The sequence below is a fragment of the Salmo salar genome, chromosome 15 (genome assembly GCF_965601325.2).
Source record: "Salmo salar chromosome 15, fSalSal1, whole genome shotgun sequence".
Classification (NCBI taxonomy): Eukaryota; Metazoa; Chordata; class Actinopteri; order Salmoniformes; family Salmonidae; genus Salmo; species Salmo salar.
In genome coordinates, this window is record NC_138305.1 from 58048332 (window position 1) to 58336689 (window position 288358).

At 43.3% G+C, this 288358-nt stretch overlaps 7 protein-coding genes, 1 non-coding gene and 1 pseudogene across 14 annotated transcripts in view; 5 read left to right on the forward strand and 4 right to left on the reverse strand.

The window, feature by feature from the left end:
• Positions 1-852: 852 nt before the first annotated feature.
• On the reverse strand, positions 853-80158 carry LOC106571566 (bromo adjacent homology domain-containing 1 protein). Of its 2 annotated transcripts, none has more exons than XM_014144760.3 (7): positions 79473-80158; positions 32687-34456; positions 16956-17314; positions 12454-12613; positions 8021-8100; positions 7744-7835; positions 853-7466 (listed from the first exon to the last, which is right to left on the reverse strand). In XM_014144760.3, the coding sequence occupies exons 2-7, from the start codon at positions 34434-34436 to the stop codon at positions 7277-7279; spliced, it is 2631 nt and encodes an 876-aa protein (XP_014000235.1). In that variant the 5' UTR covers positions 34437-34456; positions 79473-80158; the 3' UTR covers positions 853-7276. The 2 variants fall into 2 exon arrangements, with proteins under 2 accessions (XP_014000235.1, XP_014000234.1); XM_014144759.3 differs by lacking the exon at positions 79473-80158 and adding an exon at positions 37358-37822.
• A 19726-nt stretch (positions 80159-99884) lies between these two features.
• On the forward strand, positions 99885-102488 carry LOC123727311 (uncharacterized; annotated as a pseudogene).
• A 7573-nt stretch (positions 102489-110061) lies between these two features.
• LOC106571563 (MAX gene-associated protein-like) lies at positions 110062-154710 on the forward strand. 2 transcript variants are annotated; one of them, XM_014144753.3, is made up of 15 exons: positions 110062-110206; positions 112058-113382; positions 124206-124998; positions 125163-125241; positions 127313-127898; positions 128108-128333; positions 128399-128627; positions 128806-128987; positions 129243-129404; positions 142964-143003; positions 152790-153031; positions 153241-153474; positions 153688-153961; positions 154132-154470; positions 154600-154710. In XM_014144753.3, exons 2-15 carry the CDS (start codon positions 112133-112135, stop codon positions 154704-154706), a joined length of 4743 nt encoding a protein of 1580 aa, XP_014000228.3. In that variant the 5' UTR covers positions 110062-110206; positions 112058-112132; the 3' UTR covers positions 154707-154710. The 2 variants fall into 2 exon arrangements, with proteins under 2 accessions (XP_014000228.3, XP_045551822.2); XM_045695866.2 differs by having other exon boundaries at positions 124230-124998.
• Positions 154710-166038, forward strand: LOC106571565 (uncharacterized). The gene is made up of 8 exons (XM_014144757.3): positions 154710-155528; positions 155681-155775; positions 155932-155971; positions 156167-156349; positions 158764-158875; positions 159103-159246; positions 162570-162692; positions 162945-166038. Exons 1-8 carry the CDS (start codon positions 154884-154886, stop codon positions 164453-164455), a joined length of 2853 nt encoding a protein of 950 aa, XP_014000232.3. The 5' UTR covers positions 154710-154883; the 3' UTR covers positions 164456-166038.
• A 946-nt stretch (positions 166039-166984) lies between these two features.
• Positions 166985-215309, forward strand: LOC106571562 (mitogen-activated protein kinase-binding protein 1). Of its 3 annotated transcripts, none has more exons than XM_045695869.2 (32): positions 166985-167461; positions 178551-178642; positions 180720-180782; positions 180919-180976; positions 181842-182012; positions 182634-182771; positions 182992-183174; positions 183728-183888; positions 184132-184321; positions 184489-184617; positions 184775-184959; positions 185097-185314; positions 185504-185574; positions 189592-189789; positions 190313-190424; positions 190546-190609; positions 190689-190799; positions 191098-191136; positions 192455-192609; positions 192704-192738; positions 199909-200121; positions 202609-202754; positions 202906-203045; positions 203261-203458; positions 203558-203633; positions 204098-204244; positions 204398-204573; positions 205387-205557; positions 205752-205860; positions 206054-206313; positions 206613-206698; positions 214181-215309. In XM_045695869.2, the coding sequence occupies exons 1-32, from the start codon at positions 167375-167377 to the stop codon at positions 214436-214438; spliced, it is 4440 nt and encodes a 1479-aa protein (XP_045551825.2). In that variant the 5' UTR covers positions 166985-167374; the 3' UTR covers positions 214439-215309. The 3 variants fall into 3 exon arrangements, with proteins under 3 accessions (XP_045551825.2, XP_014000223.3, XP_045551824.2); XM_014144748.3 differs by having other exon boundaries at positions 166990-167461; positions 204877-205557; XM_045695868.2 differs by having other exon boundaries at positions 166990-167461; positions 204877-205557; positions 206054-206139.
• A 1-nt stretch (position 215310) lies between these two features.
• LOC106571560 (uncharacterized) lies at positions 215311-220478 on the reverse strand. 2 transcript variants are annotated; one of them, XM_014144742.3, is made up of 6 exons: positions 220394-220478; positions 218808-218818; positions 217902-218537; positions 217560-217648; positions 217094-217265; positions 215311-216191 (listed from the first exon to the last, which is right to left on the reverse strand). In XM_014144742.3, exons 2-6 carry the CDS (start codon positions 218811-218813, stop codon positions 216033-216035), a joined length of 1062 nt encoding a protein of 353 aa, XP_014000217.1. In that variant the 5' UTR covers positions 218814-218818; positions 220394-220478; the 3' UTR covers positions 215311-216032. The 2 variants fall into 2 exon arrangements, with proteins under 2 accessions (XP_014000217.1, XP_014000216.1); XM_014144741.3 differs by having other exon boundaries at positions 217902-218585.
• Positions 215714-215789, reverse strand: trnaa-ugc (transfer RNA alanine (anticodon UGC)). Its single transcript has one exon. It is a non-coding gene; the product is annotated as a tRNA-Ala (tRNA).
• An 8871-nt stretch (positions 220479-229349) lies between the features above and the next one.
• LOC106571561 (uncharacterized) lies at positions 229350-234043 on the reverse strand. The gene is made up of 6 exons (XM_014144745.3): positions 233968-234043; positions 232395-232405; positions 231426-231992; positions 231177-231265; positions 230738-230909; positions 229350-230592 (listed from the first exon to the last, which is right to left on the reverse strand). Exons 2-6 carry the CDS (start codon positions 232398-232400, stop codon positions 230434-230436), a joined length of 993 nt encoding a protein of 330 aa, XP_014000220.1. The 5' UTR covers positions 232401-232405; positions 233968-234043; the 3' UTR covers positions 229350-230433.
• Positions 234044-249121: 15078 nt separating this feature from the next.
• The window catches only part of LOC106571559 (serine/threonine-protein kinase PAK 5), a 119643-nt gene continuing 80406 nt past the window's right edge, over positions 249122-288358 (forward strand). Inside the window, exon 1 of one of the 2 annotated variants that reach the window (XM_014144737.3) lies at positions 249122-249401. The gene's annotated coding sequence lies outside the window, so the exon portion shown is untranslated. The remainder of the gene's footprint in view (positions 249402-288358) is intronic. The other variant, XM_082961914.1, reaches the window with a different exon arrangement.

Consider the following 288358-nt stretch of genomic DNA (forward strand, 5'->3'; position numbering starts at 1 on the left):
GAGGAGGAGGAAAGGAGTGGTGGGTGGTGCTCTGCTTTGTGACATCCTTTGGTTTATCTTGGAGAGGGCGGAGCTTCGAAGGGTGGAAAAGGACGGGGAATCGAATTAGAATGAGTAGAAGGGAAACGTTCCACTACATATGGATTAGCGGCCATATTGGATGTCCCATGTTAGAATGTTGAATGAATTGATGCTTATCACTTGGAATCCATGAGAATTTTCAGTGTTCTACACAAACAACAACGGCAAATTGTGTTTTGTCGCACATATTGGGTGGGCCAGGTGAAATCGATGTGGATTTTGACTTTGTCCATTCTACTCATCCAATTTCTATGGGGTGAGACTAGCTGCCTTAAGCCCTACCTTCAAGTCACAAGGCAAGTTATGGGGAACAACAATATTACAAAAAGTTAAGATAGACATGTATAATAAGCAATGGTGTCTGCAATACCTTAGAATTCCACCCTTTTGAACACTCCAGAGAGGTGGGCACTTACATCATCAACAATCCTCCTTTTGATAGGCCAATGCAGAGCCAGAGAGGTGTTAGTCTCTCTACTAAGGGGGCTCACAATTGGACCGTTCGACAAAAGCACAACGGCAATCCTCATTTAGGAACAGAAAAAGGGGGTAGGGGGGATCTCAAATGACCCTATTCTCCATATAGTGCACTGTCTTTGACCAAAGGCCTATACAGTTCCCTACTAAGTAGTGCACTACATGGGAAATAGGGTATGATTTGAGACTCAGCTAGAGCTGAAGGTTAGTGTGTTGTGTTCTGTTGTCACAAAGCAAGAGAGAGTGTTCAGTGTTTCCCTTAGGATTTTTTCCAGCAGCGGTGGCAAAGTTAACGTGGGGGGCGGGGGGGTTGGCTTGGTAGTATGCGTGTCCAATGGTGTGGAAACACATTTCCTGCAATTCTACAGATTTTGGCATGAGGCCGAGAGAAAATGTTACTGTTTTAAAGCTAGTAAAGTAGTGTTTCCTGTGTTCTTAAACCAGGGGTAGGCAACTAGATTTTGCAACGGGACATTTTTGTTCAAGCGGATCGTTGGGGATCCGGAATATATTTATAATAATTTGTACACTGCAAATTGGCCTTGATTACATTGAGACATGATCACATGTCTCTTTTTATTTGTGGGGATACTTGGGAAAATATTTCCTAAATTAAAGTATTATTTTGCTCTATTCCTGGTGATTTTGAAGTCTTTTTAAAAAAATCAAAAACGTAAAAATATGCAGAGCCTGTAGCTGACCCCTGTCTTATGCTATCTGAGTGACTTAAACATTATAACAAAATCAATGGGGCGCCATGACATTTTTTGAATTCTTGATTTTCCCTGACTGTCTATATTTTATTCTGGTGGTTGTTAGTTTAAAAAAATGTATATATATAGCTCCATTATCTATTCTACATACTTTATATGTAGTTTTAGTCATTTAGGTTTACACAGAAAACTTTTTACCATCCCAATTTTTATATTTACAGTACCAGTCAAAAATTTGGACACACAAGACCAGCTCTAGGAAGAAATGCAGAAATGTTTTGGTACCCTCTGTGCCTCGATACAATCCTGTCTCGGAGCTCTACGAACAAGTCCTTCGACCTCATGGCTTGGTTTTTGCTCTGACATGCAATGTCAACTGTGGGACCTAAAATAGACAGGTGTGTGCCTTTTGAAATCATGTCCCATCAATTGAATTTACCACAGGTGGACTCCAAATTGTAGAAACATCTCAAGGATGATCAATGGAAAAATGATTCACCTGAGCTTATGTAAATCAGGTGTTTCTTTTTTTGTTGGTTTTAAATTAGCAAAAATGTCTAAAAACCTGTTTTCACTTTGTCATTATGGGGTATTGTGTGTAGATTGATGAGGATTTGTATTTATTTAATACATTTTAGAATAAGGCTGTAACTGAACAAAATGTGGCAAAAGGGAAGGGGCATGAATACTTTCCGAATGCACTGTATGCCTTGATGACAGCTTTGCACACTCTTGGCATTCTCTCAACCAGCTTCACCTGGAATGTTTTTCAACAGTCTTGAAGGAGTTCTCACATAGCTGAAAACTTCGGGATGCTGGCTTCTAGGCAGAGTTCCTCTGTCTAGTGTTCTTTTGCCCATCTTAATCTTTTCTTTTTATTGGCCAGTCTGAGATATGGCTTTTTCTTTGCAACTCTGCCTAGAAGGCCATCATCCCGGAGTCGCCTCTTCACGGTTGATGTTGAGACTGGTGTTTTGCGGGTACTATTTAATGAAGCTGCCAGTTGAGGACTTGTGAGGCGTCTATTTCTCAAACTAGACACCCTAATGTACTTGTCCTCTTGCTAAGTTGTGCACCGGGGCCTCCCAATCCTCTTTCTATTCTATTAAGTTTTCAGCTGTGCTAACATAATTGCAAAAGGGTTTTCTATTGATCAATTAGCCTTTTAAAATGATAAACTTGGATTAGCTAACACAACGTGCCATTGGAACATAGGAGTGATGGTTGCTGATAATGGGCCTCTGTACGCCTATGTAGATATTCCATTAAAAAATCAGCTGTTTCCAGCTACAATAGTCATTTACAACATGAACAATGTCTACACTGTATTTCTGATCAATTTGATGTTATTTTAATGGACAAAAAAGGACATTTCTAAGTGACTCCAAACTTTTGAACGGTAGTTATATATATATATATATATATATATACATGCACAGTGTAGGGATGCACGATATATCGGTAAGCATATCAGAATCGGACGATATTAGCTAAAAATGCCAGCACTGGCCCGATGTCTAGTTTAACGCTGAAGTGCAAAACCGATGTCAAAGCTGACGTGCATACCTATATAACATAGGTAGATGACATAATGACGCCACGAAAAATACAGCTCTACACAGAACAAAAGCAGAAAAATACTAAGCACACACTTCCAACAACTAAACAAGTTCAAGTCGAGCAGTCATTTGAAAGAGTAAGACATTTTCAGTGAGACAACACCAAGGCGAAATCCATTAACGCCAAGATAATGGAATTCATTGCCCTTGACAATCAACCGGTCACTGTCGTGGATGATGTTGGCTTTCGCCAACTGATCCAGCACCTCGAGCCCCAGTACACACTACCAAGAATGCGCTATTTTTCAGATGTTGCCCTACCGGAGTTACACAGTATTTTTGAAACGCACATCCCTGAGCTACTTGCTATGGGTGTCACTGCTATTAGCTTCACGACTGAAATTTGGACCAGTGATGTCAGCCCCATGAGCATGCTGAGTCTGACAGCACAGTGGGTCGACGAGGATTTCATACTGAGGAAAGCCGTATTGCATGCTCAAGAATGTGCTGGTTCTCATACTGCTGCTCTTTCAATGGCATTTGAGAACATGTTTGAAACTCGGAAACATGAACACACTCCTAGCTCCATTCGAACAACTGACTGGAGAAATAAACTCTTCAACTGCATCTGCAGCAGACGTGATACCCTCGGTCATGGCATTGAAACACCTGCTCAACAAAACTGCCGACACAGACCGTGGGGTTAAAACTTGTAAAAGTACTCTACAAGAGGCAGTGAATAAGCGATTCGGTGGCATTCTCTCTGAGCCTCTTTACTGTGTTGCCACCATGCTCGATGCTAGTTACAAGAACCACTACTTCGATGCAGACAAGAAACGGTTTACATGAAATGTTACAGACACAGCTTGACAAGATGGAAACGGACACAGTGACAATGCGCACCGAGGAAGAGAGGCCACGGACAGAGCTAAAACTTCACTGCTTGACATGTATGATGAAATCCTGGTCGAGACTGAACAAATGAACAACGAAACAGCATAGCAAGTAAGTGAAAGAAATAGGTTTTCCTGGTAATGGGGACATACAGTGCCTTGCAAAAGTATTCACCCCCTTGGCATTTTTCCTATTTTGTTTTCTTACAACCTGGAATTAAAATTTATTTTTTGGGGGGTTGTATCATTTCATTTACACAACATGCCTACCACTTTGAAGATGCAAAATATTCTTTTTATTGTGAAACAAACAAGAAATAAGACAAAACTATTCATAACTATTCACCCCCCCCCCCAAAGTCAATACTTTGTAGAGACACATTTTGCAGAAATTACAGCTGCAAGTCTCTTAGGGTATGTCTCTAGAAGCTTGGCACATCTAGCCACTGGGATTTTTGCACATTCTTCAAGGCAAAACTGCTCCAGCTCCTTCAAGTTGGATGGGTTCCTGCTGGTGTACAGCAATCTTTAAGTCATACCACAGATTCTCAATTGGATTGAGGTCTGGGCTTTGACTAGGCCATTCCAAGACATTTAAATGTTTTCCCTTAAACCACTCAAGTGTTGGTTTAGCAGTATGCTTAAGGTCATTGTCCTGCTGGAAGGTGAACCTCTGTCCCAGTCTCAAATCTCTGGAAGACTGAATCAGCTTTCCCTCAAGAATTTCCCTGTATTTAGCGCCATCCATCATTCCTTCAATTCTGACCAGTTTCCCAGTCCCTGCCGATTATTAAAAACATCCCCACAGCATGATGCTGCTACCACCATGCTTCACTGTGGGGTTGGTGGTGTTCTCGGGGTGATGAGAGGTGTTGGGTTTGCGCCAGACATTTTCCTTTATGGCCAAAAAGCTTCATTTTAATCTCATCTCACCAGAGTACCTTCTTCCATATGTTTGGGGAGTCTCCCACACGCCTTTTGGCGAACACCAAATGTGCTTGCTTATTTTTTTCTTTAAGCAATGGCTTTTTTCTGGCCAGTCTTCCGTAAAGCCCAGCTCTGTAGAGAGTACGGCTTAAAGTGGTCCTATGGACAGATACTCCAATCTCCGCTGTGGAGCTTTGCAGCTCCTTCAGGGTTATCTTTGGTCTCTTTGTCGCCTCTCTGATTAATGCCCTTCTTGCCTGGTCTGTGAGTTTTGGTGGGCGGCCCTCTCTTGGCAGGTTTGTTGTGGTGCCATATTCTTTCCATTTTTTAATAAGGGATTTAATGGTGCTCCGTGGGATGTTCAAAGTTTCATTTTTTTTTTATAACCCAAACCTGGTCTGTACGTCTCCACAACTTTGTCCCTGACCTGTTTGGAGAGCTCCTTGGTCTTCATGGTGCCGCTTGCTTAGTGGTGTTGTAGACTCTGGGGCCTTTCAGAACAGGTGTATATATACTGAGATCATGTGACAGATCATGTGACACTTAAATAAAGTTCACCTGTGTGCAATCTAACTAATTATGTGACTTCTGAAGGTAATTGGTTGCACCAGATCTTATTTAGGGGCTTCATATCAAAGGGGGTGAATACATATGCACACACCACTTTTCCGTTTTAAATTCTTTTTAAGTTCTTTTTTAAATATCATTTCACCAATTTGGACTATTTTATGTATGTCCATTACATGAAATCCAAATAAAAATCAATTTAAATTACAGGTTGTAATGCAACAAAATAGGAAAAACGCCAAGGGGGTGAATACTTTTGCAAGGCACTGTACGTAAATGCCAACAAAAAAATGGTGTGTGTGTGTGTGTGTGTGTTTCAACTATTTAACTGTACCAGAATACTTAAAAGGCCGCTAAAATGTTAAATATCGGTATCGTTTTTTTGGCAAGGAAAATATTGGATATCGGAATTGGGGGAAAATGTCATAACGGTGCATCCCTAATACAGTGCATTCGGAAAGTACTCAGGCCCCTTCCCTTTTTCCACATTTTGTTACTTTACAGCATTATTCTAAAATTGATTAAATCATTTTTAATCACACCTCCTCCATGCTTGGGAGGAGGGAACCACACATGAGGAGATAATCTGTTCACCTACTCTGCATCCTTGAGTAGTGGCATTTCGACCATGAAGGCCTGATTCACGCAGTCTCCTCTGAACAGTTGATGTTGAGATGTGTCTGTTACTTGAACTCTGTGAAGCATTTATTTGGGCTGCAATTTTTGAGGCTGGTAACTAATGACCGTATCCTCTGCAGCAGAGGTAACTCTGGGTCTTCCTTTCCTGTAGCGGTCCTCATGAGAGCCAGTTTCATCATAGCGCTTGATGGTTTTTGCGACTACACTTGAAGAAACTTTCAAAGTTCTTGAAATTTTCCGTATTGACTGACCTTCATGTCTTAAAGTAATGACAGACTGTCATTTCTCTTTGCTTATTTGAGCTGTTCTTGCCATAATATGGACTTGGTCCTTTACCAAATGGGGCTAATCTTTTGTATATCACCCCTACCTTGTCACAACCCAACTGATTGGCTCAAACGCATTAAGAAGGAAAGAAATTCCACAAATTAACTTTTAACAAGGCACACCTGTTAATTGAAATGCATTCCAGGTGACTACCTCCTGAAGCTGGTTGAGAGAATGACAAGAGTGTGCAAAGCTGTCATCAAGGCAAAGGGTGGCTACTTTGAAGAATCTAAAATCGAAAATATATTTTGATTTGTTTTACACTTTTTTGGTTACTACATGATTCCATGTGTTATTTCATAGTTTTGATGCCTTCAGTATTATTCTACAATGTAGAAAATAGTACAAATAAAGAAAAACCATTGAATGAGTAGGTGTGTCCAAACTTTTGACTGGTACTTTATATACTTTTTTGGCGGCCACGATTTACCATAGGGGAAATATAGGGGAAACACTGCGATCCTTTGTGAACCTGCACCTGTGGTTTCACTGCAGCCCAGACTGAACACACACACACCCACTACGTCACTCTCTGACACACGGCAGGGATATAAAATCTCAGTGTGTGTGCCCTCTCGATCACAGCTGCCTCAGAGAAAAACACAAATGAAGAAGAAGAACATTGTCATTACGTCAGGCTCTAACATCAAAACAATGACATGATAAGCCCAGTATCACTCTGGTAGCACAGCTCCTCTTCTTGTTAGGTCACCAACACGGCTGTTGATGCACATGGTAACCAGGACCATTAACTATTTAAGTGATGTGGAGGAACAGATCTCTGTGAAAGAATCCACCTCTCCCTTCTCCAAGCCGGTATAGTTCCAGTTGAGGGAGCCAAAACTTCAGCTCCCTAGCTACAGTTGTAAAGGGGGCTAAGGTACCCACTCAGATATCAGTGGTCCCCTTCCGATACTTGATCCTTCAGCCTCCCTCCAGCTGACCCGAGTGCCTATCAGGGGTCAAGGGTCAATCAGGGGTCCCCCCAAAACACTTCAGGGGTTCCCCCTCTCATCCTTCAGCCCCATGTGTAGGAGTGTGTTTGCTCCACTAGGGGTGTGTGTGGGTGTGTTTGCGTGTCCTCTGCTGCCCCCTACTGCAGGTTCTTGAGGATGCGTCCGTAGCGGAAGTCGTAGACGTGGCGGCAGAGGTACACTAGTTCAGGGTTGATGTTGGCAGGAACCTGCCGGTGGTCGGGGGGGTTGAAGTCCGAGGGGCAGGGGACCACTCTGGCAGTGCCAGGGGGCGCCCCCTCTTCACGCCGCTTCACCAAGGCACAAAATCTATATATGGAAAATTAAAGTGAGTTTTGAATGCACATTTTCTTCTCTTTCTTTCTTTACTTTATACCTCTACTTTATGTCTCTCCCTTAGAGCACTTCTAGTGTCAGTGATGTGTAATATTACTCACTAAAGAATGCCTAATTTCACCTACAGTGTTAATTATGGATACATGGTCTTTCTCAGTGTGTGTGTGTGTGTGTGTGTGTGTGTGTGTGTGTGTGTGTGTGTGTGTGTGTGTGTGTGTGTGTGTGTGTGTGTGTGTGTGTGGTTTCTTACCTACAGTATTGTGCTAGTGGGAGAACATAGCATCTGTCTTCGATGCAGGCCACACTGTTCTCGTCTTGATGCCGAGAGGCAAAAATCTCTTTCTGAATGGTGAGAAACAGACATACAATTATCAATCGCCACACAATCAAAGGTAAGGAGATTGAAGAGAGGAAGCCACTTCAGGCTACTGCGATGAAGGAAAAGAGATGAGGAGAGGCCGATTTAAACTACTGAGATTGAGCCATAGTTGAGTTGTCCTATTGTGGAGTCAGAGAGTTGTCCTCACCTCACAGTGCATACTGGAGTCTTGGCCTCCCTGTGTGTGTTCAGGTCGATAGTACCAGAACAGGCTCATCATCAGCTCTCCTGAGGAGGGGAGACACACACACACGGTCAACACACACAGGCGGGCAAACACACACACACACACACACACACACACACACACACACACACACACACACACACACACACACACACACACACACACACACACACACACACACTCACACACACACACACACACACACACACACACACACACACACACAACCACAGAAGAACAAAGGTACAGCTTTGCCAACCAACCGCACACACACAAAAAATACAACCAGTCTCTCACCAGCCAGACATAAGCAGCATTTCAGACAAACAATGGTCCTCGAATAACACCACAGCCAGCAGACACAAACAACCATTCACAGCCTACAACAACCACACACACACACACACACCCCAGCTAGCACATTTGGTTCCTTGGAAGTTGTGGGAACGTATGTTTTTGGTTTCCCATTGTTTGTGGGAACAAATTCATACATTTCCTGACTGGTAAAACGGAACGTTTTTTTGAACATTCTAAGAACAGAATAGAACACTTCGCCTGTTCTGGGAATATTTATTTTTAGGTTGCCTTGAGGTTCCCAGAAACTTTTACTCTGGTTCCTTGAAAGTTTTCCTGGGAGGTTTTATTATAGGTTATTTGGAGGTTTTTGAACGACTTCGTTAAAACTTTCACTGAATGTTTCAATAAGACTTTCAATAACACTGATTGCTTATTTTGGGTAAACATTTCGAATGCCAAGCAGATAGGACACATGGAAAATAATTTCCTTAGGCATTCATCATGCAAACACATGTTTTATTGTGTCAATGCATCAGTGAGATTTGAACCTACAATCTTCTGTTCTCTATCCATAGAATTAGTCCACTGCGCCACCAGGATGGAACTAACATGCCATGTTTTTTGAACTCCTAAAAAGCTGTTCATTATAGTCTATTCAAACAGACCCAACGTCAAAGGAAACAAGCACTCATTAAGATCAGGTGTGGTAAATTAGTGGGCACGACCAACACACCTGAACACACTTAACAAGATAGAGGATAGAGAGTTTTGTTGATACTGAGAACGGAATGTATGTTTTTAAATTACATTCTTAGAACATACTCACAACGTTACTAAAATTTTCTTGTTGTTTTTAATGGACAGTTTTCTTAATTTTCTTGGAACAATTTGAGAACATGACCTTAAATACAACCATGAGGAAACCTGTAGGAAACGTTATGCTGAAGTACTGAAATTCCCACAAAAGAACATTGTTTCTTAACGTTTTAACTTAACTATTTGAGAACATTCCCAATGCCAAACCAGTTGGAGAACGTTCGTAGAACATTACCAAAATTGAAATGAAATGTAACCATGTTTGTACTTTTAGGAAACGTTCTGTTAAAGTAATGAAATACCAATACATACTTTTTGGGGGGGGGGCTAAGTTCCTTAAATGTGCTGAGAATGTTCCAAAGCCAAGCAACTATCCTGCACCATTCCCAGAAAGTTGCAGGAAGGTAATATGTAAAATAACCATAGGACAACCACGCGCTCACCAAGCTCTAAGAAACAACATATGGTTCTCAGAATGTTGTGCTAGCTGGGACTAGGGTTGAAAAGGGTTGGAAACTTTCCGGGAATTTTCCAGGAATTTTTCCATGGAAAGTCACGCCTGAGAATTTTGCTTAAATTCATCAGGAAAAGTTTGCTTATAACAGTGAACCTTTTTTGTGGGATACACATAAGGCAATTCTAGGTCTTGTGGTATATTTTGGTTAAACTATCCCCAATTCAATGGAATTGCAACCCTCTGCATACATAGTGCATTCTTCCATCACATGTGCAGTGAACTCTTCCATCACATGTACAGCTGATTCTCAAGATCTTGCACACTAATGAGATGCTATTTAACCCACACTACTATACTGTCTGAGCCAAGGACTACATGCTTTCTGGTAAGTTTTGATTACAATACTGGGTGGGGTGAATATATTTTATGTGACATACATGGTTTTTTGTTAACTAGTAAATAGTAGCCTACAGCAAAGTGTGTTTAAATCATTTCTAACTTGTTAACAATTTCTGCTAGTTAGTTTTTGCTACCATGTGAGCCTACTAACTGAGTGAGGAGTGTTAATTCACCCGTTTCCATTTTAAAACATTTATCTTACAAAGGAGTTGTTTAATCTAACTGCTTAGCTATTTATCTGTACATGGAATTGTATATTTTTTTAACTCATTTTTTTCTAATCTTAACAGGAAAATGCGACGGGCACTATCTGACGTGTGGACACATTTCACTGCAGCTAATATAGAAGGAAAAGCTGTGTACATTTGCAAATACTGTGCCAAATCATATGTGAAGAATGCAACAAAGATGCAGAATCATCTGGCCAATTGAGAAATGCTGATGAATGTCTTGCTCGAGCTGTGTATGCAACTGGTTTACCTCTGATGCTCACAGGCAATGTGTATTGGAAGAGATTTCTGAATGTTCTTCGCCCAGCATGCACCCCTCCAACCAGACATGCTTTATCTACTCATTTGCTGGATGCAGAGTTCAACAGATTTCAAGTGAAGGTCAAGCAAATCATAGAGAAAGCAGACTGTATTGCAATCATCTCTGATGGGTGGTCGAATGTTCATGGGCAAGGAATAATGAACTACATCATCTCCACCCCTCAACCAGTATTCTACAAGAGCACAGACACAAGAGACAACAGACACACCGGTCTCTACATTGTAGATGAGCTGAAGGCAGTCATCAATGACCTTGGACCACAGAAAGTATTTGCACTGGTGACAGACAATGCTGCGAACATGAAGGCTGCTTGGTCTAAAGTGGAGGAGTCCTACCCTCACATCACACCCATTGGCTATGCTGCTCATGCATTAAATCTGCTCCTCAAGGACATCATGGCATTGAAAACAATGGATACACTCTACAAGAGAGCCAAGGAAATGGTTAGATATGTGAAGGATTATCAAGTTATAGCAGCAATCTACCTCACCAAGCAAAGTGAGAAGAATAAGAGAACCACATTGAAGCTGCCCAGCAACACCCATTGGGGTGGTGTTGTCATCATGTTTGACAGTCTCCTGGAGGGGAAGGAGTCTCTCCAAGAAATGGCCATATCACAGTCTGCTGATATGGACAGCCCCATCAAGAGGATCCTCCTGGATGATGTATTTTGGGAGAGAGTGGTAAACAGGCTGAAACCTATAGCAGTAGCCATAGCACAGATTGAAGGAGACCATGCCATCCTGTCTGATGTTCAGACTCTGCTTGCAGATAGATGTAAGAGAAGAAATCCGTACTGCTCTGCCCACTTCACTGTTGCTCCAAGCAGAGGAAACTGCATTTCTGAAATACATCAAAAAGCGTGAAGACTTCTGCCTGAAGCCCATACATGTTTGCCCCCAAGTATGCTGGAAAGAGCATCCTGTCTGGAGCAGAGATCAACAAGGCCTATGGTGTCATCACTACCGTGTCTCGCCACCTTGGCTTGGATGAGGGAAAGGTTCTTGGCAGTCTAGCGAAGTACACTTCCAAGCAAGCGATTTGGGATGGAGATGTAATATGGCAGTCGTGCCAACATATCTCATCAGCCACCTGGTGGAAGGGACTTTGTTGCCTCCATCATCCTCCAAATCCCACCAACATCAGCTGCCTCAGAGTGCAACTGGTCCTTGTTTGGGAACACACACACACCAATGCACGCAACAGGCTGACCAATACAAGGGTTGAAAAATTGCCAGCTGGGCAAATTTGAGGCTTTTTGGGCCTGACAACAAGCCATCCTCAACAAGGTTGGAAAGTGACAGTGAAGATGAGGTCTCAGTCTGATGTTCAAGAGGTGGACATTGAGGAGGTCCAGGGAGAAGACATGGAAGCCTGAGAGGAAGACAACCAAAGCTTTAGTTTCTAGACTATCATTTTACAGATGTATGTTGAAAACGTTTTTGGGAGATGCGATGGATCATTGGAGATCATTCAATATTCCCTTTCTTTTGTTGTTCAGTGAAATCATCCCATGTGAAGAGTCAACTCATTTAATTAAAGTTCAATTTGTAACTAAATTGGAAGGATTTAATCATTTGCAATTATGTCTACTTATGATGATGTAAAAGGTTTATGTTTCTGTCTCCATATGATATGGTAAATATATCCAATGCAAAAAACATCTACATTTAAATGGTATTAATATTCTTTTTGCATATATTTCCGTTAATTCCCATATATGTACGTTAATTCCCATGTATTCCCGTTAATTACCACGGAAAGTTTCCACCTCTGAATATTCCCCAAAATGTGCAACCCTAGCTGGGACACACACACAGCCAACTATTATACCCCAACAACAGGTTAGGACATCCTGCTATTTCTCTCTCACCAGATTTGGGGTCCTCCCAGAGCGCCGATATCTTGGCGACGTAAGGCAGGGACTTCTTCCGGGGACCGGAGCGCAGTAGCACTGTGTCTCTGACACGTACCACTTCGCTGTCTCTCTGTACTCCTTCATAACACTGCCGCAAAGCTGTCTCATCCTCCCCCTGAGACACACACACACGTACCACAAACACACCGTCAAAACACGACACACTTATCTTTATTCTCCAGTCACTGGCTACATCAGCAGTTTTCTATCAGAGAAGTGGACTTGGAACACATTCTCATTAAAGGGTAACGTAGCACCCCGCATTATCGGCATACTCAACAGCATTTAAGAAATATATTACCTTCAACAGTGTTATCTTGTGATCAAGCCATCAATGTTTTGTGATTATTGGCTTCCTAAAAATGTTACCTAACGGGTTAGCAATTAGCATGTTTGACATTTCAGTGGAAATACTACTACTATCAGCTTTTTGATAAGCGGTTTAGCAAAAAGATATGTCCCGTACTATCGGAATACAGTCCCCAGTTATTGGCCACCTTACGATTTTGTTGAATTACAAGATCTATCCATTTAATTTTGTTCAAAAAAGAGACACTAATCTCGTATCCGAAGTGTTTACTAGATAGTTGACTAGTTGTTTAGCCTTCCGTGGCCCCAAAAAAATCACTTGCCTGAAATTCGTTAGCTATATTTCAGAGGTAAAAAGTTGGATATTAAATATATATATTAATATAATATATATTATATATATATATATATATATATATATATACACTGCTCAAAAAAATAAAGGGAACACTTAAACAACACAATGTAACTCCAAGTCAATCACACTTCTGTGAAATCAAACTGTCCACTTAGGAAGCAACACTGATTGACAATAAATTTCACATGCTGTTGTGCAAATGGAATAGACAACAGGTGGAAATTATAGGCAATTAGCAAGACACCCCAAATAAAGGAGTGGTTCTGCAGGTGGGGACCACAGACCACTTCTCAGTTCCTATGCTTCCTGGCTGATGTTTTGGTCACTTTTGAATGCTGGCGGTGCTTTCACTCTAGTGGTAGCATGAGACGGAGTCTACAACCCACACAAGTGGCTCAGGTAGTGCAGCTTATCCAGGATGGCACATCAATGCGAGCTGTGGCAAGAAGGTTTGCTGTATCTGTCAGCGTAGTGTCCAGAGCATGGAGGCGCTACCAGGAGACAGGCCAGTACATCAGGAGACGTGGAGGAGGCCGTAGGAGGGCAACAACCCAGCAGCAGGACCGCTACCTCCGCCTTTGTGCAAGGAGGAGCAGGAGAAGCACTGCCAGAGCCCTGCAAAATGACCTCCAGCAGGCCACAAATGTGCATGTGTCTGCTCAAACGGTCAGAAACAGACTCCATGAGGGTGGTATGAGGGCCCGACGTCCACAGATGGGGGTTGTGCTTACCCAACACCGTGCAGGACGTTTGGCATTTGCCAGAGAACACCAAGATTGGCAAATTCGCCACTGGCGCCCTGTGCTCTTCACAGATGAAAGCAGGTTCACACTGAGCATGTGACAGACGTGACAGAGTCTGGAGACGCCGTGGAGAACGTTCTGCTGCCTGCAAGATCCTCCAGCATGACCGGTTTGGCGGTGGGTCAGTCATGGTGTGGGGTGGCATTTCTTTGGGTTCCGGAAAGCCCTCCATGTGCTCGCAAGAGGTAGCCTGACTGCCATTAGGTACCGAGATGAGATCCTCAGACCCCTTGTGAGACCATATGCTGGTGCGGTTGGCCCTGGGTTCCTCCTAATGCAAGACAATGCTAGACCTCATGTGGCTGGAGTGTGTCAGCAGTTCCTGCAAGAGGAAGGCATTGATGCTATGGACTGGCCTGCCCGTTCCCCAGACCTGAATCCAATTGAGCACATCTGGGACATCATGTCTCGCTCCATCCACCAACGACACGTTGCCCCACAGACTGTCCAGGAGTTGGCGGATGCTTTAGTCCAGGTCTGGGAGGAGATCCCTCAGGAGACCATCTGCCACCTCATCTGGAGCATGCCCAGGCGTTGTAGGGAGGTCATACAGGCACGTGGAGGCCACACACACTACTGAGCTTCATTTTGACTTGTTTTAAGGACATTACATCAAAGTTGGATCAGCCTGTAGTGTGGTTTTCCACTTTAATTTTGAGTGTGACTCCAAATCCAGACCTCCATGGGTTGATAAATTGGATTTCCATTGATTATTTTTGTGTGATTTTGTTGTCAGCACATTCAACTATGTAAAGAAAAAAGTATTTAATAAGATTATTTCTTTCATTCAGATCTAGGATGTGTTGTTTAAGTGTTCCCTTTATTTTTTTGAGCAGTATATATACACTGCTCAAAAAAAGAAATTGCAATGAAAATCGATGGTCAGCTAGTAAGAAGGGTGTCTTTAATCGCAAAATGTACTGTTATTTTCGAGTCCATTTAAATGTTGAGCTCGAGGTGATGTAATCCTCTAACCGCTAGCGAGTGTCTGGAGTTGGGGGGTGTCCGATGTTGGGGCAAAATTAGCTAGGAAGTAACAACTTAGTGTGGTCAAAGACTTAGTAACTTAGTTGTAGTCACGATCTGGTTACCTAAAACTACAAACATTGTTATGTTTTTGGGTTATTACTTATTTATCAACTTATTTCTGGATATCTTCTAAACTACCCACAATGCACTATTTCTCAACGTCATATGGACCTTTGGCAGCGATTACAGCCTCGAGTCTTCTTGGGTATGATGCTACAAGCTTGGCACACCTGTATTTGTGGAGTTTCTCCCATTCTTCTCAGCAGATCCTCTCAAGCGCTGTCAGGTTGGATGGGAGCGTCGCTGCACAGCTATTTTCAGGTCTCTCCAGAGATGTTAGATCGGGTTCAAGTCCGGGCTCTGGCTGGGCCACTAAAGGACAGTCAGAGACGAAGCCACTCCTGCATTGTCTTGGCTGTGTGCTTAGGGTTGTTGTCCTGTTGGAAAGTGAACCTTCGCCCCAGTCTGAGGTGCTGAGCATTCTGGAGCAGGTTTTCATCAAGGATCTCTCTGTACTTTTCTCCATTCTTCCCTCGATCCTGACTAGTCTCCCAGTCCCTGCCGCTGTAAATCATCCCCACAGCATGATGCTGCCATCACCATGCTTCACCATAGGAATGGTGCCAGGTTTCTTCCGGACACGACGCTTGGCATTCAGGCCAAAAAGTTCAATATTGGTTTCATCAGACCACAGAATCTTGTTTCTCATGGTCTGAGAGTCCTTTAGGTGCCTCTTGGCAAACTCCGAGTGGGCTGTCATGTGCCTTTTACTGAGGAGTGGCTTCCATCTGGCCACTCTACAATAAAGGCCTGGTTGGTGGAGTGCTGCGGAGATGGTTGTCCTTCTGGAAGGTTCTCCCATCTCCACAAAGGAACTCTAGAGCGCTGTCACAGTTACTATCGGTTTCACATCCCTGACCAAGGCCCTTCTCCCCCGATTGCTCAGTTGGGCCGGGCGGCCAGCTCTAGGAAGAGTCTTGGTGGTTCCAAACTTCTTCCATTTAAGAATGATGGAGGCCACTGTGTTCTTGGGGACCTTCAATGCTGTAGACATTTTTTGGTACCCTTCCCAGATCTGTGCCTCGACACAATCCTGTCTCGGAGCTCTACGGACAATTCCTTCGACCTCATGACTTGGTTTTTGCTCTGACATGCACTGTCAACTGTGGGACCTTATATAGACAGGTGTGTGCCTTTCCAAATCATGTCCAATCAATTGAATCAATGTTTAATACATTATGGGCTATTGTGTGTAGATTGATTAGGATTCTTTTTTTATTTAATCCATTTTAGAATAAGGCTGTAACGTAACAAAATGTGGAAAAAGAGAAGGCGTCTGAATATTTCCCGAATACACTGTATCTATGAAAAGCTGAGACTCTCACGAACACGCATACGTAACGTTTTGCTCACAAGCTACACATTAGTCGTTAGAAGGTAAGGGGTTTTTCAACATAGAAGATAGGAAATCCCAGGACATGGTGTCTATAATACTGTACTAAGCTCACATAGCTGCTGTCACAAACGCCAAACTCCACACAGCTGTCACTGAGTAGTAGGATATTCATTACCCAGTGAGCAAATCATTTATGTACTCACCGCATTCATATAAATTCATTTTTTGCTTTTTGCCTTTTCTGTTGTTGTTGTGACATATGTCAATAAAACTCATGAATACAGCTGTCAAATTGTTTTGTGTTCTACTTATAGCCCTGGTTGTCTTGAAAATAAAATGGCAAAACACTTCATTGTGAGGCTAAATATAAGGGCTGGACATGCAGACAAATGAAAGTTAGATAAATGAAATGCTGATTTTTGCTGGGGTCTCTTGGACTGATAGGGTTAACAACAATAAGCCAATTGAAAGCTATGGAATGGTCAGGTTGCCATGGTAGTATGAGGGAAGAAAATTCTCAGTATCTCAACACAAAGACACACAAACTCTTGATCCAACCCACCGCAATGAACACTTCTTTCTCCGTGGGCAATCCTACAGGCAGCCACCCATTGGTGGCCCGTCGGTGGCTGACCATCTTCTGCTTGGCGGGGGATAGGCAGGGTGTCGGGGCTGGCTGTTTCTGCGACAGCCTGGTTCTCCCCATGGACAGATAACCGTTAGGTGGCTTGGTGCTCTCAGGGCACTCCCTGGCCAGCTTCAGTCTAGCATGGGGCACTCTGCGGTCAGACAGGTGGGTGAGGAGATGGGGCTTGGCCTGGGTGGAGGAGGGGGTGGTGTGGAGGGGGCAGCCCGAGAGGGGGAGGGAGGGGGAGACCAGGAGGGAGGGGTTGTGGTCGCCTTTGGGGGAGGAGTAACCCTCTGGAAAGAAAAAGAGAAAGAGAGAGAGAAAGGGAGGAAGAGAAGCCCTGCTGAAAAAAAACAGCATAGACCAGCATAAATTTGAAGCTGGTCCGACCAGCATGGTCTAACTGGTTCTGCTGGCCGACCAGCATGGTCTAGCTTGTCTGACCAGCATGGTCTAGCTGGTTATTCTGGCGGATCAGCCTTCGTTGTGTTTTCGCTGGTGACCAGCCTTCATTGTGTTTTCGTTTGTGACCAGCCTTCGTTGTGTTTTCGCTGGTGACCAGCAAAAGCTAAAGCAAAACCAGCATCAAGCCACATTATGCGGGACTGAAAAGTGAGGTTTAACTCCTTTTGGAATCCTACCTAAACCATCTAAACTGGAAAAACCATTTCAGGAACAAGTGCAATAAGTCCAACTAACAGATTGGACTAGTTGAGAAATAAGTACAGTACCAGTCAAAATTTTGGACACACCTACTTATTTAAGGGTTTTTCTTTATTTTCTACATTGTAGAATAAAGTGATGACATCAAAACTATGAAATAACATATATGGAATCATGAAGTAACCAAAAAAGTTTTAAACAAATGAAAATATATTTTAGATTCTTCAAAGTAGCCACCCTTTGCCTTGATTACAGCTTTGTACACTCTTGGCATTCTCTCAACCAGATTCACCTGGAATGCTTTTCCAACAGTCTTGAAGGAGTTCCCATATATGCTGAGCACTTGCTGGCTGCTTTTCCTTCACTCTGCGGTCCAACTGGGGTGGCAGCGTAGCCTAGTGGTTAGAGCGTTGGACTAGTAACTGAAAGGTTGCAAGTTCAAATCCCTGAGCTGACAAGGTACAAATCTGTCATTCTGTCCCTGAACCCACTGTTCCTAGGCCGTCATTGAAAATGAGAATTTGTTCTTAACTGACTTGCCTAGTTAAGTAAAGGTAAAATGAACTCATCCCAAACCATCTCAATTGGGTTGATTGTGGAGGCAAGGTCATCTGATGCATCACTTGCCTTCTTGGTCAAATAGCACTTACACAGCCTGGAGGTGGGCTGGATCATTGTCCTGTTGAAAAACAAATGGTTCCCACTAAGTGCAAACCAGATGGGATGGTGAATTGCTGTGGTAGCCATGCTGATTAAGTGTGCCTTGAATTCTAAATAAATCACTGACAGTGTCACCAGCAAAGCACCATCACACCTCCTCCTCCATGCTTCACGATGGGAACCACACATGTGGAGATCATCCGTTCACCTACTCCGTGTCTCACAAAGACACGGCGGTTGGAACCAACAATCTCAAATTTGGACTTATCAGACCAAAAGACACATTTCCACCGGTCTAATGTTCATTGCTCATGTTTCTTGGCCCAAGCAAGTCTCTTATTCTTATTGTTGTCCTGTAGTAGTGGTTTCTTTGCAGCAATTCAACCATGAAGGTCTGAGTAGTTGGATATTCATTACCCAGTGAGCAAATCATTTCCATACTCGCAGCATTCATATAAATTCATTTTTTGCTTTGGCTGACCTTTTTTGTTGTTGTTGTGCCATTCTTTGCAGCAATTCGAACTTGAAGGTCTGATTCACGCAGTCTCCTCCGAACAGTTGATGTGTCTGTTACTTGAACTCTGTGAAGCATTTATTTGGCCTGCAATTTCTGAGGCTGGGAGGTAATTTTGGGTCTTCCTTTACTGTGTTGGTCCTCATGAGAGCCAGTTTCATCATAGCGCTTGATGGTTTTCGCGACTACACTTGAAGAAACTTTGAAAGTTCTTGAAATTTTCCGCATTGACTGACCTTCATGTCTTAAAGTAATGATGGACTGTCGTTTCTCTTTGCTTATTTGAGGTGTTCTTGCCATAATATGGACTTGGTCCTTTACCAAATGGGGCTAATCTTTTGTATATCACCCCTACCTTGTCACAACCCAACTGATTGGCTCAAACGCATTAAGAAGGAAAGAAATTCCACAAATTAACTTTTAACAAAGGCACACCTGTTAATTGAAATGCATTCCAGGTGACTACCTCATGAAGCTGGTTGAGAGAATGACAAGAGTGTGCAAAGCTGTCATCAAGGCAAAGGGTGGCTATTTGAAGATTCTCAAATCTAAAATATATTTTGATATGTTTAAAATATTTTGTTACTACATGATTTCATGTGTTATTTAATAGAAAATAGTAAAAATAAAGAAAAACCCTTGAATGAGTAGGTGTGTCCAAACTTTTGACTGGTACTGTATGTTATTTATCTTTGTGTAGCATAAGATAAATCAACTGATTAATGAATGAATCAATGTACATGCACCACAGATACTGAAACAAACAATTCTGAAAAGCAAACTGCAATAGAGCATGCTGGGAAATATGATAATGATGGGTGTGGTTTTGCATACCAGCAAAGTTCTAATAACTTGGGAGTCAACCTCACTTTGTACTGAACGTCTCGGTTGCCAGCAACCTGAATTTCCTGCTTCACCACTGGATCTGTGGGTATGATAAAGATTGTTAAATGATTGGAACCAATAGACATTCTATCATTTGTCCCTGTAGGGGAACCCTTTTGAGTGCCACGTAAAACCCTTAGATTTTTAGGACCCTCTCACAAGAAACCCTTGTGGGTTCTTTGTTTTGTCCCTGTAGGGGAATCCATTTAGATTCTACATACAGTGCCTTCAGAAAGTAGGCCTATTTACACCCCTTGACTTTTTCCACATTTTGTTGTGTTACAGCTTGAATTAAAAATGTATTTAATTGAGATTTTGGGTCACTGGCCTACACACTACCCCAAAATGTCAAGTGGATTTTTGCATTTTTTTAAAAACATTTTTATAAATTAATAAAAAATGAAAAGCTGAAATGTTTTTAATTTATTTGTTTTATTTTTATTTCACCTTTATTTAACCCAGTAGGCCAGTTGAGAACAAGTTCTCATTTACAACTGCGACCTAGCCAAGATAAAGCAAAGCAGTGCGACAAAAACAACAACACAGAGTTACAAATAGACAAACGTGCAGTCAATAACACAATAGAAAAAGTACATGTACAGTGGGTGCAAATGCAGAAGAAGAGTTAGGGAGGTAAAGCAATAAATAGGCCATAGAGGCGAAATAATTACAATTTAGCATTAACACTGGAGTGATAGATGTGCAGATGATGAAGTTCAAGTAGAGATACTGGGGTGCAAAAGAGCAAGAAGATAAATAACAATATGGGGTAGTTGGGTGTGCTATTTACAGATTGTCTGTGTACAGGTACAGTGATCGGCTCTGACAACTGATGCTTAAAGTTAGAGAGGGAGTCAATAAGTATTCAACCCCTTTGTTATGGCAAGCCTAAATAACTTTGGAGTAAAAATGTGCTTAACAAGTCACATAATAAGTTGCATGGACTCAGTTGAGCAGTGAATTTCTAACACAGATTCAACCACAAAGACCAGGGAGGTTTTTCAATGCCTCACAAAGAAGAGCATCTATTGGTAGATGGGTAAAAATAGAACAAGCAGACACTGAATATCTATTTGAGTATGGTGAAGTTATTAATTACACTTTGAATGGTGTATCAATACACCCAGTCACTACAAAGATACAGGCGTCCTTCCTAACTAAGTTGGCGGAGAGGAAGAAAACTGCTCATGGATTTCACCATGCCAATGGTGACTTTAAAACAGTTACAGAGTTTAATGGCTGTGATAGGAGAAAACTGAAGATGGATCAACAACATTGTAGTTACTCCACAATACCAAACTAAATTAGAGAGTTAAAGGCACTAAAGTAAAACTGCAAAAAATGTGGCAAAGAAATTCACTTCATGTCCTGAATACAAAGGGTTATGTTTGGGGCAAATCCAACACAAAACGTCACTGAGTGCCAATCTTCATATTTTCCATTATAGTGGTGGGTGCATCGTGTTATGGGTATGCTTGTCATCTGCAAGGACTACAGAGTTTTTTTTAGGATAAAAATAACCGGAATAGAGCTAAGCACAGGCAAAATCCTAAAGGAGAAACTGGTTCAGATTGATTTCCAACAGACACTGTGTAAGGGAGTGCGTAACTGGCGGCAGGGAAGTCAGGCATAGGAGAGCAAAACTTGGTAATCAACGGAGCAGTTTTATTCATAAAACCACCGGTAACCAGAACCACAAACAAATGGGTAGAAAACCTGTTGCGCACCAGAGAAAACGTGCACATGCACTTACAATAAACAATTCCGCACAAAGACATGGGGGGAACAGAGGGTTAAATACACAACATAAAATGAGGGAAATTGAGACCAGCTGTGTGAGAAGACAAAAAAAATTCTGTCTTTCTCTCGGAGGACCTGAGCCCTAGGACCATGCCTCAGGACTACCTGGTATGATGACTCCTTGCTGTCCCCAGTCCACCTGGCCGTGCTGCTGCTCCAGTTTCAACTGTTCTGCCTGCGGCTATGGAACCCTGACCTGTTCACCGGACGTGCTTGTTGCACCCTCGACAACTACTATGATTATTATTATTTGACCATGCTGGTCATTTATGAACATTTTAACATCTTGACCATGTTCTGTTATAATATCCACCCTGCACAGCCAGAAGAGGACTGGCCACCCCTCATAGCCTGGTTCCTCTCTAGGTTTCTTCCTAGGTTTTTGGCCTTTCTAGGGAGTTTTTCCTAGGGAGTTTTTCCTAGCCACCGTGCTTCTTTCACATGCTTTGCTTGCTGTTTGGGGTTTTAGGCTGGGTTTCTGTACAGCACTTTGAGAATATCAGCTGATGTACGAAGGGCTATATAAAAATAAATTTGATTTGAAGACAAGACAAAACAAATGGATCGATGATGGTTAGAAGACCGGCGACGCCGACCGCCGAACGCCGCCCGAACAAGGAGAGGAACCGACTTCGGCGGAAGTCGTGACACACTGTGAGAGAAATTCACCTTTCAGCAGGACAATAACCTAAAACACAAGGCCAAATCTACACTGGAGTTGCTTAGCAAGACAACATTGAATGTTCCTGAGTGGCATAGTTACAGTTTTGACTTAAATTGGCTTGAAAATCTATGGCAAGACTTGAAAATGGCTGTCTAGCAATGATCAACAACCAACTTAACAGAGCTTTAAGAATATTTAAAAGAATAATGTGCAAATATTGTACATTCCAGGTGTGCAAAGCTCTTAGAGACTTACCCAAAAAGACTCACAGCTGTAATTGCTGCCAACGGTGCTTCTATAAAGTATAGACTCAGGGGGTGTGAATACTTACAGTTGAAGTCCTTGGAAGCCTGTGTTTCAGACATAAGGAAGTGGATGGCGGCAAATTTTCTATTTTAAAACTCAGACAAAACAGAGATGCTTGTTCTAGGTCCCAAGAAACAAAGAGATCTTCTGTAGAATCTGACAATTAATCTTGATGGTTGTACAGTCGTCTTAAATAAAACTGTGAAGGACCTCTGCATTACTCTGGACCCTGATCTCTCTTTTGACGAACATATCAAGACTGTTTCAAGGACAGCTTTTTCCATCTACGTAACACTGCAAAAATCTGAAACTTTCTGTCCAAAAATGATGCAGAAAAATGAATCCATGCTTTTGTCACTTCTAGGTTAGACTACTGCAATGCTTTACAGTACTTTCCGGCTACCCGGATAAAGCACTAAATAAACTTCAGTTAGTGCTAAACACGGCTGCTAGAATCTTGACTTGAACAAAAAAAATTGATCACATTACTCCAGTGATAGCCTCTCTACTGGCTTCCTGTTAAGGCAAGGGCTGATTTCAAGGATTTACTGCTAACCTACAAAGCATTACATTGGCTTGCTCCTACCCATCTTTCCGATTTGGTCTGGCCGTACATAACTACACGTACACTACGGTCACAAGACGCAGGCCTCCTTACTGTCCCTAGAATTTCTAAGCAAACAGCTGGAGGCAGGGCTTTCTCCTATAGAGCTCCATTTTTATGGAATGGTCTGCCTATCCATGTGAGAGACGCAGACTTGGTCACTGGCTTACTGGTGCTCTTCCATGCCGTTCCTAAGGAGGGGTGCGTCACTTGAGTGGGTTGAGTCACTGACGTAATCTTGCTGTCTGGGTTGGCTCCCCCCCTTGGGTTGTGCCGTGGCGGAGATCTTTGTGGGCTATACTCGGCCTTGTCTCAGGAAGGTAAGTTGGCGGTTGAAGATATCCCTCTAGTGGTGTGGGGACTGTGCTTTGGCAAAGTGGGTGGGGTTATATCCTGCCTGTTTGGCCCTGTCCAGGGGTATCGTCGGATGGGGCCACAGTGTCTCCCGACCCCTCCTGTCTCAGCCAGTATTTATGCTACAGTAGTTTATGTGTCGGGGGGCTGGGGTCAGTCTGTTATATCTTTTGATTTTCCCATGATGTCAAGCAAACAGGCACTGAGTTTGAAGGTAGGCCTTGAAATACATCCACAGGTACACCAATTGACTAAAATGATGTCAATTAGCCTAAGAGAAGCTCATTTTCTGGAATGTTCCAAGCTGTTTAAAGGCACAGTCAACTTAGTGTATGTGAACTTCTGACCCACTGGAATTGTGATACAGTGAATTATAAGTGAAATAATCTGTCTGTAAACAATTGCTGGAAGAATAACTTGTGTCATGCACAAAGTAGATGTCCTAACCGACTTGCCAAAACTATAGTTTGTTAACCTGTCTGGGCTAGGGGGCAGTATTTTCACGGCCGGATAAAAAACATACCCGATTTAAACTGGTTACTACTCTTTCCCAGAAACGAGAATATGCATATTATTTGTACATTTGGATAGAAAACCCTCTGAAGTTTCTAAAACTGTTTGAATGGTGCCTGTGAGTATAACAGAACTCATATGGCAGGCAAAAACCTGAGAAAATTCCAAGCAGGAAGTGGCCTGTCTGCGATTTTGAGGTTCTCCCTTTGCTTCTCTATCGAAACTACAGTGCCCGTAGGGTTATGTAGCACTTTCTAAGGCTTCCATTGGCTCTCTAAAGCGTTCAGAAAGCGGATTGACGCGTCTCCTGTCTCTGGGCAGAAAACAGGAGCACAGTTTGTCAGTGGACTGCCTGGTGGCTAAGAGATTGGAAATGCGTGGTCACGAGACCTCGCCAGTTTTTCTCTTCCTTTTTGAATGAATACAACATTGTCTGGTTGGAATATTATCGCTATTTTACGAGAAAAATACCATAAAAATCGATTTTAAACAGCGTTTGACATGCTTCTAAGTACGGTAAAGGAACATTTTGACATTTTTTGTCTCGAAATGCGCTCGCACGTTACCTTTTGGATAGTGACCTGAACGCATGAACAAAACGGGGGTATTTGCACATAACTATGGATTATTTGGAAGTAGCAGTCCTGGGAGTGCATTCTGACGAAGAACAGCAAAGGTAATCCAATTTTTCTAATAGTAATTCTGAGTTTAGGTTGCTCCGAACTTGGCGGGTGTCAAATTAGCTAGCCGTGATGGCTGAGCTATTTACTCAGAATATTGCAAAATGTGCTTTCGCCGAAAAGCTATTTTAAAATGTGACATAGCGATTGCATAAAGGAGTTCTGTATCTATAATTCTTAAAATAATTGTTATGTATTTTGTCAACGTTTATCATGAGTAATTTAGTAAATTTACCGGAAGTTTTCGGTGGGAATACAATTTCTGAACATCACACACCAATGTAAAAAGCTGTTTTTTGATATAAATATGAACTTGATTGAACAAAACATGCATGTATTGTATAACATAATGTCCTAGGAGTGTCATCTGATGAAGATCATCAAAGGTTAGTGCTGCATTTAGCTGTGTTTTGGGTTTTTGTGACATATATGCTTGCTTGAAAAATGGCTGTGTGGTTATTTGTGTCTATGTACTCTCCTAACATAATCTAATGTTTTGCTTTCGCTGTAAAGCCTTTTTGAAATCGGACAATGTGGTTAGATTAACGAGAGTCTTATCTTTCAAATGGTGTAAAATAGTCGTATGTTTGAAATATTGAAATTATTCCATTTTTGAGGTATTTGTATTTCGCGCCACGCGATTCCACTAGCTGTTGAATAGAGTGGGACGCTAACGTCCCACCTAGCCCATAGAGGTTAACAAGACATTTGTGGAGTGGTTGAAAAACGAGTTTTATTGACTCCAACCTAAGTGCATGTAAACTTCTGACTTCAACTGTATGTAAATTAGATACAGTATTTCTGTATTTCATTTTTCAATGAATTTGCAAAGAATTCTAAAAACAAATGTTCACTTTGTCATTATGGGGCATTCTGTGTAGATGGGTGAGAAAAATATCAATTTAATCAATTTTGAATTCAACTGTAACATAACAAAATGTGGAATAAGTCGATGGGTATGAATACTGAAGGCACTGTAGACCCTGTCATGAAGAACCCTCTGGTTCCAGAGTTCTGTCATTTGTCCCAATGCGGTACCATTTTGGGAGCCACAGTATAACCCTTTGATTTGTCCCTGTAGGGCAGGGATCATCAACTAGATTCAGCTGCAGGACAATTTTTTCTTTAGCAGATGGTCCGGGGGCCTAGACATAATTACAAATTATTTGTAGACTGCAAGCAGTCCGAACCGATATATGACTTAAAACATAATAATTTCAAACCTTGCTTATATTTGTATATGGTCATGTGTCTTTCTATCAGGCGCGGGAATACTTGGGAACAGATTTCCTAAAGTAAAATCCCTTGGAGCTGATTTCCTGGTGTTTTTACAATCTTTCATATCCAACAATGAAAACTCAAAATATAGACATTTATTTATTTATTTTTTCTCAGAAATCTTGGGGACCAAACAAAACCACACGCAGTTGGGGTACTCTGCTGTAGGGGAACCCTCTTCAGTTCCATGTTGAACCCTCTCATGAAGAACCCTCTGGTTCCAATGTAGAAGTAATGACAGTTATACTTATAGGATAATTCAGATGTGCTTATGGCACACTCTGTACATTTTCCCGGCTACGGAGTTGCAGTAAAAATGCAGTATTTTTACAGTTGTATTAAGGTGTGATTGTGCTGGTGAGGGCTCATTCGCATATTTAAGGGGCATGATCTTAAATATTTAGTATTTGAGCCAACCGTTTGTGGAAGTGTTGTACCTGTTTAAGTGGTTTTATCGTCATGTTGATTAAGGTTGAGCACTTAATTTGTCCACTCAGTTCTACAATCTTTGTAAGCGCTTGTGACGATCAAGAGCTGCACTGTTAAGAGGTTGCAGTTTCCAGTAACTTAATGGCAGTTGGCCATCGGGAAGTTCATGTTTTTGCAGCAAGTTATTGTAAAATGTACAGTAACTTACTGTGGCTGATCTCTGTCACACTCACTGATCTGATTGTGTGGAAGGAAGATCAGTTTGCTGCCAACCAAGATTTTGAGACCAGGTGAGGCTGGGTCCCAAGTGTGCTCACCATAAATAATGCTTAGTAGTTGTCACCGAATGTTATAAGCTTTCTTTTAATAAGAAAAGTTCAGTGAGCTACTGGCAGCTAGTTGCAAGTAAATGACTGTGCATTTAACTTTAACTTACTGACATCTGGTTGCCAGTTAAGCTGACAGGAAGTTACTGGCTGTTCGTTGCCTATGAGTTACTAGCAGTTACTGGCTATTAAGTTAATGTGAATTTTACAATAACTTACTAACAGCTGGTTGTCAATTAGATAATGCAAAATTCACCGCAACTTCCAGGCAACTAACGTCCATTAAGTTACTGTGACCATAATGTCAACTCTTTAATGTCACATGCTCTTACAAAGTTTGCAGAACTAACAGTGTTAAAAAGAGGCAGCCAACCTTTGACAACATAACCATCAACCACTTAAACTGGTACCACCCTTCCACTGACGGTTGCCACAAATACACATATATTAGACCCAGGGTTTTCTGTTAGCCGGCAAATGCCGGCTTTTGTCCGATAATAAAATGAAAAGCTGACAAAATAAAACTGTTGCTGGCCAAAATGACCGGGAGAAAAAAAATCCCATTGCAAAATAATGCTTTTTATTAATTGATGGAAATACCAGTCGATGGAAATACATTTGACCGTCATTGTAACGTTCGTCATTATGGGTAGACCAAGGCGCAGCATGAGTTGGGTTCATCATCATTTTATTTAAGGTGAACCAGAAAAAAAACTTTAAAAAAACACAACGAACGAAAAGTCTCGCAGGCTTCTAACAGCGATACAAAAACAAGATCCCACACCTGAAGGTGGGAAAAAGGGCTGCCTAAGTATGATTCCCAATCAGAGACAAAGATAGACAGCTGCCTCTGATTAGGAACCATACTCGGCCAAACACAAAGAAATAGAAAACATAGAATAGAACATAGAAATACAAAATCTAGAATGCCCACCCAAATCACACCCTGACCTAACCAAAATAGAGAAATAAAAGGGCTCGCTATGGTCAGGGCGTGACAGTCATGCTTATCCGTCTATGGGATCATTTGCATAATAGTGGAATTAAATTGGTGTGCATGTATTTTCATTAGTCATCATGTAGCCTATCTTATTTATTCAACACAACTATCACACACGCACAGCAAACACAGCCTATTTTGAGTGTGATTTCTCCTGCAGCTCTTAAATCATGTCATTTTATAAGCCCATTCATTGCGTAACAATTCTAAATTCAAACGCGTGTTAAAAAAAGTTTTGGTGCACTTTCAAAAAAGAGCTATGCCTGCTATTTTTTTTTTCTCAACCGGTAGCCTAATTGAAGCGCGCCTCCCATCCCACAGGCTATCAGCGCGTCACCACCACTTTACAATGTGAGCTGGAGGCTGTATGCATTTTGAAAACATGGGCCTACTTAATTGTTTTAAACCTATAAAAATGTTTTACTTCATATTATGAGGCATGTCTTACCTTGCTTCAAAGTAGCCTATAGGCAAATCCAACCATGGAAACGTGGAGGCAATTATTTTATAAAGACTTCATAGGCGACGCAAGAGTTTCAAGTTTGGAGAACCTTACAATTTATCCTACAATTTCTACCGATCTGCCAGTTATGACTTTCACATGCGCATTTTCGTGAAACAGTTTAATTTCAATAATAACATTGTCTTTACTCTAAATCTGTCACATGGTTAATCATAAAAATCTGAATTAAAATGGTAAACTAATGTAAGAGCACCAGCCTCTGACATATGGACGCATTCATACACCGTGATCCATTGGCGGCAAAAGATATTAGTGCATGGAACACATAGCCTTTATGCCAATGCAGCAGTAGACTTACAGTTGAAGTCAGAAGTTTACATACACTTAGGTTGGAGTCATTAAAACTTGTTTTTCAACCACTCCACAAATGTCCTGTTAATAACAAACTATAGTTTGTCGGTTAGGACATCTACTTTGTGCATGACACAAGTAATCTTTCCAACAATTGTTTACAGACAGATTATTTCACTTATAATTCACTATATCATAATTCCAGTGGGTCAGAAGTTTACATACATTAAGGTGACTGTGCCTTGAAACAGCTTAGAAAATTCCAGAAAATGATGTCATGGCTTTGGAAACTTCTAATAGGCTAATTGACATCATTTGAGTCAATTGGAGGTGTATTTCAAGGCCTACCTTCAAACTCAGTGCCTCTTTGCTTGACATCATGGGAGAAAAAAAATTAAAATCAGCCAAGACCTCAGAAAAAAAATTGTAGACCTCCACAAGTCTGGTTCATCCTTGGGAGCAATTTCCAAACGCCTGAAGGTACCACATTCATCTGTACAAACAATAGTACGCAAGTAGAAACACCATGGGACCACGTAGCTGTCATACCGCTCAGGAAGGAGACGCATTCTGTCTCCTAGAGATGAACGTACTTTGGTGCGAAAAGTGCAAATTAATCCCAGAACAACAGCAAAGGACCTTGTGAAGATGCTGGAGGAAACCGATACAAAAGTATCTATATCCACAGTAAAACAAGTCCTATATCGACATAACCTGAAAGGCCACTCAGCAAGGAAGAAGCCACTGCTCCAAAACCGCCATAAAAAAGCCAGATTATGGTTTGCAACTGCACATGGGGACAAAGATTGTACTTTTTGGAGAAATGTCCTCTGGTCTCATGAAACAAAAATAGAACTGTTCGGCCATTATGACCATCGTTACGTTTGGAGGAAAAAGGAGGAGGCTTGCAAGCCGAAGACACCATCCCAACCGTGAAGCACGGGGGTGGCAGCATCATGTTGTGCGGGTGCTTTGCTGCAGGAGAGACTGGTGCACTTCACAAAATAGATGGCATCATGAGGAAGGACAATTATGTGGATATATTGAAGCAATATCTCAAGACATCAGTCAGGAAGTTAAAGCTTGGTCGCAAATGGGTCTTCCAAATGGACAATGACCCCAAGCATACTTCCAAAGTTGTGGCAAAATGGCTTAAGGACAACAAAGTCAAGGTATTGGAGTGGCCATCACAAAGCCCTGACCTCAATCCCATAAAAACTTTGTGGGCAGAACTGAAAAAGCGTGTGTGAGCAAGGAGGCCTACAAACCTGACTCAGTTACACAAGCTCTGTCAGGACGAATGGGACAAAATTCACCCAACTTATTGTGGGAAGCTTGTGGAAGGCTACCCGAAACATTTGACCTAAGTTAAACAATTTAAAGGCAATGCTACCAAATACTAATTGAGTGTATGTAAACTTCTGACCCACTGGGAATGTGATGAAAGAAACAAAAGCTGAAATAAATCATTCTATTATTATTCTGACATTTCACATTCTTAAAATAAAGTGGTGATCCTAACTGACCTAAAACAGGGCATTTTCACTAGGACTAAATGTCAGTAATTGTGAAAAACTGAGTTTAAATGTAGTTGGCTAAGGTGTATGTAAACTTCCGACTTCAACTGTATAACTTCCATAGTCAAAATACATAAAGTCGACAAATAAAAACATTTGAAAATATTATAAATTCAGGCTCTTTCAATTGCATTCATCTCTCTTGTCAGCCTGTCTGCCTCCCTTTCTATATGTCTTGATTAGAGGTCGACCGATTATGATTTTTCAACGCCGATACGGATTATTGGTGGACCAAAAAAAGCCGATACCGATTAATCGGACGATTTTTATATATATTTGTAATAATGACAATTACAACAATACTGAATGAACAATGAACCCTTTAATTTTAACTTAACGTAATACATAAATAAAATCAATTTAGCCTCAAATAAATAATGAAATATGTTCAATTTGGTTTAAATAATGCAAAAACACAGTGTTGGAGAAGTAAAATTGCAATATGTGCCATGTAAAAAAGCTAACGTTTAAGTTCTTTGCTCAGAACATGAGAACATATGAAAGCTGGTGGTTCAATTTTCCCAGTTATTCAATATTCCCAGTTAAGAAGTTTTAGGTTGCAGTTATTATAGGAATTATGACGCGTCGACAATTTCTCTCTATACAATTTGTATTTCATATACAGTGAGGGAAAAAAGTATTTGATCCCCTGCTGATTTTGTACGTTTGCCCACTGACAAAGAAATGATCGGTCTATAATTTTAATGGTAGGTTTATTTGAACAGTGAGAGACAGAATAACAACAACAAAAAATCCAGGAAAATGCATGTCAAAAATGTTATAAATTGATTTGCATTTTAATGCAATCTGATACACGTCAAATCAGTTTTCTTGATCTTCTGATCTTGTGTGAAAATAATGTTCTATACACTGATCTTTACAGGAAACCTACTGATCGTAACAGTTTGTTGAGGGCTGACAGTTGTCACCCACTTCCCTTGAAAAATAGTTTGCCCTACAGCCAATTCTGTCGAATCAAAAGAATTTGTAAAAAACAAATCAGATTTCGACAGAAATATGGCTGAGACGCACAGAAAGTTCAAGGAGAGGGGGTACAAAAATGATCAGATTTATATTGCCATTGAGAAAATTCAAAACAAAACGAGACATGACCTTTTTTAAGGTCAGTCTCGCAAAAAGACGCATTCTTGCGTTCTAACTACCCGCTATTCAAAGCGCTCTGAACAAATTAAGGGAATCGTTCTCAAACATTGGCACATTCTAAAATCCGATGATAGTCTCGGTAATGTGTTTTCGGACCTTCCCTTGGTCGTATTCTCGCGGGGCAGAAATCTCAGAGACCAATTGGTACACTCTGATTTACCACCCCAAGATATTCCTGAACAACGTCGATTTGCGCCCCTACTGGATGGAAATTACAAGTGTAATGGCTGTGCTCAATGCAATGGCACTTATAAATGTAGATCCTTCAAACACCCACAAACAGGGAAATCGATCCCAATCAAAGGTGTCATCACGTGCTCCACTAAGGCAGTTATTTATCTTATAACTTGTCCTTGTGGTAAAAAATTATGTGGGTAAAACAAAGCGTGAATTAAAAGTACGTATCTCAGAGCATCGTAGCACCATTAGGTGCCAAAACTTGACTTACCCAGTTGCGGCCCACTTTATGGAAGCAAACCATTCGATTTCGTCTCTGCGTTATATTGGCATCGAACATGTCACCCTCCCGAGGAGAGGGGGTGACCTTGATCATTTATTGTTAAAACAAGAGGCTGCCTGGATCTTTCATTTAAAGACCCTTGCTCCCTTCGGTCTCAACGTAGACTTTGATCTGAAGCCATTCTTGTGATTATTGTGATTTTGCCATTGTAATTGTTTGTTAGCTTGTGTAGTCTAAAATGTATCTATGATCGTATGCTTTCCATTTGTTCTTTTGTATGTTCTTTGTATGCCATTTTTATATTTCAGAGTTAACCAATGATATTAGGCCACATTTACAGACACCTGTGTGTTTTTTGACACTATATAAATGACTCATCTCGCAGTGTTTGTGATCATACCCTGATGAAGACAGCTTGGCTGTCGAAACGTTGGATATTACATTTTTGCATCTGAGCTCCTAGAGTGTGCGGCTCTCCCTTATTTTCAAGTTTTCTACTCCGCTAGCCAGCACCTCGCCTTAATAGGTGTGTGTTTCTTTTTCTTCTAGATTGTTCTGTTAAGATGAATTACCATAATCTAAATCTGATTTCTTTCATTCTGAGAACCGTGGGTGGACGCCCTAATGGGTAACATAAGGGTCCGGTAAATTTCTCAAATGGCCGGTAAATTAAAATCTTCCCGGTCACGTTGTCCACCGCAATGTTTTACTAACGGAAATCCTGATTTAACCACGCTCCCCAAATATGCTAATTTATTGGTCTCCAGCAAAAACACAACGAAGGCTGATCAATAGCGAAAACACAGCAAAGGCTGGTCCCCAGCAAAAACACAATGAAGGCTGGGCCCCGGCGAAAGCACCAACAAAGGCTGGTCACCGGCGAAAACACAACGAAGGCTGGTCTTTGCTGAAACATTTATATCAGCATATAGGGCCTAGTCAGTAGGCATACAATCCCAATGTCGTCCTCTTACCTGTCTTGATGCCGTGTGTAAACCCGGAGCAGCCTGTGGAGAAAGAGCACCCCCTGCTGTTGACCGGCTGCATGGCTCTGTAGGTGTAGCCGCTGACACGGCAGGCCTTGCTGTAGTAGGGCGAGCCCACTGAGCCACAGAAAGCAGGGTGGGCCAGTGTCGAGGCATGGGACACCGGAGGACCCAGCAGCTTGGACCCAGACACCCTGCCGGGACACATTGTCGAGGGGCCAAAGTTCAGAGGACGCGAGCTGAGGGTGGTCGACGGAGCTCCGGGGTGTGCGATGTGGACGTAGTAGCTGGAGAAGCAGGCGGGGTCGGCGGTGCAGAGGCAGGGGCTGAGGGTCAGGGCTGCGTGTGAGTGGGTGTGGGCCACGGAGGGCGATGTCACCAGGCACTCCCGCTTCATAGAGGTCATTGCAGAGTTTAAAGGTTGTTCTTCTGAGTCGGCATAGGCCTTCTGACCCAGGAACAATGCTAGGCGGTGGCAGTACTCCACAGAGCCCTCTGGGGGGCAGCAGTAGTACGGGCTCAGCTCTGCCTCAACCTGCTCCTCTTTGACGACAGGCTTCAGCGGGTAGGCTAGCATGCTGCGCGACTGGTAGCCTGGTTTGGTTAGCCGGTGGGTGCAAGCTCCAGACTCCCACTCCACTTTGGGCTCAAAGTTGGACTTCTTGCAGGCTGAACATTCTCCCTGTTCTGGAATCAACTTCCTTCCCTTCTGCTTAGGCTGGCGGCCACACTGTTTAAGATTCAGTCGCGGTTGCTTCTGCTTCACATCAACTGATGCGGTGGTCTTGCAGTCGGTCGTCGTAGTCGATGTTGGTTTCACTCGCTGTTTGCTAGTTGCGGAGGTGCTCGTTAACTTTAGCAGCGCGGCAGCGTTGAGTCCAGCTAGCCGTCGAGGAGCAGGGGTGTGTAACATTTGTAGAGTCATCATCGCAGTCTCTTTCTTCTCTCCTCTATCTGGTTTGGCCAGTTTCTTGGAGACTTTCTTGGCCTTTTTGGAGCGTCGGCACAGTTCAGGCTTGTGCAATACGGAGGCCTTGCTGCTGCTGGCTCTTGGAGCTTTAGGACCTCTGGCCACCCCGCTCCTAGCTGGATCTGTCCCCAGGGTTGACTCACCGCTGGAGGGCTCCTCCTGCTGTCTCCTGGCCTGTTTGCCAGCCGGCTGGGTCTCGTTGGGTCTCTCCAACAGCAGACTGTTCACCGCCTCAGCGTTGAGAGAAGCTAGCCGTCGCTTACGCGGCTCTGGAGACAGCGACTCCTGCACATCACTGGTGGTTTTGGATATAATTTTGGGAATCATCTTCTTCGCCAGAAGTTTCCCCTTGGCTTTGCCTTTTCCTTTGCCCAGTTTCTTGATCCGGGATTCAGGTTTAACCGGCGGTTGGGTGGGCGAATCATTCCCCCTCTCATTGATGTCCTCCTGCTCCCGGATGTCCTCCTCCAACCGGGTGAGTAAAACGTGACAGCTAAGTCCCTCTTCCTCTGAAGACCCTCCCCTTCCTCGTAAGGGATATGATTTCCTGCCCCGCCTCCTATTCCGTTCCGGTGTCTTCTCCCTCATCTCTTTAACCCCTCCACTTCCTCGCTTGGTCTTACGCTTCTTCAAGGTCCTGCCGAATCGCAGCGTGCGCTCAGGCCAGGCCCCACCCATGGTCTCACCATGTGGCCTATGGGGGCAGTGTTCCCACCTCCCTGTGCTGCGGCTCTGGCTGAGGGAACCTTCGTTCCGGGCGTGGATCATCACATGCTGAACCACTGGGCCTGGGGAGGAGAGACAAATTGTTAATGTCACTCCTATAAACAGGATAATACTGCCTGGGTCGTATTCATTAGCCACCAAGCGGAAGAAAACATACTGAAACAGGGACGGATTACCTGAAGTTGTCCAATAAGAAACACTTTTCTTTTCTTATTTCTCATAGTTTTTGTTTTGCTACAGTGAACACAACCCTAGTACCTTTTCAATCCATAGCCTATCGCCTAATCCCTTCCACATATATACGTACATACCCCTTCAGGTTTCACTAATACAATGTTTATCTCTAGTCCCTTACCCTAACTCAGATGAAAACACTATAGAAGCTCCACTTATGGAGCAAAGAGTCTTGGAGGGCTAGATGGAACATCATTATACTGCTTACTCATACTCTCCTATCCATTTCTTACAGTTCCGTAAACATTGAAGTGGTAGGGGCCCCTAGGGAAAGAGCTCAGGGTCCGAAATAAAACCAGGCCAACAGGAGCCGCATACCACAGAACACCAGAATACTGCATACCATCTTATCCATATTCACAACAAACAAAAATGCCCGGAGAGAGAACTGTGTATTCAAACGTGCCTAAAATCCAGTCTACCATCTTATCCATTAGGGATACCTACCTTAATTGAAAGTCAAACATATGTCTTAATCAATAGTTTGGTAGAATCAGGATTCTTTTTTTGTCACAGAAAAACACTGTAAAAGTGATGAATGTGCCTTATGAAGAATCCAAACAGCCATTACAAGAGATATGATTCTCAACATCCAACAGTATTGATGATATTGGCGATGTCCTACATGTTCGGGATTTTGTACTGAAGCTGAAAACTAGACTCATTATGTCCACATTATGAACAATAAAATGAAATACCCTATACACTCACATGTATAATTTTGTCAATAAATCATGGAAAATAGAGAGCTGCGCGACTAAATATTGCTGTTATCTATTTCATTTATCCGCAGGCCGCCAGTTGCCAATCCCCAGTGCTAAACAATAAAAATAAGGAACAAAAAAAGGAATGCAGCAAAACTGAAGTGCATGACAACGCACGCAAAACAAAATGCAAAATAGTCAAAACAGGATTCCTTCCTTATGAGATCATGTGAGAGGTCAGGAATTCCATCTGCACAGGGACAATGTTCTGATACCTTCTTGCATTCTAAACAGACAATCTAATTTATCAGACATTCTCATCCATCAGACATTCTATACTGAACAAAAAAATTAAACGCAACATGTTAAGTGTTGGTCAAATTTTTCATGCGCTAAAATAAAAGTTCCCAGAAATGTTCCATATGCACAAAAAGCTTCTTTCTATCAAATTTTGTGCACACATTTGTTTACCTCCCTGTTAGTGAGCATTTCTCTTTTGCCAAGATAATCCATCCACCTGACAGGTGTGGCATATCAAGAAGCTGATTAAACAGCATGATCATTACACAGGTGCAAGTTGTGCTGTGGACAATAAAAGGCCACTCTAAAATGTGAAGTTTTGTCACACAACAAAATGTCACAGATGTCTAAAGTTTTGAGGGAGCGTGCAATTTGCATGCTGACGGCAGGAATCATTAACAGAGCTGATAATTTAATGTTAATTTCTCGAGCATAAGCCGCCTCCGACGTTGTTTTAGAGAATTTGCCAGTACATACAACCGGCCTCACAACCTTTTGTGTGGAAAAACGTATCCTGATTACCTGGGACTGGCTCCTCTGAGGGTGGACTTGGGACCCAAGTGGGTGGGCGTATGCCATCCCAGGCCCACTCATGGCTGCGCCCCTGCTCAGTCATGTGAAATCCATAGATTATGGCCTAATGAATTTATTTTAATTTACTGATTTCCTTCTATGAACTGTAACTCAGTAAAATCTTTGAAATTGTCGTATGTTGTGTTTATATTTTTGTTCAGTATATTTCAGAAAACATTCTACATACAGCAATCATTCTAAATCAGCAGAAACCAATCAGACAACATGACATAATGTTTGTATCAAATAATTGTTACATGAATGTGGAGCCCAATGCCACTGGCTTCATTCAGCAAACAAGTTACAAAACAACCATGTCCTGTGTAGCCTAGTCTACAGGCTATTAACACAGACACCTAATAAACGTATCTAGCTACTGTATCTTACCTACCATGTCTCTGTGCAAGATACTCCACGTTTAGACAAATGCAAATAAAACACTATTATTTCAATGACCAGGCATTAACCTATGTAATTACACCTTAACACTGCGTGAAAAATGGGGGCAATGACAAAGGGACCAACAACTTGCGCCCCAAATCCCCCCGTACAGGGTAAGGTGTTTTGAACTGATGCAGGGGGTATTTTGAACACTTTCTATGCCCGAATTAAAAATATAAAACACGAGGCGTCGGCTTGTTTTTGTCGTTAAATGTTCTTCAGTTAGTCTACAGTCCATCTAAATCGATTCAAACACTAAATGTAACACCTGAGCTTCGCCCTGGTAACCCATTTAACTTGATCAAACATACCAAACGTCCGATAGCCTACTTGAGGACATCGGGGCCGACATACAGTAGACAAGGCTGCGCCTCGCTCGCTTGAAGTCTGTGAGTAGCCTGGCCATCCGAAGTAACTGCTTTATCTATGGGGCTATGGGCGACCCGAACACACATCGCGGCCAAAATAAGACTGCCACAAACACATATTCCATGCCATTTATGAAAAATAATATCGAAGTAATTCGATTTTCTAACACTATTTAGTATGAAACACATGGATATGGCAGGCTAGCAAGCTACAGCTATCGATTCTGCAAGGCAGAAGCGAAAATAGGTTCTGTACTCCTTTTTGGACGGGCTCCGGAACGCAACTTCAACACTCGGCACTCGAAAGCCGTTACGGAAGAAATATTTAGAGATATTAACTTACACACTCCGTCATACTGTGCCTGGAGATGCGTCGAAATAGTTATGGACTGGTGTGATGGCTGAACTGATCTCCGTACTGGGGGAGAGTAGGGGAGTAGAGAGAAAGCGAGAGAGAGAGGACGGTGGCTGCCTGAGCGATGTGCTTTGCTCTTCCTGGTTCGGCTTCACCGATTTGCAGAAAACTTAATCTTAACCATTTGCTATGCAGACAAGCCTCGCTGACATCCAGTCTTCCAATGGCGAAAACGCCAGGCTGTTTATTTCAAGAATAAAACCTAAATATTTGTAGAATTTGCGTCCCCTTGCGAAGTGGCTCGAATTACTTGGTTCAAGTCGATGCACGGGCTATGGAGCGATGTTGCCCCCCTCAACGCCAGCCTCACCCTGTCATTATGTCGTGACCAGACCCAACCCAGACCACATCCAGTAAACCCACAATCCATGTTTTCACACATCGCCTGGTGTGTACAGATATCACAACAACATTGTAATGTACACCCAAGAATGTAAAGCATGCGGGGAAACAACACCGGTTCATTCCCATTCCCTGTGGTTGAATAAAATGATCATTATTTTCAGATCACAGTCCATAATGTTATTAGCCTAATATGTTGTTTTTTTGCGTGCCCCAAAAGTTTTAATTGGATATGGAAAGAATTCTAATTTCAGTCAATCTATTACAAAAAAATCCAACACTTTATAGGCTAGGGTCCAAATGATTGGCCCTATTGGCCAGGCATATTGGCTGCTTCATGTGCATTACCGCTAATAGGCCTGTTTTATTTATTGCTTTATTACACGATCTATTGCTTTATTACATGATCTATTGCTTTATTATGCCTAAAAGCACACACGAGCCAGTCCTGTTGCAGAGGAATTAGTATAAACCAGCACAACAATAACATGCAGGCCTCCACACCACGTGTGATAACGGGCAAATTATGACAACAAATTATAAAGATCCAAACACTGAGCACACTCGGGGTTTTGGTTTTGTGCCGGTGTCAGGTGATTACATCAATGCTTACGCGGCGATTCTCAATAGTCCCGAGTGGCTTCATTCCTCTCCTTGTCTCCTTTCCTTCAACTGCACAGATATGAACTGGACAGCTTAAATCAAATCCTCAGGGCATCCACCATTGCTTTTCCTTGCTTTGTGCTTTCAGATCTGCGCAGATGAAGGAGGTGAGGAAGCTCCTTTAGACTATCGAAATTAAGGAGAGAAGACAAGGAGAGGAAGCTGTTGTAGACTATTCAGGTGGACCCTATACTGTTTTACCACCCCCACGCCTTGCATGAAGGTGAACATTTGTGATTTCATGGCGAAGACATCTGACCACCCGTCGCTATTTCGGATGTTGCCTATGTTTCCAGAATATCCCCATTGAACACAAGGTAAAAAATAATAACGAATATCTAGATGAATATATGTCCCTACAAGTTCAACATTTCGGTCATGCATTTGGTTGAGGAAAAGGACGTGGGCTGCAAACTGAACAGGACGTGAACAGGACGTTAAGGGACAATATCAGACGACTTGAAGCCTTCAACTAAGACAACTGACATTTCCCCTGGTTTGCCAATAGATAGAGCCATCTTCACTCCTTGAATAATGTAAAATCAAATATATTGGCTGTGTGCACAGTCTATCAGATGTTATAGGGGGTGCAGCGAAATTCTTAGGATATATGTTACTACAGCGCCTAACAATACAGCAAAATGTCAAACAAGTACATAAATATTCAACAAATAAAATAGAAATCAAGAACTGTCGGGACGAATCCAAATAAACGTTCTGAGCAAATAATTGAAGAAATAACACTTTTTTTTTATTTTTTTACTGCAAGTCAGCGCCATCTCAGACAATCCATTTAAGACATTTGTAACCTATATAGGCCTACCCAAGTTAAGCTTTTCACTGTACGACACAGCAACCACACAGTGGAGAGGTTGAACATGCAAGTGTTTCGTAATAACACGTTAAAAAGCAGTGTGCACAGCTAATCATGACTGACAGTTTTCAATATTTAACTTATGACATCATTATGCAGGCCTCTATGACTGAGGGTACAAGCAGTAGTCAACTCCTGAACAGTGCAGTGCACTTCAGATAGGCTAAATGCATTACCGTTTTTCTTAGGGATGTAGGCCTAACGATTCACCGCATCAGTCCCAGATTCAAATGTTTAAGATAGAAGTGCATCGGTCCTCGGACCTCAAATCGATCCAAATGTAGCATGCATCGTTCAGAAAATATATTCAAAACTTAAGAATCACCAGTCCACATTTTTTGTTGTTGTTGCTCATATTACATTCTTTCTACCTTCTGAAAATAACTCATATTTTGCGACAACTGATGCGTCCTCTCCTTCAGTGTCGAACTGCATGTAATTGTATTGACAAGTCACTGATCTACAACTCATTTTGCATGCCGAACAACCCAGTGCAATATCAGTAGCGTGGTCAAGCTATGCACTGTGCCCAGTTTCGAGCGAGGTAGGCGGCGTGTTCCTGGACCTTTCAGCATTCAAACGCTAAAATGGCTTCCATGATATTAAGCTTTATTAGGTGATTGACAACCAATGTAAATTGCTAGGATATTGTTATCTAAGCCCTGTTAAAAATGTATTTTACCGGAATAAAAGTGAGTTCTCCTGTAGCTTATCTGGCTATACCTGCTGAATGGGGCTTACAATATAATTGATTTGGATTGTTCAAGTTCACCATCAGCAATACATTTCGTAGTTTTGCTTTAAACAATCAGTGTATATGGTAATTTTTTGATATATTGGGTAATGTTGATAATTTGACAAGGAGGACAGCAATCACTTTTGCGAGGCACACTGCGTGGCAGAAGCCAGAGAAGAAAAGATCATTCTGTAAAAACTTCCAATTGGTCAAAACCATTCGATTTTGAGATGGGGGTGAAACGCAAAAGCTGTGCTATATTTTCATTGGCTATGTCATAGCTAATTTATAAATGATAAATAAATACATTAACTCTTAACCCTTTGCACGTGTGGGAACTGGCCTATATGTATAGGGCTAATTTGAAATGTTTCTTACAGAAGAAATATGAAAAGCATATGCATGGTAGCAATTGAAAGGGAACAGTTTGGAGATTATGGAAAAATTATCAGACCAAAAGGTGGGGACACAACAGTTCACCTGACACAAGACTGAATCCAAATTTACACGGTTGATTTTATGTGCATTTTACATTTACTCTACTTTTCGCCGCATTTGTTGATAACGAAATCTGAAAATACTCAACACATTAAGTAACATGGATAAGAATATTCCTGGAAAATGTGGGGTAGGTGCAACATAAGACAAAAAAATGACAAGGCTTTGAGTGAGAGGACTAACTGGTGTCTCCACATGGACACACACCTCTCCAAAGGGTGCACAGTTCCAAAGTCATTTCAATGCATTTTCATGACTCAAAGAAGTCTTTAAAAAAAATAAAACTTTTATAGTTGATCTCTCCGAGCTGTGCTGTTGAGGAACTAGAGCAAGCACACTTGTAGTTTTGGTTGGAACACAGCCCTGCATCCCCACCATCACACAATTACTGTTGTTTACGCAATCCAAAAGCGGTCCATTATAAACCACAATCTGGGTCAGGAGGGCATCATTTGAAAGCTGGTTCTATTGCCAACATGACTAGCTAAGTTATACAATACGATATTAAAGCGTCAGGCTTTAACAATGCAATTCAGAGAAACAGATCATAATTTGGGTGCGCATAGAAAGGAGTCATAAGTGCATTCAGGTGCGTGTACGCTGCGGCAAATTTTATTCACAATAGAAAAACATAGGCTCATTCAGTTCAGAACAACCCAGGGTATGAAGCCATGTCATCTTGTAACTGTATATTAAACATAGTGATCATAAACGTTGGCACTGTATATGACATGAGTTTTATACTATGGAAATGTGAAGTGCACAGGTGTTTGGCTTGCTTGTACGACTTCAATGTGGTATTTATTACAATCCTTAATGTCTCATCTTTCAAAATACAGTCCTCTTAGTTTACAGCATTTTCCTCACTCAAAAATATATATTTTTACTAAAGTTGCCCAATTAGTGGGAGGGATGGGGACAATTTCTTGTCGTGCGAGGTGCTCAAGTTCAGAGCGGCTGTCAGTCATAATCCATACAGCGCTGTGAAGCAGAGAACCTGAGCTCTGAATTCATGTACAGCCACTGCGTTCCAATTTAGGCATTTATCAGTGTCCAAATCTGCCATTTTCAAACTGTTTACGAGTGTAAAGTCCTCTTAGTTTACAAGTTGGAACCAAATAAGGTACTTGAGAGCGATACCATAGAAAAACTACTTTAGGGTCTCTGAAGAACCATAAATGGGATGGTTCTTTGAAGAACAATACAATTATTTTTTTCTAAAACCTGAAATGTTTCGGCCCTCCAGCACCGGAATTGAATAGCCTTGCTATAGGGTTTTATTTGAATATTTCCCAGGGTTACTACCATATTTCGCAGGGTGCCTTTCCAGTAAATTTTAGAGTTAACATGACGTCCTGACCATAGAGAGCTCGTATTTTTCTATGGTAGAGTAGGTCAGGGCGTGACTGGGGTTTTTTGTGTAGTTTATTTATTTCTATGTTTGGTTCTAGTTTCTTTTTTCTATGTTGGGGTTTTAGTCTAGTTTAAAATGTTCTATGGTGTTTTCTAGGTTATCTTTTCTATGTTGGGGTTTTTGTCTAGTTTACATTTTCTATGTTGTGTTCTAGGTTCTTTTTTCTAGGTTGGGGTTTTTGTATGATTCCCAATTAGAGGCAGCTGGTCATCGTTGTCTCTAATTGGGGATTATATTTAAGTTGTTGTTTTTCCCGCTAGTGTTTGTGGGAGATTATTTTGAGTTAGTGTATGTTGCACCTCTTCGTCACGGTTTGTTGTTTTTGTTTATAGTTTATTTGTATGTCTTGCATAGTTTCACATAATAATAAAGATGAGGAACGATACGCATGCTGCGCCTTGGTCTCCTTCATACGACAGCCGTGACAGACTGTTTGGTAGTGACAGAGAAATGGTTGTTAGATTCATCAATTTTCAGTCCTGTGGCCTTCACCAAGTGAGATTTAAAAAAATGAAGACAATACAATACATATTTCATAAGGCCTTCTTATGAGGGCCTAGTTTTACCCTAATACAGTGGCCTGAAACTCATTACAGGCCACATCAGGCCAGCAAGTCATATCATGCTGGCTTGTAAAGTGACATGTAATTCCTATTGGAGTGGGGATATCCAACATTTGAAAATGTTTATTCACCCTCAACCTGCATTCAGAATGATTGCCAGGGTTGGGAAGTCTAAGATATGAGACTACTTTAAACATCTGAACTGGAACAAGCGTTTCAGTAACGGGTGCAATAAATCCAATTTAGAGATTGGAATACTTCAGAAAAATGTGCTATTTATATTTGAGTAGCATAAGATTAATTAATCAATGCAAAAACATAGATTTTGAAACAAATAATTCTAAAAGTCGACCTGCAACAGAGCATCCTGGGAAATAAGATGATGGGCGTGGGTTTGGTTCAACTCTGGATATTAACACCAACACTGGGATTATTTTACACCACTGAGTGTTAATTTAAGTCTTGAATCAACACTAGAAATGCTACACCAAAAAAAATCTATACTAGTTAACACTGGCTAATATGCTGTGTGCTATGAAAGGGAAACATCTGCAGGCTTCCATACAATTAAATAACCTTTTAGAATTCTGAAGAACCGTAGATAACACGTCAAGAACCTCACAAAAGTTTTTTTATCGTGCAAGAGTTCTCCAAGGAACCTTTTTCAGTGCAGGTTTAGTACCATAGTACTCATGCAATCACGATACTTGATACCAAGGCAACAAAAAAGAAGGCATATTAGCCAAAGTCACAGAATGACACTTCATCCAGACAGATCAACTCAGATACTGCTCTGTTCAATCGTTGGGCATCTTTTGAGTTCAATATCATTACATTTGCCTTTTTTGATGTACAATTTTTTTCCAGAGACAGCCAGGTATGCATGAATGAATCAATTACAATTTTTTTTTTTTTACCAATCTAACAACATAAAAGGCAATAATTTACCATTCAAATAATCTCTATTGATAAACTGGGTAAATCAATATGTAGCGTAGGCCTAGCCACAATAAAGGTGAATGCATATTCAATAGGTGTGTGCATGCATTGAGTTATTACATTTTTTTTGTCTGATTTCATGGGGCTACAATCTGTTTCCCTTCCATTTGGGACTTATTGTATCGTACTGATCAACTACATTTGAACAGAAGTAGTGTATTTTATAAAAATGCGTGTGGTCTCTTTAAAGAACTGCACTTGATTTGACCCAAAAACAATTGCGTTGCTCCTCAAGAAATGCTGCCGGCCATGAGAGGCCAAACATGGGTTGGGTTGGCTTAGGGGTGCGGTTTGATGTGGATGTTTCTTGGGTGTGTCCTTGCCACCACCAAGACACATCCATCTGTCAGAACCTTGCCTGCAGCCGTTTCACCCCCACTCAATCACAACAAACACACCTCCTGCAGGTTGAGTTCAATAACTACAGGAGATGTATGGTGAGGTACCAAAGGAAGTTTTGAATAGGCCAGTAGCCTACAGAGTAATATGAGAAGCATTCCTGACATAGATAATCTAAACTAAGTGTTTTGACAAATTTCAAATGTAGTAACAGGTCCATGTAGAAGAAACAACCCTTTACATAATACCATACAAGCAGTGTTCTGCAAATATAACAATGTTAACATTTCATCTTTCATTGTCATTCACAGTTGATACGGATACTGTGCCTATCAGCATTTTGCAATGGTGGTAATGGGGCTACCTTGGCAAACATGTCAGTGGTCATACCTTCCTGTGTGGTGTCCTGTATACCACAGGAGTTCCCTGATCCTGGCACAGAATACACAGGGTTTCTCCCTCCCTCCTAACTAATACCAATCAATTCAATAATAGAAAAAGACAATACAAGTAAAAGTTGTGTCTAGTAAAACTGTAATGCCAAGTCTCTCTCCATTCAAGGTCTCTCTCCATTCAGAGACATCAGTATCAGGCCCGTCTGTCAGTCATCACATCATCTTGCAATTCTCCTTGTGCTGGCTCCCATAAAATGTTTCTGTGAACACATGTATTTATTTATTTATGCAAGTCATTTAGTCAGTTAAGAACAAATTATTTTTGCCAGAGCCCCAGAGCCTTTAGGCTGTTGCCAATGACAGGTGAAGGTTGCTGGCCGGATACTTGCCAACATGTGGCTGACTGTTCCATTCATAGGAATGCTCACAGCGAGGGTATGTCTGCATGATGCTGATGAGGGACCCCTTGTTGGTCTTCTCTATGCTGCATGTTCGGCTGCAAACTGGACATCTCTTGAACAGGCAATCTTATGAGGTAGTGTTGACTGGGAGGGACTGGGTGATATAATCAACAGTCAAGTAGTAAATAGCATTTTATTCTAAAGAAAGGTCAAGCCGGGTATTTTTTAATACAACTTCACACAACACACAATACCTGTCATTGTTGATGACGCTGTATGTGTCATCAGGGCAGTAACTCAGATCACTATCAGAGGCCTCATGATGGCATGTCCTTTTCATAGGAGTCCAGGGAGACTCTAGCAACAACCGATTAGCATGACACACTTTTATTCAGAGGTCTTGCCTGACAAGCTGTGAAAATAGCAAGTGAACAATTAAATAAATTATTTTGGAGGTTGCGTAACCATTACTAAGAATAGTAAAGCCCCCTTTACTGGCTCAAATAGCTGTCCAATCACCCTGTTACCAACCCTTCACAAAGTTTTTGAAAAAATTGTGTTTGACCAGATACAATGTTATTTTACAGTAAACAAATAGACAACAGACTTTCAGCAAGCTTATAGGGAAGGACATTCAACAAGCACAGAACTTACACAAACTACTAATGATTGGCTGAGAGAAATTTATGACAAAAATATTGTGGGGGCTGTTTTGTTAGACTTCAGTGCGGCTTTTGACATTATCGATCATTGTCTGCTGCTGAAAAAACTTGTGTTATTCTGGATAAAGAGTTACCTGTCTAACAACACAGAGGGTGTTCTTTAATGGAAGCCTCCCAATATAATCCAAGTAGAATCAGGAATTCCCCAGGGCAGCTGTCTAGGCCCATTACTTTTTCAATCTTTACTAATGACATGCCACTGGCTTTAACCTGTTATGGCTAGGGGGCAGTATTTTCACAGCCGGATAAAAAAAACGTACCCGATTTAATCTGATTATTACTCCTGCCCAGAAACTAGAATATGCATATAATTATTAGCTTTGGATAGAAAACACTCCAAAGTTTCTAAAACTGTTTGAATGGTGTCTGTGAGTATAACAGAACTCATTTGGCAGGCCAAAACCTGAGAAGATTCCATGCAGGAAGTGCCCTGTCTGACAATTTCTTGCCCTTCTTGATTATCTCTATCCATTACAGAGGATCTCTGCTGTAATGTGACACTTCCTACGGCTACCATGGGCTCTCAGAAGGCGGCAAAAAGCTGAATCGTGGCTTTGCAGGCTCTGGCTGAAAAAAAGTAGCGCGTTTGGCTAGTGGCTGGTTACAGTACTGTGAGACTCAGGCGCGTGCCCGAGTCGACCCCATGCTTTGTTTTCATTCGTCTGTTTACCTAAACGCAGATTCCCGGTCGGAATATTATCGCTTTTTTACGAGAAAAATGGCATAAAAATTGATTTTAAAGAGCGGTTGACATGCTTCGAAGTACGGTAATGGAATATTTAGAAATCTTTTGTCACGAAATGCGCCATGCTCGTGACCCTTATTTACACTTCGGATAGTGTCTTGAACGCACGAACAAAACGCCGCTGTTTGGATATAACTATGGATTATTTTGAACCAAACCAACATTTGTTATTGAAGTAGAAGTCCTGGGAGTGCATTCTGACGAAGAACACCAAAGGTAATCAAACTTTTCTAATAGTAAATCTGACTTTGGTCAGGGCTAAACTTGGTCGGTGTCTAAATGGCTAGCCGTGATGGCTGGGCTATCTACTGAGAATATTGCAAAATGTGCTTTCACCGAAAAGCTATTTTAAAATTGGACATATCGAGTGCATAGAGGAGTTCTGTATCTATAATTCTTAAAATAATTGTTATGTTTTTTGTGAACTTTTATCGTGAGTAATTTAGTAAATTCACCGGATGTTTGCGGGGGGTATGCTAGTTCTGAACGTCACATGCTAATGTAAAAAAGCTGGTTTTCGATATAAATATGAACTTGATTGAACAAAACATGCATGCATTGTATAACATAATGTCCTAGGGTTGTCATCTGATGAAGATCAAAGGTTAGTGCTGCATTTAGCTGTGGTTTTGTTTTTTGTGACATTATATGCTAGCTTGAAAAATGGGTGTGTGATTATTTCTGGCTGGGTACTCTGCTGACATAATCTAATGTTTTGCTTTCGCTGTAAAGCCTTTTTGAAATCGGACAGTGTGGTTAGATTAACGAGAGTCTTGTCTTTAAAATGCTGTAAAATAGTCATATGTTTGAAAAATTGAAGTAATAGGATTTTAGAGGAGTTTGTATTTCGCGCCACGCCCATCATTGGATATTGGAGCAGATGTTCCGCTAGCGGAACGTCTAGATGTAAGAGGTTAAGTAAAGCTATTGTGTCTATGTATGCGGATGACACAACACTATAAACGTCAGCTACTACAGCGACTGAAATGAGCGACTGCAACACTTAACCTGTTGGGGCTAGGGGGCAGTATTTGCACGGCTGGATAAAAAAATGTACCCGATTTAATCTGGTTACTAATCCTACCCAGTAACTAGAATATGCATATACTTATTATATATGGATAGAAAACACCCTAAAGTTTCTAAAACTGTTTGAATGGTGTCTGTGAGTATAACAGAACTCATTTGGCAGGCAAAACCCTGAGACATTTTCTGACAGGAAGTGGATACCTGATGTGTTGTATTACCTTTAAACCTATGCCATTGAAAAACACAGGGGCTGAGGAATATTTTGGCACTTCCTATTGCTTCCACTAGATGTCACCAGCCTTTACAAAGTGTTTTGAGTCTTCTGGAGGGAGATCTGACCGAACAAGAGCCATGGAACAATGATGGCCCATTAGACACCTGGCGCGCGAGTTCATGTTGGGTACCCTCGTTCCAATACGTTATAAAAGAGAATGCATTCGTCCACCTTGAATATTATTCATGTTCTGGTTAAAAAAGGCCCTAATGATTTATGCTATACAACGTTTGACAAGTTTGAACGAACGTAAATATATTTTTTCCCCTCGTTCATGAAGTGAAGTCCGGCGGGCTTAGATCATGTGCTAACAAGACGGAGATTTTTGGACATAAATGAGCTTTTTTGAACAAAACTACATTCGTTATGGACCTGTGATACCTGGAAGTGACATCTGATGAAGAGAATCAAAGGTAATGGATTATTTACATAATATTTTCGATTTTAGATCTCCCCAACATGGCGGCTAGTCTGTATCGCAACGCGTATTTTTCTGGGCGCAGTGCTCAGATTATTGCAAAGTGTGATTTCCCAGTAAGGTTATTTTTAAATCTGGCAAGTTGATTGCGTTCAAGAGATGTAAATCTATAATTCTTTAAATGACAATATAATATTTTACCAATGTTTTCTCATTTTAATTATTTAATTTGTGGTGCTGACTTGACTGCCGGTTATTGAAGGGAAACGATTTCCTGAACATCAACGCCACAGTAAAACGCTGTTTTTGGATATAAATATGAACTTGATAGAACTAAAAATGCATGCATTGTCTAACACAATGTCCTAGGAGTGTCATCTGTTGGAGATTGTAAAAGGTTAGTGCATCATTTTAGCTGATTCATGGTTTTGGTGACGCCTGTCTTTGAATTGGCACAACATTACACACAACTCTTGTAAATGTACTGTCCTAACATACTCTAAATGTATGCTTTCGCCGTAAAACCTTTTTGAAATCGTAAAACGTGGTTAGATTAAGGAGATGTTTATCTTTCAAAGGGTGTAAAATAGTTGTATGTTTGAAAAATTTGAATTTTGACATTTATTTGGATTCAAATTTGCCGCTCTTGAAATGCACCTGCTGTTGATGGAGTGCACCACGGGTGGGACGCTTGCGTCCCACCTAGCCCATAGAGGTTAAGAGCTGCAGTTAGTTTCAGAATGGGTGGCAAGGAATAAGTTAGTCCTAAATATTTATTCAACTAAAAGCATTGCATTTGGTACAAACCATTCACTAAACCCTAAACCTCAACTAAATCTTGCAATAAATAATGTGGAAATTGAGCAAAGGTTACTAAACTGCTTGGAGTAACCCTGGATTGTAAACTGTAATGTTCAAAACATATTGATACAACAGTAGCTAAGATGGGGAGAAGTCTGTCCCTAATAAAGCGCTGCTCTACCTTAACCGCACTATCAACAAGGCAGGTCCTATAGGCTCTAGTTTGGTCGCACCTGGACTACTGTTCAGTCGTGTGGTCAGGTGCCACAAAGAGGGATGGGCAGCACGGCTGGCCCTTGGATGTACACCGAGAGGAGAGATTGACTTCATCACCATTTGCATTTGTGAGAGGTATTGACATGTTGAAAGCACCGAGCTGTCTGTTTAAACGACTAGCATGCAGCTCAGACACCCATGCCTACCCCACAAGACATGCCACCAGAAGTCTCTTCACAGTCCCCAAGTCCAGAACAGACAACGGTAGGCGCACAGTACTACACAGAGCCATGACTAAATGGAACTCTATTCCACATCAGGTAAATGATGCAAGCAGAAAGAAAATACACCTTATGGAACAGCTGGGACTGTGACGCAACAAACATTGGCACATGCATACACACACATACGATAACATACGCACTACACACAAGTACACATGGATTTTGTGTTGTAGATACAGTTGAAGTTGGAAGTTTACATACACTTAGGTTGGAGTCATTAAAACTCATTTTTCAACCACTCCACAAATGTCTTGTTAACTTCTTATGGCTTGGGGGCAGTATTTCGACATCTGGATGAGAAGCGTGCCTAAAGTAAACTGCCTGTTACTCAGGCCCAGAAGCTAGGATATGCATATAATTGGTATATTTGGATAGAAAACTCTAAAGTTTCCAAAACTGTTAAAATAATGTCTGTGTATAACAGAACTGATATGGCAGGCGAAAACCTGAGGAAAATCCATCCAGGAAGTGGGATTGTTTTTGATGTGGGTATTTTCAATTGAATGAATATAGAGTATCTAATGGGTTAGGACCCAGATTGCAGTTCCTATGGCTTCCACTAGATGTCAACAGTCTTTAGACATGGTTTCAGGCTTGTTTTCTGAAAAATGAAGAATGAGACCTTTTTGTCAGTGGACTGAGGAAGAATGCAGAGCTGGTTTGAGCATGTGACCGATTGTGTGCCCTTCGTTATTTTTCCTTTCTATTGAATATGCTATTGTCCGGTTGAAATATTATCGATTATTTAGACAATAGACAACCTGAGGATTAATTATAAACATCGTTTGACATGTTTTGACGAACTTTACAGGTACTATTAGAATGTATTCGTCTGCATGTTTTGACCGCCTTGGAGCCAGTAGATTACTGAACAAAACTGAGTTTTTGGGATATATTTATTGTGTAACTGGGACCCTTCTGATTGCAACCAGATGAAGATCTTCAAAGGTAAGTGATTAATTTTATCGCTATTTCTGACTTTGTAATTCCTTTACTTGGTTGTAAAATGTTTGTATGCTTTTGTAAGCGGGGCGCTGTCCTCAGATAATCGCATGTTATGCTTCGCCGTAAAGCCTTTTTGAAATTTGACAATGAGGCTGGATTAACAAGAAGTTGATCTTTAAGCCGATGTATAACACTTGTATTTCTTATGAATGTTTATTATTACTATTTCTGTATTTTGAATTTGGCGCTCTGCAATTTCACCGGATGTTGTCGAGGTGGGTCGCTAGCGGAACGCCTGCACCAGAAAGGTTAACAAACTACAGTTTTGGCAAGTCAGTTAGGACATCAACTTTGTGCATGGCACAAGTAATCTTTCCAACAATTGTTTACAGACTGATTATTTCACTTATAATTCACTGTATCACAAGTCCAGTGGGTCAGAAGTTTACATACACTAAGTTGACTGTGCCTTTAAACAGCTTGGAAAATTGGCTTTAGAAGCTTCTGATAGGCTAATTGACATCATTTGAGTCAATTGGAGGTGTACCTGTGGATGTATTTCAAGGCCTACCTTCAAACTCAGTGCCTCTTTGCTTGAAATCATGGGAAAAACAAAAGAAATCAGCCAAGATCTCAGAATTTTTTGTTGTTGTTGACCTCGATAAGTCTGGTTCATCCTTGGAAGCAATTTCCAAACGCCTGAAGGTACCACGTTCATCTGTACAAACAATAGTACGTAAGTATGAACACCATGGGACCACGCAGCTGTCATACCGCTCAGGAAGGAGACGCGTCCTAGAGATGAACGTACTTTGGTGCAAAAAGTGCAAATCAATCCCAGAACAACAGCAAAGGACCCTGTGAAGATGCTGGATGAAACAGGTACAAAAGTATCTATATCCACAGTAAAACAAGTCCTATATCGACATAACCTGAAAGGCCGCTGAGCAAGGAAGAAACCACTGCTCCAAAACCGCCATAACAAAAGCGTACTTTTTGGAGAAATGTCCTCTGGTCTGATGAAACAAAAATAGAACTGTTTGGCCATAATGACCATCATTATGTTTGGAGGAAAAAGGGGGATGCTTGCAAGCCAAAGACACCATCCCAACCGTGAACCACAGGGGTGGCTGCATCATCTTGTTTTATTTCACCTTTATTTAACCTGGTAGGCAAGTTGAGAACAAGTTCTCATTTACAATTGTGACCTGGCCAAGATAAAGCAAAGCAGTTCGACAACATACAAAAACACAGAGTTTTGGGGGTGCGTTGCTGCAGGAGGGACTGGCGCACTTCACAAAATAGAAAATATCATGAGGAAGGACAATTATGTGGATATATTGAAGCAATATCTCAAGACATCAGTCAGGAAGTTAAAGCTTGGTCGCAAATGGGTCTTCCAAATGGACAATGACCCCAAGCATACTTCCAAAGTTGTGGCAAAATGGCTTAAGGACAACAAAATCAAGGTATTGGTGTGGCCATCACAAAGCCCTGACCCCAATCCTATATTAAATTTGTGGGCAGAACTGAAAAAGCATGTGCGAGCAAGGAGGCTTATAAACCTGACTCAAGTTACACCAGCTCTGTCAGGAGGAATGGGACAAAAATTCACCCAACTTACTGTGGGAAGCTTGTGGAAGGCTACCCAAAACATTTGACTTAAGTTAAACAATTTAAAGGCAATGCTACCAAATACTAATTGAGTGTATGTAAACTTCTGACCCACTGGGAATGTGATGAAAGAAATAAAAGCTGAAATAATTCATTATCTCTACTATTATTCTGATATTTCACATTCTTAAAATAAAGTGGTGATCCTAACTGACCTAAAACGGAACTTTTACTAGGATTAAATGTCAGGAATTGTGGAAAAACGGAGTTAAAATGTATTTGGCTAAGGTGTATGTAAACCTCCGACTTCAACTGTATGTGGTAGTAGAGTAGGGGCCTGAGGGCACACAGTGTGTTGTGAAATCGTATTGTAATGTTTTTAATATTGTATAACTGACTTACTCTTCCTGGGGGTCTGGGAAAATGATCTGCTGCCTTGGCAGCAGCTAATGGGGATCCATAACAAATATAAATTGCAATCACATTGCTGGACATGTTATGATACCCACCTTTGCACCTTCTGGTAGGTCACCGGCATCCATTCATGACCAGGGGTTCAGTCTTGCACCCAACTGTGTAATTTGTCTAACAGAAAAACAGGGTCAACGATTATCATCATCCCTCAATTATAAACATAGCTCAAGAAATAACAATCTCATTTGGAAGCTATTTCTATGCTTTACATATGTTAATAGGATTAGATTCAGGCCGGTGAAGCCGTTACACTATGCAACCAACTGTGACATGTTTTGCTATGGCCCTGGGTTGGTTTGTGTTTGTTGCTGCTAGTTCATATACTGTTGAAGTCTGACATGAGTTAGCCAATACCACCATAGCTGCATAAAAGTAATAATAATAATAGTGCCCTAGACATGGGTTGCATCTCGGTGGCTAGTGACGGTTTCATCTAAATTACACTAACTTAGAGTGGCATGGAAATACAATGACATTGCTAAAGTAAATAATTAGAAGGAAACAACTTTGCCATATGTTGTCAAATGTACTTTATTAGAGAGATGGCAATGTTGCCATTACTGTTACTTGCGAAGTTTGTAAAAAAAAATATTTCGATTTGTTTAAAGACTTGCTTGGTTACTACATGATTCCATATGTGTTATTTCATAGTTTTGATGTGTTCCCTATTATTCTACAACGTAGAAAATAGTCAAAATAAAGAAAAAAAATTAAGGGAACACTAAAATAACACATCCTAGATCTGAATGAATGAAATAATCTTATTAAATACTTTTTTCTTTACATAGTTGAATGTGCTGACAACAAAAATCACACAAAAATAATCAATGGAAATCCAATTTATCAACCCATGGAGGTCTGGATTTGGAGTCACACTCAAAATTAAAGTGGAAAACCACACTACAGGCTGATCCAACTTTGATGTAATGTCCTTAAAACAAGTCAAAATGAGGCTCAGTAGTGTGTGTGGCCTCCACGTGCCTGTATGACCTCCCTACAACGCCTGGGCATGCTCCTGATGAGGTGGCAGATGGTCTCCTGAGGGATCTCCTCCCAGACCTGGACTAAAGCATCCGCCAACTCCTGGACAGTCTGTGGTGCAACGTGGCGTTGGTGGATGGAGCGAGACATGATGTCCCAGATGTGCTCAATTGGATTCAGGTCTGGGGAACGGCCGGGCCAGTCCATAGCATCAATGCCTTCCTCTTGCAGGAACTGCTGACATACTCCAGCCACATGAGGTCTAGCATTGTCTTGCATTTGGTGGAAACCAGGGCCAACCGCACCAGCATATCGTCTCACAAGGGGTCTGAGGATCTCATCTCAGTACCTAATGGCAGTCAGGCTAACTCTGGCGAGCACATGGAGGGCTGTGTGGCCCCCCAAAGAAATGCCACCCCACACCACGACTGACCCACCACCAAACCGGTCATGCTGGTGGATGTTGCAGGCAGCAGCAGGCTCTGGCAGTGCTCCTCCTGCTCCTCCTTGCACAAAGGCGGAGGTAGCGGTCCTGCTGCTGGGTTGTTGCCCTCCTACGGCCTCCTCCACGTCTCCTGATGTACTGGCCTGTCTCCTGGTAGCGCCTCCGTGCTCTGGACACTACGCTGACAGACACAGCAAACCTTCTTGCCACAGCTCGCATTGTTGTGCCATCCTGGATAAGCTGCACTACCTGAGCCACTTGTGTGGGTTGTAGACTCCGTCTCATGCTACCACTAGAGTGAAAGCACCGCCAGCATTCAAAAGTGACCAAAACATCAGCCAGGAAGCATAGGAACTGAGAAGTGGTCTGTGGTCTCCACCTGCAGAACCACTCCTTTATTGGGGGTGTCTTGCTAATTGCCTATAATTTCCACCTGTTGTCTATTCCATTTGCACAACAGCATGTGAGATTTATTGTCAATCAGTGTTGCTTCCTAAGTGGACAGTTTGATTTCACAGAAGTGTGATTGACTTGGAGTTACATTGTGTTGTTTAAGTGTTACACATACATACATATAATATATATATATATATATATATATATATACACATACACACAAACATACACACACGTCAAAAGTTTGGACACACCTACTCATTCAAGGGGTTTTCTTTATTTTGACTATGTTCTACATTGTAGAATAATAGTGAAGACATCAAAACTATGAAATAACACATATGGAATCATGTAGTAACCAAGCAAGTCTTAAACAAATCGAAATATATTTTATATTTGAGATTCTTCAAAGTAGCCACCCTTTGCTTGACGACAGCTTTGAAAACTATTGGCATTCTCTCAACCTGCTTCATGAGATAATCACCTGGAAAGCATTTAAATTAACAGGTGTGCCTTGTTAAAATTTTATTTGTGGATTTTTTTTCCTTCTTAATGCATTTGAGCCAAACAGTTGTGTTGTGACAAGGTAGGGGTAGCATACAGAAGATAGCCCTATTTGGCAAAACACCAAGTGCATATTATGGCAAGAAAAACCCAAATAAGCGAAGAGAAACAACAGTCCATCATTACTTTAATAAGACATGAAGGTCAGTCAATCCGGAAAATGTCAAGAACTTTGAAAAAGTTTCTTAAAGTGCTGTCGCAAAAACCATCCAGCGCTATGATGAAACTGGCTCTCATGAGGACCGCTACAGGAAAGGAAGACCCAGAGTTACCTCTGCTGCAGAGGATGAGTTCATTAGAGTTACCAGCCTCAGATTGCATCCCAAATAAATTCTTCACAAGGTTCAAGTAAGAGACACATCTCAACATCAACTGTTCAAATGAGACTGCGTGAATCAGGCCTTCATGGTCGAATTGCTGCAAAGAAACCACAACTAAAAGGACACCAAGAAGAGACAATAGACATTAGACCGGAGGAAATCTGTCCTTTGGTCTGAGGAGTCCAAATTTGAGATTTTTGGTTCCAACTGCTGTGTCCTTGTGAGACGCAGAGCAGGTGAACGGATGATCTGCGCATGTGTGGTTCCCACCGTGAAGCATGGAGGAGGAGTTGTGATGGTGTGGGGGTGCTTTGCTCGTGACACTGTCTGTGATTTATTTAGAATTGAAGGCACAGTTAACCAGCATGACTACACCAGCAATCTGCAGTGATACGCCATCCCATCTGGTTTGCACTTAGTGGGACTATCATTTGTTTTTCAAAAGGAAAAAATGACCCAAAACACATCTCCTGGCTGTGTGAGGGCGATTTGACCAAGAAGGAGAGTGATGCATCAGATGACCTGGCCTCCACAAATGACCCGACTTCAACCCAACTGCGATGGTTTGGGATGAGTTGGACCACAGAGTGAAGGAAAAGCAGCCAACAAGTGCTCAGCATATGTGGGGAAAGCATTCCAGGTAAAGCTGTTGAGTGAACGCCAAGAGTGTGCAAAGCTGTCATCAAGGCAAAAGGTGGCTACTTTGAAGAATCTCAAATATAAAATATTTTGATTTGTTTAACACTTTGGTTACTACATGGTTCCATGTGTTATTTCATAGTTTTGATGTCGTCGCTATTATTCTACAATGTAGAACATAGTAAAAAATAAAGATAAAAACCCTTGACTGAGTGTGTCCAAACTTCTGACTATTAAACACATTTATATTACACACACACACACACACACACACACACACACACACACACACACACACACACACACACACACACACACACACACACACACACACACACACACACACACACACACACACACACACATTATACAGTTGAAGTCAGATGTTTACATACACCTTAGCCAAATACATTTAAACTCAGTTTTTCACAATTCCTGACATTTAATCCTAGTAAAAATCCCCTGTTTAGGTCAATTAGGATCACCACTTTATTTTAAGAATGTGAAATGCCAGAATAATAGTAGAGAGAATGATTTATTTCAGCACATTCCCAGAGGGTCAGAAGTTTACATACACTCAATTAGTATTTGGATGCATTGCCTTTAAATTGTTTAACTTGGGTCAAACGTTTTGGGTAGCCTTCCACAATGGATGAATTTTGGTCCATTCCTCCAGCTGGAGTAACAGAGTCAGGTTTGTAGGCCTCCTTGCTCTCACACGCTTTTTCAGTTCTGCCCACAAATGTTCTATAGGATTGAGGTCAGGGCTTTGTGAGGGCCACTCCAATACCTTGACTTTGTTGTCCTTAAGCCATTTTGCCACAACTTTGAAAGTGTGCTTGGGGTCATTGTCCATTTGGAAGACCCATTTGCGACCAAACTTTAACTTCCTGACTGATGTCTTGAGATGTTGCTTCAATATAACCACATAATTGTCCTGCCTCATGATGCCATCTATTTTGTGAAGTGCACCAGTCCCTCCTGCAGCAACGCACCCCCACAACATGATGCTGCCACCCCTGTGCTTCACGGCTGGGATGGTGTTCTTTGCCTTGCAAGCCTCCCCCTTTTTCCTCCAAACATAACGATGGTTATTATGGCTTAACAGTTCTATTTTTGTTTCATCAGACCAGAGGACATTTCTCCAAAAAGTACGATCTTTGTCCCCATGTGCAGTTGCAAACTGTAGTCTGGCTTTTCTATGGTGGTTTTGGAGCAGTGGCTTCTTCCTTGCTGAGTGGCCTTTCAGGTTATGTCAATATAGGACTCGTTTTACTGTGGATATAGATACTTTTGTACCCGTTTCCTCCAGCATCTTCACAAGGTCCTTTGCTGTTGTTCTGGGATTGATTTGCACTTTTCTCACCAAAGTACGTTCTGTGAGTATAACAGAACTGAAATGGCAGGCGAAACCCCGAGGACAAACCACCCCCCCCCCCCCCCAAAAAAAAAATCTTCCTACCACTGATTTCAATGGCTGGCACTTTTATAATAGGGTGAAATCGTGCCCAATTGCAGTTCCTTGGGCTTCCACTAGAGGTCAATAGTCTTTAGAAAGAGTTTCAGGCTCGTTTTTGGAAAAATGAGCCAGAAATTGTAGTTTTTCTAGGTGGCTCCCATTTTGGCTGTAGTGTTTCCAAGCGCGTAAATAAGAGCGCGTTCTTTGGTATTTTTCTCCGGTAAAGACAATAACGATTCTCCGTCTTAAATGTTATCGTTTATTTGCGTATTAGGGTACCTAATTGTTTGCTTATAAATGTTGATTGACTTGTTTGGATAAGTTTATTGGTAACGTTTGGGATTCAATTTGTATGCATTTTGATGGAGGGAAACTGGGTGGATTATTGACTGAAGCGAAACTGAGTTTTTATGGATATAAAGAAGGACATTATCGAACAAAAAGGACCATTTGTGATGTAACTGGGACCTTTTGGAGTGCCAACAGAAGAAGATCAAAGGTAAGGCATTTTTTTATATCGCCATTTCTGACTTTCATGTTGCAACTGCCTGGTTGAAATATGTTTTTCATGTGTTTGTATGCGGGGCGCTGTCCTCAGATAATCGCATGGTTTGCTTTCGCTGTAAAGCTTTTTTGAAATCTGACACCGCGGCTGGATTAACAAGAAGTTAAGCTTTATTTTGATGTATTACACTTGTGATTTTATGAAAGTTAAATATTTATAATACTGTAGTTTGAATTTCGCGCTCTGCAATTTCACCGGATGTTGGACAGGTGGGACGCTTATGGGCGCTACACCTGCCCATAAGAAGTTAAAGGACTCTCAGACCATGAGAAACAAGATTCTCTGGTCTGATGAAACCAAGAGTTTACTCTTGGGTCTCAATGCCAAGTGTCACGTCTGGAGGAAACCTGGCACCGCTCAACACCTGGCCAATACCTTCACTACAGTGAAGCATGGTGTTGGCAGCATCATGCTGTGGGGATGTTTTTCAGCTACAGGGACTGGGAGACTAGTGAGGATCGAGGGAATGATGAACAGAGCAAAGTACAGAGAGATCCTTGATGAAAACCTGCTCCAGAGTGCTCAGGAGCTCAGACTGGGGCAAAGGTTCAACTTCCAACAGGACAACGACCCTAAGCACACAGCCAAGACAACGCAGGAGTGGCTTCGGGACAAGCCTCCGAATGTCCATGAGTGGCCCAGCCAGAGCCCGGACTTGAACCCGATCGAACATCTCTGGAGAGACCTGAAAATAGCTGTCCAGCGACGCTCCCCATCCAACCTGACAGAGCTTGAGAGGATCTGCAGAGAAGAATGGGAGAAACTCCCCAAATACAGGTGTGCCAAGATTGTATCGTCATACACAAGAACACTCTATGCTGTAATCACTGCCAAAAGTGCTTCAATAAAGTACTGAGTAAAGGGTCTGAATACCTATGTAAATGTGATATTTCAGTTTTGTATTTTTAACACATCTGAAAAAAGATTAAAACCTGTTTTTGCTTTGTCCTTATGGGGTAGTGTGTGTCAATGAGGGGGGAAAACAATTTAATCAATTTTAGAATAAGGCTGTAACGTAAGTTAAGGGGTCTGAATACTTTTCAGAATGCACTGTATGTATAGGTCAGCAAAGAGGAGTTACTGCTTCCTACAAGACCACAAAACGTGTAGGCTACATTTCACAGAGTTTTTAAAAAGCGTTTCAGGTCAAAAGCTGATGTCTTAAAGGGGCAGTGTTGCATTTTGTGGCAGGCTTGACTATGCAAATAAACCATTAGGTAGAGGAGTAGCCTACATTGTCTAATTCTCTGTATGTAATAAAATAATTAAACCTTTTTAAGTGGTTTCTTGCGTCATACACAATTCCATTTACAGTCATCTACAGTGCCTTCAGAAAGTATTCATACCCCTCAACTTTTTCCACATTTTGTTGTGTTACAGCCTGAATTAAAAATGTATTACATTTACATTCTGGTCACTGGCCTACACGCCCACACACTGTCAAAGTGGAATTATGTTTTTTGAAATTTGTACAAAGCTGAAATGTATTGAGTCTTAAGTATTTAAACGTTCTTATGGCAAGCCTAAATAAGTTCTGGAGTAAAATCTTAAGTCACATAAGTTGCATGGACTCACTCTGTGTGCAATAATAGTGTTTAACATGATTTTTGAATGAGTACCTCATTTCTGTACCCTACACATACAGAATTTCAAACACAGATTCAACCACAAAGACCAGGGAGATGCCTCGCAAAAAAAGCAGACATTGAATATCCCTTTGAGCATGGTGAAGTTATTAAATTAGTAGATTATTATTAAATTACACTTTAAGTGGTGTATCAGTACACCCAGTCACTACAAAGATACAGACGTCCTTCCTAACTCAGTTGCTGGAGAGAATGGAAACCGCTCAGGGATTTCACAATGAGGCCTATAATGACTTTAAAACAGTTACAGGAGAAAATTGAGAATGGATCAACAAACATTGTATTTACTCCACATTAACCTAAATGACACAGTGAAAAGAAGGAAGCCTGTACACAAAACAAATATTCCAAAACAGGCATCCTGTTTGCAACAAGGCACTAAAGTAATACTGTAAAATATGTGGCAAAGCAATTAACTTCTTGTCCCAAATACAAAGTTTTATGTTTGGGGCAAATCCAATACAACACAACACATTACTGAGTACCACTCTCCATATTTCCAAGCATAGTGGTGTCTGTATCATGTTATGGGTATGCTTGTCATTGTTAAGGACTGGGGAATTTTTCAGGATAAAAAAAGAAAACAGAATGGAGCTAAGCACAGGCAAAATCCTTGAGGAATATCTGGTTAATATCAGCTTTCCACCAGACACTGGGAAACAAATTCACATTTCAGGAGGACAATAACCTAAAACACAAGGCCAAATACACTGGAGTTGCTTACCAAGAAGACATAGAATGTTCCTGAGTGACAGAGTTACAGTTTTGACTTACATCTACTTTAAAATCTATGGCACAACAACCACCAACTTGACAGAGCTTGAAGAATTTTGAAAATTATAAATGGGTAAATGTTGCATAATTCAGATGTGGAAAGCTCTTAGAGACTTACCAAGAAAGACTCACAGCTGTAATCACTACCAAAGGTGCTTCTACAAAGGATTGACTCAGGGGTGAGAATAGTCATGTAAATTAGCTATTTCTGTAATTCATTTTCAATTAAATTTGCCAACATTTATAAAAACATGTTTTCACATTGTGATTATGGGGTGAGAGTCAATGAGTGAGAAAAATATATATATATTGAATTCAGGCTGTAACAATAAAATGTGGAATAAGTCAAGGGATATGAATACTTTCTGAAGGCACTATTTGGCCCATGGTGTTACAGACTAAGTAAAAAAATTATTCATTCATTCATTTCAAGCCCTTCATAATGTAAACACTTTTTTAAAAAAGTCTCATGCAATGTAGACCTGCATTGGACAGCACATAAAGCTATATCACATAAATCAAAAGCTATTTCCATGTGAAAATGTTATAGGATTTGCTCCATTGGTTTTGTTGGTAGGCCAATATTGTGCTCAGATAGACTAAAGGCTACTGTCTAAAACTGTAAGGGTACAGCCTCAGTGTTCACTGTAATGGTGTGCCGGAAGTTGCACAAAATTCTCACAACGTTCAAGTTTCCACTCACAAGACCTAAAATTTGCTCAGTGCCCCAAAACATTTGAGGGAACATTGCTGGTGAGTATGGCCCAGTACATCACGGGCTGAGCTTCCTGCCATCCAGGACCTCTACACCAGGCGGTGTAAGAGGAAGGATCAAAACTTTGTCAAAGATTCCAGTCACCCAAGCCAGACTGTTCTCTCTGCTACCGCATGGCAAGAGGTACCAGCACACCAAGTCTGGAACCAACAGGAGCCTGGACAGCTTCTACCCCCAAGCCCAAGCCACAAGACTGCTAAATAGCTAATCAAATGGCTACCCGGCCTACCTGCACTGATCCTTTTTTGCACGGACTCAATGCACAAACTGGACTCTACCCACACTGACAACCCAAAATACAAACTTCATACGCCCACACTGCACGAGAATACATGCATCCTGACGGCGCACACACACTGCTGCTACTGTCTATTATCTATCCTGTTGCCTAGTCACATTATCCCTACATACATGTACATAGCTAACTCAATTACCTCGTACCCTTGCACATCGACTCAGTACTGGTACTCCCTGTATATAGCCATGCTACTTTTACTCGTTATTGTGAAATAATTCACTGTGTATTTACTCCCCGTTTCACCATTTCTATTACATTTAAAAAAATCTTAACTCTGATTGCTGGAAAAGGATCCGTAAGAAAGCATTTCACTTTTAGTCTACACCTATTGTTTTTCCAAGCATGTGACAAATTAGTCAGCTCCTGTTCAGAGGCCCAGCTCATTGAGCTTCATCAGCAGCAGATTGAAATTTAGAACGTGTTTATGCAAAAACATTGAGTGCCAGGGGTTGAAACCTAAATTATTTTCCAATCGTTTCGTTCTGAACAGAACCATTCTTTTTTTTGTTCCCTTCCACTGTTCCAACCAGCAAAATAAAGTTCTGAACCAGCTCGAACCTCCAAAAAGTTGTTTTATATCATTCCTTTCTGTTCCTTTTTAAACCTCCAATTATTTTTATTTTTTTACGTTTAGCTTCACATTAAATTACTTCACCAATCATGTAGTGCGGATAGAAAAGCTTGTTAGTGAGCGGGAAAGCTATAGCTCAGTGAGTTGTCTTTCCATCATGCACGTAAACAAGTGTAGGGTGCGAGATGCAACAACATTTTTGCAGCTGGGGAGTAGTAATGGGCATTCCGGCTCTTTTCAGTGAACCGGCTCGTTCGGCTCAGCTCACCAAAAAGAGCCGGCTCTCTTGCCTCCCAAACGGATCTTTAAAAACATATTTTTTTGAAATTATTTTCAAGTCAAACAGTTTGCGATAGTTTGACTATGATCGGTATTAAAACAATTCTAATTAAATTAAATGAAATCATACTCTACCTTAACCACAACGTATTTAAAAATGCATTGGTTTGTTATGAAAAAGAATGCTATTAAACATTTGCATGTCAAGTATAACTTTTTAAATGTATATAAACAAAGTGCATATAAATCTAACCATTCAAAACAAATACAATCTGATCCGCATAATAGAATATTGCACCATATCAAAGAAAAATAAATAACAATGGGTAGACAGAGGTAGACAGAGGCCTTGTTCTTCCACCAGCTCAGAGGATCTGCAGATCTTTGGGAGGAGGGGCTCATCCAAGTAGAATTGGACCTCAATTATGGCATCTGCTGAGGGATTCCTTCGTGCTGCATCCCCAGTTGCTCTCTCATCAAACAGCATCCAAACAGCAGACGTTTGTGGCACTACTGCTGGTGCTTCTGCTCCATCTGATCCCTCTTCTTCCTGTTGGCCTGGTGCCTGAGCCAGCTGACTGCTGGGACTGTCCCTCCCTGCTGCTGAGATTATTCTTTGAAGAGCCTCATCAATCGCTCTGGCATCACTGAAGGCTAACTTCTTAAACCTGGGGTCAAGTGCAGGCAGTTTCTGATAGCACGTGATTATATTCTATTCTGTGGAACTTTCTGTCCATTGATGAACATAGGGTGTCCATCAACTATGTCACATGTCCTGTCGTTACATTTGCTTCTCTCTGGCGGCTGGCTGTGATTCGCTGCAGACCCTTACACAGGAGTATCATTTTTGAGGCTGTCACATACAATTGAAGTCAGAAGTTTACATACACTAAGTTGACTGTGCCTTTAAACAGCTTGGGGGAAAAAAAGTCATGCTTTAGAAGCTTCTGATAGGCTAATTGACATAATTTGTGTCAATTGGAAGAACCTGTGGATGTATTTCAAGGCCTACCTTCAAACTCAGTGCCTCTTTGCTTGACATCATGGGAAAATCAAAAGAAATCAGCCAAGACCTCAGAAAATAATTGTAGACCTCCACAAGTCTGGTTCATGCTAGGGAGCAATTTCCAAACGCCTGAAGTTACCACATTCATCTGTACAAACAATAGTACGCAAGTATAAACACCATTGGACCACGCAGCCGCCATACCGCTCAGGAAGGAGACGCGTTCTGTCTCCTACAGATGAATGTACTTTTGTGCGAAAAGTGCAAATCAATCCCAGAACAACAGCAAAGGACCTTGTGAAGATGCTGGAGGAAACAGGTACAAAAGTATCTATATTCACAGTAAAACAAGTCCTATATCGACATAACCTGAAAGGCCGCTCAGCAAGGAAGAAGCCACTGCTCCAAAACCGCCATAAAAAAGCCAGACTACAGTTTGCAACTGCACATGGGGACAAAGATCATACTTTTTGGAGAAATGTCCTCTGGTGATGAAACAAAAATAGAACTGTTTGGCCATAATGACCATCGTTATGTTTGGAGGAAAAAGGGGGAGGCTTGCAAGCCGAAGAACACCATCCCAACCGTGAAGCGCGGGGGTGGCAGCATCATGTTGTGGGGGTGCGTTGCTGCAGGAGGGACTGGTGCACTTCAAAATAGATGGCCTCATGAGGAACAAAATTATGTGGATATATTGAAGCAACATCTCAAGACATCAGTCAGGAAGTTAAAGCTAGGTCGCAACTGGGTCTTCCAAATGGACAATGACCCAAGCATACTTCCAAAGTTGTGGCAAAATGGCTTAAAGACAACAAATTCAAGGTATTGAAGTGGCCATCACAAAGCCGTGACCTCAATCCCATAGAAAATTTGTGGGCAGAACTGAGAAAGCGTGTGCGAGCAAGGAGGCCTACAAACCTGACTCAGTCACACAAGCTCTGTCAGGAGGAATGGGCCAAAATTCACCCAACTTGTGGGAAGCTTGTGGAAGACTACCCAAAACGTTTGACCCTAGTTAAACAATTTAAAGGTAATGCTACCAAATACTAATTGAGTGTATGTAAACTTCTGACCCACTGGGAATGTGAAATAAATCATTCCCTCTACTATTATTCTGACATTTCACATTCTTAAAATAACTGATCCTAACTGACCTAAGACAGGGGATTTGTATTCGTATTAAATGTCAGGAATTGAGAAAAACTGAGTTTAAATGTATTTGGCTAAGATGTATGTAAACTTCCGACTTCAACTGTAGCTGAAAAGAGAGAACAGTAACTTCTTAGTTCAGGTTCATGTTTTGCCTACTGATACTACATTCTCATCTTCTGCTCATATACATATTACTACATTATTTAATCCAGTATTATAACTGCTTACTGTACCTCTCTCCACTGATCTCCACAGTGACCTGCTCAAAGGGTTCCAGGACTCTGCACACCTCCTCCACCACCTCCCATTCCTCTTGGGTCAGAGCATCAACAGGTGCATTGACAATGGCCAGGGTAGAGATGATGGCATCCTTTGACTCAAGAAACCGCTTCAACATATAAAATGTTGAATTCCACCTTGTAGTGCAGTTTTGTTTAGGCCTCAACTCAGGCATCACCATCTGGCGTTGTGTAGACTTGAGTTTTTCAGCACCTACTGTGCCCCTGTGGAAGTATTCCACAGCTGCTTTCACTTTGTCCACAGTGGGCTTCATCACCTTCAGAGCATCTCTTACAATCAGGTTGAGTGTGTGGGCAAGACATGGATGATGTGTCCATTTTAAAATGTTTATGGCTTTGGTTATGTTAGCTGCATTGTCGCTAACACAACAGACCACTTTTCCATCTACTTGCCCTTCTCTGGCCACTCTCAACAGTTCCTCTGCCAAGTTCTCTGAGCTGTGTCTGTCGCTGAACTCAAAGCAGTCCAGAAGACAGCTAGACATCGAAAAATCTTCAATGAAGTGACATGTAACCGACATGTAAGAAGTGGTTACCCTTGATGTCCAGCAGTCAGTGGTAAGGCAAACTGCAGTAGCTTTTTGGAGTCTTTCCCGCACTGAAGCCTGTGTGCTCTCGTACAGCTGTGGAATAAGTGATTTTGAAAGGATTTTCCTGCTTGGAATTGTGTACATTGGATTGAGCCGAAAATGTCTGGAATTCGGTGGCAATCATTTTCAATATCAATTTGGCCTTGTTTTGCTACAGACATAGACTTTGGCATAAACTGGTCCATAGAAAACTGCGTTGCTGTGGGTCGCGGAGTAGGCCTACTTGACTGAGTGGATACATCTCCATGTGTGGAGTTGCAGGCTCCACCACTATCACTAGCAGGCCTGCTAGTTTCTCGAAGCTCCGCTACAGCTAGCTTCACAGTTCGCATATGCCGGCGTAGTGTGTGCGTAGAACAAGCTTATATGAGATTTTGTTTTGGCAAATTCTACACTGTGCTCTAACATTGTGTACATTATTATAATGCATCCAAATGCTACTGTGCTTCTGACCCATTTTCCAGCTGTTGTTTTCAGTTGTCCTTCCTCTCTCTCCTCGGCTGCTAAGTGTGTGACTGAGTGAGTTGGCTCCGCCCTCCCTCACACATCTTTGGTTCATTGGTTGACACTGCGTGTCTGATTGACAGGATCAACAGGGGAGGCTGTTAGTCTGAGCAGACAGTCAGAACGAATGTGCGCTTGAGCATTTAAGCCTATGTTATTTAATTTTTTCGTTCTTTGAATTAGTTAATTCTATTAATTTAAATCTTTTCATTATTCATACCTTAATTTTTTTATAAATAGATTCGGCTCTTCTGATATGCGAGCCGGCTCCCATCATTCACCTACAAGAGCCGGCTCCCATCAGCCACCTACAAGAGCCGGCTCCCATCAGCCACCTACAAGAGCCGGCTCCCATCAGCCACCTACAAGAGCCGGCTCCCATCAGCCACCTACAAGAGCCGGCTCCCATCAGCCACCTACAAGAGCCGGCTCCCATCAGCCACCTACAAGAGCCGGCTCCCATCAGCCACCTACAAGAGCCGGCTCCCATCAGCCACCTACAAGAGCCGGCTCTCAGAGCTGACTCGTCCCTCAAACGACCCATCAATACTGGGGAGTGAGCGAGAGAAGGTAGAGGAGAAGGCTTGGCTTGAAGCGCTGGGCATCTTGTGGTGACATGCATTATCTGAATTAGGCCAACAGAATTCTACCTATGGAGGAGCGGCTTCTATGGAGGAACTTTGCATGTCTGAACTTCAGAGGAGTTGGCTTATCATTGGAACAGAGAAGCTAGCTAGCTAACAAGCTTGTGTGCGCAGAGCGGCATCAGAATTTAAAAACATGTCTTATCTTTTTGAAGTTAATAAATCCAATGTGAAAACTATAGTACCCCTAACTAGAATTGAAAAGGTTAATCCATTATTCTGCAATTAAAAATCTCTCTCCCGGTCTTATGAATCACCCATGTAACTCAGAAGGCTACAGCTATGCGTCGGAGGTGGAAGGGCAGGTAGCCTACACCCACACAGGCAAAGATTTTCAGCTGGCAGGTAGACACTGGAAGAAGTTACTGAGTGACAGAGGGAGGATTTTCCATGTGGTTTGTTGCATTTGTGAGACAAAAAAAAAAAAAATGCCCTGAACATAAAAGAAAATTATTAACCAGTTCCCATGCTTTTAAAATAATGGTTCTGTTCGGGAACAGTAGGCCTATAGATCATTTTTTGTTCCCGGTTCTGTTACTCAAACTGAATAGTTTCAAATTAAAACATTGTTCCTATATCGTATCGGAGCGCATGTATTTAGATACGTGTCATATTGTCTTGAAAGGGAAAGATGCACATCCCTAGTTTCAGTTGCACGGTCACAACAGTCCCAAGCCAGTGCATTTCAGTTGTTTCATTTTGGCACTCTTTTTTAGTTTTAGTCTAGTCTTAGTCATTTTGACTAAAATATCATTAAGTCTGTCACATTTTTGATGATGATTTAGTCTAGTTTGTCAAAAATGACAAAAAAACAGTGGGCCATTTTATTAAACAAAATGCCCTTTCACTTTAGTCACATAATTTGTATTGCCGCAACCTATACTCAACATAAATCACTGACTTCCATGTGCACAAGCATACAGTGCCTTCAGAAAGTATTCATACCCCTTGACTTATTCCACATTTTGTTGTGTTACAGCCTACATTCAAACTGGATTAAATAGATGTGTTTCTCACCCACCTACACACAATACTCCATAATGACAAAGTGAAAGAAAACATGAAATACATAAAACATGAAATACATAAATCTATATTTACATAAGTATTCACACCCCTGAGTCAATTGTAGAAAAACCTTTGGCAGCGATTACAGGAGTGAGTCTTGCTGGGTAAGTCGAAGAGCCTTGCACACCTGGATTGTGCAACATTTGATTTGCCCATTATTCTTTAAGCTCTGTCAAATTGGTTGTTGATCATTGCTAGACAACCATTTTTCAGGTATTGCCATAGATTTTCAAGTACATTTAAACTGTAACTCAGCCACTCAGGAACATTCCCTGTCTTCTTGGTAAGAAACTCCAGTGTAGATTTGGCCTTGTGTTTTATTTTATAGTCCTGCTGAAGGGTGATTTTATCTCCCAGTGTCTGGTGGAAAGCAGACCAAACCAGGTTTTCCGTCTAGGATTTTGCCTGTGTTTAGCGCCATTCTGTTTGTTTGTTTCTTTTATCCTGAAAAATTCCCCAGTCCTAAAGTCTAGAACAGCAAAATAAGTTTTTTTGACTGCTCATACATTAAGTCATGCCACCCTCCATCCTTGACTTTTCCTAAATAAGTCTATATAACACACTGCCATTGTTAGAATAATAATATCAAACAGAACTGGAGTTATAACCAGTTTTAGGAGGGTCTCTTTATTTTATTGTCCCTCCTTCTCCTGACTGCTCCGCTCCTTTATGACAGTTGCAAGTGCCCAGCTGATAATCTACACGATAATTGCCTCGAAACTGAACCTAAAATTTCACACGTAACAGATGAAGTTAAGTAAACTATTATGGGGAGAAAGTGGGAGTAGCAAATTGTGCATAATTATGTAATCACCAATTGTGAATGAAGAACAGGGCGGGACATTGTATTGATTGGTCTATTCTAACTATAAATCTTTATTTATTTTTTTAAAATGGTATGATACCTATATCAGCTCACTGAATCAAAGCAGTCTTATCAGTCTACTCTGGCCTACTTGGAGTAGGCTACACAGTGAGAGCGTGCGTAATTGAACATGCTGAACGGCTTTCAGTATCTGAGAAAACATCCACATCAAGCAGCAGGTGAGCGAGTGTCTGAGACCTTCCCTTGACAAGGGGAGAAATGTCACCATGGACAATTTCTTAACCTCTATGGGCTACTCAACAGCCAGTTGAATTCTGTGGCGCGTTATTCAAATCCTTAGATATGCTATTACTTCAATTTTTCTAAAATATGACTATTTTACACCATTTTAAAGATAAGACTCTTGTTAATCTAACCACACTGTCCGATTTCAAAAAGGCTTTACAGCGAAAGCAAAACATTAGATTATGTCAGCAGAGTACCGAGCCAGAAATAATCAGACACCCATTTTTCAAGCTAGCATATAATGTCACATAAACCCAAACCACAGCTAAATGTAGCACTAACCTTTGATGATCTTCATCAGATGACAACCCTAGGACATTATGTTATACAATACATGCATGTTTTGTTCAATCAAGTTCATATTTATATCAAAAACCAGCTTTTTACATTAGCATGTGACTAGCATTCCCACCGAACACTGCCGGTGAATTTACTAAATTACTCACGATAAACGTTCACAAAAAGCATAAAAATTATTTTAAGAATTATAGATACAGAACTCCTCTATGCACTCGCTATGTCCGATTTTAAAATAGCTTTTCGGTGAGAGCACATTTTGCAATATTCTCAGTAGATAGCCCGGCATCACAGGGCTAGCCATTTAGACACCCAGCAGGTTTAGCACTCATCAAAGTCAGATTTACTATAAGAAAAATGTTCTTACCTTTGTTGTCTTCGTCAGAATGCACTCCCAGGACTTCTACTTCAATAACAAATGTTGGTTTGGTCCAAAATAATCCATCGTTATATCCAAACAGCGGCGTTTTGTTCGTGCGCTCTAGACACTATCCTAAAGGCTAAATAAGGGTGATGAGCATGGCGCAATTCGTGACAAAAGAATTCTAAATATTCCATTACCGTACTTCGAAGCATGTCAACCGCTGTTTAAAATCAATTTTTATGCCATTTTTCTCATAAAAAAGCGATAATATTCCGACCGGGAATCTGCGTTTAGATAAACAGACAAAGGAAAACAAAGCATTCGGTCGAAGCGGGCACGCGCCTAAGCCCATAGTACTCTGAGTGGCCACTTGCCAAAAGCGATAAAGTGTTTCAGCCAGAGCCTGCCTCGATATCGTTCAACGTTTTCCCGGGCTCTGAGACCCTATGGAAGACGTAGGAAGTGTCACGTTATTGCACAGATCCTGAGTCTTCAATAAAAAGAGCCAAGATGAAACACTACTTCTCAGACAGGCCACTTCCTGCTTGAAATCTTCTCAGGTTTTGGCCTGCCATAGAAGTTCTGTTATACTCACAGACACCATTCAAACAGTTTTAGAAACTTTAGGGTGTTTTCTATCCAAAGCCAATAATTATATGCATATTCTAGTTACTGGGCAGGAGTAGTAACCAGATTAAATCGGGTACGTTTTTTATCCAGCCGTGTCAATACTGCCCCCTAGCCATAACAGGTTAACTTCACGGGCAATGCCATTTCTTTGCAAAGAAAACAAGTCTGGCTGGTACCATGAACAAAGTGAGACGGGAGCTCCCTCCCTGTGCGCAAAATAAGGCACCTGCACTGCCGTACAACGGTGCTGAAGAATGACAAGACAACAGACAAAGAGAAAACAGGAGACTATTACCTGCTACAACCAAACAAAAGGTATGTCAAAGTGTGTCAAGCAAGTGAAAGTTAAAACAACAAAAAACTTGTGTCAACTGTTAGGACAACGGATAACAGCTAAATGAAATCCAACTGATGTCATTGTGTGAAATTGCACACAATAAGCACGAGCTAACAATAGACTATTTTTGACTGCTGTCATGTCGACACATTCATTATAATGCCTTCATTCCATTTGTGTTCACTATTTATCAAGGCCACCTGTTACTTATAATGTTTAGGCAAGAGGTTGACCGATTAATCGGAATGGCCGATTAATTAGGGACGATTTCAAGTTTTCATAACAATCGGAAATCGGTACTTTTGGGCGCCGATTTAAAAACAAAATTTGGGGGGACCTTTATGTAACTAGGCAAGTCAGTTAACCTGTCTGGGAACCTGGGACGGGTCAACAGCCAGTGGAATCGCGTCGCGCGAAATACAAATACCTCATAAATGCTATAACTTCAATTTCTCAAACATATGTCTATTTTACAGATACACCTCTCCTGAATCGAACCACGTTGTCCGATTTCAAAAAGGCTTTACAGCAAAAGCAAAACATTAGATTATGTTAGGAGAGTACCCTGCCAAAAATAATCACACTGCCATTTTCAAAGCAACTAGCATGCATCACAAATACCCAAAACACAGCTAAATGCGGCACTAACCTTTGACAATCTTCATCAGATGACACTCCTAGGACATCATGTTACACAATACATGCATTTTTTGTTCGATAAAGTTCATATTTATATATAAAAACAGCATTTTACATCAGCGCGTGACGTTCAGAAAATATTTTCCCTCAAATGCTTCCGGTGAATCAGCGCTACAATTTACAAAATTACTATTCGAAAACATTGTCAAAATGTAATATTGTCATTCAAAGAATTATAGATTAACATCTCGTGAATGCAACCGCATTGCCAGATTTAAAAATAACTTTACTGGGAAATCACACTTTGCAATAAACGAGGTGCTATGCTCAGAAAAATAGGCTAGGCGATACAGGTTAGCGCCATCTTGGAGTCATCTAAAATCAAATATACTATTGTAAATATTCACTTACCTTTGATTATCTTCATCAGAAGGCACTTCCAGGAATCCCAGGTCCACAGCAAATGTAGTTTTGTTCGAAAAAGTTAATTTATGTCCCAATAGCTCCTTCTTGTTAGCGCGTTCCGAAGGCTACTCAAAATGTACGAGGCGCGCGGGTCTCGTACATTAGTAGTAGTTGTTTCCCCTTCCTCTACGTGGGTAACGCTGCTTCAAGGGTGGCTGTTGTCGATGTGTTCCTGATTCAAGCCCAGGTAGGAGCGAGGAGAGGGACGGAAGCTATACTGTTACATTGGCAAGACTAAAGTGCCTATAAGAACATCCAATAGTCAAAGGTATATGAAATACAAATCGTATAGAGAGAAATAGTCCCATAATTCCTATAATATCTACAACCTAAAACATCTTACCTGGGAATACATGGCACATATTGCACTTTTACTTTCTTCAACAACACTTTGTTTTTGCATTATTTAAACCAAATTGAACATGTTTCATTATTTATTTGAGGCTAAATTGATTTTATTGATGTATTATATTAACTTAAAATAAGTGTTCATTCAGTATTGTTGTAATTGTAATTATTACAAATAAATAATCAAATTTAAAAATAAAAAAAAATCGGCATCGGCTTTTTTTGGTCCTCCAATAATAGGTATCGGCGGTGAAAAATCATAAATCGGTCGACCTCTAGTTTAGGCAACTAATGTAATCATCTGACCTCGTGTCTTTTGACCGTGACTATTGGTGGTTGGGTATTTTTACATATGTTCCAACACATATGCGTTCTGTTTCATACCTATAACAAAAGGCACTCAGCAAACAAAATTGATTGAACAAGTGTTTTTGTTTTTTTACATACAGCCTGTAGTAACAAACAAATAAAATGCTATTTTGTTATTTGAAATCAAATAAAAATCGTATTCTAATGTAACCCAAGGCCTTCAAACACAACTAAAAGATTATTTTTGAGATAGCATTTATGAAATATATTGATTACACTGTTAGAGTGTTGCAGTCAGAATGACTGTTCATTAGCTTCAAGGGGAGTCCATTAAGGCCCAGCGGTTCTAGTGTTAACAATGACAAGCATACCCATAGCATGATGGAGCCACCACTATGCTTAAAAGTATGGAGAGTGGTACTCAGTAATGTGTTGTATTGGATTTGCCGCCAACATAAAACTTTGTATTCACATTTTTTTTGCAGTATGTTTTGGAATATTTGTATTCTGTACAGGCTTCCTTCTTTTCACTCTGTCAATTAGGTTAGTATTGTGGAGTAACTACAATGTTGATCCATCCTCAGTTATCACATGCATTAGACTAACTGTTTTAAAAATCAACTTCGTGGTGAAATCCACACAGTGAGTCTGTGCAACTTAAGCACATTTTTACCATGCCATAACAAAAGGGGTTGAATACTTGAGTCAAGACATTTAAGGCTTTTCCTTTTTAATACATTCTTTTAAATTTCCCAAAATATATAATTCCACTTTGACATTATGGGGTATTGTGTGAAGGCCAGTGACAAAACATCTCAATTTAATCTATTTTAAATTCAGGCTGTAACAAAATGTGGGGAAAAGGTAAAGGGGTGTGAATACTTTGAAGGCCTTCAAATTTGCAATCACAAGATGGTGCCGCAAAGTAGTACAGGTTGCACCTCCATCACCTCCACATTGTTGTTCAAAAGTACAAGGCGAGCTAAAGACTGTTTCGCCAAGAGATGTAGTCAAATCACTAAACCTCAAGTCCAATTTGAGTCCCAAGTCCCCTGTGCTTGACTCAAAGTCACCAATGGTCAAGTCACGAGCCGAGCGACAAGTCCCTATGGCTGAAGTCCGAGTCCCAGTGCCCGAGTTCTGGTCCAAATGCTCAAGTCTGAACCCCTGGGTCAACATTAACTCAAAATAAAGTGATTTACCCAGTCAGATATAATAATGAATTAATTGATATAGCACTTTTCTACTCAAAGCGCTTTACATACTAGGGCGAAACTCACCATATCCACCAATGTGTAGCACCCACCTGGGTAATGCACGGCAACCATTTTTGTGCCAGAACGCTCACCACACCAGGTGGAGAGGTGAAGAGCGATATGCCATTTAGGAGGATTAGGTGGCCATAATGGAAAACGGGGCCAAGTTGGAAATTTAGCCAGGATACCGGGGTTAACACCCCTACTCTTACGATAAGTGCCATAGGATTTTTAAATGACCACAGAGAGTCAGGACACCCGTTTAATGTCCCACCTGAAAGACTGCACCTTACACAGGACAATGTCCCCGTCACTGCCCTAGGGCATTGGGATCTCCTTAGATTAGGAGGGAAGAGTTCCCCCTACTTGCCCTCCAACACCACTTCCAGCAGCATCTTGTCTTCCAGCAGCACCATCCAAGGACCTACCCTGCTTAGCGTCAGACAAGCCAGCAGTGGGATGCAGGGTGGTACGCTGCTGGCATGTGTAGTGGAAAGAGGTATTTAGTCAAATTGTTTCCTATCCCTTTCTGTGCTACCAAATGTTTGCAGATACAGTGCTTTCAGAAAGTATTCAGACCCTTTGACTTTTTCCACATTTTGTTACATCATAGCCTTTTTCTAAAATTTATTAAATTAAAATATTCAGCAATCTACACACAATATTTTTTGAATTTTACCAGATAAGTTGATTGAGAACATTCTCATTTACAGCAACGACCTGGGGAGTAGTTTCAGGGGGGTGAATAAACCAATTGTAAGCTGGGGATGATTAAATGACCGTGATGGTATGAGGGCTAGATTGGGAATTTAGCCAGGACACCAGGGTTAACAACACTACTCTTAAGATAAGTGCCATGGGATCTTTAGTGACCAGAGTCAGGACACCCGTTTAACATCCCATGCAAAAGATGGCACCCTACACTGGGCAATGTCAATCATTATCCTGGGGCATTGGGATATATTTTTTAGACCAAAGGAAAGGGTGGCTCCTACAGGCCCTTCAACACGACTTCTAGCAGCATCTGGTCTCCCATCCAGGGACCAACCAGGACCAACCCTGCTTTGCTTCAGAATCAAGCCAGCAGTAGGATGCAGGGTGGTATGCTGCTGGCTTAATACCCCTATAATGACAAAGCAAAAACAGCTTTAGAAATGTCAGCAAATGTATAAAATAAAATGTTTTTTTTTTTTAAATCACTTATTTACATAAGTGTTCAGACCCTTTGTTATGAGACGAACTTGAGGTCCGGTGCATCCCGTTTGCACTGACAATCCTTGAGATGTTTCTACAACTTGATTGGAGTCCACCTGTGGTCAATTCAATTGATGGGACATGATTTGGAAAGGCACACACCTGTCTATACAAGGTCCCACAGCTGACAGTGCATGTCAGAGCATAAACCACGCCATGAGGCCGAAGGAATTCTCCGTAGAGCTCCAAGACAGGATTGCGTCGAGGCACAGATCTGGGGAAGGATACAAAAACATTTCTGCAGCATTGAAGGTCCCCAAGAACACAGCGGCCTTCATCATTCTTAAATGGAAGAAGTTTAGAACCACCAAGACTCTTCCTAGAGCTGGCCGCCCAGCCAAACTGAGCAATCGGGGGAGAAGGGCCTTGGTCAGGGAGGTAACCAAGAACCCGATGGTCACTCTGACAGAGCTCCAGAGTCCCTCTGTGGTGATGGGAGAACCTTCCAGAAGGACAACCATCTCTTCAGCACTCCACCAATCAGGCCTTTATGGTAGCGTGGCCAGACGGAAGCCCCTCTGTGAAAGGCACCTGACAGTCCACTTGGAGTTTGCCAAAAGGCACCTAAAGACTCTCAGACCATGAGAAACAAGATTCTCTGGTCTGATGAAACCAAGATTGAACTCTTTGGCCTGAATGCCAAGTGTCACATCTGGAGGAAACCTGGCACCATTCCTACAGTGAAGCATGGTGGTGGCAGCATCATGCTGTGGGGATGTTTTACAGCGGCAGGGACTGGGAGACTACTCAGAATCGAGGGAAAACCTACTCCAGAGCGTTCAGGACCTCAGACTGGGGGCGTAGGTTCAACTTCCAACAAGATAACGACCCTAAGCACACAGCCAAGACAACACAGGAGTGGCTTCGGGACAAGTCTCAATGTCCTTGAGTGGCCCAGGCAGAGCTTGGACTTGAACCCGATCGAACATCTCTGGAGAGACCTGAAAATAGCTGTGCAGCGACGCTCCCCATCCAACGTGAGAGCTTGAAAGGATCTGCAGAGAAGAATGGGAGAAACTCCCCAAATACAGGTGCCAAGCTTGTAGTGTCACACCCAAGAAGACGAGGCTGTAATCGCTCCCAAAGGTGCTTCAAAGACGTTCTGAATACTAAAACGTGATTTCAGTTTTTTTATTTTCAATAAATTTGCACACAATCTAAACATGTTTTTACTTTGTCATTATGGGGTATTGTGTGTAGATTGATGAGGGGGAAAAAACGATTTAAATCAATTTTATAATAAGGCTGTAAACTAACAAAATGTGGAAAAAGTCAAGGGGTCTGAATACTTTTAGTCCACTGTAGGTTACTGGTCATGTTACCAGTCCGGTCTGCAAGTAGCCTAGTTTTTAAACAGCCCTCGACATCCTTTATGAAATGTTAAATACGGACCACCAAAGCACGATAAAAAATATATTTTGAATGGTAAGGGCTATCAAGCTATTTTTTGAGGAAGAAAACCCGTCTACAGAACCTGGCTATGAAATGTAGGAGGGTTGCGTGATACTACAAATTCAAAACGGACTACTTTTCTCTACTCTAGGCAGAGAAAAACATAGCTAGACTACTAAACTCAATGCTACCATTGTTTTTAATTTTGTAAAGCATCTTGTGTTTCATAGCTACCCTTTGCCTAGTTAATTATACTGAACAAAAATACAAAAACAGTTGGTCCTATGTTTCATGTGCTGAAATTAAAAGACCCCAGAAATGTCAAATGTTAAGCATTTCTCCTTCGCCAAGATAATTCATCCACCTGGCAGGTGTGCCATATCAAGAAGCCGATAAAACAGCATGGCCATTACACAGGTGCACCTTGTGTTGGGGACAATAAAAGGCCACTAAAATGTGCAGTTGTGTCACAATACAATGCCACGGATGTTTTAAGTTGAGTGAGCGTGCAATTGGCATGCTGACTGCAGGAATGTCCACCAAAGCTTTTGCCAGAGAATGTTATTTTCTCTACCAAAAGGAGCCTCGAACACTGTTTTAGAGAATTTGGTAGTACATCCAACCAGCCTCCCAACCTCAGACCATGTGTAACCACGCCACCCCGGGACCTCCACATCTGGCTTATTCAACTGCAAAATCGTCAGACCAGCCACCCGGACAGCTGATGAAACTGTGGGTTCGCACAACCGAAGAATGTCTGCACAAATTGTCAGAAACCATCTCAGGGAAACTCATCTGCGTGCTTGTTGTCCTCACTAGAGTCTTGACCTGACTGCAGTTAGGCATCGTATAACCAACTTCAGTAGGCAAATGCTCATTTTTGATCGCCACTGGGAGCAGTGTGCTCTTCACGGATTAATCAAATCAAATAATTTCAACTATACTGGGCAGATGGCAGTATGGCCGAATGGTTTACCGATGTTAACGTTGTGAACAAAGTGCCCCATGGTGGTGGTGGGGTTATGGTATGGGCAGGCATAAGCTATGAACAATGAACACAATTGCATTTTAGCGATGGCAATCTGAATTCACAGAGATATCATGACAAGATCCCGGGGCCCACTGTCGTGCCATTAATTCGTCTCCATCACCTCATGTTCCAGAATGATAATGCACGGCCCCATGTCACAAGGATCTGTAAACAATTCCTGGAAGCTGCAAATGTCCCAGTTCTTCCATGACCTGCATACTCAGACAGGACACCCATTGAGCAACGTTCGGGATACTCTGGATCAACGTGTACAACAGTGTGTGCCAGTTCCTGCCAATATCCAGAAACTTCACACTGCCATTGAAGAGGAGTGGGACAACATCCACAAACAACAGCATGATCAAGTCGATGGGAAGGAGATGTGTAGTGTTACACGAGGCTGCCCCTACTTTTGTTTAAAGGTATCTGTGACCAACAGATACTTATCTGCACTTCCAGTCATGTGAAATCCATAGATTAGGGCTTAATGAATTTATTTAAATTGACTGATTTCCTAATATGAACTGAAATTCAGTAAAATCTTAGAAATTGTTGCAAGTTGCCTTTATATTTTTGTTCAGTGTAGAAGACTGGTGGCGCCTGCGTGATATAGGCTGTGTGTGCCAATTCCTTCCAACTGCTGAACAGAACTGTGCTGCTTATCACTGAAAAGCTCTCAATCTCTCCAAAAACTACTGTCCGGTCCACTTAGTAGTCAGATTGTCAGAGATCATTTCATCTCACCTAGTTTTAGTCAACTGAAATGAAAAATCTTTGTTTAGTTATAGTTTATGGGTCAATTTAATCAGTTATAGTCTCATCATTTGCCACTGAAAAATAGGTGTTAGACAAATAGGTCACCATTTTTGTTGACGAAATGAACACAGGTACATTTATCAGGAGTCCACTGCATTAAAGTGATGAAACCTCTGATACAACCAAAGTTTGCATTAGGCTAACACTCAAGACTACTACAGCTAGTGACTGAAGAATCACTTATATACCCAGAGATTAGTCTAAACTGCAATAACCCAGGGTGTCAAAGAGTAACCATTAATTTGTTAAACCAATGCCTAAACCTGCAAACGGACAAACATTGCTTCGGTAAAATAAAAACCAAAACAAGGAAACACAAATCCTTACAAATGGTGAAATAAGGCAAACTATCCGAGTTGTTTTTCCAGCTCTGGTAAGATGTAGCAGGAAGGAGAGAAGCAGAGTGACTAATACAAAGTGGTAATTTCCCAGCCCATTTATCTGACAACACATCCATGCTGTACCATCTTCCCCACCTACCTAAATGTCAAGGTACATTTCCCTGTTGTTGTTTCCAGGGGAGTTTTATCACAGTGACATCTTTAAATGACATAGTTCCCATTCTTGTCGTCATCCATACAGGTCTGACTGGGCTTGCTGTAATTGCACCGCAAACTTAATCTACACCAGTGAGAGATACAATGTGTGTATGTGTGTGGGGGGGGCATCTACAGAATTCTTCAAAAGTTCAAAACCAGATTTCAGCATCACCTAAACAGCTTAGACCAGTTTGTACAGTACCCGTGGACATGGACTCATTGCATTGGAGGTGTTGGTGTGACATGCTGCTCAGTCTCACACCCAGACGTTTTTATATCCCTTCAGCGGTAACTCAAAATCCCCCTTTCAACCTGAGCTCTCAACCTTGAAGCCAATGGAAATGTAACAATATTGATTGTTGAGAATTGTTACAATGTAGGCTAACAGTAGTCAGCTACCATAACAACTGATATGACAATGGTGCCACATTATTGGCGTAGTCGAGTGATATGTTCAGGTCATAGGTGAGCAATAGTTTTGATTTAACCAATGATAGATAAATATGCGGGCAAATTCCTGTGATTGTCTGCATAATATGGCAGCTCATTAGCTTGAATATCATCACTTAGCAGGCAACCACCGTTTCAACTACTAGGAGCTCACAAGTTAGTTAATAACCTGGAAGGCACGTTACAACGCAAACTATAATGTGGGAATGAAATGCATGCATGATGTCATCTTTATGCCGTAAATGGAACGGCTGGCAATCAGATATTGTGACATCGACTATTCAATGCACCTGCCTGCATGTGTCACAGTGAGTGAATGACTATTGGTTCACCCACAATTCAAACTGCAGAAGAAATGTTCCCATTAGAAAAGTTAAGCATCCTCATCAGCATCTGTGGAACTCAATGTTAGAACAGGTGTGATATCAACGCTATATTATGCAAAATAGCGAACTGATCTGCGCACTTTTTCGTTTCTCCTGCCTACCGGTGTAGTGCGCACACGCTACCATGATACTGACAGAGAAACATGCGACAAATAACAAAACCCCAATACAGGTTCAATAAACTTAACACATGTTAGAAGGGATCATAAGGACACAGTTAAAGCAGTCTACCTATCCAATTATTCTCATTTTATTCTCCCGTTGAGCATGCAAGCCAATAATGACAGTTTCACGATGGATAATATCGTAGTCTCAGAAGACTAACATCCACGTATTGCCAACTACACTATACATCAAAACGAATGCATACTTTAGGATCACATCCACAACGTCGAGTCTGTCACTTGGCTAACACGAGTAGCAGTTACAGTAGCCGAGCTAGCGTGGATGGCCAGGCAGTGGACATCGCGCACGCTGTCTGGCTGCACAGCCAAGTAGCTACCACTCCCCAAAAAAACATCTTCCTATTTCCACGGCCATTTACCTCATAAATGCCCATATACTCGACTCGAAACAAGAACACTGCCAACGCCATCAATGGAAGAACAACACAAATCGTGTGAGCTAGTTTACTGGCATTAGCTAGCTAACGTACTCCCCGAAACAACTCAAAAAGAGATAGCAACGCAAGCTACTCACCCGGGTGGGTCTCTGTGGCACTCTCCTCCCTAGGCAAGTTTACAATATATTAGGTAGGCTATCTACAGTATAATCGTGACCAGGACACCTTGTTGTTAGAGGTAGATATATCGCTAAACACGACGAACTAGCTTCCAACGTTAGTCCGACGTTGGGGCTGCTGGCTTCTGTTCTTGACTTTAAGCGCTTGTCTCACTCAGCCTTCCGCGAAAGTCAACGTCGAATTATTAGATGTTGGTTTCCTCTAGCTTTCCTACACTCTATTCGAAGAACCCCCCCCCAAAAAAAAAAAAAAATATATATTATCGACGAAAGAAGCAAAACCACTCCAACCACCCTCCTACTCTCCGAAAGGTAGCATATTCCCTGTAACTGTTTACCAGCGTTACATCAACTCAAACGCGGATCTATTTCCACACACGAGTTGATACGGCTGATTGAGAGAGGGGGGGGCTGAAGTGTAGAGAAACACGTCGCTTTATCCGTTATGGCAGTGCAAGGCAGTTTTCAGTTGTGCACCAGTCACAAACAAGACTGCTCGCAGCCGAAGTGTTGTTAGCCTAAAAGTGTAACAGTCCTCAGCCGAACGGTCTACAAAGCAGGAGAGAAAAAATAATTCTGCAGCGTGTAAAATAAAACACCTTATTTTGCAGTGTAGCGTGTTTTACATAACAGCATCATCCAGGAGCCGCTGTATGTCCGATCACATGTGAGGGCAACATGGAGAGCCTTTTAAAGGGGCACCAGCGCATGGCCAGGCAACTGTTCAACAGCAATAACGGGCAAGGGCAATTATGGGTCTCCTGCGTGCTACTTTTTATAGCATAGGCATAGCCTAGCTTGAGTTATAAACATACATCCATGACTTTGGAAGCCCATTCACGCCACATTTTTTTTTTAATGTTGATAGCCTACTATCTAAACATTTCGAGATAGTATCTAAATTTTTAGATAGTAAGTCGAAATTTCGAGATAAGCACGTTCAAATTTTGAGATACCAACTAAAAATGTGAGATAGTAGACCATACTTATACGATACGTTTCTTTCTTTGTAACAAACTGTGTGGTGATTTCAGAGGTGTTTTCCTGGGGCTCAGAGTTTTCCTGATCTGGTAGGCTAACTTAACCAGGTAAAACTCTGGGCCCTAGTAATAAACATAGTTTACCAGACATAGTAGTAAATCAGCTGTAAACAGTTTTATATGGGCTATGATGGGAACAGATTTTTTAAACTGAACTAACAGGGCTAAGCTTGCTTTATGCAGGGTTGCATCATTACATCTGTAATTAAAAAGTTACTCACACAGTATGTCATCACTATTGTGTTGATTGATTCATTCCAGTCAATCATTTTGGATTGAGTCTTGGTAACCTAGCCACCCGAAGTTTGAATATAAACCAAATTTAATCACATTCACATTTTCTCTTAACACAAATAAATAGGCCTATTTTAGGCTATAAATAAATAGCTTAGGCTATAAATACATGACGTTACCGCCTCATTTCCTCTGGCCAGAGGGGATCAGAGCGCATAGGCTTCTCTAGGCTACCTGCAGCTGTGGTTGTTATCAGTAGGCTACAGTTGATCAGACTGAAGCACAGATTAATTGTGCTCGAGTTAACAACTCATGACCTTGAGTTGGAGAGGGGTGCGAGTAAGGGGAGAAGAAAAATTATCCGTATGGCCCACCAGAGTACTCGTACCTACTGATGAGCCTGGTCCCTTTAAAGGACAGGTAACACATAATGACCGGCAGTTCCGCAATACAGACAACACTGGGTGTTAAGTCTGCGTAAGCTTGCGGCTGGAGACAGCCTAGCTCTGCCAAGTTGCATCGGCTCCGAAAAAGGCGAGTCGGCAGACCTCGGAGACTCTCAGGAGAACTCGGGTAAGCTTAGATCCTCTCGGGGACGTAGACGCCGGGGACTTCCAGAGTTCCTCGGAGGCAAGGTGGTATCCTTGGGCGAGCATTTGGGACCAGAATCAGACCTCCTCTCCCTCCTACGTTCCCGTAGCCGCCCATCGATCCGGATGGTCAAGGCGATGAGCGAATCGAGATCCATAGGCAGCTCCCAGGCTGCGAGCTCGTCCTTAACCTCCTCCGATAATCCATGAAGGAACGTGTCGAACAGGGATTCCGGGATCCAGGCACTCTTGGCAGCCAACGTGCGGCAATCAACCGCATAGTCCGCCACACTGCGGGAGTCTTAATGAAGTTGAAGTAACTTCCTAGCAGCCTCTCTCCCGGACAACGGAGAATCGAAAACCTTTTTCACCTCAGCCACAAACTCCTCCAGGCTGAAACACAAGGCAGATTGTTGTTCCCACACCGCCGTAGCCCAGGCGAGAGCCCTCCCGGACATCAGCTGTATGAGATACGCTATCGTCAAGCGGTCCGAGGGGAAGGACGAGAGTTGCAGCTCGAAGATGAGGGAACACTGGGAGAGAAACGCCCGACATGTTCCTGACCCTCCAGCAAAGCGTTTCGGAGGAGGTAAGCAGGGTTCTCGGGAAGCCGGGGTGGCCTGGAGGGACGCACTGCTAACAGCGGTGTTATTGGGGGCTGGGAGACTACTGTCGTGGCCGGCTGCTTCACAGATAATCCACGGAATTGGTCCAGCAATGTATTCAAGGCACAGTCATGGCGTCCTGCCAAGGTCTGGAATCCATCCAGAAGACCTCAAAGTAACTCCTCATGCCACCCAATGGTGGCTTTTTGGGAGGAGATGGCCTTGCGAAGCTGGTTTGAGTCTGCTGGGTCAGTCATGGCCAGTTTGTACTATCAGACCTCTGGATAAGACCCAGATGCAGACAGTTCGAAGTAACAAAAGTTTATTACAACAACAGGGGGCAAGGGCAGGCAGAGGTCAGTAATCTAGAGCAGAGTCCGAAAGGTACAGAACAGCAGGCAGGGTCAGGGCAGGCAGAATGGTCAAAACCAGGAAAACTAGAAAACAGGGACTAGAGGAGTACGGGAAAAACGCTGGTAGACTTGACAAGACGAACTGGCAACAGACAAACAGAGATCACAGGTATAAGTTCACAGGGGATAATTTTCTACTATCTAAGAATTTTGAATTTGTATCTCTAAATTTCAATTCAGTATCTTGACATTTTGACTTACATATCTAAAAAAGTTGACTTAGAATAAAAAAATCTAGATATTATCTAAAAACGGTTTGATAGTAGCTCAAAATGTTTACATAGTATCTAAACATTTTAGATAGTATCTCGAAAAGTATCTTGATTTAAGTTTCTAAATTTTTTGATAGTATCGACATTTGGGCTTCCATACATTATAGACAACAATGCTACCAAAAAAATAGCAGGTGGAGACATTCAAAACACAAGCTATCCTCTTGGAAATTTACATTTTCCATTAATTTGGTATATGCAGTGGGGGAAAAAAGTATTTGATGCCCTGCTGATTTTGTACGTTTGCCCACTGACAAAGAAAGGATCAGTCTATAATTTTAATGGTAAGTTTATTTGAACAGTGAGAGACAGAATAATAACAAAAAAATCCAGAAAAATGCATGTCAAAAATGTTATGAGTTGATTTGCACTTTAATGAGAGAAATAGGTATTTTACCCCCTCTCAATCAGAAAGATTTCTGGCTCCCAGGTGTCTTTTATACAGGTAACGAGCTGAGATTAGGAGCACACTCTTAAAGGGAGTGCTCCTAACCGCAACTTGTTACCTATAAAAAAGACACCTGTCCACAGAAGCAATCAATCAGATTCCAAACTCTCCACCATGGCCAAGACCAAAGAGCTCTCCAAGGATGACAGGGACAAGATTGTAGACCTACACAAGGCTGGAATGGGCTACAAGACCATTGCCAAGCATCTTGGTGAGAAGGTGACAACATTTGGTGCGATTATTCGCAAATGGAAGAAACACAAAATAACTGTCAATATCCCTCGGCCTGGAGCTCCATGCAAGATCTCACCTTGTGGAGTTGCAATGATCATGAGAACGGTGAGGAATCAGCCCAGAACTACATGGGAGGATCTTGTCAATGATCTCAAGGCAGCTGGGACCATAGTCACCAAGAAAACAATTGGTAACACACTACGCCGTGAAGGACTGAAATCCTGCAGCACCCGCAAGGTCCCCCTGCTCAAGAATACATATACATGCCCATCTGAAGTTTGCCAATGAACATCTGAATGACTCAGAAGACAACTGGTGAAAGTGTTGTGGTCAGATGAGACCAAAATGGAGCTCTTTGACATCAACTCAACTCGCCGTGTTTGGAGGAGGAGGAATGCTGCCTATGACCCCAAGAACACCATCCCCACCATCAAACATGGAGGTGGAAACATTATGCTTTGGGGGTGTTTTTCTGCTAAGGGGACAGGACAACTTCACCACATCAAAAGGACGATGGACGGGGCCATGTACCGTCAAATCTTGGGTGAGATCCTCCTTCCCTCAGCCAGGGCATTGAAGATGGGTCGTGGATGGGTATTCCAGCTTGACAATGACCCAAAACACATGGCCAAGGCAACAAAGGAGTGGCTCAAGAAGAAGCACATTAAGGTCCTGGAGTGGCCTAGCCAGTCTCCAGACCTTAATCCCATAGAAAATCTGTGGAGGGAGCTGAAGGTTCGAGTTGCCAAACGTCAGTCTCGAAACCTTAATGACTTGGAGAAGATCTGCAAAGAGGAGTGGGACAAAATCCCTCCTGAGATGTGTGCAAACCTGGTGGCCAACTACAAGAAATGTCTGACCTCTGTGATTGCCAACACGGGTTTTGCCACCAAGTACTAAGTCATGTTTTGCAGAGGGGTCAAATACTTATTTCCCTCATTAAAATGCAAATCATTTTATAACATTTTTGACATGCGTTTTTCTAGATTCTTTTGTTGTTATTCTGTCTCTCACTGTTCAAATAAACCTACTATTAAAATTATAGACTGATCATTTCTTTGTAAGTGGGCAAACGTTCAAAATCAGCAGGGGATCAAATACCTTTCCCCCCCACTGTATGAGGAATCACAGGCCTACACAAACATGGTTCTGACCATTTTTTATACACTGCATTCGGAAAGTATTCAGACCCCTTCCCTTTTTTCACATTTTGATACATTACAGCCTTATTCTAAAATTATTTACATAAAAACAAATCCTCATCAATCTACACATAGCACCCCATAATGACAAAGCGAAAACAGTGTTTTCAATTTTTTTGCTAATTTGTTTCTACAATTTGATTGAAGTCCACCTGTGGTAAATTCAATTGATTGGACATGATTTGGAAAGGCACACACACACCTGTCTATATAAGGTCCCACAGTTAACAATGCATGTCAGAGCGAAAGCCAAGCCATTTTGTCGAATGAATTCTGTAGAGCTCCGAGACAAGATTGTGTCATCCGGGGAAGGGTACCAAAACATTTCTGTAGCATTGAAGAATCCCCAAGAACAGAGTGACCTCTATGATTCTTACATGGAAGAAGTTTGGAACCACAAAGACTCTTCCTAGATCTGGCCGCCCGGTCAAGAAATCGGGGGAGAAGGGCCTTGGTCAGGGAGGTGAACAAGAGCTCCAGAGTTCTTCTGAGGAGATGGGAGAACCTTGTACATTTTTACATTTAAGTCATTTAGCAGACGCTCTTATCCAGAGCGACTTACAAATTGGTGCATTCACCTTATGATATCCAGTGGAACAACCACTTTACAATAGTGCATCTAAATCTTTTTTGGGGGGGGGGGGGGGGGGGGTAGAAGGATTACTTTATCCTATCCTAGGTATTCCTTAAAGATGTGGGGTTTCAGGTGTCTCCGGAAGGTGGTGATTGACTCCGCTGTCCTGGCGTCGTGAGGGAGCTTGTTCCACCATAGGGGTGCCAGAGCAGCGAACAGTTTTGACTGGGCTGAGCGGGAACTGTACTTCCTCAGAGGTAGGGGGGCCAGCAGGCCAGAGGTGGATGAGCTCAGTGCCCTCGTTTGGGTGTAGGGACTGATCAGAGCCTGAAGGTACGGAGGTGCCGTTCCCCTCACGGCTCCTGAGGCAAGCACCATGGTCTTGTAGCGGATGCGAGCTTCAACTGGAAGCCAGTGGAGAGAGCGGAGGAGCGGGGTGACGTGAGAGAACTTGGGAAGGTTGAACACCAGACGGGCTGCGGCGTTCTGGATGAGTTGTAGGGGTTTAATGGCACAGACAGGGAGCCCAGCCAACAGCGAGTTGCAGTAATCCAGACGGGAGAGGACAAGTGCCTGGATTAGGACCTGCGCCGCTTCCTGTGTGAGGCAGGGTCGTACTCTGCGAATGTTGTAGAGCATGAACCGACAGGATCGGGTCACCGCCTTGATGTTAGTGGAGAATGACAGGGTGTTGTCCAGGGTCACGCCAAGGTTCTTAGCACTCTGGGAGGAGGACACAATGGAGTTGTCAACCGTGATGGCGAGATCATGGAACGGGCAGTCCTTCCCCGGGAGGAAGAGCAGCTCCGTCTTGCCGAGGTTCAGCTTGAGGTGGTGATCCGTCATCCACACTGATATGTCTGCCAGACATGCAGAGATGCGATTCGCCACCTGGTTATCAGAAGGGGGAAAGGAGAAGATTAATTGTGTGTCGTCTGCATAGCAATGATAGGAGAGACCATGTGAGGATATGACAGAGCCAAGTGACTTGGTGTATGGCGAGAATAGGAGAGGGCCTAGAACAGAGCCCTGGGGGACACCAGTGGTGAGAGCACATGGTGCGGACACAGATTCTCGCCACGCCACCTGGTAGGAGCGACCTGTCAGGTAGGACGCAATCCAAGCGTGGGCCGCGCCGGAGATGCCCAACTCGGAGAGGGTGGAGTGGAGGATCTGGTGGTTCACAGTATCAAAGGCAGCAGATAGGTCTAGAAGGATGAAAGCAGAGGAGAGAGAGTTAGCTTTAGCAGTGCGGAGAGCCTCCGTGACACAGAGAAGAGCAGTCTCAGTTGCATGACCAGTCTTGAAACCTGACTGATTTGGATCAAGAAGGTCATTCTGAGAGAGATAGCAAGAGAGCTGGCCAAGGACGGCACGTTCAAGAGTTTTGGAGAGAAAAGAAAGGGATACTGGTCTGTAGTTGTTGACATCGGAGGGATCGAGTGTAGGTTTTTTCAGAAGGGGTGCAACTCTCACTCTCTTGAAGACGGAAGGGACGTAGCCAGCGGTCAAGGATGAGTTGATGAGCGAGGTGAGGTAAGGGAGAAGGTCTCCGGAAATGGTTTGGAGAAGAGAGGAGGGGATAGGGTCAAGCGGGCAGGTTGTTGGGCGGCCGGCCGTCACAAGACGCGAGATTTCATCTGGAGAGAGAGGGGAGAAAGAGGTCAAAGCACAGGGTAGGGCAGTGTGAGCAGGACCAGCGGTGTCGTTTGACTTAACAAACGAGGATCGGATGTCGTCGACCTTCTTTTCAAAATGGTTGATGAAGTCATCCGCAGAGAGGGAGGAGGGGGGAGGGGGAGGAGGATTCAGGAGGGAGGAGAAGGTGGCAAAGAGCTTCCTAGGGTTTGAGGCAGATGCTTGGAATTTAGAGTGGTAGAAAGTGGCTTTAGCAGCAGAAACAGAAGAGGAAAATGTAGAGAGGAGGGAGTGAAAGGATGCCAGGTCCGCAGGGAGGCGAGTTTTCCTCCATTGCCGCTCGGCTGCCCGGAGCCCTGTTCTGTGAGCTCGCAATGAGTCGTCGAGCCACGGAGCAGGAGGGGAGGACCGAGCCTGCCTGGAGGATAGGGGACATAGAGAGTCAAAGGATGCAGAAAGGGAGGAGAGGAGGGTTGAGGAGGCATAATCAGGAGATAGGTTGGAGAAGGTTTGAGCAGAGGGAAGAGATGATAGGATGGAAGAGGAGAGAGTAGCGGGAGAGAGAGAGCGAAGGTTGCGACGGCGCAATACCATCCGAGTAGGGGCAGAGTGAGAAGTGTTGGAGGAGAGCGAGAGGGAAAAGGATACAAGGTAGTGGTCGGAGACTTGGAGGGGAGTTGCAATGAGATTAGTGGAAGAGCAGCATCTAGTAAAGATGAGGTCAAGCGTATTGCCTGCCTTGTGAGTAGGGGGGGGAAGGTGAGAGGGTGAGGTCAAAAGAGGAGAGGAGTGGAAAGAAGGAGGCAGAGAGGAATGAGTCAAAGGCAGACGTGGGGAGGTTAAAGTCACCCAGAACTGTGAGAGGTGAGCCATCCTCAGGAAACGAACTTATCAAGGCGTCAAGCTCATTGATGAACTCTCCAAGGGAACCTGGAGGGCGATAAATGATAAGGATGTTAAGCTTGAAAGGGCTGGTAACTGTGACAGCATGGAATTCAAAGGAGGCGATAGACAGATGGGTCAGGGGAGAAAGAGAGAATGGCCACTTGGGAGAGATGAGGATTCCAGTGCCACCACCCCGCTGGCCAGATGCTCTCGGGGTATGCGAGAACACGTGGGCAGACGAGGAGAGAGCAGTAGGAGTAGCAGTGTTATCTGTGGTAATCCAAGTTTCCGTCAGCGCCAAGAAGTCGAGGGACTGGAGGGTAGAGATGAACTCTGCCTTGTTGGCCGCAGACCGGCAGTTCCAGAGGCTGCCGGAGACCTGGAACTCCACGTGGGTCGTGCGCGCTGGGACCACCAGGTTAGAGTGGCAGCGGCCACGCGGCGTGAAGCGTTTGTGTGGCCTGTGCAGAGGGGAGAGAACAGGGATAGACAGACACATAGTTGACAGGCTACAGAAGAGGCTACGCTAATGCAAAGGAGATTGGAATGACAAGTGGACTACACGTCTCGAATGTTCAGAAAGTTAAGCTTACGTTGCAAAAATTTTATTGACTAAAATGATACAGTACTGCTGGCTGGTGAAGTAGGCTAGCTAGCAGTGGCTGCGTTGTTGACTTTGTTTGAAAGTGTAGCTGGCTAGGTAACCTCGATAGTTTCAGTACTACACCATTATCATGATACAAAGGCAACTATGTAGCTAGCTAACATAACACTAATCAAGACGTTCCTTTGTAATGCATTTCGTTTCTACAATGCTGCTCGTCGGTAATAGTTGGCTAGGTTTGGGAAATGGCGTCGCGGGGGACGAAAATAGCTGGCTAGCTAACCTCGATAATTACTCTAAACTACTCTAACCTACGCAATTATCTTTGAAACAAAGACAGCTATGTAGAGACAGCTATGTAGCTAGCTAAAAAATTGCTCAGATCAAACAAATCAAACCGTTGTAATGTAATGAAATGTAATATTACCTGCATTGAAGTGAAAATCTGTGTGATATCACCAATCACTGCTATTTGCACCTGCTATTTCTAGAAGAACAACCATCTCTGTAGCACTCCACCAATCAGGGCTTTATGGTAGAGTGGCCAGACAGAAGCCACTCCGCAGTAAAAGGCACTTGACAGCCCACTTGGAATTTGCCAAAAGGCACTTAAAGGACTGTCAGACCATGTGAAACAAGATTCTCTGGTCTGATGAAACCAAGATTGAACTCTTTGGCCTGAATGCCAAGCGTCACATATGGAGGAAACCTGGCACCATACCTACGGTGAAGCATGGTGGAGGCAGCATCATGCTGTGGGGATGTTTTTCTGCGGCAGGGGCTTGGTGTCACGCTTGTCGTAGTAGAGAGAAAGGGACCAATGCGCAGCGGGTTTCGTGCTCAACGTATGTATTTATAAAATAATGCGAACACCACGGAAGAAAACAATAAACAAACTAACGACATGAAACAGTGGAAGCAGGCTCAACAAAAAGCAGTGCTCTCAAACAACTACCCACGAAAAACAAAGACAATCCTACTATATAGGACTCCCAATCAAAGGCAACTCAACACACCTGCCTTCAATTGAGAGTCCAACCCCAATCAACTAGACATAGAAACACAGACATAGACCAGTGACAAACCCCATAATACATACATCAACTACCCTCTGCCACGTCCTGACCAAACTACAATAACCAAATATACTCTGTACTGGTCAGGACGTGACACTTGGAGACAAGTCATGATCGAGGGAAAGATGAACGGAGCAAAGTACAGAGAGATCCTTGATGAAAACCTGCTTCAAAGCGCTCAGGACCTCAGACTGGGGTGAAGGTTCACCTTCCAACAGGACAATGACCCTAAGCACACAGCCAAGACAAGGCAGGAGTGGCTTCGGGACAAGTCTCTGAATGTCCTTGAGTGGCCGAGCCTGAGCCCGAACTTGAACCCGATCTAACATCTCTGGAGAGACCTGAAAATAGCTACGCTCCCCATCCAACCTGATAGAGCTTGAAAGGATCTGTAGAGAACAATGGGAGAAACTCCCCAAATACAAGTGTGCCAAGCTTGTAGCGTCACACCCAAGAAGGTGCTTCAACAGGGCCTCCAGAGTGGTGCAGCGGTCTAAGGCACTGCATCGCAGCGCTAGAGGCGTCACAACAGATCCGGGTTCGAGCCAGGCTGTGTCGCAGCCGGCCGCGACCGGGAGATGGAGACCCATGAGGCGGTGTGTCATCTGGGATAGGGTGCGGCTGGCTTCCTGGTGCGGCTTGGCGGTCGTGTTTTGGAGGACGCATGGCTTTCGGCCTTCGCCTCCCCTGAGTCCATACGGGAGTTGCAGCGATGGGACAATACTGTAACTACCAATTGGGGAGAAAAAGGTGTAAAAAGTTTTTAAAAATAAAGGTGCTTCAACAAAGGGTCTGAATACTTATGTAAATGTGATATAACATTTTTAATACATTTCCAAATATTTATAAAAACAGTTTTTGCTTTGTCATTATGGGGTATTGTGTGTATATTGATGAGGGAAAATAATCAATTTTAGAATAAAGCTGTAACGCAACAAAATGGGGAAAAAGTCAAGGGGTCTGAATACTTTCCGAATGCACTGTATGGGATCTGGAGACTATCGTACACACAAAAAGCCCAAACAGCATTACAGTTTGTTCATTAATGCACAACTACCTAGCCTGCTCAATGGTCTTTCAAATCTTGAGAGGGCAAATACAGGTAAGGCTATAGAGGCTTGATGTCGCTCTAATATTGGCTTTGATTGAGTCAGAAACTACAAACAGGCATGCCCAGACTAATGACTCAAAACCTAACAAAAGGCATCATGGCCACCAAACCAACCAGCAGCCAAACAGCTCTGCAAGCTGGGACACTGACTGCTGACAAATATTATGGATATACTGACAAGATACACTACATGACCAAAAGTATGTAGACATCTGCTTGTTGAATATCTTATTCCAAAATCATGGGCATTAATATGGAGTTGTCCCACCTTTGCTGCTATAACAGCCTCCACTCTTCTGGGAAGGCTTTCCAATGGATGTTGGAACATTGAATGGAAGAAAGTCCCTGTAGTAGCCACAAGAGCATTAGTGAGGTCGGTCACTGATGTTGGGCGATTAGGCCTGGCTCGCAGTCGGTGTTCCAATTCATCCCAAAGGTCTTTGACTGGGGTGAGGTCAGGGCTCTGTGCAGGCCAGTCAAGTTCTTCCAAAACCTCTACAAACCATTTCTGTATGGACCTCGCTTTGTGCACGGGGGCATTGTCATGCTGAAATAAGAAAGCCTAAACCATGAAAAACAGCCCCAGACCATTATTCCTCCTCCACCAAACTTTACAGTTGGCACTATGCATTGGTGCTGGTAGCGTTCTCCTGGCATCCGCCAAACACAGATTTGTCCATCGGACTGCCAGATGGTGAAGCGTGATTCATCACTCCGGAGAACGCGTTTCCACTGCTCCAGAGTCCAATGGCGGCGAGCTTTACAGCACTCCAGCCGACGCTTGGGCATGGTGATCTTAGGCTTGTGTGCGACTGCTCGGCCATGGAAACTCATTTCGTGTTTCAGTTCTTGTGCTGACGTTGCTTCCTGAGGCAGTTTGCAACTTGGTAGTGAGTGTTGCAACTGAGGACAGACGATTTTTACGCGCTTCAGTACTTGGAGGTCCCATTCTGTGAGCTTGTGTGGCCTACCACTTCGCACCTGAGCCGTTGTTGCTCCTAGACGTTTCCACTTCACAATAGCAACACTTATAGTTGACCGGTGCAGCTCTAGCAGGGCAGTAATTTGACAAACTGATTTGTTGGAAAGGTGGCATCCTATGACAGTGCCACATTGAAAGTCACTAAACTCTTCAGTAAGGCCATTTTACTGTCAATGTTTGTCTATGGAGATTGCATGGCTTTGTGCTTGATTTTATACACCTGTCAGCAACGGGTATGGCTGAAATAGACAAATCCACTAATTTGAAGGGTTGTACACATACTTTTGTATATATAGTGTACATCTCTCTGCCCTAACAATTGGAGTTGTTGTCCACAAAGTGGCGTGGCGGGATGTCTAGCTCCCGCCTATCCTTTCTTTGGATTGGTGGGTTCTCCTCATTATTGTAATCCTTTTTTAAATATTCGATGAAGGTTGTTAATGTCAACCGCCTGTATTCAATGGAGAGAGATGCTATGCTCCCAGCCTCATTTCATGAATATGCATAGCCATCTCTAGACTCCGAAAAACTGTTTTTTCTCAAATTTGCTGTCATACTTATATCAGTACACTCGTAACATCTTAAGCATTACAAAACTTCCATTCGATCAAATAAACCTTACGTAGAAAATAAGTATTTAATTATTTTGTTGACCAAATTCGACACTCTCTCATTGACCTCAATACAAAAACTCCTTGTTTGGTGGGCGAAACAATTTAAAAAGTCTACATGCTGGAGGGTTTTCAGCCGAGTTGGGCCTTTCTTCCTCTTCCAAGCTGCTGACGATCTTCTTAATTGCCTACACCTGATGTGCTTGTCAAGGCTTCCTGGCAGAGCACAGCCCATGACCTGGTTGGTGCTACCACCTAGGGATGGAATGTGGAAGTGAACCCTAGTACTCTATTGCCTAACCGTGTACACTGCTAACACTAAACTAGATAGCCTACTTAATCAGCCATGCCATCTGGTTTGCGCTTAGTGGGACTATCATTTTCTTTCAACGGTACAATGACCCAACATCCCACCAGGCTGTGTAAGGGTTATTTGAAGGAGAGTGATGGAGTGGTTACTTTTCTGGTTACTACTTGATTCCATATGTGTTATTTCATAGTTTTGATGTCTTCACTATTATTCTAAAATGTAGAAATAGTACAAATAAAGAAAACCCATTGAATGAGTGGGTGTGTCCAAACTTTTGCGTCACACCCAAGAAGGTGCTTCATATAAATATACAGTACTGTACATATAAATATACAGTTGAAGTCGGAAGTTTACATACACCTTAGCCAAATACATTTAAACTCAGTTTTTCACATTTCCTGACATTTAATCAGAGTAAAAATTCCCTGTCTTAGGTCAGTTAGTATCACCACTTTATTTTAAGAATGTGAAATATCAGAATAATAGTAGAGAGAATGATTTATTTCAGTTTTTATTTCTTTCATCACATTCCCAGTGGGTCAGAAGTTTACACACACTGAATTAGTATTTTGTTGCATTGCCTTTAAATTGTTTAACCTGGGTCAAACGTTTCGGGTTGCCTTCCACAGGCTTCCCACAATAAGTTGGGTGAATTTTGGCCCATCCCTCCTGACAGAGCTGGTGTAACTGAGTCAGGTTTGTAGGCCTCCTTGCTCTCACACGCTTTTTCAGTTCTGCACACAAATTTTCTATTGGATTGAGGTCAGGGCTTTGTGATGGCCACTCCAATACCTTAACTTTGTTGTCCTTAAGCCATTTTGCCACAACTTTGGTATGCCTGGGGTCATTGTCCATTTGGAAGTCCCATTTGCGACCAAGCTTTAACTTCCTGACTGATGCCTTGAGATGTTGCTTCAATATATCCACATAATTTTCCATCCTCATGATGCCATCTATTTTGCAGCAAAACACCATGATGCTGCAACCCCGTGTTTCACGGTTGGGATGGTGTTCTTCGGCTTGCAAGCGTCCCCTTTTTTCCTCCAAACATAACGATGGTCATTATGGCCAAACAGTTCTATTTTTGTTTCATCAGACCAGAGGACATTTCTCCAAAAAGTATGATCTTTGTCCCCATGTGCAGTTGCAAACCGTAGTCTGGCTTTTTATGGCGGTTTTGGAGCAGTGGCTTCTTCCTTGCTTTCAGGTTATGTCAATATAGGACTTTTACTGTGGATATAGATACTTTTGTACCTGTTTCCTCCAGAATCTTCACAAGGTCCTTTGCTGTTGTTCTGGGATTGATTTGCACTATTCGCACCAAAGTGTGTTCATCTCTAGGAGACAGAATGCGTATTCTTCTTGAGCGGTATGATTGCTTCATGGTCCCATGGTGTTTATACTTGCGTACTATTGTTTGTATAGATGAACGTGGTAACTTCAGGCATTTGGAAAATGCTCCCAAGGATGAACCAGACTTGTGGAGGTCTACAATTTTTTTCTGAGGTCTTGGCTGATTTCTTTTGATTTTCCCATGATGTCAAGCGAAGAGGCACTGACTTTGAAGGTAGGCCTTGAAATACAGACCCTGGCCTTTGTATGACAACGTTTTTGGTGGCCCACCTTAGTTCCTGACGTCTCCGCGTTCGTCACCGCCTGCACCGTGTGGGCCCAGAATAAAACTATGTCCTCCTCCTCCTTCAACCTCTTCCCATACCTCACCGCCCCTGGTCCCATATATCCCTGGACTTCGTCACGGGTCTCCATCCATCAGATGGCAACACCACTATCCTCACGGTGGTGGATAGGTTAACCAAAACTGCCCATTTCATTCCCCTTCCCAAGTTACGCTCAGCCAAGGAAACGGCCCAGCTCATGGTGCAGCACGCCAGATCAATGGACTTCCGGTGAACATGGTCTCCGACCGTGGTCCTCATTTCTCATCCCAGTTCTGGAAGGCGTTCTGCACCCTCATTGGGTCATTGCCAGCCTGTCCTCCGGTTTTCATACCCAATCTAACGGCCAGTCGGAGCGAGCCAATCAGGACCTGGAGACGACTCTTCATTGCCTCGTCTCCGCCAACCCCACCCCCTGGAGTCAGCAGCTCATGTGGGTGGAATACGCCCGCAACACCCTTCCCTGCTCGGCCACTGGTCTCTTGCCGTTCGAGTGTTTCATGGGATATCATCATCCGCTATTCCCTGAGCAGGAGGAAGAGGTCAGCATACCCTCGGCCCAGATGTTTGTCCGCCGCTGTCGCCATACCTGGAAAAGAGCCTGGTCCGCCCTCCTCAAGACCACCTCCAGGTATCGGCGACAGGCCGCCACTAGACCCCTGCTCCCCGCTATCGTCTCGGGTAGAGGGTATGGGTGTTCACTCGGGACCTGCCCCTCTGGGTGGAGTCCCGCAAACTTTAGCCTTTCTCCTCCTCTAATGCCCCTCTGCTTTTCGCCTTCTGTTGTCCCGCACTCTCCCGCACTCTCCGTATACATCCCACTTTTCATGTATCTAGAATTAAACGCCTGTCTCACAGCCGTTGTCTCCTGTTTCCAGGCTCACTCCTCTCCCCGGTCTCATCGACGACCATCCGGCATACACAGTGAGGCGCCTCCTGAGTGTTCGACCTTGGGGCAGGGGATTCCAGTACCTGGTTGACTGGGAGGGTTATGGCCCGGAGGAGAGGTGCTGGGTCCCCGCTAGGAAACATCCTGGACCCAGGCCTCATTGCTGAGTTCCGCTGCAGGCACCCTGGTCAACCAGGTATGTGCCCAGGTAGGACACCAGGTGGCATCCCTAGAGGGGAGGGTACTGTCACACCCTGATCTGTTTCACCTGTCTTGTGCTTGTCTCCACCCCCCACCATGTGTCTCCCATTCGTCCCCATTATCTCCTGTGTATTTATACCTGCATTTTCTGTTTGTCTGTTGCCAGTTTGTCTTGTCCCGTCAAGTCCTACCAGCGTGTTTTCCCATTTTCGAGTTTCTATAGGTGCTGTTTTCTCGTCCTCCCGGTTTTGACCATTCTGCCTGCCCTGACCCTGAGCCTGCCTGCTTTTCTGTACCTTTCTGACCCTGCCCTGGATTACTGACCTCTGCCTGCCCTAACCCTGAGCCTGTCTGCCGTTCTGTACCTTACTGACACTGCCCTTGATTACTGACCTCTGCCTGTCCTGACCCTGAGCCTGCCTGCCGTTCTGTACCTTACTGACACTACCCTGGATTACTGACCTCTGCCTGTCCTGAACCTGAGCCTGCCTGCCGTTCTGTACCTTACTGACACTACCCTGGATTACTGACCTCTGCCTGCCCTTGACCTGTCGTTTGCCTGTCCCCTGTTTTGTAAATAAACATCTGTGATTCGAACGGTCTGCATCTGGGTCTTATCCAGAGGTCTGATATATGGTGTCCAATTGCACACAGGCTTTTATGGTCACACAACGTGCTATTTTGGAATTAAACATGAGTAGCCTTACAATTATTTACATTGCCACAGTTCCATATGCAACCCAAGTTTTGAGCAAAATAACCATAACATTTAGATAGGAAGTTGCAGTTGTCAAAGATGAAGTTGCATTGAATCAAATTAATCAGATCCAATTATTTACCACCCATAGTGCGGAGTTCGCTATTTCAGGTAGGCCTTCATCAGAGGATGGCAGAGGTCAATTTAAGCTATATACAGTACCAGTCAAAAGTTTGGACACACCTACTCACTCAAGGGTTTTTCTTTATTTGTATTAATTTCTACATTGTAGAATATTAGTGAAGACATCAAAACTATGAAATGTGGAATTATGTGGAAACCAAAAAAGTGTTTAACAAATCAAAATATATTTTATATTCTTGAGATTCTTCAAAGTAGCCACCCTTTGCCTTGACAGCTTTGCACACGCTTGGTATTCTCTCAACCAGCTTCATGATGTAGTCACCTGGAATGCATTTCAATTAACAGGTGTGCCTTGTTAAAAGTTAATTTGTGGAATTTCTTTCCTTCTTAATGCGTTTGAGCCAATCAGTTGTGTTGTAACAAGGTAGGGGTGGTATACAGAAGATAGCCCTATTTGGTAAAATACCAAGTCCATATTATGGCAAGAACAGCTCAAATAAGCAAAGAAAAATGACAGTTCATCATTACTTTAAGACATGAAGGTCAGTCAATGTATATGTTTCTTTTTAGAGAAAAACATTTATTTAGGAAAACATCTAACTTCCTGAAATTTTACACATTTTACTATGGGGCAGAGAAAAAAACATGCAGTTTATAGATAATCATATGCTTTTCTACATATTTTGCCATGAGGCTGGGAGAAAATGTCGCTGTTTTAAAGCAAATTTCCTGCAATTCTACACATTTTACCATGGGGCAGAGAGAAAAATGTGCAGTTTTATAGCTAATCTCATGCTATTCTACACATTTTGCCATGAGGCTAAGAGAAAATGTTGCAGTTTTATAGCAAATCCTGTAATTCAAAATATTTTGCCATGGATTAAAATAAAATAAAGCTTGGGAGCCACTGAGGGAGTGCTTCTTAAGCGACTGCTCACGCACGAGAGGGCTCTTACTCACTCTGGATGTGGCTGTATCTCAATAATCTAAAGTGGATTTCTACCCTTGTCTTCTGTCCTCACTCACACATTACCTGGCACTCACTCCGTATGTATCTCAATCTACTAAAATTGTTTCCTCTTCTTGTCCTTTCAATTTCAATTGAAGGGCTTTATTGGCATGGGAAACACATGCTAACATTGCCAAAGCAAGTGAAGTAAATAATTAACCAAAGTGAAATAAACAATACAAATTAACAGTTAACATTACACTCACAGAAGTTCCAAAAGAATAAAGACATTTCAAATGGCATACTATGTCTATATACAGGGTTGTAATGATGTGCAAATACGTAAAGTACAAAAGGGAAAATAAATAAACATAAATATGGGTTGTGTATACAATGGTGTTTGTTGTTCACTGGCTGCCCTTTTCTTGCGGCAACAGGTCACAAACCTTGCTGCTGTGATGGCATACTGTGGTATTTCACCCAGTAGATATGGGAGTTTATCAAAATTGGGTTTGTTTTCAAATTCTTTGTGGATCTGTGTAATCTGAGGGAAATATGTGTCTCTAATATGGTCATACATTTGGCAGGAGGTTAGGAAGTGCAGCTCAGTTTCCACCTCATTTTGTGGACAGTGTGCACATAGCCTGTCTTCTCTTGAGAGCCAGGTCTGTCTACGGCGGCCTTTCTCAATAGCAAGGCTATGCTCGCTGAGTTTGTACATAGTCAAAGCTTTCCTTAAGTTTGGGTCAGTCAAAGTGGTCAGGTGTTCTCCCACTGTGTACTCTCTGTTTAGGGCCAAATAGCATTCTAATTTGCTCAGTTTTTTTGTTAATTCTTTCCAATGTGTCAAGTAATTATCTTTTAGTTTTGTCATGATTTGGTTGGGTCTAATTGTGTTGCTGTCTTGTGGCTCTGTGGGGTCTGTTTGTGTTTGTGAACAGAGCCCCAGGACCAGCTTGTTTAGGGGACTCTTCTCCAGGTTCATCTCTCTGTAGGTGATGGCTTTGTTATGGATTGTTTGGGAATCACTTCCTTTTAGGTGGTTGTAGGATTTAATGTCTCTTTTCTGGATTTTGATCATTACCGTGTATCGACCTAATTCTGCTCTGCATGCATTATTTGGTGTTTTACATTGTACACAGAATATTTTTGCAGAATTCTGCATGCAGAGTCTCAATTTGGTGTTTGTCCTATTTTGTAAATTCTTGGTTGGTGAGCGGACCCCAGACCCCACAACCATAAAGGGCAATGGGTTCTATAACTGATTCAAGTATTTTTAGCCAGATCCAGTTGGTATGTCAAATCTTATGTTCCTTTTGATGGCATAGAAGGCCCTTCTTGCCTTGTCTCTCAGCTCGTTCACAGCTTTGTGTAAGTTACCTGCGGTGTTGATGTTTAGGCAGAGGTATTTATCTTTTTTTTTGTGTGCTCTAGTGCTACGGTGTCTAGATGGAATTTGTATTTGTGGTCCTTGCGACTGGACCTTTTTTGGAACACCATTTTTTTTGTCTTACTGAGACAGGGCCCAGGTCTGTCAGAATCTGTGCAGAAGATCTAGGTGCCCTCCTTGGCCCTCCTTGGTTGGTGACAGAAGCACCAGATCATCGGCAAACAGTAGACGCTTGACTTCAGACTGTCTCTGTCTCTCTGACAGAATCTCAATCTCATTCTAAAAAGTTACCCCTGCCCTTCTTCTCTCATTCACTCCCCTCTGGAGATCTCAAATTAGACCGGGTAAGTTTTTCAAAACAAACCTGTCAGTGCTGATGGAGAAAAGGAGGTTCGGAGAGGATGCCACTGTAGACTATTGAGATGTGCCCCTCTAAAATGGGATGAGAGATTGATGAAAAAGACATGAGGGAGTGAGGATTGGGTATTAAAGTACAGAAGAGCGCGATCAGAGAGTGGGTGAGAGTCTGAGGGACTGACAAGAGAAACTAAGGAGAGGGTGAAAGGATGAGTGAACGTTCAGTGATGTTGAGCTAGGTGTGTTTTAGGTGCATTAAGTGCAAATACCTGCATGGTATACTGATGATAATGTTGCCTACATTATCTGCTCTCGCTCCTTTTCCCCTTGCTAAGTCTCTCTATTAATCCCCACTTTGTAAACGCTGCTTACCTATAAACTGAATGTATTATCTACGCGTTGTCCTCACAAGAAGGGCCTCACAAGAAGGGCCTCACATGGAACTTGTCTGACTTCATTCTAAATGGGTGGAGAGATTTTATTCATGAGCTTTTACATCCTCGGTCTGAATTCAACCCATATAATGATCATCAAACTTGAATAAAGGGTTAAATAGAACTTAAGTACAAGGTCTGTTCATGGATGTACTGGTTTTTGCCTCCATAAGCTTTAAGGTGACAAATGTTTGCCATGGAAGTAATAACACAGAGGCAGATTGTGTGAGTTGAGTTGAATGTGTGGAAATCAACCTCTACTTCGTTACGCAACAAACCAGTTTAATTATGCAAGCTAATTTGTGGGTGGCATGCGGTGGCACACCTTGAAAGTTAGGCTCGGTGTGCTCATCTCAGAGTTGAGGCTCCCCGAAAAAAGCTTCAAGGTGCAATTTAAGGGACTCTCAGTCCCAGGCCTCGCATCCTCTGGTTCCTTGTCACCGAATGAGCTTAACCAATCAGCAGTCTGGGTTCAGATGCCTTAGAAGGCATGGCAACAGAGCTTGAGGTCACTGAGGCAGAAAGGTACAATGAAAGGTACAGCTCACTAGCTCAAACACACACACACACAAACAGTATGTTGGTGTGTGGAGAAGGATAGATCAACGGTTCCTCAATCAATAAAATTTGATTTGTGTAGTTCTTTCTGCAAATGATCTGGGCCTAGATTCCCAACAAGCAAGCAGAAGCAGTGGCAACGAACAACCTCCAGAGGCACCAAGCTCAAGAGAGGGAGTCCATTCTTTTGGCTGGCTGGGCAAAGTGTTCTTACACACACATTGGCCAAGTTTCTAATAGACAGAAATGGTTGACACCCTTGAGCTCCTGGTGTTCAGGATCTTCATCTCCACCGTGGGCATTGTGGGATATGTAGTCCTGATCCTGTCTTTAATAAAGAACCAGATCTCCTGTCTGAAGACCTTTGAGGTGTTTCTCCTGGGCCTCGCTGCCTCCAACCTCGTTGCCCCCAACCACAACGTCCATCCTCACCACCTGGTCTTGCCGGCCCCTCAAGTTCTTCACGGTGAGAGTAAAGTAGTATAGCAGCTGATGGCCAAAGTGCATTGCTAGTGCCTTCCTGAGACCTAGAAGTACTGTCACCCCAGATGGCTTAGCTTTTCTTGGTCAGTGGTGGGCTATTTCTAGGCTATTGCTAGTGCTTCTTGTTTCTTACACTGCGGAGGGTTATATGAGTTTGCGCCCTGGTCAGGCGGAGATTAAGTTATGTGTTTGGCTCTATTTGTTTGGAATGTTGGTGTTCGGCAAAATTGCCAGCATCCTCTTCACCGTCCTCTTCAGCATCTTCCGTTACCAGAAGCGTTGAGATCCTGAGACGAGGGGCAACTTACCCATCTTTCTGGACAACATCCGGTTGGCCTGGGCTGTGAGTGGGCTGTGTGTGATGCTAGCCATACTCCTGGGAGCTCCTTCCCTATCTCATGAACCTGGACGGTCATATGGATAACTATACACATGACGGCAGCTGCCCTCCAGACTTCTTCCACTGTCCCAAGGAGAACTGCCCGACCACTAATCAAGTCTACAAGTACCTTTATATTTTGCTCTGCAACCTGCTGCTTCTATTCATCGTCACCGCCACCAGCTGTCTCATTGTAAAGGTCTGTAAACCCCATGGAGTCGGGAGAGGTTCCCCCTAACCACTGATCCAGGTTCAGATATTTTGTTATCCCTCTAGTCTAATGGTTTATAAGGTTCGTTTTGGGGGTAGAGTGATCTGATTCCAGATCTGTGGTCTTTGACCACACTTTTCTCAGGGGTGTCCAGCTGACACAAAACATGTAGGGGGTGGATCAGCTTTAATATTGCGGATAGAATGTTGCTTCCATCAATGTAATTGTCTGCATCATTTCCAATCCCCCAGTGTCTTGATATGTGTTTGTCTCACCTACTTTAGTTGAATGCACCTACAGTATTATAACTCATTATATAAATGTTTGCTAAATGTTGGTGCGCCAGATGCTGCTAGAGTAGAGGAGGATGGTGGTGCCAGCGCCAAGTGCAGCAGGGGGGCAGCCTCTGAGAAAGAAGGGGTGGTGGGCATCCTAGCAGCAATGGGGTTGTTCCAGATGGACTGGATCCTCTACTTGGTCCTCTACCTGGCCTTCAGCCCTCACGACTTCCCCTCCTGTTCCGAGGTGGAGTTCTTCATCACCACGTACTATACCACCATCAGCCAATATGTGTATGGGATAGGGAGTAACCTGTTTTCTCTGAAACACTTTAACCTCTCTGGTATAAGTGGGACGGTAGTGTCCCACCTCGACAACAGCCAGTGAAATTGCAGGGCGCCAAATTCAAAACAACAGAAATCCCATAATCAAAATTCCTCTAACATACAAGTATTATACACCATTTTATAGATAAACTTCTTGTTAATGCAACCACAGTGTCCGATTTCAAAAAGGCTTTACGGTGAAAGCACACCATGCGATTATGTTAAGTCAGCGCCTAGTCACAGAAAACCATACAGCCATTTTCCAGCCAAGGAGAGGAGTCACAAAAGTCAGAAATAGCGCGTCATGTTCAGTAATCATTGTCTCAAACAAACATCCGGTGAAATTTCAGAGAGCCACATCAAATTACAGAAATACTCATCATAAACATTGATGAAAGATACAAGATTTATACATAGGATTAAAGATAAACGTCTTGTTAATCCAGCCGCTGTGTCAGATTTCAAAAAGGCTTTACGGCAAAAGCACACTATGCGATTATGTTAGGTCAGCGGCTAGCCACAGAAAACCATACACTGAGTCCTAAGTCTTTGTATGGTGGATAGGCTTTCAATGGAAAAACAGCCTTTCAAAATAATAGTACTTCCTGGATGGATTTTCCTCAGGTTTCCGCCTGCCATATCAGTTCTGTTATACTCACAGACATTATTTTAACAGTTTTGGAAACTTTAGAGTGTTTTCTATCCAAATCTACTAATTATATGCATATCCTATCTTCTGGGCCTGAGTAGCAGGCAGTTTAATTTGGGCACGCTTTTCATCAAAAATTCCGAATGCTGGCCCTTACCCCAGTGAAGTTTTAAGAAGTAATGGAAGAAAAAAATGCAGGCCTTAGCTTAGGTGTTAGGAGCAACCTATTTTCTTGGAGGTTCTGGAGTGTTAGGAGTGCAGTATGAATATGGGATAGGGAATAACCTGTTTTCTCTTAAACATTTAAAGAAGTTGAGGCTAATTTATCAACCCTAGGAGTTTTTAGGTGTAGGTGATTGTCTATTTTCTGGATAAGGGTACCTTGAAAACACTCACTATGATTATGCTTTCACTACTTTGTACAAACTATAAACAGATAACAATAAAATAGCAAGGACGATACTGAATCTGAGCCCTCTGTCTCATGTTGGCCCTTCTCAACTCAGAGAACTCTAGTGGCTAATGGTTGATAAAAGGGTTGTTCAATTGAAGTTGGGGATGACCCACAACATCTTATATGGCACAGTCCACCAGTATCTGAAAACAAAAACGTTTTACTTCAGTTAGGGACTCTTCGGACGCCACGAGAGGCAGAGCCGTAGACTTTGTGCAATGTCAATTTAAAAGTTGTACTGGTCAGAACATGTTTTATATACGGCAGTTGTAGAGTGGAAAAAATGACTGGCTGCGATTAAAACAGTTTCTACCAGTCATAGGTTCAAACACTCCTGCAAGGCTTGGTTAATGATGAGATAACCTTCTAGTGTTAACAACCCTCAATGTTTTTTAAAAATAAACAATTCTGCGCTAGTGGACTTATTTGCTAGGTGTGTATATTTGCTTTTTTTGATACCGTGTATGTAAATATTTGAACTTTATCTATGGTTGAATGTATGGCACAGATTGCCCATGACACTTGACTTTTCCCTAAAGCCCTTGCCTACCAATAGAGGACCACAATGGAAACAAGTCTCTTGAGTTTTTTGTTTATGTATCCTCAACAACTTTGGTATCTGTTGCCTGGTGTAACATTTTATGTATTTTCGAAATTGTCAAATAAAATCATAATGGGAACTATCAACCATGGTGTGTTGGGAGTGCAGTATGTGTATGGAATAGGAAATATGATATACTTCTCTAAAGCATTTTCAGAAGTATTTGGGAAATGGATCCTTTACATTTATTTTGGAGGAAACAAGGGTAAAGCTGTTTGTAAGAAGATACTACTTAAACATTTTTATAGTTTGAAACAAAATTCAATCAAGAGCACACTAAAAGGAACAACTGACCATAACTGTAGTATATAGACATTTATTTGAAAAAGGATTCACTGAATGAAGGAAATGTAGTACTTGGTATTAATAACATTTATTAAAAGATATATAATTTGACATGCAGGTTGTTACATTCTAAGCAGTTTTCAACTGGTACTGAATTGCAATACTTCAAATAAAGAAAGAAGAATACTTTGGATGAATTTATCTGTCCAAGCAGGAGTTTGGTTCTAAAACAATATGTGCAGAAAGGGGACATTAAGACATAAGCATTTTACCTGACTGGCTTTTCAACGACAACTTGAAATGTGGCATACACGTTTTGTGCTCTTGTAGGAAGCAGTAACTCCCCATTGCTGACATATAGTTATCTATAACTGGGCTTATAACTCGTTAACTAACAAAGAATATCAACAAATGTGCACACACGTGGCTCTGTGCTCTGATCTGAAAAGCGCATTCACTCGCAGGTGATTGAAAGCCCCCGCCAATAGAATTCTAGCTCAACTTGTCCATCCTCTTTGACATCGAGCTGAAGGAACTGTTTGGGGTGGCTGTCGCCGCCATGCAAATTTTGCAAGAAGGAAGGCAAAGCTTCTGCCTGCCCAGTAGAGCTGGGAACCTTGGCAACCCGGTCTACCCCTCCATGAGCCAAGGCTTCTCTGCTGGGAGAGGGCTACACTCTGGCTCCAGGGTTAAAATATAACTTTGTTCTATTTGTGACGCTTGGTGCGCTGGAAGTCCCGCCTTTCCCATCTCCTCATTGGTTTTTAGGAGCATGTACCCACGTGGGTGATTGAAAGATGAACTGATGTCAATACTCCAGTCCAGTTGGTGGTAGTAATGCACCTTAAAGTTGGTTGCCTAAAGTCCAAAGAAGAAGAAGAAGCCTGAAGGAGGAGAGATTACTAGAAACTAAGTCGGTTTATCCTTTAATCTGTGGATTAATTATCGGACTAGAGCACCTTGTGCATTTCAGGTAAAATAATAACCCTATGTTTATATCCCAGGACAAATTAGCTAGCAACAGCAAGCTAGCTAGCTACGTTTCCATAAATGTTGAATGCTTTTCGACCTGTCCCCAAATTAATATAATTAGTTCAGAGTTCGTTTTGATGTTTCAACCTGTGTGTCCTGATCGTGATGGAGCACGCGGACACACACCCGCTCCCAGTCTAGTCAGCATGTAACAGTAACCTAATGTAGCAGGCATAAAAGAAACGCCTGAAATTAGATCTACATACTGGACTTGACAAGAAGAAAAAAAAACTGTCGGGGGAGGTTCTCTTCTGCACTGTTCAACCAGTCCAGTAAATGTAGAGGAGGAGTTAAAATGCAAATTGTCCGAACAGACCTGCAAGGAAGGTGGATCTTTTAATAAATGCTAGTGGACGATAAAAAATGTTTGCTCATTAATCTAAACAGTCTTAATAATGATGATCCACACTTCTTCGAAAATATGCATATATCTATTGCGCTTGCAAGTCACAAATTGTCCTATTAATATGGTGGTAGATTATAACACGTTTTTAAGTGCTTCAATGAACCGTAAAGGATATCAAACTACAAACTATCACCCTCATATACTTAAGGAGACCATGACTATCATGGGCACATTAGAACTAGTGGATATATGGAGGCTTAAAAAGCCTGACCTAGTGAGATATAGTCGTCTTGACTATTTTCTTGTGTCCTTTTTCTGGCACCAAAAGTTTTAAAATGTCAGGTTGGTGGGTGTAGCTGGTGTATAAAGTCAGGCGCAGGAGAGCAGAGATGAGTGAAACAATGCACTTTACTCGACAGCACAAAGTAAACAATTTACAAAGTGCAAAAAGAACGGTTGCCACAAAGCATGGGTGATAAACAGCACCCAATACAAACCAGCCGGAACATACCGACCTGAACAAATAACAATCACACACAAAAACATGGGGGAAACAGAGGGTTAAATACATGACCAGTAATTGGGAAATGAAAACCAGGTGTGTGGGAAAATGAGACAAAACAAATGGAAAATGACAAATGGATCGGCGATGGCTAGAAAACCGGTGACGTCGACCGCCGAACACCACCCAAACAAGGAGAGGCATCAACTTCGGCCGAAGTCTTGACATAAAAAGTGTTGACAGGGGAGAGAACGCGATCGGACCACCATCTAATTGGCATCCACATAACTCTTACAGAATGTCCACGTGGGCGGGGATATTGGAAATTTAATCAAAGCCTACTGGATGACAATCCGTTCTTAACCAAGACAAAATAATTTATAACTGACTTTTCCTGCATAACACTGCAGATCCCCTTATTGTATGGGACAGCTTCAAATGTGCCTTCAGAGGCCATGCAATTCACTACTCATCTTTAAAACATAAACAATTTAGGTCAAAATAGATTAGACTAACAAAGGAAATGGAGGAACTACCATTACAAGAGGATGGCAATAAAAACTGTGCTATAGAGGCACAGAATAAGTGAAGAGGAAAAACATAAAAATGCTACCAAAAATAATTTACAGAAATTGGTTACAAATGATGGAGTCATCCATGATTCACTGATTGATATCTTGAAATAAGAAGCAAAATAAGTTAAGCATATGTTCTCTTTTCAGTTTCCTCCATCTTCAGTGAATGATATTAACTGTAAGGACTTAATAATAGCGTAAAAGTGTACAGAAGGATTTGAGTGAAGGCCAAATTGCAGAGGAGGAACTTATTGATGCTATTCAATCTTTTCAGTCTGGAAAAACTCCAGGGCTTGATGGCATACCAGTAGAGTTATACCAAATATTTTTTTGATGTACTAAACAATCCACTATTAGGATGTTTTAACTACTCCTATACAAATGGTAGACTATCAGATACCAAATAAGAAGATCTGATTTCACTATTACTGAAACAGGAACCCAGTGGCAAGTATAAAGATCCAGTCCACTTAAAAAACTGGAGGCCCCTTACACTTCAATGTTGTGATGCAAAATATCCTGTGAAAATGCATAGCACATAGAATTAAAAAGGTTTTACCAGATATTATTCATCCTGATGAGACAGGTTTTTCACATGGATGATACATTGGAGATAATATAAGACAATTACTTGAAACAATAGAACACTATGAAACATTAAAGAAAACAGGCGTGGTCTTCATAGCAGATTTTGAAAAGGCCTTTGATAAAGTACAACTAGAATGTATATATAAATGCCTGGACTATTTTAATTTTGGTGAATCTCTTATACAATGGGTTGAAGTTATGTTTAGCAATCCCAGTAATGTTTACTTCTCAGAAAGTATTGACTGTCCAGAGGAGTTAAACAAGTTTGTACACTGTCTCCATATCTATTTGTTATGGCCATTGAAATGTTAGCTATTAAAATCAGATCCAACAATAACATCAAGGGGTTAGTAATCCAAGACTTAAAAATAAAAGTGTCAAGGTATGGCAATGTTTTCTCTTAAATCCTCAATCTGGATCCCTTCACAATCTCAATGGAGATCTAGATAATTACTCAAGCCTCTCTGGACTAAAACCTAATTAAGTGTAGCATATAACATATTAGATCATTAAAATACACTTTTACATTTATATTACCCTGTAGTTTACCAATAAAATGGTCTGATGATGAAGTAGACATGCACTACAGGCCAAAAGGTTTTGAACATCAACTCATTCAAGGGTTTTTTCTTTATTTGTACTATTTTCTACATTGCAGAATAATAGTGAAGACATCACAACTATTAAATAACACATATGGAATCATGTAGTAACCAAAAAAGTGTTAAACAAATCCACATTTATTTTATATTTGAGATTCTTCAAATAACCACCCTTTGCTTTGATGACAGCTTTGCACACTCTTGGCATTCTCTCAACCAGCTTCATGAGGTAGTTACCTGGAATGCATTTCAATTAACAGGTGTGCCTTGTTAAAAGTTAATTTGTGGAATTTCTTTCCTTCTTAATGCGTTTGAGCCAATCAGTGTTGTAACAAGGTAGGGGTGCCGTCCATACAGGCAAGAATAGCCCTGATTTGGTAAAGAGACCACAGTCCATATTATGGCAAGCAGACAGCTGAAATCCAGAGCAAAGAGAAACAGAAGAGTGCATACATTTTTACATACTGGACCCCCGTGGGAATCGAACCCACAACCCTGGCGTTGCAAGTGCCATGCTCTACAAACTGAGCTACAGTGGGACGCTACTTTTGGGAGGCGCATAGCGATATGGTACAGAGCTCAATTTGGCCTCTGTGTCCTTCCATAAACTGCGAAATTGCGTCACACCCTCAATACAGAGTCTATTACTACACTTTCAGATCAAGCATAAATTGGCTTTTACGGAAATGCCCAAGAACGGAAAGCCTACCGACACACGAAATGATATAACGAGTAACTATTGGTATTCGGAACATTTGCAAAATATCCCACAATAATCCTAAAAGTGTTTGCTAACTATTTGTTTTATTAGGATAACGGGATGTAAATGATTTGCAGCAGCATTTTGTCTGTAAGTCCATGCGAGGTGTTCTAGACAAAATAAAACTGTTGTTGCGGCCCTCACACACAGCTTGTCGAAGACGGCAATAGGCTGCAATACTCAGCTGGCCCTGGAGTCCTGTATCTGGTCTCCTTGTCGTTCACCCCTCCCTCCCACTGTGGTGGGCTGAGTCAGCAGTCATGTTGTTGATGTTATTCAAGTGCAAAAAATTTGAACAATGGCGCATATAATAGTAGTCTATACAGGCAATTTACAGTTGTCCATTTATGGTATGCAGTAAGTGAGAAATTGAACACGGCCTACTGATATAAAAATACTAGGCCCACGTGCTATTGCTGTTCACAACCAGACACCATAATGTGACATAGAGAATGATAGAGATTTCATCTTTATATATGTTTAACACATATGACTGGGAAAAATACATTTGAACGGCACTCCAACTGGTATTAACTAGTGGGAAATGTTTCTATTATCTTTGAGCTCTGACTTTTCCCATATGGTGAGCTCTGACTTCACCTACTAACGAAATTACTTCCATAACAGCATTTTCGGCAGTTACATGCAACTACAATTTAAAAAAAAAGCAATCTATTCATAATGATTTTCAACACTATAAGTGGTTTACAAGCCTGATAGCTATACTTTTAGTTTGTTGACACAACTTGTTGGCAATTAGCCAACGAGTTCAAAGCACGTGAATATATCCAACTGGTATTTACAAGTTCACAACTGGTAAATTCCCACCTCCCACTTGGAGCGCAAGAATGATAGACTAGTTTACCACCAGTCGGAGGGCCGTTAAAATAGATTTTCCCCAGTCGTATGTGGTAAACAGAGAATGAAAGCGATATCTTTATATATGTTCCATTATGGTGTTTGTTAGCACACGGGCAGCACCATTGAGTGCATCTCCATTTTGAAGTAGTTTTTCCTTCTACTACTTCCATGAGTTGGCAAATAAACTGAAAGGGTGCATATTGCCAACTAGAGTGTGTAGTTTGAACAGGTATGAAGCCAAAGATGGCGATTTACTGACACCTACAGTTATGGAATGTTTGCTCAATGGTTTAATTCATTGGCTGATCCCTCCTGATGACCCAGATGGAATCATGTGATCCTTCCCCAATAGGAAGTCCCACCCAGTTGACTACTTTAAAATGGAGAAGACCTCAATGTCTATGCCAAAATAGGTTTTATCCATCTAGAGCACTCTATCTAACTCTATGGCGGCAAATTCCCCCTTTGTTATGAACTCGGCAAAAGTTACAATTTTAGGCTATAATTGTTGCTAACAGTTTGGCTGGTTTATAATGTAACATTTTGCACTCTGAGCTTTTATATTTCTCAACAGTAGCCTGGATGGTCAATATTGACTTTTAAGAATCATTTTTAAAGTGTATAATTTATTTCACACACAGCCTACTGTAACATTGTATTAGGCTACATGTCTTACTTTCTGACTACAATGTAACAACTTGCACACTTTGACATAGGGAAATTATAGGTAGGGCTATAAGCTCCTGTCCCAGAGGATAAATAAGCTCCTATTATTCAGTGTATTGATGGCATCTGGTTTATGGTAAGGCCTTGCATATTATGCCTAGTAAATATCTAACTTTTCACAACCTTTATTTAACTAGGCAAATCAGTTAAGAACAAATTCTTATTTATAATGACAGCCTAAGGACAGTGGGTTAACTGCCTTGTTCAGGGGCAGAATGCGACATGTTTACCTTGTCAGCTCGGGGATGCGATCTAGCAACCTTTACGTTACTGGCCCAACACTCAAACCACTAGGTTACCTACCAGCCGCCCCATTAATTCTGTTGACAGACAAACAGACCGTCAGCAGACAGACTGACATAAGACAGACAGACTCTCGTCAGACAGACATTCAGAAACATATTATACAGACAGACAGGTAGACCTAAGACAAACCGACTATCGTCATACAGACCAAATATGAGACAGACAGGCAAACAGATGTCCAACAGACACACACACAGCAGTAATATAGGCGAAATATTTCTTTTTCCCCAATGAAGGTGTTCAAAACCGAGCTGCTGCGCGTTTTTTATCTCGCATTATCAGGTGGACTAAAGATTGAGTCGGTAGTCTTTCATGCCTTTGTGTGGCCGTTGCACCTTAGAAACAGCCCGCTAAACCTCTGGAGGGAGCCTGCAAAACACATACAAACCGAACCCAAGTGTGTGTGTGTGTGTGTGTGTGTGTGTGCTGTCATGGTGACTCTTACTTCACCCCGAGCACGGATGTGTGTGTGTGCCTCCGTGGAGTGAGCATTTAAATATAATAGATATTCGAAAGGAGTGAGAGGTAGCCAAGAAGTGGAAGGACATGCACACGATTTGAAGAGAGTCACAACACTGTCCGATTCCTACACGATTCACAAAGGTAGAGTCAATTTGTGTATTTGTTGGTTGTTGCACAGACTTGTCCGAGGCCACGAATGGGGCTCGAGGTGGCAGATATCCGCGGGATGGACTCCCGCTTTCCCTCGCGCTGGCGTGGTAAATCACGCGCCATTGCGGGTTGATGTTGTGCACGCGCCTTGGTCGACTGTGTGCACGGTCCGATGCTACGTTGCGTGGCTTCGGCGGCCTCCCATTTGTGAATTAATGTGCATACTCGAAGATTATTTCGAGGCGTTTTGTTTCGATGACCGCAGGCAACAGTTGGAGTTTGCGCTGTAATAGTTGCTCTCCAAACAGCGCAACACACACTAACGTTACGGTTGTGAAAGGTAGGCGTCAGTGAAGGGGCAACTTTTTAACTTGCTGGCTAAATACATGGAGGCCTACAACGTGGCTTGGTGAGGACAGGACGAAGGGTGGTGTCAAACTACTTTTAAGGGCTACTCGACTGGCCTGTGTTTTTTAAAGAAATAGTTCATTTAAAGCTCATGGAAAACAATGGTTTGTTTGATAAGTGAGAAGAAATATGATTTGGAATAACCATATTTTATTAACAAACATTAGTGATACAGCCTCCAGTATCCTACGCACATCTATACCTGAACGGACCATTTGCATTGTTTCTGAACTGAAATTGACAAGGACACTCCAGTAGGAAATGTAATTAATGGCATTTTAGCCAATAGCCTACATTTTGATTAATCAAAATGTGAATTTGAATTGTCCTTTTGGCTAGGTTACTAGCAGGGTTGGGTTTGTTACTTTCTAAATGTAATCCGTTGGTAGCTAGTTACCTATCCAAAACTGTAATCTGTAATTTTTGGATTACCCAATCTCAGTAATGTAATCTGATTACTTTCACATTGGAAAAAGGCATTAGAAGACAAAAAGGATCCATCAAATGCATTTGGTGTGTCGTCATAGTGGTCTCTGACATGTGGTCAGACTCTTTAAACGTGTGCCTTTTTTCAATGCTGAATTGAATGTCATTGAGAAAACAAAGGTGTCAGTGTATTGGCAAAATCCTTTCTGAATTTAAAAGTAATCCAAGAAGTAATCTAGTTTTTCAAAAGTATCTGTAATCTGATTACCAACAAAAATATTGTAATGTAACTGGATAATTTTTTTGTAATCAGATTGCATGTAACAGGTTACTCCCCAACCCTGATTACCAGTGCATACAATTATTAAACATTTAGCCTAATAATTTTTATATTGTTTTGTAACTATTTTGTAACTATTTTGTAGACTGATGTAGGCTTAGCCTGTAGGCTTAGCCTGTAGGCTAGTAGACTAATTCATCAATTTAGATTCTCACCAGAGGGTCTTGCATTAATTGTGCAGGTGAGTGGCTAGTCTCTGGTTTAGGAGCTGACGGAGCAAGTTACCAAATGAAGAGGGCATAGTGAGCAAATTCTCCCGCTACACTTGAAGGACACATTGCATGAATACAATGCCCTTGTTCAATCAAATTCCCAAACACTAGAAGCTGATAAACAACAGGAAATGCATGTAAAGTGTGTTGTAAGCCAAATTAGTCTAATCTTTTCGGATAGGCCTACAGTTTTTGGATAACCCTACACTTCTTCACTCTATAGCAGACAGTGGATATGACATGTCCGTCACAAATATGAAAACAATGCATTTTTTTTTATTCAATCTCATCATGTTCCAGCACATTATTTCTTACATACAATTTGGACAGCTAAATGTTATTTTTTGATGCCATAATAATTCATGTAGACATCCTGACATGTTAGTTAGTTCTCTATTATCTGGTCACTGACATGAGCCATTATTCTAACATAACAACATATTTGGATTCTTCCAGGATGTCAACTGAAAATAACCATAGTTCAACTTGATGTGCTTTAAACAAAAATAAGAATATAATACAACATTTACTATGGAGGACCCTACTGTAATGGAGGAGTGGGTAGAGGACTTGGCTATTACCACATCAATTTCATCTGACAGCGTCACCAGTAAGCCAAACCTGGCCAACAAGGATGGGGTGGAGGACCAATCTGTAACCATGACAGGCAAGGATGCGAGCTTAACCAGCGTAACCATGGCTTCATCCACCGATGCCATAACAAACACTGAAGTCAACCTAGCTATGGCATCATCCACACAGAGTGAAGCTAACTTAGGCATAGCTTTATCCACTGACGCCATTACAAACAAAGAAGCGAGTAGAACTATAGCCTTACCCATGTATAGTAAGGCAAACACTGATGCTAAGGCAGCCATCCCACCCATAGCATCAGCATCTCCATCATCAGCTGCCACCATGACAAACAGTGATGCCAAACTAGCCCTCCCCTCACCATTTTCATCACCCGCTGCCAATGGCCCAGCCCCCGGAGGCCTGCAGCCCGAGGAGGGAGGCCCCTCAGCGGTGAGGTCATGTGGCGGTGTGGGGGTCACTCTGGAGAACAGCAATGTCTGGAAGGAGTTCCATCGCTGTGGAACCGAGATGATCCTGACGAAGCAGGGCCAGCGCATGTTCCCCTACTGCCGCTACCACCTGACGGGTCTGGAACCAACACGCCGTTATGCTCTAGTCCTGTCAATCACCCCCATCGACACATACCGCCATCGCTGGAACCTGGAGTGGGAACCCAGTGGTCCTGGAGAACCACACACCCAGGCCTCAAGCAGAGTCTTCCCCCACCAGGACTCGTCAGCCCTGGGGAAGGTCTGGATGGCCAGCCTGGTCTCCTTCTATAAACTCAAACTCACTAACCACTGCCTGGACCAGGAGGGGCATGTGATGTTGCACTCCATGCACCGCTACAGGCCCAGTTTACACGTGATCCCCATCGCAGAGGGAGAAGACCTTGGCTTTGACCCTAAACTGCTCTACCTCCAGCTCTTCAGTCCGAAGGTCATGACCTTCACGTTCCCGCAGACAGAGTTCTATGCTGTGACGTCATACCAGAACACCATGATCACCCAGCTGAAGATAGACTATAATCCCTTTGCTAAGGGCTTCAGGGAGGACAGCGGCAGCCGGCGCCTCACCAAGCCCAGGCCAGAGCAGTCTCAGGCGGGGAAGGAAGATACCTGCTCCCCTGGTCTGAGCTCCGCTAGGCCCGATGGTCGTGAGGGGACTGAGCAGATTGTGACTGTGAGTGGCGTGGCTGATCTCAGGTTAGTGAATCTTTTTGTTATCACGTTGTACTGTAATTCAGCTGTTCCATTTCAGTCGGTCAAGTCGGTACGACACAGCAATGGGGAGTTCGCGCACTAGCGCCCTCTACTGAAGAACATTAGAATCCCATCTGACAAGGCCAGTGAACACCATGCTTCACCGGAAGCCTCGCCATCCACAAGTTATTCTTATGGCTGTTTAGCCTCGGTAACTGGTTGTAAGTAAGATGACTAGCACGAACGAGTCAACTAAGGCTTTTAAGCTGGGTTGGAATTCACAACCTTGCCCACAGTCATGAGGTTTCACCATGTCTTGGAATGATATTCATAAGTGTTGTCGTGTATGTCTCAGCTGGGTGCATGCTCTGGCTGCCCTGGATCGAACCAACTCGTGCGACCAAATCAAACTTTATTTGTCACATGCGCCAAATACAACAAGTGTAGACCTTCCCGTAAAATGCTTACTTACAAGCCCTTAACCAACAGAGCAGTTCAAGAAGAGTTAAGAACATATTTACCAAATAAACTAAAGTAAAAAGTCATAAAAAAGTAATACAATAAAATAACAATAACAAGGCTATAAACAGGGGGTACAAGTACTAAGTCAGTGTGCGGGGGTATAGGTTAGTTGAGGTAATTTGTACATGTCGGTAGGGGTGAAGTGACTATGCATAGATAATAAACAGAGAGTAGCAGCAGTGTACAAAGCAAATAGGGGGGTGTCAATGTAAATAGTCCGGTGAGTGCTACGGGGCGATAATCCTTTAGGCAGGTTACTTTCGCTTCCTTGGGCACAGGGACTATGGTGGTCTGCTTGAAACATGTAGATATTACAGACTCGGTCAGGGAGAGGTTGAAAATGTCAGTGAAGACACTTGCCAGTTGGTCCGCCTATGCTTCGAGTACACGTCCTGCTAATCCATCTGGTTCCACGGTTTTGTGAATGTTGATCTGTTTAAAGGTCTTGCTCACATCGGCTACTGAGAGCATTATCACACAGTCATCTAGAAAAGCTGGTGCTCTCGTGCATGCTTCAGTGTTGCTTGCTTCGAAGTCAGCATAAAAGGCATTTAGCTTGTCTGGTAGGCTCGTGTCACTGGGCAGCTCGTGTCTGGGTTTCCCATTGTAGTCCGTAATAGTTTAAGTGCTGCCACATCTGACGAGCGTCAGAGTCGGTGTAGTAGGATTCAATCTTAATCCTGTATTGATGCTTTGCTTGATTGATGGTTCGTCTGAGGGCATAAGGGGAATTTTTACAAGTGTCCGGATTAGTGTCCCACTCCTTGAAAGCGGCAGCTCTAGCATTTAGCTCGATGCGGATGTTTCCTGTAATCCATGGCTTCTGGTAGAGATATGTACGTACGGTTACTGTGGGGACGACGTTGTCGATGCACTTATTGATGAAGACGATGACTGAGGTGGTATACTCCCCGATGCCGTTGGATGAACCCCGGAACATATTCCAGTCTGTGCTAGCCCACAGACCACTGTCGCTGGCTGTGTACAGGCTCTCAAGAGAATACCCTTCCTTAGAAGGCTTAGTAGAATTGTAGTTGACTTTCCTCCCCTGGGTGCCTGTATCTCGGTGGAGTCTGAGTTGCAGGATACGAGTGTGGATCTGGGCTCTTGGTCGGATCACGTGGAGCCATCATCCCAGCATGGCGATATACACTGAGTATACCTAACATTAGGAACACCTTCCTAATATTTTTGCCCTCAGAACAGCCTCAATTCACAGCATGGACTCTACAAGGTGTCAAACGTTCCACAGGGATATTGGCCCATGTTGACTCCAATGCTTCCCACAGTTGTGTCAAGTTGGATGGATGTCCTTTGGGTGGTGGACCATTCTCACGGGAAACTGCTGAGCGTGAAAAACCTGTCAGCGTTGCAGTTCTTGACACAATCTGTTGTTACTGGCACCTACTATCATACCCCATTCAAAGGCACTTAAATATTTTGTCTTGCCCATTCACCCTCTGAATGGCACACCTACACAATCCATGTCTCAATGGTTTCAAGGCTTGAAAATCCTTCTTTAACCTGTCTCCTCCCTTCATCTACACTGATTGAAGTGGATTTAACAAGTGACATCAATAAGGGATAATAGCTTTCACATGGTCAGTCTATGTCATGGAAAGAGCAGTTGTTCTTAATGTTTTGTATAATTAAAGCGAGCTGATCTCTCGGTCTCCTTCGGTGTTACACAGGACTCCCATTCGGGTGACGACATGGTGTCTCTGGACAGTTCCAGATTTCTTTCTGAGATCGAGATGGAGGGCTTGGCTTCGGGGCAGCAGGACAATCCCTGGCTTCTAGTGCGCTGTTTATTGATCTATGCCGTCGAGCAGCTGCGCGCTTGTCAGTGGAGTGGGGGCGCAGCTTGACAAGGTGTACCTTCTCTTACGGCAGTGGTCACTATCTGGTAGATCGCGATTGACTGGTCGATCTCCAAGGCATTCCTAGCCATTAGCCAAACATTTCTGTAAAAAGCTCAATGATAAAGGTGTGCGGTCCTATTATTATTCAATATTTTAGTCTCACGCTGTTGGCGGTAGGAGCACCCGATTTCAGCTACCCTGATTTCAGCTAACTGTTCCCATTTTCAACCATTTTGTGTGTCTGAAGGTACAAACTCTGCCTTCCCGGCGGGCCCAGAGAGCAGCAGCCCCTGCGCACCTAGCGAGATGAGAGAATTTTGCTGTGACAACAATACCCCCAAGTGGCATGGCCAACCCAGAGTGGACTGGGCTTCAGGCAAATGTCGGCACTTAAACGCATTGTTTCTACACCAAGTTCCACAGTCTTCACAGGTGTCAAGAGTGTTGTGTCCTCTACGTGAGCTTACAGTCAAGACACTCAGTTCTCGAAAGTGGTGGAAATAATAACCAAATTCTCCCAGTCCACCTTCAGATAGCACTTTACGGGAGACTCACTGTCTGTGTCGACCAATGATGCGCATGCGCAGTGTCGCCCTGGATTATGCAAACAGTGACGTTGGGGTAAAGGCTACAATTCGTTGTGCGTCCCCCATGTTTTTACGACATCATTACATCGACTGTTCCGGAGGCCTCAGCGCCCGTTTTGAGAGAGCAGATTTCTTCCCTTCTCCAGAACAAGGCAATATGAGTGGTTCCTATGTCAGAGGCCCAGTATTGTTGGTACAGACGGTATTTCCTGGTTCCAAAACGGGACGGGACTTTGTATCCCATTTTTAGACCTGTGTGCCCTGAACAAGCACCTCAGGGTCTACAAATACAGAATGCTCACAAACAGCTGGTTGTTACAGTCAGTGCGCCAGGGCGATTGGTTCACCTCCATCGACCTGAAGAATGCCTCCGTTAATGTGGCCATATATCCCCCTCACAGAAAGTTCCCAAGGTTCCATTTCGAGGCTGTAGCCTATGAGTTTCGGGCTTTCCATCTGGCCTTGCACTTTCACCAAAGTTGTGGAGGTGGGTTTGGCACGTATGTGGTGTCTGGGGTTCAGGATATTGGACTACTTGGATGATTGGCTAGTGGTAGCAGAGTCGAGGGAGCAGGTGGTGTTACACACCCATGCTGGTTTCCCATTGTCAGTCTCTGGGTTTCATAGTGAGTCAAGAGAACAGCTGTTTCACTCCATTTCAGCGCATTCCGTTTCTGGGTCTCGAGTTCCACTCGGTCGAGATTCGTGCGTTCATGTCCCCGCAGAGGGAGGCTGGTTTCTGGATTTGCTTGGCTCAATTTCATTTTGGTCACACAGTGTGTTTTTGCCAGTGCCTGCGCCTTTTAGGGATAATGGCTTCTATGATAGCTGTGGTTCCCCTCTGGCTGTTGCTGATGCGACCTTTCCAGCCGTGGGTGCACTGAAAAAAAATGGTGCTTTGAATTTACTTAATTCAAATGTATACTTTGGTTCCACATGAATGAAACATGTTAGATAAACACCATTCTTTTCTTTTTCAGTTTACTTATTTTCTTTTTGTCCAGCAAATATAATTTGTTAAAGTAAAAATGCATTGTAATGGAATAGAATCAATCTAACATGATTTGGTATAGCTAATTTTATTTGAGTTAAATGTGTAGCTTCAAATGGATTTGATCATGTTCCCTAAACCTGATCACTACTTAATGATTAACATTCTTTTATCGGTGATATTACTCATAATTATGTAGATCTTTGCCCATAATTTATATTATGGACAAGGTTCTACATAATTATTAATGTAAGCACAAGATGAAATGCTGCTATTTTCTACCTTAGTGTTTTTATTCTCACAAATGAATAGAGAAATATGCTAAAGGTGTACATGCTAAAGATGTGTAACAAAGGAGCAAAAGACCATTTGCATCAGTGACAAAGAAGGCAAAAGGCATGTGTTAAAAAATTACTGTATTACTTTGGAATGACAAATGTCCATTTACTGACATTCAGTGTTCAATGAATTGCACAGGTCTAAATCACAGTAATGTAGGATATAGATATATATATCTATATCTATATCTATATCTCTGTATAAAAAAGGAGTTGTCCTAACAATGATTGGTCACACTCTCTAATGCATTTTGTTACAAAATGAGGCAGTTATTTTTCATAAGGAGTAACAGACAAAGAATGAGGTAGGTATGTGTACATATTGGTGCATGTTAATTCTATTGACTAAAAGTCACTACAAAGTGAAACTGAACTTTTTCCATAAGCAGCAAAGAAAATGAAGGGCATCTACTCAAAACACTGTACAAAATCACGATAGCGCCATCTTTGGACATGCTCATTCTGTTTTGAGTTTTTGTGAGCAATCTAACAAGTTCAACATAAGTCAAACATACAATGTGAAACACACCACAAAACGGCTCACTGAAACAGCCTGTTTTTTAAATGCAACAGTTTTGTTAGAAGGTTTTCCACATTCAGTTCCATAAAAACCTTCTGAAAGACTTGTAGCGGAGCTCAGTTTTGTAACTGAGGTTCATGGCATACATGAGGCCGAACAGCATTGCAACAGCAAATTCTGCGTTGGCCAGATTCTGCAGCACTTTGACGCCTTCAAGGATAATCCCAGTGTCCTCTGATTCCTCACTCACATGGTCTTTGATAATGTAGATCCCCACAGTAGTGTCCTCAATGGCTGCCTTGGTGGACTCTTCATCCATGCCCTTAACAAGACAAAGGCAAAACTGGTCAGTCATACAAAATGAATCATTCATCAATGAAGTGTTTATAGTTAGGGACTCTAGATTGCAAAAAGTATAGCTTATGAAGCACAAGAGCATGATACAGACAGAAATAAATCAAGAATGGAGTCCTTTTAAGTGTCAACTAAATCAAGAACTGCTGGCAATATTTGAAACCCGCATTTTACAAGGCTCTGCTATCCAGGGGGCCCCCGCTCTGGGGAGTGGAGTCTGCACCCCTGGGTGGTCTCCCAGATATGGGAAAAGTTGGGCAGGGTCGATGTAGATCTTTTACACATTGTGAGAATGCACATTGTTGGCTGTTGTTTTCGATATGGGACCTGAGTGCTCCATTAGGAACTGATGCTCTCGCGAACCAGTGGGGACCCTTCTTTATGCATTTTCCCCTGTGGACCTCCAGCGTGGGCTGAATCAGGGTGCGATGGGAGGGCTTGTCGTTGATCCTTGTGGCTTGTTGTTGGATGACCTTGGTTTGCAGAGATCATTCATTTAGGTCCAGTCTGATGGCAAGTGGTTTGTTTACCTCTGAACGTTATTTCTACAATACAGTAGGCAAGGGCACCCTCCACAAGAAGGTTGTATGGTTACAAGTGGTGGGCATTCGAGCATTGTTGCCAAAATATAAGGATTGTTCCTTTTCAGAGCTCTCTGGTGGACAGTCTTGCTTTTTGAGCAAGGCTGTTCATTCTTCACCCTTAAGGTGTATATGGCAGCTATTTCAGCGTGTGATGTGGGAAGTGAGCTGTGCGTTTTTTAAAAGGTGTGCACCGTCTCAGGCTGGAGGGTTTACGCATGGTTAGTTTCAATGTCTCTGCATGTTGTCCATACTGTAGGGCTATCTTCTTGGTCTTTGCCATGTAACAGAGTTCTATCAGTAGCCTTGTTTGTATTATCCCTATGTTAGCCTTCTGTCCTCCACACACACACACACACACACACACACACACACACACACACACATTCTTAGCCTATTTCGCCCATTTAGGGTTTGGATGTGTTGTGTGAGCCCTCTTTAAATCAATGTAGTGTGTGGATCCAAAAGTCCTGTCCTACAAGTCGCCCTGCTCGTGGCTTTGGCCTCGGCTAAACACATTGGACCTCTCTAAGGGTTATCCGTTCACCCCTCCTGTATGAATTTCACCCTTGGCGACTCTAAGGTCTCTTTGCGTCCTAATGCGGCCTTCGCCCCTAAGGTCATGACTAGGGTTGCACATTTTGGGGTATATTCAGAGGTGGGAATTAACGGGAATATATGGGAATTAACGGGAATATATGGGAATTAACGGGAAGATATGGGAATTAATGAAAATATATGCAAATGAATATTAATACCATTTAAATGTAGATGTTTTTTTGCATTGGATATATTTACCATATCATATGGAGACAAACAAACCTTTTACCTTACCATAAGTAGACATAATTGCAAATGATGAAATCCTTCCAATAGAAAAAAATGTAGTTACGAATTGAACTTTAATGAAATTAGTTGACTATTCACATGGAATGATTTCAGTGAACAACAAAAGAAAAGGAATATTGAATGATACCCAATGATCCATTGCATCTCCCAAAAACGTTTTCAACATACATCTGTAAAATGATAGTCTACAAACTAAAGCTTTGGTTGTCTTCCTCTCAGGCTTCCATGTCTTCTCCCTGGACCTCCTCAATGTCCACCTCTTGAACATCAGACTCTGAGGCCTCATCTTCACTGTCACTTTCCAACCTTGTTGAGGATGGCTCGAATTTGCCCGGATGGCCAGCAGTATTTCAACCCTTGTATTGGTCAGCCTGTTGTGTGGTGTGTGTGTGTGGTGTGTGTGTGTTCCCAAACATGGACCAGTTGTGCTCTGAGGTGGCTGATGTTGGTGGGATTTGGAGGATGATGGAGGCAACAGGGGAAAGAGCCTCAGATCCACAAAGTCCCTTCCACCAGGTGGCTGATGAGATATGTTGGCACGACTGCCATATTACATCTCCATCCCAAAGCCCTTGCTTGGAAGTGTACTTCGCCAGACTGCCAAGAACCTTTCCCTCATCCAGGCCAAGGTGACGAGACACAGTAGTGATTACACCATAGGCCTTGTTGATCTCTGAACCAGACAGGATGCTCTTGCCAGCATACTTGGGGTCCAACATGTACGCTGCGGCATGTATGAGCTTCAGACAGAAGTCTTCACGCTTTTTGATGTATTTCAGAACTGCAGTTTCCTCTGCTTGGAGCAACAGTGAAGTGGGCAGAGCAGTACGGATTTCTTCTCTTACATCTGCAAGCAGAGTCTGAACATCAGACAGGATGCCATGGCTACTGCTATCGGTTTCAGGCTGCTTACCACTCTCTCCCAAAATACAGTGGGGGAAAAAAGTATTTGATCCCCTGCTGATTTTGTACGTTTGCCCACTTACAAAGAAATGATCAGTCTATAATTTTAATGGTAGGTTTATATGAACAGTGAGAGACAGAATAACAACAAAAAAATCCAGAAAAACGCATGTCAAAAATGTTATAAAATGATTTCCATTTTAATGAGTGAAAAAAGTATTTGTCCCCTCTGCAAAACATGACTTAGTACTTGGTGGCAAAACCCTTGTTGGCAATCAGAGGTCAGACGTTTCTTGTAGTTAGCCACCAGGTTTGCACACATCTCAGGAGGGATTTTGTCCCACTCCTCTTTGCAGATCTTCTCCAAGTCATTAAGGTTTCGAGGCTGACGTTTGGCAACTCGAACCTTCAGCTCCCTCCACAGATTTTCTATGGGATTAAGGTCTGGAGACTGGCTAGGCCACTCCAGGACCTTAATGTGCTTCTTCTTGAGCTACTCCTTTGTTGCCTTGGCCGTGTGTTTTGGGTCATTGTCATGCTGGAATACCCATCCACGACCCATTTTCAATGCCCTGGCTGAGGGAAGGAGGTTCTCACCCAAGATTTGACAGTACATGGCGGTGTCAAACGATGTGGTGAAGTTGTCCTGTCCCCTTAGCAGAAAAACACCCCCAAAGCATAATGTTTCCACCTCCATGTTTGACGGTGGAGATGGTGTTCTTGGGGTCATAGGCAGCATTCCTCCTCCTCCAAACACGGCGAGTTGAGTTGATGCCAAAGAGCTCCATTTTGGTCTCATCTGACCACAACACTTTCACCAGTTGTCCTCTGAATCATTCAGATGTTCATTGGCAAACTTCAGACGGGCATGTATATGTATTCTTGAGCAGGGGGACCTTCCGGGTGCTGCAGGATTTCAGTCCTTCACGGCGTAGTGTGTTACCAATTGTTTTCTCTGTGACTATGGTCCCAGCTGCCTTGAGATCATTGAAAAGATCCTCCCGTGTAGTTCTGGGCTGATTCCTCACCATTCTCATGATCATTGCAACCCCACGAGGTGAGATCTTGCATGGAGCCCCAGGCCGAAGGATATTGACAGTTCTTTTGTGTTTCTTCCATTTGCGAATAATCACACCAAATGTTGTCACCTTCTCACCAAGATGCTTGGCGATGGTCTTGTAGCCCATTCCAGCCTTGTGTAGGTCTACAATCTTGTCCCTGACATCCTTGGAGAGTGCTTTGGTCTTGGCCATGGTGGAGAGTTTGGAATCTGATTGATTGATTGCTTCTGTGGACAGGTGTCTTTTTTACAGGTAACAAGCTGCGGTTAGGAGCACTCCCTTTAAGAGTGTGCTCCTAATCTCAGCTCGTTACCTGTATAAAAGACACCTGGGAGCCATACATCATTCTGATTGAGAGGGGGTCAAATACTTATTTCCCTCATAAAAATGCAAATCAATTTATAACATTTTTGACATGTGTTTTTCTGGATATTTTTGTTGTTATTCTGTCTCTCACTGTTCAAATAAACCTACCATTATAATTATAGACTGATCCTTTCTTTATCAGTGGGCAAGCATACAAAATCAGCAGGGGATCAAATACTTTTTCCCCCCACTGTACATCATCCAGGAGGATCCTCTTAATGGGGCTGTCCATATCGGCAGACTGTGATATGGCCATTTCTTGGAGAGACTCCTTCCCCTCCAGGAGACTGTCAAACATGATGACAACACCACCCCAATGGGTGTTGCTGGGCAGCTTCAATGTGGTGCTCTTATTCTTCTCACTTTGCTTGGTGAGGTAGATTGCTGCTATAACTTGATAATCCTTCACATATCTAACCATTTCATTGGCTCTCTTGTAGAGTGTATCCATTGTTTTCAATGCCATGATGTCCTTGAGGAGCAGATTTAATGCATGAGCAGCACAGCCAATGGGTGTGATGTGAGGGTAGGACTCCTCCACTTTAGACCAAGCAGCCTTCATGTTTGCAGCATTGTCTGTCACCAGTGTGAATACCTTCTGAATACCTCAGACTACTATTTACTAGTTAACAAAAAAGCATGTATGTCATATAAAATATATTCACCTCACCCAGTATTGCAATCAAAACTTACCAGAAAGCATGTAGTCCTTGGCTCAGACAGTGTAGTAGTGTGGGTTCAATAGCATCTCATTAGCGTGCAAGATCTTGAGAATCAGCTGTACATGTGATGGAAGAATGCACTGTGCATGCAGAGGGTTGCAATTCCATTGAATTGGGGATAGTTTAACCAAAATATGCCACAAGACCTAGAATTGCCTTATGTGTATCCCACATAATGAATTTAAGCTAAATGAATTTAAACAAAATTCCCCAATATTTACAAATAAGTTTCCGCCGCTTTGCAACCATTGTCATGACTATCCTACAGGTCTCTAGCTTACATTCCCTGTGTCTTTGAGCGGACCAGGGGTGTCCGTTTGTGTGACCAACTTTTTGTCTGGTTTGCAAATCTTGCTCGTGGTAGAGTGCTTTCCAAGCAGCATCTTTCCCACTGGATTGTGGAGGCAATTTCTCTGGCATATGACAGCAAAAGGCAGGAATTACCTAATGATCTATGTGCTCACTCCACCAGGGGTCTGGCTGCATCTTGGGCATTGTTTTAAAGGGTTGCCTGTGCTGTGTCGAGTTGGCATCACCACACACTTTTTTTGTGAAGTTTTATCGCTTGGATGTCACTGCCCACAGTGTGCTTATGGCTAGGCCAGGAGAAGGTCATTAGGCAGCGCGCAGATTGCGCAGTACCTGGGACCGCAGGTTTTCCTGTCAGGTTGGTGGTCTGCCATGGGCCATTTTATTTGGTGTCTGCTGGGGTTCGCTTGGGGTGTGATTTCATGTCCCCGTAGCTGTGTTGTACCGAGTTGACCGACTAAAAGGAAACATAAAGTTATGACTATAACTACAGTTCCCTGAAGGAGGAAAATGAGGTACAACACCTGTTTGGCCCGCTCTGCCCAGTTCTGGGCTCGGTGAAGAGCGGTACTGAATTTAAGAAATGAATCCGTGCATGGGGTTTATCACCTGTGGAAGGTGGGGCTTCCGGTGAGGCACTGTGTTCATTGGCCTTGTCAGATGGGATTCTAATGTTCTTCAGTAGAGGGAACTAGCACGCGAACTCCCCACAGCTGTGTTGTACCTCGTTTTCCTCCTTTAGGGAACAGTAGTTATAGTAATAACTGTATGTTTTCCTTGATGTGTGTTCACTGAATGTTATTCATTTTGACATACATTTTTGATACACCGATCCAATTGTATTTATTTTTTCATATTTAGACCAAATCGCTCATTGTGTTGTAGCATGAAGAAAGATTATCTCTCTACTATTCACCCTGTGGAGGCTGAAGTCTCAGGAAAGCTGAGGAGAGTTGCCCCTGGTACAGCCCCTCCAGCAGACTCCAATGCCAGCCAGACTGATGTGTCTGCCAGTGAGGAGGGGATAGATCTTGACGATAGTGATGGTGACCACGTCTTCCACAGACGGTACCTCCAAGCCCAGCTAGCCCTGCCTTCAGGAGCCTCCAGGCCTGGGGAGAGACAGGGGGCTGGGGAGGAGAGACAAGGTGGGGCTGGGACGGACCCCTTCATACAGGCCAGCCTGACTGCTAACCCTCATAATGCTACACAGTATGCTGTGTTACACACCAACAGCTGTTCAAAGCCTTCAGAACCTTCCACTGTAGAACCAATGAAGTCTGAGGTTCCGTCCTCAAAGAAGGTTACGTTTGTAGAACCCACCATGACCTCGCCCATTTTGGTTCCCGAACCTCAAGAGGGCAAGGCTGCCAGCTTAACCCCTAAAACATCCAAATTACAGAAGATCGCTCCCAAACCTTTCCCCCCTACCCCCTCACCTGCAACCCCCACCACCTCACCCTTTGCCATCCCAAAGCCATGGAAGAAGGGGCGGAAATCAGGGGGCAATCGTTGGGGCAATGCAGGAAGAGTCACTAAGGGGACTAATGTGGCGATGGCGGCTGTCACGTTAACAAGCAGCCCGGTAACTGTCGCTATGCAGCCGCAACTGGACGACGTGGAGGGTCTACTTTTTGTGTCCTTTACTTCCAAGGTAAAACACAACACTCGTGCTCTGAGAGTTATGGGGGGAAAAAAGAGTTTCAGACAACTGTTCATTTAGATCCCCTGAGTCGAAAATATAAGTGGGAAACTTTGTGTATATTTGCTGAAGGTGCAGATGGTATTGAACATGTAATCTCTTCCTCTGTGTCACAGGAAGCTCTTGGTGTCCGTGTGGAGGATATGCCACCCAGTAACACGTCACCAGTCATGCAGGAACACCCAGAGAGAACTGGTGAGGCTGCAAAGAAGTTCTGTTCTACTGTACACACTCTGAAAGGGGCTTGTCATTCTCTAGCAGCGTATTTGGCAACAAGACGCCTGGAGACACACAAAATAGAACATCAACGCCAACTGTCTTTTTCACTGATTGCCATTCACAATGCAGTATGATATGGGATGTCAACACAAGACTTACTTGCTTTCACTGGGTTATTATTCATTCTCATTTGAGTACAGCCACTATTAGCAGGCCCAGGGATTTTGTCATAGTTGCCAACAAGGGAACGTATTAATAGACATAACATTTCTCAATTAGGGAATAATACTAACGCCTAGCCAAGTAGTAAATGAATTACACTTGAAAGTAGGGCTGGGCGATATAGCCAAAATATCATATATGGTGTTTTTCAAATGTTGGACAGTATTTGACGGTATTTTATGTTTTTGATTAATAAAAGTTCTACATGTGCTTTATGACTAGTACGTGACCCTACGGTGGCCACACATACATTCTAAATGATTTCAATGGGTCTTTCTCCATTCTGATTGTTTTATACTGTTCAACTTCAACCTAAAATCATTTCCTGCATTTCCTGCACTCATTTGAGATCATTTCCACACTGCCACGATATGGGCAAAAATACTAGGCCTTATTTTTAACCAAATGTTGCAATTGCGATTTAGATCAAAACACTTGGGTGAACTTTTGGAATCATGGAAAATAGAATGTTTATTCTAATTCTATATTTAAAATATAAATAATAGTGGGCATGTTGAATACAGTGTTTGACATGACAACGAATGAAAATGCCATGGACGAGTTACTGTGACAGGGTCGGAACCAAAGTGATGTTCAGTGTTTCCTAGGGGACCCTATAATCTTTGGCTACATTAAATCTTTATTCATGTAGCCAACATATTCATGCTTCGCCTATTCCTCTTTGATTTAGAAGATACTGTTGCACAAACAACATGCCTCCACCAGCACTGGTATCAGGCTGTATTAGCTAGCTACGTTTGCTCTGACTCAGTTCTTTTATTAGCTAGTTAGCTAGCCAGCTATCTAGCGATTAGAATTAGTGGCTAACACGATTTAGCTTAACTTGCTAAGAAAAAACAAACTAGCTCAAATCAAATGTTATTAGTCACATGCGCCCGAATACAACAGGTGTAGACCTTACAGTGAAATGCTTACTTACAAGCCCCTAACCAACAGTGCAGTTTCAGAAAATACGGATAAGAATTAGAGCTAAAAGTAACATGTAAACAAAGAGGAACAGTAAAAAATCATAATGTAAACAGGGGGGTGCCGGTACAGAGTCAATGTGTGGGGGCACTGGTTAGTTGAGGTAGTATGTACATGTAGGTAGAGTTAATTAAAGTGACTATGCATAGATAACAACAGAGATTGGCTGTGGTGTGGAGGGGGGGGGGGGACAATGCAAATAGTCTGGTTAGCCATTTGACTAGATGTCCAGGAGTCTTATGGCTTGGGGGTAGAAGCTGTTTAGAAGCCTCTGTTTGAGATGTAAGAAACAGAAGCTAATATTGTAGTTATAGAACGCTTGTGGATTTATATTAAAATCAAAGTGGAAACAACATTGTTGTCATCAACATTGTTGCATGTGCTGCATTGACCATGCGGACTGATCGAAAGTATCTCCCTCCACAGCTATTACTGTGGTAGAATGGGGGAGTGTTAATGGCTGAGGTTATTGTTTGGTCCAATAACAACCCCCAAGCCCCAACCTCGTCAGTGCTTGCAGATCTGAAGGGACTGGATAGTTGCAATATACTTAGTCTCCAAACCCTAAAGAGGTAGTGGCTAGGCGAAGGGTCTAGTTGTTGATTTAGAATTGGGCCTGTATCTCTTCTCTAATGGCCTTGTCTCCTCCAAACACTAAGGGGGTAGAGGCTAGGTGAAGGGTCTAGTTGTTGATTTAGAATTGGGCCTGTATCTCTTCTCTAATGGCCTTGTCTCCTCCAAACACTAAGGGGGTAGAGGCTAGGTGAAGGGTCTAGTTGTTGATTTGAAATCGGGCCCATGTCTCTCTCTCTAATGACCTTGTCGCCTCTCTGTGCAGATGGAAGCAGGTCCTTTGTCTCCAGGACAGGGAAGACCAGTGACCTGACCAAAATCAAGGGCTGGAGGGACAAGTTCATCAGGACCAGAGTGTCCTCTCAGAACCACAACCCCAACCGCTCTGCCTTCTGCAGCGACATGCTCGACCAGTACCTGGAGAGAGAGGCCCAGCGAATCAGAGCCTGCACCGACGTCTTCTCCCACAACCCCCTGGGCTCCGTGGCCTATCAGCTACCTGTGACCAGCACCAGCTACGTGCGGACCCAGGACAGCATTTTGAAGATGCGCCACCCTCCGCCTCAGCCACCTGCCTTCTGTAGACCCTGCCCCCTCTCCCGGAAACCTCTTCTGTACTCTGCTCTAAAGAAGCCCCCTCCACCTATCACCGACCACGTGACCCCTCCTAAAGCAGCCAAGCCCAAACCAAAACATGCACCACCACAAGGCAAACAGCACCATATAACACCAGCGCAGGGCAGAGGCAGATTCGCCTCTGTACTACGGCCCGTTCAGGTCTCCAACAGTAACAAAACAACTGCTGCTGAAGCTACAGCTGAGGTGAAAGTCACCAGCCCTAATGCACAAAGGTAAGGGCATGCTACTACAGACACGTTATACCCATGCCAAGTCATACAGTATAGACATCTATATATATTTTATGATGAATATGAACTGAGTCTGACATTTTTCATGTGCTGTAGATATTTGTGTTTGGGATTGAGCATGTCTCCTTTTTTTTTTTTACCCTACAATGGACAATAAAGCTTTTTATTATACATTATCCTTGTATCAATAGGTCACTTCCAGGTAAGGGCGCAGTGAGGAGGGACACCAGCCCAGGAGGAAGCCTCTCCAGCGGGTTGAGTGGCCTTTCTAAGAACCAGCTCAGACTGCTTGGCCTCTCTAAGATCCAGCTGAAAATGATGGAGATGGAGGATGCCACCTTCTACCAGGGACGCGACAGAACACACATCACTACTGAGAGGGTGGAGACGGCCCTGATGGCCCTGCTCACTGCACAGGTAGGTCTGACACACACAAACACACATACACACCGTCTGATGGTCTCTCTGTCTGTACCCTTCAGGGTCTTCCTAAGATTAGAGCCCCCAAGGCCAGCCCAGTGGACGGTCCAGAGTGTGGTTCTGACTTCTGCAGGCTGGGGTGTGTGTGTTCCAGCCTGGCCCGGGTGTCCAGGGGTCCACTCCACTGCTACAGGCCAGACTGTATGTTGGGCTGCACCTGCTTCAAATGCAAGATTACCAAACAGACCACAGCAGCAGATAATCACCAGAACCAGATGCTTCCTGTTTACAGTAAGTTTAAATCCAGGGTGACTGGATTTGGGGACTTGTGAGAGGGCGCCAAAGGCAAATGACTGTCTCAGAATGTACAACAATGTTGCATTCTATTCTCTTATTGACCAAATGAATGAAACATTGCACATCAACTTGAACAAGCTAATGAACGTTTCCTCCTTCTCTCCCTGTCCAGCTATGTCTAAGGTGGACCATGAGGTCCAGCCCAATCAAGGCATCCGCATCTTTACCCTGTGGGACCTCACCTCAGGGGTGGACCCCGAGCCCCTCTTCATCCCCAAAACTGCTGCCAACATACCCATCAAGCCTCTAACCAGGATCTACCACCTTGATTACATCCCTCGTCTCACCCCTAAGGTAAATGCCACTGTCACAGTATGCTCACAAATGGCACCCTTTTCCCTTTATAGTGCACTACTTTTGACCAAAGCCATATGGGCCCTGAACAAAAGTAGTGCACTATATAGGAAACAGGGTAAAATTTGGGATACAGCCAATAGTGTCAAACTACCACCCTGAAAAGTCACAGGACTGGAGCAAATGGTGAAAATGTTGATTTCAGAAAAGATGTATATGAAAAAGATATGACGGATTGTATGTGTCTGTCTGCAGCTGCGAGAGGAGGACAAGGACCCAGTCCACAAGTACGTTGAGAGTGTGATGACGTGTGCCCGCGTCAGAGAGTTCAACACCAAACCCCCTCCCCAGATGCTGCCGCCACAGGTGCACCTATTCAACGACAGTAACGGTTTCATCATCCCCAGCAGCGGAAAGGTAAGTCTGAACACGCATGCACACACTAAATAGTTATTGTCGGAATAGATGCGTCAACTTTTTATAGACCGTTTAACCCACTAAGGTCGACGTCTTCGCCCCCCCCACGGAAATCGAATTAGCATAATAAAACAATCCCCATAAAAATCTGTCAGTTTAAACTATAGATATCTTGTTTTCTTTGCATTGGATGTGTCTTAATCCACTGCATTCGCCTATGTCACACTTCTGCATCTGCAGTGAAAGGTGACAGAGCTAGAGCAGTGTTTATCAGGCCATGAGATATCCCGAAAATCGGTCTTCGAAACAAAAATCTTCTGTTGCGTTTGAAGGATTTGGCCTACAAACTATTATGACCCCTCTACGGAAAGATGAGACTCTCGTGAACACGATGGTGTTCTCCGTTTTGCTCCACACGTGTCTTGGGACTCGTCTGAAGTTGGTACAGCCGATCTGCCAACTTCTGTCTGTAGCGTCCGAACAGTTTGGCCTATACACTAATATGACCTCTCTGTGGAAAAGTGAGACTCTCACGAACATGTACAAGTTTTGCACGAGGACGCCCACAGGCCTCACAACACTCGTCTGAAGTAGAGGTCGGCCGATTATGATTTTTCAACGCCGATACCGATTATTGGAGGTCCAAAGACCCGATACCGATTAATCGGCCGATTCTTAATTTTTTTAAATGTTTTATTTATTTGTAATAATGACAATTACAACAATACTGAATGAACACTTATTTTAACTTAATATAATACATCAATAAAATCAATTTAGCCTCAAATAAATAATGAAACATGTTCAATTTGGTTTAAATAATGCAAAACAAGGAGAAGAAAGAGAATTGTTGGAGAAGAAAGTAAAAGTGCAATATGTGCCATGTAAGAAAGCTAACGTTTAAGTTCCTTGCTCAGAACATGGGAACATATGAAAGCTGGTGGTTCCTTTTAACATGAGTCTTCAATATTCCCAGGTAAGAAGTTTTAGGTTGTAGTTATTATAGGAATTATAGGACTATTTCTCTCTATACGATTTGTATTTCATATACCTTTGACTATTGGATGTTCTTATAGGCACTTTAGTATTGCCAGTGTAACAGTATAGCTTCCGTCCCTCTCCTCGCTCCTACCTGGGCTCGAACCAGGAACACATTGACAACAGCCACCCTCGAAGCAGCGTTACCCATGCAGAGCAAGGGGAACAACTACTCCAAGTCTCAGAGCGAGTGACGTTTGAAACGCTATTAGCGCGCACCCCGCTAACTAGCTAGCCATTTGACATCGGTTACACCAGCCTCATCTTGGGTGTTGATAGGCTTGAAGGGGTGCGTATAATTTGTGGAACGTTCCAACAGGAATCTGTTCCAAAAAATGTGAAGTAAAAGGTTGCCAACCAACAACACATACAAAGTAGCAACGCATACAAACCTAGCTAACTAGCTGCCGAATAGGCATCAACTCACCACGTAGCTTATTCTTAATGTTTGTCCATAGGCAAACAGAGTGAGGACAGACATTTTTCGGAATAAACATGAGGAGTGAAAAACACAATGAAATAGACCACTCCCTACCAGGTATCTTATTCTGCCGCTTTACAACTTTGTATGCGTTGTTTTTTGGCAACCTTGTTATTTACGAAGTTTTTGGAATATATTCCTGTTGGAACGTTCCACAAATTATACCCACCCGGGTTGAAGTCATAAACAGCGCAATGCTTGAAGCACAGCGAAGGGCTGCTGGCAAAACGCACGAAAGTGCTGTTTGAATGAATGCTTACGAGCCTGCTGGTGCCTACCACTGCTCGGACTGCTCTATCAAATCATATACTTAATTATAATATAATAAACACAGAAATACGAGCCTTAGGTCATTAATATGGTCGAATCCGGAAACTATCATCTCGAAAACAAAACGTTTTTCCTTTCAGTGAAATACTGAACCGTTCCGTATTTTATCTAACGGGTGGCATCCCTAAGTCTAAATATTCCTGTTACATTGCACAACCTTCAATGTTATGTCATAATTACATAAAACTCTGGCAAATTAGTTCGCAACGAGCCAGGCGGCCCCAAATGTTGCATATACCCTGACTCTGCGTGCAATGAACATTTGAGATGTGACACAATTTCATGTTAGTAGGCAATATTAACTAAATATGCAGGTTTAAAAATATATACTTGTGTATTGATTTTAAAGAAAGGCGTTGATGTTTATGGTTAGGTACATTGGTGCAACGACAGTGCTTTTTTCGCAAATGCGCTTGTTAAATCAACACCCGTTTGTCAAAGTAGGCTGTGATTCAATGAGAAATTAACAGGCACCGCATCGATTATATGCAACGCAGGACACGTTAGATAAACTAGTAATATCATCAACCATGTGTAGTTAACTAGTGATTATGTTAAGATTGATAGTTTTTTAGAAGATAAGTTTAATGCTAGCTAGCAACTTACCTTGGCTTCTTGCTGCCCTCGCGTAACAGGTAGTCAGCCTGCCATGCAGGCTCCTCGTGGAGTGCAATGTAAGGCAGGTGGTTAGAGCGTTGGACTAGTAACCAAAGGTTACAAAAACGAATCCCCCCTGAACAAGGCAGTTAACCCCCGTTCCTAGGCCATCATTGAAAATAAGAATGTGTTCCTAATCTGACTTGCCTAGTTAAATAAAGGTGTAAAAAAAAAAAAAAAAAAAAAAAATCGGCAAATCGGTGGCCAAAAATACCGATTACCGATTGTTACGAAAACTTCAAATCAACCCTAATTAATCGGCCATTCCGATTAATCGGTCGACCTCTAGTCTGAAGGTCACCCGGTGCCAGCAATTTTTTTTTAATGGAAGTACAGTACCAGTCAAAAGTTTGGACACACCTACTCACTCAAGGGTTTTTCTTTATTTTTACTATTTTCTACATTTTAGAGTAATAGGGAAGACATCAAAACTATGAAATAACACATATGGAATTACGTAATAACCAAAGTGTTAAACAAATCAATATTAAATCAGCAAACAAAGAAACATCCCTTTTTCAGGACCCTGTCTTTCAAAGATAATTCGTAAAAATCCAAATAACTTAACAGATCTTCATTGTAAAGGGTTTAAACACTGTTTCCCATGCTTGTTCAATGAACCATAAACAATAATGAACATGCACCTGTGGAACGGTCGTTAAGACACTATCAGCTTACAGACGGTAGTCAATTAAGGTCACAGTTATAAAAACTTCGGACACTAAAGAGGCCTTTCTATTGTTCTTATTTTTCAGCGTAAATAACCAACGGACACTAGAGAAGCTTTAACCAAGTTTAATTCTTCCCATAGGTTCTATACAGCTGTAATCAGACAGCAAAACATTTCTCACATCACAGTTATATACCTCCTACTGAAGACACTCCCTCTCTCCAATCCTTAGTTTATGGTCTAACAGGAAAAGAGTAACAAGATCCCAAACCCTTATTACTCCCTTCAGGTGACCTGTCCTCAGCTCCTGACCTCAACCCCTCCATCTAATCCACAGATGTCCATCTGTCTCCCCTGTATCAACACGGTGCTCTGCTCCCTTCCCCCAGCACATTCCAACACATTCCACAGCTATCTGTCCTTCAACAGAGAACCCTTAACTTTCTCCTTTGATTCTATCTATCATTTATTTAATATCTCAATGTTCAAAATGTCGAACCCAACACTACTGACTGTGAAAAACACAAAAAGAAAGATGCCCAGGGTCCCTACTCATCTGCGTGAACGTGCCTTAGGCATGCTGCAAGGAGGCATGAGGACTGCAGATGTGACCAGGGCAATAAATTGCAATGTCCATACTGTGAGACGCCTAAGGCAGCGCTACAGGGAGACAGGATGGACAGCTGATTGTCCTCGCAATGGCAGAGCACGTGTAACAACAGCTGCACAGGATCGGTACATCCGAAACATCACAAGTGCAGGACAGGTACAGGATGGCAACAAAAACTGCCCGGGTTCCACCAGGAACGCACAATCCCTCCATCAGTGCTCAGACTGTCCGCAATAGGCTGAGAGAGGCTGGACTGAGGGATTGTAGGCCTGTTGTAAGGCAGGTCCTCACCAGACATCACTGGCAACGACGTCGCCTATGGGCACAAACCCACCGTCGCTGGACCAGACAGGACTGGCAAAAAGTGCTCTTCACTGACGAGTCGCGGTTTTGTCTCACCAAGGGTGATGGTCGGATTCACGTTTATCGTCGAAGGAATGAGCGTTACACCGAGGCCTGTACTCTGGAGCGGGTTCGATTTGGAGGTGGAGGGTCCGTCAGGGTCTGGGGCGGTGTCACAGCATCATTGGACTGAGCTTGTTGTCATTGCAGGCAATCTCAACGCTGTGCGTTACAGGGAAGATATCCTCCCCCCTCATGTGGTACCCTTCCTGCAGGCTCATCCTGACATGACCCTCCAGCATGACAATGCCACCAGCCATACTGCTCGTTCTGTGCGTGATTTCCTGCAAGACAGGAATGTCAGTGTTCTGCCATGGCCAGCGAAGAGCCCGGACCTCATGTCTAGGACCTGTTGGATCGGAGGGTGAGGGCTAGGGCCATTCCCCCCAGAAATGTCCGGGAACTTGCAGGTGCCTTGGTGGAAGAGTGGGGTAACATCTCACAGCGAGAACTGGCAAATCTGGTGCAGTCCATGAGGAGGAGATGCACTGCAGTACTTAACCCCTGTGCGGCCTCGGACGGACATCCAGCAAAAAATCATATCGCCATTAGCATAACAACATTTAATTTCAAAAAAAATTCAATTTTTTTTTTCAAATTATATCATTTTATAGATACAACTCTCCTGAATCGAACCACGTTGTCAGATTTCAAAAAGGCTTTACAGCAAAAGCAAAACATTAGATTATGTTAGGAGTATATCGTAAAAGTAGCCACATAGCCATTTTCCGACCAACCACATGCATCACAAATAACCAAAAAACAGCTAAATGCAGCACTAACCTTTGACAATCTTCATCAGATGACACACCTAGGACATCATGTTACACAATACATGCATTCTTTTGTTCGATAAAGTTCATATTTATATATAAAAACAGCATTTTACATCGGTGCGTAACGTTGACTAACTATTTTCCCTCAAATGCATCCGATGAAACAGAGCTACAATTTACTAAATTACTATTCGAAAACATTTTTAAAATGTAATATTGTCATTCTAAGATTTATAGATGAATATCTCTTGAAAGCACCTGTAATGCCAGATTTAAAATTAACTTTACTGGGTAATCATACTTTGCGATGAAAGGGGATGCGATACTCTGAAAAATAGGCTAACGTTACAGGTCAGCGCCATCTTGGAACAATCGCATATCACATCTAGTCTTGTATACTATTGTCAATAATCCCTTACCTTTGGTTGTCTTCATCAGAAAGCACTTCCAGGGATCCCAGGTCCACAACAAATGTATTTTCGTTCGAAAAAATGACTCCTTTATGTTCCAAGAGCTTGTTCTTGTTAGCGCGTCTGAAGGCTGATCCAAATGCTTCGTCGGCCACGGGACAGCCATTTCGAGAAAATGCATTTTTTTCCCATTTAGGTTCGTTCAAACATGTCAAACATTGTATAACATAAATCTTCAGGGTGTTTTTCAACAAGAGAGCCAATAAGAATCGAGGGGGACGATTGCATTGTGTTTCAAAACGTTTCGAAAGGGGAGGGTAACCAGGGGCGCCGGCGTGATAATGGTGATGGCCCTCTCCGTGTGACCACGTTCCACAGCGTCTCATTCATTCAGTTTTAACAGTAGAAGGCTCAAACCACTTTGTGAAGACTGGGGACATCTAGTGGAAGCAATAGGAAGTGCTCAATGAACCATAGCTCACGGTGTGATTAATAGGCAACGTGATGAAGTTGAGTTCGCAATTCAGAATTCCACTTCCTGTTTCCATCTGTCTCGGGGTTTTGACTGCCATATGAGTTCTGTTATACTCACAGACACCATTCAAACAGTTTTAGAAACTTTAGGGTGTTTTCTATCCACAAGTATTAATTATATGCATATCCTAGCTTCTGAGTTTGAGTAGGAGGCCGTTTAAAATGGGCACGAATTTTTTTTCAAAAATCGCTTTAGCGCCCCCTATCCTAGGGGAACGCCAAGAGGTTAATGCAGCTGGTGGCCTCACCAGATACTGACTGACTTACTTTTGATTTTGACCCCCCCTTTGTTCAGGGACACATTATTCTATTTCTGTTAGTCACATGTCTGTGGAACTTGTTCAGTTTATGTCTCAGTTGTTGAATCTTGTTATGTTCATACAAACATTTACACGTTTTAAGTTTGCTGAAAATAAACGCAGTTGACAGCGAGAGGACGTTTCTTTTTTTGCTGAGTTTATTTTAGATTTTAGGTTCTTCAAAGTAGCCACCTTTTGCCTTGATGACTGCTTTCCACACTCTTTGCATTCTTTCAACCAGCTTCACCTGGAATGCTTTTCCAAAAGTCTTGAAGGAGTTCCCACATATGCTGTGCACTTGTTGGCTGCTTTTCCTTCACTCTGCGGTCCAACTCATCCCAAACCATCTCAATTGGGTTGAGGTCGGATGATTGTGGGGGCCAGGTCATCTAATACAGCACTCCATCACTCTTCTTCTTGGTCTAATAGTCCTTACACAGCCTGGAGGTGTGTTGGGTCATTGTCCTGTTGAAAAACAAATGATAGTCCAACTAAGCGCAAACTAGATGGGATGGTGTATTGCTGCAGAATGCTGTGGTAGCGATGCTGGTTAAGTGTGCCTTGAATTCTAAATAATTCACAGACCGTGTCACCAGCAAAGCACCGCCAAACCATCACACCGCTTTCTTCATGCTTCATGGTGGGAACCACACATGTGGAGATCATCCGTTCACCTACTCTGCGTCTCACAAAAACAGGGCGGTTGGAACCAAAAATCTCAAATTTGGACTCATCAGACCAAAGGACAGATTTCCACCGGTGTAATGTCAATTCTTTCTGTTTCTTGCCCCAAACAAGTCTCTTCTTCTTATTGGTGTCCTTTCAGTAGTGGTTTCTTTGCAGAAATTTTACAATGAAGGCCTGATACACACACAGTCTCCTCTGAACAGTTGATGTTGAGATGTGTCTGTTACTTGAACTCTGAAGCATTTATTTTGGTTGCAATTTCTGAGGCTGGTAACTCTAATGAACTTATACTCTGCAGCAGAGGTAACTCTGGGTCTTCCTTTCCTGTGGCGGTCCTCATGAGAGCCAGTTTCATCATAGCCCTTGATGGTTTTTGCGACTGCACTTGAAGAAACTTGCAAAGTTTTTGAATTTTTTTGGATTGACTGACCTTAATGTCTTAAAGTAATGATGGACTGTTGTTTGTCTTTGCTTATTTGATCTGTTCTTGCCATAATATGGACATGGTCTTTTACCAAATAGGGCTATCTTCTGTATACCACCCCTACCTTGTCACAACACAACTGATTGGCTCAAACGCATTAAGAAGGAAAGAAATTCCAGAAATTAACTTTTCACAATGCACACCTGTTAATTAAAATGCATTCCACGTGATTACCTCATGAAGCTGGTTGAGAAAATTCCAAGAGTGCAAAGCTGTTATCAAGTCAAAGGGTGGCTACTTTGAAGAACCTTAAATATAAAATATATTTTGATTTGTGTAACACTTTTTTGGTTACTACATGATTCCATATGTGTTTTTTCATAGTTTTGATGTCTTCCCTATTATTCTACAATGTACAAAATGGTAAGAATAAAGAAAAATGTTTGACCGGTACTGTATATATTTAGGGTTTAGTGCCAGAAATAAGGGGTTAAATAAATGTTGCCTGATCTTTCTTATACAGTATCTTTCAGATATAGGACAGACACTTAAGAACAAACTCCCCTTTTATGTAAAAAATGATTTTCTGTTCTATATAGTGAATCTGTTATTCAATGCTTTTGTATGGGCTAAAAGCAGTAAGGCCAAATACATTTTTTCATTAGTCGCTCATGGATTAAGGTGTTCATCTAGCCACTGGGGCAGACAAACATTTTACAATGTCTTTTAAAGAGGAGGACAAAGCGAATCTCAAGGTTACTTTCGTAACCACGGTTCTCTTATAATATGAGTGCAATATGTCATGGTGGGATTCGCTCGGAATCGCTAAGTCTCGTATCCCTGTAATGCTTACAGAAGTTCTTATGTCAAGTTTTATTGAAGTGTTGTGATTTCAGGTACACCTGGCACATCTAAAGTTTTTATTTTGGGGTGTTGCTATAGTGGTTCCCAAACTTTTTATAATCCCGTACCCCTTCAAACATTCAACCTCCAGCTGCATACCCCCTCAAGCACCAGGGTCACCGCACTCTGAAATGTGTGTTTTTGCCATCATTGTAAGCCTGCCACACACACTATACAATAGATTTATTAAACATAAGAATGAGTGTGAGTTTTTGTCACAACCTGGCTCATGGGAAGTGACAAATAGCTCTTATAGGACCAGGGCACAAATAATAATAATCAATACTTTTGCTCTTTATTTAACCATCTTACATATAAAACCTTATTTGTTCTTTGAAAATGGTGAATAACTCACCACATGTTAATGAGAAGGGTGTGCTGAAAGGATGCACATAACTCTGCAATGTTGGGTTGTATTGGATAGAGTCTCAGTCTTAAATCATTTTCCACACAAAGTCGGTGCCTGTATTTAGTTTTCATGTTAGTGAGGGCTGAGAATCCACTCTCACATAGGTTGTGGTTGCAAAGGACATCCGTGTCTTAACAGGGCGATTTACCAAGGCAGGATACTCTGAGCGCAGCCCAATCCAGAAATCTGGCAGTGACTTCAGAAGCGCTTCTTGCAATTTCGATGAGGCTTTCTTGTTCAGATAGCATTAAGTGGACTGGAGGCAGGGCGTGAAAGGGATAACGAATCCAGTTGTTTGTGTCATCTATTTCGGGAAAGTACCTGCGTAATTGCGCACCAAACTCACTCAGGTTTTTCGTTATATCACATTTGACATTGTCCGTAAGCTTGAGTTCATTTGTACACAAAAAAATCATACAATGATGGAAAGACCTGTGTGTTGTCCTTTAATGCAGACAGAGAAGAGCTCCAACTTATTAATCATAGCCTCAATTTTGTCCCGCACATTGAATATAGTTGCTGAGAGTCCCTATAATCCTAGATTCAGATCATTCAGGCGAGGGGGAAAAAATCACCTAGATAGGCCAGTCGTGTGAAAACCTTGTCATCATGCAAGCCATCAGACAAGTGAATATTATGGTCAGTAAAGAAAACTTTAAGCTCGTCTCTCAATTCAAAAACAATTGTCAATACTTTGCCCCTTGATAACCAGCGCACTTCGGTATGTTGTAAACGCGTGACATGGTCGCTGCCCATATCGTTGCATAGTGCAGAAAATATACGAGAGTTATGGGACCTTTGTCACGAGACTTTTCAATCCCAATGATAATAACTAACAGTCAATAAGCTTTGACCAATCCCCGAGGTTTGTAAGACCCTGGGTTTAATATAATTAGGCAAATACTCAACTTATGCAAAAGGTCTGTAAAGTTTATTCACGAGAACGTTCTAAAGTCAAAATACAAAGAACATGTCATTTTATAACTCACTCCCTCCCTGCTTACGCACATACCTACACACAAACAGTAGATAGCCTACGCACATACATACACACGAGCAGTAGGGGGGATGTATCCTTCCCCATTGTTCTCACCACAGTTTATCACTACCAAGCTGGCAGTTCAATTCCCCCGAGATTAGAGGGACCTTTGATGGGACTCCCCTTCCTGCCATAAGTTTCTCGGAGTTCTAGCCAGGTCAGGTTATACACAGTTTAATTGTTCTCTGTATTTTCTTAGTCACACACACATTTCTACTTGTCTCGACCAAACCTTATTAGACTGAAGTTTATCATTCTAATTCATTATACATGTTACAGAATCTTATAATTACTAATAGTTACGTTTGTCTAATTATTCATTATATATATATTACATAATGTCATAATTACGTTTCAGGGTGGAATTGTTTAGTCATTACCTTTAAACATATAAATTCCCTTATCAACCTTGCTTTAACAAAGTTAACAATTTTCACTGTAGTGTCCAAAACGTCTTTCAAGCTGTCAGGCAGTCCCTTGGCAGCAAGAGCCTCTCGGTGGATGCTGCAGTGTACCCAAGTGGCGTCGGGAGCAACTGCTTGCACGCGCGTTACCAGTCCACTGTGTCTCCCTGTCATGGCTATTGCGTCATCAGTACAGATACCAACATCAGCAGCAGCTACGTTTGGCTGCATACGGACCGCTAGTGTAATTCCCGAGAGAGAGTAGTAGCAGAGTAATGTGATTGGATGTTAATTATTTGTCTGGGCTACCTTTATTTGACATTGTGTTGTTATTTCGCTGAACACTAGATGGTTTAATTTTATTTTTGGCTACTCAGGCAAGAAAAAAAACTCACCCAAATGTATAGCCCCATTTGGAAAATATAAATGGACTGTTTGATTTTTAATTTTTTTTTTTTTTTTTATATACATTACCGTTCACAAGTTTGGGGTCACTTAGAAATGTCCTTGTTTTTGAAAGAAAAGCACATTTTTGGTCCATTTTTAAAATAACATCAAATTGATCAGAAATATAGTGTAGACATTGTTAATGTTGTAAATGACTATTGTAGCTGGAAACGGCTGATTTTTAATGGAATATCTACATAGGTGTACAGAGGCTCATTATCAGAAACCATCACCCCAGTGTTCCAATTGCACGTTGTGTTAGCCTTTTAAAATGATAAACTTGGATTAGCTAATTGATCATTAGAAAACCAATTTGCAATTATGTTAGCACAGCTGAAAACTGTTGTTCTGATTAAAGAAGCAATAAAACTGGCCTTCTTTAGACTAGCTGAGTATCTGGAGCATCAGCATTTGTGGGTTCGATTACAGGTTCAAAATGGCCAGAAACAAAGAACTTTCTTCTGAAACTTGTCAGTCTATTCTTGTTCTGAGAAATGACAGCTATTCCATGCGAGAAATTACCAAGAAACTGAAGATCTCGTACAACACTGTGTACTACCCCTTCACAGAACAGCGCAAACTAGCGCTAACCAGAATAGAAAGAGTGGGAGGCCCCGTTTCACAACTGAGCAAGAGGACAAGTACATTAGAGTGTCTAGTTTGAGAAACAGACGCCTCACAAGTCCTCAACTGGCAGCTTCATTAAATAGTACCCGCAAACACCAGTCTCAACGTCAACAGTGAAGAGGCAACTCTGGGATGCTGGCCTTCTAGGCAGAGGTCCAGTGTCTGTGTTCTTTTGCCCATCTTAGTCTTTTCTTTTCATTAGCCAGTCTGAGATATGGCTTTTCTTTGCCAATCTGCCTAGAAGGCCAGCATCCCGGAGTCGCCTCTTCACTGTTGACGTTGAGACTGGTGTTTGAAACTGGTGTTATGACCTACTTGTTGTGTGTATGTACTGACATGTATGTGTAACTGATAGATGCGCGCACACACACCCAAACACACTAAATGTTAATGTTTTTAAATGTATGTTAATCGTAAAGTCTTTTGTCTGTAATGTATTTTTCGTTATCTGTCGGATTCCGATAAAACTAGCAGTCGCCATTGGTGTCGGCTAATGGGGATCCTAATAAATCAAATTCAAATCTCGTAAGAACCAATGACGAGCATCTGTTGGAAGCAGACAATTCAAGTGGTGAATGAGGTGAGCCTCATCACCTTCTAAGGAGGCACTTGCCCGCCCTATGGTCTTTTTCGAGCATGCCTCTCTTTCTTGCGAGCAGGGAAATGCGGCGCAATCTCTCATATTTTCAGAGAACCAGGGTTTTGAAAGTAACCTTGAGTTCTCTTTTTCTAATACCCATTTTCAATATCTAACAGTGGGATATGGCCAATTCCCATATCGCAGACGTGCTCTCTGAAGCCAGAGAAGTGCCAACATAAGCAACCCTCAGAGGCTCCGATACTGAGAAAGTATTCGTCAATGAAGGTGCAGAGATAACCATTTGGGGAAAAACCTCATAACAGAATGAGGGAAGGCCCAATACGTGGTGTCTCAAATCTCTAAGAAGAGATGTCCTTAAACAGTGCCCAAAAGGTAGCCATTCCTCTGGTGGAGTGGGACCTCAGGCCCCTCCGAAGGCTGCCAGCTTTGCTATTCTATTATACACTGAGTGTACAAAAGATTAAGGACACCTTCCAAATATTGAGATGCATTCCCCATTTGCCCTCAGAATAGCCTCAATTCGTCAGGGCATGGACTCTACAAGGTGTTGAAATCGTTCCACAGGGATGCTGGCCAATGTTGACTCCAATGCTTCCCACAGTTGTATTAAGCTGGCTGGATGTCCTTTGGGTAGTGGACCATTCTTGATACACACAGGAAATTGTTGAGTGAAAAACCCAGCAGCGTTGCAGTTCTTGACACAAACCGGGCAGCCTGGCACCTACTACCATACCCCGTTCAAAGGTACTTAAATATTTTGTCTTGCCCATTCACACTCTCTCTGCATGGCACACATGTACAATCCATGTCTCAATTGTCTCAAGGGTTAAACATCCTTTTTTAACCTGTCTCCTCCCCTTCATCTACACTGATTTAAAGTGGATTTAACAAGTGACATAAGGGATCATAGCTTTCACCTGGATTTACCTGGTCAGTCTGTGTCATGGAAGGAGCAGGTGTCCTTAAATGTTTTGTACACTCCTTGTAATTCAATATAATAGCCTCCACTGACAAGATCATCGTTGAGGAGAGAGGGGCCTAACCTTGCAGGTGGGAGTCCAGGGAGCGAAGAGCTGGTTGCTTTGCCTAAATCTGTCTTTCTATCTAAGTAGTTACTGGACATAAACGGTGGAGATGTTCTTCCTCCGTGGAAGTGAAGGCGACGGGTGAAAAGCCAAAGGCTCTAAGGTGAGACTGCTTATGCTACCGTCTGGGCAAGTAGGGAATTCGTTCCGAGTTAGCTACTGTAGCAATCCTTATGCTACCGTATGTGCAGGTAGAAATGCTAGTGTGTGGTTAGCTTGCTTTTCAGCAAGCTTGCCAAGTTAATTTATGCTTTGCGGCGTGGGTTAACCCAGTCTCGATATCTAGCCGTGAAGCTAGGTAACGCGGGTAGAAAATTAATTCTACTCGAAGCTGAAACTTTCCTTTTGGTCAGTTGGTCAGTACAAAGGACGAGCTGAAAATCCTGCGTTCAATGGCGTAAGCACGGCACACCTGAGAACACTTAAGCAGGAAGACAGGGATCAAGTTGTCCTGAGGAGAGCTTCCAGAGAGTAGTTCTCTTTGCAAAGGAGAGGTGAGAATGACCAGAGGGTGGGCGAGTGGCTCCTTTATAAGGAGGTGAGAGGCTCACCTCGTTCACCACTCAACCCGTTTGTCTCCAACATTGGTTCTTCCGAGACAGTGATTCAGAGCGAATCCCATCGTGAGATATCGAAACAAGTATTTGGAAGATAACTATTCTGGTCATTTATAGGAGTTAGTCCCTCTCATTAATGTATAACTTATTGATTTTCCTGTCTTTGCAGAAAAAGATTGCTGCCATCCTCTCACCTCAAAGTAAACCAGGTAAGCGGGTACCTGAAACCAGAGTGCGAATTACGGGGGAGCCAGGAAGAGCTAAGCTCCCCTGAATAAGACATGAGCTCCTTTAAAGGCAACAAATGTAAAACTTTGAGATGCGCACTGACATCAAGACACATTCATCTCATCGGAGAAAGCATCTGAGTGCGCAAAACAGAGTCCCTCAGTATGTGCAGCCAATGTATCTGATGATGTCTGGACAAAAATAATATAACATGTCATACTCTTTTCGGACAGACAGCAAATTGAAGGAAACTGGTTAAAGGGTAACTCAACCCCAATTTTAGCCTTTGCCCAACCCCATCAAATAAAAAATAAATACATTCAGGTGAAAAGTCATGGGTGGGGGGGAATTGCTCATAAGTATTCATTTTGGGGTGTGTAAACGTAGTTGTACCTGATCCCAAAATGTTCTCACTAAAGCATACTTACCAGAAATACATTGGCACACTCTGATAACAAAATTATGTGCATTGCGAAACAAATAAGGCTCTGGACAGTTAGCTCAGTGGTAAGGTGTGGAGTTCCTGACATCTATTGCCACTTGTGGTGTAAATTTAAATTGGAATCCCCATGGGGCGCAGAAAAAAATCTTTAATGTGGACTCACATTTATTTCAGTATTGTGTTGGGAAGAAAAGTTCAATCATCACCTTAAATGAAGATTAGGGGCTCAATCCAACCTGCACTGCACGATTTACTAAGTAGCTCTTTTTCCAATGATCAAATAAACTCCGATTGGTCTTCAGTACTGTATAAAAACCATCAACTACTACCAGGGTGACCGCTCTCACAGGTATGCTTTCACTTTTCAGAATTAGAAGGATGAATATTGTAAAGAAAGGATTTGGAGAGAAAAAAAGACATCTGCCCCATGTGGGATTAGAACTAGCAGCTACTGAACTCTAAGCCTGCTGAACTGTTTTAGCGGTTGGGAAGAAAATACATGTTGACATGACCACCATATTCATCCATTTCTTGTTACGATGGATGTAGTTACGAATATAAACCGTATAATTGTTACGATGAGCCAAGTAGGGGAACCCAAGAGCAGACTCGGAAGAGGAAGCTGGGATGAATGCACAACAAGGTTTATTGATCAGAGAAATGGGGAGTGCAGAACCGGGGTAGCTCAGATGACTTGCAATAACCAGGAGTGTAGAGTGAGGTTGGAGTTGGCTGAGGGGAACAGGTCCTGAGGGGAATCCAAGGTAATGGTGGTGAGTGATATCCAGAGCAAGGTGGTTGGTAGTGAGATGTGGAACAGGAGCCAGAGAGAGCGGTAACTGCAAGGAGAGGTGTAAAAATGGTGAAAGGCAGGAAAACGAGCAAAGCAGAGCAACAGGCTCTTGAGAATAGACAAAAGGCTAGACTGATACTGACTGAGCAGAGATTACGATCTGGCAGAGTGGAGGTGGCAGAAAAGAGTATATGTAGAGGTCTTGATTTATGGGACGATTTGCAGCTGGTAGGGATCTGCTCTGACTCCAGCACACCTGTGTCCAACCACACCAAGAGAGAGATAATACAGGGGGAGAACTGCAAGTTAGGACGACACCAGATGGACACAGGGGGCATAGTGGGAGCAGATGTGACAGTACCCCCCCCCCCTCTACGGACGCCGCCTGGCGCACGACCCGGCTTGTCTGGGTGGGAGGTGTAAAAATCCTGTAAGAGGGAGGGATCCAGAATGTGACGGGCCACCCAGCTACGATCCTCAGGCCCGTTATCCTTCCCAGTCCACCAGATACTGCCACCCGCGGCCCCGACGGTGCACATCCAAGAGTCGCCAGACCGTATAGGCAGGATGGTTGTCGATAAGACGAGGGGGTGGAGGAGCAGCTGCAGGAGGGGACAAGGGACTGGAGCAGACTGGTTTGATTAATGATACATGGAACGTGGGGTGAATTTTGAGAGAGTCAAGGAGTTTTAGATGAACAGCAGAGGGGTTTATGACATGATCAATTTCAAAGGGGCCAATGAATTGGGGAGCTAGTTTTTTCGAAACCACTTTCAGAGGCAAGTCCTTCGAAGAAAGCCATACCCTTTGGCCTGGGGTGTAGAGTGGAGCTGCAGCTCGACGACGGTTAGCCTTGGATTGGGTCCTAGCGGAGGTACGAAGAAGGGCAGCCCGGCCCCTCCTCCAGGTGCGACGACAACGGCGCATGTGGTCCTGAATTGAGGGCACCACTACTTCAACCTCTAGGGCAGGGAACAAGGGAGGTTGATAACCCAGAGCACACTCAAAGGGAGACATACCTGATGAGGCGTTGATGAGGGTTTTGTGGGCATACTCCACCCAGGATAGCTGGGCACTTCAGGAGGAAGTGTTAGCTGAAGTAACACAGCGTATAGCAGTTTCCAACTCCTGGTTAGCCCGCTCGGTCTGACCATTGGTCTGGGGGTGATATCCAGACAAAAGGCTGACCTTAATACCCAGAGCTGTGCAGAAGGCTCTCCATACCTGGGATGTGAACTGGGGTCCTCTGTCAGAAACAATGTCACTGGGGATTCCATGCAGCTGCAAAACATGGGATACCAGCAGGTCCGCAGTCTCCCTGGAGGACAGAAGCTTGGAGAGGGGAATGAAGTGAGCCGCTTTAGAAAATCGGTCAATAATAGTGAGGATGACTGACTTACCATTTGATGGGGGAAGCCCAGTGACAAAGTCCAAAGCTATGTGTGACCAGGGGCGACTAGGTATGGGAAGAGGACGAAGCAGACCAGATGTAGGTTTGGTGGAGTTTTTTTCCCAGGCACAGACTGAGCAGGATGATATGAATTCCCGAGTGTCTCTCTCCATGGTGGGCCACCAAAATCGCTGACTCAGGAAGGCGACTGTCCGGTTCATGCCAGGGTGACAGGTGAGGTGAGTAGAATGGGCCCATTGAAGATCAGAACAAACTGAATCTGGCACAAGAGCCTTACATGGGCCATTTCTAGGTTCAGCTGAGCCTGACGAACACGAAACTCAATTTCCCAGGAGACAGCAGCAACGATGCTGGAGGATGGCCTTATGGTCTCCGGCTCGGAACTCTTGTTGTCTGCGGTGAACTGACGAGAGAGGGCATCAGGCTTGGTATTCTTAGATCCAGGGCGATAAGTGAGTGTGAAGTTGAACCTTCCAAAAAACAATGCCCACCTGGCTTGCCGAGAGTTGAGACGGTTGGCGGTCTGGATGTAGGCTAGAATTTTATGATCCGTCCACACAATGAAGGGAAGTGCTGAACCCTCTAACCAGTGACGCCACTCCTCAAGAGCCAGCTTAACCACCAAGAGTTCCCAGTTGCCTACGTCAATTTCTCTGCAGGTGAGAGCTTGCGGGAGAAGGCACAAGGATGGAGCTTCTGAACCGCAGGAGAACGTTGAGACTGAACTGCACCTACCCCGGTGTCGGAAGCGTCCACCTTCGAGGACAAATTGGAGTTCTGGGTCTGACTGGGTAAGGATTGGAGCAGAAGTGAAGCGGTGCTTGAGTTCCCGGAATGTTGCCTCGGGGAACCAATGGAATGGAGGTTGAGGTGAGAGGAGCTGCCAAACGACTGTAGTCACGGATGAATCGTCTATAAAAATTGGCAAACCCCAGAAAACGTTGTAACTGCTTCAGATTCGCAGGCACAGGCCACTCTGTGACTGCCCTAACCTTGGCAGGGTCCATTCGTAGCTGTCCTTGAGCAATAATGGAACCCAAGAAGGACACAGAGGAAACGTGTCTCACATTTCTCAGCCTTGACAAATAGATTATTCTCCAATAGCCTTTGGAGAACTTGGTGGACATGTTGCTTGTGAGCCTCAATGTCCTTCGAAAGAATAAGAATGTCATCCACATAGACAAAAACAAAACACCCAATGACATCCCTCAGGACATCATTCACCAGGCCCTGAAAAACAGCTCCGGCGTTAGTGAGGCCAAAAGGCATAACTAGGTACTCAAAATGTCCAAGTGGTGTGTAGAACGCCGTTTTCCACTCGTCTCCCTCTCTGCGGGCAAGGTGGTAGGCATTCCGGAGGTCCAGTTTAGTAAATACTGTGGCAGCATGGAGGGGGCAAAAGCAGAACTGATAAGTGGCAAGGGATACTTATTCCTGACGGTGATACTATTCAACCCACGGAAGTCTATGCATGGCCTCAGTGACCCGTCCTTCTTGACAAAGAAGAATCCAGCTCCCACCGGAGAAGAAGGCCTGACGTGTCCAACAGCCAGGGAGTCCTGGATGTATTCCTCCATGGCTTCTTGCTCGGGGCGAGAGAGGTTATACAACCTGCTACTAGGGAGAGGAGCTCCAGGCTGAAGCTCGATAGCACAGTCGTAAGGCCGATGAGGCGGCAGAGATGGGGTGTGGTGCTTGCTGAATACAGGAGCTAGACCGTGATATTCTGGAGGAACAGAAGACAGGTCTGGGGATTCTGGAATGGACTGGGGTGCTGACAAGGCAGGAGGAAGGGCAGAATGTAGACAATTCGAATGGCAAAATGTACTCCAAGTCATGACCCTTCCGGTAGACCAGTCAATCTGTGGGTTGTGTAGCTTTAACCTGTTAGGGCTAGGGGGCAGTATTGACACGGCTGGATAAAAAAAACGTACCCGATTTAATCTGGGTACTACTCCTGCCCAGTAACTAGAATATGCATATAATTATTGGCTTTGGATAGGAAACACTCCAACGTTTCTAAAACTGTTTGAATGGTGTCTGTGAGTATAACAGAACTCAAATGGCAGGTCAAAACCTGAGAGATTCCTTTACAGGAAGTGGCCTGTCTGACCATTTATTGTCTTTCTTTGACATCTCATTCCATTACAAAGGATCTCTGCGGTAACGTGACACTTCCCACGGCTCCAATTGGCTCTCAGAGCCCGGGAAAAACCTGAATGTCGTCATTCCAGCCCCAGGCTGAAACACATTATCGCCTTTCTCAAGTGGCCGATCAAGGGACTGTGGGCTTAGGCGCGTGCACTGGCCGCCCCCGTCTTTGTGATTTTTCCTCTGTTTACCGAAAAGGAGATTCCCGGTCGGAATATTATCGCTTTTTTACGAGATAAATTGCATAAAAATTGATTTTAACCTCTATGGGCTAGGTGGGACGCTTGCGTCCCACCTACGTAACAGCCACTGCCAGCCTGTGGCGCGATTTTCAAAACCATAAAAATCCTATTACTTCAATTTCTCAAACATATGACTATTTTACAGCCATTTAAAGACAAGACTCTCGTTAATCTAACCACACTGTCCGATTTCAAAAAGGCTTTACAACGAAAGCAAAACATTAGATTATGTCAGCAGAGTACCAAGCCAGAAATAATCAGACACCCATTTTTCAAGCCAGCATATAATGTCACCAAAACCCAGAAGACAGCTAAATGCAGCACTCACCTTTGATGATCTTCATCAGATGACAACCCTAGGACATTATGTTATACAATACATGCATGTTTTGTTCAATCAAGTTCATATTTATATCAAAAACCAGCTTTTTACATTAGCATGTGACGTTCAGAACTAGCATACCCCCCGCAAACTTCCGGGGAATTCGCTAACATTTTACTAAATTACTCACGATAAACGTTCACAAAAAGCATAACAATTATTTTAAGAATTATAGATACAGACCTCCTCTATGCACTCGATATGTCCGATTTTAAAATAGCTTTTTGGTGAAAGCACATTTTGCAATATTCTAAGTACATAGCCCAGGCATCACGGGCTAGCTATTTAGACACCCGGCAAGTTTAGCACTCACCATAATCATATTTACTATTATAAAAGTTTGATTACCTTTTGTTGTCTTCGTCAGAATGCACACCCAGGACTGCTACTTCAATAACAAATGTTGGTTTGGTCCAAAATAATCCATCGTTATATCCGAATAGCGGCGTTTTGTTCTTGCGTTCCAGACACTATCCGAAATAGTAAAGAAGTGTCACGCGCATGGCGCAATTCGTGACAATAAAATTCTAAATATTCCATTACCGTACTTCGAAGCATGTCAACCGCTGTTTAAAATCAATTTTTACGACATTTTTCTCGTAGAAAAGCGATAATATTCCGACAGGGAATCTCCTTTTCGGCAAACAGAGGAAAAAATCCCAAAGGCGGGGGCGGTCGGGGTCACGAGCATAAGCCCAGTGTCCCTTGATCGGCCACTTGAGAAAGGCGATAATGTGTTTCAGCCTGGGGCTGGAATGACGACATTCTGTTTTTTCCCGGGCTCTGAGCGCCTATGGACGACGTGGGAAGTGTCACGTTAGAGCAGAGATCCTTAGTAAATGATAGAGATGGAAAAGAAGTTCAAGAAATGGTCAGACAGGCCACTTCCTGTAAAGGAATCTCTCAGGTTTTGACCTGCCATTTGAGTTCTGTTATACTCACAGACACCATTCAAACAGTTTTAGAAAATTTAGGGTGTTTTCCATCCATATGTAATAAGTATATGCATATTCTAGTTACTGGGTAGGAGTGGTAACCAGATTAAATCGGGTATGTTTTTTATCCAGCCGTGTCAATACTGCCCCCTAGCCCTAACAGGTTAAACAGCGGTTGACATGCTTCGAAGTACGTAATGGAATATTTAGACATTTTTTGTCACGAATTGCGCCATGCGCACGACCCTGATTTACCATTTCGGATAGTTTCTGGAACGCACGAACAAAACGCCGCTATTTGGATATAACGATGGATTATTTGGGACCAAACCAACATTTGTTATTGAAGTAGCAGTCCTGGGAGTGCATTCTGACGAAGACAACAAAGGTAATAACATTTTTGTTATAGTAAATCTGATTTTGGTGAAGGCTAAACTTGCCGGGTGTCTAAATAGCTAGCCCGTGATGGCTGGGCTATGTACTTAGAATATTGCAAAATGTGCTTTCACCAAAAAGCTATTTTAACCTCTTACATCTAGACGTTCCGCTAGCGGAACACCTGCTCCTATATCCAATGATAGGCGTGGCGCGAATTACAAATTCCTCAAAAATACAAAAACTTCAATTTTTCAAACATAGCTGTAAAATAGTCATATGTTTGAGAAATTGAAGTAATAGGATTTTTAAGGCATTTGAAAATCGCGCCACAGGATTCAACTGGCTGTTACGTAGGTGGGATGAATTCGTCCCGCCTGCCCTAGAGAGGTTAACCATGGATGGCCCAGAACCAGAGCTGAGTGAGAACAGTCGATCTTTTCCTGGTGATTACCAGAGACGCAGGGTAACAGGAACAGTTCTCTCCAAAACACGGAAGAGTAGCTTTCCATTGAGAGCGTTGGCCTCCAGAGGTGAATCAAGCATGACAGTGTCCAGGCCTAACTGCTTAACAACCCCTCGGTCCAGAAAACTCTCATCTCCGCCTGAATCGATGAGAGCAGACAGAGGAAAAGCCTGCTCTGCCACACAAGGTTGGCCTCAAGCAGGGGTCTGGGAGATGATGGGCAGGCAATTTGGCTCAACAGTATTTCCCCCACTACTGCTGAGCCCACTCTTTTGCTGGACGCAGGGTACAAGTGGAGACCAGGTGACCAACCTGGCCACAATACAGACAGCTCCTAGTACTGATACGCCGCTGCCTCTCCTCTGGAGATAGACGAGTCCGGCCGAGCTGCATGGGTTCAGGATTGGGACCTGCCTGGTGATGTGATGCAGTCGGAGAAATTGAGCAAGGCACAGAAGCAGACATTATGGGACATGCAACCCTACCTCCCCAACACTCACGGAGACAGTTGTCAATGCGGATAGTGAAAGAAATTAGTTTGTCAAGTCCATCAGGCTCCTCTCTAGATACAAATTCGTCCTTGAGGGTCTCAGTGAGTGAGTTCCGGAATGCTCCCTGAAGGGCCTCGTCATTCCAGCCGCTCTCTGCGGCGAGGGTGTGGAACTCACATGCCATCTCAGCCACACTCTGAGAACCCTGGCGAAGGGACAGAAGTCGTTTAGCAGCATTCTTTCCACAGATTGGGTGGTCAAAGACCTTCCTCATCTCATCTGTGAATCCACTGTAGGAGAAGCAGATAGTTGACTGTCTCTCCAAAACCGCAGTGGCCCAGGAGAGCGCTGCTCCCCGAAGGCAGCCAATCAAAAAAAAACATTTTGGCGCATTCACTAGCATAAGAGTAGGGCTGTTGCTCAAACACTAGTGAACATTGTACAAGAAAGGCTCTGCAAAGCGCAAGATTCGTCCCGTGTGTTATTTATTCAAGGTACTCTTCACTCTTTTGTTTGGGTTTCAACCCTGTGTTTTTGTTACGTGTTCGTTTGGTCTTCGTCCCCTTGCCTTTACACGGCACGCCGTAATTTGGGCTGAATAAAAAACCCTATTAAGCATTCCTGTGTCTGTCTCCCGATCCTTCATGCCAACGTGACACCTACATGTTTTTTTGTCTTTGTAAAAGCACAGATGGGTATGAAATAACCAGTAAAACATTGAATTTGGTCATGTGGAAATGTGCCTTACTGCCTTTTGAATTTTGTGTAACGTCAGTAGTCTGGTCAAGGATGCAAAATATTTTGGCACACTCCACTTACCAAGACCATTGGCTTCTTCCTTGCTGAGCGTCCTTTCAGGTTATGTCGATATAGGACTCGTTTTACTGTGGATATAGTTACTTTTGTACCTGTTACCTCCATCATCTTCACAAGGTCCTTTGCTGTTCTTTTGGGATTGATTTGCACTTTTCGCACCAAAGTATGTTCAGCTCTAGGAGACCGAATGCATCTCCTTTCTGAGCGGTATGACGGCTGCGTGGTCCCATGGTGTTTATACTTGCGTGCTATTATTTGTACAGATGAACATGGTACCTTCAGGCATTTGGAAATTGCTCCCAAGGATGAACCAGACTTGTGGAGGTGTACAATTCTTTTGCGGAGGTCTTGGCTGATTTTTATTTTTATTTTCCCATGATGTCAAGCAAAGAGGCACTGAGTTTGAAGGTAGGCCTTGAAATACATCCACAGGTACACCTCAAATGATGTCAATTAGCCCATCAAAAGCTTCTAAAGCCATGACATAATTTTCTGGAATTGTCTAAGCTGTTTAAAGGCAGTCAACTTCATGTGTGTAAAGTTCTGACCCACTGGAATTGTGATGCAGTGAATTATAGGTAAAATAATCTGTCTGTAAACAATTGTTGGAAAAATTACTTATGTCATGCACAAAGTAGATGTCCTAACCGACTTGCCAAAACTATAGTTTGTTAACAAGAAATTTGTGGATTGGTTGAAAAACAAGTTTTAACGACGCCAACCTAAGTGTATGTAAACTTCCGACTTCAAATGTATCTTGGTTGTAAAATTGAGAGCTGAGCAAGCCTTCTGGTACAGGGGCGGGCAGACACTTTCATTCATCATTCATTACTGTTTGACCCAACAACAACAAAAAATAGGACGTTTTTGAGTGGGGTGACCATATGGAATGTGCTGCTCGCACTGATGCGACCAATGAAACATTAAACTTGCGCAGCCAAGTCAAAGGGTCACAAAATGTTACAAAATGTTCGCAGTCTGGAGCCCTGGGCTTAATGACAATCACTGAATGATATTACGCTTGTTCTTTACATTCATCAAATGGCACATGCACAGTGCACTGGATGCTGGAATTATTTTGGATTGGACGAACGTGCGCAGCCGCAGGTAGCCTACTTTTTGACCACTTGCATCCAATAGAGGCTCCCCGAGAGGCACAGTATAATTCACACTGCCCGAAACCCTTTCTGCCAGGCGTGCCAGCATACAATGTTACATTCTGGTTGACTCCTAACCCTCAACCTGTGACCTCTGACCCTGTAGTTGTACCAAGGAAGAGTCCTCCCACCCAGGCCAAGAAGCCTAAAGGTCCTCCTGAGCCCACCATAGAGCTGGAGATCCAGTCAGAGTGTAACTGGGACCAGCATCGGAAACTGGTCCTGGGGGTTCTGTGTCGACGCATGACCCAGAACCGTCTGTCCGAACCCTTCAACATCGGCCGCTACCACGTCCACCTCCTCTCCAACACACACACATGCAAGGCCGAGGGCAACATCACATTCAAGGTAGGTGGATAATATCCATTAGAATAAAGTGTTTTAGAAACATGTAGTTTCTGTTTCTGTCTTAAAGAAGCAATTACTTGGACCAACTCATGCTGCCATACAGATAATGTTCAAAAATGCATAACTCCATCACTACATAGAATCTCAATCAGTGACGATTCAATGCTCATAAGTGTTTGATTTATCATCATCCACTTCCTTACTTCAAGGTGTGCATCAGTAAGGCTAAAGACAACAATACTGATTATATTGACGAATCCGATAGTGGAGTCACAGATGACAATGATGAAGATGAGAAGGAGGAAGAGGGCATCCCTAAGCCAGAGCCTGAGAAGCCGGAGATGCAAGTCGCCGTGACTCGCTTTCTAACTGGAGTGTTGCCAGCAGGCAGACTGAGAGCCAGGAAGAAACAACCAGCCTGCCCTGCTGTAGGACTCATCCAGGTGGGCTTATTATGTTCACTTTACCTTGATTTTAGTCTTGTAGCTAGACATAAAAAATAAATAATAATGACCTAGCATAAAGTGTAGTTTGTAGTGGTTTTATTGTCATTGAGGACCTCCAAATTGTAATTTAAACATTTTGGCTATGTTTTGTGAAAAGCTCAATCCTCCACATTTCTTTATGTTTGTTTATCTTTCTTTATTCCTCCCCAGGTGAACGGTAAATCATACTCCCAGGCCCGGCTGCTGCTGGGGCAGATGGGAGCTCTGCACCCAACCAATCGACTGGCTGCGTTCGTCACCGGAAGGTTGCGCTCTGTAGCAAAGGCCCCTCGGAAGGCCCCTCAAATGCCTCTCTCCTGCTCACCCAGGTTGAAGAAAACACCTGTGGGCGCTGGGGGCTTAAAGACAGCAGGCACTGCTGTTACTCCTTTAGGCGGTAGTAGGGTTACATCTATGGCCCAGAAAGTATTCCAGACAGCAGCAGGTAAGAGGGAATAGAGGCTTGAGGTAGACGTTTTAACCTTACTTCAACACTTGTAAATGTTTTATTGTGTTAAATATGATGTAATTAGACAGTTGAGTAACCGAAGCCTGATTGTTCAAGGACGGCTAAAGTTCTTTATGTATTCTCTCATAAAAGTTATCTTTCTCCAGGGAAGAACAAGCTTCCTCCCTACAAACCACCATGGTCCCTAGGTATCACCAAATCTAAAGGAAAAACCTCCACTAGTCAAACCACCACCACCACAGACCCTAAAGACCCAGCCGGCTCTCACCTGCTGCTGATCCCCATGGCCCCTCCTCCTGCCCCAGACACCTCCCCAGGCTCTCGTCCTGGTGTGGTGCCCCCTGCAGGGAAGAAGATGCTACTACAGACAGTCGCTTCCTCCCAGGGCTGTAAAACATATCATCAGACCAACGGACAGCTGATAAAACCGGTACCTCTGAATCAGATATGTCACATAAAGGCCAAGAATAAAAAAAAGACCCCTGGTGAGTTCATGTATTCATGCATGTGTATACACACACACACACACACACACACACACACACACACACACACACACACACACACGCGCACACAGCCTCAACGCCCTCTGATATCTTGTGTTGTCCCCACAGGTTCTGCTATCAAGCCGTCTACCCCCAAAACACTCCCCCCTCCCCCTCATCTCACCTCCATCCACCCCCATAGCAGCCCCTCTCCCCACTCCCCCCTCATAAAATGAATCACAAACCAATCGGGTGCCTTCACCCCATCCCAGACCTCATCATCTTCTTCCCCCGTCTCTCTGACCATCTCCTCCTCCCTGAAGACCCCCAGCTTCCTGGGCCAGTCCTACTCCTTCAGGATCTGTTCACCTATTGCAGGGGACCAGGGCACAAGGGCCCCAAGCCAGGGCACCATGGAAGGCCCAGACGGAGTGGCCCTGCCTGGGGGCTTCACCCTTATCCAGCTCCCTAAACCTGGAGGTACTGGTGGTTCTCCCCGGCTATCCAAACTAATCAGAACCACAGCCGTGGGTGAAGCGGTAGCAGCCAGAACTTCGCAGCAAGGAGGTTCTCATCTGGAGACCAAATCTTCCTCTGGACCTGCAGGTGGAAAGACCCAGAAGAACCAGAAAGGAACCTCTTCTCCATCACCTCTAGCCTTGATGGAAGTTAAAACAGAGACTGTGCAATCTGAAAAACTCTCTTACACCCCAGAGTTAAATACCAATACACCTGACTCCAGATTAGCTCTATCCCAGAAGAAACAGAGTCTGACTCAGTCAAAGGGCCTTAAATCTGACCTTAGATCAGCCAAAGTCAACTACTCTAGTCCCACAGAGCCCAATGAGCTGACCTGTGATGTGGGGGAGAGGGGTGATGTGGGGGAGGGCTCGCGACCGTGGAGCCCAGAATCATGTCAGAAAGACACAAAGTTCAGTCAGTTTATGACTCTGAGAATGCATGAGAACGGGCATCCTGATTTTAATGTTGAGGACTCTGATACGGATCCGGGCGACTCGTCGGATGACTCGGATTCCGATAGTGATGAATATGCCGAGGTAAGAGAGCATCATTTTTTTATGCTTTGATTGAAGTCATTTTTTTTTATTCTATGTTTATTTTGAAAACTTGTTTGCTGCAGTTGCACTTGAATGAGTTCTGGTGTAGTGTTGTGTAAAGCCAGAGTGTGTTGTGTTCTCTCTCACCCCAGGAAGAAGAGGAGGAAGCGGGTGACATTGAGACAGTGGAGGAGAGGAGACTGGGCGTCACCGTCACTCAGATGAGGACCGCTGTCAAACACACACAGTAAGACTGGAGTGTGTTTGTGTGCGTGCGTGGGCGCGTGTGTGTTTGGCTATTTACATTTAGCAGTATGATTTGCGTGAGACTGTCTCAAGGAAGGTGTGGTTCAAGTTAAGTTTATTACATGTTTGTTTGAAATAAAATAAAAATTCTCCACAGACAAAACAGTCAGGATGGTGAAACGGCACCAAAGGAAATGGTAAGGCTTCTCCCATCTGTCCATTATAACTGCAGAGCCATCTTGTTTTGTAGTAATCTTAGGCCCTCTTTTTCGGAGATGTCTTGTCTACTCATTCATAGCTGTCATGTATGGCAAACAAAATTGCTTTAGAGGTCTCGGAATACCCAATAGAATGCTCAATGGCCCTTAACCTTTGGCCCCTGTGCCATGCAGCGTCAGAGGGAAAAGAGAGAGGAGCAGGGGTCTGGGTCTGGCGAGGGAAGGGGTCGTATGAACCGTACCCTGTCGGAGAGGTTGCGTCGCGGCGAGCATCAGAAACTCTTCACCAGACTCAAACAGGTGCTGTTCATGGAAAAACTGGACCCCAAGGTCTCGAAGCTTCACCTCCTTTCACAAGTAAGGGACAGTCTGTTATGTGGCTGTGTAACTGGCCGTTTGTTTTGGTTCATTTTATCCTATTCTGTACTGTTGTAGACACATACAGTCGGAAGTTTACATACACCTTAGCCAAATACATTTAAACTCAGTTTTTCACAATTCCTGACATTTATTCATTGTAAAAATTCCCTGTCTTAGGTCAGTTAGGATCACCACTTTATTTTAAGAATGTGAAATGTCAGAATAATAGTGGAGAGAATTATTTCTTTCAGCTTTTATTTCTTTCATCACATTCCCAGTGGGTCAGAAGTTTACATACCGTAATTTTCGGACTATAAGCCGCTACTTTTTTCCCACGCTTTGAACCTTGCGGCTTAAACAATGACGCGGCTAATATATGGATTTTTCCCGCTTTCAAAAAAAAATAAACACATTCTGTGACGTGCTCAGTTTTTTGGCGGCATGAAGCTTTCATTAGACCAATGAAATTGCCGAACGGGTTAAGGTCAAACAACTTTTTTGTTTACTGTTTAGATTAAATCGAGCGCGCTCAAACTTCCCATCATTCTGATTACGGTAGTAATTTTGTCACCCTCATGGCAAAGACACGGAGAAATGCATATGATGCAGCTTTCAAGTTGTAGGCGATTGATCTGGCTGTTGGAAAAGGAAATAGAGCTTCTGCACGGGAGCTTGGTCTGGAGCAATGACTTTCTTGGTAGGCTACTGTTTACTGCTAATTTTTTTATTTTTTGTTACAAGCCGTGTTTCGTTAAAGCCTATTTATTTTTGTTACAAGCCGTGTTTCGTTAAAGCCTGTGTAAAGTTCATTTGTTTCAATGTACCGGTTGGCACCTGCGGCTTATAGACATGTGCGGCTTATTTATGTTCAAAATAATATATTTTTTTTTAATTCAGTGGGTGCGGCTTATATTCAGGTGTGCTTAATAGTCCGGAAATTACGGTACACTCAATTAGTATTTGGTAGTATTGCCTTTAAATTGTTTAACTTGCATCAAACGTTTTGGTTAGCCTTCCACAAGCTTCCCACAATAAGTTGGGTTTATTTTGGCTCATTCCTCCTGACAGAGCTGGTGTAACTGAGTCAGGTTTGTAGGCCTCCTTGCTCGCACACGCTTTTTCAGTTCTGTCCACAAATTTTCTATAGGATTGAGGTCAGGGCTTTGTGATGGCCACTCCAGTACCTTGACTTTGTTGTCCTTAAGCCAACTTTGGAAGTATGCTTGGGGTCAATGTCCATTTGGAAGACCCATTTGCCACCAAGATTTAGCTTCCTGACTGATGTCTTGAGATGTTGCTTCAATATGTCCACATCATTTTCCATCCTCATGATGCCATCTATTTTGTGAAGTGCACCAGTCCCTCCTGCAGCAAAGCACCCCCACAACATTATGCTGCCAACCCCGTGCTTCACGGTTGGGATGGTGTTCTTCGGCTTTTTCCCTCTAACATAATGATGCTCATTATGGCCAAACAGTTATATTTTTGTTTCATCAGACCAGAGAACATTTCTCCAAAAAGTACAATCTTTGTCCCCATGTGCAGTTGCAAACCGTAGTCTGGCTTTTTTATGGCGGTTTTGGAGCAGTGACTTCTTCCTTGCTGAGCGGCCTTTCAGGTTATGTCGATATAGGACTCGTTTTACTGTGGATATAGATACTTTTGTATCGGTTTCCTCCAGTATCTTCACATGGTCCTTTGCTGTTGTTCTTGGATTGATTTGCACTTTTAGCACCAAAGTACGTTCATCTCTAGGAGACAGAACGTGTCTCCTTTCTGAGCGGTATGACGGCTGTGTCGTTCCATGCGGTTTATACTTGCCTACTATTGTTTGTACAGATGAATGTGGTAACTTCAGGTGTTTGTAAATTGCTCCCAACGATGAACCAGACTTGTGGAGGTCTACACTTGGCTGATTTCTTTTGATTTTCCCATGATGTCAAGCCAAGAGGCACTGAGTTTGAAGGTAGGCCTTGAAATACATCTACAGGTAGAACTCCAATTGACTCAAATGATGTCAATTAGCCTAACGGAAGCTTCTAAAGCCATGACATCATTTTCTGGAATTGTCCAAGCTGTTTAAAGGCACAGTCAACTTAGTGTATGTAAACTTTTGACCCACTGGAATTATGATACAGTGAAATAATCTGTCTGTAAACAATTGTTGGAAAAATTACTTGTGTCATGCACAAAGTAGATGTCCTAATCAACTTGCCAAAACTATAGTTTGTTAACTAGAAATATGTGGAGTGGTTGAAAAACAAGTTTTAATGACTCCAACCTGAGTGTATGTAAACTTCTGACTTCAACTGTACTTTTTCATGGTTGAATTGTGACCTCTGATCTTCCCATTGGTTTGCAGTTTGATAATTATCGAATACACAAGATATTTAAACTCTGTCTTCCATCAGGCTCTGAAGGAGATTCGTACCCTGTCAGTGGACTCTGAGTCTCTGGAGGAGAAGAAAAGGATGCTGACTGAGATCCAGTCTGTCTATGTCAAGGAGATGACATACATTTCTGGTACGTCTGACTGAAATTACTCACTCACTCACGGGATCTACTTGAATATTATGTTGTTTCAGACTCCTTATTTTCAAAGATGGTTTTTAAAGCAAAAACAGTGGTGTGTGTGAACTCTCACAATGGTTAAGAAAAGCCCGAAAAGAGGAGAGAACTAAGATACTAGCGGCATTCCATCCTAAGAACCAAGACATGTTGTTATAAACCCATATCTCCTTCCATCGTAGGGAAGCCAGAGGAGCTGGTCAAGGCCAAGCTGAAGGAGATCTGGGAGAAGAAGAGAGCTCTGGCTGCCCAGAGAAGAGCAGATGTGCCCTCTACCTGCCAGCTCTCATCACCCGCCTCCACCCCTAGTCCCAACACCCTGACAGGTAATAATAACCTGTTTCCTATATGTCTGACAACAGGAGGAATGGCACTAAGCTGGATCAATGTATTAGCCAACATTCAGATAAAGCTACGTTACTGGTCAAAAGTTTGGACACACTTACTCATTACAGGGTTTTTCTTTATTTTTACATTGTAAAATAATAGTGAAGATGTCAAAATTATGAAATAACACATATGGAATTATGTAGTAATCAAAAAAGTGTTAAACAAATCAAAATATATTTTATATTTAAGATTCTTCAAAGAAGCCACCCTTTGTCTTGATGACAGCTTTGCACACTCTTGGCATTCTCTCAACCAGCTTCATGAGGTAGACACCTGGAATGCATTTCAATTAACAGGTGTGCCTTAAAAGTTAATTTGTAGAATTTCTTTCCTTCTTAATGCGTTTGAGCCAATCAGTTGTGTTGTGACAAGGTAGGGGTGGTATATAGAAGATAGCCCTATTTGGTAATTGACCAAGTCCATATCATGGCAAGAACAGCTGAAATAAGCAAAGAGAAATGACAGTCCATCATTACTTTAAGACATGAAGGTAGGTCAATCTGGACAATTTCAAGAACTTTCAAAGTTTCTTCAAGTGCAGTCGCAAAAAGCATCAAGCGCTATGATGAAACTGGCTCTCATGAGGACCGCCACAGGAAAGGAAGACCCAGAGTTACATCTGCTACAGATGATAAGTTCATTAGACTTACCAGCCTCAGAAATTGCAGCCCAAATAAATGCTTCACAGAATTCAAGTAACAGACACATCTCAACATCAACTGTTCAGAGGAGACTGCATGAACCATGCGTTCATGGTCGAATTGCTGCAAAGAAACCACTATTAAAGGACACCAATAAGAAGAAGAGACTTGCTTGGGCCAAGAAACATGAACAATGGACATTAGGCCGGTGGAAATCTGTCCTTTGGTCTGATGAGTCCAAATTTGAGATTTTTGGTTCCAACCGCTGTGTCTTTGTGAGACGCAGAGTAGGTGAACGGATGATCTTCGCATGTGTGGTTCCCACCGTGAAGCACGGAGGAAGAGGTGTGATGGTTTGGGGGTGCTTTGCTGGTGACACTGTCTGGGATTTATTTAGAATTCATGGCACACTTAACCAGCATGGCTACCACAGCATTCTGCAGCAATATGCCATCCCATCTGGTTTGCGCTTCTTGGGACTATCATTTGTTTTTCAACAGGACAATGACTCAACACACCTCCAGGCTGTGTAAGGGCTATTTAACCAAGAAGGAGAGTGATGGAGTGCTGCATCAGATGAATATAAAATCATTTACATTTTTTAACACTTTTTTTTTTAGTTACTACATGATTCCATGTGTTATTTCATAGTTTTGATGACTTCACTGTTATTCTACAATGTAGAAAATAGTAAAAATAAAGGATAACCTTTGAATGAGTAGGTGTGTCCGAACTTTTGACTGGTACTGTAACTTTTTACATATTTTAACACTAATCAGTCATAGCAGTTCACCACTGTCATCTATTTCTTGTTACGATGGATGTAGCTACGAATATAAATGTATAATCCTCATAGCCTACATGTTGTTTGGTCTTCGTAAAAGCACAGATGTGGATGAAAGGGTAAATGAAAACGTTGAGCGGAAATGTGCCTTACTACCTTTTGAATTTTTTGTAACGTCAGTAGTCTAGTCAAGGAAGCATCATGCTAAGTATTTTGGCACACTCCACTTACCAAGACCATTGCCAAATTAGGCCCGCTGTCACCTGCTTTTATGGTAAGCCTTGAGGTGGTACCACCCAGCACATCTAGAAGGGAGTGTATTTCATACTGAACCCTTCCCTTGAGATGACGTAGAGGTGCCTCTACATCACGATTTCAATGGTAGAGTTCAATGACTAGCGGCAAAAAGAGCTAGATTTACTACTAAATTACCAAAATATATCACTTTTTTGCATTCGTCAAAATTAAGAGCAGAATTGACATGTTTCACTTTAACTAAACCTAAAACATATTTTTTTTCATGAAAGTTACTTCTTTGTTCAAATTTTGGGGGAATCATGGCTTCCTTTTGGCATCCATGAATACACCACTGTAGTAGGCCCAGGGCTCCAGAATAACATTTTCCCCTGGTGGCGCTGGTGCAACAACATTTTTAGTTGTTGGCACCAGCCAATGATTTGGTTGCACCCAAAAAAATATGTGCCGACAAGCGATAGGAAAAGAAAGTAATCTTAGTCATTCATAGTGCTTTATGAAAAAGTGTAATCGACTACTGAGATGGTATTGAAGAAATCCCTTGTTTCATCATCTTTTCATGTTGCGATTCAAAATATTTTAATGTCCAACCTAAACCAGTGATTGTCATGCATTTTGGGTTGACAATTAGGCTATTGTTATATTTAACTGTAAAAATCTGGCTCCAGAATGTATGTTTGTTTATTTAATAGAGATGAATTTTCCAGCATCTTAATGTGCACTAATATCATAGGCTAATTCATCACCTGAGTAAGTGGAAATCTCAAAACACATTAGCTAAATGGCTATCTCTTAATATAATACCCACTGCTAGTAGCCATGTATTAATCTAACAGTAAATTGTTTATGTCCCCAAAAAGTTGCAGTTCTAGCCTACCGCACAATTTTACATTTATATTTTAGTCACTTAGCAGACACTCTTATCCAGAGCCACTTACATTAGTGATTGCATACAGTTTCCATGAAGCCAATGACCAATGCACATTTAACATGCTCCGTATCGCAAAGCCGTATCGGATATCTCGGTTATAAAATAATTGCTATTGAGCTGAAAATTGAGAGCTGAAAAATACAAATTATACCTACAGAAAGCTGATAACCTCCTTTCTTCGACTGTGATAACAGGAAAGCTGTGTTTTACCCGCAATATGATTTTAAAATGTTATACAATCAGAACACTTTCTCCTGGAGCATTATTTTTCCCATGAAAGGAGAGAGAGTGGCTCACTCGACACCGTAGAAGGCCCCCAGTGAAACAGGTGCTGGGGTGGGCAGACACACTTTCATTACAGGAATCATGAGGTTATAACGTACTTTACTGTTTGACTAAATCATGGTTTTAGCCTCCTAAGTTAGGTAACCATGTAGAATGTGCTGCTCGCACTGATGCGACCAATGAAACATTTAACTTGCGGAGCCAAGTCAAAGGGTCGCTAATCACCTGTTTCTCACTTCCTCTTCCAATGTCTGAAGAGAGTATGGGCACTAAGCAGGATCATAGAGTTAGCCAGACAACTTTCATAAACCATTTAAATATAGCTCTTATTTATTCATGTATTTCTATCTGTGTGTATCCCAGTGTCCCAGTTGTCTCGGGCTAGCTCTCTGGATCAGGCAGGGGCAGCTAGGGGCTCTGTGAAACCAGTGGCTGCTGTTCTACGCACCAAAAGCGGCAAGATCATACTTCCTGCTTCCATACCAGGTGAGCGCATACAGGAACAGGATACCCACATTTGGTCTCTCACTCTTGTCTAGAAGGTCATGTAAGTTCTAGATCTAAAAAATGAAATATAAACAATGCTGAATTGGAAGAGCGTGATAACTGTGTTTTAAAGTCCATTGGCACACTATATGTGTAAAATGTGGCAAGGGTTATGATCGTTAGACTGTCACTCTGTCTAGAATATGTTGTAAGTCTGTCATTCTAACTATGGTGTATTTCCTTTATCCACAGCAGGAGGAGCGGTCTACACAATGAAGGTTATGAAGAAACCAACAGTCACCTCCCTCTCCACCACCACCAACGCCACCTCAGCTGCCAAGGAGGCTGTGGAGAAGGAGAGCGCTGAGGAAAAGGAGTGTACACCCCGGATTATCCACCCCTCTCAGCCCCTCTCGCAGACCCCTAGCCCACAGTGCTCTGCGTCTGCCACTGACCCTAAGAAGAAGGACCAGGGTAGAGTGTCTGGGGAGGCTGAGCAGTTCTCAGACAGCCCAGCAGAGGTGAGGCCAGAGGTAGGTAAGGAGGAACCACAGGCCCCTGTCTGTAATGGATCCATGGAAGAAGAGACTTCCATAGAGAAGGACAACATATCAACTCCTACAGAGAAGAAGTCCCTTAACAGAAAACCTACTAATCAAGTTTTTATTGATATGAAGTATCCCCTCGTGGACAGCGCGCCCCTAAACAGTGCCATCTGGAGGCCATTGGAGAAACCGCAGGCGGTGGGTGAGCGTGATCCAGGACGCTGGGGCTTGTCTCTGACCAAGGGAGAGGCAGCCGTACTGGTGAAGGCTCTCTCTGAACACGAGGGCATAGTAGTGGGGCGGAATGGAAAGGATAGTATGGTCACACCGACGCGCAAGGATAACCTGGTCCAACACAATGGAAAGAAGAGCTCTGTGACACTGAAGGGCAAGGATAACCTGGTCCAACACAATGGAAAGAAGAGCTCTGTGACACTGAAGGGCAAGGATAACCTGGTCCAACACAATGGAAAGAAGAGCTCTGTGACACTGAAGGGCAAGGGTAGCTCAGTCACACAGAAAAGAAAGGATAGCTCAGAACTACAAAAAGAACAGGATAGCACAACGTCTCAGAAAGAAACTAATAGCTTGGTCCCACAAAAGGAAAATTATAGCTTGATCACTCCGACAGCAAAGGACGGCTTGGTGACATCAAAGGAAAATGATTGCTTGCTGACACAGAACGGAGGGGGAGGCTTGGCAGATGGCTTGGAGGCTCCAACTGTGAAGAGAACACGACGACCGCCACGCTTGGACATTAAATCCCCACCAACTGAACATATCACTACTACCCCTGTGGCAACGACTGAGGGTAGCCCAGCCAACGTTACACAAGCCACGGGTAGTACCCGTACCCCAGTGTCTCGACCTGGGGGTATTCTTGTTACTAACACTGGGGATGGTGAAAACCAACTAACCCCACAGGAACCTACGAGGCAGGGTAGGACTCCTAAAGTAGGATGGGTTGGGGTTACTACTAGTCCTGTGGTGATTACTGGGCCTGGAGGTAGCTCTGCCAAAGTGACTCCAGCTGCGGGTAGCCCTGTGAAGAGAGCTGCCAGTAGCCCTGCCACTCGGGGTAGGCCTCCTAAAGTACTGAAAGCTGGAGATAGCCCTAGCCTGGCCCCTGGAACTCGGGCTGGGTTAAGCCCTGTGGTGAAGACTGATGGCAGGGCAGCTGGACAACCCGAGCTACAGTTAATAGCTCTGCAGCAATGACTAAAGGAAGCCCGGGTAAAACACCACAGGCTGTGGGTCGGCCTGGAACACGGCCTGTGACCTGCTCTGTTGGTGGGAAGAGGACGATGAGGTCTGACAAGGCCTAGTGGAGCTGAGACTAAGGCTGCATTTCCACACTACCTCCATTGGTGCATCTCAATACAGTGTGGCTCAGTTGGTAGAGCATGGCGCTTGCAAAGCCAGGGTTGTGGGTTTGATTCCCGCGGGGGACCAGTACGAAAATGTATGCACTCACTACTGTAAGTCGCTTTGGATAAGGGTGTCTGCTAAATGACTAAAATGTAGAAATGTACAGTAGTTGTCTACCTCGTTTCCTCTCCCTTCACTCCAATGATGATGCATTTCAGCCTAGTTCCAACCAGAGGAACAAGGGAATCATACTCAACACGTCACGTCAACAGATGTCATTTACTTACTGTCTTTAAAGGCTGCACTCAGGTCCAGAAATCCCATTGAGACCGCCACATGTGCCTGTTCACAAATCCAAAGGACCCTGGACAGTTATGTTTGTGTGAGTTAACCCTGTCTCAGCTTTAGTACTCATCTGCCTGCCTACTTGTGAAAACACAACAAAGCAGACAATGATTTACACCTACAGGACAGTCAGTTTTCAGAACATCTCTAGTCATTGAGCGAAACGTTAAATGAATGAACTGTATTACATGTATTGAAGGTTTGGCTGCTGTTTGAGTAGTTGTACATGGGACATTAGCCCCATGTTGGGGTGAATGTGGGATGTCCTACTTTTTTGGTGAAGTCAATAGTTATTATGTTGTAGAAAGTTGATTACTTGTGCTATTTAATAATCAAACCCCTGTAATTGTTGAAGATAAGTTCAAGGGAAGGTCTGTACAAAAATAATGAACATGTATGACCACAAAACAGGTCAATTACTTTCTGGTCCATTTTTGAAGTTACCAATAGGCCCTAATCTTTGCAGCTGAAAATCATTGATTTCAGATACAACATTCATGTGTTTGTTCATGTCAAAAAAACACTGTAAATGTTATTTCTATGCCACTGTAAAGACTATGTATTATAGCTGCGATTTGTTGTGTCCAGTCCTTTTAAATACACTCTTAATTTCATTACCAGGCTTTTAGGAGTTCTCATAATTAGTACTTTTAAGTCTTTAGCAAATAGAATCTCTACTATTTATTTTATTATTTCTACACAGTCACAACCATGTTAAATATTTTAATGTGCCTTATGAATTGCTTCCCTGTCTGTTTTACAATAGTACTCCTCGTTCAATGATTCTCATGTCTGATTTTTGACGAACTTATGCATAACATGTCAACATTTTTGTTATGACATTTGACATTTGTTTCAATTTTGTGTGTCAAAAACAATCACGATTAAAGCCTAGTGTGTGTGTGTGTGTGTGTGTGTGTGTGTGTGTGTGTGTATATACAAATACTCTTTCTAAATGTTTGTCTGACTTGAGTGTTGAATAATGCTCCTCAATGCATTTTTTTGTAAAGAATTGACTGCTATGTCAGTCACTGAGATGTGCTGGCAAGATACTGTGGCCTTGAAAATGAATTAAACCGTATACATTTCTTTGGTGTGGCAGTTGTAACCTGCACGAAATGCCATGGGGTGGTAGAATAGTATTGAATGTGGAATAATAAAATAGAACAAGAATTAAACAATTTGTAAATATCAGAATTTGACTAGTAATTATAGACATGAATTATTGCAGCGTTCTAATGGTCTACTTATGACCCAGCTTAAATGTATATTTTATCTGGGTTTAACACCTTCACGTCTCTATTACACTGGCGGATACGGGGTAATGATTGCATTTATAGGGCTAGTAGAGTGCAGATGTAGGCTAACTATCTGAGCTACTAATTCCAATATCATGTATTTGATAAATAACAAACTTTTTTTTTCTCTCTGTGCTAATTTAACAAAAGAATGTGCCACGAGAAGTAGGGATGAATGACTGACACACACACACACACACACAGACTGATCTAGGATCTGCATATTCTGCTGCCATCCCCACAGCCCATTGGTAGGCAGGGGAACAAAACTGATCTTAGATCTACGTCTATATGGACGTCCTACTGCACTAGAGCAGGGGTTCCAACCTTTTTCACTCGGCCCCCCTTCCAGCATTGGGGAACCCCCAGGGGGGGTGTTCCCCATCTAGTTCTTTGGGCACAAGCACTGTTCGTGACACAAACTGTTCACACCCCTCTTGTTGGTGTAGAGAATTTATCAGGTTTAAAGCTTATTTCCTGCAATTCTACACATGTCATGGGTTGCAAAGAACATTTTGCTGTTTTAAAGCTAATTTTCTAACGTGTATTCATGTGATATTTGAGTGACCAAAAAATGACTATGGGCTAAAAAAAAAACGAAATAAAGAAACTTTAGCTGACATGGGCTAGTTGATCTGGACATTTCTGACAAGTTATAAATAGCTCTATGCAATTAATACCATGACAAGAGGAACTGATGATACACCAACCAATTTCGAAATTGCACCTTGTGCATTCTACTATTACAACTTTCAAGAGTAAGATTAAAGCCAGACTGAGTTCCTTAAAAACAATGTCAATCGAAACGTTTTTTTTTCGCTGACCCCTTGCGCCCTAGGGTTCGCGCCCCACAGTTTGTGAACCACTGCACTAGAGGAGATGACTAGTTTAGTCGCTAAACATGAGCTAAGCCGACTACAGTACACCCGTCACCGGAGTTTAACGCTGCTCTAACCTACTCAAGAGATTAAAGTTGTACACAAGCCTATGCCCCTAAAGTTTACTCAGCTGCAAAAAAATATTAGTTGGGGATGCAAGCGCGTTTGTATCCTAAAGAAGGATTTCACGGTTCAAACATCGCATAACTTTTAACGTAAGACATTTATCGGGATATTTTACCATCAAGATGACAGTAGACGGGCACGGGTCAACAATAAAAAGTCGGATAAAGAACATGCTGCGGAAGAATCGGAAGGAAAACCTTGCCGACAAGGTGAGTGACTGCCGTTTTGCTTTTCATAGATTTTTTTTTATGCCCGAATGATAGGTTAACTAGAGTAATTTATAGTGTCATTGCATGCAAATTATATTTCTATTTGTGTCAGTTAGGGAAAATAATTAAACATGTTGCTTTATTGTGGGTATATCACTCAAGAAATGCCTTAGATTAAAATGTTCAAATGTAAGACTTCATATTCCCAATAAAATGGTCATAGGTCTGTAAACACCTGAGAAACTGGTAAAAAAAAAAAGTATATTTTGACTTTTCCAATGCATGAGGTTGAGTCAGTGGATCCATCTAATCAGGTTATTGTTGAGAAAATCAAGTACAGAACAGCGTGCAAACTAATCAATCAGCTTCCTCTCACGTTGTATTGATGATAGACACAATTCAGTGTCAGAAAATGCCAGGGAGGTATTTGTTTAGCTCTCTGTCCAGACCAATAGTTCAGTGTCTTTCAGTTTGAGGTCGATATATCCCAACTAGCACATTTGGTTCCTTGGAAGTTGTGGGAACTTGTTTTTAGTTTGACATTGTTTGTGGAAACGAAGCCACACATTTCCTAACCAGTAAAACGGAACTTACATTTTTTGACTTTCTGAGAACATTTATTTTTAGTTTGCAGGGAGGTTCTGAAAATGTTTTACTCTGGTTCCTTAATGGTTTACCTGGAAGGTTGTATTACCGATTGTTTTTATTTTTTGTGACCCAGCATCAATGAGATTTGCGGCTATAATTGTATGTGTTCTGTCCATGGAATTAGTCCACAGCGCCACCAGGATGGAGCTAGCATGCCATGTTTTTTTAACTCATACAAACCTGATCATCTATTCAAACAGACCACATTTCAAAGGAAACGAGCGCCAGAGCTGTTGCCAGAGAATTTAATGTTTATTTCTCTACCAACGTTTTTAAATAATTTTTCAGTACGTCCAATAGGCCTCACAACCGCAGACCACGTGTATGGTGTCGTTTGGAAGAGTGGTTTGCTGATGTCAACGTTGTGAACTGAGTGCCCCATGGTGGCGTTATGGTATGGGCAGGCATAAGCTACGGAAAAGGAACACAATTGTGTATTATCAATGGCAATTTGAATGCACAGAGATACCGTGATGAGATCCTGAGGCCCATTCATCTGCCGCTATCTCCTCATGTTTCAGCATGATAATGCACGGCCCAATGTCGCAAGGATCTGTACACAATTCCTGGAAGTTGAGAATGTCCCAGTTCTCCCATGGCCTGCATACTCACTAGACATGTCACCCGTTGAGCACGTTTGGGATGCTCTGGATTGACGTGTACGACAGCGTGTTCCAGTTCTCGACAATATCCAGCAACTTCACACAGCCATTGAAGAGGAGAGGGACAACGTTACACAGGCCATAATCAACAGTGTGATCAACTCTATGCGAAGGAGATGTCGCGCTGCATGAGGCAAATGGTGGTCACACCAGATACTGACTGGTTTTCTGATCCACACCCCTACCAACAGATGTATATCTGTGAAATCCATAGGTTAGGGCCTAATGAATTTATTTCAATTGACTGATTTCCTTATATGAACTGTAATTCAGTTAAATCTTAAAAATGGTCATGTTGCGTTTTATAATTTTGTTCAGTATACATATTCTATCCATATACTGTCCATATTGCCTATACATCCCATCACATTAACACTATATATACAAAAGTATGTGGACACGCCTTGAAAATAGTGGATTCAGCCATTTCAGCTACACCCCTTGCTGACAGGTGTATAAAATTGAGCACACAGCCATGAAAACTCCATAGATTAACATTGGCAGTATAATGGCCTTACTGAAGAGCTCAGTGACTTTCAACGTGGCACCGTCATAGAATGCCACCTTTCCAACAAGTCAGTTCATCAAATTTCTTCCCTGCTAGAGCTGCCCCAGAAATCTCTAAGTGATGTTATTGTGAAGTGGAAATGTCTAGGAACAAACAATGGCTCAGCCGCAAAGTGGTAGGCCACACAAGCTCACAGAATGGGACCACTGAGTGCTGAAAAAATTATTTGTCCTCGGTTGCAGAACTCACTACCGAGTTCCAAACTGCCTCAGGAAGCAATGTCAGCACAATAACTGTTCTGCGGGAGCTTCATGAAATGGGTTTCCATAGTGGAGCAGCCGCACACAAGTCTAAGATCACCATGCGCAATCCAAAGCATCAGCTGGAGTGGTGTAAAGCTCGCCGATATTGGACTCTGGAGCAGTGAAACGCGTTCTCTGGAGTGATGAATCACGCTTCACCATCTGGCAGTCCGATGGATGAATCTGGGTTTAGCAGATGCCAGGAGAACGCTACCTGCCCCAATGCATAGTGCCAACTGTAAAGTTTGGTGGGAGAGGAATAATGGTCTGGTGCTGTTTTTCATGGCTCGGCTAGGCCCCTTAGTTCCATTGAAGGGAAATCTTAACGCTACAGCATACAATGACATTCTGAACGATTCTGTGCTTCCAACTTTGTGGCAACAGTTTGGGAAAGGCCCTTTCCTGTTTCAGCATGACAATGCCCCCGTGCGCAAAGCGAGGTCCAAACAGAAATGGTTTGTCGATATCAGTGTGAAAGAACGTGACTGGCCTGCACAGAGCCCGGACCTCCACCCCATTGAAAACCGTTGGGATGAATTGGAACACCAACTGCAAGCCAGGCCTATTTGCCTAACATCAGTGCCCAACCTCATTAATGCTCTTGTGGCTGAATGGAAGCAAGTCCCCGCAACAATGTTCCAACATTTAGTGGAAAGCCTTCCCAGAAGAGTGGAGGCTGTTATAGGAGCAAAGGGGACCAACTCCATATTACTGCCCATGTTTTTGGACTGAGATGTTTCATGAGAAGGTGTCCACATACCTTTGGTCATGTAGTGTGTGTGTGTGTGTGTGTGTATGTGTATGTGTATATATATATATATATATATATATATATATATATAGTACCAGTCAAAAGTTTGGACACACCTACTCATTCAAGGGTTTTTCTTTATTTTGACTATTTTCTACATTGTAGAATAATAGTGAACACATCAAAACTATGAAATAACACATGGAATCATGTGGTAACCAAAAAAGTGTTAAACAAATCAAAATATATTTTAGATTCTTCATAGTAGCCACCCTTTGACTTGATTACAGCTTTGCACACTCTTGGAATTCTCTCAACCAGCTCCATGATGTAGTCACCTGAATGCATTTCAATTAACAGGTGTGTCTTGTGAAAAGTTAATTTGTAGAATTTCTTTCCTTCTTAATGCGTTTGAGCCAATCAGTTGTGTTGTGACAAGGTAGGGGTGGCATACAGAAGATAGCCCTATTTGGTAATTGACCAAGTCCATATTGCTGCAAGAACAGCTCAAATAAGCAAAGAGAAACGACAGTCCATTACTTTAAGACATGAAGGTCAGTCAATCCAGACAATTTCGAAACTTTGTTAGTTTCTTCAAGTGCAGTCGCAAAAACCATCAAGGGCTATGATGAAACTGGCTCTCATGAGGACTGCCACAGGAAAGGAAGACCCAGAGTTACCTCTGCTGCAGAGGAGAAGTTTATAAGAGTTACCAGCCTCAGAAATTGCAATCCAAATAAATGCTTCAGAGTTCAAGTAACAGACACATCTCAACTTCAACTCTTCAGAGGAGACTGCATGAATCTTGACTGCGTGAATGGTCAGATTGCTGCAAAGAAACCAATACTAAAGGACAACAATAATAAGAAGAGACTTCCTTGGGCCAAGAAACATGAGCAATGGACATTAGACCGGTGGAAATCTGTCCTTTGGTCTGATGAGTCCAAATTTGAGATTTTTGGTACAACCACCTTGTCTTTGAGACGCAGAGTAGGTGAACGGATGTTCTCCGCATGTGTGGTTCCCACCGTGAAGCATGGAGGAGGAGGTGTGATGGTGTGATTTGCTGGTGACACGTTAAAGCCTTATTCCAAAATTGACCCCAAAAAATCCCCTCAATCTACACACAATACCCCATAATGACAAAGCAAAAACATTTTTTTTAGACATTTTTGCTAATTTATATAAAGAAAAAATTTAAAACTTTGCACATTTACATCATTACAGCCTTGTGTCTTCTTGGGTATGACGCTACAAGCTTGGCACACCTGTATTTGGGGAGTTTCTCCCATTCTTCTCTGCCGATCCTCTCAAGCTCTGTCAGGTTGGATGGGGAGCATCGCTGTACAGCTATTTTCAGGTCTCTCCAGAGATGTTCGATCGGGTTCAAGTCCGTGCTCTGGCTGAGCCACTCAAGAACATTCAGAGACTTGTCCCGAAACCACTCCTGCATTGTCTTGGCTGTGTGCTTAGGGCCATTGTCTTGTTGGAAGGTAAACCTTTGCCCCAGTCTGAGGTCCTGAGCGTTCTGGAGAAGGTTTTCATCAGGATCTCTCTGTACTTTGCCTAGTTTCTTTCCCTCGATCCTGACTAGTCTCCCAGTCTTTGCCGCTGACAAACATCCCCACAGCATGATGCTGCCACCACCATGCTTCACCGTAGGACGGTGCCAGGTTTCCTCCAGATGTGATGCGTGGCATTCAGGCCAAAGAGTTTAATCTTGGTTTCATCAGACCAGAGAATCTTGTTTCTCATGGTCTGAGAGTCCTTTAGGTGCCTTTTGGCAAACTCCAAGTGGGCTGCCATATGCATTTTAGTGAGGAGTGGCTTCCATCTCGCCACTCTACCATAAAGGCCTGATTGGTCAAGTGCTGCAGAGATGATTTTCCTTCTTGATAGGTTCTCCCATCTCCACAGAGGAAGTCTGGAGCTCTGTCAGAGTGAACATTGGATTCTTCCCTGACCAAGACCGTTCTATACCGATTGCTCAGTTTGGCCCGGCGGCCAGCTCTAGGAAGAGTTTTGGTGTTTCTAAACTTCTTCAATTTAGGAATGAGCGAGGCCACTGTGTTCTTGGGAACTTTCAATGCTGCAGAAATGTTTTGGTACCCTTCCTCAGATCTGTGCCTCGACACAATCCTGTCTTGGAGCTCTACGGACAATTCCTTCGACCTCATGGCTTGGTTTTTGCTCTGACATCCACTGTCAACTGGGGGACCTCATATAGACAGGTGTGTGCCTTTCCAAATCATTTCAAATCAATTGAATTGACCACAGGTGGACTCCAATCAAGTTGTAGAAACATCCCAAGGATGGTCAATGGAAACAGGATTCACCTGAGCTCAATTTTGAGTGTCATAGCAAAGGGTCTGAATACTTACGTAAATAAAGTATTTCTGTTTTTTATTTTTAATAAATTAGCAAAAAAATCAAAACCTGTTTTCGCTTTGTCATTATGGGGTCTTGTGTGTAGATTGAGGGAAAAAATGTAATGTAGAAAGAAACACCAGGGGGAGACTCGTCGAGTTCTGGTGACAGACGTAGTCAAATGAAATGTTATTAGTCACATACACATGGTTAGCAGATGTTATTGTGAGTGTAGCGAAATGCTTGTGCTTCTATTTCTGACAGTGCAGCAATATCAACAAGTCATCTAATGTCATAAAGTTGACTATTCATTAATGTGAAGACTGTTATATTATCAAATCAATTCTCTGTGTAATTATTCCATGATTTAAACTAATCATGGAATTGTAATTAACTTGATGTCGGGGCAACACAGGAAAATGTTGTTTAAAGAGTTACAATTTCCCGAATTTAACTCTCTTCAGATATTTTCAATATCTTATCGATTACAGTCACTTATTAATGTATTACCTCAGTCATATTCTGAATGTCGTGAACCCTTGCATAAATGATGAATCAGTGATATACAAATTGGCTTAATTATTTATTTACTAACTCACTAAATAATAATCACACAGAATTACATAAACACACACAGGATAGGTAACACATTGGTTACTCACATGATACACTGAAAAGTCCCTAGTGGACTAAACCGATATCACGGCTTGGTTGACAAAGGAAATGGGTGGGGACACATAAGAAAGAGCGGAAGAACAGAATGGGCCCACTACAGTACATACATACAGTTGAATACGTTCATCGTAAATATGGATATTTAGCAACCTAACAACCACTCCTTTGGATTTTAGAAATGCAATGTACATATTTACGCTTGTTTGTCGTTGCTGTCTCTCCATTGAAAACACTCGATCAGTCAGAGTCTCTGGTTGTTTAAGTCTAGTCGCCATGTCCTTTGAGCTCTGTTATATATGGATACGTCAGGCGTACTAATGGTCATTGCATAGGGAAATGTTCTTGAGATGGATCTTTCAGAGTACCATTGTTCTTAGTTGATCTGTTAGAATAGATGCTTCCGCAGTTGTCGGTATCCTCGTCCTAGACTTACACACATTTCCAGCTGCAGACTGGTAAAGTGGCGTCTAGGATTTGCTCCTTCTGTAGCAATCTATTGGTCTCTCTTGTTGATTATTCAGGTCACAGCTAGAACCACTTCACACACCGGCAGCAACCCGGCATGTTTTGGTCTAAATGTACATTTCGGCAGAAGTTGGTTTTATACTGGAGTAGAGAAGAGGCTGACTGATCATAAATTACTATGAAAAACTATTCTCATTTAGAAGACTAAAATCACATTGTCTTCCCAAAAGTATTCTTATAATTAATCATTTATTTTACACAACATTTGGATGCAAACCCCATAATTGAGAAGTGTCTACAATCAAATGATAATGTGGTCACCAAATGAAACAAATTTGACATGGTCATTCCTTGATTTCCCACTGACCATTCGAACTGTCCAGATTTACAGAGATACTGTTTCATCATTCAACCTTTTGATGTTAAAGTTTGGCCAAGTCTCTCTCTGTGTCCCAAAGTCACACATTCCAATCCCAATACTACAGACCCAGAAGCAGAGTATTTATGACCGTCATAAAACTGTGTAGAGAGAGAGCGAGACATAGGGCCACTTCAAGACACTAACAATTCCACAACAACTACCTAATACACACAAATCTAAGTAAAGGGATGGAATGAGAATATGTACATTATAAATATATGGATGAGCAATGACCGAGCGGCATAGGCAAGATACAATAGATGGTATAAAATAAAGTATATACTTATGGGATGAGTAATGCAAGATATGTAAACTTCATTAATAAAGTGACTAGTGATCCATTTGTTTGTGGCCAATGATTTGAAGTCTGTATGTAGGTGTATGTGTTAGTGATGGCTGTTTAACAGTCTGATGGCCTTGAGAGAGAAACAATTTTTCAGTGTCTCTGTCCCAGCTTTGATGCACCTGTACTGAACTTGCCTTCTGGATGGTAGTGGGGTGAACAGGCAATGGCTTGGGTGGTTGTTGTCTTTGATTATCTTTTTGGCCTTCCTGTGACATCAGATGCTGTAGGTGTCCTGGAGGGCAGGTAGTTTGCCCCAGGTGATGCTTTGTGCAGACCGCACCACCCTCTGGAGAGCCCTGCTGTTGTGGGCGGTGCAGTTGCCTTACCAGGCAATGATACAGCCCGACAAATGCTCTCAATTGTGCATCTGTAAAAGTTTGAGGGTTTTAGGTGACAAGCCAACAGGCGCTGTTGTGCCTTCTTTACCACACTGTCTGTGTGGGTGGACCATTTCAGCTTGTCCGTGATGTGTACGCCGAGGAACTTCAAGCTTTCCAGCTTCTCCACTGCTGTCCCGTCGATGTGGAGAGGGGAGTGAGTCATGATGGAGAATGCGGGCAATCTGACAACGTGGTCAGACCAGGGTTGACGTTTACGCAGTATCAGCATCGACAAGTTGATAGCTCAGTTCGTATGGGCCCAACAAGACATTCAGGAATGAACGCTGGAAGAACAGCATGTACAGAATGTCCGCCTGCTTGAGGAAGTCAAGAAGCTGCGAGGAGAAACGCAGACCGACTCGCATCCAAATCCGTTTTTACTCAAGCTAACGGAGGATGACGACATTGAGACCTACAGTTGAAGTCGGAAGTTTACATACACTTAGGTTGGAGTCATTAAAACTCGTTTTTCAACCACTCCACAAATTTCTTGTTGGCAAACTATAATTTCGGCAAGTCGGTTAGGACATCTACTTTGTGCATGACAGAAGTAATTTTTCCAACAATTGTTTACAGACAGATTATTTCACTTATAATTCACTGTATCACAATTCCAGTGGGTCAGAAGTTTACATACTAAGTTGACTGTGCCTTTTAAACAGCTTGGAAAATTCCAGAAAATGGTGTCATGGCTTTAGAAGCTTCTGATAGGCTAATTGACATCATTTGAGTCAATTGGAGGTCTACCTGTGGATGTATTTCAAGGCCTACCTTCAAACTCAGTGCCTCTTTGCTTGACATCATGGGGAAATCAAAAGAATCAGCCAAGACCTCAGAAAATAAATTGTAGACCTCCACAAGTCTGGTTCATCCTTGGGAGCAATTTCCAAACGCCTGAAGGTACCACGTTCATCTGTACAAATGGTATGCAAGCATAAACACCATGGGACCACGCAGCCGTCATACCGCTCAGGAAGGAGATGCGTTCTGTCTCCTAGAGATGAACGTACTTTGGTGCGAAAAGTGCAAATCAATCCCAGAACAACAGCAAAGGACCTTGTGAAGATTGAAAAAATAAAAGTTGTGGCAAAATGGCTTAAGGACAACAGTCAAGGTATTGGAGTGGCCATCACAAAGCCCTGACATCAATCCTATAGAAAATGTGTGGGCAGAGCTGAAAAAGTGTGTGCGAGCAAGTAGGCCTACAAACCTGACTCAGTTACATCAGCTCTGTCAGGAGGATTGGGCCAAAATTCACCCAACTTATTGTGGGAAGCTTGTGGAAGGCTACCCTAAACGTTTGACCCAAGTTAAACAATTTGAAGGCAATGCTACCAAATACTAATTGAGTGCATGTAAACTTCTGACGCACTGGGAGTGTGATGAAAGAAATAAAAGCTGAAATCAATCATTCTCTCTACTGTTATCCTGACATTTCACATTCTTAAAATAAAGTGGTGATCCTAACTGACCTAAAACAGGGAATTTTTACTAGGATTAAATGTCAGGAATTGTGAAAAACTGAGTTTAAATGTATGTAAACTTCGGACTTCAACTGTAGAACAAGATGGAAGCCTGTAGGAACATTATGCTGAAGTACTGAAATTCCCACAGAAGAACGTTGTTTCTTAATGTTCTCTAAACTACACTGCTCAAAAAAATAAAGGGAACACTAAAATAACACAACCTAGATCTGAATGAATGAAATAATCTTATTAAATACTTTTTTTCTTTACATAGTTGAATGTGCTGACAACAAAATCGCACAAAAATAATCAATGGAAATCCAATTTATCAACCCATGGAGGTCTGGATTTGGAGTCACACTCAAAATTAAAGTGGAAAACCACACTACAGGCTGATCCAACTTTGATGTAATGTCCTTAAAACAAGTCAAAATGAGGCTCAGTAGTGTGTGTGGCCTCCACGTGCCTGTATGACCTCCCTACAACGCCTGGGCATGCTCCTGATGAGGTGGCGGATGGTCTCCTGAGGGATCTCCTCACAGACCAGGACTAAAGCATCCGCCAACTCCTGGACAGTCTGTGGTGCAACGTGGCGTTGGTGGATGGAGCGAGACATGATGTCCCAGATGTGCTCAATTGGATTCAGGTCTGGGGAACGGGCGGGCCAGTCCATAGCATCAATGCCTTCCTCTTGCAGGAACTGCTGACACACTCCAGCCACATGAGGTCTAGCATTGTCTTACATTAGGAGGAACCCAGGGCCAACCGCACCAGCATATGGTCTCACAAGGGGTCTGAGGATCTCATCTCGGTACCTAATGGCAGTCAGGCTACCTCTGGCGAGCACATGGAGGGCTGTGCGGCCCCCCAAAGAAATGCCACCCCACACCATGACTAACCCACCGCCAAACCGGTCATGCTGGAGGATGTTGCAGGCAGCAGAACGTTCTCCACGGCGTCTCCAGACTCTGTCACGTCTGTCACATGTGCTCAGTGTGAACCTGCTTTCATCTGTGAAGCGCACAGGGCGCCAGTGGCGAATTTGCCAATCTTGGTGTTCTCTGGCAAATGCCAAACGTCCTGCACGGTGTTGGGCTGTAAGCACAACCCCCATCTGTGGACGTCGAGCCCTCATACCACCCTCATGGAGTCTGTTTCTGACCGTTTGAGCAGACACATGCACATTTGTGGCCTGCTGGAGGTCATTTTGCAGGGCTCTGGCAGTGCTCCTCCTGCTCCTCCTTGCACAAAGGTGGAGGTAGCGGTCCTGCTGCTGGGTTGTTGCCCTCCTACGGCCTCTTCCACGTCTCCTGATGTACTGGCCTGTCTCCTGGTAGCGCCTCCATGCTCTGGACACTACGCTGACAGACACAGCAAACCTTCTTGCCACAGCTCGCATTGATGTGCCATCCTGGATGAGCTGCACTACCTGAGCCACTTGTGTGGGTTGTAGACTCCGTCTCATGCTACCACTAGAGTGAAAGCACCGCCAGCATTCAAAAGTGACCAAAACATCAGCCAGGAAGCATAGGAACTGAGAAGTGGTCTGTGGTCCCCACCTGCAGAACCACTCCTTTATTGGGGGTGTCTTGCTAATTGCCTATAATTTCCACCTGTTGTCTATTCCATTTGCACAACAGCATGTGAAATTTATTGTCAATCAGTGTTGCTTCCTAAGTGGACAGTTTGATTTCACAGAAGTGTGATTGACTTGGAGTTACATTGTGTTGTTTAAGTGTTCCCTTTATTTTTTTGAGCAGTATATTTCAGAACATCCCCAATGTCAAACCAAGTTGGTGAACGTTTCTAGAACATTACAAAAATTGAAATTAAATGTAAACATGTTTGAACTTTTAGGAAATGTTATGTTAAAGTAATGAAATACCAAGAAAATGTCAACGAGGGGCTATGCGTTCTATGGAAAATAATGAACAACGTTGCATTATTTTCCAGAGAACGCATAGAGCCCCAAGTTGATTATCCCTTCTATAAAATCCTCTCAGATCTCCACTAATGCATAGTGATTGCGGGCTAGGGACTAGGGCAGGATTTGGGATTGGCTTGTTAAAACTCTAGAATTGTCTGTCTCCCTCTGTAGGTGACTTTGGAGAGGGTCCTGGGAATCACAGCCTCTGGCAACAGTGGTCTGGCCTGTGACCCCCACTCTGGTCTTGTGGCCTATCCTGCTGGGTGAGTCTAGGGGGAGAGAAAGAGAGGTGTGTGTGTGTGTGTGTGTGTGTGTGCATGCCATACCTGGGTTCAAATACTATTTCAAATGTCTCAATTATTTTCACATACAATATATCTGAATACTTAATTCGAATGTATTTGAAAAGACAAGTAGTAATGTATTTGAAAATACTAAAATACACTGCCATTAATTTAACTCAGGTATTTTTACTGAACAAAAATATAAATGCAACATGTATAGTTTTGGTCCCATGTTTCATGAGCTGAAATAAAAGATCCCAGAAATGTTCCATATGCACAAAAAGCTTATTTCGCTCAAATTTTGGGCACAAATTTGTTTACATCTCTGGTAGTGAGCATTTCTCCTTTGCCAAGATGATCCATCCACCTGACAGGTTGGCATATCAAGAAGCTGATTTAAACAGCATGATCATTACACAGGTGCACCTTGTGCTGGGGACAATAAAATTACACTAAAATGTGCAGTTTTGTTACACAACACAATGCCACAGATGTCTCAAGTTTTGAGGGAGCGTGCAATTGGCATGCCGACTGCAGGACTGTCCACCAGAGCTGGACAGTCTGCACACACAACCCTGATTGGCGAATAGGATCATCTAGACTCTATGCAAATAAAATATCATTGGTCAGAATAATCAGAACAGATTGTGATGTCATGCTGTGGGCCAAAAACAGGCTGAAATTACAGGTTTTTTAAAAAGCTCTTACACCTAAAGGGCATTATCATAATTTTCACAACTTCAGTGTGTTATTTCAACCTCATTGTGTCAAAATATAATTACAAAATAATTAAAATCACTTTTTGGACTACACTGCCCCTTTTAAAGCTCATCAAGATTGCTCTGTACTACTCTACTCTCATCCCAGGACTCATTCCCTACGTGGTGCTTTAACTGTGCTGTACGCAGAGTTGCTGTTCCATCATGCAGACTATGTAAGGTCCTTGTTCAACATTAGCAGTGCTGAATACGTCCAAGCTAAGATGGGATGGGGCTAGAGGGATGAACGAATGGAGTATTTAGTGGACGATCAGCATTTCTCAGAGTTGCTGCTGACTCTGTCTGCCTGTAAGCAGAAACAGTAAACAGAAGCAGAAATGCCGTAAGTAGGCCATGCTTCCTAAAAGCCTCTGTCATAACCTTATTAATCAGGCCAATGTCTGGAACAACAAGAGAATTAGGTCCTTGGACTAGCTCTGCGCCAAGGACTGTGTGTGTGTGCCATTGTTCATACCTTTTGCCAATCCTCCTCAGCTCCTCTATTTTAAACTCCTGGCACACTTAATAGGCCAGGGACGTGGTTCACACATAGCTGTTTCACAAAGCTGCCAGGGTGTCCTGTCATAATTTACACCCCCACATTCTCTGTGACCAGGAAGTGATGATAGCAGGAAGTGATAGGCACACATTATGACAGGGACTCGGGTATCTGATTTGAATGGCAGGCAGGTAGAAGCTCAGAGGTTCACACGATTATCAGGCAGGCTTAGAGATTCTGTTTAGGATCAGTGGAAGCTTTACAGTAGTAACACTGCTTTACATATTATATATTCAGGATTAAGAGAAGCGTTGTTGCTGAACACAGAACAAACAGCCCTCCGAAAGCCTGTTAGGTAACTAACACCCCTGTTGGGTTGCTACTGTTACATACGGTGCCTTCAGAAAGTGTTCATACACCTTGACTTGTTCCACATTTTGTTGTGTTGCAGCCTGAATAAAAAATGTATGAAATAGATTTTTTTCCCACATCTATCTTCTCACAATACCCCATAATGACAAAGTGAAAACATATTTTTAGAAATGGTTGCAAATTTCTTGGAAAATGAAATACAGAAATATGTTATTTACATAAGTATTCACGGTGAATGCCATATTCCTCTCTGCCTTATTGGAAATGCAAATTGCCCTTATATCATGTAATTATTATTCTGCAGCCACATATTACTCAGCTGCCGACAAAGTGCATAAGACGATGGTCGACTTTAATGAGAGGATACAGTGTAATTACAGTAGTAATTCCTGATGTGTAACCCTGGTGTGTTTCTCCTGCTCTGTAGCTGTGTGGTGGTCCTGCTGAACCCCAAGAAGAACAGACAGCACCACATCCTGAATACATCCAGGTGAGACATTACTCACTCACACTACCAACCCCTAATCGCCATCCTCCTCATGACCTGATCATCCTCTACCCATCTCCTGAACACCCACTGATACATGCATGACTGTACCCACAGAATACTCCTCTCTTTTTAACAGGAAAACTATCACAGCTCTGTCCTTCTCTCCAGATGGCAAATACTTGGTCACAGGAGAGGTGAGTGAGTTTTCTTTCTTTGATTTTAATCCTCAAAAGCTGGTTAGTGGGTTTGATTGAATATCTGTGTTGTTGTGCCGTAGGTGTGGTAATGTTCGAGCTCCAGATTAGCTCATGTGGCTCGACGTTGATGTGACGCCTAATCCCAGCTAGCCAATCAGAGCCAAAATAAATCCCTCTCGCTGTAAATAGGTGATCACTTCAGAGTTGCCATAGCAGCAGGGGTCAAAGTACCAAGTACCATGCTCATAGGACTGCTGTTGGTTACACACACAACCACACACCCACCCCTCTCTGGGTAGAAGTTACCCTTAGGTAGAGATCTAGGATCAGTTTAGCCTTCCCAATGCTAACCTTAACCATTAGGGTGGGGGAATAGATTATTATTGGTTATTGAGGAAGGTATCTCAATTGAATCCTTCCTACATTTCCTTTTCTTTTGGGTCATGGTTAAAGACTATAATATCACTGATAGACTCTGTCATTATATTGATTTGAGTTCCTTGCTATGGAAGCAATGATGACTCTGTTACAGAAGCAGAACAATCAGTAGTATAAAAACTAGCGGTAAAAATGTGGATATCTCTGAGAGGACGATCTGATAACACACAAACACACAGAGGAGCTGATCCACAGACAGTGTTTTTCATAGAGTCCCTGTATCCTCAGCTGACCATGTCCTGAACTCTGACCTGGGCACAGTCACATTCAAGTAACAACCTTTTGACCTTTTTGATAGTGTGTGAAATGGTTCAGACTGAGTGGATTGTGGCTGACACAGCATGTGTAATCTCACTGTGACTATCTCTCTCTCCCCCTTCTCTCCATCTATCTTCCCTTCTCTCGTTCTCGCACTCCCTCCCAGTCGGGTCACCTGCCTGCGGTGCGTGTTTGGGAGGTGTGTGAGTTTCGGCAGGTGGCAGAGCTGCAGGAACATAAGTATGGCGTATCCTGTGTGGCCTTCTCTCCCAACAGTAAATACATCGTCAGCGTGGGTTACCAGCATGACATGATGGTCCACGTCTGGGCATGGAAGGTACGCCAGCAGCCTCTGGCCAATAGGCATCTTACTTAAGTTGCCCAATGCACCTTTCTGTCAACAAATGAAATTCTCATCTGCCCTCTGTGACCTTTCTATGAGCAAATATTGTCTGCCCTTCTGCTATAGCCACTGCCCCAGAGACAGCAACATCAATATTATCTGCCCTTCAGCTATAGCCACTGCTCCAGAGACGGCAACATCAATATTATCTGCCCTTCAGCTATAGCCACTGCTCCAGAGACGGCAACATCAATATTATCTGCCCTTCAGCTATAGCCACTGCTCCAGAGACAGCAACATCAATATTATCTGCCCTTCAGCTATAGCCACTGCTCCAGAGACAGCAACATCAATATTATCTGCCCTTCAGCTATAGCCACTGCTCCAGAGACAGCAACATCAATATTATCTGCCCTTCAGCTATAGCCACTGCTCCAGAGACAGCAACATCAATATTATCTGCCCTTCAGCTATAGCCACTGCTCCAGAGACAGCAACATCCATATTATCTGCCCAGAGACAGCAACATCCATATTATGCTTGTGTAACTGCCACAGGGTCTATACTTCTATAGTTACTGCCCTCATACATGTTGTGTTTTTGTTGTGGTTGCAGAAGAACACAGTAGTTGCTGCTAACAAGGTTTCCAGTAAGGTGACAGCAGTGTCCTTCTCTGAGGACAGCTCCTACTTTGTGACAGCAGGGAACAGACACGTCAAGTTCTGGTACCTGGACCACTCCAAATCTATCAAGGTACTTCCGTCTCTGTTTCTTGGGTTTCTGTGCAGGCTAATGCTACTGATTGTGAGCAGAATAACAGAACGGCCAACTCTTCTGACTCATTGCATTTTACATAACTAACTAACTGCATTTCTCTCTACAGGCCAGTACACCAGTCCCTCTGCCGGGGCCCTCTCGGCTCCTAATACTAAGTCTAATACTAATAACACTAGTGTTTCTGTTGTCTGTGCAGGCCAGTACACCTGTCCCTCTGCTGGGGCGCTCTGGGCTCCTGGGGGAGCTGCGGAACAACTTCTTTTGTGATGTGGCGTGTGGGCGGGGCTCTCAGGCCGAAAGCACCTTCTGTATCACCTCCTCCGGTCTGCTCTGTGAGTTCAACCCCAAGAGGATGCTGGACAAGTGGGTGGACTTACGGGTGAGTCACTGACAGATGGATGGGCATATGGGTGAGTCACTGACAAATGGGTGGGCCTATGGGTGAGTGACTGACATAGGAGTGTGAAGGTGCCTTTGGACTGTTAACAGATGGCCTCGTGCTAGGAAATGTCCGGCATGTGTCTGTGGAGGGAAAGGAGTTCATGTCTGTCTTTGGTATGGACTCTGTCCAACTGAAGGCTCTATTGAGGTCTGTGTGTCCCCTGTGTCCTGCCAGCAGTAAGGGGATCACAGGGAGATTAGGGTTAAGGACAGGGACGAGGACAGGATGTGTTTGAGATACTTTCAATGGGAACACCTTTGTCCATCCAGGAGTGAGGCCAGGAAATTGAGCTTAGATATGTAACCTAGATCATTACTGACTGGATCCTTGACACTAGATTTTCTCTGTTGCATAACTTCCTGTCCTCTGTAGACCATGCGTAGCAATGTCAATCTCTGTGTCTGAGAAGCACCTCCAAGTCACTCTTTAATGTTATCGATTGATTGATTGGTAGACTGACTGGTTAATTGATTTCTTCCTGTCCCCGTAGACCAGTGTGGCCAGGTCTCTGTGTGTGTCAGAGGAGCTGATCTTCTGTGGCTGTGCTGATGGGATGGTGCGAGCCTTCAGCCCTGCTGACCTGGGGTTCATCTGTACCCTGCCAAGACCACACCACCTTGGCACTGACGTGTCCAGCATCACACAGGCCAGGTGTGACACACACACACACACCTCTGGGTAGAAGTTACCCTTAGGTATAGATCTAGGATCAGCTTACCCTTCCTAATGCTAACCTTAACTATTAAGGTGGGGGAATACGAAACTAACCTTAGATCAGTTTCTAGGGGCATCTTCACAACCTTGTTTTACAACCAATATTAGGAGCTGAAGCAGGTTACTCCTGGTACACCATGCATTAACATAAGTCACACATTACTTATTTTCTCCCATCAGCCACCTGTTCTCCAACAAGATGTCCGCCCGCTACCCTGACTCTGTGGCGGTGACCTATGACCCGGTCAGTCATTGGTTGAGCTGTGTGTATAACGACCACAGCCTGTATGTGTGGGATGTCAGGGACCTCCACAGGGTAGGCAAGGTGCATTCTGCCCTCTACCACGCTGCCTGTGTCTGGGACCTACAGGTAAAATGTCAAGATATCAGAGTAATATTTGAGGGCTGTAGAGATGATTAAGTGTCTCTGTAGTTGAGGCTATATGGAAGTACTTCAGTACGATGCAGAGTGAGTGTTCCTTTACAATACCATCGCATCCTTCTCCATGTGTTCTTCCTCCCCTCTCTGTTCTCCAGATGGTCCCAGAGGTCCCAGAGTCTGGCCTGTCTTCTGGAGAGTTCCTCAGCTGTTCAGCAGACAACACTGTCAGACTGTGGAGTACAGAGAGGCAGGGACACACACATCCGCAGAATGTTCTCAGTAAGGTATGTGTCCAATACTTAACAGTGTACTGTAGTAGATACCGACCCACCTCTGCATGTAAAAAGCTGTGTTGTGTTGACCCCTGTTAACACTCTTGCTGTATTGGCTCCTGGGAGTCTTCTTTCTCCCTCACTTTTCATCCACCTCTCTACCCCTCAGGACTTGTTGAAGGTGATCTATATGGATGAAAACACCACCGCCCTGGTGGAAACAGAGGGAAGTCTGTCTGTTAGCACAGAGAAGACAGATGGACAGACAGCAGAGACCAGGACAGGCATTAGGACCATCTGTGTCAGCCCCGATGGGAAACACCTGGCGTCTGGAGACCGCAACGGGATGCTGAGGTATGGAACGGGAAGAGAATGCAATGGGGATGGGATAGGAATGTCTGTGCAGGGTGTGTGTTTGATGTGTGTTTGATGTGTGTTTGATGTGTGTTTGATGTGCCTTTGATGTGCGTTTGTGTGCGTGTGTTCTGCAGGGTTCATGACCTCAGCAGTATGACAGAGATTCAGAAGGTGGAGGCCCATGACTCAGAGATCCTGTGTCTGGAATACTCTAAACCAGAGACAGGTCTGAAGCTGTTAGCCACCGCTAGCCGCGACCGTCTGATCCACGTCCTGGATGCGGAGAAAGACTACGGCCTAGTCCAGACCCTGGACGAACACTCTTCATCCATCACCGCTGTCCGATTCGCTGGTGAGCGACCTGTAACCTCCCGGCATCAGAGAGAAAGGCGTCATCGTGACGTCAACATATGTAGAACAGATACAGTCTATGTAGTAAGGTTTGACAGTAGGAGATGGGTACTGTATGGAAGATCTTTGTCATGGTCAAAGCTCTGGGGTTGTTTTCATGGCTAGGGTTACTTTGCCTCTCCTCCCTCAGCCAATGACAACAAGGTGAGGATGATCAGCTGTGGAGCAGACAAGAGCATCTACTTCCGTACGGCTCACAGGGTAAGGCACTCAACACTCAGTCAGGGTACACAGGGTAAGGAACACGTTAGGGTGTCACGTTGCAATTACAGAAGTCCAAAATTTGAGTTGTTGTAAATGCAACGTTTTGTAACTAACTGGGTTCTCAGTATCTCAACATTTACATAAGAGACAACAGTCATCATCATCCACTCTTCATACGTTCCTCCTTCCCTTTCAAATGTCCCTATTAGGATAATGGTTAGAGGAATGGGACTACTGTTAAGTTCTGGAACATGAGTCCATCGCAGGGACAGGGTTCCACTTCCAGACCCAAAAATGTCTTGTTAACTTCCTGCTAGCATCTTAACCAGTGTAAATAGACATTATTTGAGTGGCAGTTTAGGAAACAAACACTGACATGCATCTCTCTTTCTCTCTCAATCTGATCTTCTCTGGCAGTGCTCTCTGTTCCATCTATTATCATGCTCTTTGTTTTTACCAAGTGGCTGCCTGTCGGTATTTAACTTCGAGAAATTGCACACGGCCCCCATCTGGTTTTTCAGAGTTTTAAAAGCATCTGTTACCGTCTATAAGGGAATGTAGCTCTGCTTGTATATGAACTGCAGACACTGAGCATAGAGAGTAGAATACCTTAAGATGATGTTAACATTATTGTTCAAGAGTAAGCTAGATAACTCCAACAGAGGTTGTTGTTGTTCTCTCCCCCCTCAGACAGACGGAGGTATAGAGGTTTGTTCTCTCCCCCCTCAGACAGACGGAGGTACAGAGGTTTGTTCTCTCCCCCCTCAGACAGACGGAGGTACAGAGGTTTGTTCTCTCCCCCCCCAGACAGACGGAGGTACAGAGGTTTGTTCTCTCCCCCCTCAGACAGACGGAGGTACAGAGGTTTGTTCTCTCCCCCCTCAGACAGACGGAGGTACAAAGGTTGTTGTTGTTCTCTCCCCCCTCAGACAGACGGAGGTACAGAGGTTTGTTCTCTCCCCCCTCAGACAGACGGAGGTACAGAGGTTTGTTCTCTCCCCCCTCAGACAGACGGAGGTACAGAGGTTTGTTCTCTCCCCCCTCAGACAGACGGAGGTACAGAGGTTTGTTCTCTCCCCCCTCAGACAGACGGAGGTACAGAGGTTTGTTCTCTCCCCCCTCAGACAGACGGAGGTACAGAGGTTTGTTCTCTCCCCCCTCAGACAGACGGAGGTACAGAGGTTTGTTCTCTCCCCCCTCAGACAGACGGAGGTATAGAGGTTGTTGTTTTTCTCTCCCCCCTCAGACAGACGGAGGTACAGAGGTTTGTTCTCTCCCCCCTCAGACAGACGGAGGTATAGAGGTTGTTGTTGTTCTCTCCCCCCTCAGACAGACGGAGGTACAGAGGTTTGTTCTCGTTCTCTCCCCCCTCAGACAGACGGAGGTACAGAGGTTTGTTCTCTCCCCCCTCAGACAGACGGAGGTACAGAGGTTTGTTCTCTCCCCCCTCAGACAGACGGAGGTACAGAGGTTGTTGTTGTTCTCTCCCCCCTCAGACAGACGGAGGTACAGAGGTTTGTTCTCTCCCCCCTCAGACAGACGGAGGTACAGAGGTTTGTTCTCTCCCCCCTCAGACAGACGGAGGTACAGAGGTTTGTTCTCTCCCCCCTCAGACAGACGGAGGTACAGAGGTTGTTGTTGTTCTCCCCCCCCTCAGACAGACGGAGGTACAGAGGTTTGTTCTCTCCCCCCTCAGACAGACGGAGGTATAGAGGTTTGTTCTCTCCCCCCTCAGACAGACGGAGGTATAGAGGTTTGTTCTCTCCCCCCTCAGACAGACGGAGGTACAGAGGTGTTGTTCTCTCCCCCCTCAGACAGACGGAGGTACAGAGGTTTGTTCTCTCCCCCCTCAGACAGACGGAGGTACAGAGGTTTGTTCTCTCCCCCCTCAGACAGACGGAGGTACAGAGGTGTTGTTCTCTCCCCCCTCAGACAGACGGAGGTACAGAGGTGTTGTTGCTCTCCCCCCTCAGACAGACGGAGGTACAGAGGTTTGTTCTCTCCCCCCTCAGACAGACGGAGGTACAGAGGTTTGTTCTCTCCCCCCTCAGACAGACGGAGGTAAAGATGTTGTTGTTGTTCTCTCCCCCCTCAGACAGACGGAGGTACAGAGGTTTGTTCTCTCCCCCCTCAGACAGACGGAGGTACAGAGGTTTGTTCTCTCCCCCCTCAGACAGACGGAGGTACAGAGGTTTGTTCTCTCCCCCCTCAGACAGACGGAGGTAAAGATGTTGTTGTTGTTCTCTCCCCCCTCAGACAGACGGAGGTAAAGATGTTGTTGTTGTTCTCTCCCCCCCCAGACAGCCGGAGGTACAGAGGTTGTTGTTGTTCTCTCCCCCCCCAGACAGCCGGAGGTACAGAGGTTGTTGTTGTTCTCTCCCCCCCCAGACAGCCGGAGGTAAAGATGTTGTTGTTGTTCTCTCCCCCCCCAGACAGCCGGAGGTACAGAGGTTTGTTCTCTCCCCCCTCAGACAGACGGAGGTAAAGATGTTGTTGTTGTTCTCTCCCCCCCCAGACAGCCGGAGGTATAGAGGTTTGTTCTCTCCCCCCTCAGACAGAAGGAAGTACAGAGGTTGTTGTTGTTCTCTCCCCCCTCAGACAGACGGAGGTACAGAGGTTTGTTCTCTCCCCCCTCAGACAGACGGAGGTACAGAGGTTTGTTCTCTCCCCCCTCAGACAGACGGAGGTACAGAGGTTTGTTCTCTCCCCCCTCAGACAGACGGAGGTACAGAGGTTGTTGTTGTTCTCCCCCCCCTCAGACAGACGGAGGTACAGAGGTTTGTTCTCTCCCCCCTCAGACAGACGGAGGTATAGAGGTTTGTTCTCTCCCCCCTCAGACAGCGGAGGTATAGAGGTTTGTTCTCTCCCCCCTCAGACAGACGGAGGTACAGAGGTTTGTTCTCTCCCCCCTCAGACAGACGGAGGTACAGAGGTTGTTGTTGTTCTCTCCCCCCTCAGACAGACGGAGGTACAGAGGTTTGTTCTCTCCCCCCCTCAGACAGACGGAGGTATAGAGGTTGTTGTTGTTCTCTCCCCCCTCAGACAGACGGAGGTACAGAGGTTGTTGTTGTTCTCTCCCCCCTCAGACAGACGGAGGTACAGAGGTTGTTGTTGTTCTCTCCCCCCTCAGACAGACGGAGGTACAGAGGTTGTTGTTGTTCTCTCCCCCCTCAGACAGACGGAGGTACAGAGGTTTGTTCTCTCCCCCCCTCAGACAGACGGAGGTATAGAGGTTGTTGTTGTTCTCTCCCCCCTCAGACAGACGGAGGTACAGAGGTTGTTGTTGTTCTCTCCCCCCTCAGACAGACGGAGGTACAGAGGTTGTTGTTGTTCTCTCCCCCCTCAGACAGACGGAGGTACAGAGGTTTGTTCTCTCCCCCCTCAGACAGACGGAGGTACAGAGGTTTGTTCTCTCCCCCCTCAGACAGACGGAGGTAAAGATGTTGTTGTTGTTCTCTCCCCCCTCAGACAGACGGAGGTAAAGATGTTGTTGTTGTTCTCTCCCCCCCCAGACAGCCGGAGGTACAGAGGTTGTTGTTGTTCTCTCCCCCCCCAGACAGCCGGAGGTACAGAGGTTGTTGTTGTTCTCTCCCCCCCCAGACAGCCGGAGGTAAAGATGTTGTTGTTGTTCTCTCCCCCCCCAGACAGCCGGAGGTACAGAGGTTTGTTCTCTCCCCCCTCAGACAGACGGAGGTAAAGATGTTGTTGTTGTTCTCTCCCCCCCCAGACAGCCGGAGGTACAGAGGTTTGTTCTCTCCCCCCTCAGACAGACGGAGGTACAGAGGTTTGTTCTCTCCCCCCTCAGACAGACGGAGGTAAAGATGTTGTTGTTGTTCTCTCCCCCCTCAAACAGACGGAAGTAAAGATGTTGTTGTTGTTCTCTCCCCCCCCAGACAGCCGGAGGTACAGAGGTTTGTTCTCTCCCCCCTCAGACAGCCGGAGGTACAGAGGTTTGTTCTCTCCCCCCTCAGACAGACGGAGGTAAAGATGTTGTTGTTGTTCTCTCCCCCCCAGACAGCCGGAGGTACAGAGTTCAGGCGTTCTCACCACGTGGTGAGAAAGACCACTCTGTATGACATGGATGTCGAGCCCAGCTGTAAGTACGCTGCTGTGGGCTGCCAGGACCGATGCATCAGGATCTTCAACATCAGCAATGGGAAACAGAAGACATTCTACAAGGGTTCACAGACTGAGGATGGCAGCCTGCTTAAGGTTTAGTATCATTCAACTCTAAAACTCTGTCAAAAACAGATTAAAAAAATGTGTTGCCACTCCCCAAAGAAGGTCTTTATGAAGCTTGTGATAGATACGACGTTTCAACTAGAGATGGGCACTGATATGGCATCATATCTGTATCGATGTCATTTTGGTTTGACTAAATAACATTGCAACTGTGTGGACTTCACTTCCACGGATTTGTGACATTCAGACAACTTGCTTGCCCATTGGGCCAGGTCACAGGTGTGAATGTTCTGTGGGCTTAACCTACCAACCCAGTTTGAGTACAATGGGAAGTCTGTTGATGGCCCATCAGCAGGCAGTTAGCTATGCTAATTTGAGAGCCGGTGAGATGATTTTGTGCCTGCAGAAAGTCACGTATGCTCTTACATTGTAATTTAAAGCAAGGATAAACCGATATCACGATATGCCTGGCTCATATCGATATCGTTTGAATTGTCGATATTGGTGCCCACCACTAGTTTCAACCTGTTTTGTTGTGTTTTTCCCCATGCAGGTGCAGACTGATCCGTCTGGTCAGTACGTTGCTACCAGCTGCTCTGATAAGAACATCAGCATCTTTGACTTCCGCTCTGGAGTGTGTGTGGCTACCATGTTTGGACACTCTGGTAACAGACCATGACATACTGTACACACACACACACACACACACACACACACACACACACACACACAGAGAGTATCAAAACAACCTACCAGCCAGCTGATTCATTCTTTTCCTGTTCTCAGAGATAGTGACTGGGATAAAGTTCACCAACGACTGTAAACATCTGATCTCTGTGTCTGGGGACAGGTATGACCCCTGCCCTGGTGTGTGTGTGAGTCTGTCTGTTTGTGTCTGTGTCTGTCTGATGGCCTGTTGTCTATTCCAGCTGTATCTTCGTGTGGCGTCTGGCTCCAGAGCTGACCATGAGTATGAGAGAACGTCTTTCCCAACTCAGACGAACCTCCCCCACACCACCCTGCTCCACCGCCACACTCAGGTAAAGGATTGGATGGGTATAAGCAGTAGGGTAACAGTTTCCACAAGAAACCAAGGAGTATGGGCTAGAGGACTGGACAGACATTTCACAGTCTCCTAGGGCTGGGTGGTATACCATATCTGACTATATACCAGTATTGCTGCACGGACCGATTTGGGTTTTACCTTCTAAGACTGTATTTCAATGTTTGGTTTGTTAAATGGGATACGCTACCATGCCACGTGTAGAGTCCGTTATTATAGTTTAGTCCGCTACTTGAGTCGTCTCTCTCCCTCTCTCCATTCCGCTTTCCTCACAGACTAAGCCCCGCTCCCTGTCACTCAAGGAGCCACCGCAGGTAATTCATCTTCACTCTCCTCTCGTCAGGTTACATTTATTTTTGTACTTGATGCCACTCTTCCTCACCACACTGCTTCCCTCTACACTCAGCTCCTTTCCTTCTCCCTCGCTGTCCATTTCCACATCTCCACGCTCTTTCCGCTTCTTTATCCAGTGTAGTAGCAAACTGTTCAAATTGTTATTGTATCTTGAATTTGACGCCATGTCACCTCCGCATGAATATGTTAGCTACATGAAACTGCTAAGAGAAAACATTTAACGTTGCTGTAACGAGTGCTCTGAGAGTCGGGATGCAAGTACAGGGAGTGAGTGTTATGAGGCGCTGGTGCGCTTGACGATGGTGACAGGTGTGCGGGATAATCAGCAGCCTGATGACCTAGAGGCCGGAGAGGGAGTATACGTGACAGTACCCCCTCCCCGACGAGTGGCTCCAGCCGCAGGATGCCGACGAAGGAGATGAACGGACTGGTCACCCCCGCTAAGGCGCGGGAACCTGTCACGCTGGGTGAGGCGCGAGAACCTGTCGAGCTGGCTGGGGCATGGGAACCTGACAGACCGGCTGAGGCAGGGGGAGCCTGACGAGCACATGGGAGCCTGGCGATCTGGCGGAGGCATGAGAGCCTGACTAGCTGGCGGAGGCAGGGGAGCCTGGCCTGTAGTGGCTCCCGGACCCGACGTTATTTACACAAAAAACAAAACACTCCCTGATGCTTACCTAGAGGCCGGAGATGGCGTATACGTGACAGTTGCTAAAAGATTAGGAAGCACTGGCCAACACTTTGGTTCCTACCCTGTCACAATAACTCCGCCCTGGCTTTTTTTATTTGTTGTCATGTCAAATAAAACTGTACTCAAAGTGCCCACTATTATATTCTATCTATAGAATTAGAATAGTCATTATATTCCCATGATTCCAACAGCTCACCCAAGTGTTTTGATCTAAATCGCAAGTCAAATCGTAATTGCAATATTTGGTCAAAAAATAAGGCCTATATGTTTTGTCCATATCATGCAGCCCTACGTGGAAGGGTGGAAATGATCTCAAATGAGTGCAGGAAATGCATACATTGATGAAAATGCTAAAAGAATGTTGACTGAATCAGAATGAAGAATGCGCCATTAACATTTCTTGAAATTTCTTAATGTATGTGTTGCCATACTAGTGTCACACACTACTCATGAAGCACATTTTTTACTTTTGTTATTCAAAAACATCAAATACCGTCATACCATCCCAAAATATTAAAATATAATGATATTATATTTTGGCCATATCGCCCAATCCTACTGTCTCGTTGTTGTTGTGTGTGGTATAGCCGTGAGGTGTACAGTGCACCGGATCTTGGTCTGATGTCATCAGAGAGTGACCGTGAGGTGGAGGAGCCAGAGGAGAGGGACGATCCCTGTGACCTGGAACAGATCACAGTAAACAGTAACACCTCCTCAGGGAGTAGCCATGACGACGACGCAGGTACAGAACAGAGTCGTCACATCTGGATGTAACATTTGGGCAACTTCTACCTATAGTGGCTCTACATTAAATACTGCATTCTTGTCTATTATAGGTGCCTCGGATGAAGGACAGGACTGGGAATCTAAGGTTTGTTGAACTGTTGTAGTTACACACACACACGGAGGTTGCTCCATTCTGCCCTCTGCTGGTCATGCTACTCTCTTTCCTACACTCCCTACATATTTATTTGGACAGTGACACTAATTTCCTTATTTTGGCTCTATACTCCAGCATTTGAGATCAATTGTTTTATAATTCAAATTGAGGCAACAGTCCAGAATGTAATTTTATTTGAGCACACTTTCATACATAGTGTTTTTATTTCTAAACTATAAAACAAATATGTTCCTACCCAGCTAGCACATAATGTTCTGAGAACCATATGTTTCTTAGAGCTTGGTGAGCGCGTGGTTGAACTATGGTTATTTTTCATACAACCTTCCCACAACTTTCTGGGAATGGTGCAGGGTAGTTCCTTGGCTTTGGAACATTCTCAGCACATTTAAGGAACTTGACAAAAAACATAATTTTCTTGGTATGTCATTACTTTAACCTGTTTAGGATAGGGGGCAGTATTGACACGGCTGGATAAAAAACGTACCCGATTTAATCTGGTTACCACTCCTACCCAGTAACTAGAATATGCATATACTTATTACATATGGATAGAAAACACCCTAAAGTTTCTAAAACTGTTTGAATGGTGTCTGTGAGTATAACAGAACTCATTTGGCAGGCAAAAACATGACAAGGTTTCAGGCAGGAAGTGGCCTGTCTGACAAGGTGTCGTTCTTCTTGTCTCTGTTTATTGAAGAGTGAGGATCTTAGCTGTCCCGTGACACTTCCTACGGCTGCCATAGGGTCTCAGAAGGCGGCAAAAAGCTGAATCGTGGCTTTGCAGGCTCTGGCTGAAACAAAGTAGCGCGTTTGGGTAGTGGCTGGTTACAGTACTGTGAGACTCAGGCGCGTGCCCGCGTCGACCGAAAGCTTTGTTTACTTTCCTCAGTTTAGCTAAATGGACATTCCCGGTCGGAATATTATCGCTTTTTTACGAGAAAAATGGCATAAAAATGGATTTTAAACAGCGGTTGACATGCCTCGAAGTACGGTAATGGAATATTTAGATTTTTTTTGTCACGAATTGCGCCATGCGCGCGACCCTGATTTACCATTTCAGATAGTGTCTGGGACGCACGAACACAACGCCGCTATTCGGATATAACGATGGATTATTTTGGACCAAACCAACATTTGTTATTGAAGTAGCAGTCCTGGGAGTGCATTCTGACGAAGACAACAAAAGGTAATCAAACTTTTATAATAGTAAATATGATTATGGTGAGTGCTAAACTTGCCGGGTGTCTAAATAGCTAGCCCGTGATGCCTGGGCTATGTACTTAGAATATTGCAAAATGTGCTTTCACCAAAAAGCTATTTTAAAATCGGACATATCGAGTGCATAGAGGTCTGTATCTATAATTCTTAAAATAATTGTTATGCTTTTTGTGAACGTTTATCGTGAGTAATTTAGTAAAATGTTAGCGAAGCCTGTGGCGCGATTTTGAAAACCTTAAAAATCCTATTACTTCAGTTTCTCAAACATATGACTATTTTACAGCATTTTAAAGACAAGACTCTCGTTAATCTAACCACACTGTCCGATTTCAAAAAGGCTTTACAACGAAAACAAAACATTAGATTATGTCAGCAGAGTACCCAGCCAGAAATAATCAGACACCCATTTTTCAAGCTAGCATATAATGTCACATAAACCCAGAAGACAGCTAAATGCAGCACTAACCTTTGATCTTCATCAGATGACAATCCTAGGACATTATGTTATACAATACATGCATGTTTTGTTCAATCAAGTTCATATTTATATCAAAAAACAGCTTTTTACATTAGCATGTGACGTTCAGAACTAGCATACCCCCGCAAACTTCCGGGGAATTTACTAACAATTTACTAAATTACTCACGATAAACGTTCACAAAAAACATAACAATTATTTTAAGAATTATAGATACAGAACTCCTTTGTGCAATCGAGGTGTCCGATTTTAAAATAGCTTTTCGGTGAAAGCACATTTTGCAATATTCTCAGTAGATAGCCCAGCCATCACGACTAGCCATTTGGACACCGACCAAGTTTAGCCCTGACCAAAGTCAGATTTACTATTACAAAAGTTTGATTACCTTTGTTGTCTTCGTCAGAATGCACTCCCAGGACTGCTACTTCAATAACAAATGTTGGTTTGGTCCAAAATAATCCATCGTTATATCCAAATAGCGGCGTTTTGTTTGTGCGTTCCAGACACTATCCGAAATGGTAAATCTGGGTTACGAGCATGGCGCAATTCGTGACAAAAAATTCAAAATATTCCATTACCGTACTTCGAAGCATGTCAACCGCTGTTTAAAATCCATTTTTATGCCATTTTTCTCGTAAAAAAGCGATAATATTCCGACCGGGAATCTCCGTTTAGGTAAACAGAGGAAAGAAAACAAAGCTTTCGGTCGACGCGGGCACGAGCCTGAGTCTCACAGTACTGTAACCAGCCACTACCCAAACGCGCTACTTTTTTTCAGCCAGAGCCTGCAAAGCCACGATTCAGCTTTTTGCCGCCTTCTGAGAGCCTATGGCAGCCGTAGGAAGTGTCACGTAACAGCAGAGATCCTTTGTAATGGATAGAGATGGCAAAGAAGGCCAAGAAATGGTCAGACAGGGTACTTCCTGTACAGAATCTTCTCAGGTTTTGACCTGCCATTTGAGTTCTGTTATACTCACAGACACCATTCAAACAGTTTTAGAAACTTTGGAGTGTTTTCTATCCAAAGCCAATAATTATATGCATATTCTAGTTACTGGGCAGGAGTAGTAACCAGATTAAATCGGGTACGTTTTTTATCCAGCCGTGTCAATACTGCCCCCTAGCCCTAACAGGTTAAGCTGTTTTCTAGTGACATTTATTTGGATACATCCATAACAATGAGCTAATGAGGCGTGATTTCACCTGGCATAGAAAATGTGCTCAGTCATCAGGACATTGGTTCAGAGGAGCTAGCCAATAACACAGCTAACATAATCACTTCAAACGGAATCTGGAAAGACCGCAAACTACAGTAGCTGCACTTTGTTTAGTTTTACCTTTTTTCAATTGACATTTCTTTGTATATATATCCATAAATTATGCAAGCTGATTCATGAGTTCGACTGGCTGAGAAACGCTCCCTGCCTGTCTCTCGTACCGACTCGTTCATTACTATGGGACAGCTCAAGATCGAATTTCAATATTGAAACAATATTGCAAATGTTGGAGAGACAGACAGCAAGGTTTATACAAATCTCTGTGTGCTAATGTCTAGATGCTTTTTATAGTGGAGATCAAGTTTATAACTTGCCTGGCTGGGCTGATGAGACAGTGGATTGCGCAGTCAGATGGAACAGTGTAAATAGGCATTTTAACATCATAGATTTAGCTGGTGGTAACTTGTGTAATAGACACTGGCTAGAATGCAGTTTTAACCAATCAGCATTCAGGATTAGACCCACCCGTTGTGTAAAAACATATACATTCCGTTCTCAGCATCAACAAAACTCTCCCTATCCTCTATCTTGTTAAGTATGTGCAGGTGTTTTGGCCACGCCCACTAATTGGCCACACCTGATCTTAATAAGGGCTTGTTTCCTTTTAAATGGGGTTTGAATAGATGATCAGCTTTGTATGAGTTCAAAAAACATGGCATGCTAGCTCCATCCTGGTGGTGCAGTGGACTAATTTTATGGATAGAGAACAGAAGATTATAGGTTTGAATTTGACTAATGCAGTGTCACATAACATAATTTTTTATGGATGATTAAGGAATATAATTTCCATGTGTTTGGAGTTTAAAAAAATGTTAGCCCAAAACAAGCTAACAATGTTATTAAAAATCTTATTGAAACATTCAGTGGAAGTTTTGAGGAAGTTATTCATAAACCTCCAAATAACCTATAATTTCTGTTCTCAGAGTGTTAATAAAACCTCCCAGGAAAACTTCTAAGGAACCATAGTACATTTTTCTTTACTTCCAACTCAGAATGTTTAAAAAACGTTCAGTTTCACCGATCAGGAAACTTAATTCCCAGAACTAATGAAAAACCAAAAACGTACGTTCCCACAAATTCCAACGAACCAAATGTGTTAGCTGGGTAGTCCCCCCATTTGAAGGTGTCATGAATATTTGGAAAAATTCACTTGTCGTGTATTACATTTAGTCAACATTGAGTATTTGGTCCCATATTCCTAGCACACAATGACTACATCAAGCTTGTGACTCTACAAACTTGTTGGATGCATTTTCAGTTTGTTTTGGTTGTGTTTTGGATTATGTTGTGCCCAATAGAAATGAATGGTAAATAATGTATTGTGTCATTTTGGAGTTACATAGTAAATAAAAAATAAAACTTCTACATTAATTGAATGTGAACGCTTCCATGATTACGGATAATCATCAATGAATCGTGAATAATGATGAGTGAGAAAGTTACAGAGGTATAAATATCATACCCCCCCAAAAAATGCTAACCTCGACTGTTATTGGTAATGATGAGACGTTAGCATATTTTGGGGGCATGATCTTTGTGCATCTGTAATCTTTCGCAATCATCATTATTCACGATTCATTCATGATTATCTGTAATTATGGTAGCATCCACATGAATGTTGAAGTGTTCTATTCTTATTTACAATAAGGTTATTTCAAAATGACACAATACATTATTTACCATTCGTTTCTGTTGGGCACAACATAATCAAAACACAACCAAAACAAACTGCATCCAATAAGTTTGTAGAGTCACAAGCATCATGTAGTTACAGTTGAAGTCGGAAGTTTACATACAACTTAGCAAAATACATTTAAACTCAGTTTTTCAGAATTCCTGACATTTAATCCTAGTAAAGATTCCCTGTCTTAAGTCAGTTAGGATCACCACTTTATTTTAAGAATGTGAAATGTCAGAATAATAGTAGAGTGATTTATTTCAGCTTTTATTTATTTCATCACATTCCCAGTGAGTGAGAAGTTCACATACACTCAATTAGTATTTGGGAGCATTGCCTTAAACAATTTAAACTTGGGTCAAATGTTTCGGGTAGCCTTCCACAAGCTTCTCACAATAAGTTGTCAATTTGTCCCATTCCTCCTGACAGAGCTGGTGTAACTGAGTCAGGTTTATAGGCCTCCTTGCTTGCTTTTTCAGTTCTGCCCACAAATTTGCTATAGGATTGAGGTCAGGGCTTTGTGATGGCCACTCCAATACCTTGACTTTGTTGTCCTTAAGCCATTTTGCCGCAACTTTGGAAGTATGCTTGGGGTCATTGTCCATTTGGAAGACCCACTTGCGACCAAGCTTTAACTTCCTGACTGATGTCTTGAGATGTTGCTTCAATATATCCACATGATTTTCCATCCTCATGATGCCATCTATTTTGTGAAGTGCACCAGTCCCTCCTGCAGCAAGCACCCCACAACATGATGCTGCTACCCCCATGCTTCACTGTTGGAATGGTGTTATTCGCCTTGCAAGCCTCCCCCTTTTTCCTCCAAACATAACGATGGTCATTATGGCCAAACAGTTCTATTTTTGTTTCATCAGACCAGAAGACATTTTTTTAAAGTACGGTATTTTTCCCCATATGCAGTTGCATACCATAGTCTGGCTTTTTTATGCCGGTTTTGGAGCAGTGGCTTCTTCCTTGCTGAGTGGCCTTTCAGGTTATGTCGATATAGGACTCGTTTTACTGTGGATATAGATACTTTTGTACCTGTTTCCTCCAGCATCTTCACAAGGTCCTTTGCCATATTTCTGGGATTGATTTGCACTTTTCGCACCAAAGTACATTCATCTCTAGGAGACAGAATGCGTCTCCTTCCTGAGCGGTATGACGGCTGCGTGGTCGCATGGTGTTTATACTTGCGTACTGTTTCTTTTATTTTGATTTCTGTCACGAGAATTTTGCTATCTCAATGGTTGAACTCAACTTTCACTCATGCTTTGTCTATTTCCCAGAGGTCGTAAATCTCCGGTTAATAAAGAATTAAACTAAGTCTCAGATTCTGCAATGGATCAATACTTTATTCAGAGAGTGCTCTGACTTCAAAAGGAGAACACACACACACACACACAAATGAACTCACATCAGTAGAAACTCCACCTCTCTTTAGGTGGGCTGTATTTTTCCAAAGTTCACATACATTGTTTATCACACTTCTGCAACATGTTTCATCATCTTCTGCAAGCCTAGCCATTTCTAACAGTTTTTCTCCTCCCTAGGGTGGGGAGGCCTCTTTCCAGTTATTAGTTTCAACGTTATCACAAGTCGACAGTTCAGTTGTCCTTGAATGTCTCAACTATACCCAGCTCATATTGTGAAATATTAACACAATGGCCTAGTCACACACATTATTGAATTATGACTCTTAACACATTTCATACAATTATATGGTTTCAGGGTGGAATACTTTAGTCATTATCTTAAACATACAAATTATTCTATCATTTTCCAATGATGTCAAGCAAAGAGGCACTGAGTTTGAAGGTAGGCCTTGAAATACATCCACAGGTACACCTCCAATTGACTCAAATGATGTCAATTATCCTATCAGAAGCTTCTAAAGCCATGACACCATTTTCTGGAATTTTCCAAGCTGTTTAAAGGCAGTCAACTTAGTGTATGTAAACGTCTGACCCCCTGGAATTGTGATACAGTGAATTATAAGTGAAATAATCTGTCTGTAAACAATTGTTAGAAAAATTACTTGTATCATGCACAAAGTAGATGTCCTAACCCACTTGCCAAAACCATAGTTTGTTAACAAGAAATTTGTGGAGTGGTTGAAAACCTAGTTTTAATGACTCCAACCTAAGTGTATGTAAACTTCCAACTTCAACTGTGTGTGTGCTTGGATTATGGGACCAAATACTAAACTTTTGACATTTTATTTTTGTTCAAATACTTATGACAACTTCAAATGGTGGGACTAGATGCATAAAGTGCATTCATTTCTAAACGGTAAAATGGATATGTATGAATATACCCTCAAAGAAATCTGATCTAGAATCCAAAATGCTGGAGTACAGAGCCAAATTCAACATTCAGTGACAGCTTCACTGACCAAATAAATACATAGTGGAGTGTACCTTCCTTCCTTCCTTCCGCTCGCTCGCTCTCTCTTTCTGTCTTCCACCTCCCTCCACTCTCCTCTCCAGGCCCTAGACAGCCCTCTGGCCCCTGAGCCCTCCAGTCGGCCCCGGCGTCGCTGGTCCTGTCGTATGGGTTCTCTGGAACTCATGGTCAAGTCTATGCTGGACCTGAGACAGCTAGAGGCCTTCTCCATCACCGGCTCCTCTCACAAGAAAGGCCCTGCCTCCCGTCTCAAAGCGAGCGACGCAGGGAGCACCTCCAGCCTGCAAGGGGCCTCGGTAAGTAGAGAGGGGGAGAGACTGGGAGAGAGTGAGATGGGGGGGGGGGGGGGGGGGAGAAAGAGAGCGAGGGGGTTATAGTGGTTATCTGTAGCAGGGATGGGCAACTGGCACGCCACAACTGGCAGACCCTCTGATGGACTCATTCCAGGTTTTGAACTTACTGTTGCGAGTTAGAATAGTAAAATAAACAAGGTGCAATTTTGAAATTTGGTCATGCATCAGCAGTTTTTCTCTTGTTGTTAGTCACTGATAGTCAATTAGCCCATGTCAGCAAAAGTTAGTTTCATGGCCAGCTATTTTTTTATCATGGTCTGATTTTGTTATGCAGTCTCACTCAGATTTACATTTACGTAATTTAGCAGACGCTCTTATCCAGAGCATAGAAAGTACATTTTTCCTTGATAACGTAGCAGTCAGTACAGTCAGAGCTGGGGGGGGGGGGGTGTAAATGCTGGTAAATGTTTATTTTTGTTTATTTTTCTTTGGGGGGGGGGTGCTGTTTGAAGAGGTAGAGTTTTTGATGTTTTCAGAAGATGGGCAGGGACTCTGCTGTCCTAGCTTCAAGGGTAAGCTGGTTCCACCATTGGGGTGCCAGGATAGAGAAGAGTTTGGAGGTGGCCAAGAGTGGGAGGGCCAAGAGACCTGAGGTGGCAGAATGAGTGCTTGGGTTGGGGTGTAGGGTTTGAGCATAGCCAACAGCGAGTTGCGGTAGTCCAGACGGGAGATGACAAGTGCCTGGATTAGGACCTGTGCCGCTTCCTGTGTGAGGTAGGGTCATACTCTACGGATGTTATAGAGCATGAACCTGCAGGAGTGGATCACTGCTTTGATGTTTTCAGAAGACGACAGGGTGTTGTCCAGGGTCACACCAGGGTTCTTTGCACTCTGGGAGGGGGACACTGTGGAGTTGTCAACCATGATGGAGAGGTCTTTGAGCAGGCCATCCTCCCCCAGGAGGAAGAGCAGTTCCGTCTTGTCGAGGTTTAGCTTGAGGTGGTGGGTCTCCATCCAAGTTGAGATATTTGCCAGGCACGCAGAGATGCATGTTGCCACCTGGGTGTCATAAGGGGGAAGGAGAAAAGTAGTTGAGTGTCATCCACATAGCAATGATAGGAGGGACCATGTCAGGATATGCCTTGGTGAATCGAGACAAGAGGAGAGGGCCTAGAACTGAGCCCGGGGGGACACCAGTAGTGAGAGTACCTGGTGCAGACACAGATCCTCTCCACATCACCTGGTAGGAGCGACCTGCCAGGTAGGATGCAATCCAAGTGTGTGCGGAGCCTGAGACGCCCAGCCCTGAGAGGGTGGAGAGGATCTGATGGTTCACGGTGTCAAAGGCAGCGACTAGATCTAGGAGGATGAGGAGAGAGAGTCAGTTTTGGCAGTGTGGAGAGCCTACGTGACACAGAGAAGAGCAGTCTCGGTTGAGTGACCGGTCTTGAAGCCTTACTGGTTAGGGTCAAGAAGATCGTTCTGAGAGAGACAACGATGAAGTTGATCAGAGACAGAACCCTCAAGTGTTTTGGAAAGACAAGAAAGAAGGTATACAGGTCTATGGTTTTTGACGTTAAATGTGTTGGTTTCTTGAGGAGGGGAGTAACTCGGGCCATTTTGAAGTCAGAGGTGATGCAGCCAGTGGTCAGGGATGAGTTGATGAGGGAAGTGAAGAATGGGAGAAGGTCTCCAGAGATGGTCTGGAGAACGGAGTAGGGAATGGGTTCGAGCCTGCAGGTTGTTGGGCAGCCAGACCTCACAAGTCGACTGGATAGAGAGGGGAGAAAGAGGTCCAGCCTTAGGGTAGTTCTCTGTGTGAGACCAGTGGACTCAATAGGCTTAGTGAATGAGTAGTGGATATCTTCAACCTTTTTTTCAGTGTGGTTAACAAAGTCTTCCACAGAGAGGGAGGGGGTGGAAGATTAAGGAGGGAGGAGAAGGTGGAAAAGAGTTAGAAGCAGACGCTTGACATTTAAAGTGGCTTTAGCAGGGGATACAAAGGAAGAGAAGGTAGAGAGGAGGGAGTAAAAGGATGATAGGTCCTCCGGAAGTTTAGTTTTCCTCCATTTTTGCTCAGATATCATATTAAAAACTGCAAACATTTCTCTCCACCCTATGGTAAAATGTGTAGAATTGCAGGAAGTTAGCTGTAAAACAGCTCGTTTTCCTCTCCACCCCATGGCAAAATGAGTAGAATTTCAGTAAATTAGTTAGACATTTTTTAAATCTTCTCTCCGCCCCATGGCAAAATGTGTAGAATATCTGTCAAGAGTGGGGCCACTAAAATGTTTTGCTCGCAATGTGGGGGTTGGGGGGGTATGGACGTGGGTAGGCAGGCAGATATTTGGTTGCCCCCCACCCCCATCAAAGTTGCCCATCCCTGACCGATAGCTAATAGATTAGTAAAAGATTATAGACAGCTACGTAGATGGACTTGAATTTGGTTTTCTCCAACCCTAATTCTCCTCTGTTCTGTGGTATAAGCAGGACTTGGAGGAGCGGGTTAAGAGACGTCACTATGCTGCCTGGCTGACCCCTAACCCCAACCCTGACTCTGACCTGGGCTCCCAGGGGTCTGATGGACGTGTGCTGTACCCCGAGGGTAGCGATTACGCTGCCAGACGACGGGGCAGGTACACTATGTTTAGACACACACACACACACCACTTCGACCTTCAATTTTTCCTTTCATGTTTCTCTTTATCTATCAACTTTCTGTCTCTCTCTTCTTTTTGTCTTCTCACTGTTCATTCCTTCTTTCTCCCCTATCCCCCCCTCTCTCAGTGATTACCTGGTGAAGGAGTCGCCCTGCAGCCTGAGTAGGGGGAACCGTGGGCCGGAGTGCCAGGACAGCCAGAGCCCAGACAGTGCCTGTTCTGTGGGCTATGGGAGTAGAGAGCTTACTCCTGACCCGGATCATGGTGGTAAGAATACATACATAACATAACATAACATAACATAACATAACATAACATAACATAACATAACATAACATAACATAACATAACATAACATAACATAACATAACATAACATAACATAACATAACATAACATAACATAACATAACATAACATAACATAACATAACATAACATAACATAACATAACATAACATACATCCTTTGACTTCTCCTCCCAGACTCTGAGGGCACAGCAGAGCCTCTAAGCTCAGATGAGGACAGTTCTGACCTGGAGGAGGAAGAGGAGGAGGAGAGGAAGATGGAAGTGTCTAGTATGGATGAGGCGATGAGGAAAGTCTCTGACCCTCTAGAAGACAGTCACCATCAGGCCTTCCTCAGACACCACTTTGAAACACTGGCTGAGCCCAGCAATATGGGTAAGAGAGGACACATTCCAACTTTGCACATGAAGGTGACATTCCACCCATAAACTGTTGTACAGGTACACATTACAATGATTTGACTGTAATTATCAGCCTCCCCAGAAGAGCGCAGCAGAGCTCCCAGCATCAGTATGTCAGCGCGATTCCTGGCCAGAGGCTCCTACAACAGGTAATAGAGCTCGCTAGCTTGTAGTCATAAAAAAAAAACTAAATGAGTTAGCATTTTCTACCTCTGGTTCGTTGGCCATTCCTATGGGGTAAATGAATGGGGAAAGAATGGGGTTTTGGGATAAAAGGCGAAAATGAGGTCTGCGTTGATTTTATACGGTAATATCAGTCAGTCAACATCACCTTCATGAATTAGGAAACCTTTAAGTGCTTGTTTTGATTCCATAAATGCTTCTAAATGCTCAAAAAGGTATATTAACTGATTTAGATCATAGAACAAAAATCTCCTAAGTCTGTGATCCCTACCAGGGATCCTAAAGACTTTTACACACATGCATATGGAAGCCCATTTATACTTTCACATGTACGCAACACCAACAAAACTTTTTTTTAATTGTCTAGAGTTGCTTTCACCCTGTCTAGTACAGGACTGTACACTGTAACCAGGTGATGTCCTCTCTGCAGGAGAACCCCTCTGTTTTCCAATGCCCATGAGAGGGAGCAGGGGCCCTTGGTGTCCAAAGTGAGGCCACTGATGGAGGGGGGCCAGGGGAAGGGCCACGAAGACGGGGAGAGGCCCATGACCCCTGCGAGAGGGCAGGAGGGGACAAAGTGAGTAGCTTTAGAGAGGGGGGGACTAAGTCATTTGTGAGAAATATTTGCAAGTAAAAATATTATTTTATCATATATTTGTGAAAAATGTGATTTGATTGATTGATTGATTGATTGATTGATTGATTGATGAAGCTTCCCTCCCTGTGTCAGACTGGAGGTGTGTGCTCCAGAAAGGGGCACCGTGCTGCGTTCCCATCCCCAGAAGAAGAGGCCTCTTGGGGCTCATCTGTGGAGGATGTCAAGCCCTCTGGCCAGAGCTCCAACCCTGCTGGACAGAGCAGCTGGACTACAGAAGACCCAGTCTGTACAGAACCTGGCCACAGAGGGTGAGTTGCTCAGTGCCACTGATGTTCAGTACAGCACACAGTACAGCACATACATTATAATACTGTACATATTAATAATCTAACCTCAGAGGGGGAGTACAGCACAAGCCACATGATCTCAAAACAAGTTTGATGGCTTGTCAGTAAACACCTGTCTACCTATATACATGTGACATTTAAAAAAATAGTTTACATTACATTGGTTGTCTAATTGACAGTAAGCAGCATTCTTTTTTTTCTTCTATCCTCTCTACTGTCTCATGACCCTTCCCATGACCCTGGACCTGCCCCCACCCCCCATAGTCCCCCGCTCCCTAAACCCCTCCAGTGGTAGAGGAGAGATGTGCCCTCGCCCCCAGCACCTCCCCTTCGATACACACCCTTCCAAAGCCCACTTCTGCCTCCCTTCTCCCTCCTCTACCTCTCCTCCCCCCCCCCTTGTCTCCTGCCTGCCCTCGGAAATCCCCAAGCTCAGATCCCCCTGCGACTACATGAGTCCCACCACCAGCTCCATGGCCAAGACCAGCCACTCTGCATCCCTGGCAGAGGGCTTCCATCTGGGCTTACTGTCCTGCCATGCTTCCCTAACACCACAAGGCCTGGAGGATGGTAGTGGAGGGAGTAGAAACACACCTAACAGCCCCAAGAGCAGGAAGCCTTTTTGTGGGCTACTGGAGGCTGAACCACCCCGCCTCACTTCCTCCTCTCCTTGTTTCCCCTCTTCCCACTCTCTCTGTTCCCGCTCCTCTTCTCTCTCTTCCCCTTCTCCCTGTCCTCTCCCTGGCCCCTCCCCTTCTCCTCCATGTGCGACAGTCTCGCCCAATCCCAGCTTGGCGTTGCCCCTGAGCACCCAGCCCTCCCGCATTCCCCTGCCCAGCAAACAGTCACTCAGCCCTCGGTGCAGCCTCTGCCCGGAGACCAAACCTCAACCTGATTGGACTGTTTCCCCGACGAGAGACCTTGCCCTCGGGAAACAACACCAAAGTAAGCCAGAATTATTTTTGTAAAGTTTCAAGGTTATTAGAGGACATCATTACAATGCAAGTATGAAATTAGATATTTTTTACATATTGTATTGATTATGTTATAGATACTGAAAAGTGTTGATTAAAGGAATGTTTAGTAAATTTAATGTAAGGCATTGATACTAATCAACCTGGGGCTGTCTGTCTTTGCAGCCTTCGGTAAACGCCTCTCCCTGACTACGGCCCAGATGCAAGGGCTTCTGGGTAACGTCCAGCTGGTGTCCGTCTCACCTACCTCACTTCCTATAAAGCACTCAGAGAGGTAAACTGTAGTCTATTTACTTAGGATACACTCAAATGGCACCCGTTTCTTCATAGTGCAGTATGTTTGGCTAGAAAACAAAGTATTAAAATATTTGGTGACTAAGGTGTCGTTTGAGACGGAGCCCCCTAATACAACAATACATTCCAAACACTCAAAGTTTCCTCGTGAAACCTTTCCTTTCCATTCTCAGTGCTCCAAATTTGGAGGAGGCGGTGTGCAGAGAGCCCCTTCTAGTGTCGGTCCAGGCCAACGCCTTGACCTCTGACCCCCAGCCAGGTCTGAATCAACGCAGACGCTCCTCTATCATCCTCACCGCCACTCTTCCTCTCCATCACTCCATCTCTCTACCTCCGCTTCATCCTTCTCTTCATCAAAAGTGTCTGTGCGCTTTCTGGCCTGTTTGTCCATCTATTTCTGTCCCTTCCTACTGTCAACACTGCTGCCTGAATGGTGAGTCAGCTTAATGCCTTCAGCTTTCAAACCTTCCTTTTGCCTATTTGTATGTGCTGTTTGTCTCGAATTTACTAACTCACATTTTTCACAGACTAAAAGCATATACCAATGCATCCATAACATGTTACCTTTTGGGTGTGTTGTATTAGCTCTGTACCTACCCATTATGTGTGTGTGTGTGTGTGTGTGTGGGTGTGTGTGTGTGTGTGTTGTACTGTAGCATGTTTTTGTTTGTGTTTACTACTCTCAGCCCCTCAATGATTATGAGACACCAGAATGTATGTTTTCTACCACAGATCCCGCTGTCACTGTGGAAATCTGTAGACAGGCTATAGCAGAGCTGCACAACAGTGTGAGGAGAGCCACCCAGCTCTATACTACGGTCAGTCTGGTGTGTGTGTTTGGTTTTACTATCCTTGTAGGGACCAGAAGTCCTCACAAGGAAAATTCAAACAAGTGGGGACTTTTATCCGGTCCCCACCAGGATAAACGCTATTTTAGACTTAGGGGTTAGGGTTACAATTAGGGCTAGGGTTACAATTAAGGTTAGGTAAGGGTTATATTTAGGGTTAGGGTTAAGTTCAGGGTTGGGTTATGGGTTAGGGAAAATGGGATTTTGAATAGGAATCAATTGTTTGGTCCCCACAAGGATTGTAAAACAAATGTGTGTCCAGATCCGTGTCCCGGAAGAATGGCGCCGGAGGAGATGGCTGCTGTTTTACAGGCTCCTAACCAATTGTGCTACTGTGTGTGTTTATTGTGTACATAATGTTTCTGCCACCATTTCTTATGACCGAAAAGAGCTTCTGGGTATCAGAACAGCGATTACTCACCTCAAACTGGACAAAGATATTTTCATTAACGAGTCGGACACGAAGGATTTACTCCAGATTCCCGACCAGGCCCAAATCCCCGTCATTCACAGGAAGAGAAGACGGCGATACAGGGGACGCAGTTCTGGGTGCCTTGTGAGAATTTGTCGGCGAGTGGGTAACCCACCTCTTCCATCCGTCCTATTGGCCAACATGAAATCATTGGAGAATAAACTGGATGAGCTCCCTTCAAGACTATCCTACGAACGGGACATTAAAAACTGTAATATCTTACGTTTCACTGAGTCGTGGCTGAACGACAACATGGATAATATACAACTGGCTGGGTTTTCTGTGCATCGGTAAGATAGAACAGCTGCCTCCGGTAAGACAAGGGGCGGCGGTCTGTGTCTATTTGTAAATAACAGCTGGTGTGCGAAATCAAATATTAAGGACGTCTCAAGGTTTTGCTCGCCTGAGGTAGAGTATCTCATGATAAGCTGTAAACCACATTATTTACCAAGAGTTTTCATCTATATTTTTCGTAGCTATCTGTTTACCACCACAAACCGATGCTGGAACTAAGACCGCACTCAACGAGTTGTATAAAGCCATAAGCGATCAACAAAATGCTCATCCAGAGGCTGTACTTCTAGTGGCTTGGGACTTTAATGCAGGGAAACTTAAATCTGTTTTACCTCATTTCTACCAGCATGTTACATGTGCAACAAGAGGGGAAAAAAACTGTAGACCAGTGGTTCTCAACTGGTTTTGCTTGGGGACCCAAAATTGACAATGACAATTGAGTCGCTACCCAATATTATGGACTGTATGAATAGTTTCACAACCTTCAAAAGTTTTTTTTATAGGTGTAAGTTTTTAACCAGTTCAATAAAATATAATATGAATGTCAGAATTAATTAACATACTGAACAATAACTAATTGACCTGTTTGTTTATTTATTGTGTGTGCGTGTGTGTGTGGCTTGTCAGTGGGAAAATGGGGGGTGTTTCTTAAGTTTGATAAGTTTATTGAAGTCTGGGGTGATGGTTGACAGGCCAACTTCGAGGTCATGCTGGCTGTCCAGTTTATTTCTGCTTTTAGTTTTCAGCATGGCCATAGCAGCGAAGCCCCTTTCACACAGATAGGTAGTGCTGAACGGTAGCATGATTCTGATTGCATGACAGGCGAGAGCAGGACACTCTCCCACTAAGCTGCACCCAAACTTTGGCAGTGTCATTTCCAGGAAGCGCATGCTCAGTCTTTTGTAAAATGACAGCTCCACCAGCTGATCATCTTCGTTGCTTGGCAACGGGACGCTTCCCATATCCACTCGAAAGGGGTCCAGTATCCAGTCGTCTTGTCTTCTGTTCTCCTCCGGGAAGTAGTCGCAAAACTTTCCCGCAGCTTAACAAGATGCTGTTTAACAGGTTTTTTCAGTGTGTTGCCGTGCGCTTTGTTGATCAGATTCTGAATCTCAGAATCAGCATTGAGAAACATGTTAATCCTCCCTTTAGAAACATGATTTGCCCAAATGGTGAGCTTCATCTTGAAGGCATCCACTTTGTCCCTCTGTTCAAATCGATTGTGCCCCCGTCCCTTTCTTTGACACATTGTGCGAATTCAGATGATCAAACATATCCGGCAGGTAGGCAGCGGACCTATGCATGATAAAGCACCTGCTCGTGCTCGCTCCCCATATCCCTTTAGAAGGTCTGGAAACACCTGCTTTTCGTGGAACTCTTTTTGATATAGTTGACACACTTGATCACATCCTGGAGAGTGGCGTGGAGCTCAGGCACCATGTCCTTCGCTGCCAATGCCTCCTGTGTAGGAAGCAGGGGTTCCACGTCGCACTCGGTGCTCTCTCCAGGATCCGCTTTACTACTCCGGAGTGCTTTCCCTTCATAATAGCTGCCCCATCAGTGGTCACACCGACGCACCCATCCCAGGCCAGTCCCACGAAGCCCAGGTACATATCCATTGTGTTAAAGACAGACTCTGCAGTGGTAGTGGTGTGCAAATCAGCACTAAAAAGGAACTGCTCCTTGAAGTTATTATCCCAGACATGTCTGACATAGACCATTAGAATTGCATGGTTAGCCACCACACCTGTGGATTCATAAAGCTGCAGTGTGTAATGACCATTTGCACCGATGCGCTCTGATGTCTGGCGTTATGTCCTCAGATATGTCCTGGATTCTCCTCCTCACGGTGTCATTGGATAGGGGTGTGGTTTTAAGTTTGTTGGCGACTGACTCTCCCAAGATTTCAGTGCACGTATCATTCGCAGCAGGGAGTATGAGATCCTCTGCGCTGGTGTGGGCTTTTTTTGCACTTAGCAATACGCTGGGCCACAAGGTATGATGCGCGAAGTACCTTTTCTTGTACCTTGCATACGTTCTTCAATGAATCTCCATATATTGACATTTTTTTTTGTCTGCTGTCTTATCTTTGTGGCTTGGATGCTTGGTGTCCAGATGCCTTTTCATTTTGGAGGGTTTCATGCTCACATTAGCTAACAGCTCGTTGCATAGGACGCACAGCGGTCTAAATTCACCCTGCCTGTCTTCTATACAGTGGGGGGAAAAAGTATTTGATCCCCTGCTGATTTTGTACGTTTGCACACTGACAAAGAAAGGATCAGTCTATCATTTTAATGGTAGGTTTATTTGAACAGTGAGAGACAGAATAACAACAAAAATATCCAGAAAATCGCATGTCAAAAATGTTATAAATTGATTTGCATTTTTATGAGGGTAATAAGTATTTGACCCCCTCTCAATCAGAAAGATTTCTGGCTCCCAGGTGTCTTTTATACAGGTAATGAGCTGAGATTAGGAGCACACTCTTAAAGGGAGTGCTCCTAACCACAGCTTGTTACCTGTAAAAAAGACACCTGTCCACAGAAGCAGTCAATCAATCAGATTCCAAACTCTCCACCATGGCCAAGACCAAAGAGCTCTCCAAGGATGTCAGGGACAATATCGTAGACCTACACAAGGCCGGAATGGGCTACAAGACCATCGCCAATCAGCTTGGTGAGAAGGTGACAACATTTGGTGCGATTATTCGCAAATGGAAGAAACACAAAAGAACTGTCAATATCCCTCGGCCTGGGGTTCCATGCAAGATCTCACCTCGTGGAGTTGCAATGATCATGAGAACGGTGAGGAATCAGCCCAGATCTACATGGGAGGATATTGTCAATGATCTCAAGGCAGCTGGGACCATAGTCACCAAGAAAACAATTGGTAACACACTACGCCGTGAAGGACTGAAATCCTGCAGCGCCCGCAAGGTCCCCCTGCTCAAGAATACATATACATGCACATCTGAAGTTTGCCAATGAACATCTGAATGACTCGGAGGACAACTGGGTGAAAGTGTTGTGGTCAGATGAGACCAAAATGGAGCTCTTTGACATCAACTCAACTCGCTGTGTTTGGAGGAGGAGGAATGCTGCCTATGACCCCAAGAACACCATCTCCACCGTCAAACATGGAGGTGGAAACATTATGCTTTGGGGGTGTTTTTCTGCTAAGGGGACAGGACAACTTCACCGCATCAAATGGACGATGGACGGGGCCATGTACCGTCAAATCTTGGGTGAGAACCTCCTTCCCTCAGCCAGGGCATTGAAAATGGGTCGTGGATGGGTATTCCAGCATGACAATGACCCAAAACATACAGCCAAGGCAACAAAGGAGTGGCTCAAGAAGAAGCACATTAAGGTCCTGGAGTGGCCTAGCCAGTCTCCAGACCTTAATCCCATAGAAAATCTGTGGAGGGAGCTGAAGGTTCGATTTGCCAAACGTCAGCCTCGAAACTTTAATGCCTTGGAGAAGATCTGCACAGCACCCCGAGATGTGTGCAAAACTGGTGGCCAACTACAAAAAACGTCTGACCTCTGTGATTGCCAACAAGGGTTTTGCCACCAAGTACTAAGTCATGTTTTGCAGAGGGGTCAAATACTTATTTCCCTCATTAAAATGCAAATAATTTTATAACATTTTTGACATGCGTTTTTCTGGATTTTTTGTTGTTGTTGTTCTGTCTCTCACTGTTCAAATAAACAAACCATTAAAATTATAGACTGATCATTTCTTTGTAAGTGGGCAAACGTACGAAATCAGCAGGGGATCAAATACTGTATATGTAAAACCCCATTTGAAGTCAGTGGTAGTATTTTCTCTTCTTGAAAGGGACCGGGTTGTCTGCCTGGTTGTTGACATTGGAAGCAGCAGTAGATGAAGAAAAAGCTGCACGTTTAAAAAAAACTTGTCCATGATTTTACTCCGACAGCTAGCCTACATGACATAAGTGACAGCTAACTATCCACATGTGCAATGCCTGCACATCTGCATTGTTAGCTGTCAACCAAGCTAGCTGTCCAAAAATATCTGTATTATCTGATTGGACGTGTCACATTTAAAACAAAACAATGTTGCAGAATGACATTTTTATTGTATCAGTGTGTGCGTGTGGGGTGAGAACATTATTGTATTGGTCAGTGAGTATGTTCAGCGTGAAAACCCTCTTGAGTCCGAACGTAGCTAGCCATTTCATTACTGCGGATGCGCTGCACGTGTAAAGTCAGCAACAATAAGCCATGCACTGCACGCACGCCTGTATATAGCGGTAACGTTGTGTAAAGTCAGTTGCGACTCCCCCCCCCAGTTGAAAATCACTGCTCTAGACAACCTTTACTCCACACACAGAGACGCATACAGAGTTCTCCCACGCCCTCCATTCGCCAAGTCTGAACATAATTCTACGGCCTGATTCCTGCTTACAAGCAAAAACTAAAACAGGAAGTACCAGTGACTCGCTCAATACGGAAGGGGTCAGATGATGCAGATGCTAAGCTACAGGACTGTTTTGCTAGCACAGACTGGAAAATGTTCCGGGACTCATCCGATGGCATTGAGGAGTATACCACATCAGTCACCGGCTTCATCAATAAGTGCATTGATGACGTTGTCCCCACAGTGACCATACGTACATTCCCCAGGCAGAAGCAATGGATTACAGGCAACATCTGCACTGAGCTAAAGGGTTGAGCTACCGCTTTCAAGGAGCGGACTCTAACCCGGACGCTTATAAGAAATCCCGCTATGCAATCAGATGAACCATGAAACAGGCAAAGCATAAATACAGGACTACGATTGAATCCTACTACACCGGCTCCAACGCTCGTCGGATGTGGCAGGGCTTGCAAACTATTACGGACTACAAAGGGATGCCCAGCCACGAGCTGCGGAGTGACACAAGCCTACCAGACAAGCTAAATTAATTCTATGTGCGCTTCGAGGCAAGCAACACTGAAGCATGCATGGGAGCACCAGCTGTTCCGGACAACTGTGTGATCATGCTCGCCATAGCAGATGTGAGTAAGACCTTTAAACAGGTCAACATTCACAAGGCCGCAGGGCCAGACGGATTACCAGCACGTGTACTCCGAGCATTCGCTGACCATCTGGCAAGTGTCTTCCCTGACATTTTCAACCTGTCCCTGGCTGAGTCTGTAATGCCTACATGTTTCAAGCAGACCACCATAGTCCCTGTGCCCAAGAACACCAAGGTAACCTGCCTAAATGACTACCGACCTTTACGTCTGTAGCCTGAAGTGCTTTGAAAGGCTGGTCATGGCTCACATCAACACCATCATCCCAGAAACCCTAGACCCACTCCAATTTGCATACCGCCCCAACAGATCCACAGATGACGCAATCTCTATTGCACTCAACACTGCCCTTTCCCACCTGGACAAAAGGAACACTTACGTCAGAAGGCTGTTCATTTACTACAGCTCAGCATTCAACACCATATGCCCTCAAAGCTCATCACTAAGCTAAGGACTCTGGGGCTGAACACATCCCTCTGCAACTGGATCCTGGACTTCCTGACGGGCTGCCCCCAGGTGGTAAGGGTAGGGAACAACACATCTGCCATGCTGATCCTCAACGCGGGGGCCCCTTAGGGGTGCGTGCTTAGTCCCCTCCTGTACTCGTTCACCCATGACTGCGTGGCCTAGCACGACTCCAACACCCTCTTTTAAGTTTTCCGTCAACACAACGGTGGTAGGCCTGATCATCAACGACAATGAGAGCCTATATGGAGGAGGTCAATGACCAGAAAGTGTGGTGCCAGGACAACAACCTTTCCCTCAACATGATCAGGACAAAAGAGATGATTTGTATACAACAGGAAAAGGAGGGCCGAGCATTCCCCCATTCTCCAAATCACCAACAAACTAACATGGTCCAAACACACCAAGACAGTCGTGAAGAGGGCACAACTATTTCCCCTCAGGAGACTGAAAAGATTTGGCATGGGTCCTCAGATCCTCAAAACGTTCTACAGCTGCACCATCGAGAGCATCCTGACTGGTTGCATCACTGCCTGGTATGGCAACTGCTCGGCCTCCGAACTCAAGGCATTACAGAGGGTAGTGCGTACGGCCCAGTACATCACTGGGGCCAAGACTTCTGCCATCCAGGACCTCTATACCAGGCAGTGTCAGAGGAAGGCCCTAAAAATTGCCAAAGATGCCAGTCACCCTAGTCATAGACTGTTCTCTCTGCTACCGCACGGCAAGCGGTACCGGAGCGCCAAGTCTAGGTCCAAAAGGCTTCTTAACAGCTTCTACCCCCAAACCATAAGACTCCCGAACAGCTAATCAAATGGCTGCCCAGACTTTTTGCATTGTCCCCCGCCACCCCCTCTCTTAAGCTGCTGCTACTCTCTGGTTATCTATGCATAGTCACTTTACCCCTACCTACATGTACATATTACCTCGACTAACCTGTACCCACGCACATTGACTCGGGAACCGGTACCCCTTGTATATAGCCTCTTTATTGTTGCTTTTTTATTTTTGTACTTTTATTTAGTAAATATTTTTCTTAAAACTGCATTGTTGGTTAAGGGCTTGTAAGTAAGCATTTCACTGTAAAGTCTACACCTGTTGTATTCGGCGTGTGGGTGTGCATCTGTGTGTGTTTATACCTTGTGTATTTACAGTAAAGTATGTCATGTTTCTCTCCAGGTGCTGAGCAGTGGGTCAGAGGTTAATGCAGAGCAGCAGGAGATGGAGACGGTTCTGTTTGAGGCTCTGGGAACAGTGAAGACTGAACTAGACTCCCTCCCTCACCTTGTACATAGAAGTAAAGGGCTCAGGGGGGAGGTAGCAATGAGAGGGGAGGTAGGGGTCAAAGGTGAGGGGGACAGGACATTGGCTCTCCTGCAGCAGTATTCTGAGCTCTTACTAAAGTCAGTGGAGAAGAGACTGGACAACAAGATCTAAAAAGGATACATACACAGAAGATGCATACAAGCAGACATGTATATGAATTAAATGCATATTACACATATGAAAATACACACAGACAGGAATCGCTCGGTAATCAACAAATCATAAGGACAATGAGAACCAGACACTTCCTCATAGAAAGGTTAATAAAATTGCAAAAAGAAAACATTAAATAGAGTGACGATAGACAAATTGGTTAAGAATGAATTACATTTAAGATTCTCATGTGTACTTTTAAAAATGTCTTGTGTGTATTTCTTTTATATGACTCAGTATTATTGCAACGTTGAGGAAGAACTTGTAAGCAATTGTTTCACTGTACTTTTTACACCTGCTTTATCCTTGCACGTAACAAATAAACTCTGATTAGATTTTTATTTGATTTTGAATGGATGTAGGGATTAATGAAGGGAGTAATGATGATGGGAATGAATGAATGAAGGAAGGAAGGAAGGAAGGGAAAATGAATGAATGCTGGGACTGCACTGTGGGCGAATGTCATGTCCTATCCACTGTTGAGGGGAGAAAATGACATGGGTTTTCCCTAAGAAAATAGTGGCCATAAATCCTTTATGCCTGTTTTATCCTTTTAACTGAATTCTCCAAAAAAATGTAGCTTGCACGGCAAGGGTAGACATGTTTACATTCACTGTAATTGTGCAATGGCACTGACTTTTCTCAATGATCATACTGTTTGTCTTACTCTACCTGTTTTTGAATCTATGCTTAATTTCCCCTGGTTTCATTGTGAGTGTTGTGTGTGTGTGAATGTGATTTTGTTTGTGTGCGTTGAGTTGATTGTCAAGCCTGTCTTGATATTGCAGTTGTATGAGAGGTCTGATACAATAAAATATTTAAAATGTAACTTCATTCAATTTAATGGTTTTATTTCATACAAATTTACATTTACATTTTAGTCATTTAGCAGGTGCTCTTATCCAGAGCGACTTACAGTAGTGAGTGCATACCTTTTCATACTTTTTTACCATACTGATCCCCCATGGGAATTGAACCCACAACCCTGGTGTTGCAAGCGCCATGCTCTACCAACTTATTTTCTTATTTACAGTGGCAAAAGTTAACCCAGCTGGTTGGATTCTAAAACGCTGAATCCTCTCCTATAGAGACGTTCTGTAACTACGGATATCTTTAGTCAGTTCAAAGTCATAAAGTATGTTGATTTACATTTTAGTCATTTAGCAGACGCTCTTATCCAGAGCGACTTACAGTAGTGAATACATGCATTTCATAATTTTTTTTTCTCCGTACTGGTCCCCCGTGGGAATCGAACCCACAACCCTGGCGTTGCAAACACCATGCTCTACCAACTGAGCCACACGGGACCGGGATTTATATAGACATTCAACAGAAAATAGTTATATGAAATATAAGAATTACAATTAAATGGCATTGTTGAATCCTTAGGCCTTTAACATTACACACATTTGCAGATGGAGTGTTTGTTAGTGGGAATTAATGTGGTTTAAGTGTACAGCTCATCATTGTAAAACAGGTGCAAAGACAAATGCAGATTGATGCCATGTTATGCATGTAGCCTATGCTGGGTGTTATATACTGTATATTGATGTCAAGGTATTGTGTCTACGTTGACGTAGGTGAGGATGACATCATGGAGGATGTTGATGCGATCGATCTGGTTGAGTTCTCTGACGCGGTGTTTGAACTCAAACAGCTGAGCTCCGTTCAAGGCCACCTTGAACTCCCCTGACGTAACCAGAATCTTCATCTGAAAGGAAAGACGAACACTCTTAAAGATGCGCTGTGCAGAAATCACTCCGTCAGTTCCTGGTTGCTAAAATTCGAATAGTTTGCCTAATTTCAGTTTGTGACAAAACAAGCAAGTATAGTGTAGAGAATCATTGTACGATCTTAACACAGGAGGCTGCTGAGAGGAGCACGGCTCATTATAATGGCTGGAATGGAACTAATGGAATGGTATCAAACACATGAAAACCATGTGTTTGATGCGTTCGATACCATTCCATTCACTCTGTTCCATTCATTACTATGAGCCGTTCTCCCCAATTCAGGTGCCACTGACCACCTCTGCATCTAAACCACGGTGAAATATCTTTTCAAAAAGCAAAAATATTGTATTTTTTTGAAGCTGCTATACAAAACCAAAGTAGGCCAAAATACAAAAAAAAATCAACTTTAGAACTAAAAGCATAGAAATAGTGCATAGATCTACCGCTTCTGAGACTTGCTTTCAATGAGAATGACAGATCTATAACACATTTGTATGTGAATTTGGTCGGGTTGCCCCAAAAGTGACATGTTGCAGCTTTAAACCAGATTGTCTTTGCAAAATAGCCTGGTTCGATAAAGATCCCTGAAAGGTACATCTGACTACCTCTCGGACACTCAACAGTACATAGACTCTGCATTCAACCAAAGCTTTCACCAGACAGTGCTTCAGAGAGAGGATATCCCACAGTGCTGATCTATAACCTACTTTAGTTACAGTACTTTATCCCTGTACTAACCTTAACTAGTAGAGATCAATAAAAACAACTAACCATCGTTCTACACTTAATAATGATAGTAAACACACTTTTCTATATTCCTTTTATTAGTCAGTACAGTAGGGGCTACAGTTGCACTGCTGTAATGAATATTCCCACTGACCTCGAAGGACTGTCCAGCCATGAAGGGGAAGCCTCCCTGTGTGTGCCTCTCCTCCTTCCCCCAGCGCTCTCCCACCTTGGTGTTCCTCACCACTGCCTGCTTGCCCCCCTCATTGAACCGAGGGTTGAGGTGGAAGGTGATGTCTTTACCTCGCAGGAAGTTGACTGTGAACCTGGAGGGGGATACAACCAAAAAAAAATTAGCGAAAAGGATGTTTAATTGCTCAGATTGATAATAGGATAGGTCAAGACATTAGGCAGTGAAAACAAGCCACTGTCATCAGACGAAGGCAGCTGACATGCTCAGAACAATCAACTTTACGAAATGACACGCATGTTAACAGTTGTTCATGTAACATACAAGTGATGTGTAGAGCATCCAAGGCTTACACTGGGTCTCTCAGGGATCTTATTAATCCTAGTAAACAGCAAAGACCATAGTAGACTATGGTAGTTGATGAACTCACTGCTTAGCATTTGGTTTGACCCGGCCCATGATGGTGATCATCATCTTGTCGTAGATGCCTCTTTGTAGGTTCAGGTTGTAGGGCACGCTCTATACACCAACACAACACACTGACATTTAGGATATGGCTCTGACTTCACACCAACACAATTTATTGCACATTTCCTCCTTCCTTCCACATCCACTGTTGTGAAATTGTTAGATTACTTGTTAGATATTACCGCGTGGTCGGAACTAGAAGCACAAGCATTTCGCTACACTCGCATTAACATCTGTTAACCATGTGTATGTGACCAATAACATTTGATTTGGAAACCTCCTTCCCTCCCTCCTTGTCTCTCACCAGTCCAGCTGGTGTCGGATTCCACTGTGGAGCAGGTGTGAAGCCATCTGTGTCCTGACCAGGGCCTAATGGCCATCCAGACCCTGGGTTAATGCTTGGGCTAAGGCCTGGGACTGGCCACCCTGGGACACTAGGCTGACTGGGGCCCTGGGCCTGGGCTTGAATCAGAGCTGGGCCTTGAGGTTGAAAATGCTGGGGCATAGGCTGGGGTGCAGGCTGAGGCTGGAATTGGAGAGGCTGGGGATGGGGTCCAGGCCAGCATGGCTGGCAGGGATGGGCTGGGGCTGGTTGGGGTGGTTGTGGTTGGGGACCTGGCCAGTTTAGGGATGGAGCTGGGGCTGGTTGGGATGGTTGCGGACCAGGCCAGTTCCAGTTTTGGGTTGGAGCTGGGGCTGGTTGGGATGGCTGTTGCCCAGGCCAGCAGGGGGTGTTGGGCTGCCCAGGAAAACAGGGCATAGGCTGAGGTTGAGCCGGAGCTGGGGCTGGTTGGGATGGTTGTGGACCAGGCCAGCAGGGGGTGCTGGGCTGCCCAGGAAAGCAGGGCATGGCCTGGGGTTGGGTGGGCTGTTGGCCAGGCTGTGTCGACCAGACAAGACCCCCTGGTTGCTTCTGACTGGGCCAGATACCGTTGCTTCCCTGGGGGGTATAACCAGAGGACGGACAGCCACACAAAGCATCAGAGAGCTGGGGGGGGGGGGGGGTCAAGATTAATACACACACACACCGTCAAAGATACACACATGCACACTGGCACCAACACTCATGCACACACTCCCATACATACAGACACACAGACACAGAGACTATTTCCACACAATATTTCAAGAATACTGAGACAGTTCCTTTCAGGGATAGTTCTCAGTCGTTAGTTGTCAGTGTAGAGGTTGGAGGAGGTGAGGTACTTACTTCCATAGTATCTGTAAGTAAAGAGAGAACAGCATCACTACGATTTTTTATCTTCATCAGAAACGGAAGCAGTGTTGCAGCCATGGTCCCCTAACAGCAGAAACAAAATCTCTCTAGCAAATCACCACTGTCAGATCATCGGGCATTCAGTTCAAGTTACCAACTGATAGCTCAGAAAAAAGTTTGGAGTTTGGAAACATTCCTTAGTGAATTCAAATTGGCTCACATCTCTGTATTATTGTAGACCAAGTCCCACACTACTCATAGACAGAGTATGAAGGTAGAAGGCCACCCTAAAGACCATTGTAATACTTGGAGGAAATGGACATAATATGGCATCTAATGCATAATAAAGCCCTTTGTAAGGAATGTGTATGGAACTGTGAATCTGTTGTCTGTAATCATTCTGCCACAGTCACACAAGTGACTGTCCTCTCCTCCTGCCACAGCAGATTCCACAGATAGCTACTCACCAATTACATCATAACCTGATTACCTGCCCTCAGACTAGTCTTGTATTTGCTGTGCATTGTCTTTGTCTTATAGACTATAACATGACCGCAAGTATGATATGGATGCGTAGTATAAGATAGGCTACCATCCCATAATAGGCCTCCAAACCATAACTGCAGTCATGCCCAAATAAGTTGATTACCTTTTCTCAGCAGCTACTATAAGAAGCAACAATTCAGTTTAACATATTTGCTTTGTATATTTCTTTGTCATTCAGAATGGGACATTCAAGCCGTAATGTCTTAGAGTTCTTAGTCATATATATATATTATTTTGCTCAGTAGCTACTTTTGAACATTCCATAGATCAGCACAAATATTTATTTACAATAATTAAAACATGTTTTCAAACAGCATGCTGAACATGTCTAATTTCTCTCATTGAAAATGTTGCACAATTCATTTTTCGATTCAGCCAGAATTGATGTTAGTTTCACTCTATATGCCAGGACTTTTCACACTGCAAAAGGTTGGTTTGACAAAGAAGAACTTTTGGACTGCAGCATAGCACACTCTAAAGTGGGATAACATCAACCTTTAGCCCAGGACTAAATTGGCTCGGCTGCAGAGCAGAGCAAGCACCAACTTTTGGGGAGGGCTAACCAAGGTCAGAGATCAGCCATAACTTAATTGGAATATTCCCTCACTAGCCTAGCGGTTAAGCACATTGGCCAGTAACTGAAAGGTCGCTGGTTCAAATCTCTGAGCCGTCAAGGTGGAAAAATCTGCCGTTCTGCCCTTGAGCAATGCAGTTAACCCCCAACATTAAATGCTCCCTGGGCGCTGATGACATGGATGTTGATTAAGGCAGCCCCCCGCACCTCTCTGATTCAGAGGGGTTGGGTTAAATATGGAAAACACATTATGGTTGAATGCATTCAGTTGTGCAACTGACTAGGTATCCCCTTTCCCCTTCGCTGTATCATGAAATATGATTCTGCACAGCTGGAGCTAAACTTTATTTAAAATTGCAACACAGTAAAAAAATAAAAACACGATAAGAGCTCTAAACCAATGGGACAATACAATCTCAAACTCAGTCTCTAGACATAAATGAATACAACGTTACGTTACCTGTTATTCACTGCGCTTCTCAGGTGTAACACTGTAGAACCAGATTGTTGCTGGGTTGTTGAGGTGACAGCTAGACAGCTACAGCAGGAATCCACACACACATATTTATGACCTCCTTTATACCTTCCCTTTTTCATTAGGCCACTCCCAACTCTCCTGGAAGAACCACGCCCGCGGGGAAAGATTCCCTGTCATAAAATCTCCCTTATCAAACTATGTTCTTCAATCTTACTAAAAGCAGATAACTAAACTCAGAAAAAAAAAGAAACGTCCCTTTTTCAGGACCCTGTCTTTTCAAAGATAATTTGTAAAAATCCAAATAACTTCACAGCTCTTCATTGTAAAGGGTTTAAACATTGTTTCCCATGCATGTTCAATGAACCATAGACAATTATTGACGATGCACCTGTGGAACGATCGTTAAGACACTAACAGCTTACAGATAGGCAATTAAGGTCACAGTTATGAAAACTTAGGACACAAGAGAGGCCTTTCTACTGACTCTGAAAAACACCAAAAGAAAGATGCCCAGGGTCCCTGCTCATCAGCGTGAACGTGCATTAGGCATGCTGCAAGGAGGCATGAGGACTGCAGATGTGGCCAGGGCAATAAATTACAATGTCCGTACCGTGAGATGCCTAAGACAGTGCTACAGGGAGACAGGACGGACAGGATCGGTACATCCGAACATCACACCTGCGGGACAGGTACAGGATGGCAACAACAACTGCCCGAGTTACACCAGGAATGTACAATCCCTCCATCAGTGCTCAGACTGTCCGCAATAGGCTGAGAGAGGCTGGACTGAGGGCTTGTAGGCCTGTTGTAAGGCAGGTCCTCACCAGACACCACCGGCAACGACGTCGCCTATGGGCACAAACCCACCGTCGCTGGACCAGACAGGACTGGAAAAAAGTGCTCTTCACTGACGAGTCGCGTTTTTTTCTCAGCAGGGGTGATGGTTGGATTCGCGTTTATCGTTGAAGGAATGAGCGTTACACCGAGGCCTGTAATCTGGAGCGGGATTGATTTGGAGGTGGAGGGTCCGTCATGGTCTGGGGCGGTGTGTCACAGCATCATCGGACTGAGCTTGTTGTCATTGCAGGCAATCTCAACGCTGTGCGTTACAGGGAAGACATCCTCCTCCCTCATGTGGTACCCTTCCTGCAGGCTCATCCTGACATGACCCTCCAGCATGACAATGCCACCAACCATACTGCTCATTCTGTGCGTGATTTCCTGCAAAACAGGAATGTCAGTGTTCTGCCATGGCCATCGAAGAGCCCAGGTCTCAATCCCATTGAGCACGTCTGGGACCTGATGGATCGAAGGGTGAGGGGTAGGGCCATTCTCCACAGAAATGTATAGTATACACTAATAATAGTGTTTAACATGATTTTTGTATGACTACCTCATCTCTGTAGCCCACACATACAACTATCTGTAAGATCCCTCAGTCGAGCAGGGAATTTCTAACACAGATTCAACCACAAAGACCAGGGAGGTTTTCCAATGCCTTGCAAAGAAGGGCACCTTTTGGCAGATGGGTAAAAATGTAAAAAGCAGGCGTTGAATATCCCATTTTTTAACTAGGCAATTCAGTAAAGAACAAATTCTTATTTACAATGACGGCCTACACCAGCCAAGCCCTCCCTTAACCCGGACGACACTGGGCCAATTGTGCGCCGCCCAATGGGACTCCCGGTCACAACCGGTTGTGATACAGCCCGGGATCAAACCAGGGTCTGATAGTGATGGCTCTAGCTCTGACATGCAGTGAATTATGACCACTGCTCCACCCTTTGAGCATGGTGAAGTTATGAATTACACTTTGGATGGCATATCAATACACCCAGTCACTTCAAAAATACAGGTGTCCTTAACTCAGTTGCCGGAGAGGAAGGAAACCGCTCAGTGATTTCACCTTGAGGCCAATGGGGACTTTAAAACAGTTAGAGAGTTTAATGGTTGTGATAGGAGAAAACTGAGGATGGATCAACAACATTGTAGTGACTACACAATACTAACCTAACTGACAGACTGAAAAGAAGGAAGCCTGTACAGAATAAAACATATTCCAAAACATGCATCCTGTTTGCAAAAAGGCACTAAAGTAAAACTGCAAAAAAACATGGAAATGAAATTAACTTTATTTCCTGAATACAAAGTGTTTGGGGCAAATCCATCACGACACATCACTGAGTACCACTATTCATATTTTCAAGCATGGTGGTGTCTGCATCATGTTATGTGTATGCTTGTCTTCGGCATGGACTTGAACGTTTTACTATAAAAAATAAATGGAATAGAGCTAAGCACAGGCGAAATCCTAAAGGAAAACCCAGTTCTGCTTTCCAACAGACACTGGGAGACAAATTCACCTTTCAACAGGACAATAATCTAAAACACAAGGCCAAATATACACGGGAGTTGCTTACCAAAACAACATTGGACGTTCCTGAGTGGCCTTGTAACAGTTTTGACTTAAATCGTCTAGAAAATATTTGTCAAGACTTGAAAATGGCATTCTAGCAATGATCAACAACCAACTTGACAGAGCTTGAAGAATTATTTAAAGAAGAATATGCAAATATTGAATAATCCAGGTGTGCAACGCTCTTACAGACTTACCTAGAAAGACTCACAGTTGTAATCGCTGTCAAAGGTGAATTTTTCTTACACTTTGACATTACAGAGTATTTTGTGTAGATCGTTGACCAAAAAAATGACAATTAAATCTATTTCATTCATACCACTTTGTAACACAACAAAATATGGAAAACGTAATGCGTGAATACTTTCTGACAGCACTGTATATATACACTCAATAACTGACAGGGGGCGCAGTTTCGAAGCAACCATGCCTCAATTTTGGCAGCCCCCCACCAATGAAAAAAATATTTGGGAAGCTATAAAAATGCATTTATTAATGTCTACATTTGTTTTTGCCATGTTTACGCTATTACAGACACCTAATGCATACTTTTAAATTATGTGAGCTAAACATATAAATAAATACAACAATTATATGTAAACATTTTCCTTAACCTGTTGGGGCTAGGGGGCAGTATTTTCACGGCTGGATAAAAAACATACCCGATTTAATCTGGTTACCACTCCTACCCAGTAACTAGAATATGCATATACTTATTATATATGGATAGAAAACACCCTAAAGTTTCTAAAACTGTTTGAATGGTGTCTGTGAGTATAACAGAACTCATTTGGCAGGCAAAACCCTGAGACATTTTCTGACAGGAAGTGGATACCTGATGTGTTGAATTACCTTTAAAGTATAGTTTTTTTTAAGTTCTCATGTAACTGTCCCCACTACAACAACAAAATAGGTTATATAAAAATGTCCCTATAATATCAAAAAAGCACTTCACTGTTGATGCTCTTAAATTGTCATGGGTGTGGCTGGAATGCAAAACCCCTTTTTCGAGAGAGAGAGAGAGAGAGAGAGAGAGAGAGAGAGAGAGAGAGAGAGAGAGAGAGAGAGAGAGAGAGAGAGAGAGAGAGAGAGAGAGAGAGAGAGAGAGAGAGCACAACACTGACACAATATTGAAATGTTGCCATAGAAACCAGGGAATTTTGTCTGTGTATGGTTATGTTGTATGTGTTTTATGTATACGTGTGTGTGTGTGTGTGCGCGCGTGTGCGCACGTGCGTGTGTGCGCAAGCAAGCGTGCGTGTGTGTGTGTGGGTGTTAGCAGTAACCAATTAATTAGCACAACAGTGCCCATTGTCGTGCATACCCCCGTTTCCAAACGCAACGAACAAAGGGACGGGTTCTGAGTCTGCTGTGGGTAACATGGTTGACTTCATTGCTCAGCAGCCAGTCATGAGACTGTGTCTCACAGACACTAACCAACTCCCTGACATGCCCTGACATGGTCTCTGTGCCAGGGACAGTAATGTCATTACAACAGACAGATACCTCCACTGTGTCAGAGCTGGGCTTGGTTCCCTGCGCAGATAGGGTGAAAAGTCTGTGTCATTACATTGAGTCTGTATCTCAACAGAAGAGGGCCCAGTCTAACAGTTTCCTGGTAACGGTGATGAACATAATCAACTCTGTTGATCCATCTCTCAACGTAAAAGTTATGTCATCGTTATTTCATTGTTATGACAGTGTTATGACAGTGTTAACCCTCCCATAGAAAAGCTATTCTTGGAGATGTTCATTTTAATACCTGAATGAAATCGATAGCTAAAAAATATAAACAATGTTTAATGATTTCTATAATCTCTCAGATTGAGTTTGGTTCCAGGTGTCAATCCTAATCCTTCTCTCCATCCATGATCAGATTATCTGTAGATATTGAAACCCCTTGAAGCACCTATAACATCTGACCACCTCTATGGGAATCTAGCATGGTAACAGCTTTTTGTGCTGTCTTTTGTGCTGTATGTTGTCATGCCAAACAATGACCATAGGAGTTGGCAAGACATCGCAAGCAGATCTGGGATCAGGCTAATTGGAATCCCCTGCACCTAACTTCTGGCGACTAAGGGCTCTATTCAATCCACATCACAGAAGTTCAGCTTTACAGCGTGATTGAAGTTTAAAGGCAATGTTTCCGCTTCAGCGAGACTGCATTCACTTTAAACGCTGCGTATGTCGGCTCAGTCAGAAATTACCTTTACATTTCTGTAATCTGTAATAAGGCTGTGGTGACCGTATTAACGCCACACCGGCGGTCAAGAGTCATGAAGGCAGTCAAATTCCACGTGACCGTTTAGTCACGGTAATTAGGCTTCTCCAAGCTCTGATGCTGCTGATGGTCATTAGTAGCCTACCAAACTTGCTAACTGCCTGGTACTCAGAACTCTGTTGTCCCTCTAATCCAGGGGTGGGCAACTCCAGTCCTCGCGGGCCTGATCGGTGTCACACTTTTTCTCCATCCCTAGCAAACACAGCTGATTAATCAAATTGCATTCTAAACTGAAGATCATGATTAGGTGATTATTGGAGTCAGGTGTGTTAGCTGGGGCTGGGGAAAACTGTGACACCAATCAGGCAAATGTCTTCGAAAATCTAATCAAACACTTCATGAGAGACCAGTGCATAGATGACATGTATTTTTTCCGCTGCCCCTGTTCCGAGACAGGTGCATGATAATGGTCCATTCTAAATCAAAACAAATGTCACACATATATTATTTACTATATGTATTAAAGATTAAATCAAGAATAGTCTGATGGGTGACAATATTAGCCTATCACCTTTTTTTTAACAACTTTTTCTAATTATAGTCACACACCTCATGTAGCCTAGCCCATAGTCCTATATGTTTTGATAAGGTTTGTATCACAACTAAAGTGGCCAAATAACTTCTTAAAATTAAGCACATTAATCTGCTTTACAAGGGGTTTAGAGTCTAACTGGCATACATAAGCAGCGCGTGAGTTTCAAGTTTGGGGAAGATAATTTTCACCATAAAAAACGCACATTTATAATAAAAGCATTACATGCATAATTGCATTTGTGGTCACTTTTGATAATGGTGTTTTCTGCTAAAGGAACATTAGTGCTTATAGCCTACTACCATGTGCGTATTGCTGTGCTTATAATGTGAAGAAATAGCCCAATAGTTGATCAACATTTTACGCTAAACGTTCTGACCTGTTGCGTCAGCCACATTGGGTAAAACGTTTTTTTGATGCTAGTGGTTGTATTAATTTGGGATCTATTGCATCCCACAACTGTCCAAGACTATGTTTTGGAATATTAATTTATTGCACAGAATAGAATAGGTCGACTTTTGTACTATGCGGGATAGTAGATTGACATAGGCTAGTGCTTTTGCTGTTTTTTTGGCCTACTCATCTTGCTGGCTGATGAAAAGTCAATGTGGGCAGTTCTTCCAATATCTTCAATATTCATAGTTGCATCCCCAATGTGTCTGGCTTCACTTTTAACCTGTGAGAAAGACCCGATCACGTGATGGAGAGCCAGGTGGGTGAGAGGTGCTTAGGAGTGCGCAGCACTCAGGGAGAAGGGCTCAATGCAGCACTCCGGTCCAAGGGCACGACGGCCACTGGCCGCAAAAGGCATGGATTTTTTCAGGGGGCATTACAGCCACAAAAGGGATGTCGCCGTGAAATCCGAGGCATTATCAAGTGCTTGTCAAATTGTGAATGAGAGACTGATGAAGTGTGCACAGCCTGCGCAAAAAAACAAAGCAGAGCTCATGCCTTTCAAGCAACTTTTTTCAAATCATCATTAGAATCTCATCATGCAGCCTTACAATATATTAACAATCAAAATACATAGCCCAAAGTTTGTAGAACAACTAAAGTTACATTAATAACTCTAAATTAAGCATATAGGAGTACCTATTTCTTTGTTAACAGCATTGTCACAGAATAGCCGCATATGCGCATTCCCTCAAATTGTTTGGAGAAAATATTTATATTTTATTCAGCTTTGTTCAGTTGTATTCTTCATACTATGAAATCATTTAAAATAATGCCACATAATTCTAAGCATCTTGTCTGCTAAGTGAACTAATGTTGCCCACAACCATTTGGCATAGCCACATCAGGACCTAACATAAGAACAACTCAGAGTACTCTATTCTGTTCTTCTGAAATAGACTACATTTTCTTCATATCATGTTTCTTTAGACCTGTTTAAAATAAATAATAGATTTATAGTGAAGGTGTAGGCTATATTAGATGGATTTATTATACTTTTTAAAATGTAGATGTTCCAAAGGTCTGCATCAGTAGCTTGTAGGCTATGTGTGGAAGACATGAGATGCTAAATGTGTTTATGTTAATTAACGGCCAATTACCGTGAGACCAACAGTTATTTGCTTGACAATCACGGGCTGACGAAATTTCGTGCCCGTCACAGCCCTACTCTGTAACGCTAATATTTGTTTATCTAATCCAATCTTCTCCCTAATTCCTGTAGATCCTTATGGTGGAGAGTGGAAAGTCATGGTCAAACTAACTCACAGCTAAATTAGCGGTGTCCACGGTAACAACAGCAAAATAACAAATCCCTACCTCTGTTAGCTACCTGGGATGTATCCTTGATGGAAGCTTGGGAGGTGTGAGCATGGCCAATAAAGTGCTAGGGAAGGTTAATGCCAGGACTACGTTTTTGGCAAGAAAGTCCAAGCTGCTTGATTAGGACTCCATGAAAGTGCTAGCCACTGCCCTCATTCAATGCCATTTTGACTACGCTTGTACTTTCTGGTTTGGGGGCTTATCTAAGTTTATGAAAGGGAAGCTCCAGATAGCCCAGAATAAGCTGATCAGGGTAGTATTGAAGGTGAGTCCATGTACTCACATAGGCAGGAGCTGCTTTCCGGAACTAAACTGGCTGCCTGTTGAGGCTAGGGTGTCCCAGATTAGACTAGGTTTGGTTTACAGGAGTATTTATTATTCTGCCTGTTGAGGCTAGGCTGTCCCAGATTAGACTAGGTTTGGTTTACAGGAGTATTTATGATTCTGCCTGTTGAGGCTAGGCTGTCCCAGATTAGACTAGGTTTGGTTTACAGGAGTATTTATGATTCTGCCTGTTGAGGCTAGGCTGTCCCAAATTAGACTAGGTTTGGTTTACAGGAGTATTTATGGTTCTGCACCCTGATATCTAACTAATTACTGATTACATGTTAGGGATGCACACAATCACAGCACCAGATCAGGTGTTGCTGATGTGTGCTTATACAGGTTCAGGAGTAATGCTGGGAAAGGTACTTTCTTGTATACTGGAGAACTCAGAATGGAATGAGTATGCCCAGAATGAGTCTGCCCATAAAAACGACATCCTCTCTGGGCAGCTTTAAAAAATAAAGTGAAAGTATGTTTGATGTCTTCTGTGCCCATATGAATAACCCCTATGATGTAACTGCAATGATGAGATAGATGTTCTTCTAAGTGCCTAACCCTAACCCTAACTGGAAGTGCCAGTGTCGCACTTCCGCATCTGCGGTAAAAGGTGGCAGAGTTAGAGTGGTGTTTGTCAGACCATGAGACATCCCGAAAATAGTCTGTAGCATCCAAACTATCATGACCAGGAGAAACACTCACGAACACGATGGTGTTCTCTATGACCCCAATAAGTGTCAGGAGACTTGTTTGAAGTCAGTACTGTCGATGTGCCAACCTCTGTTTGGTAGCGTCCGAGCCGTTTGGTCTACCAACTAATGGGACCCCACTGTGGAAAGGGGATATTCTCACGAACACGATGATGTACTCCGTTTTTCTCTACATCCCCCACACGTTTCACGGGACTCGTCTGAAGGTAACCGGTACTGGTTTTAAAAAAACGAATGGAAGTATGAAGGTAGTTTTGTTCCTACCCAAAAAGGGGTTAAATATGTGTAAAAAAAAACGAGTTTAGAGTTTTTTTTATATCTCCTAGATTTAGGAAAGACACTTCAAAACCTTGTTTCTTATGATACATTTTTGACTGCCTTTTTTGTAATTTATGAATATGGGGTATTGGCCATAAATCACGTCCCCTCAGGCCTAATTGCTTAAGTAGACCATCCTTCTCTATGAAAAATAGTAAATGGTATGAGATGGTAATCATACATTTTATAGGATCAAATTCTAAAGCAGGAAGGTGTGAAAAACGACATTTGATAGTGTTTGGAATTGCTAACATGCTCCATGCTGTATATTGTAATGCTGATTTAAAATGTTTATAATACAGCATTAATTAAATCAAATCAAGTAGATCAAAAGTACTCAGAACCAAGCAGGTAGTTATGGTATTACAAACCATGCATAGATAGTAAGGCCTATTGTATACTGTCTGCAATACTATACTTGGCTGACAAAGCCCTCCTATAGTATGATTGAGCCTCTCTGCAAAAACAACATTGAGTAATATTGACAATAATTTCAAGTATGAAACAGAGAAGAGATGTTCAAAGTGAAAAAGTCACTGAAGTACCGTACAGTGTACAAAATAAGTTACTGAAATTGCTGATCAATTAAATGTCCTTTTTATGTATGGCCATATATTTCAAACAATGTACAACATTGTTCCAGAAATTTTGAAAAACTATATATTGCCAGCTGTATTTTATCGGGAAAATATTCAGCGTACACAAGTCTCAGAACTCTATGGCCTTTTTCAAAACAGTAAATGCATTTTGAAAACGTAGTTGCCTTCTCAAAACATCAAATAAATCAAAAGAACATAACTGCCTGCATAAAGAGTAAAAAACATACATGGAAATCTCTAGAGTCAAGCTGACTAGAGGTATGCCTTGAACAAAATCCCACTTAATCATTTGATTAAAGTCTTTGCGGTCACTAAACTATCAAAATAGGAAAATCAACTATCAAAAGGTGACAAATGATGGTAAATGACTCACCTTTTATGCATATGTCACCAATCATTTTCATACACATCAAATCAAATACTTGTTCATGATCAAAAAGGAAATGTGAAACGTGTACGTTGTGCTGGATTCTTTCCATGCAGGCCTATTCACTACGTAGGTCGGTCTGCTCTTACACTGTAGGTTTGGAGACTTTGCATTGGCAAGCAGAAAAATAATCCCCAACAGACATCAGGAAAAGGGAATTCGGTGGAAGAACACAACTGATATGAATGGACAGGCCTACACCAAAGCAAAGCTCTGCAATGGATGCTCACAATGAATGGAGATGATGAGTTTAAAAAGCATTTTAAAATAGACGGTCCCCCCATTGCTTAGCTCTTTCCTTATATTATGCATGATTTGGAACGGAGAGACGTTTACAATTCTGTGTGCTTATATTTGCTGATTGCTGGAAACAGTTAACTTTTCTCTTTTGATGAAAGCAATGTGTTACAGTGAAGAACATTCCAGAAGTTTTTTTTGTCCTAAGATCACGTATATTTGCACATGGACAGAGTTAGTGGGCATTAACGCAGTACTGTGTGTGCACCACAGAATGAGCACAGCTCATCATCGTCATCATCATCATAATCATCATCATGAAACAGGTGCAAATAATGAATTGTATGTATTTAGCACATGCTGGGTGTTATATGCTTTATAGTGATGTCATGGGTGTGGGCGTCATGGCATCGTGTCTATGTTGACGTAGGTGAGGATGACATCATGGAGGATGTTGATGCGATCGATCTGGTTGAGTTCTCTGATGCGGTGTTTGAACTCAAACAGCTGAGCTCCGTTCACAGCCACCTTATACTCCTCAAACGTAACCAGAATCTTCATCTGAAACACAGGCGGAGAAAGGGAGAGAGGAGTTAAATATAGTGTCATTTAGCCGCAGACATTATCGAAAGTGGAACTCAGTTGATTTGTTAGTCAGTACAGTACAGACTACAGGAGCACTGACTCCGTGGAAGTTCCCACTGACCTCGAAGGACTGTCCAGCCATGAAGGGGAAGCCTCCCTGTGTTTGCCTCTCCTCCTTCCCCCAGCACTCTCCCACCATGGTGTTCCTCACCACTGCCTGCTTGCCCCCGTCGTTGAACCGAGGGTTGAGGTGGAAGGCAATGTCATTACCTCGCAGGAAGTTGACTGTGAACCTGGAGGGGATATGATAAATGAAAACAGTTTTATTGATCAGATTGATAAAAAGATAGGCCAAGACATTAGACAGTGAAAACATGCCCCAGTCATCAGGTTGATAGGCCCACTCTTCCAGGACAGTCAACAGTACGGATTGACTTATTCCATCAGTTGTGTTCAAATAACATACTGGTAATGTGTACATCTAAGCGATTAGTCAGGGATCTTATTAATCCTAGTAAACAGCAAAGACCATAGTAGACTATGGTAGTTGATGAACTCACTGCTTAGCATTTGGTTTGACCCGGCCCATGATGGTGATCATCATCTTGTCGTAGATGCCTCTTTGTAGGTTCAGGTTGTAGGGCACGCTCTATACACCAACACAACACACTGACATTTAGGATATGGCTCTGACTTCACACCAACACAAAGTTTTTGCCAATTCCCTCCCTCCCTCCATCCCCCTCTCTCTCCTTCCCTCCACTAAAGCTACACTACAGCTTCTCTAGATCCTTCTTCTCGTCTCTCACCAGATGTCCAGCTGGCGTTGGAGTCCACTGTGGAGCAGGTGTAAAGCCACCTGGATTCTGACCAGGCCAACCAGACTGACCAGGGCTGAAAGGCCATCCAGACCCTGGGTTAACGCCTGGGATAAGGCCTTGGGTAACCGGCCACCTTGGGGCACTAGGCTGGCTGGGGACTTGGGAAGAAGCCGGGACTGAAGCTGTAGGTTGAAAAGGCTGTGGTGCAGGCTGAGGTTGGGGCTGCGGCTGGGGTTGGGGAGGCTGGGGCTGGAATTGGGGTGGCTGGGGTCCAGGCCAGCATGGCTGGCAGGGATGGGATGGGGCTGATTGGGGTGGTTGTGGTTGGGGACCAGGCCAGTTTTGGGCTGAAGCTGGGGCTGGTTGGGATGGTTGTGGCCCAGGCCAGCAGGGGGTGTTGGGTTGCCCAGGCCAGCAAGATGGGGGCTGGGTGGGCTGTTGGCCAGGCTGTGTCGGCCAGGCAGGACCCCCTGTTAGGTTCTGGCTGGGCCAGATGCTGTTGCTTCCCTGGGGGGTAGAACCAGAGGACGGACAGCCACACAGAGCATCAGAGAGCTGGTGGGACAAGAAGGGTACACACATACACAGTCAGAGACACACACACATGCAGACATGCACACATGCACGCTGAAACCCTCATGCATGCATACACACACACACACACACACACACACACACACACACACACACACACACACACACACACACACACACACACACACACACACACACACACACACACACACACACACACACACACACATACACATACACATACACATACACATACACACACACACGCACACATACAGTGCGCACAGATATAGGCCTATTCAAGAAATATCTCAGAATAGTTGAATAACAACAGTTAAATTCTTCAAGAACACTGAGACAGTGAGAGCTGTGTTCTCAGTCGTTAGTTGTCAGTGTAGAGGTTGGAGGAGGTGAGGTACCTACTTCCATAGTATCTGTAAGTAAAGAAAGAACAGCATCACTACAATTTTTCCTCTCCATCACAAAGGGAAGCATCATTCAATTCAAATCAAATCAAAGTTTATTTATCACTGCGCCGAATACAATAGGTGTAGACCTTACAGTCAAATGCTTACTTACAGGCTCTAACCAACAGTGCAAAAAAGGTATTAAGTGAACAATAGGTAAGTAAAGAAATAAAAACAACAGTAAAAAGACAGTGAAAAATAACAGTAGTGAGGCTATATACAGGCACCGGTTAGTCGGGCTGATTGAGGTAGTATGTACATGTAGATAAGGCTATAATTGAACATAATCACTAGGAACTCACCACTGTCGGATAACCAGTCATTAAGTTCCAATAAAGTATTGATATGACAAAACTCCCACTTGAGATCTTACACATTTCCCCATTTTCAATCCTAATCAATAATTGACATTAAATAGGAGGGACAGCTATTCTATATATATATTACCACTAGATGGCCCCAGTCACCAGTCCCTGAAGTACCAACTGACAACAAAAATGTGCAGGCGTTTTGGAAACATTCCTTAGTAAATTCAAATAGGCTCATAAACTCATTGCCTCCGGTATATTGAAGACCAAGTCCCACACTACTCATACACTGAGTATGAAGTCAATTGTAACACTTGGAGCAAATCCTCATTTGACACATGATGCACCATAAAGTCCTCAGTAAAGAATGTATATGAAACAGTGGAAATGTTGTCTGTCATTTTTAATTTTCTATTTTTTTATTTAACCTTTATTTTACCAGGAAAGTCAGTTAAGAACAAATTCTTATTTACAATGACGGCCTACCCCGGCCAAACCCGGGCGACGCTGGGCCAATTGTGCGCCGCCCTATGGGACTCCCAATCACGGCCGGATGTGATGCAGCCTGGATTCGAACCAGGCACTGCAGTGACACCTCTTGCACTGAGATGCAGTGTCTTAGACTGTAATCATTCTGCACCAGTCACACAAGCCTGCTGTTATCCTACCCTCTTAGCACAGCAGATTCCACAGATAGCTACTCACCAATTACATCATAACCTGATTACCTGCCCTCAGACAAGTCTTGTATTTGCTGTGCATTGTCTTTGTCTTATAGACTAAAACATGACTGCAAGTATGATATGGATGCGTAGTATAAGATAGGCTTCCATCCCATAATAGGCCTCCAAACCATAACTGCAGTCATGCCCTAATAAGTTGATTACCTTTTCTCAGCAGCTACTATAAGAAGCAACAATTCAGTCTTTGGCTCTGTATATTTCTTCGTCAAGTTTAAATATAAACGTTATCACCAACGTTTTGGGGGGACAAGCCCATCACAGAGGTCAGCCATCACTTCTACTGTATGTCTCATCAAATAGGATTTCACACAGCTTGAGCTTGAATAAGTAAATCAAATCGAATAAACGTTCATTTAAAATTGCATCACACTTAATACTAAATCAATGAAATAAGGTAAGAGCTCCCTGGTCAGATGTCACCAATGGGACTAACCTGGATAAATAAAAAAAACAGATCAATTAGTCAAATCTTAGTTACCTGTTATTCACTGCACTCCTCAGATGTAACACTGTAGAACCAGATTGTTGCTGGGTTGTTGAGGTGACAGCTAGACAGCTACAGCAGGAATCCACACACACATATTTATGACCTCCTTTATACCTTCTCTTTTTCATTAGGCCACTCCTTCATTCCCAACTTTTCTGGGAGAAACACGCCCAGGTGGAAAGATTCCCGGTCACAACTTTCACCGTATCAAAATATGGCACACAATATAAAGAGTAGATCTATACATTTCTTTATTATGAAGTAGGCTGTCTTAACCCTGTGAAACCCCAGGTTTCATTGTACATTTCCATAGACTAAGATGTATCTCTTAGTAGCATTTGTTGTGTGTCCTGTCTTCTCTAAGATGTGGTGATTATGTATATACTCTCTTGACAAACAAACGTTCCAGAGCAAGATGTACTTTTGGAAGTGCTGTAAAAACAGATTAGCAAAAATGCTTGGGTCTCATGAAAATCCATCGGATGTAGGACATAAGGCACGACTGGTGACACGTTTTGGAAATGTGCTTTTGCTAAAAAATGTGGTGCTGCAGTGGACTGATGCACTTTTGTCGAACTGTTGGTTGATTAATAAATTGAAATTGACATAATTGAACTAATGATGGAGTGGCTGGAATGAAACAATCAACAGAGACACCAGAACACGACACAACATTTTTTGGAATTTCTTCTTAATGTGTTTGAGCCAGTCAGTTGTGCTGTGACAAGGTAGTGGTAGTATACAGAAGATAGCCCTATTTGGTAAAAGACCAAATCCATATTATGGCAAGAACAGCTCAAATAAGCGAAGAGAAACGACAGTCCATCATTACTTTAAGACATGAAGGTCAGTCATGTCTCTTCAAGTGCAGTCGCAAAAACCATCAAGCGCTATGATGAAAGTAGCTATCACGAGGACTAACACAGGAAAGGAATCTCACAAACACACTGATGGGCTCTGAGTCTGCTGTGGGTAACATGGTTGACTTCATTGCTCAGCAGCCAGTCATGAGACTATGGTCTCACAGACACTAACCAACTCCCTGATATACCCTGACATGGTCTCTGTGCCAGGGACAGTAATGTCATTACAACAGACAGATACCTCCACTGTGTTGCAAACCTGAGAGGAGCTTTAGAGTGAAGTCAGGCCTCTGGTTGGTTCCCTGTGCTGGTGGAAAGTATGTCTCACTGCATTGAGTCTGTGGCTGCATCCAAATTCCCTTTATAGTCCACTACTTTTGACCAGGGCCCATAGGGAATAGGGTGCCATTTGGGACACTCCCTGTATCTCAACAGAAGAGGGCCCAGTCTAACAGTTTCCTGGTAACGGTGATGAACATAATCAACTCTGTTGATGTAGCTCTCAAAGTAAAAGTTATGTCGTCGTTATGACAGTGTTATGACAGTGTTATGAAGCCCGTATGACATATTTTTAGAGTAAAGTGTAGCCTAACCCTCCCAGAGAGCAGTAAAGCTGGAGGAAATTGATAACTGAAGCATAAACAATGTCAAAGGAATTTTATAATCTCCCAGATTAATATTCGTCCCTGTTGTCAACCCTAATCCCTCTCTCCATCATGATCAGATTTTGATCCCTGTAATCGGTCTGTAGGTATGTAAAAATTCAGCCAGTATTAGAACTGGTCGTGCTGTCTTGACACTCGTATGTAGTCACACAAAACAATGACCATAGGCCTTGCCAAGACATCACAAACAGATCTGGAATCAGGCTAATGGAAATCCCCTGCACCTAACCTCTGGCAACTAAGATGTGTTTTTCCAATTACATTCCTAATTCCTGTAGGTAGTATGGTGCTGAGGTGGAGAGTCATGGTCAAACGAACTCTGTGATAAACAGATCAATGGTGTCCACGGTAACAACAACACAACAAACAAACATTCCCAACATGATACACTCACTGTGTCAGTTCTCTTTGATTAGACTAGCTGTAATTTGAGTTGAGAAATGTAGGACATTTAAATGGGGTATGAGTAGACAGACTGGGAATTGGAAGAGCCATGGACTTGGTCTATCTAGCTGTATTGTTTTTATTTCTACGGATCAACTCAACTCCTATGTATGCTGTTTTACCTGTGCTTTGATCAGTAAACAGAAGTCATTCTGTTATAGTTACTCTATTGACACTGCTATGCTAGCCCCTGGAATCCAGACTGACTGCACAGTGAGCCTGTGGCAAACTGGGTCAATACATTCAAGCATGGAATGGATAACTCACATCGCTTTGGCGATCTTCATGAATTAAGCAATAGCAATGTTTCTGCATGGAAAAGAGCTTGTAGTACATCCACTAAACCACTTGATGACACTGGCACATTCACAGCATGTACTGTAGTTGCGTTTTGGGTTTAAGTTGCCCTTAGGCACAGATCTAGGATCAGCTTACCCAGCTCACTCCTTGGTGTCACATTGCCCACATTACTGTCTATTTCCATGTACATTGGACTGATATGACTCACGACTCAGAGTCAGGATATCATTGGAACGTGTGGACAACCATTACACAGCTTGCCTTTCAGTGATTGGATAATACAGTAGAGCAAAGTTGAATACACTTCATGTCAACCTGCGTCTGGCAGGCTATGTTCCATCCTCTCAAGTGCAATCATCGGCCGCCAAGGCTCAACATGATAACATATAGACACACACACACACACGACACACACATCCAGCATGGCTGCGTGATCGCAAGAGAACACCCCGCAGGAGGACCTCAACTCGCCAGCTGTGACCCACAATGCTGTGCATTGTGTGGCTGAGGGTTGCAGGGCATTTGAGGGCCACAGGCATTGTGTGTGTGCGTATGTGTGTGTGCGTATGTGTGTGTGTGTTAAGTGGAGCATCTGATGATGCCATGATGACTCACTTTCCCATGAGCCCCTGGACTGGGACTCAAACTGTGAGCAGTGAAACTTGAAGTAAGACTTTGTACAATATAGAACCATCTGCTTCATCATAGTTACATTCTGGAGTCAGAAAAAGCTTCTGATGCCATAAACAGAAGGGTTGGGATGTCATAATGAGAAGGGATGTGATGTCATGATATCATAATGAGAAGGGATGTGATGTTATGATGAGAAGGGTTGCGATATCATAACGAGAAGAGTTGTGATGTCATGATGAGAAGGGTTACAGTGCATTCAAAAAGTATTCAGTATATGTTGATATGATACAGCCTTATTCTAAAATGGTGTCACGTGTGCTCCCTCGTTAGGGCGCAAACCTGTCACCAGCAATAGGCGTATAATGACATTCACCTGGACTCCATCACCTCCTTGTTTACCTGCCCTATATATGTCACTCCCTTTGGTTCCTTCCCCAGTCGTCATTGTTTCTGTTTCTGTTCCATGTCGGTGCGCTGTTTGTGTTACGTGTTGGTTTCATTTATTTATTAAATGTATTCACTCGTTACAAATGGATTCATTAAAATAATTTCTTCATCAATCTTCACAAAATACCCCATAATGACAAGGGTATTTAGAAATGTTTGCTAATTTATTAAAAACAGAAAACATTTCTGCATCGTTGAAGGTCCCCAAGAACACAGTGGCCTCCATCATTTTTAAATTGAAGAAGTTTGGAACCATCAACGCATCCTAGAGCTGGCCTCCAGTCCAAACTGAGCAATCGGTGGGGAAGTACCTTGTTCAGGGAGGTGACCAAGAACCCGATAGCCACTCTGACAGAGCTCCAGAGTTCCTCTGTGGAGATGGGAGAACCTTCCAGAAAGACAACCATCTCTGCAGCACTACACCAACCAGGCCTTTATGGTAGAGTGGCCAGATGGAAGCCACTCCTCAGTAAAAGGCAACTAAAGGACTCTCAGACCATGACAAACAAGATTCTCTTGTCTGATGAAACCAATATTGAAATATTTGGCCTGAATGCCAAGTGTCACATCTGGAGGAAACCTGGCATCATCCCGTAGGTGAAGCATGGTGTTCACAGCTTCTAGCTGTGGGGATGTTTTTCAGCGGCATGGATTGGGAGACTTGTCAGGATCGAGGGAAAAATGAACAGAACAAAGTACTGTCACGTCAGCCCGGAGCCTCCAGCGACGCTCCTCAGCCCGGAGCCTCCAGCGACGCTCCTCAGTCAGGAGCCTCCAGCGACGCTCCTCAGCCCGGAGACTCCAGCGACGCTCCTCAGCCCGGAGCCTCCAGTGACGCTCCTCAGCCTGGAGCCTCCAGCAACGCTCCTCAGCCCGGAGCCTCCAGCGACGCTCCTCAGTCAGGAGCCTCCAGCGACGCTCCTCAGCCCGGAGACTCCAGCGACGCTCCTCAGCCCGGAGCCTCCAGCGACACCCCTCAGCCAGAAGCCTCCAGCGACGCTCCCCAGCCCGGAGCCTCCAGTGACGCTCTTCAGCCCGGAGCCTCCAGCGACGCTCCTCAGCGACGCCTCTCAGCCCGGGGCCTCCAGCAACGCCTCTCAGCCCGGGGCCTCCAGCGACGCCTCTCAGCCCGCGGCCTCCAGCGACGCCTCTCAGCCCGGGGCCGCACAGCGACGCCTCTCAGCCCGGTGCCTCCAGCGACGCCTCTCAACCCGGGGCCTCCAGCGATGCCTCTCAGCCCAGAGTCTTCGGAACAGGAGCTACGCCCAGAGCCTGAGTCACCTCCATAGTGGGAGGATTGGCGAAGGGGGGGTGTAGCACAGGAACCGTTGTTGACGGTGGCCACCCTCCCTTCCCTCCCTTTAGGTTTGGGGTTGGTTTTGTGGGGTTTTTTGTTTTGGAGGTGCAGTCGGGGTCTGCACCTTTGGGGGGGGGGGGGGTACTGTCACGTCCTGACCAGTAAAGGGGTCATTTGTAATTGTAGTATGGTCAGGGCGTGGCAGGGGGTGTTTGTTTTGTGTGTTTTGGGCTTTTTTGGTTCTAGGGGATTTTGGTTCTAGTTTTCTATTTCTATGTTTATTTTTCTATGTGTGGCCAGGTATGGCTTCCAATCAGAGGCAGGTGTCTTTCGTTGTCTGTGATTGGAGGCCATACTTAGGCAGCCTGTTTTTCCCTGTGTTTTTGTGGGTGGTTGTTTTCTGTATAGCCGTGTGCCTTGCAGAACTGTTTAATGTGGGTTTGTTATTTTTGATTAAGTGTTCACTTTATTTAAATAATAAAAGAAGATGAGCACTTTACCCGCTGCGTTTTGGTCCCCCTTCATCGACAGCTGTGACAAGTACAGAGAGATCCTTGACGAAAACCTGCTTCAGAGTGCTCAGGACCTCAGACTGGGGCAAAGGTTTACCTTCCAACAGGACAACTACACTAAGCACACAGCCAAGACAAAGCAGGAGTGGCCTTGGGACAAGTCTCTGAGTGGCCCAGCCAGAGACCGGACTTGAACCCGATCGAACATCTCTGGAGAGACCTGAAAATAGCTGTGCAATCCCCATCCAACCTGACAGAGCTTGAGAGGATCTACAGAAAAAAATGGGAGAAACTCCCCAAATACAGGTGTGCCAAGCTTGTAGCATAATGCCAAAGAAGACTCGAGGCTGTAATCGCTGCCAATGGTGCTTTGACTTACCAAATCACAGCACAGATTGAATGGTACACTTCCTGCTTTTACTCCCTGCTTGTACTTCCTATGGGTACACTCAAAATGACTGCCAGTCCATCTATTATGCCATCATTGACCTGAATGGGGAGACCCGTTCTATAGTCTCAGTTGGTATTAGGTAGAACGTCGCAGCCCCTCTCACCTGCGGGGAAAACAACCGGTGGTTGCCTAGTTTATCCCCTTGGCTCACAACAAAAACATTTTTCAAACACAATTTTCTTGTTGTCTGCTTGTTTTAATTAATTAGAAAACTCCATTTAAGAAAAGTACACCATGTCTAAAGATTACTTTTCAACATTGCCTGCTCGCTAGCGTTCTCACTACTTAGAAAAATGTAACATTGTAGGGCTTCCCTCATGCCCTTTTTCATGACGGTGCTAGCAACCACATGAGTGAGTGCTAGCTAGCTACCAACCAGAACATGAAGCTAGCCAAGACCAAAAACAAACAAACGGACTATACAGCTACAACTAGTTACAAACTGACTACACTAAACAAGTTAAATGTCTTGCCTGTGATGAAATACATTTCACACACATAGATACCTGTTGCAAGACGGCACCAATAGACATGATCACCCTCTTCATGGCTCCTAAGCAACTTTGCAGTATATATATATATATATATATATATATATATATAAATATATAAATAAAGGGAACACTGAAACAACACAATGTAACTCCAAGTCAATCACACTTCTGTGAAATCAAACTGTCCACTTAGGAAGCAACACTGATTGACAATAAATCTCACATGCTGTTGTGTAAATGGAATAGACAAAAGGTGGAAATTATAGGCAATTAGCAAGACACCCCCAATAAAGGAGTGGTTCTGCAGGTGGTAACCACAGACCACTTCTCAGTTCCTATGCTTCCTGGCTGACGTTTTGGTCACTTTTGAATGCTGGCGGTGCTTTCACTCTAGTGGTAGCATGAGACGGAGTCTACAACCCACACAAGTGGCTCAGGTAGTGCAGCTCATCCAGGATGGCACATCAATGCGAGCTGTGGCAAGAAGGTTTGCTGTGTCTGTCAGCATAGTGTCCAGAGCATGGAGGTGCTACCAGGAGACAGGCCAGTACATCAGGAGACGTGGAGGAGGCCGTAGGAGGGCAACAACCCAGCAGCAGGACCGCTACCTCCGCCTTTGTGCAAGGAGGAGCAGGAGAAGCACTGCCAGAGCCCTGCAAAATGACCTCCAGCAGGCCACAAATGTGCATGTGTCTGCTCAAACGGTCAGAAACAGACTCCATGAGGGTGGTATGAGGGCCCGACGTCCACAGGTGGGGGTTGTGCTTACAGCCCAACACCGTGCAGGACGTTTGGCATTTGCCAGAGAACACCAATATTGGCAAATTCGCCACTGGTGCCCTGTGCTCTTCACAGATGAAAGCAGGTTCACACTGAGCACATGTGACAGACGTGACAGTCTGGAGACGCCGTGGAGAACGTTCTGCTGCCTGCAACATCCTCCAGCATGACCGGTTTGGCGGTGGGTCAGTCATGGTGTGGGGTAGCATTTCTTTGGGGGCCGCACAGCCCTCCATGTGCTCGCCAGAGGTAGCCTGACTGCCATTAGGTACCGAGATGAGATCCTCAGACCCCTTGTGAGACCATATGCTGGTGCGGTTGGCCCTGGGTTCCTCCTAATGCAAGACAATGCTAGACCTCATGTGGCTGGAGTGTGTCAGCAGTTCCTGCAAGAGGAAGGCATTGATGCTATGGACTGGCCCGCCCGTTCCCCAGACCTGAATCCAATTGAGCACATCTGGGACATCATGTCTCGCTCCATCCACCAACGCCACGTTGCACCACAGACTGTCCAGGAGATGCTTTAGTCCTGGTCTAGGAGGAGATCCCTCAGGAGACCATCCGCTACTTCATCAGGAGCATGCCCAGGCGTTGAAGGGAGGTCATACAGGCACGTGGAGGCCACACACACTACTGAGCCTCATTTTGACTTGTTTTAAGGACATTACATCAAAGTTGGATCAGCCTCAAGTGTGGTTTTCCACTTTAGTTTTGAGTGTGACTCCAAATCCAGACCTCCATGGGTTGATAAATTGGATTTCCATTGATTATTTTTGTGTGATTTTGTTGTCAGCACATTCAACTATGTAAAGAAAAACAGTATTTAATAAGATTATTTCTTTCATTCAGATCTAGGATGTATTTTTTTAGTGTTCCCTTTATTTTTTTGAGCAGTGTATATATATATATATATATATTTGTGATATTTCTGACATTATTAGCTCAGAACATCTTTGGCATTATTACATACAACCGGAAATAACTTTTGGATATTAGAGTGACTGTAACTCACCAGCATTTAGACCAGAAATACGACTTTCCTGAATTACTTGGACATTGGGTCCCCCCATTTTCCACTCTCCCATGGCGAATAGCCTGAAGCCACAGGGCTCTTCTTGCAGTCTCTATTTCCCTACGTGGGAGCATTGCGAACTTTAGGCTGGGATTTTTGACCTGGGTACATACAGTATACATTAATTGAACAACAAAGCAGCTTTTCAGCGTATTTAGTTATTTCTTCAAATCAACAATGAAGTTGGCCCTGTGGGGGTCAATGGGAAAGAATGTTTGCTCTCCCAAATTTGTGGGCGTGGTCGAGGGGAATTATTTCTTATGACGTGAATCTGGACTCGGAGTATGGATTCTATTACTATCAGTTGTTCTGATAGCAAAATGAAAAGGTTTCTGATGTCACAATGATAAGGTTTCTGATATCTTAATGATAAGGTTTCTGATGTCATAATGAGAAGGGTTCCCATGTCATAATGATAAGAGATCTCATGTCAATGAGAAAAGTGTCATTATCAGAACAGTTCTGATGTCACAATGAGAATGATGACACAAAGCCAGGCATGATGACCCATAGATGGTCGTAAGCTGTGACTGAGTGATATTGAGCTCAAGCAGCTGAAAGAGGAGAGGCTCTATTCCTGTCCTTCTCTGCCTCAGCACACATCACCAACCTCATCAGCCCCCAACCCCTCAAAGCCTCTCAAGCCACCATCGCTCCCTATCTCACCCCCTATTTCCCCCCAGCTCGCTATCCTTCTCACCCTCCTCAAGCCCCTGGCCAACCTGCTGGGTGTACCTGGAGGTAAGAAGACACAGCACGATCTCACGGTCTCACTTCAGTATTCAACGTTTGTCCAGGGTTGGATAAACGTCTATGGATGACGTGAAAGTACACTGTAACAAAAAACTCATTTATATGGTAATTTGGGGTATTGTCAACAGTAAAATACTATGAAACATTTTACTGCAGCATACTGTAAAGTATGGTGCATTGTGGCAAAAGTTTGTGGGCGTGGAAAGAATTGTGGTATTTTGAATGGCACTATAATTCCACCCTGCAGAATACAGTATCCGTATTGTATTTTTGGAGTACCAAAAACTTTTGACCACTAGAGGGTGGATGGTATTTTTGGTAGAGGCTCATTAACATATTTTGAGGTATGCCCTGTAAGAGGATATATTTGTTGCACCCGTGAGTGAGAATGCTGTACCTATTTATCTCCTATGTAGTAGTAGTGTGCCATCAATTTATAATATATTGGGGATAGATTTGAGTGGCAGCAAGTCTTGAACCTTAAATGGTTGAGTATTTGCCTGTCTGTTTTGCCCAGTAGTCACTGCTAATTTGGAAGCCTTTGTAAGGCCTCTAGAAGTGCAAGTGATTTAAAACACCAAATATTTATTGATATGCTGTAGTGTGTAAACACATTACCTAACAGCCAACCTGCTTGCACCAATCCCTTGTAAATACTGTAAAATACAAACATCACCCCTCAATGATTTTGATTCTTCCATCCATTCATTCATTCATTTATTCATCACGATTACGGTAGCATTAACTTTTTACAGTATAATACAATCAATTTTACGGTATTGTACTGTGCTTCATTACACAGTACTTTGCTTTGATACTGTATTTATATTACAGTAGTTGTACTACTATATGAAATAGAGAAATGTACTTGCCATGAACTGCATTTAAGCTAATGTCAAATTCACATCAACTCCTTGACAGTGTAGGCAAGGGTTAAGATTGGTAAAACAGAAAAGACTTGACGGTTAAGCACAAAAAAACTTGACTGTTAAGTTTAGGCATTAATTATGACTTGTTATGGTAAGGGTTAAGGTTTGGGATAAGGAGAAAATTAAACAAGTGCCTAGCACTGGGTTCAAACCTGCAATCCTTGGATCTGAAGCACATGGTTTAAGCACTTTGTCTATCCCCATCCACGATGTCCTAGCAAGCATTGAGCCTAATTTGAGCGTAATATGTGCTCACGTTGCCCCTAGTGGACGGTATTGAAGGCATCTCCCGATGTCTGATGCTCTATCTTATCATATCCCAATCCTATTCTTTCCTATCCTATCCCATAGTGTGAGGGTTTCATGTTTGTGGTGTAGAAACGTTGTTGTGTTGTGTTCTCGATGGTGGTGACCTTGTTATGGCCAGCCAGAGGATGGAGCGCCACAGCTCTGCGTGATCATGGGATATTGTTTAGCAGGGCAGAATAAAACAGCCTCCCCAAATATCAAGGCTCAGAACAATGTCCTTGGTCCATCTTGCCACTGTATGGTCTGTATGTGTGTGTGTGTGTGTGTGTGTGTGTGTGTGTGTGTGTGTGTGTGTGTGTGTGTGTGTGGTGTGTGTGTGTGTGTGTGTGTGTGTGTGTGTGTGTGTGTGTGTGTGTGTGTGTGTGTGTGTGTGTGTGTGTGTGTGTTCAAGTGTTTAGCGTACCTAAATGGCCATTAAAGAGGACCTGTGACCTGTGATGTCAGCCATGACAGGGCTTAAAAAAAGGTAGCGTGAGGCTGTTAGGCAGAAGAGAGCATCCGGGGTCTGCCAGCTCCAAAGGGTTGTATGTTTGTGTATGTGTGTGTCTATACTGTGTGTGTCAACTCCAAAGCGGCTGCGGCGGCATTACGCCCTGATAAGCCCTGGGCCTTGTTCTAATACTCTTAAACTGCATACGCCCTCCTCAATTTCATTCTGCCTTCATCCTTCCTAGACGTAATCCCTCGACCCTCGTCAGACATGACTAGATTAGTGAAAGAAAATCATTGCAGTGAAAGCTAATCTGAAAACCTAAATCAATCAGTCAATCAATAAATCATTCAAATTGTAGCTGCATATACTCTTACTGCCATGAATGTGGGTCAGTTTTGCTTTTTTACTCCTAATGATTAGGGTTAGGATTAGGGGTGGGTAAATTGATCCTAAATCTGTGCCTACAACCCAGGCAGCTTCTGCCCAGAGCTCTCCCAGAGAGAGATGGTTTAACTTGGAGAGAGAGGGGATAGAAGGACTGTCTGCTGTTGCCATAGGGACGGGAAGCAAGCCATGCACACTGACCTGGGGATTTTAAGACCCCTTTGATGGACTCTGTTTCTTTTACTGACATGGAAAGAGTTATTTGAAGCGTGCTTGAAAAGTTTATGTTGGATTTAGTTGATGTGCATTAGCCTCTGATCCACTTACTGACACATAATGAATTATTTACATGGAAATGATCACGAGCTCAATCAGAGGATTTGATGACATTCCTCGTCTTTTTTCGACAAAGCATACTTTTTCTACATAAAGAGATGTTAAATGAGACTGTATATAATTCCACGCTTTTTTGCCAATTTCTGACTAAATTAAATATATTAATCCAAACTTTATTACAAGAAGTAATGTTGGATTCACCTGTCCAGTTTAGATATGTTGTCTGTACTTCATATGTGTGGCAGGCCCCCTGGTGGCCAGTGACAACGAAACAAGTGGTTTATTTAAAACCAAGCTCACAGATAAAGAAAATACAAGAAACCATCCATGGAGCTATATCAATTCACAAAAACAACCCATTGACCTATAATACTGTATTAGCTACCATTGAAATGTACTGTTCTTTCTCTCTTAAGCCTCTTTATTTACATATGTCCCTTTGAACGAATGGACAACTTTGAAACTAACTTCTATTGTTGAAAGGATCTGTATTGCCCTTCCAGGGATACAGTATATATAGTACCATTCAAAGGTTTGGACACACCTACACATTCATGGGTTTTTCTTTACTTTTACTATTTTATACATTGTAGAATAATAATGAAGACATCAAAACTATGAAATAACACATATGGAATCATGAAGTAACCAACAAAGTGTATTTTATATTTGAGATTCTTCAAAGTAGCCGCCCAGTATTGAAGGAGTTCCCACATATGCTGAGCACTTGTTGGCTGCTTTTCCTTCACTCTGCGGTCCAACTAATCCCAAACCATCTCAATTGGGTTGAGGTTGGGTGATTGTGGAGGCCAGGTCATCTAATACAGCACTCCATCACTCTCCTTCTTGGTCAAACAACCCTTACACAGCCTGGAGGTGTGTTGGGTCATTGTCCTGTTGAAAAACAAATGATAGTCCCACTAAGCGCCAACCAGATGGGATGGCGTATCGCTGCAGAATGCTGTGGTAGCCATGCTGGTTAAGTGTGCCTTGAACTGTAAATAAATCACTGACAGTGTCACCAGCAAAGCACCCCCACACCATCACACCTCCTCCTCCATGTTTCATGCTGGGAACCACACATGCAGAGATCATCTGTTCACCTACTCTGCATCTCACAAAGACATGGTGGTTGGAACCAAAAATCTCAGACCAAAGGACAGATTTACAGCGGTCTAATGTCCATTACTTGTGTTTCTTGGCCCAAGCAAGTATTCTTCTTATTGGTGTCCTTTAGTAGTGATTTCTTGGCAGCAATTCAACCATGAAGGCCTGATTCATGCAGTCTCCTATGAACAGTTGATGTTGAGATGTCTGTTACTTGAACTCTGTGAAGCATTTATTTGGGTTGCAATTTCTGAGGCTGGTAACTCTAATGAACTTATCATCTGCAGCAGAGGTAACTCTGGGTCTTCCTTTCCTGTGGCGGTCCTCATGAGAGGCAGTTTCATTATAGAGCTTGATGGTTTTTGTGACTGCACTTGAAGAAACTTTCAAAGTTCTTGAAATTTTCCGGATTGACTGACCTACATGCCTTAAAGTAATGATGGACTGTTGTTTCTCTTTGCTTATTTGAGCTGTTCTTGCCATAATATGGAATTGGTCTTTTACCAAATCTTCTGTATAGCAACCCTACCTTGTCACAACACAACTGATTGGCTCAAACGCATTAAGGAAAGAAATTCCACAAATGAACGTTTAACAAGGCACACCTGTTGAAATCCATTCCAGGTGACTACCTCATGAAGCTGGTTGAGAGAATGCCAGGAGTGTGCGACGCTGTCATCAAGGCAAAGGGTGGCTACTTTGAAGAATCTCAAATATAAAATATATTTTGATTTGTATAACACTTTTTTGGCTACTACATGATTCCATGTGTGTTATTTCATAGTTTTGATATCTTCACTATTATTCTGCAATGTAGAAAATAGTTAAAATAAAGAAAAACCCTTGAATGAGTGGGTGTGTCCAAACTTTTGACTGGTACTGTATGTTGAGAGAACATAATGGCCTCAGGCATGTTGCAATCACAATCTGGCACAGTTGATATAGTATTATATCAGCCACCTGTGCATTCTTATGTGTTCAACCTGAATGTCACCAACCACCAGTCATGTGTTATAGGCCTACGTGATTCCTGGTAGAAGTTACTGAAAGGCTCAGATCTTGGCATTACTTAATTAGATTGAAAAGAGTGTTCTTTGCAGTTCGCACACCATATGAAGTCCCAGGTGCATGGTGGGACAACCCCTCAATATTATCGAAATAAACTCCAGCACACTGGTAGGCCTATACTGTATGCTACACAGTGTAGGCCTTGTGGGCCTGTCTAACTTGTTTGTTTTTTTGCGCAAAATTATATTTATCTGGCTAATAATCGGGGCCTCGAGGGGAAAAAACAGACCAGTGTGAGGGCCTCAAGGAAAAAAATGGTCCAGGTTGACCGAAATGCCAGAGACGATTTCTGGTCCCAGTCCTCCCCTGCCAGTGTATTTGAGGTTATTTTACTAGCACTGTTTTACTTGCCATGTCTTCTGTTGTGGGGATTCCCTCTCCTCTCCCAGCCAATAGAAATTGTTCCCTCTGCAGCCATTTGAGGGTGATGCTGAAAAGCCATAACAAGTGTGCTAGCCACTGCCTGAAATAGGCCTGAGCTAGAGACAGGAAGGATGACGTGGTTGAGTGGTGGAGGGGTGGACACTGTACACGGACAGGGGCTCACATTCCCTGAGAGAGAGCTGTGGAGAGGAAGAGGAGGGATGGGGAGGAGAAGAGAGAAAGGAGGGAGAGTAGGAAAGGGAGGAAAGTGGGAGGATGATGCTGTCTCACACATGCGCACCTGCATGCACAAACGGAGAAAAAAATGTATAAAATGTATGCATTCACTACTGTAAGTCGCTCTGAATAAGAGCGTCTGCTAAAATGTAAATGTAAATGCAACCCCCCCCCCCCCCCAGTCAAAGGCCTGAAGTGCCTCCAAAGTGAGTGGCCTACACTTGTCCCTTCAGACACTGGGACAGCCCAACACAGGCTGAGATCAATGTGGGGCCTGACACTGTCAACTAGCAGGGATGTCACACTTTACAGTAGCAGAGTGAACGTTGGAGGTCTTGTTCAGTTTACTAAGTCCCACAGTTAGAATATGATCAATATATATTATATATAGCCCAATTACCAGTCCAGTTCAGCAGTACCTATCTGGACTAATAATCAGTCACTCAAACAGACCTCCAATGACAGACAACTGGCTAAAATTGAGTCCTAAAATCCCTCCACCTCACTGATATTATAATAACAAGTTCAGTTATAAACAGATTGTAATGTGACCACTGATGACGACTTTCAAAGTCCCTGTCATCATACTATCTTGACATAATAATTATTTCATCCAGTCCTGTTATTAATAAGCAAGGGTTATATCAGACCAATGTGCTGCATTGCTTTGTGCTCATCCTCAGAATTATAACAACTCGATGTAAAGCAAACTCCATGAACATCACTGGCGTTGCCCCAGTGATGCGTGCACGTTGCCAGCCGCGCCACATCAAAGCCAAACACCATTAGTGTCGTCACTGTTCGCACTCAAACCCATATACGTCATTGATGGACCACTTTTGACTTTTTCCCCTTTTTTTCAATTTTATTTCCCGTGATGTTGCACATTTTGATTATCCCTCTCACTGGCTGTCGCTTATTCCCATTTTAGCCTATTTATCATAGAAGTATTTTGAAATTGTATGTGAATGCCATGAACAGCTGCAACGTTGCATAATCGTGTTACCGATTATAGCTCTGAATAAATAAACATACAAAAACGTCGGCTTCATTAGCCTATAGGCCTATAATAATCTGTGTCACTGTTGCTGCACGTTTCACCCACAGCCCTTCACTGTCATTCAATCATCTCAAATCTTAAAGAGGGCGTTGCATTGACTATATGGCGACGACGTCTTACTGTTACACTGAAAACGAAATAATAACCCAGGCGACATTATTGATTTTAAATTCAATTTGTACTACCCCCCTAATATTTCCCGGCTGAATCCTCTTCCAACGTTCAACCGCGGGCCACTCCAGAAATACAGGTGCTCTAATTTCTGACGATCGCTCCAAGCCCCACTCCTCTCCTCTCCACAACATCCCGGATGTAAGCCTGCACACAGCGGTTGTTCCATACAGTATTGTACGGCGCAGCTCAGTAGCACCACCGAGAGACATTAACATGGCGCTGACAGCCACATAACGGTACCCACCATAATAATCATAATAACTAGACCAAATACAGCGGCGGGACATGTGAGCGGGTCAACCTCAAGACAGCAGGTAGGTGCAGTTCTAGTATTCGATAAACGCTCTGCGATGTGCCATTTTGTGAAATATAGTATGCAGAAAACCGCTCTCTGTAATAGCGAAATAAGGGTTAGCTCCGTCCCTCCCATTTAGTAACCTAGGCTGATTGTTCTACAGTGAAACACCACGGGCACTGATAGCCGTTTGTCCTTCTCTATAAGCCAGTCGGGAATAGCCTACATATGTCGTTGGGAGCGAGCGTATGTTACTGTATCATGGCTACAGTCTGTAGGGTTGAATACGAGCTACATCCGCTGTCCTTGGTGTTGAAACGGGGTGCGCACCTCGCTGCGAAATGCTGCCTGCATTTTGTAGCCGAAATAGACGATAGTTGCATTTGTGGTGAAAGCATTCAATCAATGGAGTCTTAAGAACGCGGATGTTTGTTTGTTGTCAGGGGGTCATGTTCATCAGCAGTGTTTGACATTATCCTCGGTGCCATGAAGGATGTTATTTCACCAGACGGACCGTGTAGGCTATGTATGATGATTGTGGTGATGGAGATGAGAGTTCAGTATGCTAGTACAGTAGGCTACAGTAGGCGGTTTGGTTGAACAGATGGCGAGTTCAATGTTTCTCCCGGATTAGAAGGTGAATAGAGGGAAATTAAAAGTGGTATGCTGCTGGGGTCTAGCATTTAGCCTAATCCTGCTATAATAAACTGGATAGAAGGCTAATTTACATAGGAACAGAATGTAGCCTATTCCTCTTGAGTGTCATTGGCACATAGTAATGTTGCAAATCAATGACAGGTAGGTCTAAATAATAATAATAATAATAATAATAATACTCATGTAATTACATTGTAATAGTGCTTTTTATATATTTACCTCTCCAGTGTTAGTGTGTAGATATTTATGTGTTCATGCAGCTATTTTGTTGTGACTGTTTTAAACTGATGTCATGTGCCTCATCTTCAGGAGAAGGCCTTGATTCAATAACACTACTACCACAGTGGCACCATTCTCTCTCTCTGTACCCATCCCTGTCCCTGTCCTCAACACTCAGACAAGGATCCCTATGGCAACCCGGGGCAGAGGCATCTGAGCTCCTAGAGTGTGCGGCTCTCCTTTATTTTCCAAGTGTTCTACTCCGCTAGCCAGCACCTCGCCTAAACAGGTGTGTTTCTTTTGCCTTCAGATTAACTGGAGCAGAGACCCCAGCCTAGGCCACTCGTGTCTCGCAGTAATACACTATATATACACAAATATGTTGACACCCCTTCAAATGAGTGGATTCGGCTATTTCTGCCACACCCGTTGCTGACAGGTGTGTAAAATCGAGCACACAGCCATGCAATCTCCATAGACAAACACTGGCAGTAGAATGGCCTTACTGAGGGCCTCCCAAGTGGCGCAGCGGTCTAAGGCACTGCATCGCTACAGACCTGGGTTCGATCCCAGGCTGTGTTACAACCGGCCGTGACGGGGAGTCCCATAGGGCGGCGCAAAGTTGGCCCCGCGTCCTCTGGGTTAGGGGAGGGGAGGGCGCTGAAGCGACTCCTTGTGGTGGGCCAGGTGCCTGCAGGCTGGCTTCGGTCATCAGTTGAACGGTGTTTCCTACGACACATTGGTGCAGCTGGCTTACGGGTTAAGCAGGCGTGTGTTAAGAAGCGCGGTTTGGCGGGTCATGTTTCGGAGAAAGCATGACTCGACCTTCGCCTCTCCCGAGCCCGTTGGGGAGCTGCAGCGATGAGACAAAAAGGGGTAAAACACAAAAATAAATTAATAAAATAATTGCCTTACTGAAGCGCTCAGTGACTTTCAACGTGCCACCGTCATAGGATGCCACCTTTCCAACAAGTCAGTTCATCACATTTCTGCCCTGCTAGAGCTGCCCGGTGAACAGTAAGTGCTGTTATTGTGAAGTGGAAATGTCTAGGAGCAACAACGGCTCAGCCGCGAAGTGGTAGGCCACACAAGCTCACAGAACAGGACCGTCGACTGCTGAAGCGCATAACGCGTAAAAATTGTCCTTCTTTAGTTGCAACTCTCACTACCGAGTTCCAAAGGGCCTCTGGAAGCAACGTCAGTACAAGAACTGTTCGCCGGGAGCTTCATGAAATGGGTTTCCATGGCCGAGCAGCCGCACACAAGCCTAAGATCACCATGCGCATTGCCAAGCGTCGGCTGGAGTGTCATTGGACTCTGGAGCAGTGGAAACATGTTCTCTGGAGTGATGAATCCCACTTCACCATCTTGCAGTCCGTTGGACAAATCTTGGTTTGTTGGATTCCAGGAGAACGCTACCTGCCCCAATTCATAGTGCTAACTATAAAGTTTGGAGGAGGAGGATTAATGGTCTGGGGCTGTTTGTCATGGTTCGGGCTAGGCCCCTTAGTTCCAGTGAAGGGAAATTTTAACGCTACAGCATACAATGATATTCTAGACGATTCTGTGCTTCCAATTTTGTGGCAACAGTTTGGGGAAGGCCCTTTCCTGTTTCAGCATGTCAATGCCCACGTGCACAAAGCGAGGTCCATACAGAAATTATTTGTCGAGATCGGTGTGGAAGAACTTGACTGGCCTGCACAGAGCCCGGACTTCAACCCCATCGAACACTTTTTGGGATAAATTGCAACGCCGACTGCGAGCCTCTGTCACAACTGTCTTCGTCCTCAGACGAAACAGAGAAGTCCTCGTCTGAGAAAGTAGACCAATACGCAGCGGAGTTCGTGTTCATCTTTGAATTTAATTAATCAAGAATGTGAACATATACAAAAACAAGAAACACGACAGTACAACAGTCTTGCAGGCTATACTAAACGCAGTGCAAAAACAACTACCCACAAAACACAAAGACAAACACACCCTACTATATAGGACTCCCAAACAAAGGCAACTCAACACACCTGCCTTCAATTGGGAGTCCAACCCCAATTAACTATACATAGAACCACAGACATAGACCAGTGAAAAACCCCATACACATACATCAACTCCCCTCTGCCACGTCCTGACCAAACTACAATAACCAAATATCCTCTATACTGGTCAGGACGTGACAGCCAGGCATAATTGCCCAACATCAGAGCCCACAGCAATGTTCCAACATCTAGTGGAAAGCCTTCCCAGAAGAGCAGAGGCTGTTATAGCAGCAACTCTATATTAATGCCCATGATTTTGAAATGGGATGTTCGATAAGCACTTTTGGCCATGTAGTGTAATATAGCGTATGCACAAACACACGCGCAGTCGCTGGTTATCCGGTCGCTAATGTATTCAGCAGCGAGCACAACAGCTTTGCATAATGATCAAAGCTAGAGGGTGCTCCGCATGCAGTACCCCTAATAATAACCTTTGAAGTTATCAGAACATTCATTCCACTAATATTAGACTCTAATACTACAATAGAGTAGGCATAGGCCGATAGTATGTTTATGTGTGTCTTGCAGTGGTAGTATAGGGGCTTGGAGAATGAATGGCATTGGTAAGGAACGCATGACACATGAATTGCTATATTTGGCCTGTGGCTATACTAGGCTATCAGGGTGTATGCATGCCTTAAGGATGTGTCTCTGATATATTCATGGACTTCACGTTGTGAAAGACCACTCATCTAGTCATTTCTTTCACAATGACTTTGTATGTCTGTAACATCTCTATCACTGCTGATACAGTGGGAGGGGCGATTACAGTGTTTTTTCATATGTAGTGATCGTGGGAATATTGTTTGAATGGTTAAAGTGTGTGTGTGGTGTGTGGTGTGTGTGTGTGTGTGGTGTGTGGTGTGTGTGTGTGTGTGTGTGTGTGTGTGTGCGCGCGTGTGTACGCCTCTGTAAGACTGGAAGTTTGAACCCAGTGTGTCTGGGAGACTTACAGAGATCGATTCTGATGATGGAGGGAAGGATTGGAGGTGCATGTAAATGAACTAGACCCAGATAGGGGAGAGGAGGAGGAAAAGGAGAGGGAGAGAGAGGAAGAAGAGAGGAGACAAGGGTAACACCGAGGAGTAAAGAGGAGGACGGAAGGATGAGAAGATGAGCAGAAAGGCCTGTCTGGTGAGGAGGGAGGACAGAGTGAGTGCGACAGACACGTCTTCATAGGTCACAGATTTGCATATCTGTGTTTCACTGTGCTTGTGCTTTTTCAGCATGACCCTCTGTGTGTGTGTGTGTGTGTGTGTGTGTGTGTGTGTGTGTGTGTGTGTGTGTGTGTGTGTGTGTGTGTGTGTGTGTGTGTGTGTGTGTGCGTGCGTGCGTGTATGTGTCATGACTAGGTATGTGGGTGAGTAGCATGACTCGGTGTGTGGGTGAGTAGCATGACTCGGTGTGTGGGTGTGTAGCATGACTCGGTGTGTGGGTGTGTAGCATGACTCGGTGTGTGGGTGTGTAGCATGACTCGGTGTGTGGGTGTGTAGCATGACTCGGTGTGTGGGTGTGTAGCATGACTCGGTGTGTGGGTGTGTAGCATGACTCGGTGTGTGGGTGAGTAGCATGACTCGGTGTGTGGGTGAGTAGCATGACTCGGTGTGTGGGTGTGTAGCATGACTCGGTGTGGGTGAGTAGCATGACTCGGTGTGTGGGTGTGTAGCATGACTCGGTGTGTGGGTGTGTAGCATGACTCGGTGTGTGGGTGTGTAGCATGACTCGGTGTGTGGGTGTGTAGCATGACTCGGTGTGTGGGTGTGTAGCATGACTCGGTGTGTGGGTGAGTAGCATGACTCGGTGTGTGGGTGTGTAGCATGACTCGGTGTGTGGGTGTGGGTGCATGACTCGGTGTGTGGGTGTGGGTGCATGGCATGACTCGGTGTGTGGGTGAGTAGCATGACTCGGTGTGTGGGTGTGTAGCATGACTCGGTGTGTGGGTGTGGGTGCATGGCATGACTCGGTGTGTGGGTGTGTAGCATGACTCGGTGTGTGGGTGTGCAGCATGACTCGGTGTGTGGGTGTGTAGCATGACTCGGTGTGTGGGTGTGTAGCATGACTCGGTGTGTGGGTGTGGGTGCATGGCATGATTCGGTGTGTGGGTGTGGGTGCATGGCATGATTCGGTGTGTGGGTGTGGGTGCATGGCATGATTCGGTGTGTGGGTGTGTAGCATGACTCGGTGTGTGGGTGTGTAGCATGACTCGGTGTGTGGGTGTGTGGCATGACTCGGTGTGTGGGTGTGGGTGCATGGCATGACTCGGTGTGTGGGTGTGGGTGCATGGCATGATTCGGTGTGTGGATGTGGGTGCATGGCATGACTCGGTGTGTGGGTGTGGGTGCATGGCATGATTCGGTGTGTGGGTGTGTAGCATGACTCGGTGTGTGGGTGTGTAGCATGACTCGGTGTGTGGGTGTGGGTGCATGGCATGCCTCGGTGTGTGTACCATGACTCAGGGGGCTGTAGCAATGCAAATGTCACGTGGGGTTGGACCATGTCTGTCCCTCTACCCAGCCAGCCAGCCGGAGGAGAGCTCCACTCAACAATAACCTAGTTATTTCCTCTCCCTCTAGACATCAATTTACAGTCAAATTTGCTCCCCCCCCCCCCCCCCCCCCCACGGGTAAGATTATAATTGGGGGAGGGTAAACTGATCCTATATCTGTGCAGACAGACAACTTCTACTTTGATTCAATACCACTGTATTTGTGGCAGAGAAGACTACTGTCTTTGTAGCTCCAATGAAGTCGGGGGGGGGTATTGGGATCAGAGTGCACTGATGAGGGGAAGTGTGTGTGTGTTTATGTGTTTGAGAACAAGATAAAATCTGGAGAGAGAAAGAGCATGTGTGTGTGTGTGTGTGTGTGTGTGTGTGTGTGTGTGTGTGTGTGTGTGTGTGTGTGTGTGTGTGTGTGTGTGCCAGTGGGCTGGGCGTTGGGGGCTTAGCATCAGATGAGAGGGCTATTGGAGCCTGAATACCAAGGGATGCCCTCAGGCTATGCTGCTGCTGCCCTGAACTGGCATTACTGCTCTGCCACTCACTCCCTGTCCTAGGGAATTACTGTTTCAGTATGTGTGTGTGTGACTGTGTGTGTGTGTGTGTGCGTGTGTGCGTGGGTGTGAGAGAGAGAGCGAGAAAGAGAGAGATAGAGCGTGTTTGCGTGTACATGTGTTTGTATGTGTGGTGTAGGCCTCACTCAAGTCTACTCAATCACTAAACCGTCTGGTAACGTGCGAGTGAGTAAGTGTGAGTGTAATTCCAGTGTAATCGCTATTAAAGCGATAGCCGTTTAGAAGGGGCAGGTTTAAAAAGACAATTAGTTTGGATGTTGTGTCTCGCCTCTGCAGTACTCCATAGCAGTTACATAGGAAATCAGGTGAAGCACTAAACTGACCGCTGCCTCGTGTTTTCATCAATCAAAACTTTTTTGTTGTTGTTGCCATCTACAGTAAGAACACCTGCTGGGAAAGCCATTCAGGGATTAAAAAGATCCAGGCCAGTATTCACAAAGCGTAGGAGTAGGAGGGCTGATCTAGGATCAGTTTAGCCTTTTAAATCATAATGAATAAGAGGGGAGCTGAACCTAGATCAGCACTCAAAGCTTTGTAAATATGGGTCTTGGTCTGTGTTCCGTTAGTCTGAATGGGGCTCTAAAGTTTAGGCCCAAATCTAACGGTAAAACAGAGATGAAATTGAAGTGATTATCTTTTTCAGGGAAACAGTAATGGGGTGTAATGCCGGTTGTTTTACTATGCAAAATTCAAGACCATGTTAACCTACTCAGCTAAAGACTAGGCCCTAGACATTATCTCTGGGAGCTAACACAAGTCTCAGGCAAGGTTACTTATCACACAATCCAGCAGGCCTTTTGAAGGCCATATGCGAGATTTGGTTGGGGGGCCCACCATCTCACGGAAAATCTTTATTGACGGTGGAGAGAAAATGTTTAGTTTTAAAGTTAATTTCCCTCTAAGTCTGCAAATTTTGCCATGGGACATTTAGCAGTTTTAAGGGCCCAGTGCAGTCAAAAATGTGATTTTCTTGTGTTTTATATATATTTCCATACTATGAGGTTGGAATAATACTGTGAAATTGTGAAAATTATGATAATGTCCTTTTAGTGTATGAGCTGTTTGAAAAGGCCGCCTGAAATTTCAGCCTGCTTTGGTGGGTTGGAGTTTTGGCCTTCCATTGTGACATCACCATGCGGTAAATTTGTTAATAGACCAATAAGAAAGAGAGTTCCAAACCTCTCTGCCAATAACAGCACATTCTCAGTAGTCCCCTCTCCATTCAGCCTACTCCCAGACAGTCCTAGCAAAATTATTGCTTAAGAAATTGCTCTTTGCTAAGAAGCTATTTTTGTTTATTTTTGACCATTTTAATTGAAAACAATCACAGTACATTTTGAGATGGTGCGGAGAGAAAATCGTGGAAATTATAACACATTTCATGCAATTCTATTTTGCCATGGGGCAGAAAATATTTTTTCTGTTTTAAAACTAATTTCCTGCAATTCTACACATTTTGTAATGACTTATGACATGTAAAACTAGTTAGCTGACATGGCTAATTGAGTGACTATCAGTGACTGACATAACAAGAGAAAAACTGCTGATACACTACCAAATTTCGAAATTGCACCTGGTGTATTCTACTATTCTAACTATCAATAGTAAATTGAGACCCCGACTGAGTCCCCCCCCCCCCAAAAAAATAGGTAACACTTTACTTGACACCCAGCGTCATAACCATGTCATAATCTGTCATAATATGGTCATAACACATATATTTAGACCTGCTATGATGAAACTGGCTCTATGGTTATAACCATGTCATAACATGTTAGTGGTGTCAAGTAAAGCGTTAACAAAAAAGGTTAATATATACACCAAACATTAGGAACCCCCCCCCCCCTTTTTTGCCCTCAGAACAGCCTTAATTCATCGGGGCATGGACTTTACAAGGTGTCAAAAGTGTTCCACAGGAATGCTGGCCCGTGTTGACTCCAATGCTTCCCACAGTTGTGTGAGGTTGACTGGATGTCCTTTGGGTGGTGGACCATTCTTGATACAGACAGGAAACTATTGAGTATGAAAAACCCAGCAACGCTGTAGTTCTTGACACAAACCGGCACCTAATACAATACCCCGTTCAAAGGCACTTAAAAGTTTTGTCTTTCCATTCATCCTCTGAATGACACACATACACAATTCATGTCTCAATTGTCTCAAGGATGAAAAATCCTTCTTTAACCTGTCTCCTCCCCTTCATCTACACTGATTGAAGTGGATTTAACAAGTGACATCAATAAGGGAACATTGCTTTCACCTGGATTCACCTGGTCAATTTTTGTTATGGAATGGGCAGATGTTCTTAATGTTTTGTATACTCAGTGTATATATATATATATATATATATATATATATATATATATATATATATATATATATATATATATATATATATATATATATATATATATATATATATATATATATAGTACCAGTCAAAAGTTTGGACACACCTACTCATTCATGGGTTTTTCTTTATTTTTACTGTTTTCTACATTGTAGAAAAAAAGTGTGAAACAAATCAAAATATATTTTATATAGTTCAGATTCTTCAAAGTAGAACATGACTGGCCTGCACAGAGCCCTGACCTCAACCCCATCAAACACCTTTGGGATGAATTCGAACACCGACTGCGAGCCAGGCCTAATCGCCTAACATCAGTACCCAACCTCATTAATGCTCTTATGGCTGAATGGAAGCAAGTCCCGGTGTTACGTTCGTCGTAAGAAGGAGACCAAGGTGCAGCGTGGTAGGCGAACATTTTCCCTTTATTAAAATGAACACCATCAAAACAACAAAATACAAGCACGAACGTAAAGTTCTGCAGGCTACACAGTACCTAACAAAAGCAAGATCCCACAAAAAACCCAGTGGGAAAAGGCTGGCAAAATATGATACCCAATAAGAGACAACAAAAGACAGCTGCCTCTGATTGGGAACCATATCAGGCCAACATAGAAATACATAAGGTAGAATGCCCACCCAAATCACACCCTGACCTAACCAAATAGAGAAAATAACAAGGCTCTGTACGGTCAGGGTGTGACACCAGTGGAAAACCTTCCCAGAAGAGTGGAGGCTGTTATAGGAGCAAAGGGGGACCAACTCCATATTAATGCCTCTGATTTTGAGTTGAGATGTTTGACGAGCAGGTGTCCACATACTTTTGGTCATGTAGTGTGTGTGTATATATGTATATGGAGTACCAGTCAAAAGTTTGGATACACCCACTCATTCAAGGGTTTTTCTTTATTTTAACTATTTTCTACATTGTAGAATAATAGTGAACAAATCAAAACTATGAAATAACACATATGGAATCATGTAGTAACCAAAAAAGTGTTAAACAAATCAAAATAGATTTTAGATTTTAGATTCTTCAAAGTAGCCACCCTTTGCCTTGATGACAGCTTTGCACACTCTTGACATTCTCTCAACCAGCTTCATGAGGTAGTCACCTGGAATGCATTTCAATTAACAGGTGTGCCTTGTTAAAAGTTAATTTGTGGAATTTCTTTCTTTAATGCGTTTGAGCCAATCAGTTGTGTTGTGACAAGGTAGGGGTGGTATACAGAAGGTAGCCCTATTTGGTAAAATACTAAGTCCATGTTAAAGCAAGAACAGCTCAAATAAGCAAAGAGAAACAGCAGTCCATCATTACTTTAAGACACGAAGGTCAGTCAATCTGGAACATTTCAAAAACTTTGAAAGTTTCTTCAAGTGTAGTCGCAAAACCCATTAAGTGCTATGATGAAACTGGCTCTAATGAGGACTGCCACAGGAATGGAATACCCAGAGTTACATCTGCTGCAGAGGATAAGTTCATTAGAGTTACCAGCCTCAGAAATCAGCCATTAACAGCACCTCAGATTGCAGCCCAAATAAATATTTCACAGAGTTCAAGCAACAGACACATCTCAACATCAACTGTTCAGAGGGGTCAGCATGAATCAGGCCTTCATGGTTGAATTGCTGCAAAGAAACCACTACTAAAGGACACCAATAAGAAGAAGAGACTTGCTTGGGCCAAGAAACACGAGCTATAGGCAGTAGATCGTTGGAAATCTGTCCTTTGGTCTGATGAGTCCAAATTTGAGATTTTTGGTACCAACCGCCGTATCTTTGTGAGATGCAGAGTAGGTGAATGAATGATCTCCGCATGTGTGGTTCCCACTGTGAATCATGGAGGAGGAGGTGTGATGGTGTGGGTGTGCTTTGCTGGTGACACTGTCTGTGATTTATTTAGAATTCAAGGCACACCCAGCATGGCTACCACAGCATTCTGTAGCGATACCGCATCCCATCTGGTTTGTGCTTAGTGAGACTATCATTTGTTTTTCAACAGGACAATGACCTAAAACAGACCTCCAGGCTGTGTAAGGGCTATTTGACCAAGAAGGAGAGTGGTAGAGTGCTGCATCAGATAACCTGGCCTCCGCAATCACCCAACCTCAACCCAGTTGAGATGGTTTGGGATGAGTTGGACTGCAGGGAGAGAAAAAAAGCAACCAACAACTGCTCAGCATATGTGGGAACTCCTTCAAAACTGTTGGAGAAGCATTCCAGGTGACTACCTCATGAAGCTGGTTGAGAGAATACCAAGAGTGTGTAAAGCTGTCATCAAGGCAAAGAATGGCTACTTTCAAGAATCTAAAATATATTTTTATTTGTTTAACACTTTTTTGGTTACTACATGATTCCATATGTGTTATTTCATATTATTGATGTCTTCACTATTATTCTACAATGTAGAAAATAGTACAAATTAAAGATAAACCCTTGAATGAGTAGATGTGTCGAAACTTTTAACTGGTGCTGTATATACAGTATAATATATATATACTGCTCAAAAAAATAAAGGGAACACTTAAACAACACATCCTAGATCTGAATGAAAGAAATAATCTTATTAAATACTTTTTTCTTTACATAGTTGAATGTGCTGACAACAAAATCACACAAAAATAATCAATGGAAATCCAATTTATCAACCCATGGAGGTCTGGATTTGGAGTCACACTCAAAATTAAAGTGGAAAACCACACTACAGGCTGATCCAACTTTGATGTAATGTCCTTAAAACAAGTCAAAATGAGGCTCAGTAGTGTGTGTGGCCTCCACGTGCCTGTATGACCTCCCTACAACGCCTGGGCATGCTCCTGATGAGGTGGCGGATGGTCTCCTGAGGGATCTCCTCCCAGACCTGGACTAAAGCATCCGCCAACTCCTGGACAGTCTGTGGTGCAACGTGGCGTTGGTGGATGGAGTGAGACATGATGTCCCAGATGTGCTTAATTGGATTCAGGTCTGGGGAACGGGCAGGCCAGTCCATAGCATCAATGCCTTCCTCTTGCAGGAACTGCTGACACACTCCAGCCACATGAGGTCTAGCATTGTCTTGCATTAGGAGGAACCCAGGGCCAACCGCACCAGCATATGGTCTCACAAGGGGTCTGAGGATCTCACCTCGGTACCTAATGGCAGTCAGGCTACCTCTGGCGAGCACATGGAGGGCTGTGCGGCCCCCCAAAGAAATGCCACCCCACACCATGACTGACCCACCGCCAAACCGGTCATGCTGGAGGATGTTGCAGGCAGCAGAACGTTCTCCACGGCGTCTCCAGACTCTGTCACGTCTGTCATGTGCTCAGTGTGAACCTGCTTTCATCTGTGAAGAGCACAGGGCGCCAGTGGCGAATTTGCCAATCTTGGTGTTCTCTGGCAAATACCAAACGTCCTGCACGGTGTTGGGCTGTAAGCACAACCCTCACCTGTGGACGTCGGGCCCTCATACCACCCTCATGGAGTCTGTTTCAGACCGTTTGAGCAGACACATGCACATTTGTGGCCTGCTGGAGGTCATTTTTCAGAGCTCTGGCAGTGCTTCTCCTGCTCCTCCTTGCACAAAGGCGGAGGTAGCGGTCCTGCTGCTGGGTTGTTGCCCTCCTACGGCCTCCTCCACGTCTCCTGATGTACTGGCCTGTCTCCTGGTAGTGCACTACCTGATCCACTTGTGTGGGTTGTAGACTCCGTCTCATGCTACCACTAGAGTGAAAGCACCGCCAGCATTCAAAAGTGACCAAAACATCAGCCAGGAAGCATAGGAACTGAGAAGTGGTCTGTGGTCCCCACCTGCAGAACCACTCCTTTATTGGGGGTGTCTTGCTAATTGCCTATAATTTCCACCTGTTGTCTATTCCATTTGCACAACAGCATGTGAAATTTATTGTCAATCAGTGTTGCTTTCTAAGTGGACAGTTTGATTTCACAGAAGTGTGATTGACTTGGAGTTACATTGTGTTGTTTAAGTGTTCCCTTTATTTTTTTGAGCAGTGTATATTACTTTTGTCGCGAGCCCCCTAGTGTCCGGGTGCCCTAAGCGACCGATTGTGTCGCTTATGCTTGGAACCGGCCATGCACAAGCGTACAATAGATCCCTGAACCAAATTAGCAACACAGTCAAGGCACATCTTGACTACACTCTGGTCATAAAGGCCTTATTATACATATTATACATTTCCCATTTAAGTCTGTTCTTTAAATTAACTTCAAGCGTACTACACGCGTAGCATTAGAATAGGGATCCTAAAGGATCGTACGCCGAGCCTTATGCACATCTAAATGCCAGGAGGTCTGCACAAGGCTATTGTAAGATATGCCTGTGCATTCTTACAGCATAATTAGAGGTTTCTATTGTTCACCTCTGGGAGACTTCTCTACCTTTCCTCTCCGTACCTAATATACCTCAGGCAAGCAGATGGTACCATAGACTTCTTGACATGTTATAACTGCTGGCGCGAAACACCATCCTGGGTGAATTGCTGTAATATTTAGAGTTCCATGATGGCGATATTGCTTTGCCACAGAACACATCTCTCTTATTCTCTTTCATTCTTTCTCCCATTCTCTCTCTTTACCCACCTCTCTCTCGCTCTGTCTCTCTCTCTCTTATTCGCTCTCTCTCTTTCTCCATTGATTTTTAATGAATACATTAACACTGAGTGAATTATCACCTAGTCTAGTTTAATACAGTGCGATGTTGTTGTTTGATATGCACTGTGTTGTAGGCCCTACTTACGGAATAGAAGTTCAGATAATGTTTTACAAGATGCAACAAGGTCGTGCATAACAAATGCAGGTTGTTGCGATGCACAATACCGTTTTGCACCCTGTTTCTTGTCTAGGCCTACCTGTTTCACACCATGTATCCTCTCTGAACATAGCAGAGTAAGCTCTAAAGACAAACAGGTATTTTATATAATATTGCCGTAACATCAGAACAATTCCAGTTCAAGTTTTTATTACACCCACATCGCTGTCTATACAAACTGATCTCCATGAGCGTTTACAACAAAATAAAACAAAAATGTCCTGCGATCTTGAAGATTTAAAGTAACTCATTAATTAGAGAACAGAAGTATGGCATGGGTGACCTCTTGTATCGTTGCAATGCCATCACTGAGTCAGCTTAACTCAAAGCTAATACATTTGAACAAACATTTTATATTCCATTTCACATTGTACTAGTTCCAAGAAAAATCCCCAAATAATGGTGTATATTGGAGAAATGGAATAAATAGCCGAATCGGCCAATTAAGTAGGGGAAATGAGTTGGACTGAAAAGCAGCATGCAATTCTCTGGAGAGACGGAGGCTGACATCAGTGCCCTAGAACATTCAGTCATCCCCTTCTCTTCTTCCTCCTCCTCCTCTCCTTCTCCTCCTCCTCCATCCTCTCCTCCTCTCTCCATACCATGATAGAGAACATTGTAGGAAAAAATGTCTAAAACTCTCCGCTCAGTATACACGCAGCAGGCACACAGTTGGCTTGTCTGGTCAATCAAGTCTTGTGTTGTATTTTGCACTGATCTGAGATCCAATTTGAGGCCAGTGAAGCAAAATATTTGTTGTGTCCTTACAGCTCAGTTGTGTTTATCTCTCCCTGTTCTTGACATGAAGAGATACTTGAAGAGACTGAAGATGTAGTCTACTACCACTCTGTAATACTGTAACATCACCAGTGCTTAATCTTTACAACATGGTCCAAATGAGGATGTGGGCTTTGCAACAAACCTACTACGCACTACTAAGCAGTGGGCACAGTCGTTAATTCAACATCTATTCCACGTTGGCTCAACATAATTTAATTGAAATTACGTGGAAACAATGTTGATTCAACCAGCATGTGCCCAGTGGATACTGACCTTATATGACCCAGGCTGTGACAGTTGTATTCAAAACCAACCATATCCCTTACCCTGACCTCACTGACAACCCCACAGCCCCTGTCACACTGCACTCATCCTCTTAGGAAACATCTGGTTGGTGCTAATGTTACAGAAACACTAGGCATCATGAAAAGCCACACATTTGTTCAAAATAGCATCCCAAACATTGGCAGGATCTCATAACTATAGGCTACATGTCAGCATACCAAACATTGGCAGGATCTCATAACTATAGGCTACATGTCAGCATACCAAACATTGGCAGCATCTCAAAATGACAGGCTAGTTGGCTACGTGTCGGCCGACATATGCAACAGTCTAGAATTCCAATTATATATCAGTCATTCATTAGTTAAAAATCCATCAGGTCAGCATGACACAAGACAGATAGCCTTCAGTATGCTAAGCTAATTATACTGAATGGAATGGATGGCTTTCTGGTTTGATATAGTTAATTATACAATGATACATACATTGATTCATGCATGCTACGATTAACATGTTATATGTTATTTTCAACAGGGTCTTAATTCCGAGTCTGAATAGAATAGATAGTATTCTATTCTACAGACGTTATGCAATCACCAGCAAAACAGGGATGTTGTTCAAATGCCAGCTGACGTGCGATTATAAACAAAGATTGTTAACAGAGAACAATACACAGAGATTAGAGAGGCTTTAGCAGACAGACCCTGATATCAGGAGACAGCACGACAATCCTAGAGATCCTTCCCACGTCAGCCTTGACGAAAGTTTGCTGTGGATTTAGCAACTCGCATGCCCCGCCCACCTGAGGATCTGTCTTAATCAGCCATTTACTTCATGTGTTTGAAGGGTTCAAAATCAACTTGTCACTTAAATCTTGCTGAATCAATTTCTTTCATTTGACTCCTGCAACAATTTCATACTTTTGCTTGTGCCTGACGTTTTTTTTCCGGAAATGTTTGAAATGACCTGTCAAACACACCTTGGTAATGGCTGAAACGGGCTCAATGGAATACAAGCTAGCTAGTAACTTTGTCTGGGATTTAACGCATCATCTCAACACTTACAGTACCAGTCAAAAGTATGGACACACCTACTCATTACAGGGGTTTTCATTATTTAAAAGTTGTACATTGTAGAAAAGTAGTGAACACATAAAAACTATGAAATAACACATATGGAATCATGTAAAACAAATCAAAATATATTTTATATTTGAGATTCTTCAAAGTAGCCACCCTTTGCTTTGACGACAGCTTTGCACACTCTTGGAATTCTCTCAACCAGCTTCATGAGATAGTCACCTGGAATGCATTTCAATTAACAGGTGTGCCTTGTTAAAAGTTAATTTGTAGAATTTCTTTCCTTCTTAATGCGTTTGAGCCAATCAGTTGTGTTGGGACAAGGTAGGGGTGGTATACAGAAGATAGCCCTATTTGGTAAAAGACCAAGTCCATATTATGGTAATAACAACTCAAATAAGCAAAGCGAAACGACAGTCAATCATTACTTTAAGTCATGTAGGTCAGTCAATACTGGAGAATTTCAAGAACTTTCAAAGTTTCTTCAAATGCAGTCGCAATAACCATCAAGCACTATGATGAAACTGGCTCTCATGAGGACTGACACAGGAAAGGAAGACCCAGAGTTACCTCTGCTGCAGAGCATGAGTCTATTAGAGCTAGATTGCAGCCCAAATAAATGCTTCACAGAGTTCAAGTAACAGACACATCTCAACATCAACTGTTCAGAGGAGACTGCGTGAATCAGGCCTTCATGGTCGAATTGCTGCAAAGAAACCACTACTAAAAGACACCAATAAGAATAAGAGAATTGCTTGGGCCAAGAAACACAAGCAATGGATATTAGACCGGTGGAAATTTGTCCTTTGGTCTGATGAGTCCAAATTTGAGATTTTTGGTTCCAACTGCTGTGTCTTTGTGAGACGCAGAGTTGGCGAACGGATGATCTCTGTATGTGTGGTTCCCACCGTGAAGCATGGAGGAGGAGGTGTGATGGTTTGGGGGTGCTTTGCTGGTGACACTGTCAGTGATTTCTTTAGAATTCAAGGCACACTTAACCAGCATGGCTACCACAGCATTCTGCAGCGATACGCCATCCCATCTGGTTTGCGCTTAGTTGGACTATCATTGCTTTTTCAACAGGACAATGACGCAACACACCTTCAGGCTGTGTATGGGCTATTTGACCAAGAAGGAGAGTGATGGAGTGCTGCTTCAGATGACCTGGCCTCCGCAATCACCCGACCTCAACCCAATTGAGATGGTTTTGGATGAGTTGGACCACAGAGTGAAGGAAAAGCAGCCAACAAGTGCTCAGCATATGTGGGAACTCCTTCAAGACTGTTGGAAAAGCATTCCAGGTGAAACTGGTTGAGAGAATGCCAAAAGTGTGCAAATCTGTCATCAAGGGAAAGGGTGGCTACTTTGAAGAATCTAATATCTAAAATATTTGTTTAACCCTTTTTCTGTTACTACATGACTCCATATATGTTATTTCATATTATTGACATCTTCACTTTTATTCTACAATGTAGAAAATAGTCAAAATAAAGAAAAACCCTTGAATGAGTAGGTGTGTCCAAAGTTTTGATTGGTACTGTACATTACAAGACAAAAAAGAAAGCACATTTTAATTTTTTTTGTTGACAAAATTTATATTTTAATACAGTTGAAATGTTTACAAATTAGATTAGCTGAAATGAAAGCAACTTCTGAAAATGGTTCTAGGTTTGAGGTCTGGTTTTGACTGATGTTGGGATCTATGGGTTCTAGGTATGAGGTCTGGTGTTGGTGGTGTTGGGATCTCTTGGTTCTAGGTATGAGGTCTGGTGTTGGTGGTGTTGGAATCTCTTGGTTCTAGGTTTGGATCTGTTGTTGTCTGGTGTTGGGATGTCTTGGTTCTAGGTTTGGATCTGTTGTTGTCTGGTGTTCGGATCTCTTGGTTCTAGGTTTGGGGTTGTTGTTGGCTGGTGTTGGGATCCAGAGACAGCTCTATGGAGTGTCAGAGACAGCTCTACGGAGTGTCAGAGACAGCTCTATGGAGTGTCAGAAACAGGTCTATGGGGCATGTGTAACAGTGTAGGTTCCGTCCCTCTCTTCGCCCCAACCTGGGCTCGAACCAGGGACCCTTGCACACATCAACAACTGACACCCCACGAAGCATCGTTACCCATCGCGCCACAAAAGCCGCGGCCCTTGCAACGCAAGGGGCAACCCTACTTCAAGTCTCAGAGCGAGTGACGTCACCGATTGAAACGCTATTAGCGCGCACCACCGCTAACTAACTAGCCATTTCACATCGGTTACACATGGACCCCCCAGATATAATTTGTGCCCCACCAGCTTTGTTTCCCCATAATAAATGGTATATGAATTACAATGCCCGGTTTTGCCAATGTAGCGTTGTCTGGCCTGCCAGTGGCGCAGACCGGGACAGAGGCTATGCCAGGTGTGCACTCATGATCTGAGGAGGGGGAGGGAGGGGGTATGTAATAATGTAATATTTAGTAGTTACAATCCTAAAATGCATTCTGATTTGGCACCTAGCCATGCAGTGTCATAAGGTACCGCCTTCATTACCTTGGTTAGAAAAGCTCATAGGATCTCACCCAGTGCGGGGTCAAATTGACCATTGTTTTTCTCACAGAGAGGAAAAAAAGTTATTCACTTTTCCAGACAGCTAGAGCTAATTATAAGCTAGCTAGTAGCTACTAGCATCGTTCAATTTTGATAGCTGAATAATTATAGCTGGCTAATCAGCATGGATATCCGAAAATGGCTGGGCACTGCCAAGAGCAAAAAAACGGCAGACCACCATGTTCGGTGCGATGCCGGGCTCACCGAGTAGCCTGCTGTCTCGACCACCAAGGTTGAGGAGCCTAGCACCAAATGTAATACCCACCCATCCTCATACTGCCTGTTGATCAACCAGGTCGAGAAGCACAAGGGCAATTTCACAACAAGCACCTGCACCTTCGTTACCCCAGTAACTAGCACCTGACGACCTGTTGGATCTAACCAAAACTGAATCAGTGGAAGCAGAGTTTATTGATTCTTGCTAAATGAAATCGCAACCACAGCCAGCGACAACAAATGGACTCCACTCGGTGGTCTTCAAAGATATGGCGGGCCTTTGTCAGCAATGCCAACTCTGCTGTTGGCACTGAAAAATACATTTGGATGAACATTTGGGACATCTACAGCAATGAGCGAAAATTCCTTCTCCACGTATTCAGTGAACACAGAGGCAGCATGTTACATCAACAAAAAGCCCAGCTTGTCCAGCTGGCATTTGAGAGGGACCTGACAAGTAAATTTAGCCGGGAAGGAGAATGGAAAAATAAACTTCACTTGAAGTTCAACACAGCATGGAGGAGGCTGCAACTCGTCTAAATGGTAAGCTACAACCTTCATGACCCTGGCCGCCGTGTCAAAATGTTTAATTCATTGGTTTTCCTTTATGTAAGCCTACTGGTTGTTTGGCAGATTTTTTGTATATAATTGGCTGGTGTTGGGATGTCTTTGTTCTAGGTTTTGTGGCTGGTGTTGGGATGTCTTTGTTCTAGGTTTTGTGGCTGGTGTTGGGATCTCTTTGTTCTAGGTTTGGTGTGTTGTGTTGGGATCTCCTGGTTATGAGAAAGGTTTGGGTCTCTCTATCTGGTCTCTCTGGTCTCAGATCATTGGCTACTGTTCTTGTGGGTCTCCTGATATATATCCTAAGATTTGTAGACCGCTGGTTTATAGGGTCATATTTAGGTTTAGTCGCTGGTGATGTTTGGGGACATCAGTGTTTAGTGCTAGCTGTGTCATCATAGCATTAGGTTAGCTGAAGGTTATCACTTCAAGTGTGTCGCTACTAGTGTCAGTGGACTCAAGGCATGAAGATAGGATGACTTGCATTTGTTAGCATACCAATGACACTGTCTCCCATAACACTTAATTGAGACCAAGGAATTCGTCCCCTATAAACACTCCCTGCTCTCTCTTTCCTCTTTCTCCTCCCGCTGCTCGCTCTCTGCCCTCTATCCTTTTGTCTCTCCTCTTCCCGTGCGCTCTCCCTCTCTCTCTCCCCTCCCTCTCTGTGCTCTGAGGGTATGAGAGATGCTGCGTCCTCTGCTTCAGCTACAGCATCCCTCACATGGAGCTCTAGCTAGTCTAAATGTAGGGTGTTCTGTCCTCCTAACCATCACATACATGACCTTCTGTGTTTGTGTGTGTGTGTGTGTGTGTGTGTGTGTGTGTGTGTGTGTGTGTGTGTGTGTGTGTGTGTGTGTGTGTGTGTGTGTGTGTGTGTGTGTGTGTGTGTGTGTGTGTGTGTGTGGGTGTGTGTGTGTGTGTGTGTGTGTGTGTGTGTGTGTGTGTGTGTGTGTGTGGAGGGGGGTGGGGGGTTCTTTAGATGGACAGGAGAGGAGAGGGTTCATTAGTTAATGATGGACATTTAAAATGCAGTCAATAGCTACTGAAGACACATGGGAAGGGAGCTGTACTGTAGCTAACATATTTATTTGTCTAGCACACACACAGATACATCCACCCTGGTTCTCTAGAGATGCATGTACAAGCAAAACAGTCGATTTTGCAAAACAAGCACCACTACTGTGCATACGTGCCAGTAAGTCAGTTTATTCTGAGCAGCTCAGAAACACACACACACACACACACACACACACACACACACACACACACACACACACACACACACACACACACACACACACTGGCAGGCCTCTAATGACGTGGTGTATGGCTGAGAGTACAGATGCGCTGACTGAATAGATTAAAGACTTCATCCAATGACACAGCTGTGCTCTCTTTGAAGCAAAGGCATGAAACTGCATGAAATTACTACAAAAGAGGGAAGCTGAGTCTTTAGAGTGAGTCTTTAGAGTGTGTGTGTTTGTGTGTGTGTGTTTGTGTGCATGTGCGCATGTGTGTGTGTGTGTGTGTTACTTTATCCCACTTTTGCTTACAATGTGACTGCTGTGCAGAGGACTTGGACTTACCGATGCATGTGTAAAGCAAGGCATGAACCCACAGCCACAGAGCAGTGTGTTCAAATTTACTTCGCAGCTATTTGCCAAAGGCCAAAGCAATTGGTTATTAGAGTAGTGCTGTAAATGCAGCTCTTTTATTGCCATGGCTGTCTGGTGTGAAGGGATGGATGGGGATGGGACGGCCATGCTACAAATCATGTCAGGTTCCCTGTTGCTCCAGACCTCCAGACCAGAGTACACTGTCATCTGCCTTGTTACTGTAGATCGATGCTGTAATTCATACCTAATGTCCCTAGTTGATGATGCCACTATTTCAGGGGAAGTTGCCACTAGATGTTAATCCTTCCCTTCTCCCCACCATAATGTATTGTGCTCTATAACGTGTTTATAAACTAATGTTATAAGTTGCTCCGTCTCTATATCACTGTACAACCTATGAATCTCGGCTGCTCTAGAGACTTAACTCTTAGCCGCGCTAAATGTTTTGCATATAGATTGCCTTGCTGTATGTATACCACTGGTATAGTGATGTAGGGTTAGGGTCTTTCTGGAGGGGCTCCAAACCTCCAGCTTCTCTCTCTCTCTCTCTCTCTCTCTCCCTCTCTCTCTGTCTGTCTCTCTCTCAGCTATATGCAGTAGCAGAATCCACAGGACTGGGAGTATACAGCTCCACAGTCCTAATTAAAGCTAATTTAACCTGTATGTGTGTGAGTGTGCGTCTGTGTGTGCGCGCACTTCTCTCCGTGTGTGTGTGTGTATGTGTGTGTGTGTGTGTAGGATTAAAGGCAACTTCCTACAGTGCTATGGAAAACAGGAGGATGCAAAAATATGGATGTGCATTGTGAATGCTTCCTTTGTTGTGAAAGCAATGACAAATGGCAAAACAAAATGGTGGATTTTTATGTACAGAAACGTTATGTGGCATAAAATTGTAATCCTTTTGATAAAGGCGATCATCTTTTGGGCTTGTTATACACAGTAAGCTCTATTGTTTTAAGAAACAATATACATAATCACTTTATTCTTTTTCTTGCAGGATCAGGAAGCATGTTTCTGGTGCATTATTTTTCTCAGCCTGGTCACTAGAAACAGCCGTCGATTTCGGATGTTTGAATATATAGTACCAGTTAAAAGTTTGGACACACCTACTCATTCAAGGGTTTTTCTTTATTTTGACTATTTTCTACATTGTAGAATAATAGTGAAGACATCGAAACTATGAAATAACACATATGGAATCATGTAGTAACCAAAAAAGTGTAAATGAAATAAAAATGTATTTTAGATTCTTCAAAGTAACCACCCTTTGCCTTGATGACAGCTTTGTACACGCTTGGCATTCTCTCAACCAGTTTCACCTGGAATGCTTTTCCAACAGTCTTGAAGGAGTTCCCACATATGCTGAGCACTTGTTGGCTGCTTTTCCTTCACTCTGCGGTCCAACTCATCCCAAATCATCTCAATTCGGTTGAGGTCGGGTGATTGTGGAGGCCAGGTCATCTGATGCAGCACTCCATCACTCTCCTTGTTGGTCAAATAGCCCTTACATAGCCTGGAGGTGTGTTGGGTCATTGTCCTGTTGAAAAATAAATGATAGTCCCACTAAGCGCAAACCAGATTGTCAGGCGGTGGGTGTAGCTGGTGCATGTCAGGCGCAGGAAAGCAGAGACGAGTGAACAACGCACTTTACTAGAGAAAACAGCACAAAGTAACAAAACCAATGTGCGAACAATAATGGTTGCCATCCAACACGGGTGAACACAGCACCTGGAACAAACCAGCCGGAAACGTACCGACCCTAACAATAAACAAACACACACAAAGACATGGGGGAAACAGAGGGTTAAATACATGACCAGTAATTGGGAAATGAAAACCAGGTGTGTGGGAAACATAGACAAAACCAATGGAAAATGAAAAGTGGATTGGCGATGGCTAGAAGACCGGCGACGTCGACCGCAGAGTGCCGCCCGAACAAGGAGAGGAACCGACTTCGGCGGAAGTCGTGACACAGATGGGATGGTGTATTGCTGCAGAATCCTCCTCCATCCTTCACGGCGGGAACCACCCATGCGGAGATCATCCATTCACCTACTCTGCATCTCACATAGACACGGCGGTTGGAACAAAAATCTCAAATTTGGACTCATCAGACCAAAGGACATATTTCCACCGGTCTAATGTCCATTGCTCGTGTTTCTTGGCCCAAGCCATCTCTTATTCTTATTGGTGTTCTTTAGTAGTTTCTTCGCAGCAATTAGACCATGAATGCCTGATTCACACAGTCTCCTCTGAACAGTTGATGTTGAGATGTGTCTGTTACTTGAACTCTGTGAAGCGTTTATTTGGGCTGCAATTTCTGAGGCTGGTAACTCTAATGAACTTATCCTCTGCAGCAGAGGTAACTCTGGGTCTTCCTTTCCTGTGGCGGTCCTCATGAGAGCCAGTTTCAAAATAGCGCTTGATGTTTTTTTTGACTGCACTTGAAGAAACTTTGAAAGTTCTTGAAATGTTCCGGACTGACTGACCTTCATGTCTTAAAGTAAATATAATAATTTTAAAGTAATTTTCTCTGTTCATTGCTTATTTGAGCTGTTCTTGCCATAATATGGAAGCAAAGAAATTCCACAAATTAACTTTTAACAAGGCACACTTGTTAATTGAAATGCATTCCAGGTGACTACCTCATGAAGCTGGTTGAGAGAATGCTGTGACCTGGCCAAGATAAAGCATCATCAAGGCAAAGGGTGGCTACTTTGAAGTATCTCAACTATAAAATATATTTTGGTTTGTTTAACACTTGTTTGGTTACTACATGATTCCACATGTGTTATTTCATCGTTTTGATGTCTTCACTATTATTCTACAATGTAGAAAATAGTCAAAATAAAGAAAAACCCTTGAATGAATAGGTGTGTCCAAACTTTTGACTGGTACTCTGTGCCTTCCTCGGCGCATCCCATGTTCTACCCTCTTCAAGAGGCCTTTAAGATTGTAGAGCCCAACATATCGAGAGGTAGGCAATGTTGTCTACCAAAACTCTACTGTTCTACAAACGTTAGCACCGGCAAATGAGTCTATCACAGTGGTGTAGTCATGTCAACAAAAACCATGACTGGTAAGAAGAGTGAATTCGATCTGCACTCAGATCTCCCAATAGTCATAACTGTTTCCATGGATTACCCAGAATGTAACTCTGATGTTGAGGAACACTTCCATTCCTGTTTGCAATCCCCCAATAACCTATATGAAACCCCATAAGCATACATGATCTGGGTTCAAATACTATTTGAAATAATCTCACACACTTTAGCAGGGCTTGATTGAGCTTGCCTGGCACAGTGGAACCAATAGAACAGTTGCAAAGCTGCAAAACCCACCCGTCTGGCACTTCAGTCTGACTAAACCAAACACTAAAAGTATGGAAAGATTTCAAATAGTATTTGAACCCAGGTCTGCAGTGCATTATGAAAAAGGCAGTCTGTGTGTGTGTGTGTTGTAATATGCAGTGTTATAAATGATTCCACTGTGGATAGGCGAGGCCTATTTCTCTGTCTTCCTATTATCCCTGTGAGCCACCTCATTTCCCCTTTCCTGATATATGTGTCACCACGTACTGCTTTGTAATTTACCATCTGCATAAGTGGACCGACCGCATTTGTGTGAGTGTGTGTTTCTGTGTGTGTGTGTGTGTGTGTGTGTGTGTCGTCTGTGCGTGCGTACGTCTGTGTGTGTGTTTTGTAAACAGGTAATGGTTCCTAGAAGTGGTGATTACAGTGGCTCTTATGGTTAACAACCAAGCAAGGTTGTTATGGGTGTTAGTGCTCTTGTCTCATCAGTCTCCAATGTGTGTGTGTACGCGTGTATTTATGTGTGTAAGCGATGTAGGCCAAGCGCTGTGAGCAGAATGCGAGTTGACGAGCATCTCCTCAGGCGACCTAGCCAAGCAGATGGGGAAGGCTGTACAGTATGTCATTAAGTTACGGTGTAAATAGCAGGATGCACTGGGTAACAAACAGGAAGAAGGAGAGATGGAGAAGGTGGAGGAGAGGAGAGAAGAAGAGATATAGAAAGAGAGTGGGAGAGGGCTAGCAGGAGAGAGCAGAAGCCTGGCGACGCTAATTCGCCCAAAGTGAGACTGTGTAGCCTGTCTGGGGGTCTCACACACACACACACACACACACACACACACACACACACACACACACACACACACACACACACACACACACACACACACATACACCCCTAATCCTGCTCCGCTTCCTTATCACAGCCATCAGTGGGTGAAGTCATGTGTACCGGTATGAGTCTGTACGAGCCTTTTTGCAGTCAGATCAGATCCGGTGATGAGAGCTTCTCTACTGGACATCTAGGATGAACTCACTCACTCACGATCAGCCCATGGCCATACACCCACTGATCACCTATTGAATATCAGACATTGATGTTTAAAAAAAAACGATGGGTATCTCTTTTTTATGCCCGTTCAGATTTCTGTATGATATTCCTGATGCATGTTTGAGAGAACTCCTATTACTAATGCTTTACCAACGACCCCCTGCGAGCCCCTGCGAGCCCCTGTGAGCCATGATGGGAAAACTCGGTGAAAACAGGCCGGCAGATGTACAGCTACATATACTAGAGCTGAAGCCTGAATACTGGTCAAGTGGAAATAGAGGCAGAGAGAGGATCATCACCGCTAGGGAGGGATGAGGTGATGGAATAGGGAGAGATGGAGGGAGAGACTGATAAATGTTTCATAAGTATGGCTACTGTAGTTGTATATCTCATCTCTGGTGTGGGTTATTGTGCAATGACTCATATTGTACTACTGTGTCATTGGATAACCTGTGTGTGTGTGTGTGTGTGTGTGTGTGTGTGTGTGTGTGTGTGTGTGTGTGTGTGTGTGTGTGTGTGTGTGTGTGTGTGTGTGTGTGTGTGTGTGTGTGTGTGTGTGTGTGTGTGTGCGTGCACATGCATAGGTTTTATAGGTCAAACAACCGTTATTCAAGAGACCTTTTAACATGGTGACCTTTTGGTCAGCTGGCTAAGGTCATTACCTAACACCTCTGGGTGATAACCTGTGAGTGCGTGTTAAGGATTTACACCCGGATAAGACCAAACCGAAGCCCTACATCCCGGCCCACCGCGCAGAAATAGCACTCTGTCATCAGTCACAACGCCGTTGTGGTCAGGGACCTTGGTGAGAAGTAACGGATTGATGCCCTGTCAAGACCATGCCAGCCGTGTCATAAATATCTGCTAGCGACTGCCAATTGCTGTGTCACTGTTAGGCCTTCAGTGGTACCCGGCCCTGGGAGTTTCTTCTTTTTACCTCAGCTCCGTTATGAAGAGGTTCTCCCTTCCTGTCTTTCATTGGTTACTCTGATCCATGTCTGAGCTCTCTGTCATTCTCTGTCCATCTCTCCCTAACTCTTTCCCTCCCTCTCTATCCTTCTCTCGCTCAGTGTAGGCAGATAACCAAGTAAAAATGCTGCTTTAAGTTATGCAATGCCTCAGGGGCTTAAAACCATAAAAACACACACACACACGCACACACACACACGCACACATGCACACACACACACACACACACACACACACACACGGTCATTATTAAAGCCCATTAAACACACCTTGTCCCAGCCGTTTTCAGCTGAAGAACAGTCGGGCACACAATACAACCTATTAGAAGTCTGACAGACAGTGGCTACACAACGTCTAGAAAGCCAAAGGGATCATAACATTGAGATGTAGCTACATACAAATATTTGTTGTACTAGCAAATATTTTTGTTCATACTATACATCTCAATATTGAGATGTAAATACACGAAACCCTATGAAGACATTTTATATTTCAGTCCCTGTATCCAACCAAACAAGGCAGGGGTGGATCCAGCGATCAATGATGTATGTTTGGGGTTGATCTGGGAGCCTGAAGGACTTCAAAGGCCCAATGCAGCCATTTTTATATCAATATCAAATCATTTCTGGGTAATAATTAAGTACCTTATTGTAATAGATTTCCATTAAAATGGGCAAAAAATCACTTTTTATCCAGAATTTTGCAAGGACTGTCTGGGAGGGGTCTGAGTGGGGAGGGGAAAACTGAAAACTAGAGCTGTGTTCGAATATCCATACTAACATACTGTATACTACACACTTAATGAGTATATACTAAATACTATATAATATTAGTATACTGTAAACAAACTGTGTCCTTTCAGTTGAGCCTTCTTAGACATTTTACGACTTCGGGTGTCCGTTTGTACATTCAGAGCGTTTCACTTCAGGAGCGTTCAGAGCACACACTGGACCCTCTGGTGGAGGAGTAGGGTTGATCCGAACATTCTGACCTTACAACGGCAGTCAAGCACCCGAGCTAACTGTCTAGCCACTTCCAGACACAAATGAGAGAACACCTCACTCTGACCATTTTACTCCCCCTAGCAGAGCTGGTTAGGCAGTTTTAATGTTATTCAGAGCATTGGTGACTGTAGCTGTGCTGCTGCCAACAATTGAATTATGCTTTTTTGCAGACGTTTACTGACACCGGCCGTATTCAACGGGTGTTGAGCGTTCGTAAATTCATCAGTTATTCTGCGCTCTGGTACACAGATACGAGACTGAGCTCTGAAATCGGAGTAGATCGCCAGAGCTAATTTACGAAAGTACCCGAATGTCCATTGAGAACTCACAACAACTATACCACTTAGCTAAGAATGGCGGGAAAAATCAAGTCAATAAACGTTGGGTAGTTAGTTAGATAGCATATAGTTAATATACTGGCAAGTTTGATGTATTAGTGGCCAACTAACGTTAGGTAGCTAGCTAACATATCGGTACATACCAGCCAACATAACGTGTAAGGTAACTTATTTGAAAAGTCATTACTTTATTACATTGCTTAACATTTTCTTAACATTTGACATAATTAGTTAAGGCAATGAATTTATATCCGCTCTCGTTGGACTTTGGCTGCATATTATTGACTTTAAATCTGAAAACGATGTGAAGCCACACCCATTTCCTGAAGAATGGCATTATGGGAGTATATTCGAACACAGCTTAGCTATTATTCATGGTTGCACCTCCGTCACTCGGTTGCATCGTTGCTATTGTTATCAACGTTCTACAGACGCCGCAGCCGTCGATGCTCAAAAGTAGAACGGGGGCTAATGACTTTGAACCGGGGCTAATGACTGTGTCTTCTAAATTACTCTATAGGGGCTTGGGAATACAATGACATTGATAAAGTAGGTCATATTTAGTAGGAAACAACTTTGCCATCATCATGTTGTCAAATTTACTTTAGCAAAGTTAGTCAAAAACCGCTAGTAATGCAAATGTTAGCTAGCTAAAATCTGGAGGTCTTCCCTCAATCTTACCTAGCTAACATTATACTGCAGCCACAGTAATGCACTTTTTAGATCAACCCTTCGTCAGCTTTCAATGAGGATGCATTGAGTAGAATGCTCAGTTGGGCATCAGTCCTAAAACAAACGTTCAAAACGATATTGTGATGCAACATGCAACCCATGAATTGGAGGTTTGGAACTTTCTTTCTTATTGGTATATTAACCAATTTGCAGCATGGTGATGTCACCATGGAAAGCCGAAACCATGCAAACCTGCTGATTAGAAGGTCCTGTGTAAATTGTATTTTTAACCAGCAACTATCAGGAAATAATACTGATCAAATGTTTTCACACTTTTAAAGTGTTAGTTTCATCAGCTGTTGTACATTGACTGCACTGGGCTTTTAACATGTTCCTCTAGTCTAGATAATGGGGGAGAAAGACTGCTTTAATAGGACATATGAGGAACCAGATTGCTTTTAGCCCACTGTAAAAAAAAAAAAAAGATTTAAAAAATGTATTTTTAGTGATTACTTACTGGCAGCCAGTTAACTGTAAGTTACCGTAAAAAAGGTACAGTATGTTACCGTAAATTCCAAAGAAACTTTGGTTTAAACAGTAAGTTACTATAAAGGACAGACAGACAGACAGGCTCATCTGTTTGTTTGTGTGTGTGCGTGCATGCGTGGGTGCGCACACGTTTGTGTGTGTGAAAGTGTGTGTGTGCATGTGTGTGTGAATGCTTTTAAGCAGAGCCTCATCTACAGCAGTGAGTGGAGAAGTGGTGGAGCATAACAGAGAGAAATACATTTACAGCCTCTCTGTGCTACATGTAGAATTGGGCTCTATGATTAGTGGTTTGTTAGTGATGCTGCAAGTGGCTGTTAAATGGTTAGTGAGCCAGGCTAATGGAGCAGGAGAGTGAGTTTGATCAACGTTCAAGAAACATTACAAAGATACAGTATTCAATTATTCAACTTATATTGTCAATGTAACTGTGTTTAAACTGCCCTGTGTGTGTGTGTGTGTGTGTGTGTGTGTGTGTGTGTGTGTGTGTGTGTGTGTGTGTGTGTGTGTGTGTGTGTGTGTGTGTCTGTGTGTGTGTGTGTGTGTGTGTGTGTGTGTGTGTGTGTGTGTGTGTCTGTGTGTGTGTGTGTGTGTGTGTGTGTGTGTGTGTCTGTGTGTTTCTGTGTGTGTGTGTGTGTGTGTAAGCATCCCACTGGGCACACGCTGGTTGAATCGATGTTGTTTCCACGTCATTTCAATTTAAATGACGTTTCAATGAAATGACGTGGAACAAACGTGGAATAGACATTGAATTAACGTCTGTCCCCAGTGGGATGTGTGTATCTCTCCCAAAGCATGGTATGGAAAACTCTTGGAATGTGTTTGTTAATGGTTCATTAGCCATCAATAGCAGACTGTTAAAAACAGACATTTTAAATCTCCACACTCCTCTTCCCAGGCCACAGGCTTGGCCTTTACAGTCCAGAGACAAACTCAACACTCAGACTCTTTATGTCTGTCCCCACTCTTCATCCCTTCTGATGGCAGGCAACGACAGAGGTCAAACGCTATACAAATCTCTCCCTGTTTGACAGAGGAAGCCGCTCGTGTGTGTGTGTGTGTGTGTGTGTGTGTGTGTGTGTGTGTGTGTGTGTGTGTGTGTGTGTGTGTGTGTGTGTGTGTGTGTGTGTGTGTGTGCGTGTGCGTGTGTTTGTGAGTTAAAGTGTGCCTGCACACGTGTGAGTGTGTGTGTGAGGTGAGCCTGCGTGCGTGCATGTGTATGTGTTGTCTGTGGTCTGTGTACAGATGTTAGCCTTGAGGCGATGTAAAAAATACAAATCTCTCCCTGTTTGACAGAGGAAGCCGCTCTGTGTGTGTGTGTGTGTGTGTGTGTGTGTGTGTGTGTGTGTGTGTGTGTGTGTGTGTGTGTGTGTGTGTGTGTGTGCGTGTGCGTGTGTTTGTGAGTTAAAGTGTGCCTGCACACGTGTGAGTGTGTGTGTGAGGTGAGCCTGCGTGCGTGCATGTGTATGTGTTGTCTGTGGTCTGTGTACAGATGTTAGCCTTGAGGCGATGTAAAAAATACCATATGGGTAGGTCTTCTTAATAAAGGAGTCTTGGTTTGAGATGAAATGAGATGAAATGAGTGAAGCGTGATGATGATATCTCTATACTTAGAAAATCATTGGCACTGAATAGATCTGGATACAGTCACTTCATATATCATCAACACATGAGATTGGAGAGTGTCATGAATATACTGAACTGGAGCATGCAGCTATACCACACGTCGATTATATATCCAAATATATGACATTGATATAATATATAGCTTACAGCCAGTATTAGACATCTATTCACCTCATCTATAGTTATAGTGGGAAGTTTACATACACTTAGGTTGGAGTCATTAAAACTCATTTTTCAACCACTCCACAAATGTCTTGTTAACAAACTATAGTTCTGGCAAGTCAGTTAGAACATCTACTTTGTGCATGACACAAGTCATTTTTCCAACAATTGTTTACAGACAGATTATTTCACTTATAATTCACTGTATCACAATTCCAGTGGGTCAGAAGTTTACATACACTAAGTTGACTGTGCCTTTAAACAGCTTGGAAAATTCCAGAAAATGATGTCATGGCTTTAGAAGCTTCTGATAGGCTAATTGACATCATTTGAGTTAATTGGAGGTGTACCTGTGGATGTATTTCAAGGCCTACCTTCAAACTCAGTGCCTCTTTGCTTGACATCATGGGAAAATCAAAAGAAATCAGCCAAGACCCCAGAAAAAAATTGTAGACCTCCACAAGTCTGGTTCATCCCTGGGAGCAATTTGAAAATTCTGAAGGTACCACGTTCATCTGTACAAACAATAGTACGCAAGTATAAACACCATGGGAGCACACAGCCGTCATACCGCTCAGGAAGGAGACACGTTCTGTCTCCTAGAGATGAATGTACTTTGGTGCGAAAAGTGCAAATCAATCCCAGAACAACAGCAAAGGACCTTGTGAAGATGCTGGAGAAAACAGGTACAAAAGTATCTATATCCACAGTAAAACGAGTCCTATATCGACATAACCTGAAAGGCCGCTCAGCAAGGAAGAAGCCACTGCTCCAAAATTGCCATAAAAAATCTAGACTACGGTTTGCAACTGCATATGGGGACAAAGATCGTACTTTTTGGAGAAATGTCCTCTGGTCTGATGAAACAAAAATAGAACTGTTTGGCCATAATGACCATCATTATGTTTAGAGGAAAAAGGGGGAGGCTTGCAAGCCGAAGAACACCATCCTAACCGTGAAGCACGGGGGTGGCAGCATCATGCTTTGGGGGTGCTTTGCTGCAGGAGGGACTGGTGCACTTCACAAAATAGATGGCATCATGGGGATGGAAAATTATGTGGATATATAGAAGCAACATCTCAAGACATCAGTCAGGAAGTTAAAGCTTGGTCACAAATCGGTCTTCCAAATGGACAATGACCCCAAGCATACTTCCAAAGTTGTGGCAAAATGGCTTAAGGACAACAAAGTCAAGGTATTGGAGTGACCATCACAAAGCCCTGACCTCAATCCTATAGAAAATGTGTGGGCAGAGCTGAAAAAGCGTGTGTGAGCAAGGAGGCCTACAAACCTGACTCAGTTACACCAGCTCTGTCAAGAGGAATGGGACAAAATTCTCACCAACTTATTGTGGGAAGCTTGTGGAAGGCTACCCAAAACGTTTGACCCAAGTTAAACAATTTAAAGGCAATGCTACCAAACACTAATTGAGTGTATGTAAACTTCTGACCCACTGGGAATGTGATGAAAGAAATAAAAGCTGAAATAAATAATTTGCTTTACTATTATTCTGACATTTCACATTCTTAAAATAAAGTGGTGATCCTAACTGACCTAAGACAGGGAATTTCTATGAGGATTGAATGTCAGTAATTGTGAAAAACTGAGTTTAAATGTATTTGGCTAAGGTGTATGTAAACTTCCGACTTCAACTGTAGGTACACATAATCTGTGTGTCTTGTGAGATCAGAATCATCTCTGTTGTGTTTCCTATTAATTTTAACCAAAACTATTACTGTATACTTCATGGCGTCAGATAGTCAGTTAGCTAGTTCATACTGTGAGGAGCCTGTTCTGAAGGACCATTCTGTCTCGTACTTGGGATTGGAAGGAGAGGAGTAAAGGAATAGTCAATCATATGATACATGTTATGTATATATAGTACAGCCCACGGCAGCAGCAGCTAAAGTGTTTTTTCAGTCTGTCAGTGATGCAATATTGCACCTACACTGAAGGGTTTCAGGTAGAGAAGCACAGTACTGTACAGTATGTATGTAATATAACAACCATGGTGAGATATTACTGTCGAGACAAAATGTGTAATGTGCAAGTGAATCATTTTTAACCCCTTACTATACCTCTACAACGAGCAAGCTCAGAATTGTGAAGATTTCACCATACTTTACAAGCAGGCAGAATTCTCAGGAAAGGGCTTGGCAAATAATGGGTTAATTCATGGATAAATGGTGTTGCATAAAAGCTTTGAATGAAACCATTACAATCTAAAAAATGCTGGGTCAATAATGGCCCAATTTGGGTCATTTCTAAAAAAACTGGGTTATTTTGACCCAGCACTGTTAGGTTACGTGAATGTGGTTATTTTGACCCAGCACTGTTAGGTTACGTGAATGTGGTTATTTTGACCCAGCACTGTTAGGTTACGTGAATGTGGTTATTTTGTCCCAGCACTGTTAGGTTACGTGAATGTGGTTATTTTGACCCAGCACTGTTAGGTTACGTGAATGTGGTTATTTTGTCCCAGCAGTGGGTTGCTCTTTTGCTGGGTTATTGTTATTCATGTATTTTTGACCAATCTGTGGGTTATGTCTTACTTTATTGCTGGGTAACCATTATTTTGATTTTTATTGCTTGTCTCTACTATAGAATCTGCTGTTTTTATATTAGTACAAATACTTCTAACGATAACAATCAATGTTATAACGTTAGTACAGTATGAAATTATTGACATATGGCCAATCATGACAAATTGTAAATATATATATTTTTTTTATTCAGCTCTTAATTTCAGCTACGAAATGAAATCATACAAAAGATAAACAGCAAATAAGGAACACACAAATAAACAAAAACTATAAGCACAATCCATAATTTTGAATCACTGCAGCCCTACTAATTAATAAAGCTGAGGAATGGGGCTGAGGAAAAGTAACCACTTTACTCCCCCAACCCCTACCAGCTATACATTTTTAATATGAATTGATGTAAACAACAAAACATAATGTATTCTGCTCCAGAACCTTCCCATTCATGATGGTGAATGCCAGGGAGTAGAGGCGATTGTCCCCTAGTCAGAACGAAGGGTTCGGGTCTCTTGTTCTTTTGGCCGCTTGGCGGAGATAGTCTGAACACCTGTTTGTAATGAAGGTGTTGTCACTGAAAAAAAAATGTTAGCTGCAACTGTGTTAAAATCGGTTAAAACAGTGTGCAGTAAAAGTGTATATTTTGCATTTGTGAAATGATTGTGATGTGATATGAAACTAAAGGGCTTTATGGTTCTAGAACCATATCGCTATTTAGAATCGAACAAGATTTAGATGTCTGTTTTGCCTGCCAGACCCAGTCTGATTCTGAAGAGGTCCTTCGATCTCAGGGAGTAACGGTAAGGATCCTTAAGAGTACATCTACCAAACAACCCAGCATTTTTTTACAGTGTATGGTCATGTGACCTGAACACACACGCACACATACACACAGACACACACATTTCTACGCTGTCCTGAGGGTTGTACAGATCTCATTAAGATAACCCTGCTGATCTCTACGCAGCTGACAGATTCCTCTCTGAGTTGGTCTATCGATGGTGGGATATGGATAGTACCAGAACAGATATGGAGATTATTTCACTGATAATATAGGAAGGTTTTTCTGATCTGATAATGTAGGAATGATGCTCTGACCTGATAATGTAGGAAGGTTATTTCTGTCTTGATCATGTTGGAAGCTTCTTTCTGTCTTGATCATGTTGGAAGGTTCTTTCTGTCCTGATAATGTAGGAAGGTTCTTTCTGTCTTGATCATGTTGGAAGGTTCTTTCTGTCCTGATAATGTAGGAAGGTTCTTTCTGTCTTGATCATGTTGGAAGGTTCTTTCTGTCCTGATAATGTTGGAAGGTTCTTTCTGTCCTGATAATGTAGGAAGGTTATTTCTGTCTTGATCATGTTGGAAGGTTCTTTCTGTCCTGAAAATGTAGGAAGGTTCTTTCTGTCCTGATCATGTTGGAAGGTTCTTTCTGTCCTGATAATGTAGGAAGGTTCTTTCTGTCTTGATCATGTTGGAAGGTTCTTTCTGTCCTGATAATGTAGGAAGGTTCTTTCTGTCTTGATCATGTATGAAGGTTTCTCTTTCTTGATAATTTATGAAGGTTTCTCTTTCTTGATCGTGTATGAAGGTTTCTCTTTCTTGATAATGTAGGAAGATTTCACTGTCTTGATGATGTAGGGAGGTTCCTCTGCCTTGATCATGTATGAAGGTTTCTCTTTCTTGATAATGTATGAAGGTTTCTCTTTCTTGATAATGTAGGAAGATTTCTCTGTCCTGATAATGTAGGAAGATTTCTCTGCCCTGATCATGTAGGAAGGTTTCTCTGCCTTGATAATGTATGAAGGTTTCTCTTTCTTGATAATGTAGGAAGATTTCTCTGTCCTGATAATGTAGGAAGGTTTCTCTGCCTTGATAATGTATGAAGGTTTCTCTTTCTTGATAATGTAGGAATATTTCTCTGTCCTGATAATGTAGGAAGGTTTCTCTTTCTTGATATTGTATGAAGGTTTCTCTGTCCTGATAATTTCAAGATTTCTCTGTCCTGATAATGTAGGAAGATTTCTCTGTCCTGATAATGTAGAAATGTTTCCCGGGCCTGATAATGTAGGAAGGTTTCTTGAAGTCTTTCGTAGTGTGGCTATTTCTCCTCAGATGATCATGTTGAATGCCTGTGGTATGGAATATTATGGAGAACATTTTAGGGTAGAGATAACATCAATACCACAAACACATAGTACATTAAATTTATGGGAAAATTGCCAGTGCCACTATTGCTACAGTATAATTTTCCATATGTAATATAATGTATCTAAGGATGCTTAATATACAGTTCATAATTCATGGAATAGTTATCATACCCAGCACACCCCTAACTACAGTAACTACAGTGTGTTCCCTCTATTTAGGACCCAGTTGTCGCCTCAGCCTTTGCGCAGATATGCAGTGTGTGTGGGTGTGTGTGTGTGACAGTCCCCTCCCACAGTGGAATGTGTATTATTAGCCCAGGGGACTAGGGACGGGTGTAGCTGCCATACAAGCCACACTGGTTCCTGCTCTCCCTCCATCCTACTCCCCCCCCCCCCCCCGAATGGTGGGGTAGAAGATGAGATCTCATGTTGAATGTGAGGCCGGACGTTGTGTGTGTGTCTGCACACGGCACACACTCTGATCCGGTCAGGGAGAGGACACAAGACACAGGACACACACACACACACACACACACACACACACACACACACACACACACACACACACACACACACACACACTGACACTGACACTGACACTCAGCAGCAGCGATGGCACCAGAAGATCTAAAGGAGGATGTAGAGCAGAAGGCCTGAAGGGGGGATGGATGTGAAGATTGTGAGTGTTTGGTTAGGATCGTCAGGGTGAATATCATAGGGAAAGGAAAAAGGATGTGTCCTGACTTAGGCTGTCTGGCTGTGCCCTGCCCTGGGCTTTTCTGGGGCTGCTGGCGTCGGCGGTTTTCCAGTATGTCCTGTCCCTATCTACAGTATCGTCTCTGACTGGGACTGAGCTGGGACAAACACACACTACAGGACAGGACAGGACAGGACAGGGTAGCTCGCTAGCTGGATAACACCTAGAACTACGACTGCGAATCGGCCTGAATACCCACCGCGCTGGATGTTTTTATTTTCCTAAATATGTTTATTAGGTTTAAACGGGTAAAGAAGAATGCATTTGGTAATCATACGTCCGGCAGTATGTGTACAGTAGAATAATAATAATACTGGAGAATAAACAGGACACAGACATGGACATCGACTGCAGTTGGAGTGTACTGGTCTGGATGACTTTGGTTGATGAATACTTGGACTGTACAGGTTCTCATGATGTAGGATTATTACCCACCTTGTGGAATTTGAGCATTTCTATTGGTCGAGAGGAACTATGAATGGGTTACCAGGTAAGATCTGTTACCAGGATAAGTTTCTCTCTAACTGTCAGACCTTTCTTTACAACTATGACAAATGAAACGTAAAGCATAAGATAAATTTGACGTTTGTGAGTTTTAAAACTTGGACATACTCTAGAGAATGTAAGACTATTGCTGAATTCTGATCCTGGATCAAAACGTGGCTGTTTGCGATCATGTTCCTGGAAGAATACACCTCTAGCTTAACATGAATTTTGGACCAAATTAAAAGATCTTGAGGGAATCAAATCTTGATAGAACAAAGCAAACACAAATAAACACAACAATTTCACAACAGAGAACGTAAGACCAACTGAAGAATAAGAGCATAAAAACATTACTCATTGGGTTGGTACAGTCAATAAAAAGTGTCAAGCTGGCCACCCATGTGGTGTAGTAGCAGCAGACTGTACCTTAACAGGTGAGGCTGTCAGGCAACAGACAGATGATGGGACAGTGATTTGTGATCGGATGCCTTGACGGCTCTGTAGATTTGAACATGGTCTTAGCAACACCCTAGTTGTGGGTTTAGTTTAGGATCTCTTTTAGGGCAATTGCTCAGTGTAGATTGTGGGCCACATTTGAACTCACTGGCCTTTATAAGAAATACTGCTTGTATGAAGATGACAGGGACCAAAAATGGAGCATAATATTTTGGTGTTTAAGAAATACCTTTGGATTGTAATAAAAATGCCTGGGGTGGAGGGAGAAAGGGGGAAAATGTCTACATTTGTAACCTCGTTCCCAGGCTCAAATTGCTGGCGCGTAAAAGCATGGTAACACTGTGCCTCAAAGTGGGACTTGAAAGTGGTGTGGTTAAAATCTAGGCAAGTGAGGGAGCAAGCCTGCTATACAGCTGTATTAGATCGCTTTGAAAAATTGCGAAAATCGGCAATTAATATATATGTTCTATCACAGGGATCATATTGTTTTTGGAGAGCCCAATTGATTTGGAATTCAGGCATATAAAGTTTATATGTGAAAACTGTTTCTTAGATGCATACTTTCCAATTTCTCAAACCCACTTCCTTGTTAAGCCCATTACTTGCGATGCTCACACGTTGAAATCCGCAAAGAGGGGGAGGTGCTAGATAGTGATGGACTGAGAGATCAGCCAACTAAAACCCCTGTCTGTTTTGTGCCTGCCATAGACTGCAATTTAAGTCCCATTCTGAGGCGCTCTGAAACTAGACATCTCGACAGAGAGAGAGAGCCCGCTGGTGGGTGGGATTACTACACTGAATAAAAATATAAACGCAACATTTAGTGTTGGTCCCATGTTTCATGAGCTGAAATATAAGATGCCTTAAATGTGTCATGCGCACAAAAATCGTGTTTCTCAAAATGTTTGGAACATATTTCTTTACATCCCTCTGAGTGAGCATTTCTCTTTTGCCAAGATAATCCATCCATCTGACAGACGTGGCATATCAAGAAGCTGATTAAACAGAATGATCATTACACAGGTACACCTTGTGCTGGGGACAATAAAAGCCCAATCTAAAATGTGCAGTTTTGTCACACAACACAATGCCACAGATGTTTTTAGGGAGTGTGCAATTGGCATGCTGACTGCATGAATGTCCACCAGAGCCGTTGAAAGAGAATTGAATGTTCATTTCTCTACCATAAGCCACCTCCAACGTCGTTTTAGAGAATTTGGCAGTACGTCCAACTGGCCTCACAAACGCAGACCATGTGTATGGCGTTGTGTCGGCAAGCGGTTTGCTGATGTCAACGTTGTGAACAGAGTGCCCCATGGTGGCAGTGGGGTTATGGTATGGGCAGGCATAAGCTTCGGACAACGAACACAATTGCATTTTATTGATGGCAATTTGAATGCACAAAAACACAGTGACGAGATCCTGAGGACAACTATGAGGCCCATTTATTTTTAAGGTATCTCTGACCAACAGATGCACATCTGAATTCCCAGTCATGTCAAATCCATAGATTAGGGCCTAATGAATCCGTTTCAATTGACTGATTTCCTTATATGACCTGAAACTCAGTAAAATCTTAGAAATTGTTGCATGTTGCATTTATATTTTGGTTCAGTGTACATTTGTAACGCCTTCGTTGTGCCTAAATAGGGACTGCGGCTCTAAATCACACAGTGCATTCAGAAAGAATTCAGGCCCCTTTACTTTTCCCACATTTTGTTATGTTACAGCTTTATTCTTAAATGGATTCAATTGTTTTTTCCCTCGTCGAAATTCACATTATACGCCATAATGAGAAAGAAAAAACTGCTTTTTGGAAAGATAATAAAAAATTCAATTTACATATGTATTCAGACCCTTTACTCAGTACTTTGTTGAAGCGCCTTTGGCAGCAATTACAGCCTCGAGTCTTCTTGGGTATGACGTTAAAATCTTGGCACACCTGTATTTGGGGAGTTTCTCCCATTCTTCTCTGCAGATCCTCTCAAGCTCTGTCAGGTTAGACGGGGAGCGTTGCTGCACAGCTATTTTCAGGTCTCTCCAGAGATGTTCGATCGGGTTCAAGTCTGGGCTCTGGCTGGGCCACCCAAGGACATTCAAAGACTTGTCCTGAATTCACTCCTGGGTTGTCTTGGCTGTGTGCTTAGGGTCGTTGTCCTGTTGGAAGGTGAACTTTTGCCCCAGTCTGAGGTCCTGAGTGCTCTGGAGCAGGTTTTCATCAAGGAACTCTATGTACTTTGCTCCGTTCATCTTTCCCTCGATCCTGACTGGTCTCCCAGTCCCTGCTTCTGAAAAACATCCCAACAGCATGATGCTGCCAGCACCATGCTTCATTGTAGGGATGGTGCCAAGTTTCCTCCAGACGTGACGGTTGGCATTCAAACCAAAGAGTTCAATCTTGTTTTCTTCAAACCAGAGAATCTTGTTTCTCATGGTCTGAGAGTCTTTTAGGTGCCTTTTGGCAAACTCCAAGCGGGCTGTCATGTGTCTTTTACTGAGGAGTGGCTTCCGTCTGGCCATTCTACCATAAAGGGTTGATTGGTGGAGTGCTGCAGAGATGGTTGTGCTTTTGGAAGGTTCTCACATCTCCACAGAGGCACTCTGGAGCTCTATTTAGAGCGACCATCGGGTTGTTGGTCACATCCCTGTCCAAGGC

Coding starts and splice junctions, on each gene's coding strand:
- LOC106571563 (XM_014144753.3), top strand. CDS start 112,133: ATGGAGGACCCTACTGTAATGGAGGAGTGGGTAGAGGACTTGGCTATT. Junction 153,032..153,240: donor AGGGCAACATCACATTCAAG/GTAGGTGGATAA, acceptor CCTTACTTCAAG/GTGTGCATCAGTAAGGCTAA. Junction 153,962..154,131: donor AGTATTCCAGACAGCAGCAG/GTAAGAGGGAAT, acceptor ATCTTTCTCCAG/GGAAGAACAAGCTTCCTCCC.
- LOC106571565 (XM_014144757.3), top strand. CDS start 154,884: ATGGAAGGCCCAGACGGAGTGGCCCTGCCTGGGGGCTTCACCCTTATC. Junction 159,247..162,569: donor TAGTCCCAACACCCTGACAG/GTAATAATAACC, acceptor TGTGTATCCCAG/TGTCCCAGTTGTCTCGGGCT. Junction 162,693..162,944: donor ACTTCCTGCTTCCATACCAG/GTGAGCGCATAC, acceptor CTTTATCCACAG/CAGGAGGAGCGGTCTACACA.
- LOC106571560 (XM_014144741.3), bottom strand. Junction 217,266..217,559: donor GTCAAACCAAATGCTAAGCA/GTGAGTTCATCA, acceptor ATCCCCCTCCAG/GTTCACAGTCAACTTCCTGC. Junction 216,192..217,093: donor TGGCTGGACAGTCCTTCGAG/GTCAGTGGGAAT, acceptor CTTTCCTTTCAG/ATGAAGATTCTGGTTACGTC.
- LOC106571562 (XM_014144748.3), top strand. CDS start 167,375: ATGACAGTAGACGGGCACGGGTCAACAATAAAAAGTCGGATAAAGAAC. Junction 184,322..184,488: donor CCTGTGTCTGGGACCTACAG/GTAAAATGTCAA, acceptor TCTGTTCTCCAG/ATGGTCCCAGAGGTCCCAGA. Junction 185,575..189,591: donor ACTTCCGTACGGCTCACAGG/GTAAGGCACTCA, acceptor TCTCCCCCCCAG/ACAGCCGGAGGTACAGAGTT.
- LOC106571566 (XM_014144760.3), bottom strand. CDS start 34,436: ATGATCCACGCCCGGAACGAAGGTTCCCTCAGCCAGAGCCGCAGCACA. Junction 12,614..16,955: donor AGAAAGAAGTGTTCATTGCG/GTGGGTTGGATC, acceptor TGTGTGTCTCAG/GGGGAGGATGAGACAGCTTT. Junction 8,101..12,453: donor CTGGGAGGACCCCAAATCTG/GTGAGAGAGAAA, acceptor TCCCCTCCTCAG/GAGAGCTGATGATGAGCCTG.
- LOC106571561 (XM_014144745.3), bottom strand. Junction 231,266..231,425: donor CAACGCCAGCTGGACATCTG/GTGAGAGACGAG, acceptor GTTGGTGTATAG/AGCGTGCCCTACAACCTGAA. Junction 230,593..230,737: donor TGGCTGGACAGTCCTTCGAG/GTCAGTGGGAAC, acceptor CCTGTGTTTCAG/ATGAAGATTCTGGTTACGTT.